The sequence below is a fragment of the Diorhabda sublineata genome, chromosome 8 (genome assembly GCF_026230105.1).
Source record: "Diorhabda sublineata isolate icDioSubl1.1 chromosome 8, icDioSubl1.1, whole genome shotgun sequence".
In the NCBI taxonomy this organism is placed as follows: domain Eukaryota; kingdom Metazoa; phylum Arthropoda; class Insecta; order Coleoptera; family Chrysomelidae; genus Diorhabda; species Diorhabda sublineata.
Genome location: NC_079481.1, coordinates 16,862,218 through 17,150,575, shown reverse-complemented (window position 1 = coordinate 17,150,575; position 288,358 = coordinate 16,862,218). Strand labels below are relative to the sequence as shown.

The following is a 288,358-nucleotide window of genomic DNA, read 5'->3' as shown; positions in this document are numbered from 1 at the left end:
TCAGTTAAAATGTCTTTTACTACATTTATACAATGAATAAATTTGAATGATGCGTTTTTGAAATATTTTTGTACAGTGGCTATAAATTGTTCTGGTTTTAGGGGTTCTCTAAAATATAATGCATAGAGTAATTTTGGGTCGATATATTCTTTAACAAATTGAATTATGTTGCTTTCTTAATCTCTTTTAGATAAGATTACATATATACGAGTGTTGTCAAAACATTTTTCTCTTTTAATCCTTATATTATTTACTTCACCGCTTGTTATTAAAATTTGATGTTTATATGTATTCAATGATATATTTGAAATTGGAATTTCTAATATTGGATTTTCTAAAGAAGAATGTATAGTTTCTAAATCTGAATCTCTATTTAACGGTGGTCGTATTTGAATATCATATCTGATATAATGTTTATTTTGTTATTATTTATATTTTTATTTTGTATAATTTCTTCGACATCGTCTAAATATGATAAGTCAGGTAATAATTCATCATTTATCGGCTCAAAATCATTTGGTAGGTTATCAATTTCTCTTTGAATTATTGAATCTAAATCGTCGATATTAACATTAAGTGATTCTGTTTCTAAAGCATTTACGTCACAATCTGGTTTTATTCGTGATGATGGGTCTGCTACTAGATTGGATTTTCCTTTTAAATATTTAATTTCATAATCATATTCTTCTAATTTCAATCTCCATCTTACTAATCTTGAGTTTGGTTCTTTGAGTGACATTAGCCATTGTAGAGGTTTATGATCTGTGTATATAGTGAATTTTCTTCCAAATAAATAGGGTCGATAATATTTACATGCCCATACTATTGCTAATAGTTCCTTTTCTATTGTTGAGTAATTCGTTTCTGCGTCGTTTAATGTTCTCGAAGCATAGGAAATTGGATGTCCTTCTTGAGATAATACTGCTCCTATTGCGTAGTTTGATGCATCAGTAGTCAAATCAAATTGTTTATTAAAATCTGGGTAGGCCAATATAGGTTCTGATGTTAAAAGTTGTTTACAAGTATTAAAACAATTAATAAATTCTTGTGTATGTTCTACTTTTCTATCTTTTTTAAGCATGTCGTCATAGGTTTAGTAATTTTTGCGAAATTTTTAATAAATTTTCTGTAATATCCTAATAATCCTAGAAATGATTTAATTTGTTTTTGAGTAAAAAGGTATAGGAAAATTTTTTATGGCTTTAATTTTTTTCGGGTTAGGTTTAATTCCTTCTGGTGTAACAACGTGTCCAAGAAATTCTACTTCTTTGCATAAAAATTCACATTTGTCCAATTGAATTTTTAACTGGGCTTCTCTTAGTTTATAAAATATTGCTTGTAGATTCTGCATGTGTTCTTGTAAACTTGTGCTAAATATTATGATGTCATCCATGTATACTAAACAAATTTTATTCTGTAGTTCTTGTAAAATTTCGTCCATTCTAAGAAACTCGTAATGTCCATTATCTACACTAAACGTTGTCTTTTCTATTGATTCTTCCACATTTGGATTTGATAAAAACCGCTGGCCAAATCTAATGTTGTGAAGTATTGCGCTCTTCCTAATTTGTCTAATATATCGGTAATATTTGGAATCGGGTATCTATCAGAAATAGTTTTTTCGTTTAATTTCCTATAATCAATTACTAGTCTCCATTTTTGTTTTCCGGATGCATCTAATTTCTTACTGACGATCCATATGGGTGAACTCCAAGGGGAATATGATGCTCTTATTATTCCTTTTCCTAACATTTCGTTGATCTGTTTTTGTACTTCTTTTTTGTGTATGTATGGGTATCTATATGACTTTACATGTACAGGAATTTCATCTGTTGTCTTTATTGAATGTTTTATTTTGGATGTAAATGTTAGTGGCTCTAGAAAAATATCGGAAAATTTCTTACATAGTTTCATTATATTGTTCCTTTCTTCCTCATTCATGTGATTAGTTCGAATTAGTTAACTTATATCTATTTTATTTTTTGCCGATTATAAGTTTCGTGCCTATTATGATTTTCGTTAATTAGTTTTTTATCTTCTTTTGAATAATTAAAATTGTGAATTTCGTATTGATTTATTTCAAATGGTTGAGCTTTAAGGGGTTCATTTAGAGATATAGGTATTGTTTTAAATGATTCATTTATAATCTCAACTATAGCATAACCATTTCGAGCTATTGTTAGTGTTTCTGGAATATATGCTTTTCCTAATTGTGTTTTGTTTATTAATATTTCTCCATTTAATATATTTACTGGTACAGACTTTAATAATTTTTCAGTCGGTCCAATGTCAAATGAGAATTTTATGTCAGTTGGTTTTCTAAATTTTATTGGAATTGAAACGTTTTTGTTATTTAATTGTTTGTTAGTAAAATCAATATTTAATTTCATTCTCATCATGTCCTCTATACCTAATATTCCGTCAAAAAAGTCGTGAAAATCGTATAAAATAAAATCTATTGTTTCATTATAATTGAATTCTTTAAATGCGGAGATTTTTGCCTGATGTCGAATTATTTTATTAGTTAATGATGTTCTAATTTCTACATTTGAGTTATATATTCATTGAGGATAATATTTCTCTACAATTGAAGGTTTTAGTATTGATTTGTTACTTCCTGTGTCTATTAATAGTTTTAAATTTGGTTTGTTAATTTCAATATAAGGTAAAGGGTTGTTTGCGGCTATATTTATTTCAATTACTTTTAATTTTTCTTCCGAGGCTCTTTCCGAAAATTTACGATTCCATCATTATCTTCGTCGCGTTCAAACAAATGGTGAAAATCAATTATTTCTTCTTCTTCTTCTTCTTCTTTATTTTTGTAATTATTATTATATAGTTCCTCAGAAGTAAAATTCTGTTCATTTCGTGATTTGAAATATTTGTTATTATTTATATTAATATTATTATAATTATTATTATTATTTATACGTCTACTTGGTCTGTCAGAAAAATTTCTTGATGTCGTTGACATCGGTTCAGGTCTAGGTAAACGATTTACAGGTATTTGGTTCGGGCGGAAAACATTTTTCCTAGGACCAAATACTTGCGCATTCGTTGGGTAGTTTTGTCTTCTTTGCGGTATTGGATTTACGTTTATAGGTTGACTAGGGAAATTATTATTGTTGTAATTATTGTTATTATTATTATATCTTTCATTATAATAGTTATTATTTCTAGCATAATTATTATATCTGTCATAATTGTTATAATTAGGTTGTCGGTAAAAAGAATTATAATTGTTATGTTGATTGTTTCTTTTATTTCTCGATGGATTCATTTGAACATTAGTATTATTATTATTATATTTAACTTTAGGTTCGTAAAATTGACCATAAAGTTTTTCGAAATTTTCAAACTCGTCTACATAAGCCATAGCGTCTTCCAGAGAATTAGGCTTTTTAAGTACATATTGTTACGTATAACGCCTGAACATCCCGCAATAAAGGAGTTCAAAGCTGTTTTCTCACAGTGATTAATTTGACATCTTTTATCGATTTCTCCTAAGTTTAAATTATTACTTATAATTTGTATAGTCTGACTTTTTAATAATTGCAATCTGTTACCAAAAGCTATCAAATTTTCATTTTTAAATGGTCGTGTTCTCGTTAATTCTTGTAAAATACAATCCAAATCGCGCCTATCTGCAAAACACTGAATCAAGGCTTCTGTTATTTAAACCATGAATTCAACTCAATTCTATTTCCCACCATTAACTCGGCTTTATCTATTAATTTTTTTTGTATGCATTCTAATACGTGATTATTAATATCTTGATCATTATAAACTGAATACGTCTCTATAAGGTTCTCACATCGATTTATAAATTTATTTAACGTATTTTTGTTTCCATCATAAGGTTTAATGTTCTCTAACTTTAATTTAAATAAATCCCAATTTAGGGTTTTTGGATTTGACGTTGCCATTTTTATATATTCTGGATTATCTTTTAAGTTTAGTTCACTGAATGTATTTAATAATTTATCAAAATCGTTCATAAAATAATATGTTTAAAATTATTAAATTATCTCTTCCCTATTCAAAGCTCTGATAAGGATGGATAATAAGGAATCAAAATAATAAGGAGACTTGGCACTTACAGCTATCTGAAGTCCTGTCCCTCGTTGAATACGTAGATCTAGTGCTGAGGTACTGGAGTACTTAGCCGGAGCTTTATCGCACTTTGCGTAAACTCGCGACCGCACTAATCCGAATGACTGCGCCAATTATAAATTTCGGGTTTCGAAATTTATTTTTAAAAAAACTTTATTTTTGAATATTTATATGAATACAATTAAAACAGTGCCACAACTTGCAAAAATTTACTTAAATACACTTCCATGCAGGTGCGGCACAATACTAAGAAGTAATTTTATTTCATTTTCCTCGGTGACAGCTTCTTTGGCTACGTCTTATTTTTAGTATTTTACTCCACCAATGCATAACAACAACATAAATATGAATTCGATTCAATCTACAAAGGTTATACTTTAAGAATTACCATGTTTGGTTTTAAACGCAATACTCTGCAATACTCTGTTTATTTCAAGATCGTTTCAATGAAAAATATACATTCAAGGATAAAAATTTGAAAAACGGAGTCGAATACATAAAAAATAGAATTTTAGAAATTGTTATATAGAATCAAACACTTATCAATGATAAAAAACATCTAAATAATTTGAGTAAAATTTATAATTCATAATTTCATAAATTTCTATTCCAAAATTAATTTCTTTTTTAATTTTTTAAAGACAGTTGAAAATTTGACATGTTTCGACTTCTTTTAGTCTTTATCAAAATATGCAAATAATAAAAAACAAGACATTTGTTTTTGGTTGTTACACAATTATCCATATTTTAAGAAATATATGTTGTTTCTAAAAACAAGTGTTTTTTTAGTTGTTAAAGTTTGATATACATACAAATACCTTCATAAAAAACCATTTAAGTAAATGTATTTTTATTATCACAATTTAAATAAGGAATTCCATAAAAGCTTAGTCAATTTAAGTATTAATTGGTGTTTCATCTTTTATTTTAATCAAAATAACCTGGATAATAAGAATTTAACTATACGCTCTCTTAATATTATGTTATTTACAGATTCCGGAATATTTAGAAGTAACTGATTTTATATTTGGTAAAGGTGTATACGTAGGTAAAATAGATCTGTCAGAATTATTATTGCTATTGCGACTGCTGTCAAAGCTACTGTCAAATGTATTATATAGAATTTGTTTCAAAAGATATGAAGGATACGAGTTTTGTTACGAAAAGTTTGTACAGTTTTGGTTAGTGTTCCGTTGGTGATGTTAATGATAATTGATATATCGTCCATAACATATTTGTTTCCTATATCAGTCAATTGAAATTTTATTGTCTCTGTTTTTGATGAGTTTGATATCACGAAAACGTGATGATTAGCATCCTCTCGTTCTGTAGTGAATAGTATATGAAGATCGAAACTATTGAACAAAAAAAGTAAATTATTATTTAATTATAAGAAAGGAATAGAAAATATGGAAACCTATAATCTACCTCTACCCCCCCCCCCCCAAGCTTAGGAAAATAGTCAATATTATTAGAAAACGATTTAGCACCTCTTCCACGTCCAATAACAAAATCTAGATTCAAGTCAACGGAACTTGTGTCATCGGACTTTTTAAAAGTAAAATTTGCTGGTTTTCCCTTAGAGCTCATCGCTCCAGCATAACTTCTACCTGAATATTGGTCTGAAGATTCCCCAGTAGAGAAGCTTTTTTTAAAAGCCCCAAATTGGGGAATTCACTGTCACATGTTAAATTAGACGAATCTGATACAATAGATTGATTATCCCATTCCGATTTACTAGAAAATGATATAACAGTATCAGAATCATCGTCACGGATGAATGATTTACTAGACCTAGAAACCAAACTAGAAATAGAACTGGACCTAGTACCAGTAAAAGGAGTCAATGCTTGATCTGGTATATGAGCACCAGGAACTAATATAATACGTAGATCATCACAACAGTTATCACAAATTATATATGCATATTTAATTGTTATTGAACGACTACAGTATATGAAATTATCAATTACTGAATGATATTCACAGCAAATACCAGCCGTGTAAGCATAGACATCTTTTTCTATTTCCCTTGCTCTGTAAGTATCAGAAGGATTCAGTATTCCTTAGAATTCTAAACATGTATTGTAAATTATATACTTTGAATAGAGGCCTATCTTCACCGAAATCATAACACTATTTATCTAAGATACTCTGTACCATTTTCATCATTTTTTCGTCTACGTAAAGAGGAAGATAGTGTTTCGATCCACAAAGCTTGTTTGATAAAAATAATTTCATTTCTGTGAATACTTCTTCTGTTTGGCTCATCTGCAGACGAAGGCAGAGGCAATTGGTGAGTTTGTTCCAATATCAGTTTAGCTTCGCTTGCGTAACCTAGAGGCATTATACCTAAAAAACATATTTTAGATCAATAATTAAAAAATTGCAGATTTAATTAGGTGCGCATGAATATACAAAAGTTATCCAACTCTGTTATCAATTAATACAAAAATTTGAATTTATTTTGTTACATGACAATTTGAAATAACATATGTAAAAAATAAAACAGTATTATGGAAAACTAAAAATCGAAATATTTTTTATAAATTAGTATAAGCAGATAGAATTTTATATCATGTACATATTTTCGATTTAAGGAGACCTTGAAGGGCACAACAGATATTATAATGTTTAGAATATAACATTACATAATCTGCTAGTATAGGGGATATTCCCTTTCCTTTGTAAAAAAAATGAAAAAATGTTTTACCGTCATCGCGGACATTAATTTTTTTTAATGTATTCGACAGTAAATTTCATTGGCTTCTAGAAAAGAATCACGCAAACCACTTTTTTGCCGGAAGGGTCTGGTATACCTATTTGAAGTGGGTGATTAGGGCTAAAATTTCTCCATCAAACTTTTTTCAAAAATCCCGCACTCCAAAATGTACGATGTTTATAAAATTTATTTTAGAGCAAATGATTTTTGTGAAATAAGATGTCTTTTTCTTTGCTTAGATATAAAAGAATATGAGGATTAATATAATTCCAGGAATAATAAGAGAATTATTATTTAGGATAAACAATAAAATAATACTGAAATCTCAAAATTAGTATATATAGTGATAATCATCGAAATCAATTTCGTCTATATCACAACGGTTTTCATTTTCTGATTCTTCAATTTCTTCTTCATTTAATTAGCCACTAAGAATTTCTTCAACTTTTGAAGGTGCTGCTGGGCTTTTATACCACAATGGTTCCAACTTATTTTCTTGATTCAGTTGCCATCCACATTCAGTTGGTTCAAATAAAATACAAATTCGCTCAGTGACATTTTGCTACTTTGCATACAAATATGGTACGTAAAACTATTTGTGACAGAGCTTTTCTGCATGGGGGAATAATGCTGGAATTGAAATTGAAAATACCTTTGTAAAATTCTTCTTTGTCACTAGTGCTTGCAAAAAATTTCAAAAATGATTCAAATCTTCAATAAACATTATTTTTGTCTATATTATACATTTCGTTGGTGAATCTTTGTATAAGATCTGTTTTCTTTTCGTCATTGGTGTCTTCCTCCTTCAAATTTTCAAGCATATTTTGGTATTCTGTATTAAAATTTTGAATGGTTTGGTATTCGAATTTGTGAATATTTTCGAGATAAATGATTAACACGTCAGTAGCTACAGTTTTAATGAGAATTTTTTGGTAAGATGAACATTTTTTCAAGTAGAAGAAAACACTCGGACCTCTTCGTGATAATTTGTTTAATAACGTGATAAAAACAATATGAGTTGATAATATTGAAAAATATAATAATGCAACCCTTCTTTCCGAAATAGAAAACGAAATAAGGAAACATTCGACACTTGAAAGTGTCTGATGGGACAGAATAGCTTCTATCTTCTAAAATAACCAAAGACCACCTTACCTGAACTGGAGAAAAGTAATCTAATATATAAAATTCTCGTGTCGCGGTGTTTGTAATTGAACTCCTCCGAAACGGCTTGACCGATTCTCTTAAAATTTTTTGTACATGTCGGATAGGTCTGAGAATCGAACAACATCTATTTTTTATCCCCTTAAATGTTAAGGGCAGTAGTAAAAAATACATACAACCCTAAATTTTGAACCCTCTACGATCAAACCCTATTTTTTATTTGTTAATTATAAACATTTATTTATTTGGCAAGATTTTTATTGTTTTTGTCATGGCTTAAAATGAAAAATATATTACTCTGAATTTTTCACCCTTCTACGATCATCCGCTATTTTTCCATTGCGATTTTTTTATTTTAACCACAGATCAGAAATAGGATTGCAAGATGACAGTGGAATATAATAATTAAATTACGATAAATTCTTATTTATAATTTCAATTTCCTTTTTGTATCGTTCGTAGTAGTGACATTTATAAGTATAATTTTGATTTTTCTGTGCTCTTATGTTAATTTTACTATCATCGTAAATTTATCATCAAGATCCAGTATAATAATTATTTATCAATAAGAAAAGACAGTTTTTACTCGCATGTAAATACACACGTGTTGTGAGCTCCCGCAAACAATTGCCATTATCGTACCTGTACATATTGTACTTAACATTTTTTGCAAATAGTTTTAAATCAATAGAGAAACGTGTACGTGTTTAATAAATATACGTGTTCTCTTATTGTGGAAGGTAAGTCAAATAATAAGCAAACGAATACAATATTGAGTCACTGTTTCTCACAAATAAGTATTTCCACTTCATTTATATACCGCTTATATGTACATTCGGCAATGCCAGCAAGACTTAAAGGGACCAATTAGAGTCGTCGAATAATCAAATCTCATGCATATAAAGCACGATCATCAGGCGAACAAAATGAGGATGTGCGTGTGAGCATGGCACAGTTATGTCAATCACAATCATAAGAGACACGAGATGTACGGAATTCAGACAATTAGATCGGAGAGAAACGCGTAGATTCATAGTAAACAGACGTAGAGGAATTGACCACCAATTCCAACAAGTTCTTTGAGCATTTACATCAGAATTTCTTCGACTAGCATTCCAGTATGGGACTGATGTAGAATATTAGGCTCATTTCAAAGTGGTTGTTGGACAACTATATGTGGCATATTCTCGCATAATTAATAGTAAAAATATGAATGATTATGATGTCTAGACAGCTCTCAAGAATTTTTATTTGGAATATATTCGTTACTTTAATAAACAATACTTTATTAACCTAAATAAAGCTTTCGATTAGTATTCGATAAGTACATCCCTATACAATTATAGTTAGTAATTTATATGGTAGAACAACGTTTGCTGGGTCAGCTAATAAATATATGCATGGAGACTATTTAGTCTACTCTCCATGATAGAAACTATTCCAGCTCTTGCGATTCACCTCTAAACCGGTACTCTGTACTAAACTATATTATGTATGTAAAAAAACATTAATCGACAAAAATAATTTTACAAGATAATATAATTATTATTGATGTAATATATGAGATCATAATAATTATATAACAACGGTAATTCGACATAAAGCATTTACTCCAAAATAAATTTATTGAATATCGTACATTTTGGAGTTGATACTAATATAGTTTATGCACTTCAAGGCGGTATGCGGGATTTTTCGGGCAGTTTTTGAGCGTGCATACGAAGATATTTAAAAAATAACATGAAAGTAAATAAAAAAAAACGTTTCCAGAATGAGGTAGAATTTTTAGCCCTCTTCACATACTTCAAATAGGTATACCAGACCCTTCCTGCAAAAAAATGGTTTGTGTGATTTTTTTCTAAAAGCCAATAAAATTTACTGTCGAATACATTAAAAAATTAATGTCCGCGATGACGTAAAACATTTTTTCACTTTTTTCACATTTTTTTAGTAATAGAAATCCACGCATATTGAGCTTAATTTATTCCTATACTTATGTTCTATTTATTTAAATAGAAATTTTTTTATTCCGCTATGACGGGACTTTCAGTGTTACCGGCTCCCGCCTATATAATGAACCTCTTTTAGAAAGAAAATTCATCTGTAATAACCAATCTTTCACATGCATTATATCGAGATTTTCAATCATTTGATTAAGTTGTATTAAATTCGTACAATTCGTTAGACTTCATTGCTTATAGAAGTCCATGTTTACTACCGACAGAATTGCAGACACCAGCGCAATGCAAAATTTGCATCCGACTGATATACCTGCTTGTTCAAAACCGGAATTTTTTAAAACTATACTTTGCTAGAATTAAATTTGGTGTCTTCGTATTGAATTTTGAGATTAGAAATGAGTTAAATCATTATCTACAGCAAGATTAACACATACAATGAACCAAAATTGTAAACGTAATGTTTCAACCGAATGCTAGAGTAATTGTTTTTGGTTATTTCCACACAATTATCTAACTAGCAACAGAACTTTTTGAGCCGTACAAGAACAGTACTAATATTATTAAATCAAAATAAGGTAAACAACTTATTTTTATTATTGGTCTGAATAAGTGGTCGATTCTAATTTTTTAAACCTATCATAACGTTTCAAATCAAATTCAGCTGAAGTCGACTGTGTCTTATGTTGGTGTATCTGGAGTATTACCAGTTAAAAGTGCATTAAATTTTATAAACCGTCTCTTAAGTTCCTGGGTTTTATTGTTCATACATTAAACAACAATTTTTTTTGTTCATATTTTTTCAACTTACTAATGCTATTTTATTAAACGCTATGAATTACATTTATTTTGGTTTTTGAATGAAAAAATCGAACAACAAATGACAGGTCTGATTAATAGGTTGAAACTTTTTGTCGCTACTCCACTAAATTTTCATTTTGTTAATTTTTTATGTTCTTTTGCTTTATCTGGTTTGAACTTTCTTATTTTATAATAACAATTTATTTATTTAATATTTAATCAGATATAAGTGGTATTTTTTATTTCAGGGGATTGTAAATGAACAAATTTACTAATAGCATTTTATGACAAAATTGTTATTAAACACCTGAAGAACATTAAATTAAATAGTACTTTTCAAATAAAAGTTTTTCAATAACAATTTTAAAGACAATTTTTGGTTAAAAGGATCAGAAGGTGTTTCACACTTGGAATAAAAAAATTTTTAGAACGCTAGGTGCCCGAGAACGTTTTTTAATCTACAAAAAAGGAAACAGTTTCAAGCTATTAATCATTTGTTGATGTTATTCGATTTTTTTCATTCAAAAACCAAAATAAATGTAATTTCATAGCGTTCAATAAAATAGCATTAAGAAGTTAAAAAATTATAAACAAAAAATTGTTATTTAATATATCAACAATAAAATTCAGAAAGACTGACCCGAAAAGGTCGGTGGTCGACGCCCCACCCCACAGGAGCGAGAAGGGTCTGGCCGCATAGGTAGGTGACCCAAAGTTAACTGGACTTTAGATGGTAACATGGAAAATCCTATGACCAGTTTCCTAAGAAACATACTGTATAATCGATGCATCCAAGACTGGTGTGGTTAGAAAATAGTTTTTAATTTACAAACACTTTAAAAACGAGGTCTATGAATTGAGTAATGAGACTGATTCCGTAATAATTGCTTCTTATCTATTTATTCTGTGAAAACATAGTTTATTTCGAATTGAGTTTTTTGACAATCACCACTAACAACAAAACTGAGACTAATGGTCTCATTATTTAGTTAGCAGACGTCGTATACGTAATGCCGATCTAATGAATATTTTAATGATAAGTATAAAACTGAAAATAATTGTGGTTTTCTTGAACGTTGAATAAAGATTAGCCCAAATTTTTTGTGATTTTGCGAAACTACTGGCTATATTGTAATAAAATTTCATAGGAATTTGAATTAGAAGCTAATACATCTCATAAATTTGTTTTTATATCTGACTGTCATAGAGGGCACTAATCAAAATTTTAAGTGAACTTTAACATCATTTGATATTGGACCAAAAAGGTACAATTGGTAAAACTCGAAGCCAGTATTTTGTTATGCTGATAAGGTTTTCAATATGTGGATCGTGGCTGTGATAAATTTGTTTTTGTGTCTATTGCAGGTGAGAACCCTTATATTTTGTTGCAATTGCTACTACGCCTACTTCTAAAATCCTATTACATGGGAAGTACGATGATTTGTTTATCGATTAAGCCTTATAATCTTTGCCTATCACCTTTGCTAAATTAGTCATTTTAGGAATTTAAATCTCAATCTGCGGAAAAATTCCTAGTGGGCTGAATTTTTGTATACACCTTTATTACGTTTTTGTAATGAAGATGTGGAAAATCGAAATCGATATTGTGCCAGCTGAAAAAGTTAAAATCAGTTTTTTGCAAATATCTCGCGAAGTCAATAAATGTTATTATGATAAATATTCGTACTAAAATTATCTGTTTTATTTTTCTGTAAAATCAACCATTTTCAGAGAAGAGCTCTGATAAAGCGACTATATCATGACGATGCACACGATTCCTCAGCACCTACGAAGTAGAATGCATGGCATAATCCATGATATTCAATAGAAGGTTTTCTTATTCAAGAATAAATAATTTTTCATTGGAATTCAGTAGAATACAAAAAAATAAACTTCACATCTCCATCATTTCCATAATTTTTTGACCATATGACAGGCCACTGCAATTTCCACAAACTTTTGAACACCTCAATCCAATTTGTTTGCATCCACATTTGCCGCTACAACCTTTCGTCCATTTACAAAAGATGGTGTTTAGTAGATCATCGGGTGTTGGTGGTAATAAAGTCATTATTGGCTGTAGTATATTATGTTCTGGATCAATTACTCTTCCTTTACAGGTTTGTATGTGATAATATACTCGATATACATGCTGTTGAGATGCTGAAGAAGTAGGTTGGAACTTTCACACCAAATCTACCGTATCTGTAATTATCCATCGATTGTTCTGAATTAACATAGAGCACCGTATATTGTTCGTAGAAAATGTATTCCAACCTCGCAAATATCTCGCGATCTAATGCTTGGAGGTCAATAGTGGTTATAATATTATTGTTTCTAGTAAAAATATCTACAAAAAATGTCTCTAGCATTTTTTTGCGAAATCAACCGTTTTCGGAGTAGAGCATAAACTATATTACTTCCTAAGAGAGAGATTCAATGGGTATTTTTGGGCGAGTTAAGGAATTTTTTTACAGAAAGGACGGTTAATTGACCCTGCTATATGAGTTGCTCCTCTACAGGGCTAGGGTTGTGGTGATTAGCTTAAGATTGTGCTGTCTAGGCTAGAAAGAAAGAAAAAACGGTGACAAAGTGTTACAACGAGAGCTTCAGCCTAAGTAAAATAAAGTAAAAAAGGCTCCTTCCAGTTTATTGATATCTTTACTGTGTGTTTGTTTTTATTTTTTATCGGAAAGTGCGTGATTGAGGGATGAGAGAGTACAGCTGCGACCGCATTTTTCTCTATCATCATTGGCTGGTGAACCGGTTCACTAGATTACAAGAAACCGCAGCAAACCTGCAATACCGACTAACGAAGAAGTCTAAGTGATAGGCTTTTATCTAATGGCTATGGGAGAATAGTCTAATAAGTTGAAGTAGATTTCAGAGAGTTGCTCATCAATATACTTATCTTATGTGGCAGATGTTCCATATTTCAATGTTGTGACCCCTTTATACCTTTTACTGCTTATCGTACTATTTTCAGTTTTTTTCTGCTCTTAAACAGTTTAATTGATCAACCTAAATCAATTTTTTTCAAAACCAGGCAAAAACAATATTGAAACAAAAGTATACTCGACTGATAGCATCAACAAGTATCTGCAATAAGAGAAAAAGAATCTGTTTCTACATGCTATGACCGAATATGATACAACTTGGGAGAGGAAAATTGGAAGTCATGAAGATGTTTGAGAAAAAATCCGATTTATACAATTTTGCAGAAATATTACAAGAACACTGCTCTAGGAATGTCATTGTTAAGGCTGGAATACATTTTCTACTAACAATATACGGTGCTCCAAATTCTAAACAATCAATGGATAATTACAGATACGGTAGGTTTGCTGTACTAACGAGACAAAGTACAACTGTTAAAGTTTCTCTATTATTACCTACTTTTTCAGTATATAACAGAACATATATCGACAACGAATAAAATTAATTGTATATATATATATATATATATATATATATATATATATATATAATTTTTTTTTCTGTATTCTACTGAATTCCAATAGAAAATTATTTATTCTTGAATAAGAAAATCTTTTATTGAATATCATGGATTATGCCTAATAACCATGTAAAAATCGCGTCATGCATTCTACTTCGTAGGTATCGCGTTGATTTTACAAATAAATGAAATAGACATTTTTAGTCTAGAATAAATATCATAAGAACCGTTATTGACTTCCGAGCAATAGATCGCGAGATATTTGGGAAAAACTAAATTTCGTGACCTTTTGACCTTTAAAACGTTTTAGCAGGAACGATATCGATTTTCCACATATTTATGACAACACCAAAATAGAGGTGTATACAAAAATTCAGCTCACTAGGAATTTTTCCGCAGATAACTAAAATGGCTGGGCTTGAGTTTAACTTAATACTGGCATATTTTCTGAATATAGTTATTTATGTGAGTGAGAGGAATTAACCGGAAAAGATTTTATTGCAATTTATAATTTGATTCTATGTAAATAAAACATTAAATTTCAGGGGAAGTTCCTAACCTATTATCTAGTTCACTAGTTTTTAAAACATATATGTGATTACTAACTGATTATTGATAGTTCACTATTTTTTATATTAATTTATTGTTTGTTGTCCCTGAGGTAAAAATTTAATGGTTAATTCCTTAAAGTTTCCTCAGTTACATTTTATGATGTATTCATTTTCAAGGTTTTTCGAGTTGTTCATGGTTTCATTCTTCTCACAAATAGCCAAATGCCAAAGACTGATAATCTCACATGTTGCTTTAACAATATTTAAATTAGTAAATGAAACAAGCGACTATCAGGCAAAATAAATACCAATAAATTAAATAAATAAATACCACTTTTTTCAAAACAATATTGATAATAAAATAGAATTGTATAGTTTGATTCTATAATACACAAAAGATATCTTATCAACAAAGTTTAAGCTAAAAACGATATGGTAACACTGCGTTTTTCACCTCATAATACGAAACTGAACCGATAAAAAAATATTGGTACTGGTGAAGAATTCTTTTTATTATTTCCAATATATAAATGTCACAATTCAAAATTTCGAAATTACTTGCGCTAATGTAGAAAAAATTGGAATTACAGTACGGTGAGAATTTTAAAAATTTTTTCTCATGGCCACAGAAATATCAATTACAGCTACCATGTAAAATTGATTCTAGCTGTCCTAAAAGTACTAAATTGGTGTTTCTGCAGTTGTTGATGATATTCATTCTGAACACACTGTTTACACTACAAATTCATTAACATTCAGATTCAACTTGAGTTACCTTTTTTATTATAAAACTTCCTACCAATGAATCCTCTTCTGCGAAAAATGATTCCAGCGGGAAAAACCCCTTGGCGGAAATCTTCAAATTTATTTCTCAACTACTAAACTATTGAGTGCGCTGTAAGAAATAGGCTCTTTGTTCACATTTTAACGTTCTTGCATTTTACACTTTATTATTGGATACATTTTTAAATAATTTCACATTATTTATATTTATTTAATAATTATGGCTAGTAGTGTGATCGACAATACTCGATTTTTCGGTTCGCCCATATTTTAAATGAGCTATATGTTCTTTAAACCGCACAATAATGCACCTTTTAGTCTGCTCTACATACTTCTCATCACAATAATTACAGCTAATTCCATATACCCCACATTTTTGTCTAATTTGGTATTGTATTCTTAGTGTCCAATAATTGTTTTAATATAGGATTTGATGTATATAGGAAAAACATCGCTACGTGCCCGTACATCCCGGCTGATTCTTTCCATGGTATCCAACATAAGATGGCTAGTCTCCATTTCCTGGTACATCGTTTAATTCACTTTCCACTTAATATCTGAAGATATAATAAGAAAAGAACTTTTATTGAGGATGTAGCTGTACTCTACGATTAAGATAAGAGAATTCTAAATACGTTACTTGACCGTCATAAGTTTGAGGAATCTCATGTTCACAAAAACAATTGATTTAAAAACAATCTTTTCGTAATACTGCTACAAAGCGCTGCCGATTCACTGCAGAGTAGAATACTGCTATGAAGAGTAAATAGATTTGCCAATTAAGATCGTTTATAGATTGATAGACAAAGACAATGGTTTTAAATTTAAATCATTTCAAGGTACACTATGTCCAAGGTACAGGCTCGCCTATTATACTGTAAAACTAAGAAGCATCGAGTTATTGTCCAATTATACTGTAAAACGATTTGAGAAATGTGAATGAGGCAAAAAATAACTTCTTCTTTGAATAATGGATTTTTTATAAGATACCACTCTAAGACTACATATTCTTTGATTCATTTTAAAATTAAATATGAAAGTTTCAGATCTTTAATTCATCCATATTTTCATACTAATTGGTTTCGAAAATCCACACATTAAAAATAATAAGAAAAAACATTCTATATATTCTATTATGTAAAAACTAACACTGAATGAAGGAATATTTCTCCAGACTGATAGTAGAATAATGGAATCCATTTGACCCTCTTCAAAAGTCACATGTCCAAACTAATCAATTTCCTTTACCGCTTCATCGTAAATTTAACTTATGAACTAATTTCGTAGAAGACAGTAAAAGGTATGTTAAAAGGTTGGAAAATGTCAAATATTTCCTGCCTCTTAAAAATTGTGTAATTCTTCGTATTCCGACTAAGTTAGAATACTTTAAAATAGCTGATGACAGATAATTAATTCATTTCAATTATGTTTAAAGTCGGTAGTAATGGAAATGAGAAAGTTTAAAAAACTATAAGCTTCTGAAGAGTCTAAGAATGGAAGTCGTCATTTAAACTGAAACATATTCCCAGTTTTTGTGTCATGATATCAATATCACCCAGTTTTATTGTTTGATTGCATTTTATATTAAAATCTAGTAAACTATTATCCACTTGTCAATCTTCCAATACTTTTCATTAATTTTTCTATACCTGATATACCTCATATGAGAAATTCATTGAATCAAAAGGCAGATTTTATAGTTTCATAAGTATGAAAACTGTTCTGTTGTTCTGTTGTGTTATTCCGAATGGGAGACAAAGAGATAAAAATAATATTCTATGCTGATGACGCAGTAATCATCTCGGAAGACGAAGATAACCTACAGAAGCTCCTATATAAATTCCAACAAATAGCGAAGACGTACAACATGCAAATATCCACAAAAACAACAAAATCTCTCACAATATCTATACCGAGAAACTAGCGATCTACGATCAGAGTGTAGAACAAGTGATGTCCTTCAAATATCTAGGGACAAACATAACAAGCGATAGAAATCTAAAGAAAGAAGTAAAAGCACAAACACGAAGGCAGCATTGATATCAGGATACCTTAGAGATTTAATTTGGTGAAATAAATACATGAGCACAAAATGTAAAATTAGATAAAACTTGAGGAGAACACAACCACTAAACGGCTCCTAAGAACAACAGAAATGCGAACTCTGAGATCAAAAACAGGACATACGTTACTCGATCGAAAGAGAAATGAAGAAATAAGGGACATGTGCGATATTCAGGATGTAGTAAAATAGGCAAGGAGCCGCAGAAGAGAATAGAGAGACCATGTTGACAGAATGCCAAATGAACGGTTAGCAAAAATTACAAAGGAAAAGAAACCAGACACAACTCGACCTCCTGGACGACCACCTATATAAGGTGGTTTGAGAGCTGGCCCTCAGCATCCCAACTACTCTTGGCAATCCCTTGATGAAAATACAGGACCTAGTCCTAACGTAAGAAGAAGAAGGAGAAGAAGAAGAAAACTATTCTACCACAATTTTTTAATAATACTAAAGATCATCAACAAAATTGATTTCGAATTAATTTAGATAGAAACTATCTTTGGCGTTTCCTTGTGAGTATTTGTGCTTTATTGCTTTGCTTTTATGATATTGGGCATTGTAAATAAATTATGTAACAGTGACATAAAATTTTAGTTTCTGCTTTGATCACTGGCATTTGCAGAAAACGTTATGAGTGAGCTTTTATGAATATTAATATATTTTGAAATCTTTTTAAAGTAGATCTGTTCACTGAATTCTATCAAACAAAGATTAATTCAGTCAGCTACATTGTTCATGCATTTTTTCTTTAGTCTCCCTTTTTCCCTTGTTTCTCCTTATTCTATGTCCAAAATTTTTTTTGTTACTCTAAAATTTGGAATTTCCTGTATGTGACCCATCCACTTTATTATTTCGGATCTTATTATTTTGCTTAGTTTTGCTTCGCCAAATTCTTTATTTCATTATTTTTTTTCTCCTAGTTAGTAATTTTCTTTTCCAAATATCTAACTTCCTCTGCTTTGTTTAGAATCCACGTTTCGCCTCCGTAGCTCGCTGTTAGTCTTATTATTGTTTTTTATAGATGTAGCTTTGCCTTTCTGGAGATTTTTTAGAATCGTATTATCGCGTTCAGCGTTCTTAACAGTTTACTTCCCGTCGTCATCCTCGCTTCCAGATTTACTCCCTCGTCACCGTCGTACTCGATAACTATCAGAAGATATACATAACTTTGAGCTTATTCTAAGCTCATTGCGTTTTTTTCGTTTAGTTGTATTGACAAACTTCTAATTGTTCTTTTCCTTTGTAGTGTTGTCATTATGAACTTCGATTTATGTTCGTTGACTCGTAGATTCACTGTCTCTGAAATATTTATGAAGACTCTGAAGGTTCCCTTAAACTCGTTTTCCGATATTGAAATGATTACTACATCGTCTGCGTATGGGTCATAGAGCACTGCTATGTTTGATATTTGACGAATACAAAATGTATATGATAACGATTTATATTTTCCAGGTCAACATATCAAACCCTCCACGTGTCTAATTATAAATGATTGTGGTGCGCCACGTGACACATACGTACATACGACTCATCGTAATGATAGCTGCAGCGGTAGCAGTCGTAAAATTGTAATTCAGAATCTACAAGCCATATCATCGGTACATATTGAATTTAGTTGACTCTATGTAGTTTGATAGTTGCCATTAACACTACTTTAATTGCAGTACAAGTACCATCATATCCGATCTCTTATTTACGTAGCCATTGTTGCAATTAAGATGTTTGACATTATACAATGAAATACAGCTTCAAAAATTCATAACTACGAAAATAAAAAAGATATATATATATATATATATATATATATATATATATATATATATATATATTCTGTCTTTTGCATGTAAGAGGATATATTGAAAAATTCTTAGCCTCCTATAGAACCAAACAAAATTTCAATTTCAAAATATTTTATTACTCAACATATTCTCCTCTTAATTGGATACGTTTATTACATTACAGCGAACCTGCAACGTCACTAGACCTTCCAAAAAAATTGTTTCTTCCTTGTCTGCAAACCAAAAAATCAATTATGACTCCATGGCAATCCCAAAAAACTGAAGCAAGAACTTTTCCAGCAGATTTTTGGACACGAAACTTCTTAGGTCTTGGAGAACCAGAGGGTCGCCATTCCATCGATTGTTGCTTTGTTTCTGGATCGTAGGAATGTACCCAAGTCTCATCCATAGTAACAATTCGGCTTAAGAAGCCTACATCGTTTTCAAATCGAGCACAGATCGAACGCGATGCTTCTACCCTTGCACGCTTTTGGTCAACATTCAAGAGACATCTATTCTCATACAGTAGAAAATTGAATTAATGGAATTCAACTTTTTGAAAATCAACATAAAATTTTACATATGTGTCCAAAGATTTCAATTATTAGTATTATTTTTTCTTAATGACTTCATGTACCAAAACAGGAATTCGAAGTGGCCAGATTATGTCATTTTCTCTTGTAATCAATTTAATATGAACGGTCAAACAGTTATTTGGTGATTTTTACAACTTTATGGTACAAGTCAACATAGATATTTTAAACTCTAAGTTTCATGATTCTTGTTAGACCGCGATTACGACCACATGTATTTGATAGAATCTAATTAACTGATTACTTAAATTTAGCAGAAACGTAATAGTCCAAGATCCCACAGCAAATTACCGATCAGTCAACAGAATAATAAATGTTTTTATAATGCTAGTATTCAACATTGCCAATAATAAAACATCCCCCTTTCTGATCTAGCTTTTTTTAATTTATGACAATATCCCCAATGATACGTTTTCTAAACCATAACCTCTACATTATAGTAAAACCTTGAAACTACGCTTAAAATTTAGTTGCAAGCGAATGGAAAACAATATTTAAAGTGCCCAATTAAATTCTGCCCAGATATCTTGGCACAACCCTTTTTTTCGATTTTTTGATGCATTTTTCTACCGATCAACAAACAGCATTAAATTAAAACCAAATTAAAATTCAAATATTTATATATACGAAAAAATATTTCTGCTTCGTTCATACTTATTTGTAAAGTCAAATACGAAGAGTTTTACTTCTCCAAATCAAGTATAGTCAAGAAATTATTCATTCCAGATATGTCCCACACAAGTAAGTTTGGAAGAATTACTATTAAGTATTGGCATAGGATCCCTTGAACATTTTTATGCTTTCTATGCTTGAGACCAACATTAACCGTATCAGTTATTAGACAAGTCTTGGTACAGTACACACGAGTTTGTCTAAGTAATAAATAATCTTGAGAGTATTCTTCTCCACTTTTTACTCATCAAAAAGTATTACAAAACAATATAAAATGTGCTTTTGTACGGTCGTGCTAGTTAAGAAATTTGAAAAGGCTAGAGGTATGCCCAATTTTCGTAAGGAAATCAAGCGCAAAAATCAGGATCTTAATTTTCCTACAAACAGAAAGAACCTAGATATCACTCTGACTGTTATGAAAAATGTGTTGTACTAAAAGCGATATATAAACAAGATTTTGGAAGAAGATTACGTTCAGAATGTGTAAATATAATTAGTCTCTCTTCATATTCTCCTCTAACAAATAAAATCGACATTGTTGTCATATGCATCCGTGTTAGCTTGCACATGCTCTTATATCAGTCTCGAAGCAGTTTGGTTAGAAGGCTATCCAAAAGTAGAATATAATGAAAATGACATTAATGACAATGCGAGGATGTAGTTAGCCTAGACTAGTTCCATGTATAAGCAAAATATTGCGTTACCATAGCAACGAAAAATAACTTATTAAAAGTGTCAGTTTAAAGTTTGACGTCAAAAAAGTGGAACAGAGTTAGGCAATAAATTAAAAGATAAAAGATGTCCACCTAAATTGTGAAAATCGAAAAATTGGAGTATCCAGCCATCATCAAGTACCTGTATTTAAAAGGTAAGCAGATTTACGAAGATATGCTTAATACCTTTTGTGATCAATGTCCTTCGCATACGACCGTGAAAAATTGGACTGCAAGCTTCAAAAAAGGTAAATTTTCCATTGAAGATGATGACCGATCGAGAAGGTTAGTTTCTGTGTCAATCCTCGAAAATATCGATGAAGTTCATGACATGATTTTATCAGACCGTCGAATTGGGCTAAAACTGATATCTGAAGCACTGAATATTTGACTTGAGGAAAATTGTTGCAAAGTGGATCCCCGAATGTTTGAATGGTAACCAAAAGCGTGCAAGGGGAGAAGCATCGCGTTCGATCTGTGTTCGATTTGAAAACGATGTAGACTTCTTAAACCGAATTGTTACTATGGATGAGACTTGGGTACATTCCTACGATCCAGAAACAAAGTAACAATCGATGGAATGGCGACCCTCTGGTTCTCCAAGACCTAAGAAGTTCCGTGTCCAAAAATCATGAGTAATCATGATTGATTTTTTGGATAAGGGTAGAGCAATAACTGGAGATTTCTATTCGACACTACTGACCACTCTACGGAAAAAAAATTGAAGAGAAAAGACGTAGAAAGCTATCCAAAGATGTTTTGGTATCGCAGGACAACGCCCCTGCACACTCATGTTGCCATGCCAAAAATGCGTGCTTTAGGGTTTGAATTACTAGAACACCCCCTTATTCACCAAAGTTAGCTTCGTCCAACTATCATCTCTTTCCTCATCTGAAAAAAAAATTAAAAGGTTTGCAGACCAAGAGGAAACTTTTTTTTTGAAAGGTCTAGTGACGTTGCAGGTTCGCTGTAATAAACGTATCCAGTTAAGAGGAGAATATGTTGAGTAATAAAATATTTTGACATTGAAATTTTGTTTGGCTCTATAGTAGGCTAAGAATTTATATAAAATATATTTAGAATGATTATAATGACAATATTGATAATAACAATTACAATGATACGTATAATAATGATCATGGTAGTGAACGATAGTGAGGAAAGTGAAATAGATACTTTTTATAAATAAATTGCTAATATAGCTTCAGATTTGGGGAACTAAAACGCCTTGTGCCAGGCATTGCAAACAAGTATAAACGAAGCAGGAATATTTTTTTTGTAAACATAAATATATGAAGATTAATTTAATTTTAATTTTCATGCTGTTGGGTAATCGATGAAAAAATGCGCCATAAAAAAATCGAAAAAAAATGGTTATACCAAGATATTCGGACAGGTTTAATTGAAGCATCCATTTATATATTTTTTCAAATCACTAAATTTTAAGCATAGTTTCAAGGTTGTACGCTAACGGGGAAGTTATGATTCGGAAAACGTATTATATAGGGGATATAGTCATAAATGAAACAAAACCAGACCAAGTAGGACGACATTTTCTAAAAACAATTTATTCTGTCTTCTGATCGCCAGGAAATTTTGCTGCGGTCTCTTGGACCATACCTGTTAAAATTAGAATCAGATAAAGAGACTGCTCGAGCCCAATCCGCGCACTAAACGTAATTACGCGCACTAGAGCTCTTGTAATAAATGGTGAATACCATTCATATGTATGTATGTATGGATAGATGGATGGATTTGGGATCTAGTTGGGGCCTTGCTGGGATATTGTAGAGCCCAATGATTTCAGCTAATCCATCACCCCCACTTTTTTTAAGTCTAAGTTTAGAATGTGTGATGGTTTCAATTGCCAGAGATCTTCGTCTTCGATTTCATACACTCCCAGGTGTAGTGCTCTGGTGTTTTTTAGTGTTTCACACTTCATGAGAATGTGGATAGAGGTTTCGTCATCTGTGTAACAAAATCTGCATGTCGCATTATTTACTAGGTCTAGCGTCTTTGGGTATTTGTTGAGATGACAGTACCTAGATAGAGCTCCTGTTAGTATTCGTAGATTGTTCTTACTTAGATTGATACATTCAGCACTACTCTGGTTATAGTTTCCCAGAAGAGTCTTTGCCTGTCTCAGCCCCAGTAGGCTGTTCCAATAATTCTTATCCATCTTTTTTTCAAGTGCTTTTTCCATTGTTCTGTAGCTGATACCACAGAAGGTTTCGGGTCCCATGAAGGGCTTGTCTGCCCCTGCTTTAGCGAGCTTACCAGCTATTTCCTTTCGTTCCGGTGTGTCCCGGAATCCAATGTACGTAATTTTATTTTTCTTGCCTAGCTCGTTTAATTTTTCTAAGCAATCCCAAAAGATTTTATGATAGAGAATGATCTCTTGTTTGCAATAGTTCTTCTCTAGATTGAACTGAACACATTTTTCAATTAAATAAATTTCTGCTTGAAAAATGCTTGGTGTGCTACCCAGGCTTTCAGAGTGTTTGATTATAGACGCTTTTTTTGATCCATCCCTATACCATTTAATGGCATTTCTGTTAATTTCTTGTATGGTGTTTTGATAACATTTATAAGATTCTTCCCATTATAATGAGTGTCATGAGAAGTGTAGGTATTACGAAAGTTTTGATCTAGCATTTTTTAATCATTCACTTTTTTATTTGTTTGACCACTTTCTTCCTACCATTCAAATGCCTTCACTTTGTAATAGTTTTCCTGGAAACTATTATTCACTACAGTTAACACTGTGTGTGTGAAAAATAAATTATTAGAGTAGTCAAACATTATCATTATCAACTAATTGATTTGTGATTGCTCAGAAACACATGCTCCCATATTATAGGATAAATCAAATTAGATATAGTCGATTATATTTCTAAGAAAACACATAAATCCCAGCTTAATGTGTCTAGAAATTTTTTTCAAAATGAATTATAATATAAATTGACGTTACTATGTATAGATTTTCCAATTTTGATTTTGCAACCGTCCATTTATTTTCAAGATTTATTGTAGTCACTCATATAAAAAATAATAAATTCAATTTTAGAAATATTTGCTGAAATCTTGTCATTGGCTAACGTTATAAAGGAATAAATCATATAGACAGTATATTATAGATAATTGACTTTCCAAAGTATTGTATAAACCGAATATATGATGTAATAAAAATTGCGTTCATTGCCTACTGCACCATCTCATATGATAAGAAAAAATGAATAATGTTGATTAGTAATCAGTAAAACATTCCTCATTGTATCAATTTCGAGCAAACTAGAACGTTACTTTTTATGCATTAAAATCACTAAACTGCTAAAATCTGATGCAGTGACTATATCAAGTTTTTGGATGAGTAGAACCTAGGTGTAATAAAACTGTTATTTGCTCAGCTGATGTTAGGAAAATGACGTAGTCCTTACTCGATTGCAATAATCAGATTTAAAGTGAGAAATGATGGATTTTCTACCTATATGTCAAATACGGTAAACAGCTTAGGACGATATTGGGAATCAATGAATGAATCAGTCCATGGAAATAGTCAAATTATTAGGAACTTAGGAATTTTTACAATGTTTCTCCCGTTTTATTGATGTTCTATAATCCATTTTCAGTTAGAATAATTTCTTCGACAGATGAAAAAAAGGATCTCACTTCTTATTCTTTCCTAGTCGGAAAGACTTATTAAGATGGCATAATTAATATGTAATGAGAAGAAGACCTAGGAACCACGAATTTAATATAACGTAGTGAGAAGTTGCTTTACAAATATACCATGTCATTCCCTCAACTTGTAAATGTTCAATCCCGAATTATTTAAACCTCCTATAAATGTGTTTAAACCTAACGAAGTTCCTCAGAATCGACTACCTAAACCGGAACCCATGTCAACCTCTTTAAGAATTACCTCAATGGATATTAGACGAACAATTAATCTTCTTCTTCTTCTCATGCCGTCTTCTCATTGAAAGTTGGCGACCACGTTTTTAAATGCGTCTCTGTTCCTCGCAACATAAAACAATTCTCCGACACTGATTTTTGTCCGTTCTCTTATGTTACGGAGCCAGGATTTCTTCTTCCAACCGATGCCTTTCTTTCCCTCTAGTCTTCCCTGCATTATGTTATGAAGCAGTAGGTTTTTGTCGTTGCGTAAGATTTGTCCTAAGTGAGATGTTTTTCTTATCTTAATAATTGTCAACAGCTTTCTTTTGTGACCAATGCGTCTTAGCACCTCGTCGTTGGTGATTCTGCAATCCAAGGTATCTTCGAGATGAGTCTATAGAGCCACATCTCAAATTCCTTAAGTTTTTTGATCATTCGAGCTTTCAAGGTCTAAGTTTTCACTCCATACAGCAGTATTGACCACACATAACATTCCATGAATCCTATTCTGACGTGACAATTAATCAAAAACCTGATTTCATACCAAAAACTTCTCAATAATGATTCTGTTCCGAATGAAATAGAATCACAATAGTAAGAACAGAATATATCTGTATGATGGGTACGAAGGTTCCAATACAAATTTTCATAGAAGTGCCTCGTGTCAACAAAATTAGCTAAAATAAACATAAATCTAACAACGCCTTGCCGTATATTGTGATTGAAAATTTTTCGTTCAAATTATAAGTGGATACTGGTAGCACGAAGTTAATATTAAACCCTATAATAGCTGAGGAATTTTATTCAAAAATAGTTTCAACCACAGTTTTCAGCGTTGAAGCAATTCAGACAAAATCGTATGTTGCAATTTATTCTTTACGATTTTCACAAATTCTTCGACAATATTATAGGCATCAACGATTTTATCGCAACGAATATTGATTTAAAAAATAAATAATTGATTACTGATCATGTAAATGTAAGTGTAAATTTAGGCAGTCTGATATAACATTCCAAATTACTTTACGTACTAGCGAAAGAATGATGAATCATGTATTAGTCACTGTAAAAGTTGAATTGTTAATAAATAAAATATTATTAGGTGATATCTATGTACCTGAATTAACTTTCGTAGAATTTATCAATGAAACCAATAAAAATATTTCTATAACTTTATTCAAATCACTAAATTGTATTACATATAATCAGAGATTTATGAAGTTTTCAATTTCGAATGATTCAGAAATCAGGTTAAAATCGAAACCAAGAAGACACAGTTTCATAAATTGATTAGAAGCGATCCCATGAATCTAGAAGACAAAAGGAATATTGTTAAAATGTCAGCAATACTTACTTCATGTGAAATCTTGAAGGTACCCATAAGCACTTAAAGAACAAAAACGCAAATAGACGACATACTAAAGAAAGGCATTATTGTGCCTTCAACCAGCCCCTAGTCCTCTCAGACATGGATCATACAAAAAAAGTTAGACGCATCTAAACAACAGAAGTGGCATATAGTTATAGACTACAGAAAATTAAACGACTATTGTCGATCGGTACCCAATACACATCATGAACATAATTCTAGTAAAACTAGATAGCGCGTAGTATTTTGGCATGCTAGATCTTTCGAACGGATTTTACCAAATAGAGTTAAGTATGGACTGCATTGAAAAAACTGCCTTCCATGTAGATAATGGTAATTTTGAATTCCTGAAAATGCCAATGGGATTGAGAAATTCATCCAGCATTTCAACGAGTTTTGTGCGGAGTTTTAAGGACCAAAATAAAATCTGCCTCGTATATATGGGCGACATAATTATCTTTAGCACAAGACTTCAGGAGCATATACAAAATCAGAGATTGATATTTGATAAACTAAGACAAGACAGGTCTAAAAATTCATTTAGACAATTGTGATTTTTTCAGGAAAGAAGTGAAATTTCTGGAGCATATTGTAACTAAAACAGAATGCAAGAAAGATTCATGCTATATAAAATTTCCCTATTCCTCGTCCGCCAAGAGATTAAATCATTTTTAGGACATTTTGCGAAAATTACCAAACCTAACCAAAATTACTAGGGAAAAGATAAGTAAGTTGACCACACGCGCGAATTTATAAATTGTTCCAATCATTGTGAAAAATTATTAATGTTCCATCCAATTTACCACCTTAAAATAATGACAGATTTGAAATTCGGCTGAAATCAACTATTCCACAATAAGTAAAGAATTTTTCGCAATTGTTTGAGGTTGCAAGTATTTCCGTCCCTATTTAGCCGGAACACCTCTCAAAATTCTCACCAATCACAATCCACTTAAATGGTTATTATCCTTAAGGAACCAAATTCACGCCTTATCTGATGGCGTCTTTAAGAGGAGTTAGTAATAAATCAAAACAATCAAATCACATTGTAATGTACTATGTAAGATACGCTGACAACTGACAAATCTGAATCTGTTGAAGTCTGCATATAGTAGAAGTCAGAAGAGTTACATCCATGTATCAAAATGGATCCTGTCGAACAAATACTCTAAAAAGTTGACACAAACGCACATTCACAAAGATTTGATGAATACATAATGGAACCCGCCGCATCATATATTGTAGCAAAAAGGTGGTATCATAAACTACTTTTTTGCTACATTGCAAGATGTCTTGTGACTATTAGACAAATAGTTGAGGATATTAGTCTTCCATACAATGCGGTACATTCTCTGAATATGAAAAACTTATCTGCACGACGAATACCACAAAAGTTAACCAAAGCAGACAAGCAAACTGTCAAAGTCATTTGCAGTCGTATTTTAACGCACTATGAACAAGACAGAGAAAATTTTCTTGGGAATGTGAAAAGAGGTGAGTCATGTATCCATCACTATTAAGTAGTGACAAAATGTAGAGTACTGAGTGAAATTTAGAGGTTTACCACCGCCGAAAAAATTCAATCTGCAGCCCTCAGCACCGTTGGAGATGCTGTAGGCGGAATTTTAGTAGGCACCTGCAAACCAAAGCCACAATTACAGGTACTTAGCGTTCCAATTTCGTGCCAAATTACGTCACGCGATTAAAAACACCGGGATAGATTGCGCAAAGATGATCACTCGCATAAGGATAAAGCACCCAATCACCATCGCAATAGCTGAAATAGCTCAAACAGGTAGCATTCTGTGATTTCTCGCTTCCTCAAAAACTTAAATACTTTCTCGGTAATAATAGTCAAAAAATAGGAAAAATAAATAACAAATATCGAATTTTTAAACTTTTATTGTATAAAAGTATAAAATTAGGAAATGTAAAAACTATAAGCTTTTAAGAACATTGATTTGAGGATTGTCGCAGCAAGAACTTTGCTCTAAAACAAAATGTAAAATATACATAATTATGGAATCAGTCTTCTTCGACTGATACAGTTGGCCTTTTCTTCTTATTCAGCTTTTAGATTGGTAAATTTTCGTAAAATTGTCCATATGTTTCAGGGATTCCACTGTTTACTAAATTCAATAAGTCATTCTTTTTGTTTTGGGAAATACCAGTAGGTAATCCATAAGCTTTTTTACAATCCCATTTATCAAGGATCTTCAGTCGTTTTTCTTCGGGGTATTTGTCTTTCACTGTGTCATTCGTACATGATTTTCTTTTTCTTGTGGTTTTCCGGACTTGAGCTGGTTGCGCATGACAGAGGATGTTAGAAGATGAATCCGAAAAAATTTACACCATCCTAAGTTCGACATCAAAAGAAAATGAAAATTTTCTTTTGAAATTATCCACATTAAAGCTGTTCCCCAAAAAGCTGGTCAAGTTTTTAAAATCAAGAATATCATTGAAGCTCAGATCATTTACAGTGTAGAAAGTTTCTGAAATCTTTGCTGTTCTAAGTATTTTTAAAAATTGACCAGGTACATAAATTGGTCCAGACTCTCTTGCCCATTTGACTGCTTTTTCTATTACTGTTTGTACGTAATCGCCTTCATTTTGCGTAAGACCAGTGACAATGAACTTATGAGAAATAGAGTCAATGTTTCTGAATCTTCTTAAACACAACATGTACATCACAAAAACTTACTTGTTCTTTTGTTGATCGCTGCAGTTGTCAGAAAAGAAGATGAATTTTAGTCTTTTATCAGTTGAAGTAGCCTTTTGTTCAATAAATTTATATACGCAAGTAGCTAATTCGTTAGCGCCTCTATTTGCATCACCTTCATGCCACACGTAGTTTACTGCTTCTCAATTTTTTATATTGTAAGTGGATAAATTGTACGATAACAATTTACTCTTGTAGTACAATACAGATGCCTCACCTTGAGGCGTAGGAAAAGCTGCTTGTGAGTCATAGCAACAGACAATTACGTTTTCTTTTGAGAATTCTTTGTCCCAATGTTTTGGGAATTGTATTGGAATCTTACCTAGAAGATGTTCTCTAAACCATTCTATTGAATATGCTTTAATTTATTCATAATAATCAACATAACAACAGATAACAATAACGTATTAGATAGAAATCCGTGTTTGATTCCAGCAAGTAGTATTATAATGTGTTGCGATTGCCACTACTAAAAAATTGGTCGAGGAGGCCTGCATTGAAGACTTTAAAACAAATTAAGACAAAATAGTTTTGACACGGGTTAAGGAAATTGGGGCATCGCTGGATCAAGTGTATCGAACTCTAATTTCTTTTCTTTTGTAGTACTTATCGGACCTTCCTCGAATGATTACTAATATATAAATACTGTTAGTATTTTTTTCAATTGCCCTTTTTTATTAATAATTTTGCTAGCCAACCTATCTCCATTTCACTTTTTAACGGTATGAGGACAGAAAATACAGGATTTGTTTTTAAATTAAACTTTATGCCAAATACTTGCTTTTCTCTTGGAACATATTATTGTAATTATTACTTAATTTGGAAGCAGTTATAACAAAAAAATCACTTAACGGAATATTATGAATCGGAACAAACTGAAGATATAGAAATAACGCTGAACGCTGTAAAAATAACAAGTGTGAACTAAGTTAAGTGAATTTTATGAATGACCAGTTTAATTGTTTGAACAGCAAAGACGCTGACTACGTAGATCAAGTACAAATGGAGTATGGCTTCCATTGATTACATACAAGTATATTTGGTGACTCATCTATATTTTTCAGACATATATAGAAACTTACTCTTTGAAAAGTATGAGCTATGACAAGCTTGAACACAGTTTTGTTGCAGTAAGAGCCAGATAAAAGGTATTTAGCATTTACAGGATTTTATAATTTTATTGTTATATAACGCAATTGACACAATGAGTAACTAAAATGTTGATATTTGATTGTAGATAAGTCAAGGTGTGATTAACCCATAAGTATATGCTCTTAAATCCACAGTGACAAATCAATCGAATTGATGGAAAACTGAATAAAAAAGTTTTCGATTTCTGCAGCTACAAAACTATCATATTGTTCTTCATTATATCTGATAAAGGTGTTGATTTGAAAGTATTTCTATTTGGTTGTATCTTATGAAAGTACATAGAAAATCCACAAAAAGATTTACGTGGTCTGGCTATTAAATAACGAGAATGGTTACGAAAAAGGATTTAATTATAAAAATTTTCTACATTCGAATGTTCACCTTCAATATACCATCCTCCCCTCGCCTCACACCTTTCCATACGTTTTTTCTATTGATCGAAGCAGTGCTGGAAGTCTTCTTTGGTGAGTGCCTTTAGGAGTTCTTGCGTTTTTTGCTTTACCGCTTCCATAGACTCAAATCCGCTCTGTTTCAAAGCAGATCTTTTTCTAACCTTCCATGGAAATTTGAGCAGACCCGTTGACGCGAAAACTTTAAGTCAAGAGTCGGACTTTTGGCAGCAACTTCGCACAGATTTTGTCATGTGTAATTCCTCGTGTAAAATTTTACTAACCGTTTCTTTATCGGTGTTTACATCCTCGGCTATCATCTGGATGCTCATTCGACGATCTACATGCACAATGTGGTCACTATTTCCGAAGTAGAAACAGTCACAGGCCGATCTAGGCGACTAAAGCGTTTACACCACTCAAAAACACGCGCACGAGATAGGGAATTTTTTCCATATGCCTCTTGCAACAATTTATAACACTCAGTCTATGTTTTGTTCAATTTAACGAGAAATTTGAGATTAATACGTTGCCCCTGTTTTTCATCATACATAGTTGTCGGCACGAGAAAAAAAGACACGTTCGTTTCAAACCGCTACTGCACAAATACTATAATAGTGATGTGTTTTGGGACATGTATAGACAAGATATTCAGATACCCAACGCACTACTCGTTTTTTTTCCCAACCGTCTAGGGCGCCCTCTAGGCGCGCCGTCTCGATCTTTAATAACCAGACCTCGTATTAAAACATATCAGAAATCAACAGTTTTAGAATGGAGCAATATTTATGAAACTTCTCCTCGCAATAGGAAAATCGTATAATATCACAAAATATTCTAATTGAAATTAAAAATGATTTTTATTCCAATAATTCAATCGTATCATTTATTATTGTTTCTTGTTTATCTTCTCAAGACCACTAATTCACAAATCAAGTATAATAAATACTGGAAATAAATATGGCTTGAGCAATAAATCTTCTAAAAATAGTAACGTTTTATGAATCTTCTACAACTTAAAATGAACGTTCGTGTCTAAAATACCATTTCCAAGATTTTAGTGTCCTTAATTGTCTACTGAATATATTTTATATAATATATTATATATATATAATATAATATATTATATATATATAATATAATAATATTAATATATTTGTTTATTCGAAATAATTTCACATAAATATGAGTTGTATGGATGTAGTGTTTTAAGCTCTAATATTTTGGCCGTAAATCCAAAATCTGAACAAATTATAAAACAAATAAGTATAATTTAGAATGACTATTTAACGGAAGAGTAACATTTCAATGAAAAAAATTACTTTATATATGTCGTAGGTCAATAGACAAGTTGGGATTTTAGCTAATATCCCAGGTTAATAGGCAGTTGTCTGATGGCGCGCCACGCATGCCTCCCGGAGTATTAGCTAAATGCCAGACAATAGATTATTCGTCGAAAAATGACCAAGCGTTTGTCTATTCTCCTGAGACTTTAGCTAAAATTCGGATAACAGACCATTGGGTTTACAGAATAAGATAAAAGAAGTCTTATTTATTTATTTTCTCCAAATCATTATAACTTTCGCAAAATACGCGTTCATATTTGTCGTTATCTCTTAAACTCGGCATTAAAATGTGTCAAAGCAGCATAATATTGATTCTATCATTTTCCTATTGTTTAAATAAGTATATAATACAACTTACAACTCAGCAATTTCAAAACACTGTAGCCACTTGATTGACAGATAAGACGGTTCCTTCTTTCTGGAGAAAACGTACCCATTTAGGTCGAGTTTATTTTTGTTTCTCTGGTAACATGATATACGCAAGTTTTATCTGTCGAGACATATTAACGGAAAAATTCACTAAAGTTATTCCAAACATTCGTTGAAATTTTTAATTTGAGCATCGAGCAATTGCGGCGCCTACCTCATAGCTCTTTTATCCGTGCCAATGAAATATCTTCTTCTATTCGACCATCGCTAAGTACAAGGCCATGCATTTCATCCACCATTTCTGGATTCCAGTCGCATATTAAAATCCTGAAGACCAATAGAGCATCGACTAACTTTGAAAGGCTATGACTGGACAAACGAATATGACATAACGTGCTGATACCATCAGTTCGAATAAGAGATTTCGAACGAGAAATAATGGACCGCTTGACATGATGCAAGACGACGTCAATATATTGCATTTTATTTTATACATGTGTGCGATTTATAAATGAAAATAACAAAACTAAGTAAGCGGCCTTAATAAAATAGATCAGTCTTATTCATCAAAGAGTTTAAAATCCCGTTGAATGATAATTTTTGTTAACCATTTTGTTTGGACCGTCTGAGATTCGTTAATTTTTCACTGGGCGCATGTTTTAATACGCAATCACATCATTCTTGAGACATATAGTGTTTACAGTTAAAAAAAAAGTTAAATAGACGTAAAATATCAAATATCTTTTGATAGAGGAGATGTAAGACGACGAAATACTTCTTTGTACGTATGAGATGATAAGAGTCAAAAAATATTTCATTCCTGTTTCACAACTACAAAGGGTTTTTCTCAATATTTCCCCTGGCTGTTGTCGACGCAAGTTCATTTATGTAGAGGTAGGATCCGTTAAATATTAGACAACACATATGGTTTCAAGACGATGGGGCATCTGTTCATTTTGCTGCAGCGGCAAGAAATTACTTAAAAAGACGTTTTAGAAAAAAATGGATTGGTCGGGGTGGACCCAATTGTTGGCCTTCAAGATCATCTGACTGAAATTATTTTTTTTATATGGACCTTTATGAAGTTCTTATTGTACAAAATAATCATCGAATCTGAACAAGATCTAATAGCTAGAACTCCGGCTACGGCAGAAATCATTCAATAGGATCCAGATTCATTCTCAAAGACACGTTTTTCAATGAAAAAATGGTGTAATAAGTATATTGAAGTAAGCGACCAACAGTTTGCACAATTGAGATTATGATTAATTTTTATCTGTTTTGAACTACTTACGATTAATTATTATTCTAAATTAAATGAATAATTAATTAGTTTATAAATTACTTACGTGCTTGAAAACTTTTGTTTAGAGGCAAATTTCTACAACACCGTTCATTTTAGCTCCATAAAAAGTTATTAATTTTTCAACTAAAAATAATCAGGCAATTTAAAACAAAATTAAAAAAAGAATTTGCTCCAGTGGTGTTAAAATAGGGGGATAAAAGTGACAACTACTGACAGCGAGACACTGGTTAAATTTTTCCAAAGTTTGTTTATGTTAAAATTACTTTATTAATGAGCATAATGGTCACCAAGTTTGAAAAAAAAAATTGAAGGCGTTCTTGATTTTTGATTTGGATTTAAATTTTGAACACCCTATATCTCAGCAACTAGGCTCCGTAACGGTTCATATTTCTAAATCAAACTGAATTATTTATTGAGATGTCTCTGTGGTAGAGCATTGTCGGTCGAATATAGAAACACCCTGTATTAGAAAAACACAAAGATGTTAAATTGGTGAAACAAATAGGATGATCCACCATAAAATTGATATTTGCAATCATCAATTTAGGTCCCAATTCAGGTCTCAATATTTTCATGATATTATCATATTTTGGGATTAATCTCAAATGATTTTTATCTTAAATGTTGTAAGCTCCCAATAATAGTTGAATTATCACTATTATTACCTATAAAAACAAACTTCTAGTGATTTCTCTTAAAAACTTGGAACAGCGGCAACAGTAACTACCCGTACTTTATAAATCACCACATTTTTACGGCTATCCTATTTTCGAACTGAAAGATACCCATTAGACTCGGCCAATCTATTTTACAAAGTACTTTTATTATGATATAGTGTCGGCGCTCTTTATCTCTTTGCTACTCGAGAGTAGTTTTCGAGTCGGCGAAATAAATAAACCTGCCAGATGTGTTTGTATGATCTTAGGCGTTTTATACTCTAACAACAATAATTAAAACTGTAATGACACATTTGAAGACATATAAAATGGATGTTATGGTGGTTTAAACGATCAACACTATCGTTTGCTCTTGTGACGTTAGCACCGCTGTTGTATGCGTGTCATCATTTATTGTTGTTATAATAGAATACGTTAATGATAACAAATTGTGAATATTATGCTTCTAAAAGTTCTTGATTTTAGGTCTCTTCTGTTTTTAAATTGATTAATATAAATACCCAAATTGTCAGTGTCAATATCATATTTTGATAAAGACTAAAAGAAGTCGAATCGTCAATTTTCTATCAATATTTCAAAAATTATTGAAATCAAGAACATTTGAAAACATTATATATCAAAAGGTCCAAGAAATTGTGAATATTTTAACTATTTTTACAAAGAATATTTGAAAAATCAATGACCAGAGGATTTTTAACAAAATTACGTCCACATGTTTTTAATTTACGAATAAGTCGCATCTACATGGGTTATAATTTTGTTAGTTAATCTAATTTGAATATTTAAAATGAAAGAGAGAGATAAGCTTTATTGTCATTAGAAAATTTGACAATTTTATCGACAAAGCAATACAATTTTATATTAGATAATATAAAAAATATAGAATGAAACAACAATATGATTTAATACTATATTTAGTTCGCCTAAACCATTTCCATGCATAAACAAAATATTGCGTTACCATAGCAATGAACAATAACTTATTAGAAGTGTCAGTCAAGTTTGACGTCAAAAAAGTAAACCAGAGTTACGCAATAAATAAAAAGAAAAAAGATGTCCACCGAAATTGTGAAAATAGAAAAATTGGAGTATCGAGCCATCATCAAGTACCTGTATTTAAAAGGTAAGCAGATTTACGAAGATATGCTTAATACCCTTGATGATCATTGTCCTTCGTATGCGACCGTGAAAAATTGGACTGCAAGCTTCAAAAGAGGGAAATTTTCCATGGAAAATGATGACCGTTCGGGAAGGCCAGTTCCTGTGTGGATCCCCAAATGTTTGAATGTTGACCAAAAGCGTGCAAGTGTAGAAGCATCGCGTTCGATCTGTGCTCGATTTGAAAACGATGTAGACTTTTTAAACCGAATTATTACTATGGATGAGACTTGGGTACATTTCTACGATCCAGAAACTAAGCAACAATCGATAGAATGGCGACACTCTGGTTCCTCAAGACCTAAGAAGTTTCGTGTCCAAAAATATGCTGAAAAAGTTCTTGCTTCAGTTTTTTGGGATTGTCATGGAGTAATCATGATTGATTTTTTGGATAAGGGTAGAACAATAACTGGAAACATTACTGACCACTCTACGGGAAAAAATTAAAGAGAAAAGACGCGGAAAGCTATCCAAAGGTGTTTTGTTTTTGCAGGACAACGCCAGTGCACACAAATATCATGTTACCTTGCAAAAAATGCGTAATTTGGGGTTTGAATTACTAGAGCACCCCCCTCATTCACCAGATTTGGCTCCGTCCGACTATCATCCCTTTCCTCAACTGAAAAAAAGTTTTAGGGGTCGTATATTTTCTTCCAACGAGGAAGTAATAAAAGCTGTGGAGGTCTGGTTTGCAGAGTAAGAAAAAACATTTTTTTAAAGATCTAGTGACGTTGCAGGTTCACTATAATGAATGTATCCAATAAAGAGGAGAATATGTTGAGTAATAAAATATGTTGACATTGAAATTTTGTTTGGTTCTATAGTAGGCTAAGAATTTCTCAATATATCCTCGTATATAATATTTTATTCTTCATATTAAATTTAATTATTTTTAATTCTGAAGGTAGCTGATTATTTTTGGCATTGAAGATGATGAAATTTTTTATCAGATCAGAAGTGGGTATAGTTAAATAAATGCTCAAATTCTTTCTTCTAGTTGGGTAGGTATAAATGGGTCTCATGGGTCTCTTAGTTGAGTTGTGAAAGTACTTGCGAACGAAACAAACAGATTCTAAGAGGGAAAGAGCGGGGAGAGTTTTGTATTTTTGAAAATAGAATTCGCAATCCGTTCTTCTATTCAAACCATAAATATAAGGAATGGCCCTTTTTTGCAATTTGAAATAGATTTGAATAGGTGCAAACTACAAGACCCCCAGAAAGGCAACCCATAGTGAAGATGCAAATCGAACAACGAGTAGTAAGTTGTCAGAGCAGTACGAGAATCGAGCTGTTTAAACTGAGATTCAATAGCAAAACAAGCAGAGGTAAAAACTATAGGTTTTTCAGTGTTTAAACAGAGACCGTTCGAGTATTAATGCGAACTTTGCCTATTGTAGAATGTGAAGCTTGTATGTTTGGACCACTCCAGGTTACAATAGTGGCATCTGCGAATGAAGTGAATTTACCATTAATTCGTAAGTCTGTGACATCAATAATGAATAGCAAAAAAAGAACTGGACCCAAAACTGACCCCTGAGATACACCACTGCTAGCTGACAACTTGAAACTTCACCATTATCTCTTACCAATTGTTTTCTATATTCAAGGTAAGATACAAACCATTTTAAAGGTACACCTCGGAAACCATACCATTCTGGTTTGTTAATCAGAATTTGATGCTGAACACAATCGAAAGCGTTAGCGAAATCACAAAAAACTGAAGCCGTATAAAATTTATTGTTAAGTGAGGTATATAGTTCATTGAAAACAGAAAACAAAGCGTCATTAGTGCATTTATTGGGTAGGAAACCAAATTGTTGAGCTATCAAGATTTTATATTTGAAAAGAAAGGGTAATAGACGGTTTTTCATTAGTCGTTAAATTATCTGCGTTAGGATTAGTAATAATGCAATAGGGCAGCTAGGGAAAAGCTCCTTTCCAAAGGATTTGTTGATTAGAGAACATAAAACGTTAGTCATCACTTCTGGAAACTTCAAAAATAACTGATAACCCATCGTTGCTAAAGAAAGTCATGTTTTGCTGCTGAATATGGCTTGCTGTAGCAAGCTACGCTTAATAATGTGTTATTTTACCTCAAAAACAAGACGTAATAGAAATAAAAGACATCTACTGCTTTTATATTATAATAGGAGCCTATAAGAGCCATCATTTTTTTGGATACTATCAATGAAGTTGATTTATTGAGGAATTAAAGCCTTATACTAACTTACATATTATAAGAGTTATACCAGTACATATTCAGACAATATCCATATACAGACAATATCCATGAACAGCTAAATTATTTAATTATTTAGGTAGTCTATTAGGATAGATTAATCTTTAAAACTAATTGTAAATCTACTTTTGAATGCTTCGTAATATTGATTTAATTTCATTTTCACATCCTGAATCACCCCATAAAACTTTCACATTCTTTCATATGATTAGCATATTTACATGTATCTACAAGAGAGAACATAAAAGTAACATTTAAAATTCATATATTATTTTAATACTAATGGACTAAAAGCCTCTAACATTCTGGAAGAGTTGCTTTTAAAAATAGAAGAACTGTTCTGTCTCAAATGTCAAATAAACTCGTTGAAATATCCATAAACATCGTAAATATCTGCATTTACAGCTAAATATAAATCTCAGAAGGAATGTAATTAACAGTAAACGGATGTTATAAAATCTGATTTGATCAACATCTTGGAAGGTAATATCTTGATAGCTTCTTGATTTACCTTTCTAAACTCATATAGATTTTTGTTTGTTCAAATTTCTTGGAAAAATTATTGTGGTCATGATCTGAAAACTCTGATGTTATACCGACTAAAAATCATAACAATCGTAGTTTCACCTTAAACAGCTCCGAACCAGCTACTCTGATATCACAAGTCACAAGGTCATTGTGTACAATAATTTCAAATGCAAGGGACACCTAGTTTCAAAAGAGTTATCGAAAAAACCTCTTCCATGGCATTAATTTAAAGGCGGGTTGTTTGTTATGTAGTATGAGTATGTTTGGGATTCACGTCCAGCGACTTCATTCCTCACTGTTTTCTTTGATAATAATTTTGTATGTATATGTCGGAACTAATATAACTCAATGTATATAAATATACATTTGAAAACGGTATGGCAAGTTATTTTTATATTTGTGTTTGTTTACTTTTGTCAAATAAATTCACAACTAGCTCATTCTGGTGGTTGGTAAGTCTATTCAAGTCAAGGGGGGATCCAGGGTCTTGACAAATGGGAGGTCATTAGTATTAGGACGAGTCCTCCCCCAAAGACATAGGATTTTAAGCCTTTTACCCACGATCACCTCCCTCCTGGATTTACGCTTGGTTCAAGTAGCGTTCACTGTAAGCACTTATTTCTTCTCTGACATAATTCACTTTAAGATCTTTCCTGATTTCATTGATAGGTATAAACCACGGTGCGTCGGCGATTGTGCGTAATACTGAATCCTATCAAGGTGAGATTTGGTAACTGTGTTTCATAACTAGTTCTCATAGATCCATATTGGTATGAAGGCGAGTTTGAAAACAGAATTTATTTTGCAAGAATAATTTGAATTTACGCAAATATATGTTTTTCAGGTAAGTCCTTTGTCTGGATGGATACCCAGGTACTTTACGCTATCTGTTTATGGTAGGGTTTGTCTGTTTAGCATCACTGTAGGTGTAACTCCTCTATATTTTGTGGAAGTGGTTCGAAGTGATTTTGCTTCATTAATCTTGCTACGACAGATTCTTGTCCAGTATTTTATTTTGTTAAAATGTTGTGGGGAATGTGTGGGAACTGTTTCTTAAGTTTAAAAACTGAACATCGGTACCAATTCTTATCGATGGCCTGGCTCATGTCTACGAAGGCTGCTACACAATAACTTTTGTCTTCAAAAGCACGATTTGACTATGTTGTCGTCTAAATCCAAAATGGTGGTTTGGTGACATGTTATTTGTTTCGATTATTGGCAGGATCCTAAGATTTTGCTCAGGATAGTGAGAAGCCTGATAGGTCTGTAGGACGTTACTAGGAGGTTTTCCAGGATTAGGGATTAGGGTGATTTGGAAAACTTCTCACTGAGAGGGGAAGTATCCTAGGCGTAGCGTTGTATTAAAGATTATCGTCAGCAAAACTATAACTTTCTAAGAAATTTTTTGACTAGTTTTCCTGTGTCAAGGTTATAACTTGGGGCTTTATTAAGGTGAAGGGTCCCTTTAATCATTCAATTTACTTCTTTTACGTGAGGAGCTTAGGTAGTGGTGACATGTGGCATGAGGATTCTGTTTCTTGCTTCATTTTTATCTATTCTGTTTGACTTAAGTGTGATGGAAATGTTTGGAAGACTTTCTCTAAATATTTTGCGAATTCATCTGCTTTTTCTTGGTCTGTCCGGTCCCACGATTTGTCTTATTTTTGGATTGGAGGAATTGGTATCCAGTGCTGGACAGGTTTTCAGATTATTATTTGAATTAATTGTTTTTCAGTACACGAAAGGCAATTTCTTTCGTGTTTGTCACGTGGTTATCTAGTTCGTTGCCATGTTATTCTCAATTTTTTGTTCAATTTTAATTGGATAGTTTCTAGATCAATCCTGTATTCGATTTTTTAGATAATTAACTGCTGCTTCTATATCTGCTCTTGTTTTTGCGGAATACTTTGATTTATAATTTTTTTTTAATTAGTTGCTTAGAATATTCCCAGTTAGTTTCGTTATTGAATAGTTTCTTCGGTTTATCTACCTTTCGTAATGAGAAAGTCAAATAAGTCTGAAATTGGTTTAGTTATAATTCTTGCATGGTGCTATATAGAATCCCACCCCTACCTGGAGCTTTGATTCTTGGGCCCCAGACTGTATTTTTGGCATTACAGTCACCTCCTACTAGAAACCTGCTTCCTAGAGTGTTAAAGTATTCTTTGAGTTCCTCTTGCTTATTGCTTGTAGGAAATATTTTTGATACTTTGGTAGTTCGTAGTGTTTTATGAGTTTTTTGATAAGTATAGCTGTACCTTCTCTAGCTATTCTCTTAGCATACATAATATTTTAAGCTCACACACGTTCGAATATAAATTATCAACAGTATTTTTACAGCATTTGCACTAGTCATAAAATATAAAATTGATATATATATATATAATTCGAAAAGAAGATGAAATTATTATCTTTAATTAATTTCATCATCATTAATGAACAATATTGTCTATTATATCCAGAATATTTTAGAACCGATCACTTAAATTCTGAGATTCACATTCCGATAAAGATTACAAATATTCATTGTGCTACACATGGATGATATGACCACAAATTTTTGTTGGAGCACAAGTGGTAAACTCTCAAGTATATACTTAGTATAACCAAATAACTCTCAAAATGGGATGTAATATGTCTTCTTTCGTCCCCAAGAATTTAGACGCTGTGAGTGATGAACAAGGCGAAAAATTGCATCAAGACATTCCCTCAATATAAAATCTAACAAGATAAAAAGTTATTCATTGTACATTAAGGAATATTTTTTAAGCGTTAGTGATTTTTGTACTTTTTATCAAAATAGTAAATCCAACAAAATTTTGAAACAATTATTAGGTAATTCTAAGGATAGAATATTGAATTCGTGGTATTTACGATTATAGTTGTGATGGCAAAGACAAAGATATGTTGAGCAAACAAAGAGATCTGTTGATGTTCGTCTCAAAGAGCACCTAGCTAATTTTACAAATAATGTAAATTTGTTGAAAAATGAATCCAATAATAAATTGTTGGATGCATTATCATCACAATCCACTGCTAAGTTTATTAGTTGTAGTGGTTTTCAATGTGGAATTATTTCTCACGGGAACATTTTGTATTTATGGGTAGGTCGAGTCAGTAAGTTTGAGTTTACCTTCCGTCTCTAAAGATGACATCTCATTAAATCGCACATCAGACGGTGTAATTGTAAGTGTTGGTGTAGCGGTGACAGTAAACAGTGTGTTAAACAATATACTAAATAAACTACTTAGTAAGTTCGATTGGAATGCTTGCAACTGGATCACTGTTAACAGCTACTAATTGAAAATTTTATATTTTGCTCCCTTGAAGTCAATTTTCTCTTCATCCATGAATATGCTCGACTGCACATTGCAAGAATTCTTGGCCTCGTTCACCAAATTCCTCCAGTGATCACAGTCCAACGCTCGGTGTTTCCACCCCCCTTATTTACCAGATTTGGCTCCATCTGACTATCATCTCTATGCTTAACTGAAAAAAGGTTAAAAGGTCGTAAATTTTCTTCCAACGATGAGATAATAAAAGCTGTGGAAGTCCGGTCTGCAGAACAAGAAGAAAAAATTTTTTTTGAAAGGTCTAGAGACGTTGCAGGTTGGCTGTAATAAATTTATTTAATTAAAAGGTTAATATGTTGAGTAATAAAATATTTTGACATTGAAATTTTCTTTGGTTCTATAGTAGGATATGAAGTTTTCAATATATCATCGTATCATATGTCTTCATGTCAGTAAGACACTTAATGTGTCAATTTTTTCCATTAATATATTACTGTTTGATTGCCTTAGTACATTAAAAATTTGGTATAAGTTTTCGTATGACAAAAATAAGTTAACTTTTGTTGACCAGTGCCGCACAGTGATCATGCACACAATTGATGTCTTGTCTGTCTTGAAAATAAATACTTTATATCTCATTAGGATTAAATTGCATTTTTGTATCACAGTATTCATCGAAAATATTAAATCAATCATAAAAAATGTAGGAGACATAAAATCTCATTATATCTTTCGAATATGCATCAAAATTATCATTTACTATGCCAAAAATTATGCAATCCAACTAACGAATTAAGTCTCTAAACGTAAATATTAAATATAAATGTTCCTATGACGCCATAGTAATAAATCGTACTATTTTGTAAAAATCACGAAATACGACATTCCGCTGATGTCTATCGAGAAGAGACGTTTTATTTTCGTACTCTCATTATTTTAATAGCCATCATTTATCAAAATGTCTTGGTCAGATCTTGCATGAAGCGTAACGGAGCGGTGACATTTTTTACACATTTTAAATAATTAGCCAAATTTATTTTGTACTCTATATTCTACTATAATTTGAGACTTAAGGATTATAATAACATGAAAAATTTAATAAACCAGAATGTATTCAGCTTAAGCAACTATTTATAAAATCGAAAATACGGCATGGTTACAATTTAACGTACCCAAAATCAACATTAGTCGTAATGCAATTAGACATTTAAGCCAATATGTTCGAAATAGCTGCATATGAAGCTCGATTTGTGAATGTGTGAATGATTAAAACATATTGAATGAATAATTGAAAAATACGCTGAATTATTTCATTTACAACGAAAGTAACATAAAATAAGGATTACTATCATTAAAACTTCCGCCCTTCGCGAGTAATGCACTTAGTCCATTGGTCAATTCATGATTAGAAGCGTTTCAGGAAGGTTTATTTCGGAATGGCTTTCCAATGTCAGAACGTATTCTGTTTTTGCTACTGGTTGAAAAAAAAACAGATGATTCGATATTGAGCGCCACTCAAATTCTGATAGATGGGACCCAACAAGTCTCAAATACATTTTTTGAGATTTTCCGCAAAATATTGTCGCTGGCGTTATTTTGATGTTTGCCTTCTCGGCAGATTATTATGTATATTCAAAGAAGCAGATGTGGATGTATTTTCAAAATATCGACAAGATTTCTTATTGAGATTTAATCTGTTATAGTAAGAGGTGACTGTTCACTGGGTTTGAACTATCACTAGGTCCAGTCAAACCCTATTTTAACCTAAAATTTTTGCTCACCAAGTACAAGATCTCTGCTTGAAATTGGGAGAAGAATACTTGTTGGCATTGACATGACAGTAATCCAAAAAGCGTAAATTGGCGAACCTGAGTCATAAGTCATAACTTGTAAACAGTAAACTTCCAAGGTAGTAAACAATACGCAAGTGGAACATAATGACCGTTTTTAAACCCGTGTATGGTAAACATTTGTAAAAAATATTTTGCGGAATAAGAAATGTACCGTCCATGTAAAAAATGTTCATATCACACATTACACGAATGTTACTGTCACAAGAAAATACAATAATATTATGTTCAGGACTGTTAATGTACAAAAAGCATTCACCTTTTCCTGTTTTAGGATTAAATTTTTCCACTGCACTTCCGTTATATTTTTAGGTAGTGGTCCTGTTAACAACTTGCGCCTATAATTATAAATATTTCTTCGTACATATTCTACATCGGTGGTTGTCATGGTCTGTGGCAAATTGGAACTCAACTCACAACTGCGAATAATCTTCGATGGTTTTTCGGATATATCATCCTCTGCCTTGCGTTCACAAGAATTTGATTTGATTAATTTCTTCTCGTCTGCTTCATGGTTGTGATTTAAATTTTTTCTCGAAATTGTAAATTCAGGACCAACAGTAAATACGTTGGCAGAACATTTTACATTCTTTTTCACGCACCTCCAATACAATTCTCCACTTTTCAAAACTTTATCGTTACAAAACGCAAAATTTTCTAAGATTAGAAGAGTTTTACCACGCGAACTTTTCACTATTTGAACCATTTCAATAATGTAAAGTACCTATACGACACAACAACTGAATCTGATCTTAGGTAAGAAAACTAGTCAACCCTCTATCTACTGGGTATTTCCAAAATATGTTAAGTACCTACTTAAAAATCTATCAACTTTCCCTCTATTGGGCTATTTTATGACTCGACCTACCTGCACTTCTTAACGCCGAAAATACATGTCGGATTATCTACCCTTCTTGGTCAGAAAGGTAAGGAAGGATGGTTAGCGCCCAAATTACACCCGCCGAAATTGACGATATTGCACTAAGTACAGTTAAAACGTTGCCAATGGACTGAATGGAATTATTCGTATTTATTTCTAAGTGTTTACTGTTATTGCTACGAAATATTAACGTTTTCTTTTAATTTTAATCGCATTTCGACTTTTTTGGAAGCATTATTTGCTCAAGTGCTAACGAGTGAATTGGCAAAATATCATACAAATATGTTGACGACGTATATTATTTTTTGTCTATTAATCGTTCTTACGAATCATTTCATAAGAATATTAGAAATGTATTCCAATAAAACAAATATGCAGAAAATTCCTGAAATATTGGTCTGGAGTACTTTGTTTTCACTTTTATTGTGTTGAATTCAGACGAGTATCAGTATGTATAAAATAGACTTTGTATTAGGAGAAAATCCTAATATTTTGTATCTGATCACCAATGAACGTATGCGTATGCGAATCTTATCACTCGGTGAGATATAAAGAATCAAGTATGATTTAGCTTTATTTTACAATTAATTATTATTGTCGTATCACGTAGGAGCCCATTTTTCCTCCACTTCTCAAGAACTTGGTCTTCTTATTTCTGTAGACATCATCTTGTCCCGTTATTTTTGTGCTCTCGGTCATTCTTTGCAATTCCTTTTACTTCTATAAATTTAGTTAGAAATTATTTTAGTTTTGTTAGGAGCTAGGATTTGTATATTATTAACGGGTTAACCAATTTTTTTGCAAACTTCTATTTTTATTTTATGTGGTATCACTTTCTAAAAAATGTGAACCCAAGGGTTTTATAGATTCTTCCAAATTTCTAACTCCATGTTTTATTTCTTCTTCTATTTTTTCTAATTATTCTTTCTGTTGATCTTATATTCTCATCCTTTCTCATTCTTTAATTATTAATCTATATTATGTTGTACTGTCTTCCTATTGAGCCATCGTATCATTCTCATCAAATGTTAAGAGTAGGTACTCGTAATGTTACAGCAATCATTGTATATTTTTCAGCTTAGCTTTCAAAAAAATCTTTATACTTATTACCTTTTGTGTAATTTCTATTGAAACTTCTTTTCACTGTCATCACATTAACACCCTTATATTGAAAAGTTCTAACAACAATAAACCATTCAAAATATTATGCTAGTTAAATTCAAAAGCAAAAGAATATTATTGTGCACTTCTCATGAAACGCGTTACTGATAGTGTCGTTAATTTATCATACGCTAATATATGGAGTGAGTTTTATATATGGAACGCCACAATTATCTCGGAAACGTCTTGTACGATTTTTATAAATTTTTGTGTTTAATAAGTATATATCCTAACCGAAATCCCATAACAAAATCTACTGTCAGTAAATTATCAAAAAAATTTAGCGAATTTGGTCCAGAAAAAGATTTATCCAAATCAGGTCGCAAAAAAACTGAACTGAACTGAAAACAAATCTTTAGATGTTTGTGTCCTGTTAGAAAACGAGCCACTCTTGAGTATTAGACAAATATTCAGGAAACTTGATATTTCGCAAACTTCCGTAATGAAAATTTTACTTTAGAAATTTTTTAAGTAATGTTATATTTTTCTCGGTTAATGCTCATAGCACCATATATGAGCATTAACCCGGCTTAAGGAGACCCAGAGCTGTCGTCTCTGACCTCACTTAGGCAAATCTCAGCAGGCGCGTCCAAGTCGCGGGGGTGAGCCCGACTCAAAAGAGTCGGTGGCTAAGTTCTACTGGGGACCCAATGTTGCGGGGTATAACGCAATCCCCTACCCAGGGATACGGTTGAAGACCACAACGGCGGAGAAGGCGAAGAAGAACTTCAGCTCGGCGGATCCGGCGCAAATGACAACCCTTGCTTCTAGGGTTAATAAAAGAGGAAAGTGGGTAGATAAAACTCATTAGCTGCAGAGAAAGCAATTTATCTAGGAGAAGGTACTCCGATTTGAAACCCTGGTCCTCCAGGTTGGGGGTTGAGGCGTCGGGCCAACCTCTCGATACTCGTAAAAACGAATAAAGGTTAAAAATCCCAGTCAAAAGCCTCGGAATAGGAAAAGTAAAAAATTAAGACGACCAAAGCAACGGAAACGGAAAATGAATTTAGGAACATGGAACGTACAAGGCCTCTCCACCAAAATCAATGAAGTTCTACGAGAAATAAGACAACTAAATATAGATATAGTGGTGCTAACGGAAACAAAGAAGAAAGGACAAGGTTCAGAAAATTTGGGTCATTATGATCACTTCTATTCGGGAATATCTAAGGACAAACGAGCTCAGAAAGGAGTATCTATATTAATTAAGAAAAGTTTAAGAAAATACGTGTCATCGTGGGAAGCAGTCAATCAACGAATTATCAAAATAAACATAGCTATTTGCGGAAACAAAACGACAGTCATAGGAACATATGGGGTAAATGAAGACGACACAGTAAATAACAAAGATGACTATTTTGAATGTTTGTCCGAAGAAATTTCTAAAGTAGGCACCTCAAGAGAGGTAATTATCCTAGGAGACCTAAATGCAAGAACAGGCAAGAAAATAGACGACCAGATAGTAGGAAGATTCGGGGAAAAAGTAACAAATGAAAATGGAAAGAGACTTATTACATTATGCCAACAAAATACATTAAAAATACTGAATGGCTTCTTCCAACACAAAATGATACATAAATACACATGGGTACAGCATACACGGGACTTAAGATCTATTATAGACTATATAATAATGAGACAAAACACAAAAATTAGAATACAGGATGTTAAAGTACAAAGAGGGGCAAACTGTGGTAGCGACCACTTCTTACTTAGAACAAAAATTTTACCTTTCATGCAGATAAATAAAATAGAAAAACAGCAACAAGAAAAAGCATTTGAAATAAAAATAGATTCAATCTAAATAGCTTACAAAAGGAAAGTGTAAAGAACTTATATCAAAAACGTCTAGAAAACTGGTACAGGAAAATTTTGACAATCCGGAACAACAATACAGCTTTATCAAAAGAAGCATGATTGCTGCAGCGGAAGAAGCCCTGGGAAGATCCGATAACACTAGAAGACCAAGAACGTACTGGTGGGACAAGGAAATTGAGGATCTCATAAACGATAAGAAAGTAAAGTTCTCCAAGTTCCTATGCACGAAAAATGATAATGATAAAAGAAATTTCAAAGAAGCACAGACAAAAATAAGAAAAGCTATAACAAAAAAGAAAAACGAGACATGGGAAAAGACCTGCACTCAAATAAACTCCTACCTAGGAGAGCAGAAACACAGAAAGTTGGAAAACCTTAAAATCTCTTCGAGAAGATAGATCAAATAATCTTATATCGCCAATAACATTAGAAAAATGGGATGAGTACTTCTCTAAATTGTTTACAGAAACAAGACCAGAGTTCAAAAATCAAAAACAGGACAATATAAACATCATCACATCTCCGCTTAGAATTACAATTAAAGAAGTAAAAGACGTTTGTCAGTCACTAAAGAATCGAAAATCTCCAGGCCCGGGTCAAATAGCACCAGAGTTAATTAAAAATGGCACTGAAAAACTTTTTTCTCATCTGCAAATGCTTTTCCAGAAGTGTATAAATGGTGAAGCGCTACCCCAAGAGTGGAAAACATCTTATATTACTACCTTATATAAAAAAGGGGACAGAGAAAATTGCGACAACTACCGGGGACTTACAGTGCTGTGTACAATATCCAGAATTTATGGAAAAATCATAAAAAATAAAATCGAATAGGAATATTGCAACATGGAGGCAGAAGAACAGGCAGGCTTTAGAGCGGAGAGGTCGACTATTGATCATTTATTTACGATTTCGCAAATAATTGATAAGAAAACCGCCAAAAATCAAGAACTCCACCTTTTGTATGTTGACCTCATAGCATATGACAGCGTACCTCAAACAAAACTATGGGATGCCTTGGAAAGAACAAATATAAATGCGGCCCTAATAAAAGCAGTACAAAAGCTTTATGAAAACAGTAAATCACAAGTAAAAATAGGAAACAAGATCTCAAAAGGATTCTCCATCAATAAGGGGTTAAAACAAGGATGCTGTCTGTCGCCCACACTCTTCAAGATATACCTGGAACACGCACTAGCACACTGGAAAAGGAAATGTAAGAACATGGGCATTCCACTAATCGATTCCACACTATATACCCTGTGTTTTGAAGATGACCAAATAATCTTGGCACAGGACTACGAAGACTTAGAATATATGACAAGAAAGCTAGTAGAGGAATACAGGAAATGGGATCTAGAAGTAAATTTTAGTAAAACGGAATATATGTGTATTGGAGGAGAACAACAAAATTTAATACTTGAAGCAACGCAACAAAAAATAAGTCATTGTACAAAATACAAATACCTAGGCATGATCATCACTAATGATGGAAGATTAGATGAAGCAATAGCACAAAGAAATAACCAAGGAAGACAAGCAATAAGACAACTAAATAGTGTATTGTGGGACAAACAAATATCCAAGGAAAACAAACATCGAATATACAATAGCATAATAAAAAGTATAACAACATATAGTAGCGAAGTCTGGCCTCTAAAAGAAAAAACAGTCAAAATGCTTGAAGCCACAGAAATGGATTATTGGAGACGGGCGGCAGGAATATCAAGACTGGAAAAAATAAGAAACGACAGAATCAGGGAGATCATGAAGGTGCAACACACGATTACGGAAGACATTAGGGTGAATCAGTTTAGATGGTACGGACATGTCCAAAGAATGCCTGAAGACCGCATACCCAAACAAATTTTAAATTGGGCACCACAAGGAAGAAGAAAGAGAGGAAGACCAAGATTAAGTTGGAGAAAAGGTATCGAGAAGGATATTCGAGAGAGAGGATTGTAAGAAGATCTTTGGGAAGATTGAGAAAAATGGAAACTGGGATTCAGAAGACGGCGAAGAACGTTCTAACCCGATTAATATATATATATATATATATATATATATATATATATATATATATATATATATATATATATATATATATATGTTTTGCGATGAGACCACTTTTTGTATTAATGGAAACATAAATCGGCATAATTGTAGATACTGGCCACGTAACAAACCTCATTGGATGCGTGAATTCAAAACCCAATATCCCGAAAAACTAAATGTATGGGCTGGAATAATAGGCGACAAAATAATTGATCTCTTTTTCATTGAGGTCCGGTGTATTTAGGTTTATTGGAAAGAAGTATTATACCTGAGTTGGCTCGGATATTTCCAAATCCAAGTAAGTATTTTCTATTACATTTAAAAAAAAACTTCATTATTAGAAATTTTCAGACAATATCAATATCCCAAACAACAAAATTTGTGGATCTACTTCTAACATGATACAAACATTTAAAGATTTGTCTTCAGTTGTAAGTTTTCTGCGCCATGATTTGGACAAATATTTTGCTGCACCAATTTCGTTAAAGTTTTTACTAACTTAATTCAATTAGTTCATTCAATCGTAGCCATCTACATCTACAATATTTATTGTAACTTTGGTGGAAATACTGTAAATGTAGCTATAACCCCGAAGTTATCGCACTTAGGTATAGAGAATATCACATGAAAAATAATCAGTAGTTCTTAAGAATATCTAAAAATACAAAATATATAAGGTGATCTGTATGAAATAACTCTTTCCTATTTTCTACTTGTACACATTAGTTCTAGAGCTCCAACTAAAAAAGGATGCTCTGAAAAAAACGTATAGGAACGGGTATTTTTTTTGAATATGTACAGAGATGTCCCCTGAATGTAAATCCAAGTAGGCGTCATGGCGGGGGGCTCCACTTCAGCCACCATCTTGAAAAACACGTTTTATTAAATATCTTGCGAACCGATTTAAGATATTGTATATTCGTCTGCACTTTATTTACTCTGTCTAAAATTTCCAATGAAATTCATAGAAAATTTTATGCTCTACAATTCAGTTACCACCATTTTTAATTTATCATTGACCATTAACTAAATATTTAGCAAAAACAATATTGAAAAAAGTTTTGAACGCTTTTTTGTCGTACGATGCGCGGTTCGCGAGATATTTAATAAAACGCGGCTGAAGTGAAGCCTCCCCCTCCCATGACGCCCACTTGGATTTACATTCAGGGAAAATCCCTGAATATATTAAAAAAAATACCTATTCCCGTACTTGTTTACAAAAAAACACCCGGCTCTTGGCCTACATAAGGAAGAACTTTGTCAAATAATTAAGGAGGGACACACTACGAGGGGTAATAAAAATGCGTAAATGAATTTTTAGCTATTACTCAAGCTGCATCTATTGGAACCACGCTCCATACCCTCATATGTTGAAACAGCAGTTACAATTTTGGAACATGTTTGTACTGTTTTTCATGAGACGTAGATAGTTAACAACCCATCAACATTAATTTATGTTTCAAATCACAAAAAGTACGAAAGAAGTTTACACAATATTGGAATATGTCTGTTGATAGCATCCGAAGGAAATGAAAATGAATTATTTAAGGACAACGGACAATCTTGACGTCATTTATCCTCAAAAGTAGGACAATTGCGCGAAAATATGTTCAAACAGACAAATAACTATTCGAGAAACCTATAGAAGGACTTACAGAACGTAGTTGTCACCATGATATTGAGCCAGTCGTCTTCAATTTCACTCGCTAATTTTTAGACGCTATCAGTTCACATCAAGCTATCACTAGATTTAGCACCTATGATCCTTCACGAAAATAAACATTTGCTGAAAGCTTAATTTTAGTAGATTATCTGCAAGAAAAAGCCCAATTTACAGGTGCAGACCAAGCTTCCAATTAACTAAGTATCCATCATATTCTCACAATGTGGTCCCTAACGATCACCGTTTCCAAAACTAAATGAACACTTGCATGGATACGGTTTTCTTTGGATAATTGAGTCGTACGTCAGTTATTTGCAGAGGCTGAATTAGTATTATTATTTTTTCGAGACGCACTAGATATGATAGAACACCAATATGAAAAATGTTTTAACCTTAGTTAACTACATTCAGAGGTAAAAATTATTCTTTTCCCACTTTTTAGGTAAGTGAATGCATCTGGGGTACAATAAAGAGATCAGCCATCATATTAATATTTTTATTTTTGATAATAAAAGTACACCTATAACTCGTCGATTACATTTTCTACCACGCTTACTAAGATCAATATTAAAAATATGAATCATTTTCTACAATTGTGGTACCTGACCTGTAAAATATCAATAGAGATACCTAGATCTCACTAGAAAAAATCAACTTATTGCATTCAATTTCACAGACAATTACTTATTTCTTAATTATATCAAGAAAATTTATCATTAAATGAAAATTATATAAACAACCACAGGATTTGATGGAGCAATATATATATTTACAACGTTTCTGAAGCGAAACTCTTCAACTGGGTCAAATCCTAGAATTTTCCTCTATGTGTTAACAGCTTGACAGTTCTAGAATATATGAATTGTACTTCCTCTTCTAATCTACAGATTAACAGTCCGCATCAGTGACTCTATTTGTATTGTACTTATGACAACTGGCTTCCGAATGTCCTGTGATGAGGCCTACCAGAGTCTTTCCTTCCCTTTACTTGGCTGCAGTATTTACAGCGCCCAGTTTAAGGAGCTATTGTCATATATGAATATTTTGACCTGTCTGCAGACGTATGAATTAAGCAAATCCTCTTAATTTTTCTCAATTTCTATCAATTGGGTTCCATAATCCGCGAATTATATATTAAAACTTCGAATTTGGGTTTTTAAAAACAAAAATTACAATTACAATATATGTTTATTAAACAACGTTAGAACAAAGAATGAATTATTAAAAGAATTACAGTTTTTATCATCTTCTGCGTTTCCGCGAAGTCATCACATTTGTTATATGCTGTCAGATGTTACTTCATATGTAACTCCTCCCCTCTAAGATGAGAACATAACGGAGTGGTGTTGGATTTTGGACTCTTCTGGGTACTCTTCTATTGAATTTTCTTTCTTTTTCTGGTTTTTGCAGCATTTTTGCAGAGTTTTCTTGATTTTTTCTTAAAAATCCATCCGAGTATTAATAAAATTTTGGCTAGTAAAGATAAGCTATCAGAAATTTTGGGATAGTGGTTGGATATTGGGATTTTTAGTGGTATAAGTTGATTCGTCATTCTGCTTATTTCGTGAATATCTTCTAAATTGATTTTTTCCATTTTGGGTGTTTCGTATTCTGCAATCATATCGTATTTTTCCGTAATTGGTTTGAGAAGAAGTAGTGGTTTTCCTCGTTGTATTTTGACGTCGTTGAAGAATTTTTTCGCGTTGATTTCTATTTGACTTGACTTTGGTATTTTTATTAGTGTAGGTTTTTTTACTTCTAGATATTTTTCTGTGTGGCAAATGGAAAAAAGTTTTTCCGTTTTTGCTGGAATAATAGTTATCTCGTCTTTTGTGATTTGTTCCATAAGTGATTCTTCTAATTTTGAATTTATTTTAGTCGATTGGTTTTCGAGGAGCTGCAGGGTGCAATTGTCGACATAGTCCGAGAGCCGGCTGTATAAAAGTCCTATGGATCAGATGCATCAATCATTTTTGGGGTATAAACAATAAAACCATAGGTCTAGAGGTCGACACCCCTGAAGTTGCTTGATTTTGCCCGTATGCAAAATTACGACGTCACTTCCGGTTTTTATTTTAGGTGTAATTGTAATTTATGAAATACATCAAGAAAATTTATGTCAAACGAAAGTTTTTGATGAGTAGAATAGAAATGTCAAGGGTCGACCAGCTCTATTTATTCGCTACTCTGAGTCGACCTCCGTTAAAAATTATTTTAATTTTATCTTAAGCCATCGAATACATGGATCTGCTTACGATTTTCTGAAACTATAACCTCTCAAATGATTGAAAAAAATTGGTCGACACCTTTTATTTGCCCGGATCTAACTGTCGACTTAGTTTGAAGAATTAAAGAGCCTATGTTTATACAATTCATCTCTATGTATGTTTAATTATTTAATTATCTGTATATCTTTTGTAAATACATTAATAATTTTTTTTAATTAATTCTGTAACTCTAACATTACTAAAAAAAATTGGTCGACACCTTTTATTTACTCACACCCAACTGTCGACTTAGTTTAAAAAATCAATGAGTTCTAACTCATACGTTCCATGTCTATGCATGTTCAATTATCTACATATCTTTTCTAAATACATTGATATTTTTTTTTAATTAATTCTGTAACTCTAACATTACTAAAAAAAATGGTCGACCCCTTTTATTTGCCCGGATTTGACTGTCGACTTAGTTTGAAGAATTAAAGAGCCTATGCTTATACATTTCATCTCTATGTATGTTTAATTATTTAATTATCTGTATATCTTTTTCAAATACATTAATAACTTTTTTTTTCATCAATTGTTCATCAATTTCCTTGAAATACTTAGTGTACATTTCTCCATTCTTTACCACATATATTGTGAGTTTTGGTGTTATTCATTAATTCCTGTGAGATGGAACGAAAGAAATTAATGTCTTAGATAGTGGAGTTAACACATGAATGAGTTTTATTACATACAAAAATGAAATACAATGATTAACTATTAATTTTACATATAACTATCGTCATTAAAATCTACATCATTATTTATATCATCGCTATAATTCGGAATATTAACATTATCGTCATTGTTGTCTACAATGTTATTTCTATCATTATTGAAGTCATCAGTATTATCGTTATTACAGAATTCATTGCTACTATCAGTTAAAATGATTTCTTCTATTTGAAGTGGTGTAGGGCTACCATTAAACATATTCGGCGTTATGGTAATATTATCATGATCATATATCCAACCACAATCTTCGTAATTCATTACAATACACTGTTTATACAAAGAATTTTGCCTCATCGCATTAACATAAATTGTTCTAAGAATTTTTCGTTTTAGCGGTTCACAGCAAGGTGGCATTAGGCTGGAATCATAATTCCTTACTTCATGCAAAAACGCCTCTTGAGTAGAAACAGCAGAAAAATTATGTTGAAAAATGATTAATCGTGACAAATTAACATCCGCGCAATTTTTTATACCATAAATTTCGCATGTATACTTTTGAATTGTTTCCTTCATCTCCTTATCTTCGATCTTACCAAGATTATTAAGTAAAGCAAACACTTCTTGATATTTTACATTATTCATTAAAATATTGAAAGGTCCGGCTTTACCTTTTTTAAAGAAACTACAGGTATAGTCACAACCTGTATACGCGTGAAACCCGGGCAATGCGTTGCACATTTTTTCACCTAAAAAGTTCACTAATTTGGTACAATTAATACATTCATCACCGTCTTTACTGTTTGTTGAACTTAAGAGCCAAATTTGAAAACGCAATAATTTAAAAATATTTCCTAATAAAATTATTAAAACATCTGTATCTGACGATTTTATCATTATTTTAGAGTTATCAGCGCACATATGGTAAATTATCCGAGTGTCAGCTTCTTCATGCAGACATTCTAATCGTTTTTCTTCTGTTTTAATAATTATATTATTACTTAAAGAATACGAATAGCATTTAATCCTGACAGTATGAAAAATTGTATTTTTATCTATAATGAATGCTAAGCTAGAATTTTCCCAATATTGGACTAAAAATTCTACTAAAATTCTTAAAGTTTTTATTTCTTAAAGCTTTATAAAAATCATTTGGTCGACTTTGAGATGGCCCAACAATCGTATATAGAATATCTGTTTCATTTCTGTTCATTCTTTCGATGTCTTTGATTGAAGGAATGAATTAATAAAAAAAAATTTTTAATGTGTTTAGAAAAGATATGTAGATAATTGAACATGCATAGACATGGAACGTATGAGTTAGAGCTCATTGATTTTTTAAACTAAGTCGACAGTTGGGTGTGAGTAAATAAAAGGTGTCGACCAATTTTTTTAGTAATGTTAGAGTTACAGAATTAATTAAAAAAAATTATTAATGTATTTGCAAAAGATATACAGATAATTAAATAATTAAACATACATAAGCATAGGCTCTTTAATTCTTTAAACTAAGTCGACAGTCAAATCCGGGCAAATAAAAGGTGTCGACCAATTTTTTTCAATCATTTGAGAGGTTATAGTTTCAGAAAATAGTAAGCAGATCCATGTATTCGATGGCTTAAGATAAAATTAAAATAATTTTTAACGGAGGTCGACTCAGAGTAGCGAATAAATAGAGCTTGTCGACCCTTGACATTTCTATTCTACTCATCAAAAACTTTCATTTGACATAAATTTTCTTGATGTATTTCATAAATTACAATTACACCTAAAATAAAAACCGGAAGTGACGTCATAATTTTGCATGCGGGCAAAATCAAGCAACTTCAGGGGTGTCGACCTCTAGACGTATGGTTTTATTGTTCATACCCCAAAAATGATTCATGTATCTGATCCATAGGACTTTTATACAGCCGGCTCTCCGACTATCAGAAGAGTGGTCTTCGATGCAGAAATATACATTTTCTATTAGTGAACAGATTTCTTCTATAAATTGGTGATTCTAGTTGTTTCGTGCCAGATAGGAATATTTTAGGGAGAATATTTGGTTGTTTTGAACGATGGGGAAGAGGTGATATAATTTAAGGACTTCGGCTTTGATAATTGGTATATGTATAGCAAAAATTAATTTATTATTAGCAACCGAAACTTGAGTGCCTAAAAATTGGTAGTATGTTAGAATGTTTTTAAATTTTGTAATTTGGTTGTCAGGGTAAATTTTCCTTAAATATTCTAGCGTTTTTTGTAACTCTTGACTAGGGATAATAGGATGAAATGTGTTTAGTTTTGCGAAAGCTATGGAGTCTTCCAAATTATCTAAGAATGTGATAACATTTTGACAGTCTAGATTTATTTGTGAAATGATTACTTGAAAGGTTAAATAAATGTGATTCGGTGATTGATTTTTGCACGCGGGTTTGAAATTTTTCGAGAGAATTTGCAAATTTTTCTTGATTTTTTGATAAGATGTGAATTGTTACATTGTAATTTTAATAGGATTCTTGGAAAGTGAACTTTGTAAGTTTTTTTTTCATAATCATGTTTTGTTGGTTTGTTTCTAGAATTTTTATTGCGTTATCGGTATTAAGTGTACCAAACAACCATTTTTGTAGTTGACCGACCCCGTCAAAGAAACTTCTTTTATTACGTATATGAGGTTGTAAATTATCAAGTTTCGTACGTGTAATTTTGATTAGAAATTCTGTTATCAACAATATGTCTTGAGATAAGACATGATATGAGATTTCAGTAGTTGCATTTCTCACTTCTAAATTATTTTTTATAATGAAAAAATGTTTTCCAATATTGAACAATTGCTTAATAATAGGTTCTAAATTTAAATAATGTATAAAGGTATGTTTACTATATATGAGACGTGCGTCTCCTAATTGTATCGGTAATAAAGGATTATCTATAGTAGTTAGGTCTATGTCTTGCGTAGCGTTACTCTTGTGCTGTTTTTGTATTGCCAGAAGTGCTGGAATATTATTTTCACCTGCCCCATCTTCCTGAAAAATTTGTTTTTTATTAGTTTTGGGTTATCTTGCACTTGCTTTGTGATAAATATTTTTATCTGTTATCAATTTATTTTTTGTCTGAGCTAATATTTTCAATTTTTCGATTTTGGAAGTTTTTTGTTTCTTGTTTTTGTACGAATATAGGCTACTTTTTCGTTGCTTGTTTGTGAGCTTGTACATAGTCTAAAATTATTATGTGATCATTAAGGTCAAAAGGTTTTGTTTCATTTATGGGTCCCTTTATTACCTCAAATGGTGTATATTTGATGACACTATGAATTGAGTTGTTATACCCAAGTATGGCCCGTTTTATCAATTAATCTGATGTGAGACTTCGATTTTGTTCTCTTAAACATCGTACATGTTCAATAAATGTGGAATGAAACCTCTCCACGGGGCTATTTGAATTGCTGTTTGTAGCAGTTGTGAAGTAAAGTTCGCAAAAGTTTTCAAGATCATTATTTTTAAATTCCGTACCCGAATCTGATGTTATTTTTATATGCAATCCATGGTGTGTTATAAAATTAAATAAGCTTTCTACTATAGATATTCCGTTTACAGCTGATAAAGGGTAGGCTTGACCGTATCGAGAAAATATATCTATTACGGTTAAGTAACTGTTTCCTGAAATTTGAAAACAGTCAATATGAATATGTTGAAAAGGACGTGAGGTAGTTGGTGTTGGGTTGAATTTTACTACTGGTGGGTTTCGATCGTATTTGTATTTTTGACAAATTTCGCAATTATTCACGTATTCTACAATGTCATCGGACATTTTTGGCCTATAAAATCGTTTACTAAGTGCTATTTTCATTTCGTTTATACCGCGGTGGCAAGTTATAGTTTCATGATAAAATTTGAGTTTCTCTACTTGTGCTTCTTTAGTTTGTAAATCTTCTAAAACGGTGTTAATTTGTATAATTTTGAAAGCAGAATTTTTGAAGTACGATTGCATCGTAGTCGTGAAGATTCTAGGTAAATCGCGGTGTTTGAAATAAATAGCGTATCTTTTGTTTGGGGCGATGTGTTCTTTTACAAAATTTATTATTTGGATGGAAGAAATGTTTGAAGGTAGTGTAACATATAATCTAGTATTGTCGAAAATTTTGGCAGTTTTACATTTCTCATATATATATTATATACATATATATACATATACATATATACATATTTGGTTCTTGTATGTGTTTAATACTCTCTCGCTAATTGGAATAGAAAAAATAGGATTCTCTCTCGACGTATGTTGAGTTTCAATGTCAGATTCCGAGTTTGAATCTTGAGGTCTGTCTGATACTTTTTATATGTCTCGAACTATATTTGTTTCTTGATTTAGGGTGTTAGTAGGTCCTATATTATTCAGTATTTCCTCGAGGTCAGGACTAGAGAGTGGAGGAATTTCGTCAGGATTTTGTAGGAAGTTTTCTATTACTTCGTCCGCATCTCCTACGTCATTTATTATTGATTCATTATCCATAGCATTCAATTCTATGCATGGATTTCTACTTAGGGCATCTGCGGCTGAGTTCGACGATCCTTTTTTATATTTGATGACGTAATCGTACTCTTCCAATTTCAATCTCCATCTGACTAGCATAGAATTTTGGTCTTTCATGGAGAAGAACCATTGCAGTGGCTTGTGGTCTGAATATATTGTGAATTTCCGGCCGAAAAGGTATAGGCGAAAGTATTTGCAGCTCCATACTATTGCTAGGAGTTCTTTCTGAATCGTTGAATAGTTTATTTGAATATTGAATAGGTTTATTTCGGATTGAGAGTCCTTGATGCATAGCATATAGGGTGGTTATTTCGTGAAAGAACTGCGCCTATTGCATAGTTGGAACTATCTGTTGTTACTTCAAATTCTTTATCGAAATCCGGATAAATTAAAACTGGTTCAGACGTTAAAATATTTTTACATGTTTCAAAACAATCTATAATTTCTCTTGTGTGTATTACTTTTTCGTTTTTCTTCAGGCATTTAGTCATAGGCTTTGTGATTTCAGCAAAATTTTTTTGTAAATTTACGGTAGTAGCCTAATAATCGTAGAAAAGTATTTATTTCTTTTTGTGTTTTTGATAAGGGAAAGTTCTTAATAGCGGAGATTTTTTTTGGGTTGGGTTTTATCCCGCCTGTTGTTACTATATGACCTAGAAATTCTACCTCTTTTCGTAGGAATTCCGATTTGTCTAATTGAATTTTAAATTTCGCTTCGCGTAGTTTCAAAAAAATAAGTTTTAAATTTTGAAGATGTTCTTGAAGTCCGGTACTGAATATTATTATGTCGTCCATATAGACCATACACACTTTATTTTGGAGATCTTTTGAAATTTCATCCATAACACGTTGAAATGTGGGTGGCGAGTTTCTTAACCCAAACGGCATTCTAAGAAACTCATAATGGCCGTTATCGACAGTAAAAGCTGTTTTTGGTATGGAATTTTTGTCCATTTGGATTTGATGAAAACCAGCCCAAAGGTCAATAGTTGAAAAATAGTTTGATCTTCCCAGTTTGTCGAGAATCGAATTAATATTTTGTATCGGATATCGATCTGGGATCGTTTTTTCGTTGAGTTTCCGATAATCGATGACTAGACGATATTTTTGTTTCCCTGATTTGTCTTCTTTCCTATCCAAATAGGGGATGACTATGGTGAAGTTAAGGGCCGTATTATGCCTTTATCCAGCATTTCATCTATTTGTTTATTTATTTCCTGTTTATGAATATAGGGATATCTGTACGATTTACAATGTATAGGAATTTCGTCAGTCGTTTTAATTTCGTGTTTTGTTCTTGCAGTGAAGGATAATTTATCACCCGGTTTAAAGAAGATCTCTGAAAATTTTCGAATAAGCTTTAAGATTTCAGTTTTTTCTTCCGCGTCCATGTGGTTTGTCCTAATTAATTGTGATATATCGATATCTTTTTTTTGATTTATTATTGTCTTCGTTATTTAAGTTGAGAAACGAATTAATATTGAAAGTTTCATAACTAGATTTTTCAAATGACTCTACCTCTAAAGGTTCTTTAAGATTAACAGAAATTATCGATCTGTTTTGTTTTGGATTTCTACAAGAGCAAATCCGTTTCTGGCAATAGTCAAAATTTGCGGTATATACAATGGTCCTATTTTACCTTCATTTATCAATATTTCTCCATTAAAAATAGAAACAAGTAACTTCTTTAGAATTTTTTGTTGTGGTTCTACTGAGAATAATATATTTGAGTTTTCTTTTCGTCTATATCTGAGAGGTATCTCAGTATTTGGTCCTATTAATTTGTTATTTATGAGATTAATATTAAAGTCCATAGTTCTTAAATCATTTAGTCCTATAATACCATCGAAATATTCGAGGAAATCAATTAATAGAAAGGAGATGAAATAGTTTGGATTCTGAAATTCAGGAAATGCTCTAAGTGTTGATTGATATACAATATCTTGACTACTAGTCTAAGATCCCGCTGCAAAATTATGACATGAACAATGTACACAATCAAAATCTGATTTGGAGGTATTTTTACAAGTAGGAGAATGTATTTTTCATAAGGTGCCAATTAAAAATTACCCGCGAGTACTAATAATTAAAATCTAATTAAATGAATTTTATTAATACATTTCGTTTACATCTTATGGAAATTCAACCTATAGCACTTTAAAACAGTGTATTTGAAAGAAAGTCACAGTTGCTGCTGACTGCTTAGCCGCAACCTCTACGCAGCCAGGTGTAAACAGGTATGATTTTGTAAAAACTTCTCGTTCATTATGTATATTAATTTCATTTACACCAAATTAAAGCTAATTTTTTTCTGTATTTAATTTTATAAAGGTGCTTGTAAAAATAAAACCGCAAATTGAAGTTTCCCTAATTTAAAGATGCAAGGTATTGGAAATAAAGTGACAAAGAGTGAGTGCACGACGTTACTGGTTAGACAAAGACGCTAACTGCCAGCTGTACGCGTTTTTTGAGCTATTGCGCATGCCTCGATAAATAGGGCTCTCAACTAGCAGTCTAAATAGTCAAAACGACTCTAATTAAATGCTCTGAAAAAAATAATTAGATAAAATATTAATAACATTAAAAATATTAATATTAAATAATCATAATAATAAAGTTGGATACATAATCTGAAAAAAATTGGACTTTATGAAGTTTTGTTTAGTAATTTCCAAAACCATATTAAGTAACAAAACTTTTATTTTAAAGTAAAAAATCTAATTCATTAAAAAAAATCACAAGAGCATACTTATCAAAAATAAAATCTTGATCATTCATCTGAAAGAAAATTTTAATATATAAGTTTTGTTTAAGCTCTAAGATTTTATTTATATTTTTACTGCAGTCACAAATGACAAATTATTGACACTCAATATCAGATGATAGTAGAGTTTTAATAATAAGTTACAGAATAATCAACATTTTGTACAGATAAAACAGAAGTATCAGATAGAAAAAAATAGGTTAATTTTTTTAATAAATTATGAAATCTCATTCCTTGTCATTTATTCAAAGTCATATTCCTCGCTGCTTTCACCATCATCGCACATAAAAAATAATAATATTTATTAAACAACAACAATAAAAGCAATACGTATTACGAGCAGCAAAAGAGTATGGTTAGGATTTATAATCAATATAAACCTTAGCTCAGCTACTTGAATGAGAACCCTATTTATCGAGGCATGCGCAATAGCTCAAAAAACGCGTACAGCTGGCAGTTAGCGTCCTTGTCTAACCAGTAACGTCGTGCACTCACTCTTTGTCACTTTATTTCCAATACCTGGCATCTTTAAATTAGGGAAACTTCAATTTGCGGTTTTATTTTTACAAGCACCTTTATAAAATTAAATACAGAAAAAAATTAGCTTTAATTTGGTGTAAATGAAATTAATATACATAATGAACGAGAAGTTTTTACAAAATCATACCTGTTTACACCTGGCTGCGTAGAGGTTGCGGCTAAGCAGTCAGCAGCAACTGTGACTTTCTTTCAAATACACTGTTTTAAAGTGCTATAGGTTGAATTTCCATAAGATGTAAACGAAATGTATTAATAAAATTCAATTAATTAGATTTTAATTAATAGTACTCGCGGGTAATTTTTAATTGGCACCTTATGAAAAATACATTCTCCTACTTGTAAAAATACCTCCAAATCAGATTTTGATTGTGTACATTCTTCATGTCATAATTTTGCAGCGGGATCCCACACTATAACCAAAGCTGTCTTAATTTGTGCATTGATTCGATTAACGGAATTTGGATAAGTTTTTTCTATAATATCAGATTTAATAATTGAACGTGAACTACCGGTATCTATAGGTAATTTTAATTTGGGATTATTAATTTCTGTGTAAGGTAATGCGTTTTCTGTTGAAATGTTAATTTCTACTAAGGTGTTCCTTGTTGGCTCGTTTGGATAAAATTTTCATTTTCTGTCTTGTCATAGTTATAGTACGTTTGATTTTGGTCATTATCGGCCGTATTCTGATAGTAATGTTGTTCGTCTGATTGGTCGTAGTCGTTTGTGAATAGCTCTTCGGAAGTAAAATTTTAATTCTGTCCAGAATTTCAAAATTATTGATTTCGATTATAATTGTTATTATTTGGCCATCTTTGTCTTCGTGATAATGTGGAAGAATTTCTTAAAGTCGTTGACATAGGTGTTAGTTTAGGAAGTTGGTGCATGGGTTTTTTGTTTGGTCTGAAAACGTTTTGTGGAGGTCCGAATACTTGTCTGTTCGTCGGGTATTGTCTGGGGGGCATTTGTCTAGGTTGGATATTAATAGGTTGACTGAGGAATTGATTAACTGGTTTATTAATGTCAACGGAAAGATATGGTTGTGTTTGGTTTTCAGGATAGTATCTTGGTTGTGAATAAGGTTGTCGATATTTACTATTAAATCTGGACGTCGTTGCTCGGTTATTGTCATTTAGATTGCCATATAATTTTTCAAAGTTTTCAAATCCAGTGTTTAACTGACTCCAAGCTTGGCCAGATCATCGACTATTTCATTGCCCCTATGTACATGAATCCAAAACTGCTGTAAAACCTATTCGCGAGCCACCTTATTGCTTTGGTTATTATCTTTAATAACAAGCTGAGCCGCATTATGTTACCAGCTCGATGAGCAAAATAAAAGCGTACCTTTCTAGAGGACGGATATGCCTTCCTCCTAATTGCGTTTATATAATCCTTTTCAAAACAACTCCCCTTTTAAATTCAACGGTAAAATAAATTTTATCATATGAAGGTTAGCTGCTCTTATTTGGGTCCTAAACATTCTTGCTAAGAAGGTTGACCTTATAGGCCAAATAGGTTCTGCTGTTGGATTATTTCAAAGAGCATTATAAGTAGGTATCTTTTATTCAGTAGTGTGCTTTGGCAACCTGCACGTTGATGCTAGCAGATAGGGTAGTAAGTCCGTTAGAACAGCCTGTGATACTAGTACCCGCACATTTGTAAGGAATCAGCTTCCAGACCCCTGATTTTTTAAACAGCCCATGATAGCTTCTCCTTTACAGCAGGAGTTTCAGCTTCAGAGTAGTTCTCAGCGGCCAGTCCGACCGACTAGTTGAACTGAGCCGTGACACCAGCAAAAACTAAGTTAAAGTACTAAGTCCTGTGTTTCCAGTCCATTCATACGAGGGGGTACCTAAAAATAACCGGAATTATTTTTTAAATGCTATATATTTACAAATATTTACAAAACAACCTCATCCCCTTCAAAATACTCTACATTACAAGTAATACATTTGCCCCAGCGGTGCTTCCACTGTTCGAAACATTGTTTGAACTCATCTTTAGAGATGGCTGTAAGCTCCAGTTTCGTTCTTTTCTTGATGTCTTCAATATTTTCAAATCGCCGTCCTCAAATGCCCCTTTTCATGCGTGGAAACAAAAAAAAGTCGCACGGATCCAGGTCAGGCGAGTAAGGTGCGTAGGGCAGCAGAACCATGTTATTTTTAACCAAAAACTGGCTAACAGTGATGGCTGAGTGTGCAGGTGCGTTGTCATGGTGAAAGAACTAGTCTCTCGAATTCTTTCAACTTTTTCATCGATTCGGGCAGTTGATGGACGTCCAGAGCGAGGTTTGTCATCAATCAACATGTCGCCATTTTTAAATCGAGAAAACCACATAGCATCATCTTTGTAAGCAGTTTTCAACATTAAAACAGTTTCAGCAGTGTTTTTACCGAGTAGAAAACAAAATTTCACAGCGCCACGTTGTTCACTTAAATTTGCCATCGTAAAAAAACGAAGCAGCAGTGAAACAGCACTAGCAAAGACGGTCACTAATGACGAATAGAACGTGGCAGGTCAACGGCCCGCGCGGCACCAACTGGCGATGAGTAGTAGACAGGCCCTAGCGGCAGAAATCAGTACTACAAAGGCTCCACCCATGGCAATGCTATTCCGGTTACTTTGGGGTACCGCCTCGTATATGAATGTTAATTCTACAATAATATACGTTGGAGGCGATAGAATGAAAATGTAATTATTTTGTTTAATATGTATAATTAGTTCCTGCGAAGTAAACAAGTAAGTAACAATTTAACTGAATTGAAAAAATTATTACTGACAAGTAAAAAAATTCGGGTATATAAACGAATCGTTAAATAACATTGAAATGTGAAAACGTATAAATTGGAAAACGCCAAGAAGGAAAAGATATATAAAATCTCTTTATAAAGTCATTATAGACCAGAAAAGGAAGAAAAAGAAGATTGATAAAAGAAAGAAATATTGTGTTACCGAATAGAAGATATAAATGTGTTAGCGATGTTTAAATAAACAACTGAAATGCCATGAAGAAGATCAAATCATTATAATTATACAAAACGAAAGTATCTATCGTTGGCTCTTTTGAAAAACAAATAACTGTCAAGATGAGCATTCTCAAAATATATTATTGGAACAGTACAACACTATTTTAATAGATATAAATACCCTCAGGAATATAAATTCATATCATTAGAAGATCTGTTGCATGTTGGTGATACAGAACCGTAATTTGTATTTTCAGCACTGAGCAGCTAATAGTTTTTATAACTATTCCTTCATTTGTAAAATTTTTTTCACATGATATTTGCCCGGTTTAGAATCATGATAAAAAAACACGTTTAGCGTTTTCGTCATAGAATTCATTTATCGAAGTCCCAAATGTTGGAAATCAGTACTTCCAATTTTACCATTAAATGGATTCGTCGATACCCTTTTCAGCTCTTTGATCAGTAACAAAGCTAACAGAAATGATATTCAAACTGATTTGAGCTTCATAGCACATTTTAAGTAAGTTTTCTTTTTTGTAATAATTAGCTTTCATTCCATTTGCCACATATATTGAGAAATTGATAGAATAGTTATCTACAAGTTATTTTTATTGGCACCAACACCAAAAATAACAAGTTATAAATTGTAAATAAGTAACACTACCTAAGTTTTTCGATTAAGTTTGTACTTAGAGTTTTGAGATCCGTTTTTGGAATGTTTATTTAATTAAATAATAAAAGAGAGAGATAAGCTTTATTGCCATTATATTATTTTTACATTTGTTTTATGTATGAAACGCATCAATTATATCGGAAGCAGCTTTTACGAATTTAATAAATTTTTGTGTACAAGGGTATTGTGATACAGCCGGTATTATGATGGTATCTACATTGTTGTCAGATCTTTCCTTCTAACCGAAATCCCATAACAACATCTACTGTCAGTAAATTATCAAAAAAATTTAACGAATCTGGTTCAGAAAAAGATTTACCCAAATCAGGACGCAGAAAAACTACATCAACTCAAAACCAATCTTTAGATGTTTGTGCTCTGTTAGAAGACGATCCACACTTGAGTACTAGACAAATATCCAGGGAACTTGATATTTCGCATATATCCATAATGAAAATTTTAAGTGATAATAAATTCCATCAACCAAAGAAACGTTGGTTCAAGAGTTGTCAGATGACGATTTTGATAGACCTGAAGAGTTTGCAGACCTAATAATGGAAAATTGTTGCGATCAAAACAATCCTCGTTGGATGCATGAATCCCACACCCGATTTCCCGAAAAACTGAATGTATGGGCTAGAATAATAGGCGACAAAATAATTGGTCCCTTTGTCATGAGGGTAACTTAAATGGTCTGGCGTATTTAGATTTATTGGAAAATAGTATTGTACCTGAGTTGGCTTGGATATTTCCAAGTTCAATTAAATTTCAAAAAAAAAAACTTCATCATTGGAAATGTTCAGAAAATAACAATATCCCAAACCAAAATATTTGGATACAACAAGATGGTGTTCAACTATGCGTGTGTGGTGAGCAGGGCCGGATTAAGCTAGGGGCTTGGGGGGGGGGCTATAGCGCCGGGCCCCAGGTTCAAGAGGGTTCAAATTATTCTGTATTTTTTGATGTGTTGATACCACAAATCTAACGTATTGATATTATTTTGTGAATTTTTCCGGGTTTTCGAATTCCTTAAGGGGGCCCCGTCATTATTTTAGCCCCGGACCTTATAAATCTTAATCCGGCCCTGGTGGTGAGGCAATACATAAATAATGTGTTTCCCAGATGGATTGGAAGGCGTGGTTTTATCAAACGGCCTCCGGGATCAGGATCACCCCACATGAGTCCTTTATCCTACATCGTTTATTGAGCAAAATCTGCCAATATTCAGGAATTAAAAGACAGGATTAACACAGAGATTAAAACAATTAAGCAGTCAGGGATGTTGCAAAATGTATTGCAAAGTTTTAAAAATGCATGGCTTGTTGTATTGAAGTAAATGGACAACATTTTGAGCATCTGCTGTAATCGTCTTTATTCTATGTTTTCCAAAATTCGTAATTTTTCTATTTCACAAATGTGGATCTAATTCTAATATGACACAAACATTTAAAGATTTGTCTTCAGTTGTTGTAAGTTTTCTGCGCCATAATTTGGATAAATATTTTACTGCACCAGTTTCGTTAAACTTTTTACCAATTATTGATTCATTCGTAGTACACTGGTACATCTAAATGTATACTATTTATTTTAACTTTGGTGGTGATACTGTAAATGTAGCTATAACTCCGAAATTTTCGCATTTAGGTATAGAAAATATAACATAAAAAATAATAAGTATTTCTTAAGGATTTCGAAAAGCGAAAAATTTACAGGATGATCTATTTGTTCATTATTTTTCCGGAAATACGAAAAATCTGACAACAATGTAGATACCACCTTATTAATACCGGCCTTGTAAACAAAAATTGATAAAAATCTTATAAGCCGTTTCCCAGATAATTGAAACGTTCTATACATAAAACTCACTCTGTATAATATTTAATTGACTATTTTCGTATGCAATGTTTTATTTATAAATATATATTTTCTTAATTTTTTAGTTTCAACTTATTTTATAAATAGTGACACGTTTCGTTCATTTTCATTTTCATATAATTAAAGGATTATCTTATTACTATTGGAACCCGATTTGTCTTTATTTCACTTGAATAAGGAAAGTTCTCTTACAATATTCTTATTCTTACAACGTTACAACTAATAAATTTCCAAATCAATTTTTTTTTCATAATAGTTTTCAAAGAATTCTATTTTTTTGTTACTATATCTTGAAATCTTGAAAATATACCACTTTGGGGAATCATCATTATGAATAAAAACATAAATTTGAAAATTTATATTTAAATACTTCTGAGATAGCAGTATGAATTACGTTCGAATAATTTGAATTATGCGTTGTTAATGAAATTCAAATTTACCAGTATTTTATGAAGGATGTCGTATTAGTTCAGGTTCAGACCCCCAGTCAGTATTAATTTGCTATCTTATGGTAAATGTAATCTATTATTCGTTTCTATTGATCTCAACTAACGCAATAAAAGAAACGTTGTTATATATAAATTTTTGGGGCAAAATATTATAACACTCTTTTATTTTTCAACTATATAATTGACGTTACTGAATAAATCTTATTAACGGTTAAATATTTTCATTAAATGGAACCACTACCTATAATTTTAAGAGGTATAAGTAGTTAAACAGACGATGATAGAATAGAAAGAATTCCAATCTGGTATAGTTCTTTCAATATCAATTGCAGATTATAAAAACTTATATAAAAACCCTTGCAGACAATTTTGTTTGATCTACCATAGGCGTAGATACCTCATTTTATAAATTTATTATTTTTATAAACTTTTGAGAGTATGTATATCTTATGCGAGAAAGTATTCGTTAAAAGGCAATCGAACCATTATAAATTGGACAGCATTATACGCCGTTATTTAGACAGATGCACTTAAATTTAATTCTACTTGGAACTTATAAGAAAATCATTATTATACCTCGTTAACTTACTACAACTGAATATTAAATTATAAAATGTAAATAGACGAGTAAAATGTACCTGTCTGTAAGAGCGTTTGATTTAAACAGGGTACCAGACGTGAACTGAGCTTTTTATAAATAATCATGGTAGTCAGAATCGTCTCAACTAGAGTCATCATTTGATTGAATTATGGTGGATTGTAAAGAGGGTGATACTACATACCCATATTCTTCTTTAGTAACATGTTTAATACAGTTTTTCCAAATCTCTTGGCGATCTGCTCCTAGAACTTTCTTTACGAGCTCTACAACCTCTTTCCTCTGTTCTGGAGACTGATTACATTTTCGTAATCCTGATTTTATGTTTGCCCATATCAACTCTATAGTGTTAAATATGCAATAGTAAGGAGGTAGTCTGAGAAGAGTGTGACCCTGATCTTTGCACAGCTGTAAATATAATAAATTTCCTCTAAACCTTTAATAACAGTAAGCAATTCTTTGTTTGTTGGGCTTTTTTTACGATCTCTGACAGGAATAGGAATATTTTTATCGGGCATATATGCTAAAATTTGAGCTTTGTTACTAAACTATTTGATAGCTTAAAGAGTTGCCGCGAGTAGTAGGATGCGTGGTTCATTGAACCACTATTCAAATAATTCTACTGCCATATCTTCATGATAATCAGCTGCACAGTTTTTGAGTTTTTTAGCAGATATTCATAATTATAATGCGTTTCCCTTTAGAACATGCCCATTCAAACAGCAATTTTTATTATTGTCAATCCAACCGAAATTTTCTACATCATGACTGTCAAACCATGTTTCATCTAGATAAATTATGTGTCTATTAGAACTTCGGTAGTCTTTTTTTGTGTTAAAAACCACATGTTGACAACACTTGAGGCAATATTTATAAAATGGTATAATAGTATTCTGGATAATCTGCCACCTTTTGCTATATTACTTCTAATATAGCAACCCTGTTTTCCTTATATCCTTTCTAATATTATAAATATGAAAGCGTGGATGTTTGTTACGCTTTCACGCAAAAACTACTTGACTAATCATCATATAACTTTGAATACATATTCTGGGAGATACTAGAAGTAACATAGTATATTTTTTATTAGAAAAAAAATATTTTTTACAAAAATAAAAAAAATTTGTCAACAAATATCAACATTTTGCTACTTCGGCGCCATCTAACATACAGTAATGAAGTTCAAACCCTAAATATTATATTATCGACGTACGATTTCACCGATGGTTAAGTTAATATCTAATCAATCTATACATCCAATTCAATTGACTATAGCTTCAGCTGTTTGGAATTTTTGAGGTTAGGTAGGTACCATTGTTATTTTCAACTGTCGCTGAAAGCGTATGTTTAAAAAATGCTTCGGAAGCGTAAATCTACATTCTCTAAAAATTCGTCACGGACCCGTGCAGCAAAAGTTGCACGAAATCAAGAATATTCGGTTCATGTAGAGCTTAGAAGCAAGCAAGGCGACAAAGTGATTTGAGAACACCTCTTCAGACCCAACGTCGTTTAGAAAGACATGCTGAGCAGCTAGAAGACCGATAGAAACGCCAGAACAATCACAGGCTAGGAGAATATCACATTTATCCTCTAATTGTTATTGGCTCAATGATTAAAAAATGTCAATATTGCAATGCACTCAAATGGAAAGATGAAACTCTTGGAATGTAATCTTTTGATATATTTCTATTATAATGATTTCTGATACTTATTTAATGAATTCGATGCGAACAAAGTCGAGGGTAAAAGCTAGTAAACTATAAATTGTCCTACGTATAAAATCTTGAGTAGCTTCGTCAACTGATTTCAGTTTTTCTTCACATGTTTTTCGGTTCTGTGAATGAACCACAGCTACCCCTTTCGTGACTACTCAATAAATGGAAAATTTATTTACTCTAGTTAGCTCAGTAATTCTTATTATTATTGCCTTATCAGATTTCTAGATATTTTCTTTTTTTAAACATTCGAATATATTTAAAATAACTTGCTGTGTTTTTATATCTAATGACCGCTTGACAAGATGGAAGACAACGAGTTTTTCAAATGTTTCTTCGTCCATTCGCAACTAATTTTCTATGTTTTCTCCTCTAATTCTCTAGCTAATCTGTCCATCAGATATAATTATTGCCAGTGATGTATGGGCCACTTTTTTCTTGTCAATTTTAATATTCAATAATCGTCTATGTAGTATTTTGATCTTTCAATCAATTTTTTGCACGTTGTCTTACACCATGTCAAACGGCCTTAAATATTTATTATTAAATTCATACCTATCTTTATTCTCACTACACTGTGCAATTTCATTGTCTTCATTGTCCACGGTTTGTTAGATGTTTACCGTATTTTATACGGAGAATAAACGTTATTTTTCATTTCTCTATTTGGTATGACAAATATTGATTGTTCCTCGCAAAATCAGAATGAGCTGATATTTCTTTCTAGGCTCATTCTAATTAATCTTTCGATAGCAAGTATTTCTATTTGTAAGAATCTCAGACACAAGCCCAATAATGATCTGTATTTGGTACCAGACGCAAATTTTCAAACACATGTCGTGCTTGTCGAACCATCTGTATATCTTTAGGTACTAAATACGATGTTCATTTCGTCTTTATACTATCTTACTTGGTTATGAAGGACCAATCTTCCTTATTATTGATACTATCATTTTCTCAATGTACCTAATTAATTTGAGAATGACATCAACGTCAGATCTGTCTATCACTAGATGAAGAGTATTAATATCAGAGATAATCTCAAGTTCCCTAGTGTACGTGCTCATATCTCGGCTAAACCGCACTCGCCTCTTTAATGCGTCTCTAGTAGACAAATGAGCTCTGTTGTCAGAAGCATAGAAAATATTAATATGAGATTCCATTTATGATAGAAAATTAAGCATGATCTTAAACCAAGTATGTTATGTCTTCAAAATAATTTCATTTCGAAGATAATTTTCAGAAGTATGCTTGTTGGTCAAATTATATTTAATGAACCTTGTAATTAATCAATTTTTATAATTAATAATATACTTTCTTGTTACAGGTTGTGATTTAGGAACTAATACGTCAAGTTTAGATTGCCTTAATTTGATCGTACAAAGTATAACTAATAATAAGAATAAGCAAGAAAAAAACGAGCCTGTTACGTGATGATGAATCTCTAGGTATATAAAAGTAGTACAGAAACTATCGCAAATGTCCTATATTTAATTATACAATAAAATACTATTATTAAATATCTACTTGTCTTATTAATCAACTTCTGCCTCACCTGACAATAAACTAAGCTGTAATAAATAAATTAGAACAAAAAGGATTTTTTGGATATTCTGCTTGAAATTATTTTCATCTATATACAAATAAATTTTCCTGTGGTTATTCTGCTGTTCGTACTTAAGCAGAGGATGAATGTTGTTATAGTCATCCAAAATCGGCTGCAAAGTCATCATGTGACATACCGTGAAATTGAGGCATACTTTGGCATTTCATATTACATGAACATTTGTTCACGTTGAATATCGCTTAATTGGTAAATCGCTGAAAAAAGGTCGTGTCAATTTGTAAAAAGAAATGTTGAGAAAATGTTATCGAGGTGCTCCAACAGACGGTTATAAGATCGTGACAAGCAACGATTCACGGATCTATGTATATGAACCCGAAACTAAACAACAATCTACTGTATGGGTCGTTCAAGACGAGCCAAATCCAGCAAAAATTGTTCGCCCACGAGGCACTCAGAAGCAAATTGTTGCCTAATGGATATGTAGTCACCATTCAATTAGAGCAACCTGGAATGGTCAATTCTAAATGGTACATTAGCATTTGTCTCCCAAAAGTGTGAAAAAATCAAGAAAACTAATCGAAGAAGATGAATAATTCCCCAGCGCGACAATGCGAGCAAGCTCTCGCACATAAGTTCAAATAAAAACGTTGGTGAATAGTCAAAACATCAAATCGCTAGGTCCACTGATTTCTTCTTATTTCCGCAGATCGAAAGTAAATTGTGACGTTTTTCTACACAAGCGATTCTAAGTTATTTCCCCAAAACTCACTTTTTAACAAGGTACTTCCTTAGAAGAGCAAAACGACACTATCAACAATTAAAATAACAGTTTCCAATTTGATTATTGATCTGTCTCATATACAAAAAAATAAATGCAACTATAAATTAAAAATATGTATCTCAGTAAGATCATCAGTTTAATAAAATATTTGTTGAATTGTGGATCAGCAACTTATGTTTGTTATGACGGCTGGAAGTTCAATACCATACATTAATCATGGGTGAGCCATCCCCCGGAGAAGTTTTGTAAAGGACGAATAAAACTGGTTGTGATGGTAGTGTATCTTGTCGGATTTCTGGTTCTTTCGGAGTTTGTACAATCCTATTATTGTAAAGATTGTTACAGTTATATAAATTGGGATCATCCAAAAGTGTGTAGGGTCTGCCTTTTGTAAACTGATGAGTAATAATTACAGTCGTTTTTCTTGTGGTGAGTTGTTGGTGTAGTTGATTCCAGGGAATTTTCTTAATTGCTAAAGGTTTGATATTAGCTAAATGTATGTGTGAGATGGTTTTGGTCCTAGGTAGGATTACGACTTCTTCTCGTATCACAGATCTTGTATTCTCAAATGCTTTTGTGTTTGTTCTGAAACTACATCTTGGTGGGAGTTCGATGAGGTACGTTTGGCTATGTAATGGGCTTCTGACATATTTTGTAAGATGTTAGCAAGGGGCTTCTTGATTGGTAATCTTGAGTATTTCGTTGTTAGGTACATAGATATTCCAGACCCATCGATTCACCAGGTGTTTCATGTATTGGTATAAATTTCCATTAGAGCCTAAGTAGGGACCCGGTGGGATGATTGTAGTCTGATTATGTGTACAGGTAGAAAACAGATAAAACGTATCTGTGTAAAAGACTGGGAAAGTTGATAACAAATAGCAGCGAATGGTTCGTGTAATAACTGTCAGCTTTCAGAATGTGAAGTATTTAGTAAAATGATCCATGTATGACAATTGCTCGTGACGTTCGTGCATTTTCTCGACTGCCTATTTCAATTCTTCTTGGTCGTTCGTTGGAGAGTATTGATTCTCACATTCTTCAAACAATTCTTCGATAATTTTCAGCTCTTCTGAATTTAGATGGTCTGTCGTTTGTACAAATTCTGTTTCAGCATTATTTGGTCGACTAGGGAGCCAGGGTGATTTTATAATGATGCCAAATTTTCGATGTGTCTCTTCTTCGAGTTCGTGTGTGTTGATTTCAACTCTAGAAAGGGCGTCGACATTGATATTAGCTATGTTTTTTATATGCAACTTCATTGTCAAATTCTTCTAGTTTTAGTCTCCACCTTACTAATTTGGAGCTTAGGCCCTTTAGTGGAAATAACTATTTGAGCGGTTGGTGGTCTGATAGAATTCTAAATTTCCTCCCAAAAAAATACGGGTGAAAATATTTGGTAGCCCAAATTATTGCTAGCATTTCCTTAGAGTATATAATTTCTGTGTCATTCTGGATGCGTATGCGATTGGTTTATCGTTTCCGATAAGATCTTAAGAGAGTACTACGCAATGACAAAGTTACCTGCATCTGTAGTGAGTTTGAATGGCTTCATAAAGTCTGGACATTGTAGCAATGCTTCTTCGGTTGAAAGGTTTTTACCTACTACTAATATGTAATACCAAATATTACGATACTGAGTTTCGTAATGAAATACTTGACCGCACTAGTGCGGTAAAATTACTTTACTGCACTAGTGGAATGAACTCATGAATAAAAAATTAAACGTCATTTATTATAATAATTAAACACAACACCTGTACAATTAGTGACGTTTATTCCAGCTGACGTGGAGGCAATTGAAGAATTGTAGTTTTCAATTTCAATTAAATTTTTTGTGTAAATGATTTCTCCTCCCATTATTTTAGTAGCTATATTTTTTTGTTTTCTATTGATGTTTCTACATATCCTTTAGTGACACTACTGGATTTCCATCCATCATGTCTCTTCAAAATGTGCATATCAACACCAGCATCAGCAAGTAGGGATGCTGATGATCTTCTAAAACAGTGACCTGTATATTGTGATAGATTTGGTAGCTCCAGAAACGTTGCTAATTCTTTTGGAATGCAAATAAATCAACAATGAGCGCAACGCTTGCTTGTTACATGATTCTAATATCATTAATTTCAGGAATATTGACTAATTTTGAGTAAATAATTAACATTATTGGTAGTAGGTAAAATAATGTATATATTTGTATCGTAAATTCATATTACGATATTCAATGGGTGATGGTGACAAATTTCCCATCTCATTTTGTAATATGAATCTTTACGACACTTATATTCTATTAACGCATTCTAAAAATTCTGGTCTGTGTTCTATTTTCGCGTCCTTCCTTGAAGCATGGGATTAAAGATTTCGTTATCCTGACAAAATCTTTATGGACTTTCCAATCGAATAATCAATTTCCTTGTCATTTTTTCTCATTTGAATTCCAAATTAATCAAATTAATTCGTTAGAATTGGACATCAGAAACCACTTCCTAGCTTTATCGCCTTGTGCGAAAAACTAAGTACCTTCCCACCTTTCTATCTTTTACGTAGAATGTTATGCTATCATGAGTGCTAAAAAAAATTCCAAATTCTAATATCTACACTGCTTTAATTTTTTCTGACTACCAATTGATTCCATAAAAATCCTGCTCTTCATCCTTCTATCCCTTTATTCTTATAATTAGGAAACTGCTTTATCAGTTCTATCAGCAAGGAAAAGACATCTGAATAGGCTGTATCCCATATCAAAGGAAACCACAGAACAGACGATCTCGTAAACATAGGAAGAACGATCAGACGTTCCATCTTCTCTGCGGGATCCCTTAACAGCTTCAAACAATAAATTATAATTATAGAACTTTGTCAATATTAGCAAGCCTACAGTGAAAATAAAATCAAATATGAATGATGATATCTGAAAGTCACCACAAACAGGCCGAATAACCTTAGCAGCTGAGGCCTTCGTAACCTCAAGAAGAAAAAGAAGAATAATTTTTTTTAGTACGTTGAATAATTAGTCAGTTCTTCAGAAGGTTTACCACGCCTCTCTGTTTACATGTCAAGTTCAATAATTTGTCATCGCAACTGTCAGTAAGGTAAATATTTAAAATAAATAATCAAATACCTTCTATATTTTAATAAAATAATGTTTCTTAGATATTCAATACATATCTCTCATATGTATATAAAAGTATATTAGCGAAGGATACAAAATGCATTACGGAAAAAAATCACCTACAACGGGCACACCTTCTGTTTACTCACATACAACTTCAAGAAGTAATGCTAATTTACACAGATCTTCTAGAAGTTTAAAATCTTTAAGAGTACCTTGGTATCAACAGCCTTTAGTTCAAGATGCAATTTTTTTAGATGTTCAACGAGCTTCTTTTGTTACAGCTATATTTTCATTGGTAAGTTATTCAGTGTAATGATTAATTAAGGATGAAAACAAAATACTTTCCTTTTTTTAAATTCTGTTTGAAATTTACAATATTCAATAAATAATTATTACATTTCAACATGAATACAAAACACAACACCCAAGCTGCAATTACATATATGATATGTTTCTCTTTTTTGCTCAGACTTAGACCATTCAGTTTCAGTATAACATCAATTAGGTAGTTTGATTGATTTGTGATTGGATTTATTAGTTTGGTTGCCTAGTTTATCCCTTTACCATTTCTTCATATTCATTATTGCATAAGATATTTGTTTCTGGTAATTCTTCTATATTTATTTCCTTGGATGTAATATATTTTCTAATCTCAATTGTAGAATTTCTATTAATACCAGCGGCTCAACTGTAATTATAACACATTTGGGTGTATTTTGATTCATTATTTCATAAAACTCCACCTACTTCATATTTTCCCTGAGAAATGATTTCTGGGTGTCTTGTACTTGTAGATTGTTTGGGGAGTCGTTTTGGCTTTACACCCACTCTGCAACTCTACCTGAAAGTATTTTGTACATGTACAAGATACTCAAGCCTTTTAGTGAAATGGGCAGAACATTCGCAGAGTAGATGCTCTGCTGTTTCCATGGCTTGCTCACAGAATCTGCAGTTGTTGTCCTTTGACATGCCTACCATCTTAAGGTGATGTTTGGTGAGGTAGTGATCTGCCAGAAGATCCCTTTTTGGCATGGCTTTCTGCTTCCTCATTGTCTGGTATACCCGCGCTTTTAGAGTTTGTTTGCATTCCTACACTAATTTGAATGTGCATTCAATAGCTTTCAGGACCTTGTATTTAAAAACAACAGTCATCAATGTCCGATTAACTTTTTAATATACAGTGCTGGAAAACTTTTACAAAATATAGAAATATTAATAATAAATCAGTAACTATCTTTAATTCAATACATAAGTTAACTTCACTATGCCACACACAGATTTTGTTTTTATCTCATATTTGCTTTTACTCATGAGTTTAAAAGTTGAAGAGTATAAGTTTGATTAGTATTTATGTAGTAAGTGATATTTATGATTTAATGTTTCTTTCAAATCTGAATCTAATGGTTTTCAATAATTGATGGGTGTCCTTATATCAGTTTAATCAACTGTTTGTTTTAGGTGCTATCAATCTTTACAATAATAACAGCTTGTTTTGATTTATATTGTTATGCTATGGCTGCACCAGGCTCTACACATTATGGATATTATGTGATATCTTTCCAATTTGTATATGTTGGAAATAGACATGGTAATGTATATGTAAATCTGTATATTTATCATAACATTAAGCTGGTATGATTCAATAAAAAAAGTATTTTTTAATAACTAAATGATAATAATTACAAAATATATAAAATAACCTCATAGACATAGTTAATCCATAATACAATTAAATATAGGTAGGGTAAAACATTCAATTCCAAAAATCAAAGAAAAAAATATTGATTGTACTTTTGACACTATACATTTACTATTATCAAGAATATTTTTATAGTAAATGGACAACATAAATATACTAATTGGGAAAAACAAAAATATTATTTTGAAGACTTAAGTGCTTTGGAAACCCTGATTGGTCTCTCAGAACTTGTGTTAAATTTCTTTGTTTAATATATATGAGGCACCTAGAATCAAAATCCTCCAAGTTCATCCCAAGAAATTTTCTGAAAATTGGAAAAAACTGTCACAAACAGACCAATCATAAGATATTATAATTTTTACTTTATAATAGAGACCATGTATGTTCGAGATTCCCATAAATGTTTAGAAAAATTTAAAATCAATATTTAGACTTGTCGGATTTTGATACTAAAATTGGGATTTGGTGGGATTTGAAACAAAAATAAGCTTAGGCTGCAAAGGGATTAAGCTATAAAAGCTATACTAATTGTAATTTGTATAGGCTTAGTGAAACAAATCTAGTAAAAAATCTTGACTTTAATTATCACAAAAATTATTGCAAAATATGAAATAAAATTTAATATTTTGTAAAAAGTAAACAAATATCTGTATCAATTTCCTCATCAACAATAATGTTTTCATCTTCTTCATTGTTGAGATTTTCGGCTTCATTATTGAGACCTTTGGCTTCTTGTTTTTCCAAATATCGATAAAATTTTAGCATCTCGTGGTTTCTCCACCCTTGTCCAAAGTGCTTTGTTAGCAAATTCGCACCAACCTTTATTTTCGCAGCTTTAGGGCTAACCCCCTTATTGATGGCTTCTGGGTTTATGTGAGACATATTAAACTTTGGTTTTGTGACAGATTTTCCTTGAAAAGTTTCATTTTTATAAAAGACTTCACACTGGACCAGAATGTCATTTTTCTTTTTGTTCTTTTTTAGCATAATCCTTTGTGATGGATTGAACTTGAATTGCCGCAAGTTCGGTTTTTTGCACTTTTTCATATACAGACTTTAACTGGGTGACTCCAACATGATGAACAGTTCCATGTTTCTCCAGAACTTCCTCATACTCTTCTGGCTTAACAATAGTGTTCTTCATTTTCAAATCTTTACCAATCAATCCAAACACCCTGTGGAAAATAAAGCATAAAGGGTAAACAATAGGCAAAGGATCATGGGTAGTCATGTGGCAAAACTAGGGGCTCCTATAGACAGATTTGGATTTGGTGGATTTTGAAACTGAAAATGGCGTAACTGCCTTTAGACTTAACGGATATTGCAACTAAACCTAAACTCTGACCTGAAAATAAACTGGGATGTGGCTGGATTTGCTAAAAAATAACAGTTGTACTGAATTCAGCACGGAAAATCTATAATAAGAAAACCTTTAATTCAACTATACTCAGGACGATTATTCTTGAACTTGTTTGGCCTGGAATTCACTTCTAAAAATTTATGGATACTAGGAACCAGATTGTCTATTTTTCTATCCTTAGATAGAAATTATTTAACAATTGTTTCAAATTTTTGGTTGGATTTATAACATATTTTTAAATATATTCCGTTGAAGATATTTTCTAATATTTTTGTATAAATAGGAATGGGAGGTATCATAGCAATTTTCTTATTTTTGGTTTTGAATATCAAAAAGGGTGGTTTCACGAAGACACCACTAATCAACTTACCTACAAATTTTCCTATCATTACGTTTAAGTAAAGCCCTAAACAAAGTTTTTTCCTTATTTTATCTTTTTTTATTTGCTCTGGTACCTTTCAATTCTGTATACAAAATTAAAATTATTAGAAATCAACTTTAACAAAATGTGTTTGGAATTATGTTATAAATTCAACACTGAAATAATTGTCAGTTTAATATAAGGATAAAATACTGGATGTGGAAAAAAGTAGTATGTACTGTTGTTGGTTGTGGCCAGTGGTCTGTTGGGCAGACTAGGAGATTTGCTAATGTCCGGTTTAAAGAGCATTCAGTTCATTTATAATACGGACTGACAGAAAAATCACGTATTGACTAATCACAATCATGAAATAAATATAAATAATGTAAAATTGTTTAAAAATGTCTCCCAAAACTAAATTGTTGGATGCATTTAAAAGTATTGTTGATTGTATAGTTTTAATGGGGACAAAGCGCCTATCCCTCTAGTTCATTAGTTAGGATATGAATAAAATTCCTCACCAAGGGGATTTTCAAGCTGGAATTATAATGATGTTCATTGACAGAAAAAATTTAGTATATTATATAGGTAGGTCGAGTCAGTAAGTATCAATTTTCCTTCAGTCTGTAAAGACGATAACTTGGTTATCGAAGCACCCGTCAGTCAGTGTAATTGTTAGTGTTGGTTTAGTAGTAACAGTACACATTGTGTTCAATATAAATATCGCCAGTGGTTCCCGAAAGTTGCTTAATTTTCCTTCTTCTTGATTTATTGCGCCACAACAAATATTGGATAATGAGAAAATGATATATAACAAATTATTGTCTTCAAATCACACAACTTGGTTTTGATTTGCATTAGTTACACATCCACGGCCCTGTCCTGGTCTTTGATTTTTTCCCATCTCTTGGAACCCTCTCAATGCTCCATAAATCGCCGGCTGTGCTTCTACTTTCTTCAATCATGGCAATAGCTGCAGCCTACTCTAGGTATCTATTTAGATAAACTACCGGGTGTCCGCCGAGAAGGTATACTACTTTATTTTGCCGCCATTTTGGAAAAACATTAGTGTTAACAGTTCATATTTGGCAGTCGTGAAGTAGAGACCTGGCAAATTTATTATGGAAAAATATTCGGTAAAACAACGTGTTTCAATCGTTAAAACAACGTGCCAAAAAGACGCACTATTTATCGTGTAGTGAATGATTTCGAAGAAAGAGGGACTGTAGCTAATAGGTCCAAGCAAGGACCACAACGTACTGCAAGATCGGCTGAAAACATTACTACTTCTCAAGAAAGTGTTCAAAACAATCCATCAGCCTCAATTCGACGCCGTGCTCAGGAGCATGGTCTTCAAAGAACAACGTTGGCCACAATTTTGACTAAGGATTTGCATTTGTTTCCATTTAAGATTCAGTTGACACAAGAGCTTCTTCCAGAAAACCATTTACGCCGCCGTACTTATGCCAATAGGATGCTGTTACTCTCCGACAACCCCGATTTTCATGAAAAAATCATAATGAGTGACGAGGCCCATTTCCATTTGAATGGAAATGTGAATAAACAGAATAGTCGGTTCTGGGCAATGGAAAACCCTCAAATTATTCGTCAGTCACCTTTGCATCCATTAAAAGTGACAGTCTGGTGTGCAATTTGGTCAGGAGGAATCATTTGTCATTAATTCTTTGAAACTGAAAAAGGCGTAATGGGGAGCGATATCGTGATATGATAGAAAACTTTTTAACGCCACGACTGCTTTGGGCTTGATTAACATGTGGTATCAACAAGATGGTCCCACATCGCATAAAGCCAGGATTACAATGGAATTACTGCGAGAACTCTTTCCACAACAAGTTATTTCAAGAAATAGTGATGTTGATTGGCCTCCACGGTCGCCTGATTTGAATACTCCGGACTTCTTTTTGTGGAGCTATCTGAAAAGAAAGGTTTCTGCAAACAAACCAGAAACGCTGGAGCAACTCAAACAAAATATTTGTAATGAAATTAATGAAATACCGCATGAAACGTGTGAGAAAGTAATGAAAATTGTGCTCAAAAAGGCTCGCAAACATTTATCAATATAAGATCCATTCTCTTTCATTTAACCAAATATTATAAACAAACAAGGTAGTATACCTTCCCGGCGGATACCTTGTATTTGAAAATAAACCATTTTCTAAACTTTGTTTTCGCGTCGCATCAAAAAGTATTGACCAATTTATTTGGGTCTTGAAACATAACTTAATTTCAAATAGAAATATTGGATAATAACAAAATTTTAGCTAAAGATGATAAGTATTGCTAAACATATTATCATTATTATTTAATAAGGAGTAAAAAACAATCTTCAAATATGTAGATTCTGAAAGAAATATGGTGATATTTTTTATAAACAAAAAAAATAAACAATCATATTTAACTGTAGTATTTCAACTACAATATAAAATATACTCTAGAAGAAAGTTAAGAATACTTTGAAATTTATTTGACAATCTGAATGTAATGATAAAATAATTTATGGTAGATTTTTGAAAATCTCTGCTGTTAGACTAGTCTCCAATATTTTCTTATAGTTTCGTAAGTAGATGCAGATAGTATGAAATAAATAATCATAACTGAAGTTAATTTTATGAAATTGTAGTAAATTTGGAATAGTTTATTGCAAATTCATTTAAAATTTGTTCTAATCTGATTCTTCTCGCTTGATTATTGCTCTATGTACAAATCTACATTTGAAGAATATAAATGGCTTCCCAATTTTTGATCCAGGAAATCATATTAAGTAGTGTTTCTACAAATTGGTTGCGGTCATACTCGCAAAGTTTGAACACTGAAAGTATGATTGAGAATATACAATATTTGTTTATGTTTCTAAATGTTCTTGATTTTAGGTCTCTTTTGTTTCAGAATTAGTTTTTTTTGAATAATTTTTTAAAAGAAAGTTAAACATTGACGTTTCGAGTAATTTTAAGTCTTAATCAAAATTAGTCGAAACGTCAGTATTTATCTTTCAATTAAAAAAATATTCAAAAAAATTAATTTTGAAACAGAAGAGACCTAACATCAAGAACATTTAGAGACATAAATATATCAAAAGGTCTAAGAAATTGAAGAAATTTAAAATCTTTGTTTTATAAAATTGGATAGTTAATAATTATACTGTCAAATGAACTGTTACATATAAATTTTCATCATATCAGTACAAAGCTTAACAGATTACAATAAATGGAAATTGACATATTTTTGATTTATTTTTTTTTTTTTAGTGAGAAATACATTGGTAATGTTTGCTACATTCTCTATCCTGCTATCTATAGTGGTGTTTGTTACGAGCATAATGTTGATAAATGCTCTAAGAAAGGTACATTTATTTATTATATATTTTCAATATATTTCTAAATTAGTTATTCATTGTTGAACTATCATGGAATGTTTCTGGTGTTTTTGCTTGGATATAAATTAGAAATTATAAGCATATAGGTTATTATATAATCAATATTAATGTCCCGAGTGCATGTCAAATTGTCGATAATTTGTCGAAATTATGAGACAATTTGACATGCACGAGAGGGCATTTTGGCAGACTATTTCCTGAGAAAAATTTAATTTAAAATAAACAATAATTGTTCCTTTTCTTAAAATATAAAATTAAAACCAAATGATGTTTATTAATCCTAGACGAAAATTTGGCACTAGTGCAAATTATCGATAATTTGCACTAGTGCAGTATTATCGCTGAAATTTGATCGTTGCTAGGTAAACTTAAAATATTATAGCTTTTTGGTTGGCTTAAATTTTTCGAAGGAAATAGTAAAAATTATTTATCCACTTTTGCCCACCTTATGTTATTTTTTATCCAAAATCTTATATGATTATGATTTTTATCGTGAGCCATGTCCAAAAGATTAAACTTTCAAGCGAAAAGTAACAAAAAATACAGAAGTGAAAATAATTGCCATATTAGACAACCTACCATTCATGGACACAATGGTTCAGCAAGCAAAAGATTCAGCGTTGCACACGACACAGAAACGCTGTATTAAATAACCAAAAAATTGAACAAAACTAAAAGACAAATCAGGAAAAGTATATTAGAACCAAAAAGACATGGAACAAAGATGTGTAGAGTTTTTACTGAACTATATAAACAAGCCAATGTCGATTTAGTTGACTTAGAAATCAACGAAAATGAACAGAGTGCAATAAATAAGGAAGAATCAATTATGATGCAACAAATAACTCTTGCAATAAATTCCCTGAAAAAAGGAAGGCAATCATGGTATTCCTAACTAATACAGACACATACATCTCTTTCAACAGAAATATTTCATCCACTCCTCAATAAAATCTGGAATGATGAGAGGATTCCAGAAGATTGGAATGTGGTAATTCTTGCATTGACCAGGGATGGATTTACATATGGGTTGAGTGTGTTATAGCCCAAGGTAGCAAATTTTGGTAAAAAATAAAAAAATTATTCCAACAATTAGCATATTCATTATTGAAATTCAAATTGTGTCATTGAAAAGTCCTTTTTTTAAAATATGTGCACATTGAAAAAATAATAAATTTAAGTTGACCTAAATCCTAAATTTAATCATGAATAAAATGGTTTATTGTATTGTAATTCTTCAATATATATTCATGAATGTGATTATTCTCAATCGAACATAAACTTCTACTTATATTTTCTCTCTCTCTATATATATATATATATATATATATATATATATATATATATATATATATATATATATATATATATATATATATATATACTGAAAATAACGATAAATATACTTTATATATTTATATTTATATATATTTTCTCTTTTCGAAAAGTTATGTTAAAAAGAAATAGGATAATCTGTTTCTGTTCCTGTATAATAGGATGTCTGTTAAAATGAGCTGCATGCAGCACAACGATTAGATAATACGTTCCATTCTATTATTGCCATGATAATGAATTGTTCGCAGAGTTTTGGGCAAGCATATATATATATATATATATATATATATATATATATATATATATATATATATATATATATATATATATATATATATGACGATGATATAATTTCAAAGAATATAATTCAATGAGCAGCTTAGAAGATGACCAATAAGAAATCTTAACACCAATACCATTCTAGTAGCCTTGACATACAGAAGAAATGGTTGTCACACTGAAGATACAATAAGACAATAGAAATCTTCCCAGAGCTTATACTCCCAGATGATATCTAAAACTCAAAAAATCAATGAAATATGACACGGGATAGAAAGGACATGCGATGAAGAATATAAGAATGAAATTAAAGTGGGACTAATAGAATAGAATACAAGAAATGTGTCCTTCATATTTAACTAAAAAATATTCTAGAGAAGTGAATATATCCACATACCAGAAAAACATTACAAATTTGTAAATGATCAAAGTGTCATGGTAAAATGTTGTTCTATCAAAATACGTAACTAATTTGACACAAATTAAAATATTCTCCTTTCACAGACCTCTAATTTAATGAAAACAGTTACATAATGACAGATAACTGAAAAATAACTCGTACATCAAGTCAATAAATTTTAGTTAAATCCCTATATGCATAACTTAATTTTTTTAGGAGTATGAAAAGAAGATGCTACCATGGTTATACACGTTTGCAGTATTCACAATATTTAGATTTCTTGCGTACCTGTTTTTCTCTATTATAAATGATATGATATTTGCTTATAATATCATCATATGCCTTTTATGGACTATCTTTATTGTATTAAGTGTATATGGATGGGTTTTGGTGTATTCACTATATATTGAATTATCCGAACTAACAAGATTGGAAGATTTGGCACATTTGAGGGTGAGTTTTTGCTAAAAACAGGGCCGGATTAAGCTAGGGGCTTGAGGGGTCTATAGCCCCAGGTCCAAGAGGGCCCCATCATTTGGAAATCATTCTGTATTTTTTGATGTGTTGATACCACAAATCTAACGTATTGATATTATTTTGTGAATTTTTCCGGGTTTTCGAATTCCTTAAGGGGGCCCCGTCATTATTTTAGCCCCGGGCCTTATAAATCTTAATCCGACCCTGGCTAATAATCTTGACATTTCGAAAGTTGCATTAAAATATATTCATAGTTCACTTTGATTACATAACACTGTACCCTTATCAATCACTTCTAATACAAATCTGCGTCAAATCGTTGACTAATGTATGTATTTTAATACCAAATCGCTACCCCTTCAATAAAGTTTCAGGAAAATAAGAGTAAATAATATATAAATATATTGTTTTGATTATATTTTGAATATCGAATAAAGAAAAATCAAATAATAATTACATTTCTTTACATGCAGACATTTGAAAAAAGTACAGGTAAGATGATAAATTGTTATCTTTTTAAAAACTTATGCAAGAAAATTCTGCTCCTACTTTTATCTTTCTGTCTTTTACTATTTCCTCAATTAATTTGTTTTTTTTTTGTTTCCACTTCCTTTATTTTTTCTTAGCTCCTCTCTCGTTTTGTAATAATTTTTTGAAACCATTAATAGTATCTTTTTTTATTCCTATGATATACTTTACCCAACTTAGCTGCATCTAGTTTATTTTTTCTTTTATTGATTCTCATTTTGTTTCTTTCCTAACGTCTTTGGTCTTTATGTTGTCTCACTTAGTTTTTTCATCTTTTTCTTCTTGTGTTTTTCATTTCCATTGCATTCATTTTTGTCTTATCTCTTCTGTTAATTGTTTCTGCTACTTATTTGTTATATCTTTATATTTTCACATCCAAATCTATTTTTTTGTTGATTTCACCATTTTCTTTTAATAAACTCCCAAGAATTTTCTAAAGTACTATCCTTATACGAGGGTTTTCTTTTTCAACCTACAATGGACTGTAAGGAAGAGACGAGTAAATATACAAAAAAGATTTTATGACTAAAATTTATGTACAATACTCTACATAATCACTTTCAGTCTGATCAATATAGACATTTCAAATAACAAAAATTCCCCGAAAGCCAAATATTGGTGGATCCCATCGATCCTATATGTGCTACAAAAATTATTCGGGGTCAAAGATCAAAATTTGAGGTTTTTCGGATTTTTTTCGAAAACGGTAAGTTTTATCACAAAAAACCTCAAACCAAAGCTGTAGATTTTAAAATTCTTTACAAAAATGGTATTCATGATTTTTTTTTCTAAGAGTTACTATTCCTGTAAGGTAGTGTACTTGGCTCGTTTTTACCCTGGCTTCCCCTGTAGGTCTACTCCACTAACTGTTATGGCATTTTTAGGACTATTTCCTTCGAAAAATTTAAGCCAACCAAAAAGCTGTAATATTTTATGTTTACCTAGCAACGATCAAATTTCAGCGATAATACTGCACTAGTGCAAATTATCGATAATTTGCACTAGTGCCAAATTTTCGTCTAGGATTAATAAACATCATTTGGTTTTAATTTTATATTTTAAGAAAAGGAACAATTATTGTTTATTTTAAATTAAATTTTTCTCAGGAAATAGTCTGCCAAAATGCCCTCTCGTGCATGTCAAATTGTCTCATAATTTCCTCTCGTGCGCATTCGCGCACTCGAGAAAATTAAATTATCGACAATTTGACATGCACTCGGGACATTAATATTGATAATTTAAGGGAACAATACCCGGCAAGTTCTAGATATTGACTTATTATTGTTTATTGGGTTAACTATTGTTTTGAATTCTTTAGATATTTTAATCAGATTCATATTCTTGAAAGTCTACTTCAACAGTCATGTATTCCTAGATTTCTTGAGCAAGACTGTCCTTTGCAATTGGTACACGCTGGAGAACACACCAACGCCACTTTTTCCAGCCACATTTGGCAATACAACCTTTTTTGCAATTGCAAAAAATAGTGTTGAGGAGTTTTTCTGGAGCAGATGGGAGTAAAATTTGAATCGGTTCCAGAGTATTATCTATCAATCTCCAACCCTAGTCTTCTGGGTCCAGTTAATTACCTAGCCTTGATGGTATACTCGATACAAGTGTTAAATAGCAAATGCCGATGTTGGAGGAAGACATGATAACTGTACTTGTTTCTTGTTTAGCGTATTTTTTACAAAAGTTAAGTATCGCGAATAATTTTTTTTTGGAGTTCCATATACCACAAAAAGAAAGCGAATTCCGGCCGTGATTATTGTTTGAGGTGTGGAATCAATTTCTGTAAATTGCGATCAGTCAAATATTGTTTTTTTTTTTCGAATAATTTAAATACTGTATATACATTCTATACATTGTGATGAAGTGTCGCAGCCCGTTATCATTCTTAGGAAAAAAATCGTAGGGACTATTTTTGTGGAGAATTTTAAGATATACAACTTTGGTTTGAGGTTTTTTTGATAAAACTTACCGTTTTCGAGAAAAATCCTAAAAACCTCAAATTTTATCCTTTGACCCCGAAAAACCCCAGCTCTCCACCAATATTTGGATTTCCGAGAATTTTTGTTATTTGACAATTATTTTCATGCCTAAATTGACCAGACTACTTGGCTATTAAGGCATTTGTCATATATGTGAACAGACTTTGCTATACCCTCTTCATAAAATATAGCCGCAAATGATTGAAAGTTAGTTATGATTATTTCTTTGAGCTCCATGTCAATTTGGAAACGCCGCCTACCAAGCCACTGCTTCTGTTCAGGGAAGAGATGAAGATCTCTCGGTGCTAAATCGAAACTGAATGGTGGATGTTAAACTATGTCCTATTGAAATTGTTGAAGGAATCGTCGGGTCACATGAGCGCTGTGGAACGGGCATTGTCGTGGATCAGAACAATTCTAGAAGCCCTCATACGTCTTCGTTTGTTTTGAATGGCTCTCGGTAATCGTCGTAAAATTTCACAATGTGAATCTGCATTAATAACACATTTTTGATTTCAAAGAACAGTTGACATAATCTTTCGACTGTTGAAAGTTCGTTTGAATTGTGTGGGTCTCGTTAGAGATGGATTTCCAAAAAATCTTCTCTATCACTATCACTATTAAAACGTTCAAAAAACTTCAAAATTGTATCCATTCGGCGATTTTTGTGATTTTAGTCAAAATCGTTGGGATCCAGCGAACGCAAATTTTTCTGTAGCGAAACTGCTGAGTAATTCAGATAGAGTAATTCACTTATGGTGAAACTTCGATTTCCCTAACTGCTTGGTCAACTCGCTGAACATTGTCTTCCGTTCAGTTTCATCAGAACATCAGTTTGGTCATTAAATTTTGTTCGATAAATTTCCGCTGCACTGTTTCCTTCTGCCTGCAAGAAACGATTCATGTTTATGTGATTGAATTCAACAGGAAATGATCTGTTGGGATCGTAAGTGTCAGCATTTGAGTGAGAAAGATGCGCAGTTACCTACTGCTGCAGTCTTGGCCATCATACTGTGTAATCGGAGGTTGATAAAAAAACAACCCTCGTATTTTATCTCTTATATCTAGTTCATTTTTTTGTTAATTTTCATGACTTTTATTTTAACATGTCCTAGTTCTGCGTACCAGATGTTTATTAACTTCAGATTTTATCTTTGGTAATTGTTATTGAGTCCATATATCGAGCTACTTTTTTTTATAGGTTCCATATTACTTTTGGAATTATAAACAGCAGTGGTCCTAAACTGTCCCTTTACATTATTCCTCTTTTCACTATTACCTCCTATGTTGCCTGTCTTGCAATTTGTCCCCCTTAATCTTATTTGTGTTTCTTCTAGTCTACTAAGTATTTTCAGCGCTTATAGTATCCTCGTATATTTTCTATATATACTCCATGGTACTTTCTATTTAGTTTCTTACTGTCGATTCTCCTTCTAGTTTCAATTGTAAGTAGTGTTTCATCCTTGTTTCAAATTTTTTTATAGCGTTGTCTACTTGTTTCTGGTAAACATATTGATCTATAATTATTTGCCCTTTGCTTCGGTACCTGCTGTTTGTCCTAAGATTGATAACTTTCTTCATAATCATCTCATAAATTCTAGTGCTGATCCGTCTTTTCCACTTGCTTTTCTTGATTCAAAAAATAGAAATATTTAAATTATATTTATATACTAGCTGACCAGGTAGAGTTCATTCTGTCTCAGTTGTTAAATAAAAGATATAAACTTTAGTTTACAATAAACTTTAAACAAACAAAAGTAATCCTTTTCTTATTAAAACAAAAAAATGCTTTATAAGGTTTCAATTTGATATTGACAGACACACACACAGTTATGATACAGTATATTAATCAATTTAAATATTTCTAATAAACTCCATATTTTATTTTGTGGTGTGTAAATAAACAAAGATAACGGTTCTTCGACGCGTCTCTGCGCGAAACGGAAACTCCGAAGTTAATTCCGCAAATTTCCAACGATTCGCCTTAAGATTTATTTATGGTCATCGCAAAGGCCAATCGTACCGGAAATTGTAAACGCTTAAAATCGAATCGTAAACAATCCGTTTGAATAATCGGTATATGCGGGACACCCTCTCCTTTGTATTTTCCCTTTATGATTGTTCACAATTCTAACGTACCTTCTCTGGACTTCCACAAATAATTCAAGACCAAAGTTAGTCAAATCTGTCCAATCTAATGTGAAGAAATCATAATATAAATTTTGAACATGACAACAAATTGTTGCATATAATTTGTGATCATAAAAATTTTTCTTTATCTCAATGATTGATTAGTGAAAGCAACATTAATTTATTCTATATTACATTGGAACAAACATAAAACTTTTACTGCAATGATGAATTTTTATAAAATAACTTCCATTTGATAGGCTACTATACAAAAAGCTCAAGTTTAAATATATTTATTTTACAGATGGGCACTATGCAATCTCTAAACACATCGACAGCCCCGTCTCTAGCGGGTTCTCGCCCAACGACCCCGCACAGTACAGTTTCGACGATGCCGGCCTAGAGGAGATACCTTTGGATACAATACCTGCATATTGGCCTCAGAAAACAAAACCGCCCATTGTCTCAACTATATACTAAATTTTTTATACTTGGAATAATAATAGGTAATTCATATACAATTGGGATACAATTTAGCTATTATTATTTCCAGCTATATATAAATCAAAATTAATTGAACTAAAGTAATATTCAAATTTTTTCATAAAGATCAAAAGATATTATGAGGATACCTTTTGTGGTAGATCCTTTCAGTGTGGCTTACCATAAGATATTTCATTCATATGCTTGATTCCTACTGAAAGTATAAATTATTTATATTGTAAGTTGATACCTTTTATTCAATCTGTGGAAAGAATTATGTAACTATTTCTTGTTTTAATCAAATCTTGCATCTTATTTATGCCCTTATTAAATATTGACAAAACGCTCCATTCCAAAATTGTTGATTAATACTACTTCTGCATTGATACAGACTGTGTAATTTTTTAAATTAAAATTCTTTTCGTGTAAATTTTAATATTGAAAAATATTTATTCAAAATTTCCTTATTTTCACATCTAAATAGATGTACAAATAATTGAATTATCAAAATTGCTATATAAGACTAAATGAAAATTATCGCCATATTAAGACACAAATTATTTTTAGTTGTTATATTTTACTCTTAGATAACAATATTTGTATATACTTGGACCATTTTTCATAGTATTATTGAGATGATGAGCACAATTATTTCCATGAAAGGTAGATGATGGATTCTTAAATTATTATGTTACATTTTACTATGTCTGAATGGCTTTTTTAAGGTTTTAATTATTCTTAAGTTGCAAGCTGTCATTTAAATGTCTTATTGAAATTCTGGGAAGCATATTTTGCGTTTTTACCCCTTTCAATACCAGTTTTTTCTTTTCCAAAAGAAAGGGTAAATTATAACTTTAAAGTGTCAAATAAAGTAGAAATAACAATATTCTACCCCTCTTGTAAAAATTTTAAATGTCCCACTGGTCTTTAACGATATAAAATACAGTTGAAATTTCTGTTTACTGGTTCAAAAAAATATGTATTAGGTGACAATTTTTTACAGTATATATGATACAATTTCCTACTTATAATACAACGCAAAACAGTTCTTGCAGAGTGCAATATTTATCATGAGTTAATGTTGCATTTGAAGGTCGACCCGATTTTTTTATTTTGACAGTTACATATTCTTCTTCTTGTGCCATAATTGATTCGGCAAAGGGGACAATGAATTGCAACAGAGACATTTTCTTATTTTTCACTTCTTGAAATATTATATGTGCCTTTACAACGGCCGTCGTCAAAAGTTTATAGAATACCTTTTTCCACCACTTTGTAGATCTTCTGTCAAAGTCATATAGTTGGAAAAAAAACTTTCTTTGAATCTTGCCATCTTGCTGCTATAGTACCTTTTCTATTTTGAATAAATTCTGCATCCACTTTTTGTAGTTTTGTAGCTTCATTGCTCATCGAAGAATTGTTAGACCAATAATCTGAAATATTCAGCATTCGACAAGCATAACTCCCAAAACCAGCATTATTTCTGAAGGGTCTGTCAGAAATTACTACTTTTTTCCCAGCTCAATATTTCAAGACGCTGGTTGGTACACTGGGAAATAAAAATCAGAGACTTCGTGGAAATACAGATGTAAAGCACCTTGGTTTATTAGATTATCTGTTGAATTGTGCTTAAATTGCAGTTGAACAGATTTAGGAAATATGAAGCCGTGGCTCAAAATCTATGGCAGCTTCTTCGTTACCTTGTACTTTCGTTTTAATACTTGTTCTTTATCTTCGCCAAGATTTTGAAGAATGCTCAATATACGACAGATTTCGTTCAGGAACCCTGGTTTGTTTTGAAGTTCCTTGATTTTGTCCCAATTCTTCATAACTATAACTATGACAGAGCAGCAAGGCACATATTCTTTATCTGCATCTGAGTCTTCCTATTATATATATATATATATATATATATGTGTGTGTGTGTGTGTGTGACGGCATACCATTTTTTTTAATATTTCTATTTAACTATGCTTTTTTTATGGAAACTTTTAAGTTGAAAATGTTTACGAAGTGGCCAGTCAATCAAACAAGATGCTCAAGGGAGGATACTTAATGAACAGAGAAGAGATAGTCATATAAAAACAGGGTTATTTTTAAGAATCAACTTTATTTATTCATTTTTATTTTAATCATTAATTATTTATAATCAGGCTTTTCATTTTTTAGCAGTCTTTGTTTATAACATCATGTTTCTTAGGCGCTACGTACAAAACATGAAAAGGTTCTTACTTTCTCTTTCCATCAAAACAAAAATATATATAACTTTATTATCAATAGACAATAATGGAATAAAAATAAACATAAACTTCTCTTTTAAATAACAGTATTAAAGTTTGCTTGTACTTAGACTAGTAAAATATTTTTAATTTAGAAAGGTAACTGGAAAAAAATGCTTAATTTTTTCTAAAACCCACGTTCAAAGACATCAACAGATTCATTAAAAGCATAAAAAATACGTTGCCCTCTCATTTTTAAGTTAGGTAGGTTAGTAGGTAGTTCTTCTATAACCTGATCCCAAGTGATAAAAAAAATACAACTTGAACTTCATTATTTTCTTCAACACCTGTGCACATTGCAACATAACGATATTATGTTTTTCTATCTTGAAGTTTAAAATCCCCATTGTAGAATGTTTTTTTTTACAAATCTTGAGGGTTTTGGATATCATCATTGTGCAGTTTGGTTTTAATGCTTGTGGTAGGTACGGAATGCTGTAGTGTTTCTTGAGGTTTCTTCTTGTGTTTTTGAGATGCGAATTTGATTAGTGGTTCATCTTCTGAATCACTAGTTCCATATATATCATCAACACGTAGACGAGATTTAGGATGTGTTTGTGATGTGATGTGTGCGTAATTTTCACTGAAATCTACGTGTATAATTGCTTCCGATTCAGTCAGGGACTCTTTTTTCGATGGTATAGTTTGATATTGGTGCACTATGTTTAGTTCGAGATTTAAAAACTTTTCCATCTTTGATTCCATATCTAAAATCAAGTCCCTTGGTAGAATCTGTAGTGTGCTTTTAACACATTTCGTTACACTTCGTGGTTTTTGAGTTTTTAAATCGACGATGTCTTGGCGTACACTTTGCCACCTGCTGTAAAATAGTGGAATAGAGTTATCGAATTCCTTGTAATGTAGACCTTTGTTTAACACACATGCAAGTGTTACGACTGTCATAGCGTGGTTGGACGACCCAAAATGGTCGGAGGTTGCAAAACATTGGGTAAGATATTTTAATGTGTCTTTTCCACAAAACGTTTATGCAAGTTGAGTAAAGTATCTAGCATAACACGCTTTTGCCTACGCTCGCCTATTTTCGTTATAAAGTCTTTTTTCCTGCACAAAGTCTACTGCTTGAATCATCTTCCATAAATTTGACTATGCTCGTTTTCAAATTCTCACAGTTTTTTCTTGAGCTGCGATTTATGTCTATCAGTCTTAATTTCTTGCTTATTTTACTCAGGGGTTTCATTTCTTTCGAAAAAACCTTGTATTTTTTTACTATTTTCCCGCTTAACACTCTCCTGAAGACTCTTTTTTCTTGGTCAGTGGTGAGATTTGAAAAATTTTCATTAAGTTGTTGAGTAATAACTTCACTGAAAAGCAGTTTCTTCTTTATAGTTTCTTTGTCACCTGTACTTACTGCTTTTGCAAGTGATTTTACTTTGGTGTTGGGTGTGCTAATTGGTGGTTTTTTGATCCGTTGTATTTGTTTTTTGTAGCGTTGGTTTGCAGACCTAAGTTGAGCTATTTCAGATGCTTGTTTTCTTATTATTAGGTTTCTAGCTTTTCTTGCTCGAATTGACTTTTGCTGTGCTGCATGTGCTTGCCTATTTATATTTTGAGGGGGCGCGGCGGTGGGTCTTCATTATTCGAACATGGTGGTATTACAGGAGCATCGCTTATATATTGGAGTGCTAAACGACGTCTACGAATTTTTGCTTTTTCTCTCCATACTTTTCTAGCCTTCCACTGCTCTCTGGGTGTCATTTGCTTCACTGTCTTAATAGTTCCTTTTTCTTTCTTCTTTTCATATTTTTCCCTTTCCTTAACTCTTTGTTGAGCGTATTTAACCGGGTCATTTTTTATTTTTTGGTATCCTAATCGTTCTGCAATCCTTTCTTTTCGAGTCGTTCTTCGCTCGTCATATTTTTTTTCGTGATGCCATTTTTTCTGTAAAAAAGTCATATTACATTGTAAAGCTAAGATAGACATAATGTCAAGTAAAGGTTAAGAAAAAACGATAGAAGTATTAATGAAAACACGTACAAATGTATCTTCCCTGCCATCAAAAGAGCCAGGGGAAATAAGCCAGGGAAGATACATTTTCGATTGATACCTAAAATAGCCGTAAAAGAGTTTTTCGTACACAATTCACAACCAAGCATAACAATGTATGCGCTATTCATAGTGAATATTTAAGTATATACTAGTATTTTAACAAATAATTGCTAAATAAAACTTACCAGAGGAAAGACTACATTCATTCAACACTTCTACAACCAGCGAGTGGCTTGACTGAAATGACCAACAAAATGAATGCGCGGTCGGCTTATGCGCCGCTTGCTGCTAACTTCACGTTACATCCTATGTAGTCAAGATTCCAACTATGGAGTGTAGAGAAGGAGGAACGTCTCTGGGTTAAAAAATGTGAGCTGATTTTTGATGGGTAAATAGGTGGCGCTGATTATAGAGGGTATTCGCTTGAATTTTTCGCGCTGATTTGAAAATAACTGTATAGTAATGCTTTAAATAATGCATTGTGATAATGAAATTAGTAGTATTAAAATAATGAAACGATTAACATAACAGAATCTCGTTAAATTAACTTTATTATTTAGCTATTTATTTGGTTTAGATAATACATATATTCTAATATGAAAAAAAAAGTAGAATCATGTAACAATAATGAAATAGTATAAAAAAACATTTTGGTTGATTAAAATAAAATATTGAATTTAATCCGTAACTAATATAATAATTATAGCGATATAATTAGATCAATAAAAATAATAGAATAATAAAAAAAATATTTCAGTTCATAAAAATAAAATATTGAACTGCATTAGCAACTAATATAATAGTTATAGTCATATAAAAATATCAATAAGAATAATAAAATAATTGAAAATAAAACATTTTGGTTCATAGAAATAAAATATTGAACTCTATCCGCAACAAATATAATAATTATAGTTTTGTTAAAATATCATTGGTAATTAGCTTATGCAAGCAGGTACAGAAATATATCAAGTTCTTAATAAAAAATAAAAATCTAATAAGATATTAAGGATTGCACAGCTTTTCACATGAATATAATCAAACGTCAGTCACAACTTTGATAATTTCTTATACAGTAAGTGTTTAACTTCAGATCTCAATCCCATAGTACAATCAGCGCCACGTATTATCCCTACAGAACTCAGATCATATTTTAAACGTACTGTCCATAAGAGATGTTACTCCTTCTCTACACTCCATAATTCCAACTTACACAGATTAGCAAAACAAAACTGATTTTTAAACGAAAACAAAAAGCCAGGGGACAAGACCCGAAACACGAAGGACAAATTTCGATGTTGATATTTTTTATAAAAAATTGGAACATAAGCAATTTTACTTTTAAGATACTGTTACTGTTAAGTTATTTTTCTATATAAAATTAACGATACTAAAGTAATTATTGAATTTTAATACATTCATAATTACTGGTTTATAAAGTCGATTGGGGGACAGACCAGGGAAGAGACTTTTTTCTTATATTAGAGCTTATTGTGACTAAACTACGTACATTTATGTAATAAATTTGAGTGACCACGTAGAAAACATTTAGTTTTAAGTAATGAATAGGTTAATTATGAAATTAATTTAAAAAAAAGTATTTATAGTATATAGTGTATATATATATATATATATATATATATATATATATATATATATATACTATATACTATAAAAACTTAAAAATTACTTGATTCGGTGAAAGAATACAATAAGAAAATAATTCACGTGCACACACTTCTATTTATCGACTAAAATGGCTGCTAGAATGTAAAACTTTTATTCTTCCATGCACCTGCTCTAAAAAAACTACTTACTGGCAGGGCTAAAATATTAAGGTTATCACCGAAAACCAGTGGGACATTTTTTATACTAAGTAACTTGCTTATTTAGCCCAAAGGTAGTGTTCGAAATATCTGCGACAAATAAAATACAATGACTCTACAACTTTTCTTGTTCGAGGTAATCAACTCTTTGAAATTCCACTTCCTATAGGGGTCATATAAGGTCATAAACTTAGCATAGCAAAATAACAAGAGAATTTCAAAAGCTCTAATTAAAGTATAAATTTACTGAACTAAATTCTATATACAAAGTTGTAAATATAATTTCAGACAATATTTTAGATTGGGAGAATCCAATTGTCCGCTTTGGATCTTTTACACCACTTGTAGTATAAATTGATTAATGATTTTAATGTTGTAGGTAAATTTAAATGAAATGTAACACATGTTTTGAATTTTAAGTTATTTTATACAGAGCGACACAATTTGTCTGATTTGTTTAACCTTATAATTTCATATTTTGTTATGAAAACTCATCGTTTCTTTACAATTTATTTTTATCTGTTACATTTTGGTAATGGTAATAACAATAACATAATAAAAACAAAGTGAAAAAAATTAAAGATTAAGAAATTAAATTTTGAATACAAACTTGGTCGATTTGATTCCATTTTTTAATAAGAACGTCACGAAGCTGTTGTAAATGTATAGAAGTTGGTACAAGAGCATTTCAAATATGCTCAATTAAGGTTAGATCAAGGCTTACAGCAGGCCAACGGACTACTCAGATATCAAGATAATACCACTTTTGCACTAGCAAACGATAAATGACTAAAAAAGATACCCAACTTTCACCTGTTAATTATAACCATATTTGTCAAAACTTATACTGCACTCTTAACAAACAACCTCCATAGCTTACTCTAGTTGAAAATAGTTTCACTGTTTTTCTGGTTAATTATTACACATCCTTATGATGTTTGAAGACAAAATCTTTATACTGAATGAAATGTTGCAGGTCTCATGGAACGCACGCCACCTTATTCTAATACTTCAATTTACTTCACAACCTCTTATTTGTTTTTACGTATGAATTAGTTTTCTGTTTCTAAAAACATTTAGTGATCATCTCGTTCACTAGTAGATTATTTGGACCATAATAGTTTAGTTCGTTTTACATCTTGAACTCCCCAACCCTCTAGTAATTCTAATTTTTCTCCTTGTATTTTTCATGAAAAGTAAGCTAATTTAATAAATAAAACATGAAATTGTAAAGAAATGCTGTGTAAGAGAATCCATTTTGAGTCACCATCTATAAAATGACGTCCAATTTTTTTTAATTAAAATCCATCCGATGTATGAAAAAAGTTTATGAATCCAAATTAAACAACAAATTTATTAATTAGAAATCTTTATAAATTTTTTAAATAAATCAATTATTTTACTGATGAATATAGATATTTGTGTAAACATAATGATTGAATACACTCTACCTTTCCCTGGATCATAAGTTACGCTGAATAGATTTAGTTTTATTATTCTATACATTTTCACAATCTTTTATAATTAGGTTAATTTTTTGATAAAATATTTTTTTAGTGATTAAGTATTGATTATAATGACACGAATCACATGAAAATTAAGAATGATTGTTTTATTTATGAAAGGATCAAAGTAATTTGGAAATATCTTAATATCTTTTACAGGATACATGAAACTGAACAAACTATTTCGTTCATATTTTATAGTGTACATTTTAAATATTTTTTCAACATGATTAGATAATATAGTTGACGAAATTCCTACAGAAAATATTTATGATGAGTTTATTGTCAAGCCTATCAATATAAAACTATAAAACTGATTTTGATATTTGGGCAGCTTATAAACAACTTGAAATAGAGAGAATAACATATTGTAAGGCAATATTTAGAAGTTGCAGTAGTTTCAGATGTTTCCAGAGCCTCTCATTTTTCTCTACTTTTTTCTTTCTTTCTTAATTTCATTTCGAGTAAATTCGACATGGCTAAATATTGTTTCAAACATACCAAAAATCACTAATAATATTCTAAAATTGATTTTTTGTTATCAAGTGGTTCTTGTAACCTCTAGTAACATAAATTTCTAAATCTCAAATATTATCATAAATCATCTAAAAGCCCTTTTCATTATATACATACCAATGGATTCCTCTTGATAATTTGTAACATTGATATTATTACGGGTCAATAACCAATCAATTGACTCAAACTTTTTTAATAGAAAAAGGGTAAAAATGATTATGAGTAATTTAATTTGTTATTTGAACTGATATCACAAGATCTTAGTCTTCTTCTTACTGAAATTGATTTCTTTGAGAACCACACACTGACCAATTCTAATGTTTCATTAATACCACTTGTTTTTGAAATAGTTTGAAATATTTCAAATTTTCACAAAGTGCACTACTGTCCAAATTATATTTCCAAATTATTCAATGATTACATAAATTATATATCGAATTTGGCACTATAATAGAATGAGAATCTCATATTTTTTGGCCTTATACAAAGCAGTGCCTAAGCTTTATCAAGAAATATTATTTTTGTGATATATATATATATATATATATATATATATATATATATATATATATATATATATATATATATATATATATATATATATATATATATATATATATGTTTATTTATATTTAAACTTAGTTTAAGTATTTCACTGCAATGCTTGACCGTCCATTTTTTTAAATTGTTTTTATTATATAAAATAAAAGTCTATAAAATATTTCAATGTGTATATTCCTACATAACTAAAAATTTACTTAGATATAATACTGGCCATACAGTTAGATTGAGGTGAATAGTAATAATAAGTTACATTGCGCACAATACAACTAAAAACAGAAACCATTTATACATGAGCTGGCAATGAAATTTCGGGAATTTATCAATAAAAATCAACAGTTTCTTACCAAATTTTATCATCGGCTGTAACAATGTTAATCAAATGATTCAAAGCATTCTTAGTAATCGTCTGGTGCTTTTTGAAGTGTTTTAACCATTCAAATTCATCTTTTTCTCAAAATTTAGCTTAGATTTTATTAAACACTATATCCAAATACATTGCTTATGTCTCACACGTTTTCAAAACACCACTAAAAACTCAAATATTGGTAGCTGATTCCACAGGCTTGCACTTCCCCAAAAAAAGAAGTACCAATAAATTGACGTTCTGGGCGTCTGTAGTCAAACTTGATGTTCATGAGCCACGTTTGCCTGTCGAGTAGGTCTTGCAAATACTGCTCTTTTTGGGACTATGTTGGACAGCTCAGAAGAGGATCTGCCATGGTAGTATCCGTAAAACAGAGTCAGGTCGGGAACCTTTCTTCTGTGCTCTATGCTGTCCAAGTTTCTGATCTACTCTGTATCGCTTATAAGTAGAATTGCTCTCTTCTGTATTGAGTCGAGCATCCTCGGGGTATGCTTGGTTCCAAAGCAGAGCTCCAAATGTGTGAACAATACTCCAAAGATGGGCGAACCTGGGCCTTGTATAGGACTAGAAGATGTATATAGCTTTTTAGTCTTTAAAGAGAGCTTCAAGTTTTTATGAAATTGCTTTAGCTAAATCGACCACGTAATAAGCAAGGACATATTGTTTCCAACCTCAACAGCCAACAACTTGAGCCGCAGTGTCAGCTGACTTTGTAACAACAGCAGATTAAGTCTTTGCTGCATTGTTGATGGTAGTGACCTGTTGCTGCCTACGAATTTGGGTATTAGACGACTTTATTAGAGCGGCTGATTTGAACGACGTCAACAGTGTACTATTGTCGGCGAAGCTGACTACGGGTTTGCAGTTTTGTCTACTAAGCCAGTCGATAAGAGAGGACGACAAACCGTACGATCTTAATTTATTTAGAAGGTTGGCATACCAAACCCTGTCAAAGGCCTTCGATATGTCCAATGCGTTTGCTCGAGATTCCCTATAATTCTTTATAGCTTCAGTCCATACGTTGGTGACATAGACTAGGAAATCTCTAGATGATCTATGTTTACGAAAGTCGGATTGATGGTTGCTGATGATGTGCAGGCTCAAGATATCTCATAGTATTCTGGTTAATGGCTCCATGACCTTGGCAATGGCTCGGACTAAAGCAATCCCACGGCAGTTGTTGGGAACCGTCCTTTTTTTTAGTATGGGTTGGTGGTATTCCATCAAGGTCAGTAGCTTTATTCATGTCCAAGTATTTGAGACGTTTTGCGACCACTCGGAGTCGAAATTCTATTAATCCCATAGATGAACTAACTCCAGGCAGACTTAGTGGTAGTTTTCCCTCGAATCAAGAGTTGAATTTTAAGCAAACATTCGATCCATCCATGCTTTTGTTTCGGTCACTGCGATTGATCCAACTTCTCCAGTCAATGGTGGAATTTTTGAGAGTGACCTTGATCCATTTTCCCTATTAGGATTTGAGCGCCATTTGCAACAAGCAGCATTGTTGTTGCTTTTATCAAATCATGGATTATTGTCTGCAAAGCCTTTTAACCATCAAAAAATGTTGACATTTTTGTACTATTTTCAGGTGCAAAAGCCATGAATTCCCTTACCGTACAAAAATTTGCTCGTTACTTAGCAACACTTTTAATCCTAGGATTAAAAACGCTACTTTTAATCCTAGGATTAAAAACGCTACTTTTAATCCTAGGACTAAAAGTACTACTAAACTACTACAAAAATTATATGATTAGTACGTCTACTTGACAATTGATATTTACCAACAATACCAGATATCCATGACTACCGACTTGCTATCGCTGTGATAATTAATAAGTGTTCAAATTTATTACCAAATTATTAAAGATTTTTGAATAAAACTAAATTTATTTTAATTTTGACATGTTTGGAGAAAAAATAGTATATATGATACGGACTAAAAGTGCTTATTTTTACTTGTAATTTTGCATTCACTCGGCTGCGCTCCGCCTCGCAACTGCAAATATTGCTCGTAAAAAAATATACACTTTTAATCCTTATAATATAATATACTATTTTTATTATTCAAAATGAACTTGGGTCCACAGTCCCTCATATTGAGCTTTGCTCACATTAGCGGTCCCTGTAAAATGTTTATGGCTAGCACTCTATTGTTAAGGTTGTTGGAGGCATTGTTTGAATAGGTTGATCTACTAGAGCCAAGGGCGCCAGGAGGGGGTCACATAGTCGTGGTCAAGAACTTATAATTTAATTTTGATAACAATAGACACAAGTAAAAAGTCGATATTCTATTATTGTACGTAAGAACGGCACTTAAAAATATTTATTCTTTATTGTAAACTTGAAAAACTTAACACATAATAACTTGTACATATACACATACATATTGCTTCTCTTGAAGACATCCAGAGAAGCACTACCACGCACGGAATAAGGCAGCCTATTTATATTCCATAATAATTTTGCATATAATGCAAAACTCCACAAAAGTGAAGAGGTGGTACAACAAGGGTTTCTAACAAACAAAATAGAAACATATATTTAAATAACAAAATCAATTTTTTTTACATTTTCTCCCGAAATGCGTTATTGCATCATTTATGTCAATGGGTACATTTTTATGAACATGGCGATCTTCAACCATTGAAGATCTTAGCCAAGATTCAATTCTGCGCAACGTAGAGAAAGACCTTTCTGCTGTTGCTACACTGACAGGTAGTGTAGCCATAATACATAAAAATTTTCTTATATACATATCGATGTCACAATTTAAAATAAGATCAGAAATCGACTGCGGTATGTCCTGCCATCATACAAAGTTATTATATTAAATTAATTAAATATTGAAGGTATGTAGATACTAAAATCTGTATGATGACAAAATATATAAATAAAATCATTATGTTCAATTAGTGGTCCACCTAAGTCCTTAAACCAGCTCGGGGGGGGTCATGACCCCCTTTCACTAGAGCATTTAACCTGTATAAGTTCAATGTTAAAACTAGTGAAACAACTAAAAAGGTTTATGTAATAAATACTTTATTACAGAACTTAAGAATGATAAGACTTTTTTTCCACTACAATTTACAATTGCCAAATACCTACTTTTAGAAACTTTTATAATTGATTACAAATTTCATGAAAAACAACTAAGTGGAAATACCTTATAATCTAGAGTTGACAAACGTTTTCTATACTCTTCTCTCCGAGGTCCTTTATGATTATATAAATCTATTCATAAGATATTACTCTTCAAACTCCAATATCTCATAATAATCACCAACCCTCACAGCGACACCTTTGTTAGATTTAATTTCCTTGGGCAAATCACTATTATCATTAAATGTTTCTTCACCTTTTAACAATCTTACTCTTTCCTCTATTTGAAATTTAGCATACTCGGCTTTATCGATTTCATTTTCTTTATCCTTTTTTTCTTCTTCAAGACAAGATATAGTTCTATCAGCTGATTGTAGCAAAACTAATGGATTCGGATAAGCAGTTTTCTTGATGTAGAATTCCCCAGTATGAACAATTTTACCTTTCATATAAATATTTTTACCTAACGGAATTAAGGCTTCGTGTTCTGGATATGTTTTAAGTGATTTTAAATTTGTTATTAAGGTATCTAAGTTTTCTTGTTCTTTAGTTAATTCTTGAATATTCTGATCATATTTATTGATATCGTTATTTAGATGATGGAGAAAATCTTCACGCTCTTTAATAACTTCTGAAACACTCTTCAACATTTTTGTATCTTGTTTAATAAACCATTTTGTGTTGGTTATGTTACTACTGTTTTTTGGGACCTAATTGTTAAGAGGTGTTTTCATGCAGCGAATACATAGACGTAGTAATTCTAGACCACTGAATACACAGAACATACCAGGGTATATAATTTCTATATAGAAAAAATGTTCCTAGTTTAGAAAGAAACAGCTTCTGGTCTAAGCATGATGTAAAGACTACAATACAATATGTGCTATTGCGCACCAGCTGGGAAACAGCCAATGAGAATTTATTCCCAAAGAGATGCGCGGAACGAATCGAAAATGAGCACTCGGGAAGAACACACTTTGTAGTCTTTACATTATGGGTTTAAGATGTGGTTGATCTATGGGTCTAAGTTAGAACTATCTTTGTTCCACTGTCACCGCACAATGAACCGAGATAAGGGAGTAATAAAATATAACGGTGGAAAGAGTACGATATAAGAAATTAAAAGGAACTCTTTATAGAGATAGTTCTACCGTAACTTTGTATATTATTTCAATATTGGAACACTAATTTTATTGAAAGTGCAGTCTAGTATTACTTTGTCTATGATCGAATAACTCGCTGATGTCAGTTGTCATCAAATATTCGTTGATAGGTTAGAATATACTGTTGTGGCGGTAATAATTTCGTGAGGCAAAATGGTTAATCAACAAATGTATCCTAACATTTTATTGGTTCAAACAATTGTTCATGATTATTATGAATTATTTAGAAAAAGAAAATTGGCAGCAATCTTTGCATATTTACATATTGAAAATTAAAAAAGGTACTATGAAAAAATATTTGCTGTTGTCCCAATTTTTCGATTGAGAAAAACTGGTGGGTTTGTTGAGAATTTCAGGAAATTGATTAAAGTTTGGTTTATTCAGCCAAAATTAAACCTTAAACAAAAAAATTAAATTACCAGTTGAAAGACACTCAAATGGTACTTATAGTTCATGCAGAAAATTAATAGTAAATTTGAATTAAACTTCAACTAAAACTTTGTTTATGCAGCCAAAATTAAAAATTAAGTTAAACTTGAGAGTTCGCTAACTTTTAACTCCTTAAGTTTGGTTTATCCAGCCAAAATTAGAACTAAATTAAAATTAACATTAAACTTGTTAATTTTTTGGTTTATACAGTAAATTAAGGATTACTATAAATTACTGGTAAACCAATGGAAATTTCCTGTATTGCTCCATTTTGTTATATGAATATGGAAAGCTCCTGACACTGTCTATCAGGGTTCTGTTGTCTAAAGGACATTGCTAACTCTCAGAAATTGCCTTTTCCTTTCAGTTTTTGATATTAGTTTTACAATTAAAACGCCACGGCGGAATCGGCGCAATAACGCGAATATTTCAATAACTAAAGAACAAGGATGTTGTAAACAAAACAATACCACCAATACATACTGACCTAACGCATTCTGTGCTCGCAGCCTCACAAAATTAAGGAATTAAACTAAGAAGTTAACTTTAGTTTAATTCCTTAATTTTAATCATATAATAAAGCTTCATTGTTGAAATTTCATGGAATAAAAACATGTGTTCACATCATGGGTTTCCAGGATGTTTTGTTTAGTAATTTACTAATAAAACAGATTAAAGTTACTAAAAGGCAGATTAAAAATTTGTAAGGAATTTAATTTCAAGTAAATTGTAGATTCAATATTTCAGAGTAATACTAATGGCTAAAAATGAACAAATAATGACGGGAACACATTTGGAATTTTTTGGAAGATTTGGAGTGATGGTCTGAAAATTAACACTGCCATTATTTTCATCTCTAGTCACTTTAGAGGTATTGGAATTGCCTTGTGTGCTTTTGAGCAAACTTTTCAATTATATGTGTATACAAGCATACGAAAATAGAGTATAGGTAGGTCTCATAGGCTATTATAGTTACCTCCAAAGGATTCATGTTTATTGTATCCTTATAAATGATCATCAGAGCCAGGTTGTTGAATCTGTATTGTCGCTTGTTTAAGTAATTATTTACTAATTTCATTGATAAACTTCTTTCGCTAGTGCATGAAGTGACAGGTAGAACACAATGCAAACTCGGAAGTTTTTTTATATTAGGGTGAAACGTAACAGATGAGTCGCACAAAGCTTTGAATGCTGAAGAGGATACTTCTATACCTTTGATACCTACTAAATGATGGAACAGCACTAAAAAGCTGGGTGAGTTCAGTGATGGTTTTGAGAAACCTATTCTTTATTTCACAAATGAGAACGTCTAAAAATGGGATGAGCATATTTATGAATGATGAATATGAGCCTTACAGTCCGAAGACTTTTTATTTGAATATAATTTTGCATTGCATCTTTCACAGCTGCATCAAATATCATATTATTAAATATTTCTTCAGAATGATGGCTTTCGATTAACCTCAACATTCTTGAAGTTCAATATTTGACTTTGAAGATCATCAGATAATATTTTGGTTAAGTCAAGAGTTGTTCGCAAAATGTGAAGAGCGATGATAAAGTCAAATCTGCATATGTGGTCTCAAATAGATATTTCTTAAACCTATGATGGTTAATTAACCTATTTACAATTCTTTCATCATAACGTTGAATACAGTTACATATCCAATAAAGGTGTTTTCCTTATTGTATCTGTACTACATTTATATTCGTGCGTATATGTATCTTGTGCGGAGAGCGCATGATCTCTTGTATTTGTGAAAGAGCTCATGCGTACGACGTGTGCCTTGACAGGCACCAGTTTTATATAAGATGTTCTCATACTTAGGGTTGCCAGGTGATCAAACCTACTACCCGGGCAGACCAGCAAGTTTGGCCGAACACCCTACATAATTGAGGATTTTCTTAACTGGAAATAAAAATAATCAAAAACCTCTTCTCTTCAAGTTAAACAATAGAACAAAGAAAATTTCGTCTCTTTGAGTTACAAAATAAAAATAATTATTCATCTTTTTGGTTCACCGAAACCTGCTTTAAGAGCTCAGTTTCTTTCGAAATGAATTTGTAAAAATCCTTACGTCAAATGTTATAAATTAAATTCTACAACCAACATTTTGGCAACAGTGTCAACATGTAATCTATTGCGTTATGTCCTAGGATAGCAAAGTAATACTGACAACTAGTTAGGAATTCTGAAAAGCAATCTTGACTTATCATTGATTTAAAATAGGCTACCCAAAATGATTGTAAAAATGGCGGCCCAATGTCAATCGAGAGAGGCACATTGTGAATGCCGCGTGGCCAGCGTACTTACGGTAGAGCGCATGACAACTTCGGAAGTTATTGTGTAGGAAGAGCGTAAGTAGTAATGAAATACAATGGCTTCTATATAGTGGTTGTACGGACAATAAAAAATTATTTGATTAATGTACGGTATTAAAAAAACCTGTAAATGTTTATTTAGGGAATAATAGGATTTTAAAGGCCCCAAAAATTACTAATGTCAAAAGCTCTTTTAATGCATTTAATCAAAAAGATTTAGTGGATACGAAAAATGTGTTTTATGTCTAAAGATATGAAGTCAAATTTAATAAATGTAAGTTACAGAAAATAATACGATAATATATAAAGGAAAAATATCTAGAATTATTGATTTTCAAAGTAAAGTAACAACAGTAACGGTCAACAATAATGGCTTATATTTCATGAAAAGTAAGATGAATAGAATAATGATGTTTCTTGGGTTAATATAGCAAATAAGAATACTCGTGTAAATATAAGTGAAAAAGAAAAATGGCACCGTTTGTTAGGCCATGCAAATTTTAAATACTTAGGATGTTTTGTCAAAAACTCAGCTGTTAGTGGTATTCCAATAAACTTGAATCTGAATATATGAAGTGTAAAACGTGTGTTGAAAATAAAATGAGTAATATTTCATTTAAAAATAATAGAGAGAAGGCTAAAGAAATTTTAGAAATTATTCATACTGATGTCTGTGGACCGTTTAAAACTATTGGAGTTCAAAGTGAGAAATATTTCATTTCATTTATTATGATCACAGTGACATTGCTAAAGTATATGAAATGAAATCCAAAGTAGAAGTGTATGACTGTTTGGTTGAGTGAATGAGAGTGAAAATTTGTCTGGAAAAAGGGTTAAATTTTTGAGATGTGGTAATAACACAGAATATTTGAATAGTGAGATTTAAAGTAGATAAAGAAAGTGGCATAGTTATAAATAATTATCCAACCTATGTACACGAATTAAATGAAACAGCAGAACGTTTTAATAGAACTATTTTAAAAATACACCTTATGAAATATTTTTTGCTAAAAAACCCAATGTTTCAAATTTACGCTTATACGGTAGTTGTTTTTGTTACAAAACCGAAACAGAAAAGAAATTCTAAATGGGACAAAAAGGCTGATTTGAGTATTTTAATTGGTTGTGTGAATCTTCAAATGAATCATTTCGTAAATCTGAGCGATCGAAAAAAATTGCACAGAAATTTAATGATTATGTTGTATACAACAGTAGTATCTTTTTGTAGCACAAATGTACCTCTTGCTAAGGCGTTAGAATCAGAAGAAAGGTCATAAATAAAGAAATTGATGTTTTCAATAAAAATGAAACTTTAAAATTAGTCGAAAATATAGATAATAATAAAGTTTTGGATGTAATATAGGTATATTCAATCAAATCTAGTAATACTTATAAAGCTAGTTTAGTTGTAAGAGGCTCTCAACAAACTGATGAAATTAATGTTGTTTATTCACCTGTAGCCAGAATGCAAACTCTAAAAACCTTGTTGTCATATTGTTGTCAAATGGGGCGTTGTTGAACCCTTCTGTGGTATCAGCTACAGATCAAAGCACTTGAAAAGAAGGTAGATAGGAGCAAAACCAATTATTGGGACAACCTATAAGGGTGATATAGGCTCTCCTAGGAAACTTAACCTTAGAAGATTCGCTGAATTTATTAACCTAAGTAAGAATAATTTACGAATACAAACAGGAGTCCTATCGGGGCACTGTCGCCTCAATGGACAACCGAAGATGCTGGATTTAGCAGATAATACGGAACTCCAGAGGACTACACCTGGGAGCGTATGAAATAGAAGACAGCTACAGCCATCCCACATTCAAGACTTTTTAAAAGGAATGGGATTAACGGTTCAGCTAAAACACTGGATTTCCCAGTATCGCAGCAAGAGCGGGAGACACAATAGATCCTTTGGGTCGCAGGGTATGCGACACCCCAATATCTACATACATACATTGGCCCAGGATACGAAGAAAAGGCAAATTCCCGGAGCTGAATATTTTTATTTCTAAAATAACTGTTATTTCATAAAATATCAATATAATTGTATTGTTATTGTTAAGTGGACATGGAACATTAATTTTAATCAGTTCTTTCTTCAATTCATAATCTACATATTTATATGAAACAAAAAACACATTTCGTAATTCAAAAATAATAGGAATGGTTGCAAATACTATGGATCTATGAATATAGAATAAATAACAAATATATATCTAAAAATATGATATAAAAGCGGATAAGAAGAAAGTTTAATAAGTTAAAGGAGTGCTTGTAATGGTTGTGGATCACTATTTTATTTTATTAATTTTTTGTGAAAATAGTTCGGTTTAGTCTCCCATATTTGCCTGACTTCGAATAATTGAGAAAATAATGACCCACTTTGATTCTATTCGAATCAAATTTCAGCTTTTTGTCAAAATACACTTAAGGCGCAATTTCATGCTGTCGTTTGACGTTAAATACGATCACGCGGTACGAATTAACTAAAACGTCATCTGAATCAAAGAATAATTGTGTTCGAGTAGGTGCTCGGATATGTGAAAAATGTTAATAATGCCAAGCAAAAAAGTTGAGCGGTCACGTACCACGTCACAGCATTTGTCACTCTAATTCAGCTTCAGGCATCAGCATAAAAATTGTACCATACCAGATTCGCTTTATCATACAAATTTGAATTTTAATTTTAATAGAAAAAAAAGGAATCGTTACAATGAGGGTTTAAAAATGTTTAACATAAAACATCTTTTTGTAATTAATTGTAAGGTATCAGCATCTGGATTCAAAATGAATAAGTGGTATATAAGTTTTCTCCGTTAATTTGTGATAAATTTTTACAATTGAAGACAATTATTACTAATAATATAAATAATAATTATAATGGTATATTTCATGGTACATTTTATATGAAACATTAAACTCTTTTATACCATTACATTATATTTGATATAAACTATCAAAAATATTGGTTTTACTGTTAAGAAGCGATCTCACCTACAGTAGCTTGGTAGAGACTGTGTGGTCACATGAGAGTAGCCGCCATGTTTAGCCTAAACTCGGCTGATTTAGCATTTGTTTTTCTCATAATATCGCTTATAAAATTGTAATTTATATTCTCAAGTACTCAATCAAAAACTTTTCAAAGGATTAATAGTATTTTTAGCTAAAAAAAAATACGAAATTAATTTATTTTCTGCCGTAGTTTGGGTTAAACATGGCGGACACTCTCATGTGGCCACACAGTCTCTACCAAGCTACTATAATCTCACTTATAGTAACGGCTTGATAAAGACAGTGTGACCAAACGAGAGTGGCCACCATATTTAACCCAAACCCGGCTAATTTACCATTTGTTCTTTTTATAATATCGCTTATAAAATCGTAATTTATATTCTCAAATACTTAATCAAAAACTTTTCAAGGGCTCAATAGTATTTTTAACTGAAAAAATACAAAAATAATTTATTGTGTGTTATAGTTTGGGTTAATAATGTCGGACACTCTCGTGTGGTCACACAGTCTCTACCAAGTGATCGCCATGTTTGACCCAAGCTCGACTAATTTAGAATTTGTTCTTCTTATAAGCACGCTTATAAAATCGTATTTTATATAATCAAATACTTAATCAAAAACTTTTCAAAGAATCAATAATATTTTTACCTAAAAAAATAATTTATTTTGTTTCTTGGTTTTGATTAAACATGGCGACCACTCTCATGTGGCCACACTGTGTCTACCAAGCCACTGTAATCTCACAGTCAAGAAATAGTACTATAAAATATCAATAATAACATTTAACTTTCAACTAACAATGTTTGTTGGATGGATAGTTGAAAAACTTTAATAAAAGAGAAGTTGTTATAAAATAAATATCGTTACACTATCTTATGGTCCATTTAATTTCTCTTAAATCTGTTTCTAAGACAAAACATTCAAAAACTTTTATAAAAATTGGTGTTTTTCGGTTTGTATCACATTTGAAATTCTAAAGGTTGTATGACTGTTTTCCCAAGTTACATATGAAGTAACAGCTGATAACATATAATAAATGTGATGACTTCGCGGAAACGTGGAAGATAATAAAAACTGCATTTCTTTTAATAATTCATTCTTTGTTCTAACGTTGCTTAATAAACATATATTGTAATTGTAATTTTTGTTTTTAAAAATCCAAATTCGAAGTTTTAATATATAATTGGCGCAGTCAGTAGGATCGCACGGGTTTCGGAAGTGAACAGTTTCGCATTGTGCCGGAAGTGAAATACGGGACCTTGGAGTTTTACACCTTAAGTGCGTATTACGAACTTAAAAACTTTCGAAGTTGTGGCAACAGGAGCAGGGAATCAAGAAAAGGAGCAGGAAAGCAGAGCGCTCGAATCGACGAACAATCTGTAAGTGCCTTTTCCTTTTTACCCTTCCAAACCCCTCTGTATAAGGATTTTGGTAAAGATAGCTAAATTTTGTTCATTGCGAATAAATTGCTTATTATAATAATTAATTTTAAATTATTTTCATGAGCGATATTGATGAAATAATTAACGGAATTTCAAATATAGGATTAGATAACAAAAATAATAATCACACTCAACGGAATATTAATAAACAATTCACTAATTCTTTCAAATAAATAAATTCAACTTTAAATATGCCTGAGATGAACTGGGATCTTTTAAAGTCTAGAATTGATAATATTAAACCGTATGACGGTAACAGTAACACGTTAAATAAATTTCTAATTAGGTGTGAAGACCTTATTAATGATTATCGGCAATTTAATGATGCACAATTATCTAAACACATATTCCAATCAGTTCAAGAAAAACTTATAGATAAAGCAGAAATATTAGTAGGTAATCGTGCTGAGTTAACAGATTGGCCGAGATTGAAAGAAGCCCTGATTCAGTGTTTCGCTGATCGTAGAAATATTGACTGTTTACTACAAGAACTCACTAGAATGAAACCATTTAGGAACGAACCATTGATGAACTTTGGAAGTCGAATTCAATTATTAAGAAGTAGTATAGCGCAGAAAATTAGTAATAATCCTAACATAACTAACGCGGAGAAAGTGTGCCAAATAAACCATTATGATAAAACTGCACTTAGTACTTTTATAGCAGGTTGTAGTGGTACCTTAAGAAATAACTTGCATCTTAAAAATCCAGCCTCACTGGAAGATGCAATGGCCTATCTGAACGAATTTGAAAATTTTGAAAAATTATATGGCAATCTAAATGACAATAACCGAGCAACGACGTCCAGATTTAATAGTAATTAGCGACAACCTTATTCACAACCAAGATACTATCCTGAAAACCAAACACAACCCTCTTTCCAACAACCCTATCATCCCGTTGACAATAATAAACCAGTTAATCAATTCCCCAGTCAACCTATTAACATCCAACCTAGACAAATGCCCCCCAGACAATACCCGACGAACAAACAAGTATTTGGACCTCCACAAAACGTTTTCAGACCGAACCAAAAACCCATGCACCAACTTCCTAAACCAACACCTATGTCAACGACTTCAAGAAATTCTTCCACATTATCACAAAGACAAAGATGGCCAAATAATAACAATTACAATCGAAATCAACAATTTCGAAATTCTGGACAGAATTCAAATTTTACTTCCGAAGAGCTATTCACAAACGATTACGACCAATCAGACGAACAACATTACTATCAGAACCAAAATACGGACGATAATGACCAAAATCAAATGTATTATAACTATGACAAGACAGAAAATGAAAATTTTATCCAAACGAGCCAACAAGGAACACCTTAGTAGAAATTAACATTTCAACAGAAAACGCATTACCTTACACAGAAATTAATAATCCCAAATTAAAATTACCTATAGATACCGGTAGTTCACGTTCAATTATTAAACCTGATATTATAGAAAAAACTTATCCAAATTCCGTTAATCGAATCAATGCACAAATTAAGACAGCTTTGGGTAGTCGAGATATTGTATATCAATCAACACTTAGAGCATTTCCTGAATTTCAGAATCCAAACTATTTCATCTCCTTTTTATTATTTGATTTCCACGAATATTTCGATGGTATTATAGGACTAAATGATTTAAGAAATATGAACTTTAATATTGATCTTATAAATAACAAATTAATAGGACCAAATACTGAGATACCTCTCAGATATAAACGGAAAGAAAACTCAAATATATTATTCTCAGTAGAACCACAACAAAAAATTCTAAAGAAGTTACCTGTTTCTATTTTTAATGGAGAAATATTGATAAATGAAGGCAAAATAGGACCATTATATATACCGCAAATTTTGACTGATGCCAGAAACGGATTTGCTCTTGTAGAAATCCAAAACAAAACAGATCAAACAATTTCAGTTAATATTAAAGAACCTTTAGAGGTAGAGTCATTTGAAAAAACTAGTTATGATACCTTTAATGTTAATTCGTTTCTAAATTTAAATAACGAAGACAATAATAAATCAAAAAAACATATCGATATATCACAATTAATTAGGACAAACCATATGAACGCGGAAGAAAAAGCTGAAATCTTAAAGCTTATTCGAAAATTTTCAGACATCTTCTTTAAACCGGGTGATAAATTATCCTTCACGGCAAGGACAAAACACGAAATTAAAACGACCGACGAAATTCCTATACATTGTAAATCGTACAGATATCCCTATATTCATAAACAAGAAATAAATAACCAGATAGATGAAATGCTGGATAAAGGCATAATACGGCCCTCAACTTCACCATGGTCATCCCCTATTTGGATAGTAAATAAAAAAGCAGACCAATCGGGGAAACAAAAATATCGTCTAGTGATCGATTATCGGAAACTCAACGAAAAAACGATCCCAGATCGATATCCGATACCAAATATTAATTCGATTCTCGACAAACTGGGAAGATCAAACTATTTTTCAACTATTGACCTTTGGGCTGGTTTTCATCAAATCCAAATGGACAAAAATTCCATACCAAAAACAGCTTTTACTGTCGATAACGGCCATTATGAGTTTCTAAGAATGCCGTTTGGGTTAAGAAACTCGCCATCCACCTTTCAACGTGTTATGGATGAAATTTTAAAAGATCTCCAAAATAAAGTGTGTATGGTCTATATGGACGACATAATAATATTCAGTACCGGACTTCAAGAACACCTTCAAATTTTAAAACTTGTTTTTTCGAAACTACGCGAAGTCATCACATTTATTATATGTTATCAGCTGTTACTTCATATGTAACTCCCACCAGTTTCAAATACGATAAACCGAATACGATTACAAATGCTATTAAAAAAATCCAAATAAAAGATTATCCTTTATAATAACTGAGATGGAACAATTTCCAGGTATATGTTTATATATGTCCATTTTTAGTTTATCACGAACATATATGTGTTGGGCTCAAGCAAGTGTGGTACAAATTGCTGATATCATGAGTCGGAACCGATTTCATCAGATTAAAAAAGGAATCTTCATATAAAAGACAATTATAAAACTAATCCAAATAATATGGATTGTTTTTTTAAAATAAGGGATTTGATGAAATGAAGTGTGCGTTGATGAACAGATTGTCCCCTCAAGGGAAATCCCAACTTCGGCAGTCTACCCCCAAATCACAAATGGTAATATAAACTTTAATCATCAGGTATACCTCATCGGGAGATAGCATAACCCTGGATATATCTTCTTTGGTAAAAACTTGCGCTTTCTGTGTTCGAAAACCATAATTTTTTTGTTTAAGAAACGACGTTAGCATAAGGAAGTTTCCTATATCCAAATTTTGTTTTATTTTTACTAAACTTTTTACCATCGAATAGCGGGACTATAAAGTATTAGATTTCAAAACCTTACTTAGGTCTGAAAAATACGCCAGAAATACCTCTTCCTTATAAGTTTTGGCCCCTTTCTCCTTACACCATGTAACAAAATGGTCGTATTGCTTCTCATACCTTAGTCTGGATTTGGCAGGTAACAGCTCGGAATTAGCTTCATTTGCAGCCTTCAAAATGGCTTCGGGAAGTTCTTCGTCGGATGAATCCATTGATATTATTGTATCGAATTCGGTTTAATGTGGTTTAATTTAGAAGAAGATTGTACTTATTCGGACTTCCAAGACGTTTTGAACAACTTTGACGTTTTAGTAACAATTACACGCCTGGGTTGTCATAGCAACTGATATCAAACCCGGGTGGTTTGATATAAAATATCTAAAATATAAAAAATATCTTTATTATTTTATATTTTCAAAAAATTAAAAATGCTACAAAAAGCTAGAAAAGGTTTAAATTTTATTTGATGGACTAAATATTTATTTACCTGTAGTAACAATAGTTATAACTTCCGAAGTAAAAAACTATCTAGTAAGGTCAAAATTTGCATAATTTTAATTTCCCGCACAAAACTAAAATGCGTGCGAGAAAGGGGGTTAAAACGGTCATAGAAAAATTAAATTTCATATTTACTAAATATTTATGAATGCCAAAAATATGCTTGCATCTCCATGTAAAGTTTGAGTAAGTTTGTTGTTTTCAATTTTAAGCATGATTTCAAGTTCTCATACATAAGACGAGTTTCAGTTAACTCTTGATAATTTTCATATTTAAAAAATATTATTCGTATATATATGTAAAACCAAAAAGGGAGTTAGAGTTATGAATACTATTTCAAGCGTTAAAAATGATAATGTCGTTCTTCTCCAGGTCATTCAAAGCAAACAACTTGTGTTGTGAACTGAGATTACATTTTTTCTTCTCCAATATTTCCATTTCAACACAAAGACGTTCGTATTGAGAGTACCAGAAGTTTTTAAATTTAGCAATTGAATTTCAAAGGTACCAATGTTAATTTCAAATATCAAAGGAGAAAATTTTAACTCATATCATATAGCATTGAGATGATTTTGGACAAATGCTAAAGTTGCTTTGTTGTTTTAAAATTCCTGAAACCTGTTGATCAATGCTATCCTCATATTTGAAACTATTGTTCTAAAATGGTGCGTATCAATAGAGGAATTATTTTCTTTGCAATGCTTTAACAGGCATGGAAAGTAAAACATTGTGTTCCTTTCAAAATCCTGAGCAAAACTGGATAATTTGTTTTCGAATGTTATTACTTCATCTAACACCAAAAATATTAAGTTAGATGAGACGTAACGTCTACCATTAAATTAAGGGTTTTGAATCCACCGATCTTCTGTTAATTCTGGATAGTAATAGCCCTTCTTATATATAAATGTGTGTATGTATGGATTTGGGATTTCGTATATACTGAGACCCAAAAGATCTATTGTGTCTCCCTTTCTTGCTGTGTTACTGGAAATCCCTATGTTTACATCTAACCCATTAATCCCACTCCTTTTAGAAAGTCTAGAGTGGGATGGCTTCAATTACCAGAGATCTTCGTCTTCTATTTCATACGCTCCCAGGTGTACTGCTCTAGAATTCATTAGTGTTTCACATTTAGAGGGAATTTGGATAAAGGTTTCGTCCTCTGTGCAACAAAATCTTCACGCCGCATTATCTGCTATGTCTAGCGTGTTTGTTGAGGTGACAGTGCGCCGATAGAGCTCCTATTAGTATTCGTAGATTGTTCTTACTTAGGTTGATACATTCAGCAGATCTACTCTGGTTATAGTTTCCTAGAAGAGTCTTTGCCTGTCTCAGCTCTTGTAGGTTGTCTCGACAATTGTTTTGATCCTATCTACTTTCTTTTCTAGTGGTTTTTCCATTGTTCTGTAGCTGACACCACAAAAGGGTTCAGGTCCCATAAAAACCTTGTCATCCCTCACCTTAGAGAGTTTATCAGCTATATCATTTCCCTTCGCTCCGGTGTATCCCGGAATCCATCTGCTTGAAAAATGCTTGTTGCGCTGCCCAGACAAAAATGTTTTAATTTTCGGAAAAAGGGATAGAACACGTCCCTTTTGGATAACTAACGTACCTTGTAATGAAGTAGAACATCTCATACTCATTCTCTATTTCAAATAAGCATTGGTAAGCATTAAGAGCTTTAGCTAATATGGACTCGATAATGGTAATCACTAATTCCATAACAAATTTTTGTGCACAAAGCGGTTCTTGGAGAATGATACAATGGTTAATAAGTATCTCGTATTCATGTTTTCTTTTAAAATAGCAACAAGCTCTTGTCCTACGGTGGTCATACTTTTGACCCCATCTGTTATAATCGACACAATTTCATCGACGGGAATATGGTGGAAATTAATACATATTTTCGATTTACAGAAGAATTTTAATTTATGGAAATATAACGTTTTTCTAACCACTGGCTTAGAGCATAGAAAAAAGGTTGCCGACCTGACTCTGTTTTACCGATACTACCACGGCAAATGCTCTTCTGAGCTGTCTAGCATAATCCCGCCTAGAACAGTTTTTGCAAGACCTACACGATAGGCAGGATTATGAACACCGATTTCGCCCGCAGACACCCAGAAAATTAATTGATCGGGACTTATTACTTTGGACAAGTATAGGCTTGTGGAATGAACTACCAAGGCACGTCTTTATCGAGCACTACTACCTGGCATATCCAAACGGCAGGCACTACTAGAATTAGTGTTAAAGAGTTTACTCACTTGTGCTTGCTTTTTACATAAAAAAAAGCTGTCGTTTGGAGTGTGCCAATGTAGGTCATTTGAATAAATTATAGTAGATTTTACTAAAGTTCTTAAACCTCTATAAGATAAGTATATTAAAAAGCAATACATTTTACGTCTTGTTCTACCCTATACAATACCGTATAGTCTAGTCGCTTTATCAGCGAAAGGGTTAATTTCACAGAAAAATGTAACAGACATTTTTTGTAGATAATTCTACTAGGAACAATTTTTATGATAACCGCTATTGACCTCCGAGCAATAGATCGAGAGATATTTGCGAAAAACTGATTTTCGCATCCTTTATAACTTTTTTAGCTGGTACGATATCGAAGGCGATTTTCCACATCTTCATTCCAACTCTTCAATAAAGGTGTATACAAAAATTCAGCTCACTAGGAATTTTTCCGCAGATTTCTGTGGTTAATTTGTTTTGTACGTTGATAGAGGCAATGTCTAGTTTGGTTAGATTTAAAAGGTCTAAATCCCACGTGATAAGAAAATATTTCGGCTAAGGAATGTGGTGCTATCATAATACAAATACTACTTTGGCTTGAACTGTACAATCTACTGTACTCAGTATACAGGCATGATGTTGAGAGACCAGTAATAAAGAGTAGGTGGTGAAGGCCGCCATAAAGTACAATAAATATTCAAGATTTTTACAAGCACTGCACGATAGTGAAATATTTTCCATAGACAATGATCAAACTGCAGTGCGAAGAAGGTTGACACAATTAGAACCACATCTGGTTTGCTTTCAACATCAAATCAACGGAAACAGCAATACTGAAATGGTAGGTCACGTTTGGTCGTTTTGGTCTTAGAAAGTATATAGACGTCCAGGCGAGCGATACACCCAATGGAACATTATTGGAACAGTAAAATATATGGTAGAGGAGAAGAAGAATTTGTTACTAAAACATAATAGAAGTAGGATTATGTAGATCTATAACTGGAAGCTTAAACGAATTTCATTAAGACAGACAAAATCAAGATGTTAAGTTAAAACACACATTATGCGTTTATTTTGGATCGCAGTGTTTTTAGATATTGTAATCAAGTACTTTTTAAATAGATTGCTAGAAATTAAATTATATATCATCCCAAATTATTTAACGTATCAGTGTTTTGAATTAGACCAAATATCCAACGTCCTAACTAAGTTTGAAGTATTAACAAGGGAACACGCACTACATATATATGAGCAGAAAACGAAATATATGGTAATGAAAGAAAATTTATAAAGAGAAACAAGAAATTTATCAAAAAAAGTGGAGAATGGAAAAGAATACTATTTACAGGAGGTAACCCAATTGGAATATATGGGGATAACAATTACAATTGAAAAAAGAATGGAAAGGGAAGCAAGCCAAGCAATGTTAATTTCCAAATTATTATTAATATCAGAGAAAACTAGAGTTAATAAAAAACATATTCAACCAACAGTGCTTTACTGAAAAGAGTAAAAAATTAGTGATAAGGAAGAAGAGGTGAAGATAAATATAGGAAAGTTTGGAACGAATTGGAAAGAAGTCTTTACCAGCTAGATTATGAGCGTTTCCATAGTGGGATTGTGGCAAGCCAAAGTGTTTTTTAAAATATATAACAAAATCATAACATAACAAATTAATAACTAATTAATGTAGGTAATTTTTATTATTATTAACTTTCATACATATACTTATATTGTACTTTAACATAATTTTAATCCCAGACTAAGGATACATAAATATTTGAAAGTTCGGAAATATATTAAAGTTAGTACACTTTGGTGCTTAAATTTGCCACTATCCCATTACAGCAACGGCATGACTTCGTAAAAGTTCATATTAGATCAGGACCGCTTATGTGTGATTAAGGTGGAAATTTGGTATGTACGTCATCACAATAATATTATCCAGTTACAATAACTATACTTATCTATTTCATTAGATTCTCACAAACAATTGATTGCAGCTAAGTTGTCTACCCACTACACCATACAATACCACAACCATACTAGGACCATGAAAAACAAGAATATGCGCACTGAAACGGATTGACGGCATCATATATCTGTATATCTCACGTGATTCTTGTATGACACTATTAAAGCTTTTTTGTAAATAATTTAAATAATGTAAATAATAGTGGGCGGACACTTATCAACAATATAAAAAATAATTAGTTGAAATCCAGAATATACCAGCATGAATATGGTTATCTAGAACATAAAAAATATATTCAATTATAAAAATTCTTTTCATGACTTTTTCATTGTTCTTCTGTTTTTAACAACGATGTTCTCATTTGTTTTCGTTATATAGTTTGTCTTAGATACAGTGTGTCCTAATTCATTTATATAAACATGTATAGATATTTATATTGTTACACTATCTGATTATTGTTTCACTTCTAATTTCACAATTTTTTGTTTCCTTCTTTATCTACATCAATGTTTGAATTATAGTTGGCTTTATAAACAACTCTTAGAAAGTTTTATTTTGAGCCCTCAACCCGCAGCACCATTCGAAAAGAGTTTGTATTTCGTTTGTTTTGGGATAAGATTCAAGCAATCTATATTTGTTTTTGTAAGATTTGATTCAACTATAACATAAATAAATCAACATAAATTTCTAGATTGTTTATTAACCAAATTTAATTTTGAAAAATCCTGCATTTCAAATTATAAAGGTATAAAAGGAATTATTAATATAAAGTTCAGGGTGGAATCATAAATAATATAAGGATTTGTCCATTTAAATGACTCAAGTCATTTAAGCATACTCAAATATGAATGTTTTAATTAAAAGAGTTTTAATATTAAAAACAAAATTTTTATCTATATTTTATTAATTTTTGCCAGCTAGTGAGAAGCCAATTCGTTTGAAATTTGAGTAGACTTTTTATAGATTTTGGGTTAATGTTTTTATTTTATATTTATTGATATTTTTTTAAGATCCCCTGTTTCTATATCAATTTAAACATAATGAACATAAAATTTGAAAATAATCACCATTACCAATACAAATGTTTTGACTTTTTTAATAACATTTCATGATCATTAATTTTTATATATTCAATTTTTACTAGCTTTAATATTCTTTTTTTTGTGTATTCTTTTATGATAAGATTGCGCGAATGAATTCACTATAGAAATAACAAAATATAATACCATTGCAATGACAAATTTTTCAAAAATAGAGCCTAATACGTTGCCGCCACCTTCTGAAATATTTTTGGCTGAGTTTTTATGTAATTTTTGTTTTTGTCCATCTAAAAAGGACTTAAATGGTACTTGTAACTTTGTTCCTACAAAAGGAACTAATTTGAGCCAATCTAAGGCTGTTTCTATCAAGGTTTCGTTGAATGCTATTATCACAAACATTTTTTGGATGTGCATCTTTATCACAGCTTTTCCTATAAGGGTAGCTCCGAAGAATGTCCAGAATGGTACTAAGAAATGTCCGCAAGTTATACCAGCCAAATCGAACAGGGGATTTGGAATCTGAAAAATGAAAAATTTAGTTTGCAACAAAATTTTTAAATCCATACTGTTTAAAAATAATGCCATAGAATTTTCGGATGGAGCACATTTTAATGCAAAAAGTTCAGTTGCAAAAATACCACGGTAATTCAAAAACGAATAAAAAACATGTGTGAGGCTGTATGAAAAATAAAAATATCTTAATAAGACTCAATTAAATTTAAAATAGTATTTGATATCATTCTGGTGAAAATTACTTTTATTTGTGTAGTAATAAGGAAGTAAAAAGACTTTAAATTATGAGGACTGACATCGGTTAATTGATATTTTCTTTCCATTTTTGTTAACAATTAATAGAAATTCGATTTCGAAAACTTAAATTTTTAATAGTTATAGACGAATTTTTCATAACAAGTCAATGCGAGGATCCATAAATAAAGAGAAACTCAACAAAAATTTAATTAATTAATTAATTACATTTCCATTTTATTTGACAAAATAATTTGTATAATTTTGATATAATCTATAAATTTAAATATTAAAATTCGAGACTAGGAATTATATTAGAAGCAACAAAGTCGAGATAACAGTGACATTGTTAAAAATATACAATAAAAAAAATTGAACGATTTAAAGAAATGATAAGTAAGAAATATGGAAGATCAGAAGAGAATTATGCATAAAATTTGGAAAATAAAGATAAATTGTGAAACAAAATATTTTGAAAGAAAATGAAGAATTTAAAGAGATAAGGAATTAAAAGGAAAAATAAAAATATTAATATTAACAGGATTGAATTCAAGAAAAAAGAAGAAAAGAGAACTTAAAAAAAGGATATTTAGAGTAGAGAGAGAGAGAGAGAGAGAGAAATTCATTATTGTCTAAAAATTCTTACAATTTGTAGACAAAAGCTTGTAAAAAATAAAGAGCCAACATAAAAATAACTGAATAAAGATGCAAATGAAATGAAATTTTAATATACAGAAGAAATCCACAATAAATAACAAAATTATAGGTAATAGTGATAGGCAATAATTAGTACATAAGTTCATAGCCAAAATTAAAGCAGTATGCAGCATGCCAAGAATTAAATATTATTATTAGAAAGAAGTCGTTCACAGAGTAGAAGGCACTTTTCAGTAAATATGCCCTCAAATTATTGCAAAATGAGGGAAAAGATTATATCGATTTGATTTCAATTGGCAAGTGATTGTGCATTTTTTTGCATTGCAAAATATTGAGCCCTTAACTAATTCTGAACGTGGAGTCGGTAGATAAAGGTAGTGCTCGCGTTCCTAAGGGGATAGCCGTGCAACGACCTTTCAGTTAGTATTTTTCATCCTTCAAAGAAGTCCCGGCAGTGAACCCTGCTATTTAGTCCGAGTAATATCTAACAGCTCTCTTTTGTAGTTTGAAGAACCGCTAGAATTGAGTCTCACAACACGTAAAAAAATTAAAATTTTAATATATTTGGAAATAAGATTGGAGAATGCAAAAGGAAAATAAACAATACAGGAGTGATATTAGGTTAGGTTAGATTAGGACAACAGAAGAATTTATAGAGAAATAACAAAACAATGCAAATGAATATGAAGAAAAAATTAGAAAAATTGTGCCAAAACTTTCAAAACTATAGTGATATGTTGAATATGTACTTTACATCTTGGAAATACTTATTGCAAATCTAATGGGAATATTCAAAAGATGCATCACAAAAGATTTATTTAATATAATATAGTCCAGATTCATTTTTTCATCTTAAGTTGTCATATCTCAATTATAAGTTTCACCCAAATTGTTTGGGTCTTTTTTATCATTGATAGTTTTGTCGTTTCTATGTATGTGAACAATTTATAAAAATTCTATTTTCCGTGTATTTCATTACCTTTAGCGTAATATAAATATTCCATTCGTTTTCCATTATGTAGATGATTACATTACTGCCGTACCAAAAATCATAAATAAAAAATTCAATTCTTATCATAAAAAACTTAAATTCGTAATAAAAATGGAAGAAAATAATAAAATTAATTATGAATATTGATTAATTAACAACAAATTAACAATAACATTAAAACAAAATAAAAATATTATAATCTTATAATGATCGTGATGCTGTTTACATAGGACAGACATCTCAGTATTTATAAATTAGATTAAAAAGACATCAATACCATAAAACTAATTAAACTGCATTAACAAATCTTGAAATAACAAAAAAAACATATTTAATTAAAAAATTCACAAATTTTTGAAACGGAATTAACATATATAAGAAGGAGAAAGCTGACAATGATAAAAAAGATCTAAACAATTTGAGTAAAATTTATTTTTGAAATGTAAGAATTAAGCAAAAATTTGATTCGTTAAAACAGGTTTGTATTTTGATTTTATTTTATATATATTCATGTTATAAGTGATCTATTGATCGAAATACTTAATCACGCCAAATGTAAATGTCAAATCATATTTTGATAAAGACCGAAATAGGTGGAAATGTTAATTTTTACCTATTTTTTAAACTTTAATTTTTATATGAGGTTAATTAGATAACTTACACTAGCACACGCTAATATCCCCAGAAATCCTACTTTTTGCACTATTTCCTCAATGAACAATTTTCCTTTTTCCATCAAAGTTAATTCGTCTCTATTATTTTTCCGTTTCTTTTCCAATTCCTCAAATGCCTTAAGGTCTTCATCATCATCATCAGGATCTATTCTAAAAATGAATATTACCAAAATAGTTGGACATAAACATGAAAATAATTTGATGTTCTTGTTTTTGAACGCATCGTCTTTAACTAAAACTCAATTTTTGGCTCTATTTTTTAATCTCTAAAATTTTCACGTTACGACCTATAAAAAATATACTTCGTATTTAAACAACATGGAATTTTTATACTTAATGAAGTAAATTTGTTTCCATTGAAACAAGTGTAGCTAAAAATACTTAAGCAGATATTTCTTACAGGACATTTAATACTCTAGAAAAAATATCTGAATGCTTTTTTCCATAAAATCTACCGTTTAAAAAAAAATTCGTAAAAATATAAGGCAATTACACAAACATCTAAACACAATCACGTATTAATCTATAACCTCTCTCGGTTGATAAACTTGAAATTATCATTTTCTTATTTACTCTTTATATGTGACTTTACCATCTTAAAGCACTAACGATCCGACTTTGAGGATGGGCAAGCTTTAAGTGGTGAGACAGCTACATTTACTTCTTACCAAAACACACTGTGAATGTTTGAAGTTCAAGGAGGAAACTATGAAGCTAAAAATGAAGGAGAAACTGTTAATATTTTCACTAAAGACGTTGGAGCTGCTTTATATAATTGCAATATTTCTTATAGAAATTCTGTTCGACTAATATCAGTTATACCAGAAGTCCTGGGAGTTAACACCAGTGCTTTAAATTTGAACAAAACGTCATTCAATGAGTACCGATCGAAATTAGAAGAGAAGCTGGTGAACGAATAAAACGAGAATTTGACTGTATTGAAGTTGGTAATGCATTAAGATGGAAAATTGATATCTGATGACTTTTCTTTTGCGAAAAGATAGACAAAGTAACAATTATGCTTAAAAGTAGTACCATAGAAAAAATATTAAGTGTATCAGTGTTACCAGATTACCAGATGGGTAAGTACACACAAGTAAGGCACATGCAATTTTCAAATGCGGTTCAAGGACGGAAATTACTGATAATATCAAAGTAGTTTGTTGCGATACAACTAACTCAAGTCTGGTTTGTCGAAGTGGAACGGCGATCACTTTGGAGACCTTGCAGACATCACATTTACGAGCTAATTTTGAATTTGGGCCAAATGTTCCATTGTCAAAGAAGTTCCAGAAAAATTGAGGTACTTTCGATAAAACCAAATAAAAGAAAGAACTAGATACACAACTGAAAAAAAAATCTATTAGATATTTGTTTATTCATAGTTTAACTATGCGCCTTTTTGGTTTACGGTGCCTCGTGTAGCACTTTCTCCAAATTAGATTTACAATTTTTAAAAGTTGTTTATTAATACAGAACGATTGATAAAAATTTTCGGAAGTTGTTTTACATAGATTTAAAAATCACTTATGGTATTTAAATTCTGAAATAGCGGCTCTTATATTTTTTATCCAAAAATATCATATAACATAAGATTCAGAATTTGATTTATTCAAAGGGTATATTATTAATACAGATGGCAAAGTTAAAAATTTTGAAAACAAGAATATTGTTTTTTCTATTAATTGGAATTCGTTGAAATTTTTCAATACATTTCATACTAATAAAGATTTTTTAGAAACTAAACACGTGGATTAAAAATTATTCAAATGGTCTAGGAATTATGAACAATCTGCAGGCAGTAAATGAAGTAGACGAAGAGCTGTTCATTTAACATAAGTTTATATTAATAGATTAACTACTCAAAAAGATCAAAAATAATATTAGTTTCCAGTTGTAAGTGAATACAGAGCCAAATATCCCACTGCAACTAAAAAATGTTTGACAAAAAATTGTAGGAATGAAAAAAGTACTAAAATATTTTGATATCATCATTTATAAGCAAAAATACTAGGTGTGGCTATTAAATAACGAGACTGGTTACGAAAAAGGGTTCTATTATCAAAATGATTCTCCTCTCTTCTCGACACACCTTTCCATACGTCTTTTATATGACAAATATTATGTTTTTATCATGGGTGATCATAAAAAACAAGAAAATGAAGCAACTAGAAAAAGCATTTCACTGAAAACTGAAGAGCAATTGATTAGATATTGGTGAACGTCTATCTCAAATTAACACAGCATTGAATTTGGTAACTTTAACAATAAGGACAATCCTTAAGAATAAAGAAAAAAACTGTCATCGGCAAGTGCAACTACTTCAAGCTCTGTAACTAGAATTACCCATTCTAGAAATAACATTATAGAAGAAATGGAAAAACGACTGTCTATATGGATTGACGACGAAATTGAACACAATATGCCGTTAAGCCAATCTTTCATAATGTAAAGAGCTAGATGAATTTTTAATTACATTCAGGCTGATGCAAGTGACATTTCAATTAAAACCACTATTAGTTTACTACCCCAAAATTTCAAGAGCGATGAAAGGCATATCTAAATCAACATAGCCTGTAATTTGACAGTCTAATAAAAAAATCATGGATAACTATGAAAATTTTCCAGGATTGGCTCACTGAACATTTCTGCCCGTCTGTTAAACCTTATTATGAAATTAAACAACTTGAACAAATTGAACCAACAAATTTATCAGACTTAACAACATGCATTCAAGCCGAAGTCGTTTTCTTGCCGCCTAACACAACTGTCTTAATCCAACCAATGTACCAATTTCAATTTCAACATCAATTTAAGGCTTATTAATTGCGGCGTACATTTAAGCAAATATTTGAAAAAAGAGACGGAGAAGAGAAGTATACAATAAGAAAATTTTGAAAAACTACAATATCGTGAATGCTGTAGAAAACATAAACCTTTCTTGGAATGAGGTATCGGAAAGATCTTTGAAAGGAGTATGGAAAAACATTTAGCCAGATTTAAGTAAGAGCGAAGACATTGGACAATCTGTCGATATGAATGAAATAGTGGAATTAGCGAAACAAACCGGTTTAGATGAGGTAAATGTGGAAATCGTGGAAGAAATAGTTCGAGAAACATTAGCTGGGTTTTCTAATGATGAGCTCAAGAAATTAACTGAGCAAAAAGAAACCAAAAATATTGATAGTAGTGATTTTGAAGAAGATCACTAAGAACGTTCGTTGGTGTTAGTAAAAAGGAGTTTGACTACTATAACTGAAATTATGGAACAATTTGTTGAAAATGACAAATTTTGACAGAAGTTCAAAAGCAAGCCGAGGTGTTTTAGATGCTTTATCCACTTATCAAAAACTTCTAATAGAATGCGAGCTATCTATGTACCGGGTGTCCCAATAAGAATGGCTCTCGGCCCTCTCGTACCTAACCTAACCTAACCATTTACATTTAAGCGAACATTCTGTTTAAAAAATTTAGCAATTTTGATATTTTAGTTTTTCCACTGCGAATAGATTCAATAACAGACGACAAATGAATGTATATTGTAAATGAAACTGCAAAATGTCTCTATTCTTTTCAAAGATTTGAGAAAAATTGATTTTCTCTAATAATTAATCTAACAACTTTGGTGGCACAACCGCTAATCCGTCACGCTTTTTATAAATGTCTCAGAAAACGTTTATACAGAATATTACTATGCCATCTGTGAATTGTAGACAGTGCCTTTATATAGCAGTTCAATTCATCAGTATCGTCTTATACTTCCCAAAGGAGCAAAGGGCACCTGTCGGGTGTTTCAGCAGCTGTGGTAAAATGATGAGGTCGCTATCCTCATTCGTCGTTTTGTGGGTTCCGTCTAATTTACTTAATGATGGTTCTCCATTTTCTTCCGTTTTTGGCTATTTCCGTAGCCTCTTTCCATATTTATCTGTTGCAATTCTTTGTCGATAGTTCTTCTCCATATTCGTACAGGACAATCTTCCTTCTGACTGTTGTATTATAATTAAATACTTGTCGTGTTATGTTCGTTGCCGGTTTCCGTAGTTTATCTCTTCTTCTATCTGGACAAAAAATGTACAAATAACTCGTAGGTACCCGTCGATAGAAATTTGAATTTTCTGGAACATCTTTCTATTATATGTCCAAGTTTTTGCCCCATATTAACAAAACAGATTTTACAAAGCACTTCAATTAACTACCACTAAATGGTCGATTGTTTAGTGGATTTATCTTGTGATCCATGTATTGTCATCATAATTAAACAAGCAAATGGCACATCCATAAATTAATTGATAAAATAATTAATTAAAATAAATTAAGGTAGACACATAAACTGTTTAGTTAACCCATCACCAAAGTACTTGCCGAACTATTATCTGAATGAAATAATATGATAAAAGTGCGTTTGTGATTTTTAGTTCTCCAACAGTTTATCAATTTAAATAACCGAAAATCACTATATAAAATAATACCATATTTTTCCAATAATAATAATTTGTATGAAGTAAGTTACTAAAAGTAGATTCAAAGGATATATGATTAAAATACTTACCCAGAAAGCCTTGCCGCTCTTGCCATGAAATATGGTGGTAATTCTCCCAAAGCAGTTCCTGCTCCCCAACACATCGCTTCCAATCGAACTTTAGACATTATACTAAGAAAAGTGATTGATGCCATTTTTCCATTATTGGGGCAAATTATCCTTGAAAATAAATTATAATGAAATAACGTCTTGAGTTACTTCCTAATTTAATATGTAAATAATAGAATCAATAATGTAGAAATATGGATTAATTGATAAGAAGGAAACGATTCTATATTGGCTTATTCAGTTCCTATTGGCAAAATTTATAAAATTTTGATTTTTACTCAAAATATGTTTGTAAAGCGGTCACTATTTTTTTTATTAAAAAATAAAACGAAACCAATCATTTCTATTTTATTTGTTCCCATATTTTTGATACAAAAAAATATATTTTATTGTTAAATAAGAAGTAAATATCACTATGCTGTAGTAGTATTTACTACAATTACACTGGTCGACAAGATTTTTGTAACACTGACGAGAGCTTAATTTTTAAAATGGAAATACCCGTCCAATAATAGAAAAAAATATTTATTAAATCCTAACACGTACTACATTAACAGGTTGGTCATTTTATAAAGTGACGGTTAATATCGGTAAATTTTATGACCGAAAAAATACCTGAACTGTATTATTCAGAATAATAAACATAAAAATAACATTAACAATAACATTCTGTTGATTTTCATAGTAAGTGGTTCTCCATTCATAGTGCAAAAAGTAATTATAGAGACGAAAATGTCGAGTCAAACGCGCCGCAGTTGCAAACATTTTGCTATATTTGTGGAGAATTTATGGTGAAATCGCAAGTCATTTTCCAAAAATGTGATAAAAGCCCATTTCAAATATTTTGGTACTTTAATTGGAGACCAAGACAAGCAGTGTGCCTCCCACGCGTGTTGAGTTAGTTGTAGCGTCTCATTGGTGCAGTGGATGTATGGGAAGAAAAAAAGTATGCCTTTTGAAATTACAATGGTAACGTGGAAACCTACTAACCATTTTGACGACTGCTGAAGGTTATTCTAAGAAAGGAAAGCACAAGATCGAGTATCCAAATTTGCCATCTGCTAAACGACCTGTTCCCCATAACGAAGATTTACCAGTACCGATTGCGCTTTCTAGATCCACTAAATATTGTTTTAGAAGATACTGGAGACAACATATCATCAGGAAGCTCCTAAGAACAATGCACCGAGCCTATTTTTACTCCAAATACCATTTCGGGCAAGCCACATTTGATTGTTCAAAGTGAGTTGAATGATTTAGAACGTGATTTGGGGTTATGAAAGCAACAGTCTGAATTTTTTGTTTCCCGTTTTAATGAATGGAACTTGTTCGTCAAAGAGACAAAAATTACGACCTTTAGGAAAGAAATGCTACATTTTCTGCATTCTCTAGTATGGAAAATTCGTTGTGTGCATGTAAGGATATTGATTGTCTAATGAAGGAACTTGATATTGAGCATAGTCTCAGTGAGTGGCGCCTATTTATTGACTCGTCTAAGTACAGTTTAAAAGCACAATGGAAATTTAAAACCGTCTACACCAGTTGCTCATTCTGTGAAGATGAAAGAAAGTTGTGAAAATATTCGCTTGCTTTTAGACAAAATTAACTACGTGTGTACTAAGTGTGAGTGGCAGATATGTGGGGGCCTAAAGGTGATTGAAATTTTAATGAGATTCAGGGAGTGTTACGAAACATTGCTATTTTCTTTGTCTATGGGACAGTCGGGCAGTAGATCAACATCATGTCTGAACATTACATGAGTTAGCGATTCATTTATTGATACATATCCTAACAGAATTTGTCTTATTTCTAAGCCTGCAGAGTTGCGAAATTTGAGGAAATTGAATGAAACTGACAGTGTGAAAAATATTTCCAGTTGTGGAAGAACAAGAAATTAAATTTTTTGCGAAGCCACCTAAAAAGCTTCTTTTTATGAAAAAACAATGGAAAATTTGTTTTTATTGTGTCTCTACACGATCCAAGTAAATTTTTGGGTTTAATCATTTTTTCTCTGAAACTATCTTATTAAATTGGAAATAATAATTTTTTTGAGATTTGAAAATAGTTAACAATGAAACACCTTCAATGTTATCTTTTTACCTCGTCATTCAAGCTCAAGCTTAAATTTTTCTTCTATTTTTGAGCTTTTTATACGCTTATGAGCAGTTACATATGAGTTATTTTCATGAAAATTCCTTTAAAAAATACCAGATGCGCATGCGCTGGTTAGTTTAGGTAATGATAGAGTTTCTAGGAGCGTTGTAGTCACAGAGCCCCAAAAAGAAGGTCAACTTGTATGTAATTCCCGGCAACACAAATTTAGTTATGCAACTTACCAATGGTGATGTTAGTGTAATAAAAATGTGTCATTACTGTCAATGTCAATATTTTATTCGTCATCAATTTCTGAATTGCCACCACATTTCCTTCAGATTTCGGTACACAGGTAGGTGATATCATAGAACATACCTAATAAGAAGTTCGAATCGCATCTAAATTTTAGAAACAAAAATTTAGTTCTGCCATTTACCAATGGTGGCGCTAGTGTAATAAAAATGTGTCATTACTGTCAATAACAATTGTCAAGTAAATATTCATTTGTTTAAATTCGCCAAACGCTTTCCTCTCCCTACCTCTCACCTGCCTTCATTCCATTGTTACGGAGGAAATTAGTAATTTTGACAACGAAAAATATGATTTTTGTACTGTAGCTGGAACTAGCGAGAACAATTTAACACCTAGGGAAATGGTTATGTATCAATTTCATCGGAATACAATAGTCAAAATATCAAAATTGAAAAGCAGTCTAAAGAATAACAAAGAGCAGTTAAAGACATTGCAGAAAATGAAATTGGAATATTTGAGTGTAAACAAGAAAGTTTGTATGTACTGCAGACGCAATTTACCCCCAACGAGGGAAGCATCATTTAATGAAAGTGGAGGACGAAGAGATGTTATTTGATGGAATCATATGGAACCAAAATTTATTTTCTTTTATTTATTATAGAAGGCTGATATATTTTACAATTTCATGGGTTTATGTTTACAGAGGAAATATTTATTTTTGTTTTTAAAAATTTTTGTTTATTTTTTATAAACGCTGTACTATGTGTGATTTGTTTATTTTCTTGTTTTGATTATGAGACACGTTTATGAATTTTCCAGACTTTTGTTTGTATAAAATATTTTTTTTGTTAAATCCCAAAATGATAATACTATATCATTGTAATGATATTATTTTTCTGTTTTATTTTTGGTTAGTCTTTATTTACATATTACACTTTTCAATTTGTTTGTTAAAAAAATTTGTCTTATGTTAATTTTTATTCTAAAAGTGAAATTTTAATCATATCTACTAATTTGCCTTGGTTTAGTTGAAAATGTATGTAAATATTATTTTCAAAATAAACGTGTCCCAGTTCTGGGGTGTTTTTTATCGTAACCTACCATCGAGGGCACTGGCATCCAAAATCCGCCATGTTGTTTCCAGTGAATAACAACTAAGTTTACATTAGGGTATGTTCTGTGGCTGTAATATATCATGCAAATATTCCGTAAATACTTGAGAATGGGTTAAAACAGTTGGTTGATGTAACTTCATCAATTTTTTTCATAAACTTGAACTAAATACAAGCTGGTTATGTGAAAATTGTGAAAACTGGTTAAAAGATTCTAATTATCAAGACTGTTAGGCTGCTGTTAAAAACTTGTCAGTAATGACCGATGTTGCAGAGCGAGGCGATAAACGAGCTTACAACGATTTGTTTACAAAAGATGAAGGGCAGAAACAATTCCTCATTTACATCTTAAATGATAATAGAAAAGAAGGCATTAAAACTACGAAATAAAGCTTACTTGATGCTTTGAGTGGAGAAATCTAAATATTATAATAACGTTTGTATCAATGTAATTTTAAAATAAAAATATCAATTTGAGTATCTTTCATTTTTTTATTCAATAGAGTAAATCAACTGGAAAAATTTTTGAATTTTTGTTTATTGTTATTTTGATCAAATATTGATATTTTTATTGATTTGAGTTCTATAATAAAATTGTATTTTTCCTAAAAAAATTCCAAAAAAGTTGATTATACCGAAAAATGAACTTAGATCGTGTAGAGGAACGTGTTGTTTTGAATAAAAAAAAATTCGCAGTGTTTCTTCATTAAATAAGAGCTTTCTAGGGAGCATTGTAAAAAATTTAATTTTTGATGACCACCTTAGAAAACAGCCACAAATGAAAATTCCAAGTGAACAAAAAAAAGCAATTTCAAAATTTAGAATAAATAACGATATTAGTGTGAGATCTGTAAGAGAAATGCTTAAAAACAGTAAATTTCAACCTTAGAAAGTGTAATTAAATGAAGATAATCCTTATTACAACGAAGCATTACGAATGATTTGGTCGGATAATAATCCGCATTGGATGGAAGAAGGTCATACATAATATCCATAAAAGCTAAACGTTTGATGTGGAATTGTCAGAGGAATAATTATTGGACCCTTTTCCATAACAGACATATGAAATGGTGATAAATATTTACAACTTTCATGAGATTAGATAGTAAGTACCAGTATTTAATCGGTTGATTCCCAATCGTATTAATCACTCACAGTTTTCAGAAGAAAATAGGTTTCAAAATGATGGTGCTCCACCTCATTATACTACTAGGATTGGACTATACCTGAATACTGCATTTTCGCAGAGTCGAAACAATTATATTGAGTGATCGGCAAGTCACAGGATTTATGTGCACTATTCTTTTCTTTTGGGTTATTTGAGGTCAATAATAAGGATTTACCCCAAATTATCCAAGAAATAGAAGATCGAATAGAGTCGAGGTACAAAATATAATGCCTGAAATGATTCATTAAGGTCTTTTGTTGATAGAATAAGATACTGCCATGCAGCGAAAGGTTTTAACTTTGAAAAGCTATTGTAGATAAATATTCCGGAGCGAAAAGAAATAACTGATAAGCTCGCTAAAGCGGGACCAGATAAGCTTCTCATGAACAGAAGAATGGAAAAAGTATTGGAAAAGAAGGTAGATAGGAGCAAAACCAATTATTGGGACAACCTAAAAGGGCTGAGAAAGGCAAAGACTCTTCTAGGGAACTATAACCAGAGTAGATCTGCTGAATGTATCAATCTAAGTAAAAACAATCTACGAATAATAACAGGAGATCTATCGGCGCACCGTCACCTCAACAAACACCTAAACACGCTAGACATAGCAGATAATGCGGCGTGAAGATTTTGTTGCACAGAGGACGAAACCTCTATCCACATTCTCTCAAAGTGTGAAATACTAAGGAAGTCCAGAGCACTGTACCTGGGTGCGTATGAAATAGAAGACGAAAATCTTTGGTAATTAAAGCCATCTTACATTCTATACTTTTTAAAAGGGGATTAATGGATCAGCTGTAAACACTGGGTTTCCCAGTATCGCGGCAAGAAAGGGGACCATACAAACATAAATATTGAATTTTCATTTGTCAATTTTGTATTGAATAAATATTTCACCTAGCCATTGAATTTGATAGTATCAGTAAATTTGGTCATATTTACTCATAAAAATTATGAATACATCAGGTATTATATTTAAAATATTACCCGGTGATGTTCTATCTCAAAAAATGTTACATAAACAGAAAATTTGCAAACACCGTTACATATTACACAAAATAGTTATTTTTGTACTATTGTTTGTTTCAATGGCACACGAGAGTGTTAATTTTGTGTGCACCTCTCGTAGGTGCTATGAAAACAAGAATTTTATACACGAAATACAAACAACATTTTTTGTATAACAATATGTGAATTTACATCGTCTGAAATATATTAAAAATGAATACATGTTGACGTGGTTTTTTGTCGCGATAAGTTATCGCTTTTAAACGACTGTTGACTTAAAAACAATTAAACCATAATCCATGACTGAGGCTGAAATATCGGATAAAATTTGGAAACAACTCTTCAAGAAATATCTGAGGTTTCTGATCAGAAGCAACATGGAACGTCTTCGGGAATTTATGTTCGAAGTAATTGTTCAAACTTTAATATCGAATAATGTTCCCATAAATGAAATTGTTTTATTGTGTATAATCAATTAATAAGTTTATTTTGTGAATTTTTTTGGCAGTAAAAAATTGTTTTTCGCGACCCTGTATATAATAATTGACTTTTTAAAATGGGTTGTAAAATAGTTTGTAATTGTTGACAGAATGCTTGTTGAAAATAGGAAAAATATAACATTTTTATGCCTTTTGAAATGAGACGGGATCGTGGGATCGTTGATGATTATCAAATTTGGATTTTTTGTAGGATGGATACACAAAGATTTAGACAACTTCCTTTCATTTTGTGAATCTGTTGCTAGTGCGCAGTATAATACCCTTGGAAATTAGAGTCACAAATTAGTGTATCAATTACCCATTCTATAGTGTTAACAAATATCAAGTCTCAACAAGCTTTATACAAAATTTCAACTTGCTGCTTTGTTCAAATTTATTATAATACAGCTCGAACGACCACTCGGTAAAATTATTTTGAAAAATGTCTTAAATTGAGTTTCGCGTTGTTACAAAATTTTTGACTAAAGAGGGATTAATACCAGCACAAATCAAATACCAAATGGAGGATATTTACGGTAAGTTGAGTCAATCATCTTCTACAATTAAAAGATGTTTCGCTGATGAAGAGAATCATTTGAAGATGATGATGAATTCTTGGCAGAAGACAACGTCTCTATTTGGTACATGTAGTTAAATACTCTCTAGCGAACGCTAACTGGCGCCATCTTCACTTCCAACTGCGAACCACCGGTCAGGTAGAAATCTAGCGTAGTCGCCGATAATATAGATTCCGATGATAAATGAGGTGTGTAAAATGTATCAAAATAAAGGACTTCTACTATTTACCTCTGAAATAATTTCGAAATTCAATATTTCGAAAATATTTTCTGTTGTTATTCATAGGAGCAAACAACTACTTTCCTGGCTAATGACTCGACGAACATTTAATTACAACTCCTCTGAAGAGCGTGATGTCAATCGATCTTTTTGTTGATATTGTTGTAATTGTAATTCAATATTGAAAATGAAAGACCTTCATCAACGCGATTCTGCTGACCAATTAAGTTTATTTTTTAACATGAAAATTCAGAATTAGCAGAAAACGAAGTTAAAAAAATACGTAAACAAATTGAAGAACTAAATCAAGTGAAGTATCACATGAATAACATCGCAATACATGCTTTGCTATGCTTCTAACAGTGGTAGATGGAAAGTTTTGTAATGCCATATGAGACACCAAATCAACACAAAGATGCGGAATCACTTCTAAAGATTTCAATAACATTGATAAAGAATCTGACACAAACATAATAGACACTTCTTGACTAGAATTCGGATTTTCTGTGCTCCATGCCTGGATTTTGTTCTTCGAATATTTGTTACAAATTACCTCTGATGAATTGGCAAGCTCTTGGAGAGAAATATAAGGAAATCGTAGCTGACAGAAAAAGGGTAATCCAAAGCAAATTTAAAACTGAGATGGAATCGGTAGTCGATAAGCCAAAACCTGACTTTAGAAGCAATAAACTTTTCAGCGATCCAAAAGTTGCAGCAAAGATTACTGGGTTGGTTATTGAAGTTATCAAACGGTTTAAAGTGGAATTATTAACAATAGCTAGTACATATGGAATTAATGTGGACAAGTTCCAAAAATATGCTGCAAGACTATTTGTGGAAAAATACAATTGGTAGCCAATGCCTCCCTCAATACACAAAGTTTTAATTCATACCATAATAGAACATACTTCATTTCACTTCTAAGTCTATTAGTGAGGAAGCGCAGGAGGCACGAAATAAAGAATTTAAAGAATATAGAGAAAATTTCTCTTCTCTTCTTCTCTTTTTCCGACCCATTAATAACGAGTCTGAGAAAACTGCCTCAAGAACGTGCAAATAATATTGACAAGAAAGTTTATGCATGATTGAATGTACCTAACTACCCATTTACTCCGGATACTTCGGCTACATCAGTTAATATAAATTCAGATGATTCTTCCGATTCAGAATAATCATATTGTTATTTACTTTGTTTTTAAAATCGCTACTTTTTGCATTAAAACATAAAATATTATTATTTAAATATTAGACATGTGATTTTAATTCATTTTTCAGCGGTTTAATGCCTTAAATTAATTTCTGCCAAGAATTCATGCATCTTGCCCCTTGTGCCACCTGCGGGACGTCCTGAGACTACTTCACAAAACATTAAATTATTAGAAGAAATTGTTGTAAGTGACCGGCGCCTAAAAACAAAAGAAATTGCAGCACAGACCTGCATTTCCAAAATAAATGTTCTAAGGATTTAATAATTAGTGAAAGATGAGTGTCTCGATTTCTCGATGCAATGCAAATCAATGTCAAGAAGGATGTTTTAAACGATTTTTAGAGCTTTGTCCTAAGGACCAAGAAATTGTAATCCGATCAATGGTAAATGATGAAACTGGTCTTTTATTATGATCAGACATCCAAAAGAGATTCTATGGGGTGGCATCAAAAAGATGAGTCCATGCCAAAAAATGTAAAAGTCTCGACAAGCATCAAAAAAGTGATGGTTACCATATTTTGGAACTGTGAGGGTATATTTTTGATTGGCTTCAACACAATTGTGAAATTATCAAAAAAAGACAAAGTAAAATCAAACGTAAGTGTGCTTTTGATTCATGACAATGTTCCAGTCCACACTACTTCGCTTTCTAAGGCTACTATACACGAATGTAGTTTAACAAAGATTGAAAAACCACCATATAGTCCTGATTTGACTCTGTCCAGCTATTTTTTGTTCGCAACGCTGAAGGCCAAGTGACAAGTTAAAGTGACATAGATGCTTTAGTCAGACGTTGTTAAAAGTGTGTGGAAATAAAGGGAGAATATATTGAAACATAATAACAATTTTTTTATCTATGATCTTTTTTTATGTATGGTACTACTACTAATATTTTAATAATCAAATTAATTTCTTCAACAATTTTCTGGCATTCAGCTTGTAGACTAATGGATAAAATGGAAGATAGTATAATATTTCTAAATCTAAATTTTTTTTCTTAGTTTCTAATTGAAAGTGGGGAGGATAACGCAACTTTTTACTTTTGATGGTTACTGTAATGGAGCCTTCTATCAGTGACTGAATGGAGGTAAAGATTAACAATTTTAGAGCTACTTATATTTATACTTACTCATCTGGATAAGGCGGTTCCGGAAAGTCTAAGCTACCGCATTCATAAGCTGCTAATGTCACCTGAGCTATATGAGGTCCAAGATATAGCAAAAACGTATGAAGTCCGGTACCTAAACCTACTGAAGATAAAATCCCTAAAAAAAAATAACATGTATGAAATTCTTTATATTATATAAAGTAACTTGATATTTACATTTTTTTTATAACAAATTCTAATACTATTATATATAAATATTAATGAGAGCTAACAGTACCAAAAAAGATTTTTGATAATTGACAATTGGAATAGGGTACATGCATGGTTTAAAAAAATAGTTTTGTATAGTGATATACAACTTTTATATATTTTTTTAATTATTTGATCAATATTTATAGAGAACAAAATTATTGAGAATTTAAAATTTTGTAGGTAGTTTAAATATTTCAGTAAGGCCGCCATATTGCGTGACGTCATAGGTATAAAATAAACACTGAACATATGATACGAGGTAAATACGACAGTTATTCTCTCGGTTATTTTAAAATAACTTTGATTAACTCGAAGATACAACAAAAATGGTTTGAAAGTGTTGGTTGCGAGATGTAATTATTTTTGTTGCCAGGATCATTTTAATGTCAATAAGATTCAAATTCAACTCATTTTAATATTTTATAGTAATTAAGTTTATTATTCTTTTATATAGAAAAATGTTTTATTTATAGGTAACTAATAAATAAAAAGTGTATTATAACAGCAGACGCTACGTTGTGGGCAACGATAACCTCGTGATCATCAAGCAGACCCCTGCTCAATGTTTTTATGACCTATGACGTCACAACTCAAAACCTATGAGAATCGTTTTCTTATGTAGTTGAAAATTTGAAATGTATGCGATTTTCAATTAAAAAGAGTACGTACATTATAAAATGGGGATGGAGACTGTATAATGTAATTGGCGTTAAAAGCAATTCTAAAATATTTTTAAATAACTAAAATTAATTCACGTATCAGAGAAGAGGAAACAACCCAAACAGAAAATGGTACAGACTGGAACAGATGAAGATAAAAAACTGTATTAAGAATAAAGAAGGACAACGAAGAAGAAAAATGAAACGCAAAGGAATAGAAGTAACCTTTTTAAACAAATGAATTAAGAATTTCTATAAAGAAATGAAATACAATAAAGCGCAAGCTGAGTAGGGGGCTATAAAAAAAGAAATGAGAAATAATAATAGATGAGACCGAAATGATGCAAAGATTGGAAGAGCACTTCAAAGAAATATTAAACGCAGAAAACTATGATGGACAATGGGGGGAGGAGTATACAATCCAAGATTCGAATAATAACGAATATATATTGCCACTAAGAAAGAAGGAAATAATACAGGGACAAAAAACGATAAATCCCTGGGAGAGGACGAAATAGATCCAGAATTAATAAAGTATGGTGGAACTGCACTAAAGACGAGAATATATGAATATATGAAATGAATGCAAAAACTACAGAGGTATAGCGCTAATAGATGCAACCTACAAAATTTTGACTAAGACCATAGATAAAAGTCGGTATAGCATTATTTACGATCCTAGTATTCCAAAAAAGCTTATAAGTCTTACGAAAATGGCACTTGAACATACAAAATCGAGGGCAAAAACAAACCAATGAATATCAAAATGTTTCCATACAAACACAGGACTAAAACCTGAAACCTGAAGAGCCTTCATAGAAACAGCAGAGACAGTGAATCTACGAGTCAACAAAGATAAAGTTCATGATAATGACAACACAAAGGAAAAGAGCAATGAGAAGTTTGTCATTACAACTGAACGAAGAAAAGGCGATGAGCTTAGAACAAGTTCAAAGTTATGTATATTTTGAGGTGGTTATCAAGGACGAAGGTGACGAGGAAGAAAATCTGGAAGCAAGGATGACGAGGGTAAGTAAACAGTTGGGAGCGCTGATTGCGATATGAAGATCCAAAATAATCTCCAGAAAGGCGAAGCTACATCTATACAAAACAATAATAAGACCAACAGTGAGCTACGGAGGTGAAACGTGGGTTCTTAACAAAGCTGAGGAAGAGAAGTTCGATACATGGAGAAAATACTCAGAAAAATACTAGGAGGTTAAGAGGAGGGAGAATTATGGCTGATGAGAGTAAATAATGAAATAAGGAATCTATTTGGAGGAGCAGACCTAAGAAAAATTATAAGATCCAAAAGAATAGAGTGGCTGGGCCAGATAAAGAGAAAAACAGGTTTTAGAGCAACATAAAAATGGCGAACATAGAACAAGGAGTAACAAAAAAAATGATACCAAGGAAAAGATGGTACGCAAAGGTGATGGAAGACTCCCCAATAGCAGTTGCAAGGAGGGGTTTGCAATCACTGACTAGTTTCAACATTATTACGTCTCATCAGAGTGGTTTAACAACCCTCGTTCGAGCTTGAGACCCGAACTGAAGACAACGTCAAAGAGCATCGCTATTTGGTTCATGTAGTTAAACCCCACCAACTAGTTAGCGTTCGCTGAGGAATTCAGTAAGGCATAGCAGCTTTTAACTTCAACTTTTAAGAATAAAAATCATACTCCATAATTTAGTTTTAACACTCATTGTGACTAATCTGATATTAAGTTCACAGCGAAATTCCAAGTATTAATAAAATACTTACCTAATCCTACCCAATATAAACACCATAAAACTTTTTTATACATTCCTTGTACTAAAGACTGGTGTGGTCCTTTGGAATTTATTAATATGTACAAAAATACTACTACAATTGAAATTACTCCCAAGATTACTTTATTTGCTAAAAATCTGAAATAAAAAAATAAGTATTACTGTTAGGACCAAATTATAAAATACCTATCAAGTCGAACTGTATACGAAGTGTGGCTATTAGATAAGAGATTGGTAATATAAAATATTATATTTTGATATTATGTATATTTATCTCATCACCTTTAATATATACCTTTTCCCTATCGCAACATCGCTCCATGCGAATATTCCAGTGCTCGAAACAGTGCAGGAAGTCTTTTTCTGTCAGTTTCTTCAGGATGCGCGCCGCTTTTTCTTTAACAACGTCAACAGACTCAAATATTGTTCTTTTTAATGAAGATTTGACCATAGAGAAGAGGTAGAAATCGCATGGTGCAAGCCAAGGTGGACGGTCTATCACTGGGATGTTGTACAGTGCGGAATGAGGCACCAGTTTTGCATACACTTCTCGCATGTTAAAATTTTCATTCTTTGATAATTCTTATAGGTCAGCAATCGCACGAATACTTAGTGGAGAATCAGATCGAACAAAATTATCGAATTTTTCAATATTTCCATCCGTTTTTAACGTGATAGGACGACCCTAAGGTGAATCAACTTCAACATCTTCCCAGCCATCTTAAAAACGCTTAAGCTCCTCAAAAACACGTGGACGCGACAAACATTCATTATCATAAATTTGTTTTAATAAAGTTTCAGTTAAAGTTTTTCCCAGTTTCTTGTGAAATATCACAACAATTCGTTGCTATACTTTTACGTCTATCATTTTGACGACAAAACAAAAAACAGCAGCTATACAAACGAGGCCACGGCTACACTGGTTTATCTACAGATACGGTAGATACCGTTTTCGAATAAGTAGGCTTCAGGCTATACAGCTGATAGTCGCTAGCCTTTGGCACATGCGTACTTTTCTCGTAGTAGCGCTAGTTTCGTTACTTAATAGCCACACCTAGTATTTGAGGAATGAGTAAATTACAAACTGAAAAATGAAGACCGACTACAAAATTTTGTTAATTTTTGAGCTATTGATAGTATGATTATTTAAATAAATAGTTCTTGAGTAACTGACTTTCTATATTCCATTGTTTATTGCTTGATATTTTGAGTAGTAAATAATATGGTTAGAAATAAGTGTCAAGCCTACGACATCAAAATCTGTGCAAATACTGCAGTAGATAAAAATGAAACTGTTAGTGCACACGAAAAATTGAAATACAACATACTTGGTTGATACAGTGATATCGAATTATAGAGGTAAGGAGAACCATCTCTATCTTGTATCGAAAAGTGTCTATTGAAGGGAAGGTAGTGCTATAGTATAGATATTAAATTAAATTCTTTTTTGAAAGTTATAATTATTTCAAAGAAACTATTAATATACAAATTAATTCGAAAATTGTACCGGGTGTCCCAATAAGAATGGCTCTCGGCCATATCTCGGGAACCGTTTATAGTACAGCTTCGGGAAAAAAAATTTATAACAAAAGTGACCTCGAGAAAAACCTGGAAATTATTTACAGAGTTGTAGGTCTACCGCTAGAGGGTGTAATTGAATACCAAAAATTATAAAATGAATAATTTACAAATTTTGCCTAATTAAGATGCATTTAAACTATGATTATCGTATTTTTCAAGAAATTCAGCGTATATTTGATTTTTCAAGTTTTAGTCTATCTCTTCAAATAAGAGGTGGGGGGAAGCGGCAACTTTATTATGAAAAACGCCTGTAAGTCCAGTTCTATTTAACCTATCTATGCAAACTTAGTCTTTTTGAAAAGAGCTCCTTTCTACCAATGTAAGAGTTATAATTTCGAAGCAACCTAATGAGTAACGTATACGTCCATTAGTCCGGCATCCAACAGTCCGTAATGCCTGATAGTCCGGCATCGCTCCGGAAAATCGTAAAAATTTTGGTTTTCTCCAAAAGTGTGACTTTAAAGCCAATAAAAAAATAGCTATTCGGAAGTTTTCGGGGTAGTTCGGAAAGCGTTCGGTATTGTTCGGAAACACTTAGCCGCCGGCTAGTCAGGTGTAGTGCATCTCCGTTAATCAATCTCGAAGCGTCTTCGCCATTTGTTGTTTTGTGTCTTTTAACATCGCAGTAAACGAAACTGTTTATAAAAAAAGTGATTTTCGTTTTAACTGTACAGTGACCATGTTTTGAAAACCTAAGCGTTAGAGTTCAAAAGGAGAGGAAACGAAAACATGTAACAATGACTCTCAATCAGAAACTAGAAATCATCAAACGGCTAGAAAAAGGCGAGAATAGAAATGTTTTAATGAATGAGTTTAATATTGGTTTATCAACTATTTATGACATTAAAAATTAATTATGACATTAAAAAACAAAAAGATGAACTAATGAAGTTTGCTTCTCAATTGGAACAACTGAAAAAACCTAACCAAAACTGGAATGATTGTTTAAAAGGCAAAGAAATTCGGCCAAGGTTTAGGAGTTCCTGAAAGTGAATGTAATTATTCTGATGATTGGCTCAGAAACTTTAAGTTTCAGCATGGATATCGAAGACTTGATGTAACTGGCCTTTTATTCAAGGCCTGTTAAATGCTGACTGTGACGTGACTGATTTTCAAAAAAAGTTTACAGTAAAAGATGCCGTCTATGCCCATTGCACTGTCTTGGAACCAGGTAAAAAATACAACACTCCAAAAATATTGGGGAAAACTTTGGCCAGCTGCAAACCCTGCATCTGACGACAGACTGATGAGGAAGAAAACCATCAAGACGCTCTGACCAAAGTTTTGGATGTTGTTAGAAGTGCTGACAATCCCTTGAAAAACCTTCCTGAAGACGAGGTAGAGAAGTGGCTTCTAATCGACGAGAATAAGCCTGTTGAACAAGAACTAACCGATGAGGACATTATCAACACAACAACAAACTTTGTTGTATGTATTTGTATAGTGTATTTGTATTTTAATTATTAACCTAACCCTAACCTTAGAATTACCGCCTGATAGACCGGAATTTTTGATAGTCCGGCACCGAGACGGTCCCGAACGTGCCAAATTTTCGGACTTCTACTGTAATAAAAAAAAAGTTTTACGATTGAGTTTTAAATTTGAAATTTCCACCGAAAACGGAAAGCTAAGTTCAGAAACTCTGGATCTGGATTAGGATCTGCAATCAACTGATAGGTGACCTAGGTTATCAAAGTTTCCATAAATCCTTATGTTATAATCAGCCGATCGAAGGTGTTTTTTTTATTTGTACGTGGAATACACCATCTATCATGAAACTATAGTATAGTAAGTTTCAACAATAATTTTTAAATTTGTGAAAGAAATGTGTGAAACGCAATTACAGTTGTTATCCTATAATCGTTTATATAACAATTTCAATAAATATCTTACTTTTTGCCATATAAAGAAGCTAACTCAGTACATTCTCGAAAAAAATATTCTGCAGTGGTTAGTGGTTTCCGCCACAACACCAAGCTTTCCCTTTCTTTTTTTTCCTTTTCTTTCTTTTGTGTATCATTTTGTTTTTTGCTTCTATGTTGTGTAGATCCTCCATTCATTTGATGATTACCGGTGGCGTCTTTTTTCTTAGTATGTCCAACCATAGTATTCCTTAATCTTTGCAACTGAAAACGAAAAAAAAAATGGTAATTTTGGATATCTACGACAGCAGTTAATTACTACAATATCTAATTAAATGATGAACAGCTATAATTTTACTATTAATAAGCACATCTAATTTTAAAATCATATATTTTCTAATATAGCATAGCCCACTTGAAAAATATAGACTTGCACGAAGGAGCAGAACGAAATTTTATAACCAGTAATTTGAAAGGAAAAACGCTGAAAAACTTTTTTCATTTTATACTGAACATATTTCTTAAAAAAATTTTTTCTTTTAAATCCTGACGAAAAATAGAAATACATTTTTCATTAACCTATTTAAGCACCATTTCAGAATAAGAATTGGAATTGCGGCTGTTTCAAACCTGCATAGAGTTGAAAATGAAACTTTTAGAGAACATTGAAAAAAATAACGATTTTCAGCTGTGACCGCACTTTTAAGATGTATCGCAATTATTCCTTAGCGAAAACATATGCTCCTCTTATATACTTCAATTCGCATAGTATTGTTACGAACTCGTCCACTGATGTAGACCGTGAAGTCGGTCGTGTTCTAATATGTTGATGGACGCTAGACGTTTGGTGGACGCAGCCGGATCTCGTAAAATTGATCAAAAATATATCACGAATACCCCCCAAAAATATAAAACGTTACCACTTAAACCAATAATTGACGATGGTTATACTCGAAATTTAGCTTTTTGTGAATAACCTCAAAAATAATAATATCTATAAAAAGCTTATATTCGAGTTTCAAATGAAATAAATACGTTTCCCAATATTTGTACGTCAATACTATTGAAATCTTCTTTCAACCTATCTTTCATATCTTGTTGTTGCCGAATCTTGGTACACAGTTTTTTACACATTGCCACAGGAAATATACGGTGTGTCGTATGAAAAATGTATTTTTGCTTTATCATGCAGCTATTGAGCTATAATGATTCAACGCTTTTTTAGCAAGCATATCCGAAACTATTTTGAAAAGTATTGAAGGACCCCAAACAGATCCATTTAATTTTTCAAATTATAGACCATCATCATTTTTCATGTCGTCAATTTTGGAGACTGATGTTCACGAATCAATAATGTCACTAAAAGTTTGGATTTTTATGATTTAAACACAAGAAGTTGCTTCGAGTTCATTGTTGGACCATTGACAATAAAAGTATAATATGGTATACTTGGCATCAGGTACTGATAATATCAGAAATTATCAAGTGTTTGAAAGTGGCGACTTCAATCGCGTTAACAACTATTATTATTATACCTATATGATGTATAAAATATTTGAAATACTGATAAAAAATAAACCTAGCTCCTATTTAGAACACAATATCTGAATGCCAATTTGGATTTCGGAAACACAAATCAACCATTCAGGCAATCTTAAACGTTATTGAGGATCTTTTGACTGCGTGAGCATCGACAATGTAAAGGTATCTAGATCTTGGTTCGATTGTAACATTTTGAAATTAAGTGAAGCAAGCCCCCCCCTCCCAAAATAATATTGGGGTATGCAAAACGAGGTAGCAGAGGGGAATCTGTGAAATTGTTGGGAATCGCCTTAGAGAGAGAGAGAGATAAACACTTCTTAAACCGAATTGTTACTATGGATGAGACTTGGGTACATTTCTACGATCCAGAAACAAAGCAACAATCGATGGAATGGTTCTCCAAGACCTAAGAAGTTTCGTGTCCAAAAATCTGCTGAAAAAGTTCTTGCTCCAGTTGTTTTTATTGCCATGGAGTAATCATGATTGATTTTTTGAATAAGGGTTGATGTCGTTAAATTTGTGAAATTTTTAGGGCTTGTTTTGGACAATTTCTTGAAACGGGAGTTACATATTGCCACCTTATATAAAAAATTGAGTTCCTCCTGTTTTGCGCTGAGATCAGTTCCAAAGAACTGAACTTAACTTACCTTAAAAGTCTATTATTGAGTCGCATCCCGATATGCCCTTCCCTTCTGGGATACGTGTGGTGCGTTTCAATATTATATTAAAAAATATTTTAGGATGCGTCTTTTGAATATTTCCATTAAAATTAAATTAATTACTTTCAGGATGTGAGGCACGTACTGAACATAATTTAAATTTTTTCTCCTTATCCACTTGCGTTGTTTTATTATTTCTCTATAAATTCTTCTGTTGTCTTATTATCACTCTTGTATTGTTTATTTTCCGTTTGCTTTCTTATTCAATCTTATTTCCAAATTCCAAAATTAACATTTTATTTTTTTTACATGTGATGTGACTCAATTCGAGCGAATCTTCAAACTACAAAAGAGAGTTGTTAGATATTTACTCGGAATTATCAGTAGGGCTCATTGCAGGGACTTCTTTAAAAGATTAAAAAGCACGCTTCTCCAATTTCAGAAAGGTCGTTGCACGTCTATCCACTTAGGAACGCGGAGCATGACCTTTACCTACCTACTCCACGTTCAGAATTAGTTATGGGCTCAATATTGTACAATGCAAAAAAATGCACAATCACTTGCCCATTGAAATCAAATCGATAAAATCTTTTCCCGCATTTCGCAATAATTTGAGGTCATATTTACTGCAAAGTGCCTTCTACTCTGTAAACGACTTCTATTCTAACTAGCAGACCCGGCCACGCGTTGCTGTGGCTGAGTGATATGCTTTGAAATAATTCTGTAATGAAAATACAATTGCTCTCTCTTCTGCTTGTTCGATGAAATTATCGAGTTGTTACATGTTCTTCACAATTGCATCAGATGACAAATCACAAACTTTGGATGCTCCAAATTACGTTCAACACGTGCACATCGAGTCTTCTTGCTACGGGCATTAAGGTTGGATTTTTCGGGTAGCATTTTATTAAAAATAGTAATTGAATGTTTAATGTGAATGAATTTCGCTGTTCCTTGAATAACTATAAGTTAAAAATAAAAAAAATATTCGTAGTAATGTACGCAACGAAGACAAAATGAAAAATGATTTGAAAGAAGCGACGTTAAGTGGTATAGGCAAAATAAGACATGTATAGTGTGTAGTCTAAGAAAATATATCACATTAGAGTGTGGCGCCATCTATGCAATGGACAAAATTTTACAGTTCTCTGTAACGAAATTCGCTTAAGGCTCCATCGATTAATAACAACAATCAACGTTGATGATCAGTTTATTATTAATTATTGAGACCATTAATTTAAATAAATAATAACTTATCTGTTAAGTTGAACCAATTACATATGTATGCTAACTTTCATGAATATCGGTTGACTCGTTTTTGAGTTAATTCGGAACATACGCACGGACACTGAACTTTTATATTTTAAGATACGAATATTTAATTCTAGACATGCTGCACACTAATTTAATTTTTGCTATGACCTTATTTGCTAATTATTACCTATTACTATTACCTATAATTTTGTTATTCATTGAGGTTTTCTTCTGTATATTGAAATTTGTTTTATCTTTAGTTATTTTTATTTTTGTTTTTTAGTTTTTACAAGCTTTTATCTACAAATTATAAATTTTTTGACAATAAAGCATTTCTCTCTCTCTATCGTTATATCAAGCCTTTCAAGCAGACTTCTGTTGGTAAGATATGACTTAAACTATGTGTTCCTCTGAAAACGTAGTACTGCAATTTGTTAATTAAAATATTATGATTAACACAATCGAAAGCCTTAGAAAAATCACAAAAAGCTGTTGCAGTGGAGTGATGGTTGTTTAGGCTACAGTAGATATTATTTTGGAGAAAATAGCATCATTTATGTATCTACTTTAAAACCCAAATTGATGGGTAGTAAGTATTTTATATTTAAACAGAAATGATAAAAACCTCTTTTTGACCAATCTTTCTAAGATCTTAGATAACGTGGTAAGGAGTGCAATTGGGCGATAATTCGATGTTTGATTTTTATCTCTTCCTTTATGCAGAGCTATAATTATAGCCATCTTGAGGCAATTGGGAAAAGTGCCATTTTGAAATGAAACGTTAATTAAAGTGGTAAGGTGATTTAATGAGTAATCGGGCACACTCGAAAACATTTTTGATGTAAGTCCATCAGTTCCAGACGAGTATTCATTTTTGATCTCATTAATTGTACTGCGAAGCTCTGTGCTAAAGCTATGAACATAAAGAAGAAACTGTATAAATTAGCATTAGCATCAGGGTGATATGAAGGCGGATCATGAGAAGGAGTTATAGAATTTGATAAATTTTTAGCTACATTCACAAAATAATTAGATCCTTGTATCATTTGGGAGAGTATATAGACTCACTATGCTTAAAAATACCATGACAACTTTTTGCAGTGAGACATTGCACTCCTCTATTGGCAGTATTCGTGTTATTCGCACGACTTTTATTTTTCTTTGATCCACAGTCATTTGGCTTATAGTATCTCTATGGTACAACTCTACTCTAAGAATTTTACTCTTCAGAAGACTGCTTTGCATATTATTCACAATGCAAGAAGTTGATTACATAGCAGCGAACTCTTTACCGTTTATGGGATCCTCCCATTGCCTTGAATGTATATATTTGAAACACTTCACAGTTATACCACCAGGGACAGATCCATTATATAGTCTGCATCAAACACAATATAAAAAAACTTGACGTTCGACTGTATAAAGTTTCTAAATTTGCATACTAATAAGAATGTGAGAAACGTTACGCCAGAAAACTGATTTTAAGAAAATATTGATTTGACTTTTTTTTAATTTTTCATTTCTTCATGTTAATGATAATCGATTAGTGATTTACAATTGGGACTACGCAAATGCTTTATACTAGGCAATAAATCGTATCGTATTGTATTAGCCACTCTGTAAATATGGATATTTTCTAGGTAAGGAATATGCCGTTGCTTACAATTTTTGTTAATAACTTTTTTGGACGATTCACAGAAACATGAAGTCATATCTAATCTTACCTTAAGGCTTTTTGGAATTGATTAACCACACTACATTAACCGATACATTTACCTTACACGACAGATTATAAGACGCGACAATCAGGCTTTCTAAAAAAATATGACAAAATTAAATTTTGGCTCGTTATCAAACTCAATAAAAAAATTGTGAAGCATAATTAGAAACTTAGTTCATTAGTAAACTACGAATAATTTGCGTGTGCATCTTAAATACTTTTGTATCCGTTTACGACAACCCGACGTCATTGTAGGGACTAAATAGAACACCATTGTTGTGGATGGGTAGTAGATTTTATCTATGTAATATTTTGTGTACTGAACCAATCTTAAATCAATATTAGTTTTATATATCGAGGAAATAAGTAGTAGTATACTTTATTCATAATCATTGAACAATTACACTAGCCAACCAAAATTTACTTTTCTTAAGCCGGGTTTCTTCACTTCCTAATAATGTCAGTACTAACTATTATTTACCGAATAACCAAAAATTCAGTGTCTTCACCTTCTAATAAAGTAAAATCAAGTTATTTGCCAAATAAGTTATTAGGCAGTCACAAGTGTCAATTAAAGAGTTTAGTAGAAACTTAACCTAAAATATTATACATCAAAAGTGGTTTGTTTATATATTATATGTTATTATTTTCAGTGGGTTTGGGTTCTTTGTTGGGAAATGATAAAGTCCAAAGTTGACAAAATGTTCAGTTTCTTGAACAGAGTTTCAAAAAGTACATGTCAATGTATACAAGGATCGGTATCTAATTTTTACAATGTTAATAAGAAAAATATTCAGGACTTTGTTTACAATTCTTACAATTCTGTGAAAGAAAATTAATGAACAAAGTTTTGGCATGTGGCGACAAGATTTAAATACAAAAAAATAAAGCTTAATTTGATACGAAATGAACATACCTTATGAATCGTTTGACAATACTTGTTTTGATTAACAAAATTCTTGCTAAACAATCGTCGGATTGTTGCTCAATACTTAACAATTCTTGAGATTACAAATTGGAACACGTTTGCCTGTCGCCATTTCATTTCGCTTTCGCATGAATATATCAAAAAGTGCTTATCGCCTACCAACTTAACTAAATTAAAAATTAACATAAACATGGTTACCAATTTTGACTATATATAAAACGAAATAGTGTGAGGTAAGGATACGGTCAAGGCTGAGATAGGTCGGATCAGCTGTCAATTTGATCTATTGTCAACATTATACCTATATTTGATTAGTTCATTTTTGGAAATATTAATCATACAAATAATTAAATATTTAATATGAATGCTTTACAAGATTTAGAAGATTTATTAGATGAGGAATTGATTGAGGAACCACAGCAAATTCCAGAAGAACAAGTTTATTCCGTTCGTCATAAAATTGATCCTTACAATGGTCCGATGATTTTAACGTTTTCTTTTTCCTTTCCTATCAATTATTTTCAACATAAACGATAATTTTCAGACCAACACATCTTTCTCCAAGTAGCAACTATTTCAACATGACCTTAACAAAAAACGTGCAAATTTAATTAAGCACAGATCGTTGTCACAAACACAGATCATAGGAAACCGTCAATAGAACGTTTTTTTGCTTATTTCTGTCCTTATTCAATACATGGCCAATTGCTATATACGCATCTTTCCTAGTGTTACCAACAGTAGACCATTTGTTGAGTACATAATAAAGTGTCAAATACTTATTAGTTTGTTCGGATTTAAACCAAGGGCGAAAAAACGGTAAACATTTATTCAACAATTAAAAGTTCCTACTAAAGTTATGCGGCTAATAACTATTTGGCACTTCATTAGGACGTGAAGAAACCGGACCTTAAAGTATTAACAAAAATGGAATTAAATGTCTATAATGTCTTGATATGCAGGATTTAAAAATAAGAGTATTAAAGCAGAAGCATGTATCATAATTGAGACTATATACACAATTGGAACAAGGTAGAAGATCCAGCCATTAAACATAAATTAAATACGATGAAAAAGTGTCCATCTTTTATCTGGCACTTCATTAAGAAACTAGCAGTTATTAGAATTTTTGGAACCGTTGGTAATAATCATACTGAACATACTGTTTACACTACCACTACAACAACACTCACAATTGAACTGTCTGGCGCGCGTTTAGATAACCAGGTTATCGTCTTTATAGACGGACAGTGCAATTGTGAGTTTTTGTGAAATGGTATTGTAAACAGTGTGTTCATTATAAACCAGCAGTGATGACTCCCAATGAGTTTGATTTAGAGTCAATAGAGTCCTAATATCTTAATGGAATATTTCCTGTCTTTTCTTATTTTCTTACTAATCGTGACAAGATTCCCTGGAAACACACATCTAAATGTGAATTATTGCATAATTTTTTTCCTTGTTTCTTAAAAATCCTTTTTCCACTTCCACAACAAATGATCTCCAAGGTGCTAGTTCTTTGGATTTTAGCTACACAGAGCAGAGCTCTATGTCTACATCTGCTGTTGTTTTCTTCTTTGAAGCAATTGAAATTGACCGACATGGCGAGCCGTTCGAAAATTTGTGGTGTAATACAATGTTGTAAAACCTCAATAAGTCGTATTTCTGTTCAAAAGGATGTTTTATTGCGGTTCCGATTATTAGCCTTGCCTTTTTTAGAGCGTTATTAAGTTTAAACAAATATAATTTATTACCGATCGGCAGTTCGGATTAACCGAGATCGGATTAGCAGGGTTCTAGTGTAATTAATATGGCTTTCGTTTTTATATCACCACAATTTTGACAAACTCACTGGCTATACATGATTGAATTTATAATAGTTACCATGTTTGTGAAAGTTTCATTGTATCCTTCGAGTTGAATGAGCAACTGGTCTAGTTTCCACAATGAAGCAATGAAACTTTTAAGTTATACATACATAACCTTCCGTTTTATGAGTAGAGCAAATTTTTTTTTATCGAACATATGTAATACTAGAAGTTTCGCCATTTCTTTCTATATGGCTGGTTTCTGGTTTAAAGTTAGTCTTCAGCTACATCTGTTTCGAGTGCGTCCTCAGTATCACTCGAATCTCTATAATTCAATGGAGACGTTGATATTGGTAACGGCTGACAGAATGATTTATTTGAAGATTTCCGCCACACCATAGGGTTAGCAAATTTTATAGAGCTTCTTATCTTGTCTTGGTCATGATTTTGCCCTCGATATAAAGAAAATAAGCTTTCTTCACTTCTTGTGATGATTGTCTGTCTTGTGGGTTGACGCAGAAAAGTAAACTATTTTATTATTTGCTAAGCAAAAATGAATCGCGGACTATAAATTAATTTTTTAAAACGATAATTTGTTTGTTGTTAGTGAACAATTGTATACCAATGTTATATGTTTTCGCAACAATTGTGAAACTTTTTTATTATATCAATAATATGAAAAGTCATTAGATACAAAAAGTTACGTATGATGTAAAAATTACTGATAATACTAAAATGTATCAGTCCTATACGAAAAATTTAATAGTTGTGTGAAATTTTTTTATAATATTGAAAATTGTATGCAAACATAAATACATTTTTAATCAAGTTGCCTTAATTTTACATATCTGATATTAAACGTCAATTACATATTTGAAAATTACAATAAAATCTATTGAAGATGCCGATGATATTGATTTTAGGAGAACAAATAGAAATTCGGTTAATTGTGGGAACAAATTGAAGAAGAACAACTGGAATTTCCAATAACTGGCATTAAGGAAAAAATATATATAAAACAATAATGAGAAATATAGAAAATACAAAAATATACGCATATGTTGAAAATAAAAACAATTAAAAATGTGAAAACCAGTTTCAAGTGAGGCAACGAACTTAGATGTAATTCCTAAATAGTTAATGAAAATAAGTTTCACCCATACAAACACAAATTGTTTTATAAATTTAAAACTAGAGACTATGATTGGAGGTTATAGCAGAGGTTCCCAAACTTTTTTAACCCTCGACTCCCTTTCAGTATAAACATGGCTTGGCGGCACACCTAGAATAATTTAATTATTTTGTATTGCATTACATTATATAAGGATATGTTGAAAAATACTTAGTATACTACTGAACCAAATAGAATTTCAATGTCAAAATATTTTAATACTCAACATATTCTTCTCTTAATTGGATACATTTATTACAGCGAACCTGCAACGTCTCTTAACCTTTCAAAAAAAAATGTTTCTTCTTGCTCTGCAAACCAGACCTCCACAGCATTTATTACCTCCTCGTTGCAAGAATATTTAAGACCTTTTAAACTTTTTTTCAGTTGAGGAAAAAGATGATAGTCAGATTGAGCCAAATCTGCAAAATATGGGGGGTGTTCTAGTAATTCAAACACTAAATCACGAATTTTTTGCATGGTAACGAGAGATTTGTGTGCCGGGGCGTTGTCCTGCAAAAACAAAACACGTTTGGATATATTTCCGCGTCTTTTCTCTTTAATTTTTTTCCCGTAGAGTGATCAGTAATGTCGAATAGTAATCTCCAGTTATTGTTCTACCCTTATCCAAAAAATCAAACATGATACTCCATGGCAATCCCAAAAAACTGAAGCAAGAACTTTTCCAGCAGATTTTTGGATACGAAACTTCTTAGGTCTTGGAGAACCAGAGTGTTGCTTTGTTTCTGGATCAAACGCGATGCTTCTACCCTTGCACGCTTTTGGTCAACATAAAACTTCGGGGACTGACATAGAAACTGGCCTTCCCGATCGGTCATCATCTTCAATGGAAACTTTACCACTTTTGAAGTTTGCAGTCCAATTTTTCACGGTCGCACACAAAGGACATTGATCACCAAGGGTGTTAAGCATATCTTCGTAAATCTGCTTACCTCTTAACCCTTTTAAATACAGGTACTTGATGATGGCTCGATACTCCAATTTTTTCAATTTTCACAATTTCTCTCATAGTTAATTGTCAATATATTCTTACATATAACATATTAAATAAGATTGTTACTATTTTTATAACAACACACAATTCTGGATTTCAAACTTTTCTCACAGATTGTTCAGTTTCTGACAAAGTTTACCAGGTTTACCTTGTTCTTACAGAGGTCAAATAATAACGTTTAACAACATACATGATTTACTATCAAAAAATTTAGTTGAAACAAACATTAAGAAAACACAACTCCTTTTTTTTAAAAAAACTGAACATAGATAAAAAGCCAACTTGCAAAAAAATTATACAGAAAGTGCATATGTTTTTATTTCAATGAGAGAGATGCGCCTATTTGTCTTTTATATGTTGCATCTGGGAGTAAATTTTGATAGAGTCACTCGAATATCTCATCCAATGTTTAGATTTGCTCTATACACTCGCATACGAATTCACAGCACGCGAAGACTTCTTGCTCAACACTGAAATTCGTTTTCAATACCACTCAAATTTAGGACTGAAATTTTGATTTCAGTGACGGTGTTCGGGTAAAACGGTGGGTAATCACCAAGGGTAGGTAGCCGTGGGTAATATTTAATTTTGAGTAAAAACCAATCTCTTTCTAAATCTTTATTTACAAAATAAATATTAACTGTATTTTAATTAGAATTGTAATAAAATCGTGAATAGAAATATAAATTAAAAAACATAGTCTAAATATAAGAAATTGTAAATATAAATTGCTTTAGACGTATTTCGCCACTCGCAATTTTCAATACTAGCCCCTCAATGGCGGAGTATCGGAAATAAAGTAATAAGTTTGCCAATGGTGGATAATTTTTTCTTGATAAGTGGCTAAAATTGCCAAACTACATTGGCAAAACTGATTAGTAGTCTTCTCGCTCTGCCAGCACCGAGCGGAAGGACGCGAGCATATTGCTCTATCACTGTCCGCGCCGCGCTTTCCACAAATGCAAATGATTACAATAACAAATACGTACAGTCGCAAATTTTTTTTGGTAGGTAATAGCGGCGCCCCTGGCGCTAGCTCGCGGTGTACAGTTTGGGAGCCGCTGGGTTATAGTTATGTTGAAAATAGTATTTGTCAGTCAGAGCTACAAATAACTCAAAAGGGATGGTGAATTATATCCAATTACATACGGTATATGATTGGATATGGCTTTATTGTTTTCTAAATTTTTCCATGCGCTTGAAATAATTGTCCCCCCTAAGTCAATTTTCAATTTTCCACTGAAGATGATGACCGATCGGGAAGGCCAGTTTCTATGTCAGTCCCCGAAGTTTTATGTTGACCAAAAGCGTGCAAGGGTAGAAGCATCGCGTTCGATTCAGAAACAGTAGACAGGATTAAAATAGGAATGTGCGGACTTATAATCATATGAAAACTATTTTTCATACAGAAATATTTGCAATTGAAAAATGTGTCCAGTTCAGTTGGAAATGAATTATCCCAGACGGAAGATTATTATCTTGTCCGATAGCCAATTCTCCAATGTTCTAAGATCCAAGCTACTTTGGAAGTGTCTCAACAAGATAAATAATCTAAGCAAAAACAAAAAAGGTTACTTTTCACTGGGTTCTGGGATATACTGTAGTGAAGGGAAATATAATAGCAGACAACAGGAGGTAAATAGGAAAAAAATTAGTTACTGGTATAATCTACAAACGTACTGAAATGTATTATCCAAGGAAAACTAATTCGTGATTATAAACAAGAGTCTTTTTGCCTCAATGTACACCTGAAGCAGTAGGTTTAGATGGGAATACAACCTGCAGATTCTGCTACGTATAGAACGATACCTTTATCCAATTCTGTCGAAGTGTAAGAGACTACGGAGCTCCGGAGCAAAAAAATATTACACAATAGATCTTTTAGGACGCAGTATACATAACACATTGAAAAATACATACATACAAAAAATTGGGAGCCTAATGAACCGCAAAGGCCAAGTTTATGGAACAAATCATTGTCGTACCACAATACTAACGTCTATACTAATATAATGTATATGTATCTGTATATGGCAAAATACTTATAGTAAAATCATGAAAATTTCTACGTTTGGATTTTCGAATACGATCTTTTTAACTAAAATAGTTTCAAAGATGCCCGACTTTCGGTTTGCCTTTTTTTTACCTCTGAATGCATTAAAATGGAAAAAACCGGGTGGTGGTATTTAAAAAAATAAAGAAATTTTATATTTATGAAGTTAAACTTTAAACACTTTTTATACACACCCTGTATAAAATGAAAAATTTTTCAATATAATTTCAAATACGTCTGATCTTAACCGAACAGGAAGCATTTTCATATCTTTAAGGGTATCCTCGTAAAAAAATAATTTATAAGAGTCAAATTTTTTACAAAAAATTAATAACTCAAAATGTATGCATTTTTCGAAAAAAGTTTTTAGACAAAAGTATACTAAAATTTCACGTAAATTTCAAAAATGTATTAATATACAGGGTGTTCTATTTAAAATAGTGTTTTCATTAGCAAACATTATATTATAGTCGGCAGAACCGGAAATCGGCCATCTTTGAAAATATTTCAGATGAAAAGGTCGCATCCGAAAACCCAAACGTAGAAATGTTCATGATTTTACTAGCAGTATTTTGCCATATACACAGTTTTGACTCGTCGTGAAACAGTCTGTATATGATGACAAAATAATTCAAAATAAATAACTTTAGAGGAATTTAATGGGAGTCTAATGTGTATAATATCTCATGGGTTCATGAATCCATAAAGATAATTCTAGGGGCTCTACAAAAAATATAATTTGCTCATAAAATGTAATTTGAATATAAATTTAGGGACCCATGCGGTATTTCCGGTGGGGTGAGCTGAGTAAAAGACAAAATAGCATGGACTTTCTAAAATTATTCAACTCCAATAAAAGTTGTTAGAATAACAAGCAAAAATTGACTTTTTTGACACTATTTACTACTTGCGGCATATTTATTTCAATAAATTATATTGATGACAATCGATGTCACAAAAATTGTAAACCAATTTCCAACTATTTACACTTATTTTCAATATGTAAGCTTTGTATGTTTTTTGTAAAATTTATAAAATTGTTAGAGAGACAAATGGCGTTCTATCAGTGAAATACTTGATCTTACAATTTCACAAAGACTTTCAATTTAAATTAAAATAAAAACCAATTATTTAAATTCATTACGAATAAGAATTGAAGAGAGACTGGGCGTCAATCCATGAATATATACGAACATACATCATTTACGATACATATTTTTTTCGAAAAATTCGTAAAACATTACCATTTCGTCGTACTACTTTTTTTGCACTACACAATCATTCAACAGAGTTACGGTGTGTAAATCTGAGTCGATTGAAACCATAATAAGCTGTTGTTACAGATAGAAAGGAAAGTCTTGTCGATTGGTGAATGTTCGCTTTCTTCTAAAATATCATTGGCTTCGAGAGCAACAGGTGTTGTGTAGCTCAATAGAACGTGCATTTATTAAGTATACTTAATATTTATGCAATTATTGCATCTTCATTCTACGTAAAATTTTGTGATAGAGACATTATCAAAATTTTACATCTTAGAAATTAATTTTCTCAGTTATGATTGTACCAGATTTAAAAAAACTTTATATTGATGAACAGAGGACTAAAATCCTTTCCAACAAGTAAGCAATTATCAAATTCATACAATTCAAACATCAATATTCAAAATGGCACATGATATGAAGTTTGTTGATTCTTGTTGCTATACAAATGATTTTAGAATTTTTATTGGTTAGATTATGAATGAAACTGAAATGTTTTATAAGCTAGATTATAGATGACATTAAATTTTGGTTAAATCTTTATGAATGAAGTGGAATTTATAGGAAATGTTAGTTGGTTACTAAAGACGTTGCATTTTGTATTAAATATATTGTGTTAAAATCTAAAAGATATGAATAGATTGAACTAAGTTTATTCAAATCAGCTTTTTATTATTAATACAGGGATCATTTTGAGCAATGTATGTCGTTTCTAAAATCAGGCGTGTTTTGTAGTTGTTTTGGATTGTCGATACTTAGCAGATTCATAATAGAAATGACCTTCATAGAAAACGTGTTCCGCAACGATAATCTGGCAGGGTATAATATGTTGTCACTTTTGTCAGAGGTAATCCGACAGGTCAGTGATCTCTTAAAATTTCCAATATATTACGTAGTTTAAAGATTCCTACAAGTTCAGAAGTATTTGATTTTATATTTGGTAAAAATGTATAAATAGGTAAGATATTATTGTTAGACTTAGTGTTACTAGACTATGTCTTTCCAGCAACATGTTTTACCAATCCAAAAGCCTTTTTTTCAGTAGGAAACTGGTGGAGCTAATTTGGGATTGATGTAGTCGTTCCTTTCAGGGTCGATTATTTAGGAACGTAGACACTAGCAAGACAGAATCTAAAGATCCTTACAAGGTGATATGCCATCCATACCCGAGGATTTGTAATTTTAAGCAGGAAAATAGTGGGTCAGGTAAATCCAGATGTATAATTAAAAAACAATAAAATTAACTTAAGAGTATTATATGTAAGAAATTATCAAATAAGTTGATGGTAATCTATAATTCTAATTACTCATCAGCATTGTACATTTTGTTATTGCATTATTATGTTACTTTTATCGTTTAGAGATTGAATAGGCTGCTTATACATAAATTGAAATAAAATGGATATTCAAAACAAGTTTCAATATTAGCAAACATTATATTCAACTTTGTAGCTGATATCAACTGTTTTTGTCAATATGTTATTAGGAAGACCTTGTATTTAACAGATATAATTTGTCAATAATTATTGTTATTTTCTATTGTGATTCGTGGTGGCATTTTTAACGTATTTATTCTCTGACCTATTAAAATTAGGGATCTATGAATAAACAAATGATTTAATATCATCAGTTCTATGAAACTTTGTTTTCATTACTTTATAGGTAGTATAAAGATGTCTATAAGAAACTTTATGTTATTATCTGCAACCTTAATGGTATATGTAGTATAGATGATGATACAGTGGTGTCAAAATAATTAATTGGAACAGTGATTAACGACCTTACAAAGAAAATAATTATTACAACAGAATCGGAATATTAGCAAAGGTAAAGAACAGATGCTTAAAAAATTTTCCATTTTTAAAATGATAAAGGGCCCAGTGATGTATATCTCACTGTCTCACACATCTTTTTGGTACAATATGAATGTAGAATTAGTAAAAGGACCAATGTCAATAGAATCAATGACTAGTATAATTGAATCCTTACCAATAGGACCTTCACCTTCAATTCTTTGCTGGTATTAGGGAAATGAAATGGAGAGATGCATGTCCAAGGCACAGATTGGTCTTGAGAATACGGACTCTTCTCCCAGGGACACCCACTTTGAACCCTAACTTTCCCCCAGCAAGCGGGGCTCTGCCCGGCGGCGACCGTTGAATTACCCCAGCTACTCGTGGGACAGAAAATGACTAAATCAAATTACAAAAAAACAAAGAATTAAGCAGGAGAGGCAGCTTGGCATCGGAATAAGCCCTTCGAGAAGTTTGAGGCAAGAGGCAATACAAAAGAGGAGCACCTGAAGACATGTTTACGGAGACGAAGGAGCAGCCTAACATAATCAAAGTGATAAAACTAGGACTAACAGCTATGGCGGATCCATGTGACGCACTGTCACACAGGAATAAAGTAGAACATCTAACAAAATATGAAGGAAAATATATCAGAGCCTACTAAATAGCTTCTCACTAAGGAAGAAAAGAAGAAGAGTAGCAAGAAATGGAAACGGTAAAGACGTCGGATGGCTCAAGCGGGACAGAGAAACTTAGAGGAAGGCCTTGTCAAGAAAAAATAACTCGCGAAAATAAACGAGAGGCGCCAAGACAAAGCAGGACAGCAAGGCTGAACTATTGAAGGAGAAGACGGTGGCTGAGGTAGAATCGGAGACCATACAAGAAGCAAATTACAAGCGACCCAGAGATGTACTAAAGATCACTGCTAACAAAGTACAGAAAAAGGAGACAGGCTTTGGTGATTAAGCTGATTTTTGTCATACACAAAAGTTCTATGAAAACTGAAACAGAGGGTCCAGCCAGCAGGCTCAAACGTGGAAATCCGTATGTATGAAAAGACCTAAGGATGGAGTTGGAGCCTTCCTCTACCATTACTCTCGTCATATGGACGAAGGTGGTACGTTGTTACCGATGTTTGGATTGGCCATCAGACCAGCGGGTGTGAGGACCTGGACAAGTTTCTGCTAGATATTACAGCAAAGCAGCAGCTAACCGTAGTCAGTCAATGAGCGTTGTCAACGTATAGAACAGTAGGATATGAAGGAACATTACCAGATATGGCATACCCTACATCTACTACAAGATTGACGAAAAATACCAGGAGCGGCGGATAAATCTACCACCACATTAGAACACATACAGAGTTGACAAGCATATCTTTGACACCATGGTTATCCTTGAACGGCTGCAAACTAAAGCAGTAGGAGCAGAAGCAGTATTATTGGAAGTAGCAATAGTGGGGCTGCTTACCAAAGCTTCTGAATGTTCAAGATTGGAACGAGACGTGTGACAACTTAGGTAATGACCCATGGGGATTGCTACTCTAGAAGCGGAGATTGCAAGAGGCAATAACCGAAGCAGGTGGTCTCTCTTTACGACAGTGGAAAAGGGAAAATCAACGTTTGCAACTGAAACGGAAATGATAATGGTACTCACTACCCGAGAGCCCTGTGTACGGCTGTCACTCTACTTATAAGGAATGCTTTCAATTCCGCTAGATAGGAAGATATCCTTCAGACACTGAGTCCAACAGATGGTTAGCAATCGATACGATAAAGGTCTAGAAACCTAGAAGTAGTTATCACAGAACGGACAACAGATGCTCCAATAAAAGCTAAACCATAGATTGAGATGCTATAGATTGGAATTAATCAAGATCCCAGTCTTTAGCAGTTCAAAAGATTGTTCTACTCAGCACTAAGCGAATCCAAAGAGACAACACCATAACAGTACGGGACCAACAAATAAAACCAGCTGAAGCCATTAGGTACCTGGGAGTATTGCTGAACATCAAGCTGACTCTCTGAGCCCATGTCGACAGACAGACGGATAAAGCAGCCGCGGTAATGTGAAAACAGTGCAGGCTTATGGCTAATGTTGAAGGTCCATTCCCGGCCAAGAGGAAATTGCTTATGCCAGGGGTGCTCAAACGGTCGATCGCGAGTGCTTTTTGAGTAGATCTCGAGAAGAAAAAAATTTTTAATAAGTAGGTAGGTAACTAAACTACAAAAATGTATTACGTAATAAAATAACACTGCTTGCCGCAAAAGGCGGCTTTATCAAAGGAACGCGCGGCACTTGTCAAAGAAAAGCCGGGTTGTTTCTAGACTAGACTGTACTGTCTAGTTACGGGCGGCGTGTTTGACGGGAACATTCGAGACTTTCTTTCACGCCGATATAAATGTTGCGCCTGGATGAATTGGAGTCATTCTGAATTGTAACTTGATAGCGATACTACGTCGATACAAAGTTTATTATTAAATAGTGGAAAATGAGTGCAGTGAAGAAATCTAAAACGTATCATTTTAATAAGGATTGGGAGGAAGAATTTTTCTTTTGTATGGTGAAGGATAAGTGCATTTGTGTTATTTGTCGTGCGTCAGTTGCAATACCTAAGCGTGGTAACTTAGAGAAGCATCATAAAACGGTTCATAAAAACTATCAAAAGGATTTTCCGCCACAGAGTGAATTAAGAAAACGAAAAGTAAGTGATTTTATATCTTGTTTGAAAAAAGAACAAACCATGTTCACAAGACCAGCCAAACAATCAAAAGCTGCTACGATCGCGTCATTTAAAATATCTCATATATTGGCGAAACACAAGAAACCATTCGAAGATGGATCGGTGATGAAGGAAGCATTTATTGAAGCGGGTGAGACCTTATTTGGAGATTTTAAAAATAAAACAGAAATCATGTCTACTATTAGAGAACTTCAGTTATCTCGTCCCACTGTCACAAGGCGTATTGAAGTCATGAGTCAGGACATCGCAGATAAACTAAAACATGATATCATGGAATGTACATACTTTTCTTTACAGTTCGACGAATCCACCGATATGACAGACACTGCCCAGCTGTGTATTTTTATTCGGATGGTATTCAATGACATGTCGGCTAAGGAAGAATTTTTGACAATCATTCCTCTGAAGGGGAAGACCCGTGGCGAACATATATATGAAGTTTTCTTTAATTTTGTAAAAAACTACGAGCTACCAATATATAAATTAGTGTGCATTACAACCGATGGAGCACCAGCAATGACTGGAAACAAAAACGGTTTTGTGGCATTGTGTCGAGCTAATGAAGAATTCCCTTCATTTTTTTCATTCCATTGCATTATACATCAACAAGTTTTGTGTTCCAAAGTTTTAAACACGGAGGAAATTATGGGCATTGCAACAAAAATTGTGAATTCCATCCGTGCACGTAGCTTGCAACGGCGGCTCTTTCAGTTGCAGTTTGAAGATAGGGAGTCAGCTGAACACACTGATTTAGTTCTTCACACAGACGTCAGGTGGTTGAGTCGCGGAAAGTTCCTACAAAGGTTTCAAGAATTATTGCCCGAAATAACAGCTTTTCTAGACGAAAGAGGTGATGACACTCAGATTTTGAAAAACGAAAAATGGCTGACTGATTTGGCATTTTTGACTGACATCACAATGCACTTAAACATCGTTAACTTGGAGCTTCAAGGTAAAGGAAAAACTATTATTGAGATGATTAGCGCAGTAAACGCATTCAAAAGTCTACTGCGCATCTTGTTATTGTCACAAACCTTTTTATTATTCTAGTAACCTTGCTACATAAGCTATTTTGCTATATGTAGCCGAAATATGGGCGGATGCCCTTAGGTACCAAAAGAACAGGCGAATAGAGGCAGTACAGACATCTGAAAGTATAGAACGCTTGACTACATCTACATCTCATTTCTAGAGTAGAGGAATGGACCATGTGAAATCACAGTGACACTAATTATTATTTCACCCAGTTTCTCATAAGCCACGGTTAGTTTACAGCGTTTTGAAAAGGATAAAAGAAACTTTGTAAGCTGAATATTTTCAATGCTACTCCGCAGAACACACTTTGTTCGAATGCTCCCGCTGGCAACAAATGAGAGCTTGCTTGATTGCGAAGATATGTGCTTTAGAGCTCAACTATATCAAGAGTATAATACTGTTAGCAAAAGACAACTGCTACGGTGTGCACATATTTATCACAGCAGTGATGAAGGCCAAGAGGAAGAGAAAGAAGTCCCTCCAAATATGGAAGAGTAAAGTAGCTGGAAAAGGCAAGGAACATGGTGGTCCTGAAGTAAAAAAATAAAAATTATTTCCAGGGCTGTCACTAAGACTTTGGAGAAAAGGATATTAGTAGTTTCGTGTCAAATGTCAAACTCCTCTCATAGATAAAAAAATAGTGTCGTCACCCAATAGTTAATGAAATAATATGAAGCTCAATGAAGGATCTAAAGTAATAAGATTATATATTATACACAAGTCAATTAGAGTTTAGAGATAAACAATTTTAAGAGACTATAATCGAATTTGTTTGCAATAGTGAAAGATAAACTATGACAACAATGTAATTTTCAACATGTAGCTTGTTGTTTGAAGAATTAAGGTCATAGAGTATGTTTGGCTGTTTTCTAATTGATAAACTTTATCTAATGATCATTATCATTTAACAAAATTAAGTGATATTAAGTGGTAATAGAATAGCTGGTTTATAATTCTACGAAGGGGTATGATGATCTTATGGTTTATAATTTACCATTATATGTTAACATTAATAGATACATCTGTTTGCCAATGATATGGGACATTGTTTTTAATCTCCTTAAATGGTATTTGGATACAAGGCAAAAAAATTCTAAGGCTAAGATGTTACTGTTTTCATTACCACTTCATATAGGTATTTTATTATCAGTAGCAATCGTATTTATTTTAGTTATCTTCTAATGGAATATTAAAGTTAAAATATGTTAAAATTCTCACATTTTTTAATAGAAATACTTGTTTATAAAGAATCTATATCTAACGAAATAAATACATATTTTTGTCAGGAATTTTAAATTTTTTATGTTTTCTTTAAAATTGCATATATTTTTTTTTGGTATAAAATTTTATTCAAAACATTTTTCAAATGAGATAATAGGATAGAAGAGTTTGAATACTTTGTACAGTTAGTCAAAGAGGTATGTCAAGCTTGTGCTATAGAACCAACAACAAATTTCTAATTTGAGAATGAAATATATCAACTGTTATAGCACAATTAGTAATGGGAAGATCTTGAGGAAACTGTTTTGAGCCTACTTAACATGAATATTCTTTTTTTTTCCAGTAAGTAGATGACTGCATGGATTCACAATCGAAATTGAACAAAATCAATTTTCTTTATGTCACATTATATGAAATTAACAATAACATAAGAACAGAAAATGAAAGAAAAGAGAACAAAAAATTAATAATACGATAAAAAAAAGGATTAACAAATTACGAAAACTTACATTAAATTATAAAAATTCAAAAATTCTTAAAACAGAGTCAAATACAAGAAAAAGAGAATTTTCAATTTAACTTTAGTCTATTTGACAAATTTTAATGTAGCTATAATAATTGAATTTAATAATTTTACATATGTAAAACAATTTAGAAGAAAAAATTATTTAGTGTCATTGAGAAAAGATTTTAATTTTGGTATTCATATTGGAGGTGATCTCTATTGATTAATATAATTAATTATGAATATACAGACCATGTTATAAAAGGACAGTTAAATTGAAGGAGGCAAATATATCCTACCTATTACAAATGAAGGTTTATTTATTTACTTATTTGTTCATATAATTAAGTCAATACATAACACAGACATAACTGTAGAATTGTCAATATTTATGTAGATGTCATGTTTTTACATTTTTTGCTTTTATATTCTGAATATTGAATTTTTATCTGATTCAATATTTCTATATTTTGTATTTAAATATTTCATGAAGGTGATCAAGCTATAGAAAAAAGTACTATGAAGTTTGTTTATAATGTGAAATGTTTAATTACTCAAGTTTATAAATTAAATTTTGAAAATTGAATAATTACAAAATTCTGGCGAGAGGTTCGTTCTCTATATCACAAACACAAGAATTTCGAAAGTTTTGTTGTAACTAAAGACAGACAGTATTTCAAGGATAATTTTTTTAAAAATGAATGTGATATGATAATTGAGAAACAAATTAATTCAAGATATAATACTTTTTCTGATTTCTGTTTAAAAACACTTCATTCACAAAACAAAATTTGAGTTAACTATGACTACTACGTGTCCTTATTAATTTTTAAGAATTAAACAGTATTCGACCAATGTGAGGTATAAATTACACTGAATGGGAATTAAGTAAAAGTTTATTATGGAAGATCATTTCCCTTCTGATTTTAATTTTGTTTTACTAATATTTCTAAAGAAAACTATTAACTTAACCTAAAATTTTTCTGTTAATTTCATTAGCATGAAGCTGGTTCCTCGTGAACCAGGCTTTGTTTAATATTAATATAAAATATACTTACTTTTGTTTACTAAAAAGATAATTGCTTCTTACACACACATAACCGTTTAAAAACCAACTGCTTGAAACATGAAATGGTTAACTTACACTCCAACTTATACCGAAAATTGTCAAGATACTAAATCTGATTTTTCTGTCAATCATGTCTCCTTTCTCTTGTTGGAGACATGTCACATGTTTAAATCCCTATTTGCTTTTTATTTAAGTGACATTTCATGTATATATTTAGACAACATTAATTTCTAACAGTTGTTCTTTTGGTTGCATACGCAATAAAAATATGAAAGTATGAGTTTTCGGATACTACTATATATACTATGAAAATAACACAAATATATATATATATATATATATATATATATATATATATATATATATATATATATATATATATATATATATATATATATATATATATATATATATATATATATATATATATAGTACAGCAGAAGTATCCTATTCTTGCATATATTTCCCATGTATGGTGCAAATGAAAGGAATAAATTCATTATTTCGTAAATCAGCGACTTTAATGAAAAATCCTGAAACCCGTCGATTTTTATTTTAAAAGGAGCTATTCGTAAGGATACCTTTTTATTTATAACGTCATCTATGCGAGCGTGATGACGTCATCTCTAAAATTTATGAATGAAAATGTGGGTGTTCTAATCATAGAGATATTACCTGTAATATCTCTATGGTTCTAAAACATTATTTGAAAGGTCTTTTAAATACCTATTCAGCCATATCAATATGTACAGTAATTGATTTTTGTATTTGTTTAGAAAATTAATAAAATTTTATTATTACAATAAATATTTAATATGTATTACTCATTACATACAACGAAACATAAATTAAGAGGAATCAAATCAGGTGACCAAGTATATTTCGGAATGCATACCTATTCATGATGTCATTATCACTAGCCAGTATACCGTTTTGTATTTCGGAAAATAGACTTATAAATGAAGCTTATTATAACCTATAAGTTTGTTTATGTATTTCGGAGTAATGAATATAATTAGTTACAAAAATGAGTGTTCAGTTCAAATTGTTAGATCAGTTTAAATTATTAAATCATTTAGATTTGAATTTTGCTTGCGATTATTCAGAGGATCATCGATTTTTTATTATAAATGATACAGGAATATACATTCTTTCTTTTACTGGAAATCTTACACAAGATTCATCGACATTTTCATGCAAAAAGCAACATATAAAAGTTAGTACTTTTACACCATCGCAATGTATTGATATAGATATAAACAGTTTTCATACAAAATTACTTAGAGAAGATGTATATGATATTGTCATGAAAATTGAATATTCTGCTACTTTAAATAATACTAAACCTGTGAATCCTGTTCCAATTTGTGCTAAGTGGTCTCCTAAGGGGCTAGCAGATGGAACAGAATGCTATTTAGCTGTATTGACAAATCTACACAGCTTAGAAGTTTATATGAAGTATTTGAATAATAATGAACAGATTAAATATGCAATCATTTCAAATGTATCTGAATCAATTGTATTAACAGAAAAATTGAAGTGGAGTTGCGCTAATCGCTTACCAATTGCAGTGAAGTTGGCAGAATATAAGAAAAGAATACATGCTGTATCACCTACAGGTATGTTATGAACATATAAATGAATTTTTGGTAACTATGACAAATATAAAGATAGCATTAACTAAGATACATTAATCAACATTTTAGAAGCATTTGGACAGTAGGAAACAGTTTATTGTGTTCCTTGAGACTTTTAATTATAAGATTTGAAAGATACATACTTTTTCAAATGTTTACCTAATCCAATTTCTAAAATTTTAAGAATCCAAATATTACCATATTTAGTTGTAAAAAATTGAAATCTAGCAAACAAAAAGAGGGAAATTATATTTCTTTTTCTAGTCTTATCAAAATCACATAAGAAAATATGCAATAAGTGAATATATATTGCTAACTGTAATTTTGAGCTGAAACTGATACATAATCAGTACCTCAGAGTTTACCTCTATATATATATATATATATATATATATATATATATATATATACCAGATATATTATATATATATATATATATATATATATATATATATAATATATATATATATATATATATATATATATATATATATATATATATATATATATATATAATATATATATATATAATATATCTGGTTGATGATATATAATATTACTTATTATTTTATCTCAAGTTAAATACATATCGATAGTGTCATAAGTAAAAAAATTTGGAAATCTAATTCATTATATCATTGGTGCTAGAAAACTAAAAACTTCATCACAAATGATATCATATAAATTCACAATTGTGATAACCTTATAAATTTTTGAGTTATCATTTGAAAGGGGAAAATCGAAGTTAGAATTAATTTCAAACACAACAGAGCTTGAAAATCTATTTTATTCCCATACTTAATAAAGTTAGGTATTTGCCGTGGTTTTTATTATTTATTAGCTATACCATTTAGTCAGTTATAATTATCTACTACTTTTTAGCATTTACATGGAGTCATCTTATTAGGTTTGATAAAAATTATGCATCTATCATATTTACTGGACATATTAATGGTGATATTACAGCTTGGAGATTATGTGCTGCACATTTTTGTGAGAACATGCAGTCCAATGTTCATTTTTTAGGAAGATATAATTCTCAATTAGAAAGAATTACAAATATGCAATGGCATCAAAGTAGTAGTAATGGTAAGTGTAATTAAATCTAATAAAGGGGCATCCATTAATTACGTGAGCCATTTTTCGATCAGTTTAGACTCCCTCCTTCCCTTAGGTGAGATTTAATAAGATTTGCCTGGATCCCCCCTCCCCTCACATGAGATATAGACGCTAAAAATATTTTAAACTAAATTTTTTCTTATTATTCGAAAAAAAATAAACCGTTCAGTTATTCTATAGTTAATTTATTAAAATTAATTAAAATTCAAAGTAAAAAGATAAAACAAAAATTTCTTGCAATTCCTTGCAAGATCAAAATATTGCATGTCGCTTGATATTATACAAGTCTCTTTCCATTGGATTATGGCTGCTATTAACAAAAATTCAATTAGTAAAAGCAAACAAATTCCTAACCTCAATTTATATTTTGTAGCCAGTTCGAAAATGAGAATTACAAAACTAAGTGAGTAAAGGCCGCTTGACATTATGCAAGAAAACGTGCAATGCAATGCAAGACGCAATATTTCTTGGTCAAAAGCATGCGCAAACAAGTTTATAATCTGCTAATATTACGTTTTATTTTCCTTAGGAGTTTTTCAAATGTTTCTTAATCCATTCTCAACTAATTTTTCTATGTTTTCACGTCTAATTCTCTAGCTAATCTGTCCATCGGACTCCAAAAGCAAGGCAGAGACAGATATAATTATTGCTAGTGATGTACTGGCTACTTTTTTTTGTTTACTTTAATTAGCGTTGTTATTTTCAATTTTAAACTGCTCGTAAAATATGTCAAACAACATGCAATATTCGTCTATGTAATATTTTTGATCTTTCAAGGAATTGCATGCAATTTCTTGCATGTTGTCTTGCATCATATCAAGTGGCTTTAATGTGAATAAGTGGTCAGTGAATCGCTGTGAATAATTATATCTGCTACTGTCTTACTTTTGGAGCCTGATGGACAGGTTGTTTGTTAAGCAAAAAGTATCTAGATTTTTCACTAGAATTGTAGCTTTTACGCAATAAAAATGACACCAAACCGATAATGTTGCAAGTGCGAGATCTTGCATGAAACATAACTTCATCTGCGCATGCTTTTGATCAAGATATATTACGTCTTGCAGTACATTGCACGTTGTCTTGGATCATGTCAAGCGGCCTTAATGTAATCAATTAAAACTTTTTTATCATTGAACTTTAATTTTGTTGCCTTCCACACACAATTCACTTTTTGCGGGCACGTTATTTTTTGCCTTGTCGGCATGCCACGTAATGTATGCATCATAAATATTCTGATATAAACTCATTAAAGACACAAAAAAATGACATGCACGGTATCTATTTCATGAGTAACTTACCGACAAGTAACGAGTTTGAACGAGTTTGAACGACTTTGTATTTTAAGTTATCTTTCCACAGCGGAATATTCTGCGAAGTGGCTGGTTACGTGAGTAGCGCTCAACTCTTGTCGTAACTCGGACAATCCGTGCATAGGGAATAATCGAAACGTTGCAGATACTATTGTCTTTTCTTTCATATACCCGAAACATTTTTTTATTTGTTTATATTGATCTCAATCTGAATGATTTTAATAGCCATGAGATTTATTTTAGCTGGCCTAATGAATTTTTAAAATAATTTTTCTTTAATACTTGTAATATTTTTTTGAAGTTGCCGTGAGATTTTCGATTATCCCTCCTTAATTTAAATAAGATTTGGTGAGATTCCATGTTATTTTAAATTTATTTTCTATCAAAAGAGACTGAAAATCAAGATAAATCATCACGAAAAACATATTAAAAGGTTTAAAAGTAAAATAATAGAAGAGAATTGATAATTTTATATAAATTTCTGGACAAAATTAAAGCACCACTCATATTTTTCCCGATATTCTTTATTTATTGATAACTTACTGTACGACAAGTAGGCCACGGACCTTGTTTGACAGTGATAGTTGTTATTTAAGTTAACTATAGTATCTTTAAGTTTTGACAGTAATTTGTATTAAACCCTGTTTTAGACGAAAACTATGTTAACATTTTCCATAAAAAGTGCTAATTAAAGCAAAGTTTCTGTTAAACGCAAGCTGTTGATTGTTATTGTTTTTATTACATGCATGTTTGGAAGTTCATTTGGCAGTATATCAAGTAAAAAATTAACTCCTAAAGAAATTTTGCTAATGGAGGAGGCAGTACGAGCATCGATTCTCCTGAATGAAAGATATTCAATGCGATATATAGCTGGTTTGTTAGGAAGATATCATTCCAGTCGCATAGTGCACTAATCAAATTAATGATAGTTTTTTGGAACAAACTGCTCTAAGAAATAGGTTAGAAGACGTTTACATGAAGCACGGTTAAGCAACAGAAGACCAGACAAAAAACCCTTGCTTACCCGAGAACACACAGTTCATAGATCAAATTTTGCAAATCTACAACAATGATTGAAAATAGGTTCTGTTCTCCGATGAAATTAGAGTTAGCCTTGAAGCTCCAGATGGACGTGAGCGTTTGCCAGCTCTAATATCTCTCCTAAAGTGCCTTTTGGTGGTAGCTCTAAAATGTTTTGGGGAGGAATTTGCTTGATGTTCGTACGGAATTGGTCTCTATACTCACGATGTCTATGATTGCCTGTTATTACTTAGACAACATTATTATCGATTATGTAATGCTTGCTCCGCTTGTTGGGCCTAATTTTTTATTCATGCAGGACAACGCTCGTCCCCACGTGGTTACTTACGAGGATATATTGAAAAATTCTTAGCCTACTATAGAATCAAACAAAATTTCAATGTCAAAATATTACTCAACATATTCTCCTCTTAATTGGATACATTTATTACAGCGAACCTGCAACGTCTCTAGACCTTTTAAAAAAAATGTTTCTTCTTGCTCTGCAAACCAGAACTCCACAGCTTTTATTACCTCCTCGTTGGAAGAAAATTTACGATCTTTTAAACTTTTTTTCAGTTGAGGAAAGAGAATCATGAATTTTTTTCATGACATGAGATTTGTGTGCGCTATCCTGCAGAAACAAAACAACTTTGGATAGCTTTCCGCGTCTTTTCTCTTTAAATTTTTCCTGTAGAGTGGTCAGTAATGTCGAATAGTAATCTCCAGTTATTGTTCTACCTTTATCCAAAAAATCAATAATGATTACTCCATGGCAATCCCAAAAAACTGGAGCAAGAACTTTTTCAGCAAATTTTTGGAAACGAAACTTCTTAGATCTTGGAGAAGTAGAGTGTTGCCATTCCATCGATTGTTGCTTTGTTTCTGGATCGTAAAAATGTACCCGAGTCTCATCCATGGTAACAATTCGGTTTAAGAAGTTTACATTAACACTTCTAATAAGTTATAGTTCGTTGCTATGGTAACGCAATATTTTGCTTACAGAAAAATACAGAAAAATATATCATAAGATAATAAAATCTGCAAAAGATTTTTATTATAATAGGAGACTCGCCAGTTCTCGTTCTAAAGAAACATAATCCATTGTGAATGATCTAAGAAATAAGGCTTCTTCATCGAGCATAATCTTTACTTCTCCTTATAACCTTAATAATTAGTTTGTAAATGTAGTCAAAAATTTATCAAATTCTGTAACTCCTTCTCATGATCCGGTCTCATATTTCCCTGATGCTAATGCTAACACAAATTCTTCTATATGGCCGTAGTTTTAGCAGAGCATCGCAGTACAATTAATGACATCAGAAATAAATACCCGTCTGGAACTGATGGACTTACATGAAAACTGTTTTCGAGTCCGCCCAATGGCCCATCAAATCATCTTACCACTTTAATTAACGTTCATTTCAAAATGGCACTTTTTCCAATTGCCCTAAGACGGCTATAATTATACCTCTGCATAAAAGAGGAGATAAAAATCAAGCATCGAATTATCGCCCAATTGCACTCCTTCCCACGTAATCTAAGATCATAGAAAGATTAGTCAAAAAAGAGGCTTTTAACATTTCTATTTAAATATAAAATATTTACTACCTATCAATTTGGGTTTTTAACTAACAAATGCACAAATAAATCTATATTCTCTTCCTTAATAATGTGTACTCCTAAATAATGTCTTTTCTAGCTTAAACGACATCGCCTCTCTAGACATCAATGATAAAATATGTTTTTTTGCAGACGATACTAGTTTCTCTTGGAGCAATCCTGATCTCACGGCACCTCATAGGACCATACCTAGTGACCTAATCACCCTTAAATCATGATGCCATTCTAATCTTCTATGTCTCAACGCTTGTAAAACTAAAATTTTATCATATAAAAATACATTGATGCATTTTTTTATTAATTGACTTCATTGAATCTGTGAAATTTTTAGGGTTTGTTGTGGACAATTCCTTGAAATGGGGGTTACATATAGTCGCCCGATCTAAAAAATTAAGTTCCTCTTGTTTTGCGCTGAGAGCTGTTTCTAAAGATCTGAATTTAACAGTTTATTATTCCCTTATTGAGTCACATCTCAGATATGCCCTTCCCTTCTGGGGTATATATGGTTCGACTCAATTTCAGCGAATTTTCAAACTACAAAAGAGAGCTGTTAGATATTTACTGAGACTAAGCATCAGGGCTCACTGCAGGGACTTCTTCAAAACATTAAAATTCTGATCCTTCCTTCCTCATTCATCTTTGAATCCATTTGCCTAATTCGTAAGCATGCTTCTCCAATTTCAGAAAGATCGTTGCACGGCTATCCACTTAGGAACGCGGCACGATCTTTACCTGTTTATTCAAAGTTCAGAATTAGTTAAAGACTCAATATTTTACAATGCAATTTGAGAGCATATTTACTGAGAAGTGCCTTCTATTCTGTAAAGGACTTCTATTCTGATAATAATATTTAATTCCGGGCATGGACTTATATACTAATTATTATGTAACTCTATTACCTATATTTGTTACTCATTGTGGTTTTCTTCTGTAAATTGAAATTTTATTTTATTTGTATCTTTATTTAGTTATTTTTATGTTTGTTTTTCAGTTTTTATAAGCTTTTGTCTACAGATTGTAACAATTTTTTGACAACAAAGCATTTCTCTCTCTCTCTCTCTCTCTCTCTCCCATATTCGAGTAATTTGTAGGTGTTCATTATTACTTCAATGTAACTAAGTTTTATTTTGTGTTTATATTGTGAATAGTTAAATTAATTGAAGTGGTGCATTATATTTGTCCAGAAGTTTAGTTATCAGGACTGTGTACATATTTTGTTTGAAGTTATACACAGATTTCTACCACGAATATTTTTTTACGTAATAAACTGAACTTTTGCGGAAGAATGTTAATAAAGGAAACTTATAATGAATGACATTATAATAGGCTATATAATTTTATTACAAAAAATTGGAGATTAAGTGGATATAAACTTTGTAAACACGTGTTTTGTAAATATTTCTCTGTTATTGTACATATTTTAAATTCAAAGACCCAAAAAATGAAAAGAAATTATTCAATTATTTCTAAGTTCACCTAATTACAATTCACAAATTGACCAAAAATGCGATCTAAGTATTTTTTATAACCCAAAAAAAATTCATAAACTTTACGCGCACCGTCCTTTTTGAAATCGAAGCCCCAGAAGTTTTTCACATTTTCTTAAAATTCTATTAAGGATACTTGATAAGAAACCTATCAACAGAAAAATATGATGTAAATATTTTTTATAACGCCACAAAAAATTCATAAACTTTAATCATTTTTCCAAATTTTTTCCAACTATTTCAAAAAAATCACAATAAGGGACATATTAACAGAAAATTGTGATGTAAATATTTTTAATAACGCCAAAAAAAAATTCATAAACTTAACGTTTAAGCCCTGACGCGTATCGTTCGTTTTGAAATTTAAACTCCAAAATTTTCTCAAATTTTCTTCAACTTCTTCAAAGAACTGTATGCAACGGTCACTTTTTTTATATTTGTTCATATGTAGTGATTTTCATGTATCGATAATGTAGGTGAATTTCATTTTTTGTTTTAGTCTACTTGAGTAAAATTGGTTTGTTTGATAGTGGAATTTTCTATATACCATATCTCAATAATGAAAGTGTAAAACACGAAATTTTTTTAAAATAACATTATTTTTCTTTTTTATTATAGTTCTATCAATTTTTAGGTGGTGCTCTATTTTTCTCTGACAACAATGGGAAAATGAATGTTGTTCATGTGATGAATTTAAATGAAGAACTGGCAGTTTTTGACAAAGAACAATCGATTATTAGTGAAGCGGATAAAGTTAGAGTCGAAAAAATTGACATTATAAAATATAACAATTCAACTTTTATATTAGTAGCAAAACAAAGAGTTTTAATCATTCTTGGAATAGATACATTTGGAGAAATTTTTGACATTGTATCTGTTTGCATTCAAGATTACTTCATAACAGGTACATATGATTAAATTTTTATCTTTCTACGGGCATATCATATTTAGTTATTAAATCTAGTGTATTTAAAACTATAAAACTTAATAAAATAAAATAAGATAAAACATAAGATAAAAACGCACAAACACGTTTTAAGGAGGTACGCACTATTTTATTTCACAACAGTGTCATAGGAGCTGACTTGTGGTTGCGTCACTAACCTTCTTATATATTCCAATTACTGCCATCTAGAAGTGAGTGGAAGAAACCAGAACTTTCTTGAACCAACGAGATTATTCTGTACGTACTATTAGCGTCATCTGTTAGATAGAAGGTACTACCTATTTCCGCTTGTGTCTACCAGATGTCGTGTCACGTTACTCCTCATGGCTCGTACTCTACGACTAATCTAGAAATTACAGATAATGACAGGGAAATTAATAATATGCAGTGTTGCCGTTTTGCGGACTTTAGTCCGATTTGTAGCCTTTTTAAAAATTGCGTATTTTTTCGGACTTCTCTTTTCATCAGTGGACTATTTCACTTTTTACCACCGGCAACAATGATAATATGGTTTTGGCCCTCGGAACTTACTGGAGTAATCAGTATGGCCCTAAGGCTGGAAAGTTTGGAGACCCCTGCTCTAGAGTATCATAAAAGTGTATATAACAAAGTAGAAGAGTAGTTAAATATTGAATTGTGATCTACGACAATTCGAGTGGCATTAAATGAAGTGATAGTTATTAAATTGTTAGTAGTGTTGTAATTAGTGTGATAATTGTGATTCAATAAAGTGTTGAGGGTTAATTAACTTATATAATTTTCTCAACGAAACTTACCAGACTTTCAAATTATTAACTTAGAATACACTTTTCAAAAACTTTATTTTACTCGAACTAATTATAAAATGACCACAACTGACTGACTAAAAATGTGTGAGACTATTTCCTTCGAAAAATTTAAGCCAACCAAAAAGCTGTAATATTTTATGTTTACCTAGCAACGATCAAATTTCAGCGATAATACTGCACTAGTGCAAATTATCGATAATTTGCACTAGTGCCAAATTTTCGTCTAGGATTAATAAACATCATTTGGTTTTAATTTTATATTTTAAGAAAAGGAACAATTATTGTTTATTTTAAATTAAATTTTTCTCAGGAAATAGTCTGCCAAAATGCCCTCTCGTGCATGACAAATTGTCTCATAATTTCCTCTCGTGCGCATTCGCGCACTCGAGAAAATTAAATTATCGACAATTTGACATGCACTCAGCACATTAATATTGAAAATACATTTAGATAAATATAAAATGCTAATGAGGTCCTCGCACTGTGATTCCGTGGAAACAGCAACTCATCAGTTTCTATGGGAATGGTCGAGATAATTCCAGAAAGACGTTACATTATTTTTATTGATAAAACTATCTTTCCATTTACCATTATTGGTATATTTAATAACTTTTGATATTAATCGATTTTTAGGTATACAACAGATAAGCGAAAACAAGCTGTTGGTACTATCATTGCCTGGAATATTAACAGAACTGGATATAAGCGTTTTTAACAATAAAATAGCCATAGAACAGAAAAATATATCAATCAAAAACGATATGGACAAATATCGCACTCATGGTTGTTTCTTTTCTAAAAATAAAGTTTTGTTTTTTGTTGTTGCATATCCATGGGATTTACAAAGTTTTTCTAAATCGAAGTCTTATGTTAATGTATTTGTATATCACAATGTGAAAATAAATCCCTTCGATTTATTATGGAATAATAATACCGATACAATTAGAGAACACTGGGATTGTTTTGAAACACTTAGGTAAGTTGGCTTATCATTCTAATTCATCTATACCGTATAAACAAAAATATAAGACCAGGAAACAAAATCGAGCCGTGACGATGTAGTTGGTAAGGTTGTCAAAGTGCCCAATTTCCGGAGAGGTTCGATTCCTCTGTCGAATCAAATTTTTATAACACCATGAGCATTGACGACGACCAGAGCAGTGATCAAATGGATCCTCAGATAAGAGAGGAAATCTTCGTCATTATCAAAAAGCTGAAAAATAACATGTACCCTGGGGTAGTTAACATTATAACGGCGGGGAGGATGTATGAAATGCCCTCTATGAACGAATCCTCTTAATTTGGATCATTGAAGAGATGCGAGATGAGTGGACCGTATCGCTTGTACAGCCTACATGGCTTCCCTGTATCTGATTCAAATATCTTGGGACTTTAGGAGCGCTCAAGTTAAGAGGACTCTCAAGAAGGCCAATTTACTCGAAAATAATACATCTCGTAGTCACATATGTATGCGATACAGAGACTATGATGACAAGTCAGCGGATTTCGAACTGCTGAGCTGAGACAGATGTATGGCGAGCCAGATTTGGTGGCGTTCATCCAGGGGGTGCATCTGAGATGGCTAGGACACGTGGAGAGGATGCCTTCTGATCGATATCCGCGCAGAGCCATGTATGGAGTTCCTGGAGGACGGCGACTGAAAGGAAGACCGCGCCTTCGCTGGTTGGAGGACGTTGAGGTGGACTTGATCCAGCTAGGGTTTCGACGAAGGAGGCACCATGCTCAGGACAAAAAGGATTGGCAGTCGATTGTTGAGAAGGCCCTGGTTCTCAAAGGACCATAACGCCGGTTAAATTAAATATAATATTTTTGAATGTTACGTGAAATATCAAGTAGTCGAGTGCAAAGGTTAATTGTTTGGGTTTGGTGAGCTGGAATGAACAGGAGTGTCAATATTTTTGTCAGTTATCGCCAATACCTAATATAAAGAGCTAGAGAAACAGGACGAGTGGTACGAACATCGGAGGGCCAAGATCGTCACCTAAAATTATTAGCTCGAAAAGATCGTTGACATGAACAACAATAGCCATTTTTCGAAAAATATCGCCAAAACCGACGTGGAATCTGGGAGGAATGGAACATTATCGTCTTAAGTGATAAAAGTCTGTTAGGCCTAGACATACATGATGGTCGAGTGAAGGTAAGGAGACGTCTTAACCCTCAATTTTTTTGAAGTTATCATATGGGGTGCTTATTGCTCCAAGTTGATTGTAATCTTCATTATACTGTAAAATGCAAATTCAGTTCCCACCTTGACGTCTAATTAACCCAGATTTGTCGCCAATTGAATATGTGAAGATTAAGAAATTCATATCATCCCTCTCACACTTTGATAGCTTTTCTTTAACATAAGATAGGGGAGGCTTGAAATGATATATCCCAGGAAGCTATTGTTTAATATGTTAAATATGGCTGGATATATTGGAGAATGTGTAAGAAAACGTGGAGCTCCAAATATTATTGCAATACAATAATTTTTACTAGGCGTTCGTGTTTCCACGTCACTCAGTAGATTTGAGAAATTTCTCTTCTTTGTGTGAAGGTTATAAAATTATATCTTAAGTTATAATCAATAATATTTTTTTTAATTTCAGGATAAATTGTATTAAAGAAAAAAGATTCCCATGGTTGGGTTTACCATTGGCTTTAAATTATGATACTTTATCTCTAACAAAACTAAAAACATTGAGATTAATAGCCAAACTCTCTGAAATGATTTTCAGTCTAATACCAGTTGTCAAGAATTACAATATAAAACCCTTTATTCTTCTACATTATTTAGTATCAATAAAATTGGTAACACAGAGAATGACAATGCTACTAAATAAAAGTATCAAGAACAAATTAACCGATTTCCAAATGCATAGTTTGTATATACAAAATGTTTTCCTAAAGGAGATGGTAGCAAAAAATATTTTACCCAAAGCTAAAGTTGGAAAAACATTCATCAATGAGATGAAGTCAGTTATGGAGATTGCCAACGAAATGGAATATCCCGAGCCATTAACTTGTGTATGGTGTGGAGACAATATCCTTTTTATTTAATGAAAAATATCTCAACAGATCCACCGTAAGGTAAATAATGTCGTAAAATAGTAACATTTTTATATAATCAGCCATCTGTAATTTGTTAATACGCAAGTCTACGGATAGAAATAATAATAAATATAATTTACTTGTCACCTCTTCGAATTCGAAATTATTGTTTGTCGTTTGAAGGAAAGAAAAATTACTTTCCTGGCTAATGCAGTGACGAATATTGAATTACATCCTCTATGAATAACGTGGCCTTTTTTTCGATGTCATCATCGCCAATGGATCGCAACTGTAACTGTAACACCCTCTCGTTCGGCGTGGAGAGAGAAATTATTGTTTGCCGTTCTCTGCGAAATTAGCCAGGAAAATAGTTGTTTTCTCATTTGAAGAATGCAAACAATAATTTCGAATTATTGATATTCTAAAAATTGCCACTACCATAACTTTGGTTTTCTTTTTGTTCATTTTCTGCCAATATTTGGTTTCATTTGTTTAAATTTCTTGTATGATCATTATATCATCTGAAAATGTGCATTTCGATATATTAATGCCCTCTAGTTTTCGAAATCCTATATGAAGTGGTTTAGTTTTCTTTTTTGCACTTCTAATTGATCCATCCATGTAAACTATGAATAGTTCAAAACTGCCTCCTTGTCTCACTTCGCATCTTTCAAAGTTGGATCTATTTTAGCTCGCTTTGGATAATTTGTTCAACAATCTTTAATGGAGTACATAACGGGGATATTTCTCTATAATTATGCCAGTCTTTGATGTCTCCCTTTTTGTGCACTGGTAGTATAAAACCGTTCTTCTTCCTCCTTTTTTAATACTCTTGTTTCTTTCTCTATTCAGCCTATTGAGAAGTAGATATCCAGCTTTGGTGCCATCTCTTGGGAAGTCGGCCGGGAGGTCTCTTTGAAGTTGGTTTTTCATCCCTTGCCCATCGAACTGCCATCGTCTAGATATCGTGAATCGTACTGTATCCTGAATTTTCAGATTTTCTGTCAATTTTGCTTCTTAATCAATCTCTTAGCCCCACTACAATAACACACTCACTTATTTTTATCGAATCTTTTCTGGAGTCTCTCAAGCAAGCGTCTTAGGACCAGTTCTGTATTTAATCTACACAGCTGACCTATCAATAACTAGGAAAATAACAAGATCCCGATATGGCTCAAACAATGACGTAATAAAGCCAATAAATCCAAGTCCATATTATGTTTACACTTAGAAAGGAAACGTCATGTTCTCCTGTGAAAATGAATGAAGCAGAACTCCCACAAGCTAATGGCGTTAAATACTTAGGACTTCACTTAGACCGAATGCTGACTTATCAGAAACACATATTCACTAAACGGAGGCAGCTAGGACTAAAATTAAACCAAATATATTGCCAGCAATTCCAACATAGAGATCCTGCATAGATTCCAGAACAGTATCAATACATCCAAACGGTTATTTAATCGGAGTAGTGAAGGGCGACGTTTTAAAAGCATTAAATTGTCTGATCTAACAAATAGACTTATGTAGTTATAAGTGATTTTTATTAACCCTACATAATCATAAAATATATTGTAAAAGTATGGTACTATCTCTTCTCATGTCACTGTAAGCCTTAACAATTATTGCCTCACGGCAGATTGATGAATAAATGGAATTAAAAAAATTTACTTGGTACCTCTTATTGTAAGTTTTTGGCGTTTCTGATCTCGATTCCTGTCAAACCCATTTTGCTTTTTCTCCCATGTTCTTTATCATCTCGGCTGTGTCTTTATCTTCTCCGAGTGCCTTCCCATTGTTCGTCTGCTTCCTCTTTAGTTATAAGTTCTTCATTTCCTTCTTGAGTTTTTTCCATTTTCTTCCTCTCTATGTTGTTGCATTTTGTCGTGTCTCTTATTTTCTTTGTTAAGCAGTCCTTCATAATATTCCTCCCAGCACTCCATTATATGTACTTAATTTACTAGTATTTCCTCTGCTTGGTTCTTAATTGATATATTTTCTACCTTTTTGGTGCCTCTAAGACCTATTAATATTCTATAAAAGAGTTTATCGTTTGTTCTACTGTTTAATTCTAACTCTACCCCAAATTTATCCCATTTTCTGTGTTTGGAGTGCAATACCAACTATTTTACTTTATATTGACAACACTGTTTGCACTTCCATTACACCAACACTCACAATTACACTGTATGACGCGCACTTCGATAAGCAAGTTATCGTCTTCAGAGACTGAAGGTGAACTCTGTTTAAACTGAGTGTCCAGTATAAATATCAACAACGGTCTCAGAAATTTCAACTTAACTTTTTTACTTTGTTATTTATAGTGTCCGAACTCCTCTGCGCTGTTTGTCATAGGTGTTTTTGCTATTTCCATTTTTTATTTTAACTTGGATTTTTTTTCTCATCAGTCTACCATGCTGTTTCTGTTACTGTTTTGTATGATTGTCCCACAGATGTCTCTTGCAGAGTATGTGATGGTTGTGTAGCGCTGTCACATACCCTTTTGGCTTCATACTGTTCGGCCTAAACATATGAATAGTTATTTATGATACAAGTGCGCAAAAGTACTTCACGTACTAGTATCATACAATATTTAATCTATGACCACATTAGAGAAATAGTTTTATTAAAATTGAATTATAAATAATATTAGATATATACAATATTAACATTTTATTTTTCATTTTTTTAGTTTACACCGATCCAAAAAATTTCCATATGACTTCATGTATATTTTTCTTGACTTTTCCGGAAGCAGGTTTTGAGTTACATTGCAAGCAATTTGTGCAATTTCAGGAGAAATGCAATCAGATTTTTCTTCCATGTTTATTTAGTTTAGAAAAAAAATTTTCCTACGACCACTTATGGAAATGATAGATTGCCCAATCATTTTCACTTAAGAAAGTAGGTAGCTTATTTCACACATGTACTAAAAAATAACAAAATGTATTGAAATACTTCTTTTTCATATTATATATGGTCTCGAACGATAGAGGGAATACGCGAATATAATATAAATCTGGCTGGGTGTCAAAAGGCAAAAGGCCAAATTCAAGAAGACAATATGATTTTTTGAGGGTATGTTAGTGTTTACAATAAAAATTGAACGTTTGTTGTGATTCTGTTCAAATACATACATAGATGTTAAAAACAATGTACTTATGACAAAGTACAATGACAAAGGAAACAAATAAAAATTTCGTTTTCTGAGAATGTACTTCTGACCTATGTGAATGAATTGTCATTAAAAGAGCAAAGTCCCACTTTGTGGAAGCAATACTCAATGTTGAGGACTACTTCATCTATTGAGCATAATGTTGATATTTCCAAATACCTAAAATTAAAGGCATTTTTAGAAAGAAAAAGTGATGGCTATAAATCAAAAAAGCCAAAGTCCTGTCACAGCAAGAAATAAATAATTTCATAGAAAGAGCTCCAGATTAAGTATATTTAATTACAAAAGAAAGTTTACAATTACTGGACACTTTTATAATATATTTAAAAAAGATGCCAATATTAGGCCACAACCACTCAACTAAGGTTTTTCCCAATTATAAAAATGAAAAATGCACCTAGCAAGTAGGTGGTACAAACAAAATAGGCAGAGTGTCAAAGATAGTGGCAAAGTTTTTAAATCTTCCGAATCCATAACAATATACTGGCCAGACCTTTAGACGTTCTTCTGCAACAACTTTGGCAGATGCAGGAGCAAATCTTGCTGCATTAAAACGCCACGGAGGATGGATATCCTCTACCGTGGCTGAGCAGTACATAGACGACTCTGCAACTAATAGATGAATGACTGCTAATAAAATAATGAATGCCATTAGCAACACAAGCACATTAAACAAAGTAGTTGCAAATAAAAACATGGAAATAGTGTTGAACAAAATACTGAGACTGCACAACCCAAAAACAATGCAAGTTGAACTTCATCTATACAGCAACAAGAGGCAATAAACACATATGTTAGGGATACCACCAATGATGCAATATTACAAAATCAAATGCAATTTAGTAATTGTTATGATAATAACTTTGCATTTAAATTTTATAACGTCTCAGAAAAAAAGTAAAACAAAATCATTAATTATTTAATTAGGTACCTAATATAGTTACAAAAAATTTATTGTTGTATTGGTTCTTTTTCTGTTCTTTAGTTATAAAATAGTTCATAATCATTCTTTTCGTTTTTGTCATCTCTACTATTACAAAATAAAAAATATTTTGTAGGATTTTTTAACTTTTTAGCGTGTTTATATACTTTTCAACACATGTTTGATGTTGTTTAATTGACTTTCTTATTTAAAAAATACGTTTTTTTGAAAAATTTTTTATGTGGTCGTAGTGTACACAACTCGATGGAAAGTGTATTTCGAACTCGTTACGTTTCAACACTCGCTGCTACGCGGCTCGCAAAACAGTAACTAGTGCGAAATGTATCACTTTCCAAACTCGTTATGTAATATACTATTGCAAAATGATGATTACATTTCACACTTATTAATGACAGTACAAAATTATTACAATTACTGAACCTTTGATAGAAGACACAGATCAAAATGATCTAATGTAATTTGATAAATATAAAAATTAAAAAAGTGTTATAATGATTATCCTATTTAAAAACCGTTGTACTTGTTCGTAACTCTTTTGGGTCTTATAATGAAACGTCCATTCAATTTTTCGCAAGCTTTTAGACGTATGTATAATAAGTAATTTAACATATTTATGTGAGTTTTTAAGGATTAATTTTAATGGTGGTCGTAGATAAATATATATATTAAATGTCAAACGTAACAGGCTTAATATCAAGTCTCAAAAGTATGTATTTGTGTAAAGAATTCTTTTCACGTGGAAATTTTAGTGCTTATTTTAATTAAATATTGTGGCTAAAGCGAACTTCTTCAACCAGCATATAATATTAGAAACGAAATAGTCTATTGAAATATAAGTAACATAAAGTTTTCCATTGCAGCAAGAGTTCAAAATGCTGGAATGGCCTTCTGCTAAGAGTGTTTTATACTATTTTCTCGTGATTCCGCTTTTATTTATATTTATAGAAAAATTGTTGAAAATAGACATTAGGGAAATTACAGCATAACGAGGTAGTTGGTTAGTAGCACTGATTAATGTTTGACAGTTGTCTTTGGAAATATTATTTGAATTCAAAAGTCAGAAAAATCTCATCCTGTAAGCGGAATGTCTGGTGAAGAACTTCAATTTACACCACTACACCGGGGCTTCTTCCACCATAAATCATTTACCTCTTTAGAGATTGACACATAATAATTTCATTATATGAAACCATACATTAATTTCAAGGTTAGGACTTTCCAAGAAATTTCTTCACTGCAGATTTGTATGTTTTATCCATATTTCATGACATTGTTTACTTTGTCTAAAAAAATATTTTTTTTTATATTTTTTTATATTTTTCTTAACGAACACTCACAGATCATGGGTCCTTTGTGTTTTCCGCCCCATGTAGATACCCGATGCTGCTTTTCTATGGTGCCAATATTCATCTTATTTGATTATAAATGTCCCCATTGCAAGGCCGTAGCCCATAAATCAGTCGAAGAGGAATATTCTCAAATATTTTGTCCGTATTGTGATATAGCCATGGAAAAATTTTACTTTACAAATGATCAATTGAAAAAACGGTTCCAACAGTTTGAACTAGAGATGTCAAAAGACAGGAGAAGCGACTGTTTCAAAGATTGTACACAAGAAGATATACAATTTGAAGATATCGACGATAACGCTACCGAGTATGTTATACTTAGTGACAGTGAGGATGAAACGGAAAATACTCTAAAAGGAATATATGAAGAATTTTCAAAGGTTAAAGTCCACGATGATTTGTCAGAGTCCTTTCAAGACGAAGATGAAGAAGTTAGGTCGTCGCATTGATAGGTAAAGTTGTAATCTATTACATTCCAAAATTTATTTTTTACAGCTAAAATTATCTCAACATTTTGGTACCTATTATAAAGGCATAATTGAATTATCATTATAATTATATTTTTGTACTTATTTCGGCTTAAGGTCTTTTCAATGGTTCCGATAGATGCGGTTGTTGTATCAGTGGCATATGTATCTCAAAGTAGATAAAATTAGTTCTACTTAAACATGATGTGATATTAAAATGTTTCAACAGGCCAACAACTTGATGTCTGTTAGTTCAACTATGCCTTGTTTAAGAAGCGTTGACTATGTAATTATATTTTCAATTTTATTTATTTGTTTCCTACACCACTCACTAGCCTACTAAATTGAACAAACTGATTTACTTTAATCAGTATCACAATAGAAGTAAAGAGGTGCACCTCGAGTATACAAAACTTTTTAAATATTAATTCCTTTAAAAAGATTATTAGTAACAAAATATGATTAACTTAAAACTATTGTTACATCTTATGATTAGCAAATGTAGATTCTAAAAAATAAATAGAAACTACATTCCAAAACTAAACTTTACAATTAATGGAAACAAATTCAAACAAAATGTTATCGTAATAAGGGACAAATCATCCAACTACTCATTCTTTAGCCGGCGCTACGCTCCTTTGAGAACCAGGGACTTTCCAACAATCGACTGCCAATCCTTTCTGTCCTGAGTATGGTGCCTCCAACCTCGAACCCCAGTTGCCGTCCTCCAGGAACCCCATACATGGCTCTGCGCAGGTATCGATTAGAAGACATCCTCTCCACGTGTTCCAGCCACCTCAGACGCGCTCTCCGGATGAACGCCACCAAATCTACTGTATAGACTGTTTACATCATCACTATACCAACACTCACAATTACACTGTCTGACGAAGGTAAACTGAGTTTACCTTCATTCTCTGAAGAAGATAACTTGGTTATCGAAACGTGCGTTAGACAGTGTAATTGTGGGTGTTGTTGCAGTTGTGGTGTAAACAGTGTATTCAGTATAAATATAACCAACGGTTCCAGAAATTCCAACTTAGCCACCAAATTGGCTCGCAATACATCTGTCACAGCTCAGCATTCCTCCGGATGCTCCACGCACCATTCTCGCAAACAGGGATCTCAATGTCAATGTCTACATCCCTATGTGACTACGGAACGGATTATTATCTTATAAATTGTGAGCTTTGACCTTCGTAAGAGCCCTCTAAACTTGAACGCTCTCTGGACTGCCCAGAAGTATCTGTTCCCCGCAGCAACTCTTCCCTTGTTCTCTGTTGTCACGTCATTACCTTCAGTTATCAAGGCCCCAAGATATTTGAAATGGTGTACACAGGGAAGCGATGTTCTCTGACTTGGAACGTGATTTGGAAGATCTGTTCATATGTACATGGTTTTCTGTTCATTGATTTTGAGTCGTCTCACTTCAGCTGCTCGCTCGATCTCCTCAACCGCTCCCAAAAGAGCCGAAGTGGTTCGTGGCATGATGTCAACATCATCCGCATAAGCGAGGTGCGGTGTGAACCTATTGCAAATAGTTCCTTCGGGATTCATTGGGATACTCCTTGCGGCACCTTCCAATAAGAAATTGAACAGTGTTGTCGCTAGTGGGTCTTCCTGACACAAGCCTGTGTTCACAGTTGAAATTGTGTCTAGAGACCCCGACACCTTAACTCTGCCAGAGGAGCTCCTCATTGTCATTCTAACCATACACACCAGCTTCTTTAGGACGGACGTCAAACCCCATCAAGTCCACTTGCAGCTGGTCTCTGAGGATACTGTCGTACGCCTGGCAGAAGTCAATAAAGTCGAACTCCCTCATATAAATAATATCCAAATCTATTATAGATACAGAGATAGTCTCAACTGCTTAGCTGTAATTCTACTACAGAATTGGTTTATTTATTCCTTTGATTTTTTAAGATTTGTAGTATATTCAAAGCCACCTCGATAAAATATTTTTTTCAACTTTTCACTTCTTAGACCTATTTATATGTTTCTAGCGATGATCTATACTTCGATATAAACGGAAAAATTAATGTTACTTTTATAACAGCATCGGGTGCTTTGCACAGGAAGAAATTAAAACGATTTTAAAATAGGGACATTAATGATTTCTTTCATTCTATTCTCATATTAAGAATTCCTTTTTAGTTTTTTTTAACCATCATTTATTTAAAAAATCTTGTTCTATTTTCCATCATATTGTTAGAAAACAGAAACTACCACCCGTTTGCAATGATTCCCGGGAATAATCATTTGTTCTTTGAAGCCATATCGTTTTAAAATATTCTCGATCTACACCTCACCACTCAATTTCTGATTTCAGTATGTTTCACTCGAAAATATGTAATCTTGATTCTAATTTAGCATATTATGACATCCCTGTTGCCTGTTTCAATTTCTGTCTGTTGAGATGTAAATTCTCTTAATAAACGTTCCATCTTATCAATGTTATTTTTCAGGAGCTTGGTATTCTGTCAAACCGCAATGACGAGCTATCTACACATTTATCTACTGACAGCTGACCGTGATAAAACATGAAAATAATATTTCTTAATTGGATCATTGATTTTATCGATCAGAATCAAAGATATCCAACTAAAATAGATCAATTCATTCATAAATTCAAAAAAGCAATCAGGGATGAAATTATAATGTTTTAAATTGGTAACATTTTCTCACTATAACCTCGATTTCATGTCTTTGTCTTTCATTTCAATAAGTTGTCTTTATTTAATAAAAATCGATAATTATCGTCTGGAATTCGATTGACTTCACTTGGCAATGACTTTTACACGGAGACTAGATAGGAAGGAGGACGATCGCTATAGGGTTTTCGACAATTTTTGCGTCCGGTAAATGGGGGATAAATTATTTTCGTAAATATGCCGCCAGGGCGACACTGTGTTCGCTAATGTCCGACTAATGGCGTCTATTTGTTATTGTTTTGTAGTAGTAAATAAGTTTTAATATTTGTAAAGTAATTGAATGTTTTGACGACCATTGAAAAATGGTTAAGTTGATGGTTGGAAAAGTGGCAGAGCAAGTGATCGTCATAACCACAGCAACTTGGGTATGAGATATAAATCATTATTTATTGTACCACAGGTAACCTAATTTATTTTAATTTTTAAGAAACTATTAATTGAAAGATTTTGATTAAGCGACAGTTAGTAGTTTAAGACATAAATTACAAAATCAACCTTAAAGGCCAAATCTACTAGCAACACTCCACCCCACGCCAAATGTCGAATAAGTGTGCACATGTTTTTGGAAAATTGTATATACGAAAAAGAACTACATTTGGGCTGCTTATATCTCAGCCTTTCCTTTTTGTACAATGACCAATGTGATTGGCCATTCAGCTTTACGTCTTTTGAAGGAACGTGGGATGTTATTTGTGACCTTTTTTTCCTGTATTTCTTATTCAAGATCTGATGGCCTACCCCTTTTTGCTATACGGTTAGAATTGACATTACACAAACAATATGCAATCTCAGTCTTAAAATCTGCCTACTTTTGAATGAATATGAATACTTTTGAACTCCTTTTCGAATTTACAACTGTCATTTCAAGAAGATGGTAGAACAACCTCATATACCACTTTTTATATTTTATTTTGATTTTGTAACGACGAGTTAAAACTATGTGTATATGGCAAAATACTTAAAATAGTAAAATCATGAAAATTTCTACGTTTGGGTTTTCAGATACGATCTTTTAATTAAAATATTTTGGCCGACTTCCGGTAGAACCGACTGTAACTTTGTTATTTTAAATAGAACACCCTGTATATTAATACATTTTTGAAATCTACGTAAAATTTTAGTATACTTTTGTCTAAAAACTTATTTCGAAAAATGCATACTTTTTGATTTATTAATTTTCTCGTAAAAAAAACTGACCGTTGCAAACCCTTATAAATAATTTGTTCACGAGGATACCCCTAAAGATATGAAAATGATTTCTGTTCGGTTGCTTTTAACAAGGTCAAACGTATTTGAATCTACGTTGAAAAATTTTTCATTTTATACAGGGTATGTATAAGAAGGGTTCAAAGTTTAACTTCATAAATATCAAATTTCCTTTTTTTTTAAATAAATCACCCGATTTTCTCTATTTTAATGCATTCAGGGATAAAAAATAAAGCAAATTCATGTATACTTTCCTATACCTAAATCTTACCGTTATCCAGATATTAAATGTTTTCTGTAAATTTTTATAGATGCAAGTGTAGTCTAAATTTTATTTTGACCCATTGATACAAGCACTAAGAAATAAAAAAGTATTTTTCTTTATCTTGTCAAGGTCTGTAAAAATATCAAACTTAAACTTTGAACACTTTTTATACACATGAAAAATTTTTCAACATAGATTCAAATACATCTAACCTTGCTATTAGCAACTGAACAGAAACCATTTTCATATCTTTAAGGGTATCCTTGTAAACCAATTATTCATAATGGTCTGCAATGGTCAAATTTTTTACAAAAAATAATTAATAACTCAGTATGCATTTTTCGAAAAAAGTTTTTAGACAAAAGTATACTAAAATTTTACGTAGATTTCAAAAATGTATTAATATACAGGGTGTTCTATTTAAAATAACAAAGTTACAGTCGGTTCTACCGTAAGTCGGCCAAAATATTTTAATTAAAAGATCGTATCTGAAAACCCAAACGTAGAAATTTTCATGATTTTACTATTTTAAGTATTTTGCCATATACACATAGTTTAAACTCGTCGTTACAAAATCAAAATAAAATATAAAAAGTGGTATATGAGGTTGTTCTACCATCTTCTTGAAATGACAGTTGTAAATTCGAAAAGGAGTTCAAAAGTATTCATATTCATTCAAAAGTAGGCAGATTGTAAGACTGAGATTGCATATTGTTTGTGTAATGTCAATTCTAACCGTATAGCAAAAAGGGGTAGGCCATCAGATCTTGAATAAGAAATACAGGAAAAAAAAGCAAAGGTCACAAATAACATCCCACGTTCCTTCAAAAGACGCAAAGCTGAATGGCCAATCACATTGGTCATTGTACAAAAAGGAAAGGCTGAGATGTAAGCAGCCCAAATGTAGTTCTTTTTCGTATATACAATTTTCCAAAAACATGTGCACACTTATTCGACATTTGGCGTGGGGTGGCGTGTTGCTAGTAGATTTGGCCTTTAAGGTTGATTTTGTAATTTATGTCTTAAACTACTAACTGTCGCTTAATCAAAATCTTTCAATTAATAGTTTCTTAAAAATTAAAATAAATTAGGTTACCTGTGGTACAATAAATAACGATTTATATCTCATACCCAAGTTGCTGTGGTTATGACGATCACTTGCTCTGCCACTTTTCCAACCATCAACTTAACCATTTTTCAATGGTCGTCAAAACATTCAATTACTTTACAAATATTAAAACTTATTTACTACTACAAAACAATAACAAATAGACGCCATTAGTCGGACATTAGCGAACACAGTGTTGCCCTGGCGGCATATTTACGAAAATAATTTATCCCCCATTTACCGGACGCAAAAATTGTCGAAAACCCTATAGCGATCGTCCTCCTTCCTATCTAGTCTATTGATAATTCCATTTAAAATAACAAAGTTACTTGTAGGACCGACTGTAACAAAATATTTTAATTAAAACATCGTATCTGAAAACCCAAACGTAGAAATGCTCTTGTAGAATAAACAGAGGGTGGAATGCAATAGTACTGGTATCATCGTCATATTAAGATGTTCCAAATTACATGATTACTTCTTACGTCTAACGTCGCATCCTTAAACAAGGAAAGCAGAATGGACGCGTACTAACTATTATACTGTTACCAACTGTTTCCAATCATCTACTACCAGAGGTAGAGCACAGGGTAAATTGGAGGTTTTTTATTTTCAATTTTCTACAAAAATTGTTGTGTACAAATAAATTAATTTTGAAAATCCTAAGTGAATATATTGCTGTGAAAAATATCACTTACGAGCTTTTCAATACTTGCCATGTACTCTATCACAATATAGTATATATAAGGAAAATATTAATTGGATAGAAACCAATGAAATAAAAAATCTTGGGATAGGAAAAAGAGAAAAAGGAAAAGAGGATTGAGAAAAGAAGAGCAAACAAAGAAACAAATTTAATTAGGGTAGTTGTATTACCTATATTATTCTCAAAATTGTGATTTTCCCTGTATTCTAAAAATATCTACCTAATATCTATCAACAAAGTAGCGATACTTGAATTATTATTCTCTCCGTAGGTTTTATAATAGTATGTAAAATTTTATAATTCAATTTTGGTTAACTATCCCACATTAAATTATTTATAAATTTATTATAAATTGACTTTATTCTGGATCAATCATTTGTGAGATATACTGAATACACTGTTTACACCATCACGTACAATTACACTGTCTGACGCGCGTTTCGATAACCAAGTTATCGCCTTTAGAGACTGAAGGTAAACTGTCCTGTACCTTCAGTCTCTTGGTTATCGAAACGCGCGTCAGACAGTGTAATTGTACGTGATGGTGTAAACAGTGTATTCAGTATGAATATCGCCAACGCACATAGATCGTTTTTCAGGATTTAGACGGCCAAAATTATTTTATGTGATATTTATATTACAAAATAGTTACATAAAAAGAATTCTGTGTTTGGAATAACTTATCGAAATTATTTGATGGTGCACGGTGGTTAGGCGTACCTACTTGTGATTTTTTATCAAAAAATATTTTATTCGATATCGTAGTTGATTTCAAAGTGTTTTTTAATATTATATTGAAAATACATATGACATACTCACGGCTTTCCCCAAGGAGGAACAGCTGTCTACGCTTTAGTAATACTTTCAGGTATGTATTATTAAATAAAACAAAATTTTATTTTGTTCTAATAAGTAAGTAAATATATTATATTATTAAAAGGATCTTTACATTCGTTATACAATATAAAGCTAAATAGATAATCACTAAAAATTATCAATCATACATTGGAGACTTATTCATCTACATTTAAATTTTCACCGCTTTCATCAATTTCCATTGGTCGGTTTGGCTCAGCAGGAATTAATAGCTGCATTGTCTCGGGCAAAAATAATTTTGAAGCGATTTTTTTTGGTCTTTCTCATGGAACTAATAAATGGGTCGGATGTTAATAGTAACCTATGATAAATATCTAAGTTGTATTCTTCCCTCGAAAACTTGCGAGGAAAGTTTAGGCGATAAGACCTAAAATGTTTATTGCGAGCCACAGCAGCTTCTTCCGAAAGTTACCCTATCGGCAACAACGAATTTTCTATTATTGAAGCTCCATGAATTAAGACCTTATACATCGTTGGAGTCATAGGATGCCAGCTATATAACTCAAAAAATAGTTTCGCAGTTTCCATGGCGTATTTATCATATTTTGCTGCATCAATCTTATGGCCGCTTGATATGGCTTCTAATATCACTTTTAATCTAATAATCAAGTCATAACTTATCCCAGTGATTTCTGCAGCCAATTCAGGGTTCTCGAAGAATCTTCTGCTGGTATTTCCATCGTTTGTGTTTCCGAAGTTACTTTTTGGCATATCGACTAAGAGACCTGTCTCCTCTCTAAATTTTTGCTGAATTCAATTTTCTTCTGCTTTTCTAGATTTTTTTCTTCTTCGGTTCGTCTCTCGCGATATTTTTTCACGGGCAATTTATATGCTAAATGCAGCACACTTTCGAATATCCGGATTCTTGCATGTAATATGGAAAGGCCAAATTCAAGAGCTTCAGGGCATACATCATTTTTTTTGTTAAATCATTAAAATGTGAACAATTATTTCTTCGTCGTAAGATGCGCGGACTCCTTCAGTTTTTCTTCTCTTCGTTCTTTCGCTAGATTCGGTAAAAGATTTGGTAGGTCGTCCTGGCCTTTGATGCGTGTCTACGGGGATTTCAAATGTTCCTTCCAACCAAGAATAATAATTATTGTCCGCCAAAAAGTTTTCAAATATTCTATGCGCCCGAGACCACCTCTTTATCAAATCACATTTAAAATACGAAAACTTCTTTTTTTTATCACATTTTTATGTTCTTCTGTGTCCCCGCAACACACGAGTAAATAATTTTTTAAATATTTAATTTTTTCATTTATCGATAATGAATGTTGCTCGGTTCATTTTATCGAAGAGGTATTTACGAGTCAACATTTTCACCCCCGAACAGCCAGGTGAACCTATAACAATAAAAAAATAATATTATCACAAAAACATAAAATCCGATTTTTTCCTATTTTTGTCAAAGAAAATTTCAAACTCGTTTATTTTTAAAACTAGCAGCTGATTTTAAGCAGTTTTCTTTATAAAACTTTATACTATATAATGAAATCAAAAATGTAACTCGGAAAGGTGCGGATGTAAAGTTTTTTTTCGATTGAAATTGAAAAATAAAGAAAAAACATTTCTAAAAAAGGGTATTATTGACGGCGTATTAAGTCATTTATTGACAATATATTTAATACAATTTCATATTAATTTAATAAAGGCTTACCTGTATTATTGGTATCCATCATTTAAACAAGCAAATATGACACGACAAATGAAATATTCACCGAAGAAAATGATATACGAAAAGGGCGTCAAGAACTTTCACGTGCAGAAAGTGCGACAATCAAGTTTCGACTAGTAATGCAGCGCGCTCGCGCAGTCTAAGGATGTGGGTGGGGTTGGCTATTGTTCGTCAAGTAGTCTACTATTCCAGGAAAAAAATTGTTTGTCATTAGTCGATTATTGGAATTTCGACTTATGGCCGCCTAATTCCTAGAAATCTACGTATGTGCAATGGTTCCAGAAATTCCAACTTATTTGGGACAGATATTGAAAGATGAAATTTATGCGTGACAAACGTTCTAATATCATTTTATCGATTGTAAAGATTGATTTCCACTGAATAACGACAACTTATAATGTTAAATTTTAAAATTCACACTTCAAGATTTTTTTCTTTATTTTTATATTTTTATAACTAACTGTTTAGGATCTCTTGATAACTATTCATACTTTAGGATTTTTTTTATTTACTTTCCGTAAATGGTTGTTTAGAATGTTTCGCTCACTACTTCTACTTCAGAATTTCTTTATTTATCAACAACCTTTTTTCCCCGCCTTTTATAGTCTTGTTAACAACGATTGTCATTTTTCTAATAATTGTGTTCTTTTACGCCTTTTGTAGTACGAGACTGCTCTCATACTTTCTTATTTTTTTATATAATTGAAAGGTTACAAATTTTATTATTTTTGAAGATTAATGTTGATTCCTTCATTGTTATGATTGATTTTATTGTTATAAAGCTTCTCATTCTATTAATTTACCTGAAGCAGTGCTTCAATTTTATAAAGAATTTTTATTTTTAGTAAGCTACCGATATATTTCATTACATAGATAACGTATTCTAGGTTCTAGGACCTAGTGAAATTTTTTGCGTAAAAACTTTGCGATGGGTTATTTTGTTTTTATATCGTGTTTTTTACTGTCTTGAAATTTTTTTGTTGGATTGCTATAGAATATTTTGCAGTAGATTCTGAAAAACTATAAAGTGTGACTTAGAATTTCATTTTTTGATATACATAATAAAATTTAGTTTTCATTTGCATACTTTACAAAAAAGGTGGTTATTAAATATTTTTATATTAACTTCTGAACAAAAAATAAGTTGTCTCTTACAAAATCTTGTTGTTGCTTGCCATTTGCAACAAAAAGAATTTTACATTTAAATAATTTGTTCTTTCCAATACATAAGTTTTCAAAGTAGAAAAATATTAGTCTCTAGTGTTTTAGCCACTTGACGAAACAACTACCTTTTGAGTTTTGTACTTGAAATTCTGCTGTTCTGATGTTCTAACAACACAAATTTTGATCTTCCATATTAGTGCAAATACAGTTAGTTTCTTAAGAGATAGACGTTGTGTTTTTAAACCAGGTCTCTCTGGAGTACGATTTGATGTGTAAATAATTTTATAAGTATTGATTATATTTTAAATTTAACACAAGCCAAAAAAAAATGGAATTGATTCACAAGTTATGATTTATGGTTTTCTTCAATTCAAAACCAGGATATTGATCAACTCAAATCACTGTACAGTACTGATTCGTACTAAACACACTGTTCACATTACCACTACAACATCACTCACAATTACACTGTCTGGCGTTCGTTTCGATAATAAAGTAACGTCATCAGAGACTAAAGGTAAACTGTAACCTTTTAACTTGACCTACCTATTTTATACTGAATCCCCCCCAATGAGCCTCCTACACGAAAAACAATTCCAACGGGAAACTTCACATTTATTCCTTAACTACTTAACTATAGAGTAAGGCATAGGCCCTTCGCCCCTATTTAAACTGTTGATAGTTTCTTCTTTTTAATAAATGCATTACTCATTCTAGGAACAGTTTTATTGTTTCCTCTATTCATTGATTTATTTCAGCTCTTTTTATTCTTGTTTCATCATTTTTACTCATTGTTTCCACCTGTTCTATTTTAATATCGTGTATTTATATTTTCATAGTTACCTGTTTATCCCCTAATATATAGAAATGTGGAAAGATTTGTTCTTGGTAGCTGCACTGGAACTAGACTAAACTGGACCAGTGCAGGCCATTTCATGAGTGTATAGAATTAGTTCAATCGGATACAAAGAACGATATAGTGCAAAGAGCAATGGAGCATCTGTTGATTGTTGTATTTGATGTGATTCAGGCCTTGTAGTATTAACAAAAATGGAAAACGATTTAGTACTTTTTGATATTTTACATTCGTCCGATGACGAAGATGTAGTGCTACCGTTTCCAGATTACACTTATTGCACTGCACTGGATGAACTGACTCTAGACCCAGTGCTAGCAGTACAGTGAACTGGGTGAACTAGTTCTCTTCCACTGCTACTAAGAACAGCGACACTAACGCTGGTTCTGCTACAAAACGCTTCAGTGTACACTTCCTGAACTAGTTCTGCCAGTGCAGCTACCAAGAACAAACCTAAAGGTCCTCGACATTGCCATACGATCAGCGGATTCCAAAGAGGAATAAATAATATTCACATGCTTTGAATAAATATAGGTTAATTGAAATGAATTAGATTTCGTTAATTGTTTTATTATCGTTCGTCTAGTAGAATATTGCGTTGATATTTTCTGTATAAATTAAAGGGTCGTTTATTGTATATAAAGTATTTTAAAAAAAAATGTAAAATGTCTCGAAGAACATTTCTATATTGTTTATTGTCATTTCGTGTTTTTTAATATCTCAATCTATGTCTAGTTTTTGTTGTATGTGCTCTTCAATGGCTACCAGGCTATCAGCGATATTTCTACTCTGTTTACTTTAATGTGAACTACTTGTAATTTACTGCTTTTTCTAGTACATAATTTTGTCTTTGTCAGTGATACAGTTGGGTTTTAACTTCCTCTGAGTAGTCCTCCTTCCATTGTTTCAAATGTTTCTGATGTTGTTAGCTATTATACTAATTTTATATATTGTCTCTAAAATAATATTCGTTAATAGCCACTCAAGCCTACTTGAAAAGAAAACGAAAAATTAAACCACGGCTTAATTTACGAATGTGATTTTGATATTAAGAGATCTTTACGAAAGCGGATCATAAATTGTATTGAAGTAAATGGTGGGCATTTTGAGCATTTGCTTTGAAGTTTTTTATTTTTGTTTACAAATTTGTTATTGTTACATATTTATTTTTTTATGAAAAAAAATTTATTGAACTTTTTAGAAGCAAATAACTCGATAACCGATTGAGTTACACGAATCAAAGAAAAGTAACTTTTTTTTTGTAGAATTTAACGCTTTTTAATATTTTTTTATTATTTTAGTTGTAAGTTTAGCCCAAAAAAAGTTTACTTTGATTTAATTAATACAAACAAATTTAACTAGCGTCCTCTATTGGTAATGTTAAATTAGAGTGCAAATTATGATTCCTCGTGCCAAAAAACGTAAAATTGCCAATTTTCAAAGAGAAATTGTGAAAACATAAAAAATTATTGCGAAAATCAAAATTTAAATTTAAACTAGCAATATTTACATAAGGCATGTTGAGCAGAATCATCATATTTTGAGGTCTAGAATCTACAGTTCAGAGATTGGACATTCTTAATGAATCACCCTGTATATAACATCACTCAATAAGTCGTGTGACTGGTACACAGATGGCGCTGCCATTGTCAAATCAATATGACGTTCATAAAGTCCAAATTTCAAAAGACTATGTGATAAATTTCGATTAATCAGAAAAAAATGACAACCATTTAAGTGAAGCTGGCTTTGTTATTTTCAAAAAAAGTTCGTGTGTTAATTTATCATTGCTTCTTGATAAAAAAATGTACAAGCTTCAAAAGTGTTTTCCGGACGCTGCCTTATCGAAAAGAACCATTTGCTATTGGTTTGCTCAATTTAAACGTGTTCGTACAGATACCGATGATGGTATACGTTCTGGTCGCCCAATTGAGGTGGTTACTCCAGAAAACATCAAAATAGTCCACAAACAACAACATATTGATGATTCAGAGCAGTGATCACTGATCTAAAAAAAAATCAGAGACAAATGTAAAGACAAATCCTTCTACAAGCATGGCATCGAGAAGAGTTGGAATGATTATGATATGAATGAATATGAATAAAATCGATTTTTGGCAAAAAATGTGATTTTCTCAGTTAGTCACACGACTTATTGAGTAATGTGTCAATTATTTTAAGATATCTGATTAATAACACGATTTAACAAAAAAATTTTTGTTCTTTGTCCTAAAGTTTATATTATGGTTTTTCGTTCAATTATACACAAAATTGAAAAAAAAATGTTTTGTACATGTAAATATTAAAATGTCATCACGAATGTATAAATATGATACATTTTGTTTTATATGTGGTTGATTTATTAAAGTTCGGGACATAAAATATGAACTAAAGACAAGCCATGGGCTCCACATGTTGCTTATAGTTATTGTAAAAGATGTTTGGAAGGTGAGCAATTTCTAATTTCTCATTAAATCAAATCTTATAGACATATTAATTTTTATTGCTCAATTTCAAGTTGGTATCGAAGTGAGAAAAGGTCTATGAAATTTGCGATACCAAGAATCAGGTGAGTACCACATCCATGACTGCTACTGTTGTATTATAAATATTAGTAAAAGACGTAGAGGTAAAAATGCAAAACCTATCGAATATGCCGACCTTCAAGCTTCTCCGGCTCCAATTATACATGACCTGACACGACCAGTACCCGAGCCACCAAAAAAATTATCTCAAAAAGTAGCTCACCTCTTAGTTCTAACAGAAGTAATTCTGATAAGAAATCTTTTCTTATACTCCAGCCACCAAAATACCATCTTATAACTACAGAAGATTTTAACGACTTCATAGATAAGAGATATGAATTTGCCGGAAAATAAAGCAGAGCTTTTCGGCTCTCGTTTAAAACAGTGGAATTTACTTGTTCTTGTTAACACCGATTAACGAACTAGGCATGGAACGTTTTTTACGAAAGAAGATGGACTTTGTTTTTGTAACGACAAAAAAGGTATGTTCGAAGAAATTGGCAAACATCTTGAAAGCTGTTTTTTTACACAACGGTAATACATTCCCATCTCTTCCATTTGCTATCTTCTTCTTCTTCTTACGTTAGAACTAGGTCCTGTATTTTCATCAAGGGTTCGCCAGGAGTAGTTGGGATGCTGAGGATCAGCTTTCATACCACCTTATAGGTGGTCGTCCAGGAGGTCGAGTTGTGACTGGTTTCTTTTCCTTTGTAATTTTTGCTAACCGTTCATTTGGCATTCTGTCAACATTCTCTTCTGCGGCTCCTTGCCCATCTTACTACATCCTGAATATCGCACATGTCCCTTATTTCTTCATATCTCTTCCGATCGAATAACGTATGTCCTATTATTGATCTCAGAGTTCGCAATTCTGTTGTTCTTAGGAGCCGTTTAGTAGTTGTGTTATCCGCTCTAGTTTCTATTGCATATGTCATGACCGGCCTTACCCAAGTTTTATATACTTTAATTTTACATTTTGTGCTCATGTATTTATTTCGCCAAATTAAATCTCTAAGGTATCCTATTATTAATGCTGCCTTCGTTGTTTGTGCTTTTACTTCTTTCTTTAGATTTCTATCGCTTGTTATGTTTGTCCCTAGATATTTGAAGGACATCACTTGTTCTACACTCTGATCGTAGATCGCTAGTTTACATCTTCTCGGTTCTTTAGATATTGTGAGAGATTCTGTTTTTTTTTGTGGATATTTTCATGTTGTACGTGTGAGATGATTGTTGCGTCATCAGCATAGCATATTATTTTTCTCTATCTCTATCTCTTTGTCTCCCATTCGGTATCCTCTCCCGGCTTGCTTTACTTCATTGATGATTTCGTCCATTATAATATTGAACAGGAGTGGGCTTAGGCTATCCCTTTGTCTGATAACAGTTGCCACAGGTATTTTATTGCCTAATTTATTTGCCGTTCTCACAAAGGTATAATTATCGGTGTTAAGTTTTTCGATAACTCTTATTATATTGGGGTGAACGTTCTTTTTTTTTAGTAGAGTTATAACATCAGTTAAGCGTATCCTATCAAACGCTTGGGTGAGATCAATGAATTGAACTCTATGGCTTTTTCAGTTATTTGGCGCATTATAAATATAGCATCTATAGCAGATCTGTTGTTTCTGAAACCTTGATGTTCTTTACATATCCCGGTAGACATTACTTCTTCTGCTAAGATTTTTGTGAATAGTTTCAGAACCGTACTCATCAGGCTAATGCCTCGATAATTTTGGGGATCGGTTTTTTCCCCCTTTTTGAAAATCGGTATCAGAATACTTTCTTTCCATTCAGATGGTACATTTTTGACCTCTAGTATTTTATTGAAAAGGGATTGTAGTTCATCATACAGTGTGTCGCCTCCATATTTGATCATTTCGTTTGTTATTTCGTCGATGCCTGGGGCTTTTCTGTTCTTTATCTTGGCTATCATTTGTTGTATTTTATGCAGGGAGAAAATCTTATTTTGTATTTCATTGATGTTTTCATCTTCGTAGGGTAATTCCTGTGCTGATACGTTAGCTTGTGTTGAACTATAAAGTTTTTCAAAATGTTTTTCCCATTCGTCTGCCGTGATTTTTGTGTTTTGTATGTATTCGTTTATTGGTTTTCTCCTATCTCTCAGAAGATTCCATTTGCTATCAAGTACATTTTAAAGAAAATTATGGAAATGTTAAAATTTTGCTTAAATCTGTGAAGTAACACGAGTATAACTCGCTGCTTAGTGAAGATTTTAAAATGGTCGGATTTTTGATGGGACTATAGAGCGGATATACAAAGTAACTGTGTTACCTGTGCTTATGGAATAGCAAAGCGTTCTGTACAATCAGAATTTTGTGTCTGAAAACAAAACGTAAAATACGATTCGATTGTTGAAGCGGAGAAGTGTTAATGCTGCCTCTACTTAGGTTACTGAAACAATTTGTTAATAAACTTGAGAAGCTTTTGGATAGTTGAAAAAGTTTTTTCCCAAGTCATCAGAAACAAAGGTTGAAGCTGGGTTTTTTGTTGGTCCGCAAATTAGATAAGTTACTGAATCGTAATCAAAAAGCAAGCTGGAATAGTTTTAAAGCAGTAGTTTCCGGATTTTTAGGAAGCTGAAAACTACGAAAACTTAGTTGAATATATGCTAAAAAATTTTAATGTCATGAGCTGCAGGATATTATTGAAAATTCATATGCTCCATACCCATTTAGATAAATTTTAAAACAATATAGAAGCGTATTCGGAAGAGCAAGAATAATATTTTCATCACATTATGAACTTCGCACAGCGTTATCAAGGCCAATACAATGGAAACATAATGGAAGACTATATATGGGATTTATTGACTCAAAGTACTTACAAACATTAAAGAAAAACTAAGCTGGAATTTCTGGAACCGTTGGCGATATTCATACTGAACACACTGTTTACACAACCACTACACCAACACTTACAATTACACTATCTGTTTAAGTAAGTTTACCTTCAGTCTCTGAGGACGATAACTTGGTTATAGAAACGCGCGTCAGACAGTGTAATTGTGAGTGTTGGTGTAGTGGTGGTGTAAACAGTGTAATCAGTATTAAACAAAAAGTAAAAGTTTACAGATTTAAAGTATTGTTCACTTTTTTGTAAGCTATTTTGATAGAAAAGCTTGATAAAAATCGTAAACATCTTTGTTTTTATGGTTCTTCATTAAAATCACAAATTGTGGAAAATATCGTCAAAAGTCAAATTTTGTGTTGACACATGTAATTAAACCTGTTTTTCATCATTCACTAGACTTATACTTGACATAACAATTGAAACCAATATATCGGACATTTAGTTTAATTGCGTAATAGTTAGGAAATGTACATAGATAATTAAATTTTATCATAATTATGCTTGGTGATTAATTTTATATATTTGTATTTTTGATTTAATCAGTATCTTGCTTGAAGTTTTAGTATTTGATATTCAGAAATAATATATGATGACTTGACAAAAAAAAGTGGCACATTGATAACAATTTTAAGTTGTGTTTTAGTTTCCCACAACTTTATTTTATTTTTCTGTTTTTCTTAACGTTGCTCAATGTAGAGGACTGCACATCTCTTTTTGCTAATAAATGCTTTCTTTCTGTTTGGAAATCTACATGACAACTCCTTTCTTTTCTTTCATAATATGGACAGTCTGCAAAGCATTCATACCAAAACCTCAAATCCACTTTTGGTATTTCTTCACAGCCAATGTATCCTCCTTGTAATTCTGGTAACTTGAATACGTCTTTAGTAATTAATGTTATGTTATCTGCATTATCGCAAATAAGTCGAGCAAGTGAGAATTGTTTTATTTGTTCCAATTGTTCGGGTTTAAAAACCGAAGGTTTTTCGTAATAAAAACGATCACCATCTCTCAGTCGTTTGAACTGTTCGATCAGAATGCACTGGAAAAGCGGACCGACTTTACCATTATCGATTTGATCCTCCAAAATACCTGAAAAATAGCAATTATTAATAGAATATGGCGGAACTAGGTTAAATTAATGAAACAGTGATGCCCCACATTTTTGTAAACGAATAATAGACGGACAGCTGGAGTGAAATAATGTTTTTTCCAATTTATTCACGCCAAAAAGTGCTTCAAATATTTTCCGGTGCAGTCTTGTGTGTAAAATGGTTTGATACAGAATTCTTCAACAATGCTGGTTAGTTGAGTTGCATATCATTTCAACCAAGACTACAATAATTTCTTTTTGGCTGAAAAGAAACCTGGACAAATCATAAAGTAAAAAATCTGAAGTCAAATAAATGGAATATCTTTGGACAGCAAGCTTGTCTGGAATAATAATGCTGAAATTACTGCTAGTTATCCAACATAGTATGAGTCTGACTAATAGAAATTAGGTTTGCAGCTTTGCGATAGATAGAGGCCATTCTCAGAATGAAAGGTACAAGTAATGAAGGAATTAAGAGCAGGATATATTAGTCCTTTCTGACCAAGTACATCCAATCAGTGGATCTTTCCAGTGACAATGAACAAGATCAGCTATAATGCTTTTAAGTAGAAATAAAAACATAAAAATACCAACAGATGGAGTATTTGGAGCTAGCACCAAATGCTCATAGTGATCCATTTTGACAATCTGGTTCGAAACCTGTTAACAAAAAAGAGTTTCAGGTAGAAAGATTCTGAAGGAGACTTACTCTGATGAATACTTTTTCATCTCGATTATTTCAAAGAGTCTCTTCAAAACCTTATCAGTTTTAGATCTCAAAAAATATCTGTACCTTGGTAAAAGAATAATTTTATATCTTTCCAATGGCTTCGTTAAAGAACCTTTATATCTCGCTTAATGAGAATAAAAGATTTACTGATTGAGTGCTGGTCAATGCTAAGAAATTAACTCTCATCTTCCTATCAAAAAGAGGAGGAGCGACTAATACCTCCTCAAGCCATCCCAGATACTGAAGTTAATTAGAATAGGGTACTTGTATTTCTTAAAAAGTATTTATTTTATTTCTGATATGAAATAATATCAGCAAGTTTATTTACTTGGATTAAAAGTGAAAGAATACTATCTAAATATTTAATTGAAAATCGTAAATATTTCAAATTTTTAACTACAAGGGAAAACGATTCTTATTGGTTTTCATTTGTGACGTCAAAGGTTTAAGAAAATATTGAGCAGTTGTCTGGTTGATGATCACGAGGTTATCGTTGCCGGCCACGTAGCGTGTGCTGTTATACGAGAATATATTGGAAAATTCTTAGCCTACTATAGAACCAAACAAAATTTCAATGTCAAAATATTTATTACTTAACATATTCTACTCTTACTTGGATACATTTATTACACCGAACCTGCAACGTCTCTAGACCTTTAAAAAAAATGTTTTGCATGGCAACAGGAGATTTGTGTGCAGGGGCGTTGTCCTGCAAAAACAAAACACCTTCAGATAGCTTTCCGCGTCTTTTCTCTTAAATTTTTTCCCGTAGAGTAGTCAGTAATGTCGAATAGTAATCTCCAGTTATTGTTCCACCCCTATCGATGGCATTCCCAAAAAACTGAAACAAGAACTTTTCCCGCAGATTTTTGGACACGAAACTTCTTAGGTATTGGAGAACCAGAGTGTCGCCATTCCATCGATTGTTGCTTTGTTTCTGGATCGTAGAAATGTATCCAAGTCTCATCCATAGTAACAATTCGGTTTAAGAAGTCTACATCGTTTTCAAATTGAGCACAGATCGAACGTGATGCTTCTACCCTTGGACGCTTTTGGTCAACATTCAAATATTTGGGGATCCATTTTGCAGCAATTTTTCTCATATCCAAATTGACGTGAACTATATGATGAACGCGTTCGTATGAAATATTCAGTGCTTCAGATATCCGTTTTAGCCCAATGAACTGCATCGATATTTTCGGGGACTGACAAAAAAACGGCCTTCCCAATCGGTCATCATCTTCAATGGAAAATTTACCTCTTTCGAAGGCTTACAGTTCAATTTTTTACGGTCTCATACGAAGGACATTGATCACCAAGGGTATTGAGCATATCTTATGCTCATACAGGTACTTGATGATGATGTCTTAATACTCCAATTTTTCGATTTTCACAATTTTGGTGGACATCTTTTTTCTTTTAATTTATTGCGTAACTCTGGTTTACTTTTTTGACGTCAAACTTTACACTGACACTTCTAATAAGTTATTGTTCATTGCTATGGTAACGCAATATTTTGTTTATGCATGGAACTGGTCTAGGCTAACTAGATATCAATATATCCTCGTAATACAGTTTTTATTTATTAGTTACGTACAAATAATACATTTTTCTGTATATAAGAATAAAGTGAATAAATCTTTCATAGATTGTTATTATATTATTACATAATTACGTTAAAAACTGAGGGTATAATAAACTTAATTACTATAAAATAAGTTGAATTTGATCTTGGCAACAAAAATGATTACATCTCGCAATATCGTCGAAATGATCAACAATTTTAAAACATTTTTGTTGTATATTTAAATTTCTTGACATCATAAAAAAATTTTATAGGGTGTTTTAGTCGGCATCCTGGCACAAAATACGATTTATATACCATTTTTCAGATTATCGAAGAAAATACCTGTCGTATTTACTTTGTATCATATGCTGTATCAGTTTTTATTTTATACCTATGATGTCACGCATTATGGCGACCTTACTAAAATGTTTAAACTACCTACAAAATTTTGGAATTTCCTATATTTTTTTTTCTCTATCAATATTTATCGAATAATTAAAAACAAATATAATAAAAGTCGTATATAAACTATCCAAAACTATTTTTTTCTGAAGCCACGCAAGTGCCCTATTCTAGACCTGGAGCCCAAAAGATAGTAGAAGGTTTTCCCTATATATAATTTAGATCTGCACATAATGGAAGTAGTAATTCCAAAATTCATAGTATATTTATATATACTATATATACATAAGTGCATAATTTCCTGACATACTTAAGAACTTAAATGAAATGGAAATGCAACTTATCATGAACCTTATAAACTAATCGATTCACAACCGTAAAAAACATTCAGATTACCAGTTAGACCATCACAAATTGTTAGCAATAAGCTGATACCTTGTTTTGTAAATCACAGATTTTAATAAAGATCGAAATGTCGGAGAACTTACCTCCAACAAAAACATCAATATTTCCAGGGTGACCATATAGCTTTTGTAATTTTGATCTCACTTTACTATCGCTAATGTTATATTTCAAATCATCGAAGCTAACTACGGGGGCCATATTACAAAATTTTCGGAATTCCAGGTAATCAGGCAGAGCATGATCTCGTCCTCTGTGAATATTCATCGCAGCTAGATCCAAAGCAACCGCATGCGCGGCTTGAAAAAGAGTTTCCGTTAGTTCGGAGTTCAAATTCTCATCTGGTTTTTTCATTTTAGCAGCAACAGAGTAGAAACCTGGAAAGAATCCATTTTGATAAACTATTGAATTCGATTGGAACTGTTCAAAAAACAAAAACAGACAGCTAACTACTTTCACTTTGTAAAGACACCATTATGTATTTGCTTTGGAATTTTTATTTAGTTGAACTATAGTCCAGGGTCGAGGTCTTCAAAAATGGTAAAAATACCTCAAAATTTATGTGAAAAATTCATATAACCAAGTTTTTGGTTATATGAATTTTCATCTTTTCAAAAAAAACTTACCTTTTCATATCCCATATACACTGTAATTTATTTGATTTGAAATATTTATTTTCTCACCTTTTTTGACTTTATGTCAAAAAAGCACCCGAATGTCTCAATCGAAAATTATCGTGTCAAAATATCACTGTTTTTCATAAGTTCAGTGTGCTTTTTGTTCGTTAAAATATCTAATTTTTGATGGTTTGAAAATTCCTTTAATCATTATTATCGCGACAAAATATACCTTTTTTTTCAAAAGGTCGGTGTGCATTTTGTTTGTTGAAATATCTAATTTCTGATGGTTTGAAAAAGTTTTTTTTAATAATTATTATTGCGTCAAAATATCACTGTTTTTCAAAAGGTCGATGTGCTTTTTGTTCGTTGAAATATCTAATTTCTGATGGTTCAAAAATTTTTTTTGTCATTATATACAATTTTGAGCTTTTTATTAAAATCTTTTTAAGTACTCAAAGAAAGTAATATTACATGTTACATAGATAAACGGAAAAATTGCCAATAGAAATATACTAACACAAAATTAAAAAATTACTTACCATCACAAGTACCAGCAGCTACTTCAACTAAAAGATGGGAACGTAGGCGTAGAAAAACCTCAGATAATAAACCTCGATAGAAATTGCCTGAGATACTAATAAAACTGTCATTGTTGTGGGTCAAAATATGGATCTTTGGTCCTTTTAAATCAATTAAATTCAAATAATTATGACACTCATTTTCTCAAACCAGGTTTTGGAAATTGTTGAGGAACTATTTTTCACATTTAATAGTTTCAAATATGAATCCTTCAAAAATATTGTTGCATTTCTGCATTGCTTTTCCGGTTGCGATAGAATATCTGGATTTGACAGAAAAGGAAAGAAAAGTCGTAATAAATTCATTATTCGACGGTAAAAAGTTGTCAAATTTGGCCAATATTTTTTATAAGACTAACACTCAAGATTTTAAAAATATCAGTTGGTAAAAATTAAATCATTTTTCATTTTGGCAAACCTCCCATCCACAGATTGTGACTGGAAACAACATCAACGTGGTATTACGTCTAAATTTACAGAAAAGGAATCAGTTCCGAAAGTATTGCTTAAAACTATTTGCTGCAGCTGTGAGACTGGATGTAACAGTTCAAAATGTGGCTGCCGAAAACATAGCTTAAAATGCACAAATTTATGTCATGATTCTGAAAATTGCTCCAATATGGAAGAAAAAACCTACGAGAAAGTTAATGATTCAAATGAAATTGTGGATGGTGATTGTCTTGAAGATTTCGATGACCAACTAGAATTAGAAAGGTTTTGTCATCAAGGAGACAAAAACTCAGAATTCAAGATAAGGTATTTATAAATAACAGGATTGATGTTTTTAAAAATATTATAATAAATAACGTAATTAGAAATATCTGAATTCAATAGTACAATTTACAAGTATATTTATATTTTCTGAGATTTTCTATGAATGAATGTAATTAGAATTTAATAAATAGACTTTTTGACTAAAAAAATTGCAAAAATCACATTTCTTTGATGAAATTGTACACAATGATTAAAAAATTATTTTTTAATTCGAGAACATTTACTATAGTAATGTATAATATATATGTATGTATAAAAAAATTAAACATAAGAAAGTAGATATTTAAACGAACAAGTACACCGACTTTTTGAAAAAAGCTGATATTTTAATGCAAGTTTTTTTGATTGAAAATTAGGGTGATTTTTTGATATTAAGACAAAATAAGATGAAAAAATAAATATTTTAAATCAAATAAATAACAGTGTATTGGGACATAAAAGTAAGTTTTCATTAAATTTAACAGAAAAAAAATTTTTTGATAAAGATAAAAACGGGTTATGTGCAAAAATTACTAACTACAAAAGTTGTAGATCTTTTTATTATCTATAACTTTCAACTTTTTTCCGTAGTTTTGCCGAAAATCGAGATAAATCATTTTTCGCCCTTAAAAACTCACCCCCCTCTCACTTCCCATAATTTATTTTTCCTTTCATTTTTATCATATTCCTCTCCTTTTTCAATGTGTTCCATCCTACTGTTATTTTTTTTGGTTTCAAAAATTATCGACCCTGGTCTACTAATGTTAACTATTAGTATATTTCCAAATACACATTTTTAGAATTCCGTCTAATATGGCGATTGGAGAGTTTAACCACTGAGTATTTTATTTTTACATACCTCTTATTAAAGGATCAATTCCACCCTCCTCAATAATCCTCCAGGGCGAAAAGAATGCCTTCGATAGGGGTAAATTACCTTCTCTAATAGGCGTAAAATTTGAGTTCAATCTATGAAGTATGGGATTAATAAGTGTATGTCCGAAGCGAAGTGCTGCTGTTGCAAAAACGTTAGAAATTGAGGGATTGAGATTAGGCTTGTAACCTTCATACTCGCCCAATTTAACCATTCCTCTATCTCCAAGGATAATAGGCAACCAAGATTTATAGGTTATGTGTTGCATAAATGCTCCTACTATTTTTCTAGACTCATGATAAAGCTGATCTGTGTCCCAATGAGGATTGATATGTTTCAGCTCTTTTGCTATCCTGTTGTGTTCCCTGAGCCAAATAGTATGCATTGCCAATAAACCTACTTGTTCATTAGCACGAATATCACCTGCTACAAAGCAGTTGAGAGTACTTTCGGTAAGATTTCGCCGACAGTCAATCCCTTGATTTTCTGCGTATGGAAGCAAAGGTTTTCTTCCTGGAACGATAAAAAAATTCCACTGCTTAATATATAGAGAAATATGTTGCTTAGTAAAAAAAAGTTTGTGTTGTATAATTGTACAAAATCCCATTCCACAAAAAATGGATCAATATCCGGAATTTAACGATTCGAAAAGCATACTTTTTTCAAATTAATTCCTAAATAATATTGACATAGTTTAATCTTAATAGCAGTATTTGGAATAGTTATTTGTATACCAAGGACTAAGCTACTTTGTTGGACGAGTCTGAAAATTGCGAGACGAGCAACGTACGAGTCCAACCAAGTAGTATTTCAAGCGTATTCAACATTTTTTAGACGACGCATAAGATCCAAAACTTTTTCAATGACACTGAGGAAAGAAAATAAATAATAGAGAATCAATCATAAACATTTTATTTATTGAACAATATAATGTACTCAATGATATTTGCAATGTCAATATTAATTTATTAATAATTTGCAAAAAGTAATGTTGATTGTACCTCCAGGACAATTATTAATATTTATTGGATTGGATGCAGATGGAATATGTATATCTCTACTAGATGTTGATGGAATCTCGGTAGATGTGTTTGTGATTTCGATACAATTTGTAGATGTGTTTGTGTCATCGAAGTGAAACTGTCAACTGTCAACATTGGAGTGGCTAGAGTCATAATTTAAGGAAGTTAAAGTTGTTTACACCAGAGCGTCCCGAAAGTGTTTTATAGTACGGAACTGTCACTATCCATTTCTGTGCTACAGAAAGTGTCCATCAAATCTTTTATGTTAGGGAGGCGCTACTATCGCATGATTGTAAATTTTAAATGAAGCTCTAGAAATTCAAGAATAAGGGCAGAGAAAGAAAGAAGTGATAATTGACACTTTCTTTCTAGAAATTCACAATAATTTATTAACATTCAGCGTTATCTCAAAGTAGCTTTTCTAGGTTATATTTACAAAATTATTTTGTACTACGTGAATAGTTTCGATTTTATATACCAATATTTAATTAAAGACTCTAGTCATTTAAAATTTTTTAACACTGTATACTTCACTCTATCTATAATAACTAAGTTCATATGTATGGAGGGTGGAGGTAAGGAGAACCATCTCTGTGCTACAGAAAGTGTCCATAAAATCTTTACGTTAGGGAGGCGCTACTATCGCATTAGTGTGAATTTTGAATAAAGCGCTTTATATCAATTTTAAATGTATGAATTTGTAAATGTTGAATTAAAAAATATATTTAAAAATAAATGTTTTACATACTGTAGGTTTAAAGAAAGATAATGACTTCGGCGTACTTACTACTTGAGTTACTTTTCATTTTACGTCCACTCGGACAACTTTTCACTGTGCAAATTTTTTCCATTATGATTTAGTTGTCTTTTAAAGTTTTGTTATAATTGACACTTTATAATTACTTGCAAAAATTGTTACAAATTCACAAGAATTAACATTCAGTGTTATATCACAGTAGCTTTTCTAGGTTATATTTACAAAATTATTTTGGACTATGTGAATAGCTTAGATTTTGTATACCAATATTTAATTAACGATTCTAGTCATTTTAAATATTAAATTTTCTAGCACTGCATACTTCACTCTATCTAAAATAACTAAGTTCATATGACATCTCGTCCGATAGGAGCGCCATTCTCGTCAAATTTTGAATTATAATTTACCGTCTATAAGCGGACAGTTTTTAAGCTAAGCCCCCATATGAGATGGTCCTCCTTACCACTACCCTCCATAGAATACAGAACGAACAACTTTCAGATGGCATCGTCTAAAAAAGTTATTGTAAACTTACATACATAAAAATAAACTTTTTTGGAACCAATATTTAAAAGTCACAGTAGTGATAGAGAAATCGATTTTCAAATATTAGCCTAAAGTCCAACAATCTTTAAATTGCAAATTTATTTCATTGAAGGTATATGAAGTATCCTTAATTGAGATGTTACATTAGCTAATGGCCCGTTGTTACGGAGGAATTTATAAGACGAGAATATCATGCTACGAGTGTTGCTATTTAAATTTTGAGATACATAATTTTTATAATTGCATATGGCTTTATTGTTTTTCAAAATATTCTTCATTAAAATCAATAGATTTCCGCATGCGTTTGAACTAATTGTCATTGCCATTCCGATTGAGGTACGTTCAAAACATCACTACTTCTTCATGTATAAAAGATAGTTGATCTCACAATTTATTTATAAAAAATCATTGAGTGCCAAACAAGGACTACATTGCGGATGACCCGTCAATTCGATGTTTTAATGTTCAAAAATGTTTTTATTTGTACTAATGTGTGGGAATGATTCTGCGATTGGTTCCCCTGATTTTTTCGAACACTTTCGCCAAACAAATGCGGGTGTACCGTTCAGAATTGACCGTTTTACGTTGCTCTAAAGCTTTCAAGGGCTGCGCGCGATCAACTTTTGTTGGATTTTGCTCGTCTTGACGGACTCATACAGTCAATTGATGTTCAGTTTCGATTTCATATGGGTAGATCCATTATTTCTCGTCTATCGCAATCTTATAGACGTCTTTTGAAGCATCGCTATTGAATTTTTTCAGCTTTTTTTTACTATCAATCGACACGAGCTTTTTTTTGAGCCATTGTCAAATTATGGGGTATCCAACGCGAATAAATATTTTTTGCAGCCAAATGTTCATGTACTATCGAATATATGTATGTGGTACTAATGCCCTAGTATGCATCAATCTCACGGTATGTAACATGACGATCTAGCAATATCAGTTTACGCACAGCATCGATGTTGGACGACATTCACGAAATTCATCCTGTAGTACGACCAATATTGAATTTGTAAAACACGGTGGCTCGAGATAGTTCTTCATCACCAAAAGTCGAACCGAGCTGATCGGCATTGGTTCAATCCATCGAAAGTCATAGAAAAGCATCACACGAAAATGTTCGCGATTTAAATCCACTTTTTTGACAAGATGAATGTTTTGAGTATCTGAAAACAACTCAAATAGCACTCGTGTGACAACAAGTTGTGAGTACTTTGCCTATTAAAAATGTCAAATTTTAGTGTGACCATATATTAAAACTTAAGTAGCAACCCTCGTATTAGAACTGGTATATTTAGATGAGTACATTGAGAAATTAATAAATAAATAAATAAAACTGATAAAATCACTACTAGGTATCCGTATCCCTGATTCTAATTCCAAAAAATGTATAGCAAAATATTGTATTTGCAAAACACCTGGACTACCTTGTAACCTAGAAATAATGTAAAAAGATTGTATTCTTTTAGGATATTAAGATTGAATTGTTTATCAACATAAAACTGTGTTGTGAGATGTAAATAGACGAGTGAGTTTTGCCGAAGCTAACTAAAAATATTGTTGATAAATAATACTACAAAATCATTTATTTTGTGATAAATAAATACTTTATATAGATGCAAAATGGAATCGGTTAAGAAAATATAGTAATAATTTGGGTAAGATGTTAAAAAATGCAAAAGTAACTAACAAGTGTTGTTTAATTGATATTTGATAAAATATTTATACAGACAAAAAAAAGAGATTCGTTGGTTAAAGTTTGGTAGGATTGGAGAGTTTTTGTAAGGAATTTGGTTTGTTTGAAGTAGGCTCTGATACAGGAATTGCTCCTCTGCAGAGCTGGGGATTGTGGTGGTTCCGTTGAGATGTGTTCGTCTAACTGCTTATGGCGAGGTATTTTGGGCGAAAAAATGAAGTGGAGCTTGCAAGTAAAAACGTTTTTTTATTTTTGAGAGGTTTTATTATTTTTTATATTTTTTTGTTTTTTTTTTGTTTTTTTTGTTTTTTTTTTATATTTAATCTAATTTGGGGTGGGCGGGTACAGCTGCGGCTGTATTATTCCCTTTCGTCGGCCATTTGGCTGGAGAACCGGTTTACCAGGTAAAAGAATGTCAAAAAAAAGGTCCCTTAAATTACAAGCTTCGTAGACTCACGTGCGGCGGCGCGCCGCGGTGCCCGCATAGAACGGCAACCGGCCGTGCTCCGAAAATCGGCAGTAGTTTATTAACCAATTATCATGGAATTTCAAGTAAAGGCTCAAAAGTTGTCTTTTACTATGTGAAATAAAATGGCGCTGTTTTTTTTCGAAATTGTTTATTCTTCTTTGCACGAATGGCCTATAAACAAATGAAAGTATGATTTTCCTATTAAAATTTTACCTTCCTAGTGCTTCAAAATGTACGTATGAGGTCTCGTTTAGAACGAAAAAGTATTTTCTTTGAAATGGATCCTCAAAAGTGTCAATTGAATCTGCCCAGGCCGAAATACGACCGATTGAAAGAGAAATCAGCGCGTTCTCACATTTTTTTACCCTACTTTGCTTCTAATGAAGATTTTTTTAAAATTGAAAAACGTAAATATTCGTTAGAAAATTTGCAACCAGACTGTTTCATCAGAAGCCCCTTAACTATTGTAGATAATAAATTATGGCCGTTTAAACAATTAAATTGTTAATAACAAAAAACTGAGCAGGGTGCCGTCCTCGTAAGCCCTAAAAATCGATTCTCCGGGCCAAAAAACATAGATATCAATAATTTTTTCATAGCAACCCATAATGGGCTACGGGAACCCCTGCCAGCGCCCGGACTATTATGTTCACAAAAGCTTTAATGACTTGAGTAAAAACAGTAGAAGATACAATTATTTATTAATATATTTACAAATTAACAATTGAAGAGCTTAGTGGATGAAGATGTTATGAGACAAATAAGTGGATTCGAGATAATCAGCTTTAAAGTTTTTAACTTGCTCTTTTTCTCTACATAACACAATCCGCAGTTTTTTTGCATGTTGTTGTAGTTTGATTATTCAAAATATTTGTGCCTTATTGACTTAGTTGTAACTTTTCAAATAAAAGAGAATTTTCAAAATTTATAGCACATGACATCTTCTTTAACCTACATATTTCCAAGACATGAATACGTATTAGTTGAAAAACTTGTTATGTCCATGTTCAACATCAACATTAAACTAAATAATTTACATTTAAGGAATAGGAATAGATTTATTGAAATCAAACAAATATAAGAAAAATATTTATTGAACAGATCTGTAAAAATATGACAAAAAAATTAATGCAAAATTATAATCATGGTAAGAGATTTTTTTCATTTTCCTTATTGATCACCGATTCGTAAAAATATTTATATTCATTTTTGATGTAAGGAAGTTGCTGTTGTAAGTTTTGAATTTTTTCTGAAGTCAAGCTAGCTCCGGTTTCAGTGGTCCTTTCCAGGTCAACTTCTTCAACTTGGACGGGTTTCGTCGCACAACGATTCTGTTTCAACAAGTTGACTTTCTTGAAAAGAGTATACGGATCATAGCAATCCTTGTATAGGTATGAGCCAAATTCTTCAACTCTTATCCATTTTACCTCATCTCTGAAAGCTACTTTTTCAGTGAGAATGTTCTTGTTTCGATTGATGAGCTTCAGTTTTTTCGGGAGGTCTTTAAAATTTCTGAAGTGAGAAGTCATATCAGTAACATGGTTGTTTCTTCCACTGTTCTGTATAATATCTAATACCCTCAAACAAACCGAAAAGCCGACAAGTGTTGTTGTCTGGAAGCTCCCCTATATTCTCAAAAGAAAACGTTGAAAAAGTACCTTCTACGTTATCTTGCGGGAATCCGATATTGGCAAAAGAACAATACCAAAGATTATTCTCTAAAAAATGTTTCTATCTAATTAAATAAGATAATCTTACACTATTTTAAGTAGTTGTTTTGTTAGAACTAAAACATTTTTCATAAAAACTTCATTTGTAAACTAATGTTATTTTAATTTACGTTACCGGTAATCCGACTGTAAACCGATTGATTGATATTACTAGTTAGGAAAAGCGAGGATGTACTCTATTATTAACTAATAAACACAAAGTATAACCTGTTGCATACAATTTCATATATACAATATTGTTTATCAAATTTAATTTGTTCGCACTTACCGCTTGAGTTCCTGTTGTCACAAGAATCACTTTTCAATCTTTTAAGAGCTTCTCTAACCATACGTTCTCCTCTTGATTCCATTGTAGTTATTAAAACTATTTTCTGAATATTATTTTTTGAGAAAGAAACTATCAAGAAACACATTACACATTAGAGAAGATATTTATAAAATACCTAGAGGTTATCCATGCAACTAAGACCTCATGTTCGTTAGTGGAAGAACATGCCATGATACTCAAGGTCGTAACTTTGAAAGTGGAAGAAGATGTCTTGTACCCATAGCATGTTCTTTCATTACCAACTTGGCATCGACCTGTGCACATAACAACTTCATCCACTGAAAATAGCTTTAGTGGAAGGGTTAGCGAAAAGGGGAAACATGCTATGTTTAAAGGAGAGAATAACATGTTCATCCACATGAAAATCTCGATTTCCTCAAAAATGTCACTTAACATGTTCATCCACTAATCTCTTCAATTATTGTTGAAAGTCACTAGGATTTTCAGTGACTAATTTAATAAATATAGAGCGATTCGTAGTTATTGCGTAAGAGAAACACTAATCGTCAATGGCGTGGAAATTTTTAAGTGAGGAAAATAATTTTAAATGACTATAATGCTATCATTTTCATCTACTGACTGAATTAATGTAGTTTAGTAATCACTTATCTTGCAAAACTAAAAAAACCAATTGGTCAATTCCTCACGTCGATTAGAGTTGTCTTTTAAGCTAAAAGTTCATACTGGTCCACTACTCACCTACACCAACACTCACATTTTTATATTGTCTGATGCGCGCTTCTATAACCAAGTTACAAAGTTATCGTCCGAAATAAACACATAATTTAAGTATCATTACAAACTGCTTGTAAACCATTTATGGATCGAATCTTTCAATCTATCGCTAAATAAGATATTGAGAATGGGAAATTAATTACCTAAAAACTGTCTTTACCCGAAACGCTGCGAGAATTATTGAATCGCTCGAGATCAATAACAGTAACAATTTCAATATTGAAAGATAAATTTGAACATCCACGTCATAATTTCTCAGACAACGGCAGGATACCACAGCCGCAGTCAATGAGCTTGTCGAAGTGTTTAACCAACATACCAGAGCATTGGAGAACCTGAAAGTACCAGTTGAGTTCTGGGGTATACCGTTAGTTGATGTTGCTTTTATCGAAACATAGTCCAAATACGGCTTGGCAGTGTGAACTCATCTTGCATGGAAATTTCCGTCGTTCGAGATTTATAAGTTGTTAAGACAAAGACTGATTGTCCATCTCATCACAATCCGATAAAAATCGAAGCGTACGATCTTTATGCTTTCAATATTAAAGACACCCAAGCTAAAAAAGACTCTGTACTGTGTATCCTGTATCATTTGTTGTATATGTTTAAATATTTGTATTCTTTAATGTTAGTTAGAAAGTTATTATAAAACTTATGGAAAACAGAGCCACACATTGTTGCATATTCCTATTCAAAATACAGTAGACACAATATCACTCTAACTCGACAACTCAGCAAAGGCAAGCAACGCTTGTAGTTAATGCTGCGTTTAACAACACAATGGTCACTGCAGTACTCAGAAGATCCATTCAGTGTCGAGATTTACTCGATATTTGTTCTATTGTGAACTTCATTACCCAGTTTCTTGTAGATATTTTAAAATTAGAGAAAACAGTATGCGATAGACCTGTAGATGCTTTACACTTTATGAAAACATACTGTACTGCATTAGCAACAGCGTATAAGAAAACATTAAGGATGAGAGGCAACTATGTCACCACTGGTATCACATGTCGATTTTCCTTCGGCTATTTTATGGAAAGACGGAATAAGTCAAACGCTTTTGCCTTCGCCAAGCAAGAACAGTTTTATAAGACGAAATTTTCCTACCAAGTCTCCAATCGTAGACGAATTGCGACTGATAGAAAGCTGATTAATCAAATGTGTAAAACAAAACTCATATGGGATATGTTGTGACATTCATGGATGCAGTTAAGTAAAATAAAAAATATTGAAATTATTTTAAAGTCAATCCACCACGGACCGATTATGACATGGCGTCATGGGTACAAGCCCGCATTAACATTTCAAATAGTAATTCTTGATATTATTGTCCTTTTAGTACGAAAGTACGGTTGGTGTTGTGGGTTGAGGATTCGAAATAAAACTATGAGTTTTTTTATTGCCATCGTTTCGTTCCTTTATTTGATCGTTATCAAGACTAAAAAAATATAACGCAAATATTGAGGAACGTAAACCACACCATCCGTAATTTCAAATACTTTCAATTAAGCTGGAATTGATTATTGTCCTTATTGTAGTATTTTTATGCGTAACGGCGGTCCATCAGCCTTAAGACGTTTCATTTCACGTCGTGTCGAGATATTTATAGTGATAATGGTAATTTTGTTAGCACTAAGATAAGGGAACAATTATAATAAGTATTTTTACAATAATAACGAGACTAAATAAAATTAATAAATAACTTGATATTAGTTAATTGAATTATTTTCATCAGCATAATTTGATTCCCATCAATATTTGAAGACAATTGTTGATAATAACATAATCTACATATTAAAACCTCAAATGTCCATATTTTTTAGCTTACACCTTTTGCTACAAGTTTTTGTTTCATTGTTTTGTTATCTTCTTGTCATGTCATGTGAGAAATTGGATTTTTTTTACAGTACACTCGCGAGACTTTTCTAGAACAATTATCAGTCTGAACTATTTATTGCACTATTTTTTGTTAGTTTTGTAGAATTTCATTATCTTATTACACAGATGGAAATTACTTAAAAAATGAACGATTAGGTAGAACAGGTTTGATTAAAAAGTAGCTTAGGCTCTAACATATAAAACACTGAAAATAGGAATTTGTTCTGTTCTATTCGTTCTGTTTCCCAAATAAATTGATTAGAAAAACTTACCAGCTAATATAAAGAATAGTATAACGATAAATTTACTAGATTTACTTTGATTTAAAATTTCAGTTGTAAAATGTAGATCGATAGAGAACGTTTTAGCAACGACATTGAGGTCGATAATAAATGAATTTCTTGAAAAACTTGAATATTGGAATGAATAAATCAGGATTGAGTGGGCTCAAATTTTTCTATACAGGGGTGAAATTTAATGTTTTCTAATGATGCAAATCGTTTGAAATCATTCATTTTCATATATATGTCGTCGCAAAAAATACTATTACTACTTATTATGTAGGTATTTATATTTACCTGGAAACGTAGGACCTTCTCTTAACCTTCCCCAGTTAGTATTACGATCCCTTAAATTATTAGCCAATTCTTCAGAATATCCATAAACTTGTGATGCATCGATATAAGATGTCAACTGATTTATTTGCTCCCTAGGTTGTATGTAATCAAAGAAAACAGAAGTCATACCCGATCCGCAGATAGATGATGTTCTTATAAAATCTATGCAGCGTCTGAAAATCAATAAATAGAATGAGACCTTATTTCGTAACTTCCAGTTCAGTTACAACGATAATGAAAATTTTGTTTTCAAAGGAATATACTGATGAAGATGTAACCACAAATTATCATTTTTGTGATAAACTTAATCAAACCATATTGTTACGAATAATCGCAAAATGGTTTCCTAGGCCGACCCTGTCCAGCTACTATGAAATTTTAAAAATTCGACGAATTCGGCGGAAGCGCCTTTGATTAACTTTTTTATTAAAGCGGGTGGTTTATTTACAGTATTTCTAGGAAAGTCTATGTTTTTTTTTTCTTTTGTTTCTTTTTGTTCTAGAACTTTGTGGAATTCTATTTGTACTATAAAAATAAGTTTATGTAGCGCAGTTAGTTTATTTTTAAATAAATAGTCGTAGTGACAAGAACGAATTAGTGAAAGTAATCGCAGAAATTATTTAAGAGATATTTATAACTAAATTATTATAAGTTAAGTGTATTGTTTAGTGTGAAAATAAACTAAGAACGTAAGAGACAGTGTTTATTCATTCACCCCACGAATAGAGAGATTGTAAATAAGTACGAAAAATTTATAATATTACATTGATACCAAAGTTTCTATGGAATTAGTAAAATGCCCTTTTCATTATATGGTCTGCTGAACTCCGATTAATGGTATGATTCTTTTTAAAATAACATCATACTACTAATCTAGAATTTAGTTTTTTCTTCCTCTGATATTCTATCTACTGGATTGTAAATTTGAATAATATCCAAAAGTACAAAATTTTAATTCAATTTACTATTCAAGTTTTATTATTGTTTTTTTACCATTATGTCATTACCTTTTTTGTTTGTTCTTTTTTTCACTTCCGAATAATATAACATCTCATTTTTCATTTGTAATTACTTCCTCATCCTTCTTTTTTATTTCACTCACTCTCAATATTTACACCTTATTGTCCTACATTTCTTCAACAGTTCCTATATACTTTCCGGTTATCGTATTCATGTTCCAGATTCTAGTAACTGATCAATGTCCTATTTTTTTATCTGTTGTTTGTTGATTTTATTTTTCCTTCTGTATTATTTTTTTTTAATTTTTGTCGAATTTAGTTGAGAAATTAGTTATTTATGCAACATGTGATTAAAGTAATAATTTTTTTTACAACTGTTATGAAAAGTGACGTATTTTTCAAAGCTAACTTAATTTCAAAACCACATATTGTTCACACTGTGAGAAATATTATTTCGCACGGCACTTTGCCCACACCACATACATTTAAATGGAGAATTAACAAAAATCGACGAAAACTTAGTCGGGTATTATCAACTTTAAATAGTTGGCACAACTGTCAGATTATAGAAGTTTTTTAAATTCTTAGGTAGTTTTCATTCGTGATTTGATAAAAATCACAATTTCCATTATCTATGATTTTAGTAGGTCATAATTATACCAATTTATAATAAATAATATGGATACTGACAGTAGTCTCGATTTTGATGAAACTCCACCAGAGATATCGAAAAAAGCAGCAAAAGTAACTTTAGATTTGTTGCCGGAAATTTCAAGAAAAAAATTATGAATTAGCATACGAGAAATTTATGAAATGGAGGAGAAATAGAAAAATAAAATCTTTTTCGGAAACTGTAGTTTTGGTATACTTTGAAGAATTGTCGAAACTCTAAAGGCGTCTACATTTTGGTCACAATATTTAATGTTGCGAAGTACTATCAGTATAAAAAATAACATTGATGTACCCACGTATCAGAAGTTACGTTCATTTTTGAAAGAAAGAATGTCCGACAATTACTTCCCCAAAAAATCAAACATATTGACAGTAGAGATTTTTGAACGAAGCTCCAGACAAGGAATACGAGGATGTATTGATATCTAGTTAGCCTAGACCAGTTCCATGCATAAACAAAATATTGCGTTACTATAGCAACGAACTTATTAGAAGTGTCAGTGAAAATCGAAAAATTGGAATATTGATCATCAAGTACCTGTATTTAAAAGGGTTAAGAGGTAAGCAGATTTACGAAGATACGCTTAATACCCTTGGTGATCAATGTCCTTCGTTAGCGACCGTAAAAAATAGGACTGGAAGCTTCAGAGGAGGTAAATTTTCCATTGAAGATGATGACTGATCGAAAAGGCCAGTTTCTGTATCAGTCCCCGAAAATATCGATGCAGTTCATGACATGATTTTATCAGACCGTCGAATTGGGCTAAAACGGATATTTGAGGAACTGAATATTTCATACGAATGCGTTCATAATATAGTTCACGTCAATTTGGACATGAGAAAAATTGCTGCAAAATGGATCCCCAAATGTTTGAATGTTGACCAAAAGCGTGCCAAGGTAGAAGCATCGCATTCGATCTGTGCTCGATTTGAAAACGGAGTAGACTTCTTAAACAGAATTGTTACAATGGATAAGACTTAGGAACATTTCTACGATCCAGAAACAAAGTAACAATCGATGGGAGATCCAGAAACAAAGCAACAATCGATGAAAGATCCAGAAACAAAGCAACAATCGATGAAAGATCCAGAAACAAAGCAATAATCGATGGAATTCCGACACTCTGGTTCTCCAAGACTTAAGAAGTTTCGTATGCAAAAATCTGCTGGAAAAGTTCTTGCTTCAGTTTTTTGAGATTTCCATGATTGATTTCTTGGATAAGAAATAACTGGAGATTACTATTCGACATTACTGACCACTCTACGGGAAAAAGAGAAAAGACGCGGAAAGCTATCCAAAGGTGTTTTGTTTTTGAAGGACAACGCAACTGCACACAAATTTCATGTTGCCATGCAAAAAATTAGTGATTTAGGGTTTGAATTACTAGAACACCCCCCTTATTCACCAGATTTGACTCCGTCCGACTATCATCTCTTTCCTCAACTGAAAAAAAGTTTATAAGGTGGTAAATTTTTTTCCAACGAGGAGGTAATAAAAGTTGTGGAGGTCTGGTTTGCAGACCAAGAAGAACATTTTTTTGAAAGGTCTAGAGACGTTGCAGGTTCGCTGTAATAAATGTATCCAATTAAGAGGAGAATATGGTGAGTAATAAAATATTTGGTTCTATAGTAGGCTAAGAATTTTTCAATATATCCTCGTATCTACCAATAAAGGTAAATTTATTTAGGAGCAACTATTTTTGGAATATTCTTTTTTCCTTGAATTAATATAGATTTTTCTAATTAGTGGGTTTTCAATAAATAAAAAGAATTAAATAATCATTAAAAATTATCTTCCAAATTATCCAAATTATGGTAGATATATACTCTCGAGTGGCAAGAATTTTTTTTGTAAAATTTTAATTCTATTTGCAGACAGCAGTAGCTTTAGGCGTAGCATGTAGACTGGGTGCTGGATGGATTTGAGTGTGCAAAATGTGATGACCGCGTTTTGGTGTATGGTTTTGAACTCAGAAAAGCATGCAGATTGTGATTCTGAATGTTGCCAGGAGCCATATTGGTCAATTTTCTTTTTACACCCCACCCCCTTAGACATTTAGTAATAGTAGTATTTAATGCTTTGTAATTGATGCTGCCCACATTTATTCAATATAACGATTAATTGTTTCGATCGAGTCAAATGATGTACAGATTGAGCTAAAGCTATATGCTTTGGAGTCTGTTTTTCAGTAATCGTGTAATACACATCGTAAAACACTGATAACGCTCGTCGATTATAATTCTCACTTAATTTATTATTCTTTGCACTGAACAATGCTTGCATAAACATTTGCCTAGTATTCGGTAATTGACCTTTTTGTAAAAATTGTTCAAATCAAATTTCATCACATAAATATCCATCTGGTATTACTTTAGTATTTAATGTTTCTTTTCGCAGTTGTTTAGATACTTGAACAGTGTAGTTTGTTGAATTTACGGTACGCATATATTCAATAACTTCATCCAGTGGTGTAATGCCCTTAAACACTTCTTGATGATTTTGATCTGTCACTCGGATATGAAAATAAAACATTTTTACCATAATTATTAATGAGCAGTGATTTCATAACGCGATTTTCTACAATAGCATCTTCTATTTCAGTGAGTTCAGCTAGTCGCTTGGCCAAGAATGAACTTCAAAAGAGTGAGATGTTAATTGATGTTTCAGTTCATCAATCAGCTTTTCAAATGCCTCTATAAGTATGTCATGTGGTATTTTAATTGAAGGTCTGCCTACTAGATTGTCAGAATTTCTTGGTAGTCGCGATAGATAATCACGATAACAATGTTTATGATACCTCACTTCCATTGCAAATAAATCAGTTGGTTGTTCGCAAGTGCCAATTTTTGTGAAAACATCATCTTTTTTTTCGGGCAGTATTTAAAATTTGTTCCGCTGCTGAAATTTCAGAACATAAAAAAAGTGTTTTGTTCTTATTTCTTGTTTGTTTACCACAGATTAAACATTTCTGTTTCGTATCAAGTTATAATTCACTTCTTGATGACCGACGAACACGTTGGCTACCTAAAACATTTGCTTCTGTAGAGGAGGTAGAAGTAAAGGCATTCTCCTGCTTTAGTAATGCTACTTTCGACGCCTTATTTTTTCTTCACTAATATAAGTTGCAATACAAGCTCGATGCCAGAAACAATTGTGTGCAGTAAAGTCTGTATCACTTTCTATTTTCTTACTAATATCATCTTTTCTGCGATCCGCTGCATTTTTAATACTAATAAACGTTTGTGGTTTTGGATTCTTCACTAAATCACCCGTTTTATCACAAAACAAACACGACAATTCATTTATCTTTCGCTTCTTCACATTTATTACTCGTAGTGACATTGTCCGCGCTTTTATTTAAATAAATAACACTAATAAAACAGTCGACTGCTATAAAACTTAAATATTATTACTTAAATACGCAAAAATAAACCGTTATGGGCTACCAATTTTTTTCTACTGAGTACTCCAAGCGCTATGACTCAGCAACGTGCCGAGCATGGAGAAGGGGAAGGGGAAAAGGGAAACGGACCAGCACAGCTGCCAGCAACATGTGATTTTCTATTATTTAGGGTCTCAGATAAAAGAATTTGAGCATAGTTGCCGGTCCTCACATTTTGTATACTCAACTCCATCCAGCGCCTGGACGGGCATGTCGTAGAGATGAGCTGTGGAAGTTAAGAATCGATAATTCAGAAGATTTAAATTCAGCTTTACTTGTGAAATTAGATAACACGAAAACGAAAAATCCAAGAACGTTCACTGTAAGGCTGAGGCCGCACTACGATTTTTTTCAGCTAGCGGTTAATCGCTACAACCGCGATCCCCTTTGCGGTTTCGAAAAGGGTGCACCCTTTTATTTTAATTAATATGATGTTGTAGTACAAAATATCCCCTACAAAATACGGTTTTAATATTGAGCGATTTATTGTCGAAAAACCAACTACGTTTTTTTCAAAATTTCGGAGCACTAATTTTGGAGCATTGGAAAAAGAGAAATATGGAGCGTACAAGCCATTGCAAAAAAGGGTTCGTATCGACATGCAGGTGCCTACTTTACTGTAATAGTGATTGCCCTAATTGCTTGGAAGAGTCTTATCTAAACATTTCTATTTTAGACACTTAAGAAGACGCTGATAGCGACGACGAAGTTTGGCACGTAGATGGACGAGAAGAGGAAGAAGATATTAGTGATGATGAAATATAATTATTCAAAATTGAATCTTTATTATTTTCTAAATAAAAAATTTTATTGATTTTGAAAATATTTTCAGTTTTATTTGAGCTGAAATATTTAAAAAGTAACAGTTCTTAAAAATACTAACGAAATAATCTCAATTCAATATAAATACAATATTGAATAATTTTTAATTATAAAAGAATCGTTGAGATTATTTTTCCAACTTTTGATATGATTAGGGGATGGTTTGGAGGGGTTGCATGCGCATCTTCATAATAGGAATTATAATAGTTGTTTAATTCATGACAAACAATTTTATTTTAAGATCGAATTAGGTTCAAGTACCTATCCCCTAATGAAATAATATTTACCTATTGCCCACTCTAGGATCATCTGGAGGGACGTCTATGGGGTAACAAGGAGCTTTATAATCACAAGACTTTTTACAATCAATACCATCCCAGCTTTCAGATGTAACAGATGGTAAGGAGTGATCTAGGTCATGATCTAAAAATTGACCCCACTGCATCACCTGAAATAAAATATTGGTTTTAATATATTCCAATTCAGCGGCTATCAAACTGTAGGCACTACTGCAGGTGTTGTATAGTGTAGTGTTGTACACACTGTCCACTGACACTAATCAACACACAAGTTATCTTCTTAAAAGATCAAAGGTCAATCTTTACTCTCGGTCGCTAAACTCTATATGTGGAGTTTGGATACTCAATCAAATAGAGAAATATAGAGGAGACGATTGGATATGAATTCTTGTAGAAGAGAATAAATGAATTTATGGATTGACTATAGTCTATTTCAGAAAGGTATAGAGTAATAAAATGGGGAATTCCGTCCAGTTCGGCTCAAGTTCGGTATCGGCCATAGGTGTAGTTCTTGAAATAGTATTGTTTGTAATATTAAAATTTCAAGTAATTGCGAAAGAGAATTAAGAAAAGTATGTTTTCTGGCCTGAAGTGTCAATATCGAAATATTGTGTAGGGATTACTTACTTACTTACTTACCCTGTTTCAGATTCGGCTTTCCTTTTTACAAGTATCCTACCAGCACGCCTTTGGCACACTATTATTACTGTTTGTGAATGGATAACAATAGACTAAACCCATATATTGACCCCAACCCGGGTGGTACTACCTGCACTTGATAAAAAGAAAGAATTTTACAATGAAATCAATGCCAAAATATGAAAGTGACTTAAATATTCGTTGGGTCACTCTGTGGTCCCTTTGCATACCTAATGAGGTTTTATTACTCTATACCTTTCTGAAATAAATTATAGAGTGGAGTAGCAGAGATATTTCCTTCAAATTTTTTTTCAAATCCGTTCTCGTAAAAACGAAGATCTATGACGTTCTTGAATTTGTGTTTTAATACTATTTTTCACTTTTATTTTGTACTTTAAAATATTTACATAAACGAAAATTTTCATCAGCGTTATATTGCTAGGGGATGATAAGATGGGTGAAGGAAAATATTCCATTCGAATAATATGAGGAGTTCGTGAATTCGATTTGCTGAGCGAGATCTGACATAATCATGTACAAACAAATATTCTCCCAAGGTGTGCATCAATTAGAAGCATACTTTGCTTATCAAATATATTTTTTTTTTGGTCTCCTCCATATTTCGTCATAAATTACGATTGAACCAACCCAGTAATTAATCATGTATATTATAGACATATAAAAATGTGAAAACTACCCCCGTTCACTCACCTTTATGGTGGACTGTTGGCAATTTTGTTCTTTGTATCGTTTGTGGTAATCTAGCTCTTGTTTGACAATTCCAAACCCCAGATTTCACGAATCGTTTCATCAATTTGCTTAGAAAAACATACCCTTGGATTGAGTTATTTGGAAAAAACTATTATTCAATATTTTTTTTATAATCCAAATAGACATCGAAATATTCGCAAGTTGGGTTATTTTATGAATCCAGAGTAAATAAATTAATTCGATAAAGTTAATAACCGCGATTTCATGATATAGCTTACCATATGTGTTATTTCGGGATCAGGAGTTATTTTTTCGGTAGTAATCAACGTGGTTGATACCAATCTAGAACTTGGTTTATGATATCCATAATATTTTTTTTCTTTTATCCATCCAACTGGTTTTTGAAGACCGTCTTCATAAATCGGTTTTAGAATACGTCGGAATTCTGTTAAAGAAGCTCCCCAAGTCGGATGTTCCAAGTTGTTACAAGTACCATCTATGGAGCGATATTTCGAATGGAAACACATATTTGAACAGTTTCTTTCTAGTCTGTGTGAGGTACATCCTAAAATATGTATTCAATTTTTATTCAATATAAAAAGACGAAAACATAAGGAAATATAATTCCATGGTAGTATTTACCTGATAATCTAGCAATTAGATCTAAGTGTTCGTCTGACAGTAGTTCTTTATAATTGAAGTCAGCTGTGGAATTCAATGTTAAGTTTCCGCTTTCGACATATTTCCTTACGTTAGTTAATGTGCGTTCATATATTTCAGCTGCTCTAGCCAATTCCCTTGCAGGTGCGTCTGGGTATCGAACAATTCTAAAAAGTTCACCAGGATTGCGAGTGTCTTTATTTTTTATAAGATTCTCAATCGTACGATTTATGGCACGATCCACTTCTTCACTAGCTTCGGCGAAGGCTAATTTCACATATTGATCACCCACATTAACACCTATTGAAATATGATACATTTTTTTATTACATTCGAGATATTTCGAGTATTTTTGACCTTGTGAAAGTGATATTTTCCTTAGTTTCATTGATTGAAATAATTAAATTGTTCCAGTTGCGTCACATTATTGAATTGTGTTTGACAGAAAACGGAGTAATATTAAAAAAATATTCATGTAAGGAAGACTAGACAATGATAGTATACTCACCTACAGGATCTTTTAGCTTTTTAACTGTAACATATGCGTAAGCTAAGTCTCTGCCATAATCATTGAGCGCCATACACTCATATCTTCCTTGATCTTCGGGTACCACTTTGTAAATGTAGAGGTTACCATTTAAACTAACTTTGAATCGACCAGTTCTTTGCATTGTTGATCCATCCTTCTGCCAACTAATACCAGGCTTAGGATCTCCGATTGCTTTACATGGTAGCTCGATTGTACTACCTAAATTGAAACAACAAAACACTAGAAGGAGAGAAACTATTATATACAATTAAGAAATAGTCTGGAAAAGTGCACAAAGAAGAGAAAACTGGAAATTGCGGAATATGCACAAACATAATAAATTGGCGATTTCCATTGAAAATTCTATTTTGCATTATGCATTGTAATCAAAGAATGACGAAAACGAGATTGGCATTAGAGAATTTTCAGATGCGTTGCTACAAACGCTGGCCAAGGACATCGAGAGCTTTGAAGTTATTGTTTCTTCCTGTTAACTTCGTAAAAATTCAATGAGTGAAGTAACGTATTTTATCAGGTTTGAGGATCTGATTTTACTTACTACTTACTAGACGGATTTTAAGAGTCATCTTCTTCTTCTTCAACCTATTGTAGGCCTTATGCCTGTAGATTCCATCTTGTCATCCTTGAGATGTTGATGTCCATGAATCCATCAATATTTTTGGAGGTCTTCCTAAAGATCGTCGTGTCCCTGGTTTACCGTCTCGTGCGATCTTTGCTAATCTTTCTCTGGTCATCCTGTCCACATGTTCGTTCCAAGCTCTTCTACGTTTACGTTCCCATCTGACTATGTCTTCCACCTCACATTCGCGTTTTATGTCTGTGTTTCTCTTTCTGTCTCTTAGTGTGCATCGTAATAGGTTTGTGAGTATTTTCATTTCTGTTGTTCGAATGATGTTCTTTTGTTGTGCTCTCTTGTTTCTATAGTATATGTCAATATGGGTCTAACGCAGGTTTTATATATTTTAACTTTGGCCCTTTTGTTCATACTGGTATTATTGCAGATAATGTCCCAGAGTGCACCTGATATTCGGCTGGCTTTGTTTGCTTGTCCTTTTACTTTATTTTTTCTGCGCTGATTTGTGTGTCTAGGTAGTCAAATTACATTACCTGTTCTATGGTTTTATTTTCTAGAGTGAGTTTGCACATCATTGGTTCTTTAGTGATGACAAGGGTTTTAGCTTTTGCGGTGGATACTTGCGTGTTTTAACTTTTACGTAGAATGAAATAGGAGCTGCTGTAAGTCTCTGCCACAATTACAGCGTCATTGAACAGTTGCGGGCTTAAGGAGTCTCCCTGTCGGATACCCGTTGGTGTTTGTATTTCCTCTGTCAGGTTTTGGTTAACTAATATGTGAGTGGATGTTATAGTTTAAATGTCTTATTATGGTTTCCGAACGTATTTCTTTTTTAGGATGTCTACTACGTCGCTTAGCCTCACCCTGTGAATGCTTTGGTGAAATTTTAATTTTAATTTAATTTTTATTATCAGTTAGCAAAATGGGTCTTTGAAATTGATTTCAATTTCAAAATAAGATCATTGGTTCAAAGCTAATGTGCGAATTTTCAAATAAGGATGAATAATTCTTTTAGATCGTTGAACGTGTATCACTTGCTTTCCTGTTAACTTACTATACACATTGCTAGACAAGCGATTGTTCACCCAGTTAATATAATTTGTTTATTAATTTAAGATAATAAACTTTTCTTGGTGGTAGGAACTAATATGTTGTATCATATCATATACAGCTGTAACAGTGTGTAAGTCGTAAATAAAAAAAAATTTCACGTCCTCAAGTGGATTTAATTTAATTATTATATTATTATTTCTCATGTTCGTTGGATTGTATTTATTTATTTTAACCAATTTATCTTCACGTAATCTATTTTTTATCGGAAATATTCCTTATCACAACAAATTTGTTAAAACAACTTCGACAACCTTACCAACTACACCGTTAAGACTCGGTACACGTTTCAACAAGATGTGGGTATATAAGTAGCGAAGCAATTATACGAGGGTGGTGTCAAGTAAGAAATTAAAAAGTGAAATGAATATAGTTTAAAAAACTAAAAAAAGCATATCAAACCAAAAATTTGAAATTTTTCAAATAAACTTAAAACAATAATGGATGACAAATGCCAGTATTATTGTAAAAAACCGTGAGGCACATTGTTCTATAATTTTCTTTCGCTTTTTTCAAAATTATACTTGTATTTTTCATTTATGATAGTTTTAAGCTTATTTTAAAAATCATTTTCAACTTTTCAGTTTTCAGTTTAGTTATTTTAAACAATATTTGTTCATATGGGGACAAATGAAATGAAATTTTTAAAGTTCTATAGGTACATCATGCAATAAATAATCATAAAAATTTGAATAAAGTAACATGTATCTATTTAATTATCCATGATATCTTGTAATACAAGTATATAGTTCAATCACAGTTGATATAATAAAAAATGCTAGAGAATACTAAAATATACCGAGAGGAGTTTATAATAGCTTCAAAACTAAATAAGGATATCAATATTCAAAGACTCCTCTTTCACAAAAATGTACTCTACAGTACTTACAGTTTTGGTTCCGGCACTTTTTTTCGACTTCCACGTAGTTTTCGAGTTACTCCTAATTCAAAATATTTTTAAGCGTTCAAACCCATTTTATAATGGAAATTTTGAGGTTAGGAAAAAATTGGAACCTTTTTTGTACAGAATGATGTACTCCACATTTTTTGCCCCGACAGTTTGTGTCGAAATCCTCATAGTTTTCGAGTTATCCGTAATTCAAAATATTTTTGAGCGTTCAAACCTATTTTATAATCGAAATTTTGAGGTAAGGAGAGCATAGTTTTCGAGTAATCCGCAATTTAAAATGTTTTTGAGTACATGAACCCATTTTACCGTGAAAATTCTGAGGTTAGGAAAAAATGCTTGAAGACCAATCTATAGAGAATTTTGTGCTATAAATTTTTTGACCCAGCACTTTTTTTGGAATTTCTCGTAGTTTTCAATTATTCGCGATTCAAAATATTTTTGAGTATATAAACCCATTTTAAGGTGAAAATTTTGAGGTTAGGAACAAATATCTGGCATACTTATTGTAGAGAGTTTTGTACGCTACATTTTTTGTTATGACAGTTTTTTCGAATTCCTTATAGTTTTCGTGTTATTCGCGTTTTAAAATTTTTTTGAGTTTTAAGTCCCAAAATTTATAAAACCCGAGCCCGTAATTTTGTTAAGAGTTACTAGACTTATTCAGTATCCCAAAACCTCCCAGAATCTAGAAAATCAAAACCGCCCAATTTAATTTAAGATTTTAGCTCAAATCAGTAGGTGATCCACGTAAAGAAGCTTCCGTTACCATTAGATGATGTCAAAAGCTCTAACGCGAAAAGGATTTCTTTGGCCGAACTCAAAGCGACGACTGAAGTTTTGGATTTTGGAGAATGACTCGAGAACCGTAAATAAAGTTAAAAGTAGGTAGACATTGGTAAGGATCGACCAACAAAAGATAATATGTACTAGTAGCGACTGAAGGCATTATTAAGAGTTTCCAACTTTAACACCATATTACATTGTAAATATGTCAGCCAAACAGGAATAGGATAACGTGCCGACCCGTTCCTCACATATTGTGCAAGAGTTTTTGACGATAAGGCATTTAAACGAATCTACACTCACTTTATATCCTTGATCTTGCCCCTGTGCCTTTTTTTTATTTTATGAAATGAAGTCACACCTCAAAGGAACTCATCATGGTAGCGTAGAGGAGGATAAAGAAACTGTAATAGTGGTTCTAAACATGCTAATTTCAGACGATTACGAATGATGATTTGAATCATAGAAGTAATGTTGGAGTCATTGTGTATAGTTAAATGGGGGAGACTATTGTGAAGATCAATGACAGAATTTTGTATGAAACTCCATTTACTTTTGTTTTATTAATAAATTAGCAGTACCTATTGAATTGACATACCTCGTATATGAAATAACAACAGTAGCGTATCATCAACTTAATGCTAATGATATGAAATTTTAGAAGCTTGAGTAGTACTATGACTTTTTTCACAAAAGCTATACTCATTTGGTTTTTAATATGTGGGAAGATGATACATATATGTATTTTCAAAACAAAACTTCACAGCAGTTTATGTACAGAATGTAAAAATTAGTTCTGAATAAATACAATTTTTATTATAGAAGAGATTTTCTTAGTCACGATTTAGAAAAAAATAGAGCCAATGATGAAAGTTTATTTAAATTTTCATCGTAGATATAGATAATGCTTGGCAAAATTTATTTGTATTAAGTTAGTTATTTGAAATTTTTTATGTGGGTTCTACCAACTTTTATAAAAACAAAGCTGGAATTTCTGGAACCTTTGGTGATACTCATACTGAATACACTGTTTACACTACCACTACACTAACCCTCACAATTACACTGTCTGCCACGTGTTTCGATAACCAAGTTATAGTCTTCAGGGACTGAAGGTGAACTTACTTAGTTGATAATGAAAGTTGAAACTGAAGGTTAACACACAGTGTGATTGTGTGTGTTGGTGAAGTGATGGCGTAAGCAGTGTATTCAATAAAAACAAGGTAATAAAACAAGTCGTACTTATACAAATATTGTGGTTAATCAGATGTACTAACCTTCCAATGCTTCAATATTATTGGGCTTATAAATCAATTTTGCTGGTTTGTGTGATGTTTCTTCAATAATAACCGACGCACTTACTTCGCGCATTCCCACTTCATTCCAGGCTTCACAAACATAGATGGTTGCATCAGACACTTGTACATTGTTAATTTCAAGTACCCTTTTGTTATCAGTAAATTGTACTCTACCATTTTCATCATTGGGAAGAATTTCTTCATCATTTTTGTACCATATAATTTCGGGATTGGGTGTACCAGAAGCAACGCATTCAAGTTTTATGTTATTACCAACTTGAGTGATGATATTTTCAGGCTGAATACTAAATATTGGTGGAGCTGAAAAAATATTTCAATTTTTAAACTGATAGGACACGAAAAACATTCCGGAGGGATCACGTGGAAAGAATGCCAGAAGACAGATAGGCAAAGTGGTCTAAAACTCAGAGACCTAACACACGCAGACCTGTAGGCAGACGACCAAAGAGGTGATAAGAGAGCTGGAGTACAGCTTCTCATGAAGATCCAGGAAGAGGGCCAAACGTACAGGATTGAACAGGACTTGGACCTATTGAAAGAGGAAGAAGAGAAGAAGAAACTGATAGTAATTGAAAAATATGAGTGAAGAAGATTATTCTTGACGATTGCCTATGCCTTATGCTTCATTTTGTTTATCTCTTCTCCGATCTGCTAAAGACACATGTGTGGTAGATCAGATCTTTTTTAAGGCTGTACCAAAAGTGAAATTAGTTACCTTCCAGTGTTTTACCACAAGTTACACAGCCACGTTGTCTGCGAATGCTATAACAAGGTCGCTTTCCCTTGACAATATCAGTGTCGGCAGCCTTTTGCACATAATGTTCTTAGTGATTAGGTTGAACCTCCAGTGCCTTTGTACTTGTTAAGGCAGTTCTTTTTTGTCGCACTTGAGTATTTTGTCAGTGGTGTAGTTAGCTGTTTGTAGTCTGTTTGAAAACAGTTTTGGTTTTCTTCTAGTATATATTCTACAATTACTTTTATTTTCCTATGTAGTATAATATGGCCACACTAGACTTTACTTCCTAATTGAATTAAGCATTGTATTAATCTAGAAAGAATCCTTGTGGTTAGATTAGGTTAGCGCGACGATTGAAAGTTCGTTTAGGCATGCGACTAGCTGCGGACATGCCGGCTGTTACATAGGCTTTGAACCATATCTGGAGCATCCTGTATGATTTGCCTCATGAGTTGTCCTATTGTGTGTGAGTATTTTACACGATGTTTTTCAATTTTATCTAAAAACCTACAAAATTAATTTGTCCTCTTTATTTTTGAACCTTTTGTACATAACGAAAATTCATCTCAAGATTTTTTTTCTCTACTACATAAATCTTTGATTTGTTGAACTTCTATTATGGTGATATTTCTTCAATTATATCTTTTCAATTTCTTCAATTATTTCTTTGCAACCATATAATTTAAAAACACCAAATTTGGTCTATTGTATGACTGTTAAGGGTATTAAATAATGATAAGTAGGAAGAGATCGAACCCTTCTGGGGGGTTCATTAGGAAGTTTTTTATCTGTCAGTTGATTTGAGAAATTTTATTTTCATACCATTCAATTCAAAAACGTTTTTAATCTTGTAATTTTCGTTAATTTGAAAACATATTTGCAAATAGCGTTGGATGTAAATTTTATTCCAGATTTAACAAAGTAATAGATACATTTCAATACGATTTAATGGAAAAACAAATAATTAAAATAAATAGTATTGTAGAAAGAACATGAACACTTAAATAATTTGAAGAAATTGCTAAAAATGATTATAATTTCCTTTTAGATACAAAATTATTTTTGGTCGAAAATTGAAGTCGATTCTGGCCATTAGCTGATGATCATTGTTTATATCTGTAATGCGATTATACAATTCTTCTCGGTAATCAATAGGAGAAGAATAAGTAGACTCCTTCAATGTCCCTAAAAGGTTAATCTTGAGGACAATTATTTCCTCGTCCCGTCCATATATTTGAATATTGATGATTCAAGGAGTCTTTAACATTGACAACAAAAGAAGGTGGTACTCCATTCCTCCAAACTACTACCTACTTCTGAAATGTCACCTAGCCAATAGAACCTTAAAAAAAAGTTAATGAGGAAAAGTCCGAACTTTTTACTAGAGCAGCAGGGTTGCCACGGGGTACCGAACTAGGCCCGCTATTTTGCACACTGTATACATCAGATATACCAGTATACAATATCATGAACTTTTGCTGACGACACAATCATCCTCTCTACTAATCAAGAGCCAAAAAGAGCAAAAAAAATATTCAGGCTCATCTTAACCAATTACAAGAGTGGCTTCAAAAATGGAGGATTGAAGTAAATGAGAGCAAATCAACAAATGTAGCATTCACCCAACGTAAGGGTACATATCCTCCAGTTAAGTTGAAAACTACAAAAATACCACAATTAGATGGTACTAAATACTCAGGATTCGTACTAGACAAATACATTGGTTGATACGGAGAAAATTCAAAGTTTCACTTGAAAAAAAAATCCTTATCTACTGTCTGAAGTGAGTGAGTTTTATGTATGAAACGCCTCAATTATCTAGGAAACGGCTTGTACAATTTTTATAAATTTTTGTCTACAAGAGTCGGTCGGTATTATGGTGATATCTACATTATTGTCAGATCTTTCCTTTTTCCGGAAAAGTAATGAACTTTGTTATTTCAAATGGATCGCTTTTCGAAATCCTCAAGAAATTATTTTTAAATCGAATATTTCCTATACCTAAATGCCATAAATTCGGAGTTATAGCTACATTTGCGTTATCTCCGCCGAAATTAAAATAATACATTTAGGTGGCTATGACTGTTTCAGTAACAAATTTGACGTTTCAATAAATTATTATTGCTGAAGTTTATTGAAAATTACAATGAATCGTTTATCTTAAAAAGAACAAATTTATATTTTAATGATATTAGGATATGGTGATAAGCGTAGAAGTCAACAAGAAACGTGTGATATCTCTAATAATTTATATCCTAACAGAAATTCCAAAACAACATCTACTGTAAATTAGTAAAAAAGTTTAACGAAACTGGTTCAGTAAAAGATTTATACAAATCAGGGCGCAGAAAAACTTCATCAACTGAAAATAAATCTTTAGATGTTTGTGTCCTGTTAGAAGACGATCCACACTTGAGTACTAGACAACTTGATATTTCGCAAACATCCGTAATGAAAATTTTAAGTGATAATAAATTCCATCAACCAAAGTAACGTTGGTTCAAGAGTTGTCAGATGACGATTTTGATAGACGTGAAGAGTTTGCAGACCTAATGATGAAAAAATGTTACAATCAAAACGATCCAAATTTTTTAAGTAATGTATTGAGTGGTATTGAGTATTTTATTTTTAATGGAAACGTAAATCAGCATAATTGTAGATACTTGTCACTTAACAATCCTCGTTGGATGCGTGAATCCCATACCCAATATCCCGAAAAATTGAATGTATGGGTTGGAATAATAGGCGACAAAATAATTGGTCCTTTTTTTCAATGAGGGAAACTTCATTGATCAGGCGTATTTAGATTTATTGGAAAATAGTATTATACATTTAAAAAAAACTTCATTATTAGAAATTTTCATATTGTGTTTCCTAAAAGATGGATTGGAAGGCGTGGTTTTATGGGATGGCCCCCGCGATCACCTGACATGAATCCTTTAGACTATTTCCTGTGGTGTTACTTAAAACCATCGTTTATAAAACAAAATCTGCCAATATTCAGGAATTAAAAGATAGATTGAAAATTTTAAAAATCGCATGACTTGTATTGAAGTACATCGACAGCATTTTGAGCATATGTTGTAATCGCCTTCACTGTATGTTTTCTAAAATTCATAATTTTTCTACTTAAACATTTAAAGATTTGTCTTCAGTTGTTGTAGCGCCATGATTTGGATAAATATTTCACTGCACAAGTTTCGTTAAACTTGTTACAAACTTACTGATATTAGACCTTGTTACGAGATTTGTATTAGCACATAAATTATTAAAGAATAATCAAATTAAACGAGTTATTCAATCGTAGACATCTAAATGTACAATATTTATTTATTTATTATAACTTTTGTGGAGATACTGTAAATGTAGCTATAACTCCTAAAATTATGGCAGTTAGGTATAAGGAACATTAGATGAAAAATAATAGGTATTTCTTAAGGATTACTAAAAGCGAAAAATATACAGAGTGATCAATTTGAAATAACAAAGTTCATTATTTTACCGGAAAAAGAAAAGATCTGACAACAATGTAGATATCACCATAATACCGGCCGTATCACAAGACCCTTGTATAAATTTATAAAAATCTTAAAAGCCGTTTCCGAGATAATTGGAGCGTTTCATACATATAACTCACTCTGTATATCAAAACACGCCAGTTACGTGGACCTGGGAGTGCCCACTGGACAAGAAGTATATACCTAGTATAAAGTATTAGAGGTTACATCTAACGCGCAAATTAACTCAAAGAATGTAAATTAATATTCTGATTGTAAATACCACTGGTTCAATCGAATATTGAGTGATAGGGCCGACACAAATAATTATCTTAAACTCATTAGATTATGTCAGGGTTGTTATATTAAAAGTAATTATATTTATTCATATTTGTAATACTACTAAGTGTTAAGAAAGCCTCATCAGTAAAATAAATTTTCTTTTAAAAAGTGAATATGCAGACATAAAATAAATCGACAGGAATTCACTCACTGAACTCTTGAGATAACAAATCTTACAATTATTGTGCATGATTATGGATGGAGTAAATTACGTCTAATAGCTTGGTATATAGATGATCTTGATATGCCATTCTGTTCAAATAACTCCCAAAATAATACCTAGAATATTACCCGTTTTAATATTTTCTCACAGTAGCCTTGTAAATGACCTGAAGAAGATCTGCGTCAAAGGTACAGAAATATCTTTCAAAAGTGAAATCTCAACAAGATAAAGAAAAATCTATTTCATTGTATATCATTCTAAATGTACGTCCAATGAAGTCTACAGATGACTAATAAGCGCTCTCACTCTAACAAGTTCCCATATGCATTGCTTGCACTCGCACGGACACGTTTTTCACTCTGGCAGACTGTTGGTTATGGAATTTCTTTCTGGCATTAGATATTATGACAAAATTGGATTTTTTTTATAAATATTTATAATCAATTAGAAGGGATGTAAATGACAAAAATTTTATGAAGTAACAATACCGTCGAAAGTAATTTCCTAAAATTTTATGACTTATACTTTAACAGAAATAAGACTTATTTCTGACTCTCTTTAAAAATTTAGGGTAGTTCACCACGACCACATAGGGCTGCCAGAAGTGGCTTTTCAGCATCTGTAGGTATTAAGGTTTGACTGTGAAAAGATTCATGACTTTTGAAATGATCGGCTAAAATTGTTCACTGGCTCTTGGTCTATATATATCTCTCCTGTTTATCTTCTTTATATCTTTCAACAATATAACATGTTTCTCTTCCATTCATTTAAAAAAATTTATTAAGTAGTACTGAATTGCATATTCTCAATTTTGACTTGATTTTATAACAACAGCAAATTCTCGTCATTTTTCACAACTTCTTAAATAGTTTACATGTCTTTGGCTATTCGACTTTTCCTTGAAAATGACGTTTTAGGGAAAATTACAAAAGTAAAAAAGGTTTTAGAATTAAATTATCTATTGTATGAAAATAGATTTTTTAAAATCATCTGACATATAAAAAACTTCTGTTAAAGTTTAAGTATATAATAGACAGAACGGTTCGATCGCCTTCTAATTACCATTACTCAATACCCTAATCAGTCTCATACAGTGTACCAAATTTGGTATTTTTAAGCTAACAGGGACCTACTTTAAGGCCCTATACCTTGTCCCCAATCTTCCAAACAGCCATTAATAATTAATAGAGAACTAGCTAATCTGCGAAGATTCAATTCAATTAATGATTTAATTGAATATAGTGTTATTACATTTTATTTTTGTGGAAAATATTTATAGCAAATTTTTGTCTTGCTATTTCACCAGTAATAACTTGAGGATTCTCGATAACGGCTAAGAGTACACCATGTTCCTTTTCTCAGGTGGTAAGTTCTTGTTCTTTGTTTTTTTCGTTAACCACCACCAATCATTCCTGCCTTTGAGTCACTCCGTTCAGGATCCCACTGTAAATTATTTTTGATGCACGTAAACCATTTCTCATGTATTCCTAATATCAAAATTATATCTGTTTGTTGTTCTATGTAAGGAAATTATTACAAATCACAATTTTTCAACATAGAAACAGGTAATAATATAAAAACTGTTTTTTCTGAAGTTTTGCTTGATCATTATAAACGTTATCTATGTCATTATCCCATTATGCCATTATCTATGTCTGCTGACAAAAATATATCAATAGTACAGCATTTGAAAACTTATTTATTTGCAAACGTGTAAAAGCACATTCAACTTGCCTTTAATCATTACAATTCCATCAGCTGTTACTCTACCATTGACATTAAAAGCTTCACATTGGTAAGAACCGTGATCCGTTGGTTCAATATTTTTTACTGTAAGTGATCCGTCTGGGTGAAAAATGTATTTACTAGTGGGCTGGAGTCTAATTCCATCTTTAGACCAATTTATTATTGGAGTCGGGTCTCCCTCTGCTTTACATCCCAGAGTTGCTTCAAAGTCTCCAATAGAAGCGAAAATTTTGGTTGGTACTTCAGTGAATTTTGGTTGGTCTACGAAAAAAATAGTTTCCTATAAAGCTTATGAGTTATAAGAACCAAATAAAATGATGAGTAAACATAAAGATGAAACAAAACAACCTAGGATTTTATTTAATATACGATTTATAGTTCGTTGATCCATGGTTCATACATGGTATTGAACTTCGAGCTACCACTGTAAATAAACTTGCTGATTCATATAATTTAAAAAACTTAATTATTTCATTGAACTGTTGTACACCATTTCATATTTTTAGTTCAGCTTAGTTGTATTTTTTTGTTTATGAGATCGATTTATAATCAATATTTTATTCTATAAATGTCTCTTTTTAAAAAGTGACTTCTCTTGTAGTAACTCTTAATTGGCGTAGTCAGAAGTAAAGTAAGAGAGTGTCTGTGATTTTTGTCATTAGCTAACGTTTGTCTACTACAAATTACATTTGAGAAACATTAATAAAAGTGTTCACATTGCAACAAACAATCATCAGACCGCGGAGATAAACTACACCATTTCAACCAGAGCAGCAACCTCATATCAATAATTCAGGCATAGAGTACCAGTACAGGTCAATGGAATCAGTTCTCAAGATCGGAAAACATTCCCTGGACCGTCAATATTCCCTGAATAATAATCAAGAACCCAAATATTCAACGATCATCTAATTTGACTGTGTGTCATTATGTGATATGGATACTTGATTAATAAGAGTGAAATAGTTTCCTACTAACACAACTACCTTTATTAAACGTGGCTTCATCTCCAAATAGAATACAGTCTCTCTGTTGATTAATTTTTCGTAAACCCCATCTACAAAATGATAGTATTTTTTCAAAATCAACTTCAGTTAATTCCTGTTGCAAGTAAATGTGTGCATTTTGTTTTTGTCGGAGATTCTTTGCACACCGTAGTAGCTCAATTCTTGTTCGCTGGAAATACTCATTACACTTGTGTAAGGGTTTTCAGTAACTGCCAGTAAAACATTAATTTCATTTTCTTCTGTCACAGAAGTTTATTACATTCTCCTATTATCCCGATTATATCAATTATTTCATCACTAGTGAAATTTACCGCTAAATCAAAAAACAATAATGTATCTATTGTCACATCATGTCATTCTCAAATATCGGTTCAATAGGTCTAAACAACAAAATAGATGGAATAAAACACCTGGAATATACCAAGCGTATAGAGAATATTTGCACTAGCGCTACAACACAGAACCGAGACCAAGCAGTGAAATTTTGGAGACCTCAACAATAACAAAACTTACCAAAATGTACATCCAAAGAATTATCAATATCGACTATGCTAACGAACTCTTTGATTATGGCATGAACTTAGTTGAGGATGAAACTATTCAGATCGATTACTATCTAGAACATAAGTTCTGCGAGCCATATGAAGAAATCTAAATAAATGCGACGAAAAAATGGAAAATGTTAGACTCCTAAAAGATGACAGTGAGCTACCTAACATAACTTTCTCAAACCCTCCTCTCAAATCCTTATAGACACTAGCGCTACCAAATTCTTAATCCCAATATTGCCTCTAAGTCTAAGTATTTCCATGATCATCATTTCCATTTATTGTAACCTCCATCTTCCACAATCGTTCTTGAGATTATTGTCCTGACATTCCAAAAGAGCGGAAATTTTGAATTCTAACTTTTAAAATTCCACAAAACTTCGATAGTTTAATAGGTCTTGATAATATCAATCCTTTACAAGTCAAACTCAATTTCCTCGATTCTGAACTGATAACCGAAAATTCGTTTCACACTCGAAACGATACAAATTCAGTTAAAAGTTCAGAAATATATTTAGTTAACTACTACCTCCTTAGGACCGAAATGTTTTCTCAAGAATGCCTGAAGAAAGATATTGAACGTCTCCTGAGAGCCGATCATATTGAGAAATAAGAAGAAATACAATTAAAATAACTGTGTAAAAGGTTTTCAGATGTTTTCCATCATCCAGAGTAACCCTTAACTTTTACCAATCGTATCAAACATAAGAACAACAGATGAAATTCCGATCTATACTAGGTCATAAAGAGGTTCAGAGAGAAATAATATTAATGCTGGAGCAAGGAATCAAGGACCTAGTCAGTCGCATTAGTCTTCAATAAATGGTGATAGACTACCATACGAAAAAACAATGATTGTGATTCCAAACATAACAGATATTAGGGAAAAACTAGAAAGATGTCGGTATGTCTCTCGACCTACTGGGTTTTACCAGATAGAAATTACATTCAATGTCCAAAACAGTTTCATGAATATCTCAGAATACCAAAATCCCTCCTGCTATATTCCAGAGAGTAATGGATGATGTACTTAAAGGATGGCAGGAGAAATTTGTCTGGTATACATGAACGACATAATTGTGTTTTCTGCATTCCTAAAAAAAAAATTTTAAAAATCATCTAGGGACTAAGAGAAACAGGATTCAGAATCTAACTGGATAAATGCAAATTTGTAAAAAAGGAAGTCGGCTTTATACTCGTAAGTCTTATAGTCATTCCAGAAGGAACTAAGCGTAATCCACACAACGTCAAACCAATTAAAGAGAAATTACGATTTTCCTTGATAAAGCATAATTAAGCAAGGACGTGAAATTAGAACACACACCATAATTTTTAGAATGCATTAAAACATATAAACAATTACTATATCCAGACTTTAGGAAGCCAATCGTATATGTATCCAGAATTCTGAATGATGCAAAAATGAAATAGTAGAGTATAGAAGAGGAAATGCTAGCAATAATATGGGCTACCAAATGTTTTCGTCCGTACCTTTTGGGAAAAAATTCAAAATTCTATCACTAAAAGACCAAATCTCAAAATATGGCGGCTATTGAGATCAACGCACTTATACTCAATAAACACCTTCAAGAAGAGACAAACACAAGATTTAGCTTCCTTGTACAATCACCCATGTTCCCACATTGACCCAAAACAGAATTTGAAACGACAAATTATCTACAAACTACATATAATTGAAGAATTATTGGAAGAATGGAAGAGGAAATCTCCAACAAACAACTATAACATGAAGGATCATCAAGTTATAAGACTTACTTCAAGAAAAAAATCCTAGAAGGAGACATTAAAATTTTTCAAGGAATATCTCGATCCCAAAAGGAAATACGCTTTATACTTAAAGGGAGAGATCTTCATCAACGTCTCTGCAGCATAGAATGAGAAACATTCAAGAACACGATAATGATTTTGTTAAATGCAATCAACTTTTAGAAGACAGAGGCATAAATGAAAGATTAACGCAAACCTGAAGACTCACTATTGGCCTAATAAATACATTTGATACTTAAATACGACATAAATCTCACAAAACCAAAGCATTTCTCAAATATGGACAGGTCTGTCCAATGAAAGGATTTATGTCCCAAATGCTCTCCACATCATGGAATACAATACATGATGGTATCCGACAGCGACACGAATTTGAGAACAGACTTATATTCCGCCAGAATATAGTTTCAAAAGAAATAGAGAAAAATTTGAAAATACAAGATGTTCTCAACAGCGAAGAAGAGCCATTAAAATCAATGCTCACCAATCAGCTAAAGACAGATTCTACACACTTAAGGATAACGTAGCTTAAGTTCCAACACCGCGTGAGTCGAAAAAATGCCTTTTTAATTTTTGAATTTTATTCCATAGAGAAGAAGAAGAGCATGGAGAGATCATGTCAATAGAATGGACGACGATCGACTAGCGAAAATCGCAAAGGAAGAGAGACCCAATACAAGTAGACCGCCTGGAAGACCACCAAAGCGCTGGTATGAAAGCTGGTCCTCGGAGTCACAACTTCGGCTGCCTCTTTGAAAACACTAGACATAGTCTTAAAATAAGAAGAAGAAGAGAATGTATAATTATACTGTATTTTCAAGTAATCCAATAATACTTTATGGCGGCAAAGAAAAGGTGCTGTTAGAAAAAAATCTTTCCTTGAATTACATTCTTAGATAGTAGTTAGTTACAAAATTTGTGCAATTCAATAGGAAAATATTTGGAAATTACAAAATTGTTCGTTTTCGTCAAATCTGCTCCAAACTCAAATCATATGAAAATTAATTAAGCTTATTTACGAGGATTTTGGAAAATTTTTTTCCTTTTTCATCGTTATCTCCAGTGATGTTCGATCACTTCCGACATCACCTCTTCATTGTTCGAAAATATCAAACTACCGAGAAATTTTTCCACGTTTACAAATTCACTGAAAATGTTCACTTTTGATAGCTTCCAAACAAATACTAAACATTGTGGTGTCTTCAAACTACAGTGGTATTTTTCAAACAACTACCGCCATCTCTAGGTCAGGCCAGATACTTTGGGACCATCCTCGTAAATGCTACTAATACAAAAATCTTGAATTCGAGCTATGTTATGGTAAGCTCTACACAGGACTAGACAAATCCTTGAAACATTTTAAATCAAAGTACGGAGGAGTCATGTGGATGCACCCTTGTACATTCGAAACGGAAACGAAAATAAGGATCTGGAAATCATATTATTGATCACACTTTCGTCAAATTTGTCATGAATTATGATCAAACTTTTCTTGTTGATGACCCAATGGTAATCGGTAATCGACGTTATAGATATGTGTTATGTATTATATATTCTGCATCCAACAACCACAGAGAAAATATTGGTCAATCAGTATTATAGGAGTTACAAGCAGATCGTTAAAATTATTTATAAATATTCCCGTCTCAGCCTCTCATTTCAACCGTTTGTTGCAATTTTACCAACTGCAACTAAGTAGCCATCACATTTGCGATTATCGATTGACGACCATCTTGTCACGCAGAAACACTTGACTTAACTCGTAGATTAATGGAAAAAATTGTGAGTATTTTGTTTGTCTGCTTTTGTACGGTTATTTTTGAAATTCATTATAATTATATTTTTGATTATATTAAATATTGAATATGTTAAAAATTGAAATTACCATTAGTATCACTAGCATATTTCTTTGGTTTTTTGACAATCATTTTCGCGGGAGCTGATTTTTCTTCTTTTTCAGTATTTTTAGCAAGACACTCGTAATATCCGACGTCATTTTCATCTGCATTTTGAATTAAAAGAGTGCCATTATTTAATATAACATATTTATGGTAGTCTGGTATGAGCTCTTGATCATCTCTCATCCAATAGATTGATGCTGAGCTGTCATACACTTTGCATGATAGAACTGCGTTTTCTCCCCAAGGGATTGTTACATCTTGTGGACCTTCCTTAATGAGATTGGTATCTGGAGAAAGAAATAGTATAATAAACTTTAACTCGTTTGTTTTAGTAAGAAATATTCATAAAATACAAATATTATTTAATGTGTAGCTCATACATTTATTCGAATTCTCATGTTACTACCCCATACTATGGATAATATTATGAAAAGTGATAATTCGATTATTCACACTCTATAACTTTAATTTTAAAATATACTTAACATGAAAAATGTCTCTACAAAAATTTATGGGCAGATTTTCAAACCAATCTAATAATTTCCTCGGGATATTTTGAAAAATATAAACATATTATTTGTTTGTCAATAAATAGCTTTACAAGCTTCTTAATTTGTATAGACGGACTTCATCTTTCATTATTTTCTATTCTCTATTCGATTCAAGGAGACCGCCTGGAAATCATATATGTCACAGAATATCGTTTGAAATGTTACAAAATATGATTATGTAACATCCACCAGTCTTTTTTTCTTATCCCATTTTCATTTATTTCTGCTTTCCGATATTTCACCTTTTGCAAATATATAATAATTTGTACTTTTGCATATTTGTCATTACACACCGATTTGCCGGCCGGTTTTTTGCCTCTGTGTCAGAGAGAGAAAACATTTGGAGAAAAGAAATGTAAGCTGTTTGTAAAGAGAGTAGCTGTTGCTACTCACAAGTTTTGAACACAAAAGTAATAAATATGAAAGATGATACTTATAAGGAAACTATTTTGAAATTTTAATAAATCATCTGATGGTATTCTTCTCTCATTGACATATCAGACTAAACTCTCACTACTAGCATAACAATGAAATCCTAGTGCCGATAACTTTGTTTTCTTGTAACGACATGTTGGGTCGCTTGTTTGCTAAAAATTCTACTCTTAATTCACAGGGAACACAACTACCCAGCCTGACTGCAGTGGGTACATCGATGTCAGAAATAAAATTTTGACACCACATTTTGACACTGGGGAAAAACCGCCAATAGTATTGAAGAAATACGCAGCTAAACTAACAAGTCCGTTATGCAAACTATTTTCTCTATCATATAAAACAGGTCTCTTCCCTACAGATTAGAAACTTGCTTGAGTTCAACTCATACTGATACGTCACCAACGTATGGACTGAAGCTTTAGAGAAATATGGAGAAACCGGAGCAATCGCACTAGACATATAGAAGGTTTTCGATAGGATTTGGCATGTCAACCTTCTAAATAAATTGAGATCGTTCATCTTCTTCACATATCAACTGATTTAGCAGTTTTCTTAATGATCGATCCATCAAGATCGGTTTAGATGGACATATCTCAGAAAAGATTGAGGTCAGCGCTGGTGTACCCCAGGGAGGTACTTTGTTACCTACTCTCTTTCTCCTATATATCAACAATCTATTCGACAAATCTGTAAAACCAATCTATAGTTTCGCCGACAATAATATACTGGTATCGTCGTTCAAACCTGCTAACCCTAACAAAGACCCAGTTATTTTTTCAAAGAAGGCTAGAACTGCGGCTCAGGATTTGGTCCTATTTGGAACCATCACCAAAAATCTATATACACCGCAGCAGTCTACGAGGCCCAGATTCGTCCATTTTTGGAGTGTTGCTCGCTCATTTGTAGTTCGGCTCCCAAGCATTTCCCGAGAATGCTCAACTCAATAGAGAAGAGAGTAGTTCGACTTATAGACGATCCAGAGTTGACCAGGAACTTGGACAGCTAGAGCATAGAAGAAAAGTCGCCGAGCTGACTCTGTTTTACCTATTCTACCACGGCAAATGCTCTTCCGAGCTGTTCAACAGAATCCCACCTACAGCAATTTTTGCAAGACCCACTCGACAGGCAAAACGTCAATTTATTAGGATTCCTTTTTTGGAAAAGTGCAAGCTTGTGGAATTAGCTACCAAGGCACGTCTTTCCCTAATACTACAATCTTGAGAAGTTCAATATTAATATATCCACACGGCAGGTACCACTCGAACTACTCGAATGTAATAGGGTTCACGCTCTTGTGATGCCTTTATACTTAAAAAAAACAAGCTTAATACTGGATCGATATGTTTATTGTTGGAGCTTCAAAAAAAGTTGTTGCCCTATTTGGTACTGATTTCATGCGAATCTCTAGAAAAAATCCACTTCCATTACAGTCCCACGGCTACTTGAGACATCCAGCTAAATATAAGAAGTTTAATAAAGCCTTTAATCTCGAATGTCTATTTTTATATTCATTTGTTAATTATGAAAAATAAATCCAGTATTCAACTCAGCTATATATTTTATTTCCTGGTCCTGAAATTTTGATTCTTCCAATTGAAACCATACTTTCCATAAAAACTAGGATCTCCAGGAATTTTCACGGATGGTTAATATTCTGCTTCGCTCTCTCATTCCTCTTGAGTGCCAATCAGTGCTGATAAATATTATCTTTTTTACCTCATTTTCATCACAATTATATTGTAGTAATAGTAGCAGCAGCAGTGATTGAAGTAGAAGGAGCAGCAGTGGTAGTAGTAGTAAATATATTACGAAACCTACAGCGATCTATAATAAACTAAATTGCAAAACAGCCTTAAGGACCAGTAGTTGTTGGATCCTTCGCTCCCACTTTTACATAGGAAATGAATTCATTTGGATCTAGCAAAATTGATACCACCACTTGGTTGGCTTATAATACGTATCTAAAATGCAATCAAATTATTATCGAGAATTGTGAAATTGGAGGAGTAAGCAAAGGCTGATGAAAAATCCCTGGATGTTATGCATAGTTTCATAGAAACCAGCATCATAAAATGTTGTTGGTATAGGATTTGTCTGTAATATTATAAAGAACACGTCTCATTTTTATAAAGTGGGAGTTACCCGAACCAGGTAAATTCGAGAACATTCTTAGGTGAAGGCAATTTGAAACGATCAAAGAAAGGTTGACAAATTAAATAGTTCCTGTAATGAGAAATGCAGTTGGTAACAATTCAACTGCATTTAATTTTAGTAGAATCAGTTACTAGGGTGAGTTGACAGTTTGATAGCATAATATTTCAACACTACACAAAAAGTCCAATTTTCAAAAGTTCATAAAAATACCTCTTCAATCACACTTTCATTTGTCTGAAATCACTTTCCACTATGTCTCTGCATAGAAAGTAATCAGAGTTAGCCAAATTAAGTGCCAATAAATCTTAACGCAGTTTGGCTAACTTTTCTGTAACAATAGAAGACGAATCGACCTGAGATTTTTACTGAGACCATTCCTTTTGAAGATATCCAAGCATTCTTTTAATTTTCAATGCGAACGAGCTAATGATTAGCATCAAACAGTCGCGTCATCCACCTCATATGTGACGAATTCGTTTTAAGCAATATTGTTTGATAAGCATAACAGTTAAAGTATTTAAATATTGGTCAATTGGACGACGTTCATCAAACTTTTTCCCAAAATAACCTAACCTAACCAAAATAACCTAAGGAAATGTTAAATGAGCAAACTCAGTGATAAAATTTCCTAGCTGCAAAGGCATCCGGTTTAAACAGGATGCAAGGCATGAACTGAGCTGGCACAACAAGCAATCAGACAACAATACTTTTGATATATGTATTGATATTAATACTTTTTAAGGATAATAAAAGAATATTACGAAACGTTTGAGATTAAATTTGAAGAATACTTACACTTAGATAGAATAAATAGAAGCTTAAATATTTTAGATTGTTGGAAAGCTTATGAAAAATGGCTAGAGCTTCATTAACTTTAAGGGATACCTCCTTACTGGCTTATTATGTTATTTAAAATATCAACTTTATATATGAACCGAAAAATTGTTACAATTCGAGGCCGAAACTGAAGTGAGACTGTTTGTTTTTCGAAATTAACGACAGCAAGATAAGTCTCATTTCATCTCGTCTCACGTGAAGTCCTAGAACAGCTTCTGTCAAATTAGTAATTTGAATAAAATCGAAATTCTACTACTAAAAAGGTCAATAATATAATGTCAAATATAAAATATTCAAGGAAATAAACGATGACTTTATTGCAATTTTTATACTTTAATTGGAAAAAGCATATAATGCTGATTATTCCTCTGTAGCTTCTGAAATCCTTTTATAATAATATTGAATATTTGTCACATTATACAATAGATACAATTCTAGCGTTAGTATGTACTAAGTGAAAAAAACCTGGAACATGTCGATTTTTATTTTCCAATTGACAATTCATACTATGAAAATATTACTCCCCTCTAGCACCCCCTCTGAATTATAAGCACCCCTCCGAAAATTTCAAATAAGAAAGGAGGTCGTGTGGTAACTTGTTGGAAAGGAATTTTAGTCCTCTGTTGAGTAATATAAAGTTTTTTAAATTTGATCAATCATAACTGGGAAGATAAATTTTTAAGAAATGAAGTTTGAATAATGTCTCTATCACTTAACTTCACGTAGAAGTACACGTAAGATAATAATGCCGTATAATATTTAGAATGTATAATTAAATTAAATGTTCAAAATGACCACCATGTACTTCTTGACAATAACCGAGGCGATTTTGGAATTTTCATACAACATTTTGAATGACCTCAGGGGTAATTTTGTTAATTTCTTCCGTTATCCTAACAGCAATATTGTCTGGTCTATTGAAATATACTTTAGATTTTAAATAACCCCATAAGAAGTAAACTAGAGAAGACAAATCGGAGGATCTCGCCAGCCATTCCATCTTCCAATCCACCTATTGGGAAAAACCTTGCCTAAATAATTTCTAGCTGTACGTGCAAATTGCGGTGGAGCTCTGTCTTATTGGTGGCGAATAGATCGACCTATCTAATTTGGATGATTAACATCAGGAAAAAGTCTTTGTTATGTAGTAAGAAGTTAATCAAAAAATCTAGTTAAATCTCACCATTAACTATGCACTTAAAAAAATGAAGGCCAATAATTTTATGGTTAATGATACCAGCCCAAACGTTCACTTTTTTAGGATATTGAGTGTGAGCCTTATACTTCCATTGAGGATTTTCTCTGTTGCAATATCTACAGTTCTGTTTTTTAACCGTTCCGTTTAAATGAAACGTCGCCTCATCAGAAAAAAACTATCTTGATCCGCAAATCTGCGTTCATTCTGTCCATCATCAATTCACAGAATTATTGCCTTCTATCAAGATCACCTACATTCAACTCCTGAACCAACTGTACTTTGTAAGGTTGGTATTTTTCTTTATGCAAAACTCTCAAAATAGATGATTTACTTACATTATTGTCGGCGGCAAGTTCTCGAGTTGTTTTATGCGGATTTTCGTCAATTTCTAGAAGTACATCTAAGCGATCGAAATTTTGTTTAATAATAGTTATTTTCAAACTTGTGTATTTAATATCATTTATATACATATGTTTAACTTCACCTAGACATCGATATCTTATTACATACTGAAAATATTGGAAAACAGTTACTTGACACTCACATTCATTTTCATTTTATCATTTCATCTTGGAGATAAACAGATAAAAACAAAATTAAAATCGGATATTGCAGGATATATTGAATATTTAACAGTAAAAATGATTAAATAAATGCGAAGCGACGTGAATTTCAACATATGGAAAGTAAGCGTTAGTCCAGTATGAATGTGAAAGAAGTAAATTATAGAATGGGAAACACTATAAAGCATATATATACACAAACATCTATTTCAATCAAATATTGGCCAAAATATCTGATGTTTTAAACATCAAGTTTTGACTATATCTCAAGAAAGCAGAAATAAGCAAGAAAAGAGAAAAGGAAACATTTTAATCATATAGGGAATTCTCAGTTCTACAAGACATCTAAAAACGGCTACAAATATTCATTATTTCACTCACCACAGTGGAAATGCTCTGCGTCGGTTTCTTTCAAGGACATCCCTTTCATTTCTATAGGATACTTGCAATGAGCTGATCCATTCAAAGAGTTACTTATAAATAACTGAGACAGCCATAACATATCACAGTTACAAACCAATGCATTATGATCAAGACGAAGTCTCTCTAGCTTTGGTAAATTTTTGAATGCGTCTTCAGGAAGATGTTTTAAATTGTTATTATACAGGTGCCTGGTAAAAAAGTGAATTAAAGAATTTTGTTCATTGGAAATTCATAATTATATCATGGAGGTATATGTGCTCATTTCACGGAATGGAGGTTAAATAACATGATTCTGTGACCAATAAGACTATTGCAGAAATGAAAAAATGTATTCCTTTATTTGCGTTCTTAAAGTTATGCAACAATCATGTATGACAGAATTGTTCCTTTTAAAAAGTTCCCATTGTTCGCGAGGGTATTTTTTTAAGCATGGCATTAAACCTTATCGAAATCATGTTATTCATCACAAGTATTTAATTTTAAATAAAATTTCTCTTTAAATAGGCAGAGTAGGGGAGACTGTTGTACCTTGAAACGATTTAAATTCAAAACCCGTTTCTTTATCTATCAATCCATAAATGATCTTAATTGGTAAATCTATTTACTCTTCACAGCTGAATTCTAGACTGCAGTGAACCAGTTGCACTTTGTAGCAGTAATACGAAAAAATTGTTTCAAGTCATTAAAGTAAATATTTTTAAAATATTGTAGTGAGATTTTTTTCTAATGGCAAATGATTGTAGATGAGTGATGCTTTTAGTTACATCTTGCGACTATTGATGCAGTGTATTTGTTTTAGACATAACCTTTAAGCTATAAAATACACCTAGGAATACTTTCTATGGTACTCGAGTTTGGGTTCTTTGTTTTTTTTTTTGAAGAGATCGTCATGCCATGAAACAAGACTTGTAATAAGCGAGATCCAGTAAATCCAGGTGCGTTAAAAGAGGCCTTAGAGGCTGTATGTAATGAAGATCCAGCAAAAAAATGAGCTTTAGGTATGCTTCCAAAGTGTTTAAAGCTAGCCCACTCTTTAAAGACTCAAAAAAATTTAAAGATCAAAGAGGAAATTATGAATATGCGGTAAATTTTGCTGTTAAGCAAGTGTTTACCGAAGAAAAGGAAAATTGCTTAGCAGAATATATTTAAAAAATTGCTTTAATGAAATATGGCTTAACTAAGGAAGGTGTAAGAGAATTAGCTTATAAATTTGATGTGGCCAATAAAACAAAATATCCAGTTACATGGGATTCAAAACAAATTGTTGAGAGCAGCTTCCTTAGAAGGCATCAAAACACTCTATCAATTCGAAAGCCCGAGGAAACAAATCTGAGCAGATTGACAAGTTTTAATAGAGTTAGTGTACAAATTTTTTTTGACAACATAAAAAATGTACACAACCGATTTGGAACAATTCCTCCGAACCGGATTTGCAATTTAGATGAGACGGGTGTGAGCACTATCAAGTGCAGTCAAAAATAGTTGCATCAAAAGGAATTAAACATCTAGGAAGTGCAACATCAGCCGCAAGGGGGGCCTTGTGATTATTATAGCAGCAGTTAAGGCTACTGGAAACTATATTCCACCCATGCTGATATTCCCCAGAGTTTTTTTTAAGAACAGAATGCTATTTGGCGCTTTTCCTGGAACAATCGGAGTTGCAGCTCCCACTATAGCTAGTCAAATGAACAGCTGTTCTTGAAATTCCTTGACCATTTTATTAAGTTTGTCAAGTGTTCAAACGATGAACGCCTTATATTATTCTTGAATAATCACGATTGACATTAATCCATTGAAGCAGTCGAAAAAGCTTTGGATGCTGGAATAATCATGATAACTTTTCCACCTCACACATCAAACAGGCTCCAAATACTTGATTTAAATATATATATATATATATATATATATATATATATATATATATATATATATATATATATATATATATATATATATATATATAAAACATTTTACATCAAAGGTGTATGTTTGACATTTACTCAGTAGGTCAGTAGCAGAGGTTCTGGGAACTGCTTTTCCTCGAGCTTTCACGCCCAGCAATATTTTAAGTGGTTTTAGAACTTCCGGAATATATCCATTGGACAGCGAAATATTTTCAGATCAATATTTTATGGATTCTTACGTAACGGATTGAGATTTGGGAAATAACATACCACAGTCCAACCTTCTTAATACTGATAAACATTCTCACTCTTTCAGCCTCATAAAAAAGAAACAACATATGTACCAAGAACCTTTAAATCTAAATCCGGAAGTCCTCGAAAAGGATTTATTTCACCAGAAGTACAGCCTTTTCCAAAAGCACTAGCCAGGAAAAACAGAAAGAAAGGGACAAAGACTGGAAAAACAATGATAGCAACCGATACCCCAGAGGAGGATGAAATCAGAAGAAACAAGAGTAAAAAATAAAATCGGTTACAAAAGACCTAAATTTGGAAAAATTCAGCTTCAAAAGTTTCCCCGTTCAAAGAAATTCCACCAAAAGTTGCAAAAAAAATATCAGGTCGTGGAGATTTTTCCGAAAGTGAAAATAGCGTCCCCTATGTGTCAACAAATGACGAAGATAGTGCAGAGGAAGAGTGCTACTTTTGCGGTCATTCAATGCATGCTGATAAAGGTGGTGAAAAATGGAGCCGGTACATTAAGTGTGGTCGTTGGGCTCATAATTTATGCGCATATATTGATGACAAAAAGTGGAAGACCTATGAGTGTGAATTTTTTTTTAAAAAGAGGTTTTTATTATTTAAATGCAAAATTTTTATATAAAAAAATGTGTTGTTTATGAGTTTATACAATTTATTCTTAAGTTGTTAATAAGCTCGTCTTTCAAATCTGTTAATTTGTTATTTTTTTTACTGTCCGTTTCAAGGTACAAGAAGGTGAGCAATACCATGTTTGTGTTACCCACTCTTAATACATAACTTTTTTAAAAATTTAGTTTGCGAATTTGATACATGAACAGACACAAATTGAAATGACCCATTCAAGTTCTTGCGATAATTATTTAAATTTTTCCTGTGTGAAGATTTCAAAAAAATGTTTCAAGGTACATACAACAATCCCCCCTACATTGTGTTTGTCTTCCGGAATTCATACCAGTGTCTAAGATTAGTATTACACCATGTTTAAAATTGTGGCATTTACCTGTAGTATTAAATATAAACTAGGCTTGATCCGAAAACACTTGTAAAATAAGAGCAATAATACATACGATAGATGCACCTTATGCATTATGACTTCATATGAAATTCATTGTTCATAATAATGAGGAATTTTCATTATTACCCACGGTTTTTGATCGTCCAATCTTAGGACCAGTTTTATTTGAATTCACTTCTATAAAAATTTCACAATTTTCCAAACTGTAGTTTTGATAATTTGCTTTCATATTACATACGTATCATTAATAATGTTCTTTCATGATTACCGTACCATCTAATTATAATTTATGACATCTAAACCCAATCAATTACAGAAAAATTTACTACTTTTTATATAAAGCATTACATTATTCTTACTTATACTATACACTTGCAACTTTTTCAAATTAGGCCTATGACCAAGTATATAACTGAAACATCTTCATTCAATAATTTTTAATAATAAGTGTTGATATAGTGTCCATATATTGTAGTTACTAATCCGGGGAAGTAAGTATATAAAGATAAAATTAAAAAAAGTAGGAGTGACAATTTTTTTACAAAAGTGCACTGACCCCTCATCGCTTTCCTAGATTTCTGACCAAATCCAATGAAAGCTCGAAACGCAGCTTGCAAGCACATTTGAAAGCACTAAATTCGATGGTATTTTTGCTTATAACTTTTTCTGATGTATTGGCACAAGTTCATAGGAAATTTTATGACCCAAACGAAGTCGATTTGTTAAATGAAAATGTTTTCGAATCGAAATTTTCCGAAAAAAGAAAATTTTTTCGAAAGGTCGTTTTATAACTGACAAACTGAAAATAGCCGTATCGAGATCAAAACATAGGGAAACATACACTGTCTGCTATAGAACATTTCTGTTTTTCAGATTGGGAAAATTCAAAATGGAGGCTGCAGAAATCGGATATATATGCTTCTTTCTAAACACGCGTCCTTTTGGACACATTAACGATAGCGAAACGCGGTTTATTGCAATCGATAGGGTAAAAGTTATAGTTTTAGGTATAAAATAAAAAAAAATTTTTTTTATATAACTTTTCTTAAACTTCTGTTGCTTTGTTTGTCCTCATTTTCGCATTGTAAAAAACATTATACTATAACCTAAAAGGTCACATTTTGGGCTCCGACTAAGCTCATCATGTTAATGTGTGTTGTCAGAGTTCGTTGCAAGATTTTGTTGTATTTAAGATGTACAAAGATTTTTGGTTGAGGTATCTTTAGGAATAAATCTACTCGTTAAAAACAAAGTACAATGATCTATAATTGAAATTATAAAAAAAAGCCCAGGTTAAAAAAAATTACTCGCTAAACTCATGAGTTTGTCGTGTTATAGAAAATAATGAAGTAAATTTCAAGACAAAAAAAAACTAATATGAGTGGATCTGACCTTTAACAACACATAATGCTCCCTACTTGTCTGGAGAATATAAATAGGACCATATCCGTGGAATGCGGTTAGGAATTAAAGAAGTTCATTCAGTTAATTGTCTCTGACTAGGTAGTCGAAGTTTGACGTTGAATCCAAATTAAAGCCGTCTAAGTTTTAAGCCCCACTAAAGGTTGGCGATCCCCGATAAAGGTCCAAAAATAGGTCCCTAATTAAAATATGTACAATTTAATATACAAAATGCAATCTGTGAAAAATTTTTGCCAATTTATAGACTAAACAAAATAATTTATAACTTAAATTTTAACATTTCCTGAATGCAATAAAAAAGGTAGTCTATAATTTGGAGCCTAGCCTAATTCATAAGGTAGTAATTAGAACTATTTCTGCTTTTACGAAAAAAAGGATCTTACCTTCTTTTCTAACGAAGGGAACCTATATCTACTTCTTATTAGAAGTCAATTAAGAATTTTTTAAATCGTCGAAAGGCTCCTTTAAGCCGGCAAAATCCCGCTTTTCAAAAATCTATGAAGAAATTAATCTTCATGCTAACACGGTCGCTGACCAAAAGAACAAGGTAACTATCTCTCCAATTGTCAAATTCTCAGTCGGAAATATCACGACTTCCGCAAATATAAAATTGGAGCCTTAACTTGAAATGAGTTTGGTGTTAAAAGACGCGTATTTCAAAAAAAAAATTTTTCAAATACGATAATTAGAAGCCGAGATATGGAAGATCAAAGTTCGCTTCAAACTGTAACCGTACTATTGAAAATTTTTAAAATGTGATTATTGAAATTGGATTGTTACACCTGTGTACTAATTAAATACAGATTTTAAAGAGCGTTGTGTGACTGGCTGCATTCAAAAAAAAATCTGTAATCTTACCGCGCTCGACCGAATCTGAGTGCGATGTAGACGCCGCAGTTAGTTCGTTCGGCGATAAACTATTCTACAAGCTATCCTCAAGTATGTATCGTTGCTGAGGATGTAGATGTAATAGTTTTATTAAACCAGTTAGCTTTCGAAAAAGTCTATATTTACTTATTACAAATGGTCAAAGGCAAAGGTGCCAAAAAGTTTACCGTTGTATGAAGCGAACTTTGAGCTTCTAATTATCGTATTTAAAATTTTTTTTTGAAATACTCGTTTTTTAAGGCAAAACTCATTTCAAGTTTGAGTAAAATGTTTAACTTTATTTTTCAAAGCAAAAATGCGGAAAAACATAACAAAAAATTTTTGTTTATGTTTAAAAAAAGTTATGTAAAAAATCTATATTTTTTATTTTATACCTAAAACCAGGAGCGGATCCAATTTTGGCGCCAAGAGGGGGTCCCATAGTCGTGGTCAAGTCAAGAGCTTATAATTTAGTTTTGATAATAATATATACAAGTAAAAAGTTGGTATTTTATTGATGTACGTAAGTACTGTACTTAAAAATATTTATTCTTCATTATACATATAAAAAACTTAACACATAATAAATTGTAGGTACATATACACGTACATATTGCCATCTTCTCTTGAAGACATCCAGAGAAGCACTACGCTTGGAATGAGGTAGCCTATTTATATTCCACAACCGTGCTGAATGAATCAATTTTTCTTGTATGTCTTCTCCCGAAACGCATTATTGTGTCATTTATTTATTTTCTTATATTAGGATACATATCGATGTCACAATTTAAAATAAGGTCAGAAATCGACTGCGGTATGTCCTTACTCCACTGCCACGCCTGCTACTTCGCCATCCACAGCCTAGTTACCTAGTTCCCTAGTAATAATGTATAGATGGTAGCTAGTTGTTCCACAGTTACAATGTCTTCATTACTATATTCGCTTTTTGGCATGAAAACCCTTAGCATAGCAATAGCATTTAAGTTAAAACACACGCACTGGAATAATAAGAAACTGATTACTTACCTTTTCTTGTAATTAATAAATTTGCAGCAACAATTTTTAAGAATACTTATAAAGGTACACTTATAAACACATAATAGGTAGGAAGAAATTTTAGTTTTTTAACCTAGAACTATGTTTTTTTTTCTTTCGGGGGCGTAGCCAGTGCACACACTAGGACAAGTGCCCCCCTGAACCGCCCTATTGTCACCGTGGAACCGTTTAACACATAATCTTCGCCGGTGACGGGCTGTCTTTTCTTCATCTCGTTTTTCTTGTTTCCTACCTCTCCCTTCCTCTGTTGAGACAGAGATTAGGAGTTCGGATATTCAGTTGTTAGTCGTTTTCCAGGCAGCCGTCCGACTTCTTTTGCTGCAGCACTGATGTGGTGTACGCAGCAACGACACCCCACTGTTGTGTGCCCATGAGCATGAGCCGGATCACGTTTTCTGGTGTGACTGGACCCAGTGTCCTGACTACTGCCACTCTTTCCTCCTCAAATCGCCCACAAGCAAAGAAGGTGTGCTCTGCATCATCTGGAACTCCGCAGTACTTGCAGTTCGGCGTCTCCAGCTTCCCCATTCGGTACAGGTATCGTCTGAAGTAGCCGTGCCCTGTGAGGAACTGTGTCAGGTAGAAATCGACATTACCATGGGCTCGTTCGATCCAGGGAGCGACCTGCCCTATCAGCCTGTGGGTCCACCTCCCATTTCGCTCATTGTCCCAGCGTTTCTGCCATGCTGCCATGGTGCGGATTCTCTCCTCCTTGGCGGCCTGTGTTCTTCCCACCTCGCCGCTCCTCTCGTACACTCGCTTACGTTCGATAGCGAGAAGGTCGATTGGGATTACTCCAGCTACTGCGAGCACTGCTGCCTCTGACACCGTGCAATATGAGGAACATATCCTTAGGGCACCCCTGCGTTGGACGCTGGCCATCCGCTTTCTGTACTTCTTCACCAGGAGTGCATCTGCCCATATCTCTGCTCCGTACAGGAGGATGGAGTGGGTCGTGGCCATCAGCAACTTTCGCCTTTCATACGAGGGTCCTCCCAAGTTACTCATCAACCTACCGAGCGAGTTAGTCCTTTCGGCTGCCTTGTCGGTGGCTCTTCTTATATGTTCCCAGTAACACAGCTTCGTGTCCAGGGTAACTCCGAGGTACTTGGCGGTACTTTTTGTTTGTATTTCCTCCTGGTTGACGTGGATGGTCACTAATGTGGGAATCCTCTTTCTCGTTAGAAGGACAATCTCCGTCTTTGGCAGTGCCAGCTCCAAGCCATGGACCTAGAACTATGTTATGATATGTTGAAGTTTAGTTGTTCCGATTCCAATTGAGGTTAGGTCTAGCTAGACGTTACGTAGTCGACAAGCGCCAGCAAGTGTGGCGCGGTAAAATTCAAATTTTTGATGCGTTCATTCCCAAACGTTTGCTATAATACAAAGTTATTATATTATATTAAATAAATTATGTAATGAAGGTATGTAGTTACATGAAATCTATATGTTATCAAAATATATAAATAAAATCATTATGCTCAATTTAGTGATCCACCTAAGTTCTGGAACCAGCTAAGGGGGGGAGGGTCATGACCCCCCATGTATCCGCCTTTGCCTAAAACTATAACTTGTTTCTTATCAATTGTAACCAACCGCGTTTCTCCAGACAAGTAAGGAGCCTTATGTGTTGTTAAAGGTCAGATCCACTCATATTAGTTTTTTTTTGTCTTGAAATTTACTTCATTATTTTCTGTAAACCAACAAACTCATGAGTTTTGCGAGTAATTTTTTTTAACCAGGGCTTTTTTTATAATTTCAATTATAGATCATTGTACTTTATTTTTAACGAGTAGCTTTATTCCTAAAGATACCTCAACCTATATCCATACCTTTCTCAGTTCAGTTTAAAAAATTGAGTGGCGCCCCATTTGGGAATTTGAAAGCGTACAAAATCTTTTCACATCTTAAACACAACAAAATCTTGCAACGAACTCTGACAACACACATTAACATGATGAGCTTAGTCGGAGCCCAAAATGTGACCTTTTAGGTTATAGTATAATGTTTTTTACAATGCGAAAATGAGGATAAACAAAGCAACAGAAGTTTAGGAAAAGTTATATAAAAACATTTATTTTTTTATTTTATACCTAAAACTATAACTTTTACCCTATCGATTGCAATAAAACGCGTTTCGCTATCGTTAATGTGTCCAAAAGGACGCGTGATTGAAAATAAGCATATATATCCGATTTCTGCGGCCTCCATTTTAAATTTTCCCAATCTGAAAAACAGAAATGTTCTATAGCAGACAGTGTATGTTTCCCTATGTTTTGATCTCGATACGGCTATTTTCAGTATGGTTGCCAGTTAAAAAACGACCATTCGAAAAAATTTTCATTGTTGGGAAAATTTTAAGTCAAAAAAATGTTCAATTTACAAATCGACTTCCATCATCGTGTAGGACATATAATTTCCTATGAATTTGATCTCTACGATTTTTTGTGCGAATACGTCAGAAAAAGTTATAAGCAAAAATACCATAGAATTTTAGTGTTTTCAAATGTGCTTGCAAGCTGCGTTTCGAGCTTTCACGGGATTTAGTCAGAAATCTAGGAAGGAGATGAGGGGTCGGTGCACTAAAGTAAAAATATTTGTGACCCCTACTTTTTTTATTTTTTTCATTGATAGATTTTTTGATCTTACTTCCCCGGACTGTTAGTCAAAGAAAACAAATTATAAGAAATAGAATCAAATAGCTGATGAATATTTTTCTCAAGAATCCTTACATTAATATTTCAACTAGAGTTTGTGGCGTCAATTTTGTTTATTCATTAGGTTAAAGCTAATAGGATAGACCTTGTTTCAAAGTGCTATTCACCAGTCTCTCCTTCTGCTTATATTCTGAACGATTATTCATAAACTACCTGTAGATAAATTTGTATACTGTTTATTAAGTATTAACTTCAACACAGTCTCTTAGGTTTATCGAAACGCATATCAGGCAAATTAATTATGAGTTTTGGTGTAGTGATAGCGTAAACAGTATGCTCAATATGAATAATAAGAGTTGTAAAAGTCCCTATTAGTGATGATTGATGACATATTTGTCAAATGTGACGTTACAAGGTCGCTATGTCAAGCAACCACTCTTCATTCAAAACTATTGAATGAATCTATTTCATAATGTCATTTACCATAGGGTTTGTTTAAAATTTTATTGTTTATCATAACCTTACCAGACCATATTTATTCTTAATCGTTCTAAAGGTAAGAAGGTGGAAGGTACTTTTGAATGGCACTGTATAAATAATTTCATCATATTTCTAAACTTACAATATTTTTAACGACAGAAGATTTGAAAATGTTCCTGGATAAATTTCACCTAGTTGGTTGTGGTGTAAATATCTACAAAATAATTAAAATAAAATGAAAATTTTAAATAGATTCAAGATTCAATACTTACAGCCTTTCCAGTTTTTTTAGGCCTTGGAATACATTAGGGTGTATGAAACGAATTTTATTGTAATACAAATACAGATGTTGCAAATTATCCAAGCCATCAAATATACCACTTTGTAAAGAAGTCAGTAGATTGTAGTTTAAAAGCAAAGTTAAGATTTTTCTGTGATTATTGAACGTTCCAGAAGGGATTTGTTCTATCTTGTTGAATCGGAGGTCCCTGCAAATTAAGAAAAAATTCTGAATTAAACTGATTATCCAATATGCACAAAATATAAGGCACTAGCTGACCCGGCAGTCTTCGTACTGCCTCAATCTATAGATAAAAGACCTAATTTTGTATAAAATAAACTTAAAACAAACAAAAGGAATCCTTTTTTTATTGGAACAAATAAAAAAGCTCGGTATGGATGAACTTTTATTATTATTTTTAATTAATTATACATGTTGCTTACTTACAATATAGAGTTTTCCTGAAATACTGGCTATTTGTAAGGTTTTAATTTGATATTGGCAGAGACACACACATTTATGATACAGTCTGTTAATCAATTTAAAACTTTCTAATAAACTATATCTTGTGTTTTGTGGTGCTTAAATAAACAAAAATGTCGGTTTAACGACGCGCGAACACGGGACGTATAATTGTCCATGCCCGAAACAAGGAAACTCCAAGTTGATTCCAAAAGCTTCTAACGACTGGCCTTGCGGTTTATTTATGGTCATGGCAGAGACCAGACGTTTAAAATCTAATGGCTGGAATCATCGGTATACGCGGAATCAAGACATCCTCTCCTTTGTATTTTCCTTTTATGATTGTTGCCTCAATTACGTAATTCATCAACTTTTTCACAGCCAGTCTTGTTCCATTTCATAGTCGAGGTTGATTATTGTTACGCAGCATGATGAAGACTGATCCTACTTTTGACTGAAAATTGTTAGGTGGCAATCCAGGCAATTCCAGTGAATTATAAACCCCATGGGATAGAAAGAAGAAAATTCTGAATGATCGCATTGAGATCCTCGACATCTTGATTTTTCGCCGCCAATATTGTTCTTTCACCCAGCCAATTATGGTTATTGAACTGTTGCGCTATATCTGGCTGAATACGCTTCTCTCTTGAGTTTGTGATGTAATAGAAATCCGGTCGAGGTGTCAACTTCGACTTTATTATTTCCAATGTCTAGCAGCTGCATCACAAACACATTTACAGTTTCATCTCGCTGCAAAAATACTCGCATTTTGGATAAAAAAAAAAGAACACATAACTTGAAATGTCACATCAACAACAAAATTGTTGTCTTTATTTAATTCCGAGCATTTTCTTATTTATACACCTTTTAAACCTTCACTGGACTTCAATACTTCGAAATATGCGACATATATTTGGAATAATTGAAGCGATAATTCCAAGAGGCTTGACATTGGAATCATACGTAAAAAATTTGCCTATTGACGATGAGATTTGGTGAATTCACTTGGTCACAAATAATAATTACTGCGATCCTTATTATCATTTTGAACGACGATGCTATAATGGATAGGTGTTATCTGGAACAAATATATTCAGTTCTGTCAGAACCAAAACAATAAGTGAAAGTTTGGATTAGCAGCAAGTATGATAAACATGCAACAAAAATGTTCGTGTTTCTAGTTCGTGCTTCTAGTTGTAAACGATAATATTCCAATTCCATATTTTATCTAAAGTTGTGATAGAACGGGAAGGTTGATAGAGGCGCATAAGAAAATCAGGCTCCAGCCTCTTTTACCCCGACCAGATCAAGTAGAAATAACCCAACCTTAACATATCGTCGACTTAAATCATTAACCTCGTAACTTCATAGCAACAAATTTAAGAGTGACACAAAAATTTAACGATGAAATATTGAAGACTTGAACTGTTTGTTTGATAAAGGATAGAAATAGCGGACAGATATCAAATTTCGAAAAAATAATTGAAGAAAAACAGTATAACTAAATTAACACGGATTGAGGTTAGCTTTATACAAAATGGGGATCTGGAGTTGCGAAGTTTTCTATTCAGACTTTTAAATTGTAATGAATTTTTCTTCATACCTCGGTCGAAAGTACGTTCTTTCGTCCTTAGTAGCAGGGACGAAAGTTCAACATTTACTCCGTGTAGAAAGTACACACACGTCTTCCATTACATCGGGAGTAAAAAATTTCTCATGCGTAATTACACTCGTAACTAGGGACTATTTATTCTGCTATGACAAACTGTTAATTGCTGTCATTGGTATTGCTACCTCTAACCATTATTAATGTCATAAAAAGTGAAATTAATAATATATTAATAATTAATAGTCACACGTCGGTCTTTGTTAGGATTTGTGTAGTAGCTTCCCCAGCATGTTCGTCTGTACATATAGTTCTTCCAATATCATTTGCAGATTATAAAAACCCTTGCCGACAATTTTTTTGATCTACCATAGGCGTAGATACCTCATTTTAAAAATTTATTATTTTTATAAACACTTTTGAAAATATGTATATCTTATGCGAGAACGTATTCGTTAAAAGGCAATCGAATCATTATACATAGATTGGACAGCATTATACGCCGTTATTTAGACAGATGCACTTAATCATTATTATACCTCGTTAACTTGCTACAACTGAATATTTAATTATAAAACGTAAATAGACAAGTAAAATGTATCTGCTTTTGGTTTAAACAAAGTACCAGACGTGAACTGATCCCTTTTTGTACCCTATTTGTTTTCTTTTTTCTGGAAAAAAATTTCAAAGCAAAAAACCATAAAGGAAAATAAATTCTCTGCCAATAAAGCGAATGAAAAAAAAACATTTCAATTCCAAAGTATCTTTATAAATAATTATGTTAGTCAGAGTCGTTTGAGCTAGATTCATCATTTGATTGAATTATGAAGGGTTGTGAAGAGGGTGACCACATTCTCGTCTTCTTCTTTGATGTTCAACACAGTTTCTCCAAAGCTCTTGGCGATCTGTAGCTAAAATTTTCTTTACGAGTTCTACAACCTCTTTACTCAGTTCTGGAGACTGATTACCTTTTTGTAATTCTGATTTTACCTTACGTTACGTTACATTAATTCTCAGTGACGGATTAAACCTTAATCAAATTAAGCAATTGCCTAGGGCATCACGTCCGTGGGGGCACCAGAAGAAGCACAAAAATAAACCGTCCTTAAGGCATCATGTCTCACTCTCATCTCACGTCACCAAAAACCAAACCAAAAAAAGTTTCTAGGACTAATTTTAAAATTCGCGCGTTTTAAGTTGACATAGAGTAGGACTCTATGGTGGAGTCCGACCTAGGCCGTGTTCCGAGTCGAGTCCTTGCTATGAGCGCTAAAACCGCTCATGCTGCTAACTTCATTTAAATGAATTACTACCGTATCACAGATATGACACTCCATACAAAAAGCGCGATTTGACCTGTCATTGTAGTGGTAGACGTTCTGTACACGCGCGCATGTGTGGGTAAGGTTAGGGATGGTTACAATATTATCAGACGTCAGGTAACATAATCAAAGAAAGAAATAAAACTGACTCAAAATGACTCAATAAACCGCTAACATACCTCTAAAGTCGCGGTTCTAGTACAAGTTTTCACAGAGACTGGAAATTTGTAAAAATGTCTTACAGAGAACAGAACAAAATTTCCGCCCTATTATAATAGTTTGATTAAACCACCTTTCGAATGCGTCCTCACCCCTTCGAACTTGCACCCCGAGTGGCCCACGAGCTCGGGCGAGCGAGGGGGGCGTGACGTCACTAACGCGTTTTGGTGCGGAGAGTGTCACTTCTGTACGGAGTACTATTACTAATTCTGTGACCGTATGAGTGCTATGAAGTTGCAGCGTAACCGTTGTAATCGTGTCAACGAAACACGGCCCTAGAGTCATAACCCCGCGCTCTTACAATTTTTGTCGACAATTCATTGTTATTGTATATTTTCAACCCATTTTTAAATGATTGAAATAATTAGAAAGGAAGTATTTTGTCTTTGTTTGTGTAACAGGCTACTAATATATATCAGAACCAAGTTCTTTCACTTTTGGTTATGTAAATTTACTCAAACCAATCGAAGCTGAAAGTTTCTGCAAGCTTCGAAATAGGTAGTTTTTTTTTAGGAAGGTAAATTAGTCTGAGAGGTCAATGACCGCACGTCAAATGATACCTACTAAAACGGCTACCGATATCTAGCGATTCTTTAATTTAAAAGCTAATAGATATTGTTACAAGCTTTTACTAAACTTAAAGTAAGTTTATGATTTTGTACGGGCGGAATATTGGGATCGATTTTTTTGAGTGAGTTCCAGCAACAGCGGTCCGATTGAGCTGAAATTAGGTATGAAGAACAATAATACTCAAGATATTAAGATGTATTCCCTCCCGCCCGGTGACAATCAATAGGTTCTATCTATCAGGAATTGGTATTGATCTGATAATCAGGTCCAGAGAAGGATCTGCATTTACCCGATTCGTCAATTGTTTTTACCCGACTGCGGGAGGTCTATGTATTTACTTAAGTAAAAGCTCGTGACTAAAATTGTTTTTTCGATAATTACTTGTTTTAAGATAATAATCATAAGGATGATGAATAGTTCACCGTTGCAGTTTCTTTCTTTAGAATAGAATTTTCGAATGTCGCTAAGATAGGCATGGAATGTTTTTCGTTTGCAAAATAATAGGCTAGAATAGGTACATAGCTAAAAAAATAATATCTAATTACTTAATTTTAGCTTGAATTGAATTGAATTTATAAGGGCTTTGAAGCCTTCGGCTTCGGAGTAATTAGGTTCCATTTTACAGCGTTTAGTTTTTTTAATCATTTATTTCTTTATTTATTTCTAGGGGCATCCCTAGATTAAATCATGAAGCGTTCGCAATTGAGTGGTGCACAAAAACGAAAACACACAGAAGAGAATAAAAGAAAAATAGCAGAAACAATAAGTAAAACAAAAAAGTTAACAAGTTTTTTCCGTCCCGATCAATCTGAACCATCGCCATCAGTTGATATTCCAATTCCAGGGACGTCAAAAAACAGTGAAGAAAATTTTACAATTCAAGAACCTTCTGATTCTGAAAGCTTGAATAATACTGAAGATAGTAAAGACGAAACTGTAATTAACAGAGCACTAAATCATGAAAATGACCCAGGGCTTTGGCGTGAATTTTCAAACGTTGACGTGCAATATTGACTATCTTGCGAACCAAAAGACTGTCAAAATCATAATAGTTCATTTGAGAAATCCCGTCGAACTTATGGTTCAACGTCGCGTTACTACCATGAAAAAGTATTTATCGGCCAAAAGCCTAATGGCGAAAACTACAAAAGAGAGTGGCTACTTTATTCGCCTTCTACAGGATCCCTTTACTGTTTTGTATGTAACCTTTTTGGTTCAGATAAATCTTCAGTTTTTGGTAGTTCAACAGGTTTTAGTGACTGGAAGAATACCAAAGTAATGATTGAAGGTCACGAAAAGAGTTCTAGTCACAGAGATTGTCTATTAACATATTTAACACGCAGGAAAGGTTTGAGATTGCATCAAAGTTTTGATAAGCAAGTTCATGAAGAGAATGTTTACTGGGAGCACGTATTACAGCGAGTTATAGCTGTTATTCGTACATTGGCAGTAAGAGGCCTTCCTTTTCGCGGTGCAGTAGAGAAATTTGGATCTCAGAATGGAAATTTTCTAGCGTTACTGGAACTTATAAGTCAATTTGATCCCTTTTTAGCGGCACACTAACCAAATATAGAAACACCGGAAAAGGAAACGTCTCGTATTTACCTAAAACGATTTACGAAGAGTTGATTATGATAATGGCCCAAGAAGTACATGGGAAAATTATATCGCAGATAAAAGATTTTAGATATTAGTCTTTCAGTAGATTCTACGCCGGATTTGACGCACATTTATTGAGATGAAAACGCATCATACAGGAGATGAACTGGCAAAGCAGACTCCTAAATACCTTGAAGAAAATTGTGGATTAGATTTTTCAAAATGTAGAGGCCAGTCTTATGACAATGCTTCAAATATGTCTGGGCGTTACAATGGCATGCAGCAGAAGATTCTAGAGGCGAATCCGTTTGCAATATATATCCTATGCGCAGCCCATTCGCTCAATTTAGTGGGTCGAAGCGCCGTGGATTGTTGCCTAGCAGCTGTAAATTTTTTTCAGTAGTTCAAAATCTATACAATTTTTTTTATGGTTCAACCATAAGGTGGCGCATATTAACAGATCATTTGGGTAATGAAAGTATTTTGAAATCTTTATGAGAAAAGAGATGGGAAGCACACGCTAAAGCGACATCACCTATTTCACAGACATATAACAAAATTATAGATGCATTTGACGTCATTTCTGTGGATGACATGCAAAAAGGAGAAACCAGAAGAGAAGCAGCTAATTTGTCGAATAAACTACAAGAATTGGAGTTCGTACTCATGTTGGTCATGTGGGACGAAATTTTGCAAACCTTCCAAAAAGTCAGCAAGGTATTACAAGACCCAGAAGTTACTCTAGAGACTTGCGCTAATCTCTACGAATCACTCGTGAATTTTTTAGAAAAATTGAGGTGCGGCATTGATTCTTTCGAAGCCCGCGCAAAAGAAAAGCTACCAGATGCGGAATATAAAGACAGCCGTCAAAGACGAAGAAAGAAAATGCCCAATGATGGTTCAACTCCTGAAGTAAGTTTCAGCCCAAGAGAACAATTCAAAATAACGTGTTATTATAGCATCATTGATAAATTAAATGCAGAAATGCGAAACAGAGGAAAAATATACAAAGCAACAGCAGACAAATTCTCATTCTTAAATAAAATACCCTTGCCGATAAGGTTATGTGTCAAACTGCAGAATACAGTGAGCACAGCATAAATCTAGTAAACACATATCCAGAAGACCTTAACACCGAATTAATAATTGAAATTCAACAGTTTCATTCATATGTCATAAGTAAAATAAGTTCCAGACCCAGTGATTCGGCTCCCACATGTTTACATCAAACTCACGCGCAATTGTATAAAATAATACATGATGATAAGATTGAATCAGCTTTCTCAGGAAATTCCTCAGCGGAACGTTCTTTTTCAAAATTAAAAATATTAAAAAATGAAAAAAGGACAAAGATGATCCAAGAAAGGCTCGATAATTTATCAATATTGTAAATAAAGTCCGATATGTTAAAAACGTTAGACGTGCGTGAATTCAATGCCCAGAAAAGCCGCAAGGCGCATTTCAATAAATAAATAAAATTATGCTTTGGTTTTTATTGTTGTCGCACCTACTCCACTTCTAAAGTACGTTACATCTCTTCATCTTATTTTACAAAAAACCAATGTTTTTAGCAGGTAAAGATTTAAAGACCGATTCTAGTTGGCTTACGGATAGGGGGGCCCACAGGCATGGATTGCTTAGGGCATCAAGTAGTCTTAATGTGACGGACTGTTAATTCTATAGGGTTGAATATGCAATAGTAAGGAAGTAGTGTGAGAAGTGTGACCCAGTTCTTTGCACAACTGTAAATATAATAAATTTCCTTCAACTTTAGACCTATAATAATAGTAAACAATTCTTTGTTTGTTGGTCCTTTTTTACGATCGCTGACAGGAATAGGAATATTTTTTATAGGCATAAATGCTAATATTTGAGCTTCTAAACATTATTTTTCATTTCTTAATTTGGTATGATTGTTCCTCGCATAACTGTCTTCTGCAATTCATATTGCACCATTTAAGCTCAGGTCATCATCTTTTTATTGTGTCATATGATATTCCAGACTTCTGTAATGTAATGTAATGTATCCAGCATTAAATTTTTGAATTTGTGTTGGGATTAACTTAAACGCAACTATTTAATCACACTATAATCTGATGTCGCAGAAAAATTTAGTGATCAATCTGGCAAATAAGCAACGGTCATGTTATCAACTAATAGAAGATTTGGAATGCGCCAGTATCCAAACACTTTTACAAAAGATTATGCTGATATATTCTAGTTCCTCTTGTCCTCGATTTTCACGATATCTTCAAAGAAGCAACAAGGAAAGGGCATATAGTTCCTCAGATATTGAAATTGGAAATTCTGTATAATTTTAAAAGTAATATACTTTGATTCACACAAATCAGCATTTTTTACGAAAGAGAAAACTTAATAAATACTGGATATGACTATAAGATGCTCTAAATATAAAGAACATTCCATCACCTGATGATTAATTGTACGGCATAATATTTAGAAGCACATCCGGTTATACTATTTATAAAAAAAACTGAAATTCATGGCGATTTACTGAAATATTCATAAAAAGTTCATAGATCCGTTGCTTGATAGCATAACTTAAGTGTAGTTACAATAAACTTTCAAATAGTTTCTAAATATAAAATGCATAAATATATCGAAAGCTAAATCAACTTGTGTGAGATTTTCATGCGAAAATGATCTGAAATATTTATAACTGGTTAGATACTAACAAAGTAAGTAATATAATGTTAAACGCAAGTAGAGATTTGAAATTTAAGAACTAGGTCAAATAAAAAATTATAATTCTAAATACCTATAAAAATAAAATGAAGTGAAACTTAATGTCACTGTTATATAATGCGGGGTGCTCAGTATATATAATTTAATTCGTCTTGATTTTAGGTCTCTCCTGATTTAAAATTAGTTTTTCTTTTATTAATTTTTTAAACACAAATCAAAATAGAAATCCGTTTTAACATGAAAAATCAATTTTTATATCTCAAAAATATTCAAAGTCTTCGTAGTTGTATTAAAATTTACAAAATAGAGCTATAAATTTTACTTAAATTATTTAGATCTAATTCTAATGAATTTAAATCATTTCTAAAAATTCTCTTTTTCGTATCCTTGATTCCGTTGCAAAAATTTGTTATTCTTTATAATTGCTCGCGCAAATCAATTTGTGTACTTTTTTATGTTTTCTGGAATAACCACCTCAATTGGAAGACCATAACGTTTACCATCATAGGTGTCTGTACGAACACGTTTAAATTCAGCGAACCAATAACAAATGGTTCTTTTCGATGGAGTAGAGTCCGGAAAACACTTTTGAATCTTATACATTTTTTTATCAAGAAGTAATAATAAATTGTTTTGAAAAAAAAAACAAAGTAGCTTCACTTAAATGGCTGTCACTTTTTTCTGACTAATCGAAATGTCATGAAATTTCACACATAGTCTTTTGGAAGCTGATACTTCATAAACGTCATATTAATTTGACAATGGCAGCGCCATCTGTGTGTCAGTCACACGAAATATCGAGTGATGTTTTTTTAAACTATACTTACTCTCCACTTTTGAGTTCGATTTATTGTCAAAAATAAATTTATATTTATTAGTATTGTAAATCTCCAACAGAGGGTGAACGGATGTGAAATCCTTCTCGAACAACATAATAAAATTAATACAACTAGTATACTAAATCTTCAACAGAAGGCAGACAGTTGTAACATTTGTTACGATGTAAGGAGAAATTTTTTTTACTGCGTGAACGGGATTTGAACCCACGACCTGCGAATCCGGAAGTTGACACCTTAGCCGGCTCAGCTAACAAACGCAATTAAAGTGGTGGGATACAGTAATAGTAATAATGCTCTTCTGTTTTAAAATTATTTGTTTTTTTAATAATTAGTCGAAACTATATATATATATATATATATATATATATATATATATATATATATATATATATATATATATATATATATATATATATAGATTATATATATTTTTTATACACAGAGCGCTAAATTCTCAGCGTAGTACAAAAGCAGCGTCGAGTAAAATGTGAACGATTTTTAGAGCCGCGAGGATCAAGAAAATATAATCTAACCAATTGTAACGGATAGCCCATGCGAAAAAAGCAAAGGTCACGAAAGCAACCAAAAAAGTGGTTGCTACAATATTTTGGGACTGTGAGAGTATCCTTTTCATTGACTTCAAAGAATCAAATACAACTGTGAACGTGGCATATCACTCTGACTTACTGAGGCAGTTACGTCAAAAAAATTATCTAAAAAAGGCGCTGCAAAATCAGCTGAGGTGTACACTTGCTTCATGACAACGCGTCAGTCCATACTGCTTCGCTTTCCAAGGCTTCCCACGGCTTCCCACTGATTGAACACCCGCCATATAGCTCCGATCTCGTACCGTCCAATTATATTTTGTTCCCAAAGCTGAATGCCGAGTTCAGGGATAAAAGATTTAACAGCGACAATGAAACGGAATAGGCGGTGTATTAACATTTTGAATCTACAGATGCCTCATATTTTTAAAGAGGAAAAGATGCTTTTGTCAGAAGTTGTGAAAATGTATGGAAAGAAAAGAAGAATTTATTGAAAAATAATCACAGTTTTTTATTAATGGCTTTTCTTTCTATATTAGCTTAAGAACTCAAGGACAGCACTACGTATAACTGGAATATAAGGCCTTCTTATAAATTATTTCGCAATATAATCCTGTGATCTAATGCTTCACCATTATTTGGAACTCTGTCGGTAAATTTTAATCAGATGAATTGATAAAAATTATTGAACAATCTTATTAAATTAATTTATTGTCATCGGTTGAGAAAAATCGCGTTAAAGATTCCATTACATAAATAGATACATACATATAGGCGAAGCTGATGAAAAAATGTTAAAAATTTGATCGTTTTGAACCAGCAGACTCTGTTGAGAAACTGCAATACCATGTTGAACATCTTTGTTATGATGTTTGAGATAAATAATTTAAAATAACTGATAAATAATTAAGAAAATAAAATTCTATTTCCACAATTTAATGAAATGAAAACGTCATATCTCTGATACTATATTAAGAGTTAAATTAATTTGATTGCTATAGAATAAATGGTATATAATGAAAGATTACGTATAGGAAATTATTTTAACCATGTGATAAATCATAAAAGAAAGTATTTAAGGTGTGGGCGTATTTCAATATTTAGTTTTGATTTACGTATTGAACATTAAGTCTACCGTGAATTTAGGTATGTTCAAGGTCGACAATTAAAAAAATATATGTTCTCAAAATTGACGCCTCCGAATAGTGGCGAACGAACAGTGGCGGACGGAAGAGTGGGGCGGAAGGGGCTCCGATCTTGGGGAGCACCAAATGTCTCCGCATTCCCCTGATCAAATCCTATACAAAACTTTAAAAATGTGCTTAGTACCATCGAAGTATTAAAATAAATGGAAAGGCCTACAAAAAGCGTACTTTTGAAGACGATCAAATGAGCTATAATGTCTCATCACCTCTCACTTTTTCTTACGACGTAAGATGGACTACACGTCTTCAGTGATAGTGCAATAGAAAGAAACCAAAATTATGCCTTCGTGTGGTTTCCCTTTGGGTAAAAACACAAGAAAAAAGTTAAGAAGTCTTTTTTTATGAGAATAGATGACGAGACGAACAAATCGCTCGCCTGATGGTAAGCGTCACGCTTGTCCATAATAGTTCATTGCCACCCAGAATATAAAAATTCTGCGCGGCAATGCACTATGCTCGTCACCCTGAGATATTAGTTTATTGTTAAATCTCTAAAGAAATTATATTTGGTCTTTTCGTCATCTACACAGAGATGACAATTACTGAAAGAGAAAACTGGAAAAAATTTAAAACGTTTATCGGATATTCGCTGGAATGCTCATTACGAGTCAATAAAAGTTGTAAAAGAGAACATACAGACAATTGTGAGTAGTTTGGAACATTTTCAAGATCCAACAAAAGTAAATCTAGATACAAGATCCTGTCGGCTGTTTGTGATTTTAACTTTCTAGCCTACATACAATTCTGGCTTTCTATACTGGAGAGGGTAAATTTAATTCAACAATATTTGCAGTCTCAAAAAATGACTCTAAATACAGGAATCACCAAACTAAACGCCTTGAATGAGTATTTAGTGACCGAACAAAACACGATTGTAGACAATGCTGTAATTTTTGGCATAAAAAAATGCAGCAACTGTAGCAGTTGACAATCTGATAAAAATTTATGGTGAATTTGATAAGGGGCAAGTTTTCCAAGAAATAAAAAGGTACCGCAGGCATGTAAAAGCCACCGATACGAGTATGGACGTTGCTGCCAAATGGAGAGCCCTAGAAATCCTTCAAATTATAATAAAATGGGACAGTGAATAGTTACCTTGTATATCACTTATACTTCAATACTTTTTGACCAATTGCATCTCGGTTGCATCATGCGGGAGGAGTTTTTCGAAACTTGTTTGATTAAAAATTATCTTCGATCTACAATGGGTCAAGAACAACTGGCTAATCTAGCTGTGCTTTCAATGGAAACAAAAATTTAAAAAGAAATCTATTTCACAGAAGTTATTGAAGAAAACAAAAAACTATCTTTGAATCATTTTATCTAATTTTTTTTGTCGATCGATTCGTATTTTATTTTCTTCGCCCATATCCATTCCATATTGTAGGTATATATGCTTATTTAGCCTAAATAATTTAAGTCGAATTTAAATTTCACTTGTCAGAATTTAACGATATAAACATAAACACTTATTTATACATACAAATATGAACTGAATAAAAAGCTTATAAAACTACATTTTTTAAAGCTGAGGGCCTCATTCAGCCTTGCCGCCCCAAGCCTCTGACTGGCTTAGTCCGCCACTGCATGCGAACCCATCTAAGAGAAAAATAACTGATATACAGATTGTCATGAAAAAGAAACTTGGTATTAAATATTACTTGGAAATCAACTATATTTGGTTTCAAAATCATTAAAAACATCATTAAGAAAATTCTAAGACTATTCTCGATTTTTATTGAAAAGAACATTTATTCTACACAATATGCTTTCTCTCTTACTTTAGAGTTAAAATAAAATTTATCTGACTAGGGATGAAACAAACCGATTTCAGATTAGAGTCGAAAACAATCGTATGAATTTGGAATTGGCTAATTTACGTCAGGTTACCAGGTATTGAAACTTGCAGAATTCAGTTTTTCACTTCTCGAATTATTCTTATCATTGATGTATAGTGATGGATGAGAGACATTTTTACAAGCATAGTCTTAAGTCGATAACAATATTCAAACGAGTAGTAGTAATATTCGTATTAGAATTATTTCTATATATATATAAAGGTATAGCTTCAAGTAATTGAAATTCATTTTTTTATGTTATAATAAAAAGTGTATTGTCAAATCAATATTAACATATTACACTGTTTACGCTTTGATCTTAACAATGACTGCTTGAAGAAATGACCAATATTTTCCCTCCGACACGTAAATTAGAATGAAATACTGGTTAATACTTTGGTTAAAGTTTCTTGTTTCCTTAATAAATCCGATGACACCATCACAAGTAAATCTCGGTTTATGCACCCAAAATTAAAAATTAATATTAAACTATCAAATTGAATTATTAGTTGGAAGATACTGAAGTGGTACTTGTAGATCATGCATAAAATTAACAGTAAATTTAAATTAAAATTAAACCAAGAGTTCTCCAATTTTTGATGCTTAGTTTAATTCCTTAATTTTGTGAGGTTATGAGCACAGTATACGTCAGGTCAGTCTGTATTGGTGGTATTGTTTTGTTTACAACATTATAAGCGTTATTGCGTTGTATTTTATTTTTAAAACTGATATAAAAAAAATAGGAAAAAGCATTGTCTGAAAGTCGGCAATGTCCTTTAGACCATGGAACATTGATAGAAGTGTCAGGATCTTACCACATCTTTATGACAAAAAGGACCCATACAAGGAATTTCTATCGGTTTATCAGTAATTTATAATTATCCTTAATTTGCTGCATAAACCAAAAACTAATTACCCCGAAAGTTTAATTTAATGTTAATTTTAATTTAGTTCTAATTTTAGCTACATACACCAAGCTTTTTACGCAAACTAATTAGGCATATCGTCTTGTAAACTCTTGATTATTTCATGACGAATACATTATTGAATATTAGGTTTTCAACCTATAACCGTTGCAATTATGTATGTATGGATTTGGGGTCCCATATACACTGCGATGCGACCCAAAGGATCTATTGGATTCTCCTATCTTGTTGCAATACTGGAAAACCTAGTGTTTACAGCTGATCCCACTCCTTTCAAAAAGTCTAGAATGTGGGATGGCTTTAATTGCCAGAGATCTTCGTATTCTATTTCATACGCATCCAGGTGTAGTGCTTTGTAGTTCCTTAGTGTTCACACTTCGAGAGAATGTGGATAGAACTTTCGTTCTCTGTGCAACAAAATCTGCTAGGTCTATTGTCTTCGGGTGTTTGTTTAGGTGGCAGAGCCCCGATATAACTCCTGTTAGTATTCGTAGATTGTTTCTACTTATGTTGATACATTCAGCAAATCTACTCTGGTTATAGTATCCCAGAAGAGTCTTTATCTGTCTCGGCCCTTGTTGGTTGTTCCAATAATTGGTTTTGCTCCTATCTACCTTCTTTTCCAATGCTTTTTCTATTGTTCTGTAACTGATACTTTGGAAAAGTTAGGGTCCCATGCTTGCCCCCGCTTTAGCTATTTCATTTCCCTTCGGTCCGGTGTGTCTCGGAATCCATTGTATGGTAATTTTATTTTTCTTGTCTAACTCATTTAATGTTTCTAGGCAATCCCAAACGAGTTTGTTTGCGATAGTTCCTCTCTAGGTTGAACACATTTTTCAATTCAAATTCTCTTTTTTCTTGCGGCATATGCAGTTTCAAAAAAATTGCTTGCATTGATAAATACCGATACTTTTGTTAAAAAATATGCGTAACAACAAACAATTACAACTATCATGTCCAAATCCAAAAACCTCAAATTTTAACTTTTCACCCCGAATAACTTTTGTCGAGCATATAGGATGGATGGGGATTTTTAAAACTTTATTTGTAATGGTAAGCCCCGGCTCTCGACCAATATTTGGCTCTCCAGGAATTTTCTTATTTTAAATGTCTATATTGACCGGACTATAAAAATACATTTCACTAATGAAAATGAGATATAATTTTAACATTATAAAACATTTGATAAAAAAACTGATCATTCTGGACCATAATGAACTTTTACTAATTTTAATTTCCTATGACTATGTATTGAAACTACTGAATGTAAATTATGCGTTTTTCACTTGTAGTAGACTACTTACAGGAATTATTTAAAACATATATTCATTTTCATTGTGAACCCAACACTGTATTATTTGAATATAAGATTGAAATAATCTTCATGTGAAATTTGTTTTTCAAAAAATAAATAAGAAGATTTTCTTCGTTAATTCAATTAATCGATATACATGAGGGTGTCTTGAATTTATCGGCATGCACGTGCAAACTAAAATGAGCCCCCCCAACTTGATTACATTATAAGATTAACATTATAACATTCCCTGAAATAATCACTTTGTATTTCATATTTCAGGTTTTTAATAAAAGTCCATCATCACTTACTTTCACTCAAAACTTTTCATGCCATACTTTCTGTATAAAGTTGTTTCAATGATTTGATAGTGATTCAAAAGCATTTCGGAATCTCGACACCATTGCTGCAAATTCTATTATTCATAATTATTCATAAAAGTCTATTAATAGACTACTGGGTTGAAAAATCAAAACGACGAACACGTGGGAGGTAACTCCTAAATAATACAATAAAATTGAACAATGATGAAATGCTCGTGTCTAAACTGGTATAAAAACTTATTAATAAAAACAGCCAATATTATATGTCTATTTCCCATCAATATAGTACGAAATAAATTATACCCGTTATGAGCCATGTCTAAAAATAATCACAGATCACGTCATTAAATTATGAAGTGCAACAAAAAAGTTTAACCTACCAAATGTCACCTTTTTTTTAATGACATGAACTTTTACAAGGCATTTAAAAAATGCTATTAGAAGTAAAATTACTTGTAATAGTTAGTTTAGATAAGAGGTGCAATAACTAGCTTCTATTGGTAAAAATGTAAAAAATTCAATTGAAAATAAGTAACTTTCACAAAATAATCAAGAATAATGGTCTCTGTTTAGCAAATAGAATTCATCTTCACCTGATGCTATTCACATGTGTGATATTTTTATGCTAATATAGTCGCCAAAAATTTGAATTTTGACATTTGACATTTGACAACCAACTAATTTGTCGATCCATCCTCTATGTCGATCGATTCCTCAAACAAAGGGTGCATCCTTCTATCTTTGTGAGTGACAATTACCATTACGTGCGCGAGATAAAAGACAAAACGAGTTTCGCAAAAAACCCGGCAAATTCAAAGATAATATAAAAACATATTCTTGCTTCATTGAACTAATTTGAAAAAAAAATTGTTTTCTTAGATCCTAGGTTTATCTAATCAACCTACAAAAGGATACTCCCCGACTTTCTCAAGGCAACAGTCATATAACTTATCGGGACAAAATAATATGTCAATATGTATTGGAAGTGCTTATTTTCAATATATTTCAAAACTCGACAATAAAACATGCTGATTTTTATAATTAACTCATAGATTAAACAAGTAAGGATATGGGGACGGATTTGGCAGTTGTCAAATGTCCAAAAAATAAAATTACGTCTCTACAAACGACGTAAAATATTTGCGCACATGAGCCAAACTAACAATTTACTGACAGGTTTCACGATTGAAAGAAAGTAAGGATCAGAGAAAACTTGGGTTGTGAAAAACTGGTTTGCGAAAATTGGGCATAAAATTAACAATCGCTAAGAAATATGGAAGTAAAATTCTAAAATGACAACATGCAGTTCAAAAATCAAGAAAATCGGCACCCAAATATTCTCAGAAGCAACAACGAGTTCGCCCGCTAAAGGTTGGAAAATGATGATAAATGACAAGCCATATTTTACTTTTGACGGGAATAAAACGGCAAATAATAATATTTATTAGTGTCAGAAAGGTGAGGAAATAAGCTCGAACGTTTATTTCAAAAGATATAAAAAGTTCAGAAAATGTTGGTATAGTTGACAATATTATCTTCTCGCGGTCGTTCTTCAGCATGTATATCATATATACTGCGACCCAAAGGATCTATTATGTCCCCCTTTCATGCTGCGATATTGGGGAACCCAATGTTTACAAATAATAGAGGTGAATAGAAGTTTTATCTTCTGTGCAACAAAATCTGCACGCCGCATTATCTGCTACGTCTAGCATCTTCAGGTATCCATTGAGGTGACAGTGTCCCGATAGCTCTTATTAATCGTAGATTGTTCTTACTTGGGTTGATACGTTCAGCAGATCTTCTCTGGTTATAGTTCCGAAGAAGAGACTTTGCCTGTCTCAGCCCCTGTAGGTTGTCCCAATAATTGGTTCTGCTCCTATCTACCTTCTCCATTATTTTTTCTATTGGTCAGTTCAGTTTCCATGAACTCTGTCCAAGAATTCATTGTAGGGTAACTTTATTTTTCTTACCTAGCTCAATAAATTTTGAGGCAATCCCAAACGAATTTAGATTTTATGATATTGGAGCTTAAAGCCCTAATGGATGTTCCTCTTTAGAATGAACTGGACACCTTTTTCAATTGCATTCGATTCTACTTGAAAAATGCTTGATGCATTTCTGATCATTTATTGTATTGCGCTTTGATATTCTACTTACTTCCACAGCTTAGTATCTAGGTAAATCTTTTCTCAAAGCTAAACTTTTTTGATGCATCATCCTGAAGCATGTCCAACGTTTGGTCATTATTTAGGGACGGTTTTTCTTGTAAGATGTTTGCTCTACCACGCTTTCCAGGACTATGTAGAGATATGGAAGATATAGAATCACTTCTAGTGCAGTTGTTAGGCATGATGTCATGGCCCCAGTTGCACATATGCAAGCCAGTCTTTGTACCTTCGAGAGATTGTTCCTCGTGATATTCAAACTAGTAGCCCAAACCACTGCCCCATATGTGATAATTGGTCTCACAATTGCCGTGTACATCCAAAGTAGGATCTTTGGGCTATAGCCTCAACAACTCCTGTTCATGTTTGTTCCTATCTAGTGTGAGTTCTAGACATTTCCCCTTTGTTTTCCATGCAATGAGTTTCTTGTCTAGCTTGATGGGGTTGAGTTTTTTCTTCCTTGTGAAGGAAATAAGGAAGGTCTTATTTGAGTTGACATTTAGCCCCATCGATCGACACGACCTTTTTTTATAGGTGAGTAAATGTCACTGAGTGTATTTTCAAAGCATCCTTTTGCATAGATGACTTTGTCTTCGACATATCCTTTACAGTCTACTACTTAACTCCACATAAGTGGGGATGCGACTCCCTCTTGTTGACATCCCCTGGAGGTTGTCCTATCTACTCTTCTAGCGTCTAATGCTCTTTCTACAGCCTGGTGTGAAGTATTGTCAAACGTGCCTCCTATGTCTAAGAAGGCACATACTACATTTTCTTTGATCGTCAGAGCGTTCCGATATCCAGTTGTCAATTTTATCAGTCGGTATGCGAATTGACACAGATGGAGAGGTTTCCACTTCAGAATCTTCATTCCAATGTATTTGTCAACAGCTTTATCTATCGTTTTAAGTAGAAACGAGGTGAGGCTGATTACTCTGAAAGATTTGTGATGTACGGTTTCCTCGTTTCCTGCTTTTGGCACGCAGGTTACTTTGGCCCTTCTCCAAGGTTCTGGTATATTCCCCAGCTTTAACTGCTTCTACTCAGGCGGATCACGTGTGGCAGGATATCCTCCTGTCCACTTTTAAGGAGGGCTGAGAAAATTCACTCCACTCTTGACGACTTGAATGGTTGAAAGGTGTTTGAAGCCCACTTCATTCGTTCACTGCTGCATACTTGTTTTACAATTACAGTAGTTTCTCTTGTAGCTTTGCTATGTTTTACCATTTTGTTATCTGCCACTTACCTGAAAGTGAGTCTTTAGCAAGAGCTACCTCTGTCCACCTAACCCTCCGTGAAGCTGCTATCTGGTTTCCTCAGTGCCATGGTTGTATTGATTTTGCCAAAACTTTATGAAGTTTAAAGTCACAGGTGGAGAGTAAATATCCTCCCAGAATTTTCTGAAGCTTTATCGCTTTGGTTTTCTAACACTAGACTTAATTTATATTATAATTAATTATTCAATAATATTTAACTTATATAATTTATTTAAATTCACTGGTTGGTTCTCTATTTCTTTCCGTTCACTATGACTTTTGTTATAAACTAACTAACCCCGCTAAACATGCTCGTTTTTATATAAAAAATAAAAACAAAAACTAATAAATAGAAAGACCTTCCTAGAAATTATTTCTAAAAAAAAATACACAACATTCCGCTGTTTATAAAAAGCATCAAAGGCAACATCAAACGATTCGGCGTTTTCGCCAAAATTTGAAGTTGTATTATAACCGGACAGGACCGGCTTCACGGCCAATGTCCTGAAGGAAATTTCGTGTTCTGACCAGATATGACAACTGCTCGTTATGCAAAGGAATTGTGGGAGCTTTTGCAGAATTGAATATTCCGTTTATTGAGTAGTCTAGGAATGTTCCAAATGAGCCACAAGTGACGCCAATTGAACTTTTTTGGCAAAATTTGAAACTAAACGTATATTTTGAAGATTGGGAAGGAACTATACATGAAGGATTGAAAAGGAGAATTTTGAGCAAATTCCGACAAAGGCAAGATTCAATATTTCAAAATTCAATGCAACATTTACAAACAAAAATTAGGAAAGCGAGCCGACTGAGTGTAATTCAGTTATATGAAATGTGTGTAATTATAATTTAGTAACCATTGTTTCACATAGTAAAGTGCAAATAATTAAGTTAAAACAGTTTGTACGGATTTTTTGTCCGAAAATGCCTCTAAAGTAGGTACATATTTTAAGTATGGTAGTAGAAAAATACAAATTACTAAAATCACTTAATTTATTGAAGAAATATGATAACCAAATTAAGTCGGCGGGTAAAAATAACTTACTTTGTTATAAAAAGAAACTTTATATTATGGAATAACCGCTGACTTTGTCTTCTTATCTATACATTGTGGTTTCCAGACTCGTAACTTATGAGCTATTAATTGTAGATTATAATAACGTGATTCATTTATTCAAGGAACGTTTATTTCCTTGTACAAATCATAAAAATAATTTTAATCTGTACATTCATTGATAAACGGCGATTGTAACTTTTACGACTACTAATATATTTTAGACGAAACAAACTAAATGACTTATTTATTTTTTCTCTAATAAAAATCTATTCAGTTGATTTGTCTTTTTATAAGGCAATTAAACTAAGATTACATCCTTGAGAACACGCATCACTCTCGAAAACATCATTTGGTTCATTTAGTATAATAGGGTTTAACCAAACCCAATATATTTTTATTTATGATTAAAATCCTGAGAGTCTAGTGTTTTCAACATCTGCTATTGATGTGTTACATACAAACATTTTTCTAATTCGACACGCTAGTTTTTGTACTGTAACGAATTTCATCTGTGAGTTTATTTATAAAATATATAAAATTATAAATTCAAGAACCATAGTATAAGTATTACAAGTCGCCATTTTTCATGGTAATGTGAATCTATAATATACAGAATGTAACAAAAAAGTAAGTCATTAATTAAACTACATATTTTGTGACAATAGCATGATATCAATAATCAATTAATAACAGTTTCATACATATGATCTGTTAGAAGCTAACCGGCTTAGATTATTGTAAAATAATGGGAAGCCATCCTCCTTTTGAATGTGATTATGAATCATCGATTACGTACCTCCGAGTGGAAGAAAATTCTCAAAAATGATATGAATGTGATTATAGTTCTTCCAATATCAATTGCAGAAGACTGTTATGCGAGGAACAATCAATATTTCATAAATAATCACTGCACTCATATCAAATTAAGAAATGAAAAATGTTTACTTCGGTAAACATCTAACAAACCGTCAGTCCACGTGGACTCATCTTCACTGTTTACCAATGAAAGCATTGGAAGACGTATGAACACGATTTCTTCGAAATATTCCTGCTATATACAGTCTGCGATAAGCAGTGACTTCTTTTGATGAGGTTTCTTTAATTCATAAATTTGTTTAAATAAATGGAAATATGGCTTCCTTTAGAACATGGGCGAACGAAGATATAGATTTAGATATACAAACACAGCAATTTATTTTAAATATATCACTATTTCATAAATACGCACGGCACTCATACCCAACAAGAAATGAAAAATAATGTTTACTCTCCGTATAAAATTCGGTAAACATCTAACAAACCGTCAGTCCACGTGGACTCTGTTTACTAATGAAAACATCGAATCGTTAACATAAATGTATTTCCATTGGCCGAAGCCGTATGTACTCAATTTCTTCGAAATATCCCTGCTAAAAAGTCTGCGATATGCATTGGCGTGGCTTGGTGAGATTAATTGTGGTGAGAATAAAGACAGGTATGAATTTAATAATAAAGATTTAGATATACAAACACAGCAAATTATTTAAAATATATTCCAATGTTTAAAAAAGGAAAATATACAGCAATCTGATAATGCAATCATAATAAGAATTGCTGAATTAACTAGAGTAAATAAATTTTCCATTTATCGAGTACGAAATGGATTGCTGTGGATCATTCACAGAACCGAAAAACATGTAAAGAAAAACTGAAATCAGTTGACAAAGCTACTCAAGATTTTATACGTAAGACAATTTATAGTTTATATACTAAGTAGTAACAAATCTCAAATTTTAGGATTTATGTCTGAAAAAAATATTCCTATGTCTGTAGCGATCGTAAAAACGGCAAACAAACAAAGAATTGCTTACTGTTATTGAAGGTCTAAAGTTAGAGAAAATTTATTATATTGACAAGCTGTGCAAAGAATAGACTACCTCCTTACTATTGCATATTTAACCCATATAAGTACATATATTCTATATTCTAGCAGCAGACCGCCAAGAGCTTTGGAAGAACTGTGTTATAAAAGAAGATGCGTATGTTTTTTTGTTTTATTTACAAAAGTTCACTTCTGGTACCCCTGTTTAAACCAAACTCCCTTACAGGCAGGTACATTTTACTCATCTATTTACGTTTTATAATTTAATATTCAGTTGTAGCAAGTTAACGAGGTATAATAAATAAAGTAGGACTACAATTAAGTTCATATGTCTAAATAACGGCGTACAATGCCGTCCAATTTATAATGATTGGCTTTTAACAAATACTAAAAATTTATAAAATGAGGTATCTACGCCTAAGGTAGATCAAAAAAAATTGTCGGAAAAAGTGTTTATATAAGTTTCTATAATCTGCAATTAATATGGGGATAATTTTAACACAATAACTGCTATTTAGGCATATGTATTCTTTGTAGGTTTGATTATTGGCCCGGTACAACAAAATGGCATCACTGTTAACCAGAATCTAACATTAAACAGTAGTTATTAAAAAACGAATGTTTTGAAAAGTTGTTAATGTAACGATATAACTTACTATTCCTTCCATTTCTGTACATATCAATATTAATAATTTATTAAAACGTTATTGTTACAATCGTAACCATCTTAATGTATTATTTTAAGCCTAGCGGAGTTTTTAACGATTCAAAAAAAAACTCCCAACAAAACATAGTCTGACGCGGGTTTCGTTAACCAAATTATTGTCTTCAGAAATTAAGGCTGAACGTTTAGCTTCAGTCTGTGAAGACGATAATTTAGTTATCCAAACGCGAATTATCTCACCACTCCTAATGGGAACCATTAGGATCTGTTAACCATATCTACTTATTCAACTTCTAGTTGAATACTATAACATTCGTTAAGATTTATTGTAAACTGATCGTCCCCTGACGGAAGTCGAAATCTTACTCAAGCGATTCCATATGTCCCTCAAATACTTTAAGTTCCATTAACTGATCAAATTACGTACCCTTATTTTTGTATTGATATGGCTCTAACGACCATAAATATAATTATAGCTTTTGTATACAATAGGATTAGTATTTAATAGAGCATATACACGCATAGTGTGTTCTTATAGTTTCAGCTTCCAACGAGTACAGTAGTCAGATTATTGAAACCACTTTATTTTTTTGTTTTTTTTTGCTAATAAATAGTTTTTACAAAGTTGTGAATCGAGTTATTTAATTTGCGGGTCGGACAGAGTAAAAAAAAATGAAAACCACATCAAAATAATATATTAAAATATCTTCACAAACTCTGTTCTTTACTGAATAATACAAAGGAATAAATATAAACATGCAACGAGCTATGGTTCAAAGCTATGGATAAATGAATTATAGTCATAAACATAACATTTTCTATATAGTCAAAAATCATTGAACATATTAAATATCCACACTAATTAATTGAGAAGCGTGGTGAAAAAATTGAAATCAAATATCATTTATTATCCTTAAAAAAATGGCATCTTCTTATATATACAGGGTGTTTCTAAATTCATGCGACAATATTCAGGAGGTGATTGCTGGTATCAAATTAAGATAAGTCTTTCTTATAACAAAATTTCCTTAGCCCACCCCTTTCCGAGATATTTCCTGAAAGATGGTAACAAAAATTGTGCTATTTTTTTTCTAAAATTTCAGCGAAGCTAGAAACTTGAAATTCTGTAATTTTCGCACACTCGTAAAGGACTAACCACAGGTATTTTTTCAATCTTAAATAAAATTTGAGGGTCAAAAATATTTTTAAATGAAACAAAGATTTTAGGTTATAATTTTATTTCATCTTGAAAAAAAGTTTTGATATGAAATAAAGTGAGAGTTGCTAATTTCACCCTCATATAATGTGACAGAAATATTGAAAAATACCCTTGGTTAGTACCTTGCGACTGCACGAAAATTACAGATTTTCAAGCTTCATTTATTGAAAATTTAGAACAAAAATAAAAAAAAAACAAATAAAAATTGACGTTTCGACGTATTCAATCAAGCTCCAATTTTAATATAGAATTTTGAAGTTAATGAATCTAATATTTTTTGAAAGATATTAGAAAATTTATCACGCCGCAAATCTTAACTAATTAATTCCCATGCGAAGAATACATAAGTAATCGATAGCTCGAGATATATTAGAGTTAGTACAGTTTAGTGTTTAATTATGCTACAATTCCACTACGAAAACGTTTATATATGTTTTTACATATTTTACAGTAATGTTATATCATGTATTGCATCCATAAAAAGGTAATTTATAATAAAAATAAAATTTAAAAAAATCTCACTTTGAATGAATCTAATTAAGTACTTACAGAAACGTTGTTCTCAGTGAAGTTTTTGGCACCTGTGTTAAATCTGATTTCATACATTTAACAGACCTCTTATAACATTGACATTTAAATGGACACTCACTCGTCTCTCCCTCGAAAGTTATCAATAAAATCACTAAAATTATTTTTAAACACACTGAAAACAAAATCATGTTTATTTGACAAATTTTAACGCCACCCTATAGTTATCACACATAATTTTATTCCCCTTGGTTTAAAAGTAATACACCGCTCACAATTCGTGTAACTGAATATTCATGAGAAGAAAGATGCCTACTGAGAATAATCAGTTTTAAGAGTGGCAAGGCAGACTGCGTTGTGGTGTATAAAAGTTATATAAAAACAAATATATCTAGAAGGCTAAAGACTTGATAATTAAACCAATGCTATTTTTAAGATGCACAGGGCGTATCCGCGAATAATTTTAGGAGATGGTGAATATAAATTGTTCTAATTTTTTTTGAATATCATAAATTACCATTTAGAAAATGATTATTGATTATTAACAACATAACATGAATTCCAAATATATGAACCATCTATTTATTGTGGGATATAAAAACTTAAGTTTTTGTTCCTCTGCTCCGTTTTCGCTTTATATATATGTATATAGAGGTTTCCGAGATCAGGATTATAAAATTGGAATAGATTTTTTGCCAACTAGTTTATGAGCGTTTTGGTTTTGGGGCCAGCAAATCAAACAACAAAGTTGTCGAATACTCAAGTATACTTCATTGGGGACTGACATTATGGTCAAAGTACAATTTAAAATTTTTGGATAAAACAAAATTAAACATTACTTACATTAATTAAATGAGGATTGTTATCAAATTCTTGGGATTCAAAAATCAATATTAAAATTAACACTTGGCGTAAATATTGAGTTTGTTGATTCTGGTTGCTATTTAAATTATTGTAATTTTTTTTTCATTATATTATGAATGATAATAATTTTTTATAGGGTAGGTTAGATTGGATCGTCATCAATGAAGTTTAATATTTTTTGGTTAGATTAAGAATCATATTAAATTTGTTAATTATCTAGATTAGGTCACACCCCTCCGATTTTAGTATGTTGTACAAGAATATATACATATATATATTTGTTTGTGCAAAATCATTTGAATAGATTAATAATATAAAGCTATTATTTTACAATTACTCAACCAATTACGACACCTTCTATCATGATTTTTTGTTTAATTAATACACTTATCATTACTTCATACCAGCTTCGGTTATTACATTATAAATTTCAAATCAAAATATTTCGAAAACGGTACACAGTGTCAAGTTTTATCAAGAGTACCTTTTTGGTGTAAAATTAAATGATATTTGAGTTCACTTGAAATTTTGCTAAGTAAATCTAATATCATAAAATTATGTTCAATACTACTTAGTACGAACCGTGTAACTATCGCTCTCTATGAGAGTCAGACATAAAAATATTCTTATAAAGTTTGAATACAATGTAGCCAATAGTTGCGGCAAAATCATAAAAAATTTGTATTATATCATAAAATTTTTCACTGAGCAACCCAAAATATTTTTCAGTTCAGTATCTATCCAAGAAAAGGGATCACCTTTTTTGAAACACCCTGTATATATTAATACTTTGAAACTACTATTTTTTAATCAATGTGCCATTTATATGTACAAATACCTCAAACCAGGTGGCGGATATCTGCAGCTTAGTATAGAAAAAGCAAATGTCTGGTCGGCCTAGTCACGGATATATGTATTAGAAAAGAGTAGAAATGCGGAGTTACAATTCTGTGGAGTAGAGGAGAAAACTACCATACACATCCTCTGCAAATATCGAGCTCTTATTAATTCACGGGGAAATTTCTCGAGAATTCTCAATTTCTGGAAATCAATCATTCATGGGCCAAGGTGAATGCGCCCCAGAAGACTGCAAAGGAGTAATCCAATACCAATTCCATTCTAACTAATAATATTATTATTTAAAAACCTATACTTTATTCAGAAAAAGCTCTTTATTCGCGGGGTATATGTTCCAAAAATATGCCGCGAATACAGAAACCGTGAATACGGAATGGTAATTTGTATAAGATTATGGGGGATACGTTCCTAGGTGACAAAATAAATAAATAAATACGTAAAAAACAAATATCTAAAAAAATAAATTTTATTTAAGTTTTTGAACATTTTGATCAATTATCTTTAGGTTTAGGCAACGGTTTGAAGAATTTTGTAATTTTCTCATGCTTGCAGTTTTTAAAAGCTCCTTCAATTCAGACATACGTAGCAGTCGCATTAGCAGTTTGCCTCTTAAAAATAAGGCTTCGTTCCATATAATTATTTCATAAAGAAATGTTCATAAAGAAATCGCAAAGCTCATTTGTCATTCTTAAACCTTCACTAAGATTTTTCAAATTAAATGTCACGTTTCCAGTGCTTGTTGAAACCTCTTCTTCAATGGACTCTGAATTTAACTTTTTCTCCAATTTGGTTTCAGTCAAATCTTCATCTTGCAATTCAAGCAATTCCTGAATGTCACTTGGGAGGTAAAAGTGACACTTTTATATTTGGATGCATAGTTTCAAATTCGCAAGGATGACCTTGTGCATTGTCCAAAAGTAGAAGTGCTTTAAAGTCTAAATTCTGTTTTTTTAAATAAGTTTCAGCTTCAGAAACAAAACAATTCCGGAACCAGTCACAAAAAATAGCGCTTGTAACCCATGATTTCTTATTAGCACGCCAAAACACTGGCAGGTTGTCCTTGTTTTGATTTTTTAAAGCCCAAGGATTAAACGATCTGTAAAGCATCAGTGGCTTAATGACAGAATCTCCAGATGCATAGCAGCAGTGTAACTCTATTCTTTGCTGCCTTAAATCCAGGAGCAGACTTTTCGCTTTTAGATATGAATGTTTTGTTTGGCATCCTCTTCCTTCCAAAAACAGTGCAGTTTCGTCTGCATTAAATACTTGCTCAGGTTTGCATCCTCCATCAGCTACTAGGTTGGCAAATTCTTCTGGATATCGCTTTGCTGCAGAGCTGCAGACTTTTACCATAGAACGGAACAGCAACATTTAAAATATGTATATGTACATTATAAGATCTATTTTACTTTTTTTATTAGTCCATTTGACGGCATTTACAAAGGATATTGGGTTGGATACCTATTGGAATCCTTTTATTATTATGAATGTAATTATTAGATCCGAGAATAAAGAAATTTTTAGCCACGAATATAGGAATTGGGTTATATTTTTTTACTCCACGAATAGTGAAAACGCGAATGAAGGAAGCGCGAATAAGGAACTTTGACTGTATACATTTTAGTTTATCTTTTACCCAAGAAAAGTTCAACTTCTTATATACAATAGATACTAAAATAAAAAATCAGCAGAACCCGTTGTTTGCATAAAATAAACCAAAAGTAAAAAAATCAATCGCTCTAAAAATATAGAGTTCGAATTTATTCAAAACGATCAAAACATTTATTTGATTTTCAACCCACTTACTATAGCCAATTAAGAGATCTCGCAGAACTCTCGCAATTTTTTATGTTTCCGATCTAAATTAAATACAAGAATGAAATTAGTTCATATTTCCGTTTTACTTACTTATCCGCAATGTTTTCTACCATAGGTGTAGAGGTGATATTTCTTCCCCATTTAATTCTATCTTTTGCTTCCTGTTAGGTCCGTCTCCAGTTCAATCCTCTTTTTCCAGGTTTTTAGCTATTTCCCCATTTCCCACTTCTTTCTGGGTCTGACTCTTTTCTCCTTTTTGTTTGTTTCGGTTTCCCATATCACCTTAACCGCTCTGACCTCCTGCATTCTCACTATTGTACAAACCTCAACTGTTGTTCGATTTTTTGGACTGCACTCACTACATTAATGCGTATCTATGTCGTTTCTTATTTAATCGAGTATTTTTACTTCCTCTATTTTTCTCAGTATTTTCGTTACTCAAGTAATTTTTTACTTCAATTTGTTGGTTAGCACCCAGGTCTCGCATGAGCTTGTATGTAGTACAGATAGCAATATCCCTCTATAATTTTTTCAATCTTTAAAACTGAATTTTTTGTGGATGGGTGCTATTATTGTTATTCTCCACTCCTCTGGAATTGTTTGCGTAATCCATGCTACAAGCAATATTTTGTGAAATAATTCCGTACCCTTATTTCTTAAGTACTTCAACATATCCGTCTTTACTTCATCTATTTCCAGTGCTTTAACTATTTTTAGTTTTTCCATCCATTTTTTGTTATCTCGCTCTTTTATTTCTGGCCTGGCTCTGAACATGTTACGCTTGTTCCTGTTGTATATCGTCTTCTGTTTCTAAATGTTCTTCGTTTCTTCTACTTCTATGTCCTGCTGCTAATAATTAATCTCTAGTTTTTAGGTGACTTATTGGACTTTTCCTCTCTTTTTTGATATTTTTGCATTTTTCCATCTGCGTTTTTTCCTCCCAAGACTTAGTCTTAACTTCTTTTACAAGGTGTTTCACTTTGTCCCTTTGTTATTTGTATATTTCATAATCTTCATTCTTATGATTATTGCTGAGGTATTTCTTCCATAATATTTTCTTCTATTTTATCTCTATTTTTATTTCTTCATTCCAAGACTTTCAAATTATTAACTTTTAAAAAACTTTCACGATCACGTATATATTTTTTCTGTGGGAACGGTCGAAATAATTCATATATATCTTTTGTTATTAAAACTGAGTAGTCCGCCATTTTATTTGTGGAAAACAAAGCAAGTGTGAATTTATAGTTGTTTTCTACCTGAAAAGTAGTAGTATTCCACACTTATTATAATGGTAAAGTGTTGTGCTCTCGGCTATAAAAGTCACAGGCAGAAAAGGGAGCCAGAAATATCGTTTTATCGTAATCAGCAAAAAATTATGTGAGAACAATTTTGTTTAGGATCTCTTATCGAAGATTTTCCTCTGAAATTTTTCGTAACGGGAAATTTACTGTTTCTCCATGCTTTTTCAGGATGTGACACAACATCAGCCGCCTATAATATTGGCAAATTAAAATTGATAAAAACTTTGGAAAAACATCTAACCTACCATACGGTGGCACTATATAATATACAAACGATTCTCAAATACAGTATCAAAAAATTCATTCAATTTAACATCGCTTCCTCCAAAACAGGATGCAGCCCATTTTCTCAGTCTCCGAGTGTATCACCAGGTCCAATCATAGCTTGGAAAATACTATAATCATGAAGATTGGAGCTGGAAAAAGCATGGAAATATTAGGATGCCAATCCAAACTTCGAAGCATCCAGCACCTTTTGATCTTATGACAATAAATTTTTTGTAAATGTAAAAGAAATTGTGGAAAGATGTGCGGTTGCTGGAAAACAGAGCACAAGTATATATAGACTATAGATATTATGATAAATCGATTTATCATATTTATTTTATTTGAAAACATTTATTTCCGGAGATACCGCAAGTGGCCATTATCTCAGGAAAGCTAACAGATATCGAACCATAAATAACTTTGTTCGATAGATCTCATCAAGATCCATCTGTGTATGAAAAGTCATGAAGATTAACGCATGTGCAGAAGAGTTTCTGGGGAAAACGTATGCAAATGCATTATTTTCACGAAAAGTCAATAAATAAAATGAAAATTTAGTAATTTTTTGTAAGGTTAGGTTAGATTAGATTAGGTTAGTTTAGGTTATTTTAACGTGTGTGTGTTGTCTTAATTTATTTATTTATTTATTTTATTTATACAACATTTAAATTATTTTATCTTTACATGTTTTTAATTTTTATCTTATTTTATTTATACACCTCTTAAACATTTTATTTATACAAGTTTTTAATGTTAGGTTAGTTTTTACTTATATAGTAGATTTAGGTTTAGTTTAGTTTTTAAGCTAGGTTAGATTTATAAAATAGTTTTTTTTTATTTTACTTATACTAACTTTTTAATGTTAGGTTAGGCTTATATTTATATTTTATTTATACTATAAATTTTAAATTTTATCTATATAGTAATCGTGAGAATTTTATTCATACACAATTTTATTTATACAACTTATTTTATTTTATTCTATTTATACAACCTTGTTTTATTTATACAATTTTACTCATACATTGTTTTTATAATTTTATTTATACACTAGATATAAGTTTTATTCATATTTTATTTATTTATTTAAAGTTCTTATAGTTATAAGGAATACGAAGCCAGAAAACGGAGAAAGGAGCAAAGCCGGCGCAAGAACGGTTCCACTTGCGTCGGTGGAGAAGAGGGTGGGTCTTTAGCTGGTAGACGTCCACACCAGTGGATGAATCCAGCACGCCTGGGTCCACTTCCCAGAAGACTTTGGAAGACTTTTCCACCCACAAAAAAAAGGTTAGTTTAGGTTAGGTTAGGTTAGGTTAGGTTAGGATAGATTCTGAGCCACAGCCTGAACCATTGAACGAGAGTAGAATAGAATAGCTATCTAATAACTGATTTATCACATAATTATGTAGAAGAT

At 32.2% G+C, this 288,358-nt stretch overlaps 8 protein-coding genes across 13 annotated transcripts in view; 5 read left to right on the top strand and 3 right to left on the bottom strand.

Annotated features, from left to right (window-relative positions):
- LOC130448016 (transcription factor SUM-1) overlaps nucleotides 1–71,749 on the top strand; it is a 125,079-nt gene extending 53,330 nt beyond the window's left edge. For all 3 annotated transcript variants that reach the window (XM_056785162.1, XM_056785160.1, XM_056785161.1), the window contains one exon: nucleotides 71,601–71,749. In XM_056785162.1, coding sequence (XP_056641140.1) covers nucleotides 71,601–71,707 — 107 coding nt within the window. In that variant the 3' untranslated portion in view covers nucleotides 71,708–71,749. The remainder of the gene's footprint in view (nucleotides 1–71,600) is intronic.
- Nucleotides 71,750–75,620: 3,871 nt separating this feature from the next.
- On the top strand, nucleotides 75,621–92,087 carry LOC130447843 (uncharacterized). The gene is made up of 6 exons (XM_056784879.1): nucleotides 75,621–75,716; nucleotides 75,778–76,034; nucleotides 77,198–77,327; nucleotides 82,426–82,520; nucleotides 84,784–85,020; nucleotides 89,998–92,087. The coding sequence occupies exons 2-6, from the start codon at nucleotides 75,834–75,836 to the stop codon at nucleotides 90,094–90,096; spliced, it is 762 nt and encodes a 253-aa protein (XP_056640857.1). The 5' UTR covers nucleotides 75,621–75,716; nucleotides 75,778–75,833; the 3' UTR covers nucleotides 90,097–92,087.
- Nucleotides 92,088–102,262: 10,175 nt separating this feature from the next.
- Nucleotides 102,263–103,672, bottom strand: LOC130447842 (uncharacterized). The gene has a single exon (XM_056784878.1). It carries the CDS (start codon nucleotides 102,987–102,989, stop codon nucleotides 102,486–102,488), a length of 504 nt encoding a protein of 167 aa, XP_056640856.1. The 5' UTR covers nucleotides 102,990–103,672; the 3' UTR covers nucleotides 102,263–102,485.
- Nucleotides 103,673–110,898: 7,226 nt separating this feature from the next.
- Nucleotides 110,899–111,531, top strand: LOC130448261 (uncharacterized). Its single transcript, XM_056785545.1, has one exon. The coding sequence runs from the start codon at nucleotides 110,899–110,901 to the stop codon at nucleotides 111,529–111,531; it is 633 nt and encodes a 210-aa protein (XP_056641523.1).
- A 138-nt stretch (nucleotides 111,532–111,669) lies between these two features.
- On the top strand, nucleotides 111,670–112,050 carry LOC130448260 (dr1-associated corepressor homolog). The gene has a single exon (XM_056785544.1). It carries the CDS (start codon nucleotides 111,670–111,672, stop codon nucleotides 112,048–112,050), a length of 381 nt encoding a protein of 126 aa, XP_056641522.1.
- Nucleotides 112,051–119,500: 7,450 nt separating this feature from the next.
- LOC130447951 (vacuole membrane protein 1) lies at nucleotides 119,501–164,843 on the bottom strand. Of its 3 annotated transcripts, none has more exons than XM_056785026.1 (8): nucleotides 164,635–164,800; nucleotides 145,060–145,414; nucleotides 142,902–143,134; nucleotides 139,420–139,565; nucleotides 136,765–136,900; nucleotides 127,479–127,628; nucleotides 122,917–123,079; nucleotides 119,501–120,379 (listed from the first exon to the last, which is right to left on the bottom strand). In XM_056785026.1, the coding sequence occupies exons 3-8, from the start codon at nucleotides 143,111–143,113 to the stop codon at nucleotides 119,951–119,953; spliced, it is 1,236 nt and encodes a 411-aa protein (XP_056641004.1). In that variant the 5' UTR covers nucleotides 143,114–143,134; nucleotides 145,060–145,414; nucleotides 164,635–164,800; the 3' UTR covers nucleotides 119,501–119,950. The 3 variants fall into 3 exon arrangements, with proteins under 3 accessions (XP_056641004.1, XP_056641005.1, XP_056641006.1); XM_056785027.1 differs by lacking the exon at nucleotides 164,635–164,800 and adding an exon at nucleotides 148,050–148,123; XM_056785028.1 differs by lacking the exon at nucleotides 145,060–145,414 and having other exon boundaries at nucleotides 164,635–164,843.
- A 757-nt stretch (nucleotides 164,844–165,600) lies between these two features.
- Nucleotides 165,601–186,329, top strand: LOC130448259 (uncharacterized). The gene is made up of 7 exons (XM_056785543.1): nucleotides 165,601–166,264; nucleotides 167,165–167,371; nucleotides 173,476–173,745; nucleotides 175,209–175,551; nucleotides 177,191–177,626; nucleotides 182,958–183,551; nucleotides 186,035–186,329. The coding sequence occupies exons 1-6, from the start codon at nucleotides 165,673–165,675 to the stop codon at nucleotides 183,546–183,548; spliced, it is 2,439 nt and encodes an 812-aa protein (XP_056641521.1). The 5' UTR covers nucleotides 165,601–165,672; the 3' UTR covers nucleotides 183,549–183,551; nucleotides 186,035–186,329.
- Nucleotides 186,330–199,968: 13,639 nt separating this feature from the next.
- LOC130447948 (peroxidasin) lies at nucleotides 199,969–282,200 on the bottom strand. Of its 2 annotated transcripts, XM_056785020.1 has the most exons (15): nucleotides 281,855–282,200; nucleotides 257,616–257,831; nucleotides 257,486–257,557; nucleotides 247,640–247,869; nucleotides 241,505–241,807; nucleotides 236,265–236,537; nucleotides 229,751–230,092; nucleotides 225,055–225,294; nucleotides 224,529–224,846; nucleotides 224,165–224,451; nucleotides 222,525–222,685; nucleotides 216,303–216,514; nucleotides 206,543–207,070; nucleotides 203,819–204,109; nucleotides 199,969–200,630 (listed from the first exon to the last, which is right to left on the bottom strand). In XM_056785020.1, the coding sequence occupies exons 1-15, from the start codon at nucleotides 282,022–282,024 to the stop codon at nucleotides 200,194–200,196; spliced, it is 4,080 nt and encodes a 1,359-aa protein (XP_056640998.1). In that variant the 5' UTR covers nucleotides 282,025–282,200; the 3' UTR covers nucleotides 199,969–200,193. The 2 variants fall into 2 exon arrangements, with proteins under 2 accessions (XP_056640998.1, XP_056640999.1); XM_056785021.1 differs by lacking the exon at nucleotides 241,505–241,807.
- Nucleotides 282,201–288,358: the final 6,158 nt, after the last annotated feature.

Coding starts and splice junctions, on each gene's coding strand:
- LOC130447843 (XM_056784879.1), top strand. CDS start 75,834: ATGCATTACGGAAAAAAATCACCTACAACGGGCACACCTTCTGTTTAC. Junction 76,035..77,197: donor TTACAGCTATATTTTCATTG/GTAAGTTATTCA, acceptor TGTTTGTTTTAG/GTGCTATCAATCTTTACAAT. Junction 82,521..84,783: donor TGATAAATGCTCTAAGAAAG/GTACATTTATTT, acceptor TAATTTTTTTAG/GAGTATGAAAAGAAGATGCT.
- LOC130447842 (XM_056784878.1), bottom strand. CDS start 102,989: ATGTTGAAGAGTGTTTCAGAAGTTATTAAAGAGCGTGAAGATTTTCTC.
- LOC130448261 (XM_056785545.1), top strand. CDS start 110,899: ATGCCTGAGATGAACTGGGATCTTTTAAAGTCTAGAATTGATAATATT.
- LOC130448260 (XM_056785544.1), top strand. CDS start 111,670: ATGCCCCCCAGACAATACCCGACGAACAAACAAGTATTTGGACCTCCA.
- LOC130447951 (XM_056785028.1), bottom strand. CDS start 143,113: ATGGTTGGACATACTAAGAAAAAAGACGCCACCGGTAATCATCAAATG. Junction 136,901..139,419: donor TTTATATTGGGTAGGATTAG/GTAAGTATTTTA, acceptor ATTTTTTTTTAG/GGATTTTATCTTCAGTAGGT. Junction 127,629..136,764: donor GAACCGCCTTATCCAGATGA/GTAAGTATAAAT, acceptor TTTATTTTCAAG/GATAATTTGCCCCAATAATG.
- LOC130448259 (XM_056785543.1), top strand. CDS start 165,673: ATGAGTGTTCAGTTCAAATTGTTAGATCAGTTTAAATTATTAAATCAT. Junction 167,372..173,475: donor GCATCAAAGTAGTAGTAATG/GTAAGTGTAATT, acceptor ATCAATTTTTAG/GTGGTGCTCTATTTTTCTCT. Junction 173,746..175,208: donor TCAAGATTACTTCATAACAG/GTACATATGATT, acceptor ATCGATTTTTAG/GTATACAACAGATAAGCGAA.
- LOC130447948 (XM_056785020.1), bottom strand. CDS start 282,024: ATGATTTTGTTTTCAGTGTGTTTAAAAATAATTTTAGTGATTTTATTG. Junction 257,832..281,854: donor TCACTGAGAACAACGTTTCT/GTAAGTACTTAA, acceptor CTTAATTTGCAG/GGACCTCCGATTCAACAAGA. Junction 224,847..225,054: donor AAAGCTAAAAGATCCTGTAG/GTGAGTATACTA, acceptor ATATTTCAATAG/GTGTTAATGTGGGTGATCAA.